This window comes from Cheilinus undulatus, linkage group 22, assembly GCF_018320785.1.
Source record: "Cheilinus undulatus linkage group 22, ASM1832078v1, whole genome shotgun sequence".
NCBI lineage: Eukaryota > Metazoa > Chordata > Actinopteri > Labriformes > Labridae > Cheilinus > Cheilinus undulatus.
The window spans coordinates 5104505-5392862 of NC_054886.1; the positions used below are offsets into that span (position 1 = coordinate 5104505).

The window sequence follows — 288358 nt, forward strand, 5'->3', positions numbered from 1 at the left end:
CTTCTCGGTGCTCCATCCTTTTGGTCATGACACCCAGCCCCAGTTTACTGAGCTTTCTCTCCGTTTTTATCGCCCTGTTGGTGGTGTGTAAATGTGTATGGATGCATTTGAATGGGATGAGCTAACACTGATTTTTAATGCTCCAGAGCAACCTCTGTCATCAGTGTGTGAATGTGGAGTGAAAGGGTGTGATTCGGCTGCTGTTTTGTTCAGTACCATCAAAAAATTCAAGTGTGTTGCTCAGCTTTAAAGAGAATCATTTTCTGACGCTTCAGCAGAAACACGTGCGCTTCAGTTAGTGAACTAAAGACGGCACTGATCGGAAACTTACAGCAAATGTGTGAAAGCCCAACGTTTAATATTTAACACTCAGTGTGACTGTGGACCATGTGGTTTTTCATGCATTTCTGTCTGTTCTTATAATTTCTGAAATACTTTATGTTGTACTGCTGTCTGTAAAGCTAACTGCTGCACAGATCCTTTATCTTTGATCAACTTCAGCGCAGAATGGAGAAATTATGTTTGTTGGCATTGAAAGAGTAGAAAACAAACGATATATAGTCTTTAAGACATGACAAATAGTTGAGATCCATCATTAGTTTGGTATTTCTTTAATTTCCCGTTATAAAAAATGACAATCTTTAACAGTACATTCATAAGCAATAAGAAAATATTGTCATTAGTTTAACTATTTATTCCTAAAAGAAAACTGCTTCCTATTTGTAGACAAAGTAGCGTTAGCATTAGCATTATGTCAGAAAAAAGAATAGGGCCTTTACACCAAAAACTTCCAGCTGCAGTTCGATTTGGTCTGACTGTGAGAACATTTTACATCCAGCATTAAGCTGAAGTGATTTCACAGAGGTTAAAGTGAAAGACAACATTCCCCACACTTTCAGGCATCCCAGGCTAAAGATTGCTTAGAAATGCATGTTTTTAGAAGAAATTCTGGAGACTTGATAATTTGCTGACTCAGTTTGATTTGTCAAGAATCTTAAAGATGGTTGAACACTTTAGTGAAAGGAGGCTGTCAGAACTTGTCAGCGAACAAGCTGAAGAAGTCGACCGGCTTCTCGTTGCCGATCATTGCTGCGTCTGCGCTCGGGCAGAACTCTGGAGGATTGAGCAGGTTGGGGTCGGTGATCCCGATCACGTTGTTGAAGTAGCTGAACAGAAAAATGAAAAATGCATTAAAGTAAAGAAGAGAGACTTGATGCAATAACAACATCTTATCAATACTGAAGATGTGGACCAATGTGTGACTTGATTAGAGGGGATGACCAGCAGGGGGCGACTCAGCCTGATGTATAAACATGAGTCTACCTCTGCAGCATTAGTACCATGTTGTATTACAGTCACATTTAAAATAGAGACATTTTTAAAGCAGTGGTTCCCAACTGGTCAGACATCAAGACCCACCACCTTGTCCTAAGAGTGACCATGGCCCAAATTTTTAAAAAAAGTTCATCCACTGAGATTTATCCAATGAAAAATGTAGTTTGGACCCCACATGGAACAAAACACCTGAACAAAGAGAAAAGAAACAAAAATATTAAAAGCACACTTTACAGAAAGACATGCCTGCATATATCTGATTTTACTCCATTTTCCCTGGACATTTGGCTGAAATTTGGTAATTTAATAAGGATTATTCTCTTATCTTGGGAAAGCCAGCTTTGTTATCCAAAGAAAAGGAGATGAATGAGTAGAAATCTTGAGAGAAACACTGAAATGTACTTGTCATCACAGGGAAAACCTAAAAGATATCCATATTAATTTACTACATATCCACTGAGGTCTTTCATATGCTGACTTTTTGGCCAAATTGTATTTTCTTGGCATTTATTCACAACCAGTGTTAATTTCATTAATTAAAACTGTGACTAAAAATGTTCATCGACAGCTTTTATTCCATGACAAAAAACTAGACTAAGACTAACAAAAATAGATCTGTGATGACTGAAACTGACAAAAACTAAGTGTAGTTTTCGTCAAGATGACTAAAACTAGACTAAAATGTAATGTAGTTTTTGTCGGACATTCTAAATCTGTGATATTTGTCCACTGTGGGAAAATCTGTCTAACTACAGTGCATCTGTATCTGTTCTGCCTTTCAGCTGTAGAAAGCAGGGACCCCAGGTTTGGCAGAGTGTATAAAACACACTACCATGACTTGGTACCAGATTTAGGCAAGAAAAAAAATGCTTGGACTAAAAGAAAAGACTAAATGTGAGGACCTCTATGGACTAAAACTAGACTAAAATGTTTCTGAGTTTTCATCGACTAAAACTAAAAAGGGTAGAAAAGACTAAAATGTGACTAAACCTAAAAGACATTTCAACTAAAGACTAAGACTGAGACTAAAATTAAATATAGCTGCCAGAATTAACACTGTTCACAACCCACTGGAAAAAATTCCACAACCCACTTTTGGGTCCCAACCCACCAGTTGAGAACCACTGCTTTAAGCAGAAAAGCTGAGCCCCCCCTACAACCCACTTAGAAAATTAAACATCAATTTTCATTAACAAAATCCTGATATAATGAGCCTAAAAACAGACGTTCTTGCAAAAGAATTGTGTGTAAAATATCTACTATTTCAGAAGTGTATTAGGGCCTCTCTGACAAAGAAAGATAATCGGTTAATTTTGAAAAAAAACCTCACCATTTTTAAGTTTAAAAAGTCATGAATTTGGTCAAATTATACATCTTACTAGGACTGATCAATCAGGAACGATTATAGATCATCTGGACTTAGCAGAGACTTCTGTTAACCGGGGTCTTATCCCACTACACTTCTCAGTTTGGCTTCTTATACTTTTTTTTTTTTTAACTCTGCAGTGTTGCAAATTTGGGACTTTATAAACCTGAAATTTTTTAGCTTAAAAAAATCAAAATCTACAACTTTTTAAACAACAACAAAAAAGGATTGTTTTCTCATAAACTATTGAATTATTGAACTCAGCAATTCTGACTGTAGATTCTTTTAGGCTGTACCTAATAAGGCAAGATTTTTAAACATAAATGCACATTTAATTATGAAAACATGAGAGCAGATAGGGCCCCACACTCTTCCTGAGATCTCCCAAACCACAGGTTAGGAACTACTGCTTTAAAGGACGGCTACATGTGACTGATAACCACAGCAGCCTGCATAACACGATGGAGATCTCACAACAGAACCACCTTCCTCTCTGAAGCCAGTAATCTTGACTTCAAAACAAAACACAATACCTAAGGCCAGAATTTTAAACTTTAAATTTTAGCTTCAGAACTAGTGAAACCAGTCAGATCATGATGGTTTATCCACTTTAATCCTAAACCTTCATGATAACCACAGTGAAGTCTAGATGGGCCTTCATAAATGGATCTGCCTGATCCCATGTCTGTAATCAGGCGGATTCCTCATCAAAGTTTCGGGCTGATACACTTGTTCCTGGTCAGAGAATGACCACACCAGTGAGTGTCACAAGGACTTTTTGTCCATTTCAGTTTCATGAAGTGGACTGAAGCTGGTAAATATCTAGGTCTTTTAAAGTGAGACCTAATGGTTTACAAGAGTTTTTCTGTGTGGACATTTTTCACCTGTGCTGTGAGCGTTAACTTACTTTAGCACCATCCAACCATATTCCTGGGTCTTGGATGCAACGCTGACAGGAATGCATCCAAATTCAGTCACTGTGCTCATGTAGTTTCCTGTTGGGGAAAATCAGACAAATATTAGAGGGTAGAAACATAAACGCTCTAAACAGTTCAAACTCATAAATGCTCTTTGACCTCCAGTTGGCAGATCTCCCCACCACGTGTTGACCAGGAGTCCCTGTCCAGGTCCGGACGAGCTGCCGACGATACCCTGACCCAACAGAGTGGCGCCTTCAGGGACACCAATGGGCACAAAGTCGATCTTCAGAGGGCTTTTCTTGCAGGTACGGTTCTCGTGGTTGATCTCATAGAAAACTTGCTAATGGATGGAAGATGTGGGATTAAGATTATTGTAAGATTTATTGATTTATGCCACTGATTACTTTATTTCCACTGGTTAGAATTTGCGTTGTGAAAACAAATTTGTCAGTCTTCTTTGTTTCTTTTCCGCTCACTTTTAATCTGTTTCATCACCAGCTGAAAACTCCTTGCATGGACTTAAAAAGTGCTGCACATTACCAATATTAATATGGACAATGCACTTCTGTCTCATGGCATTAGATTAAAGTGAGGCCAAATAGGTACAAGAAAATCTACCCTAAAAATGGACTCTTGGACACAAATAGGCACAACAGACTCCAGTTCTGTTGGCCCATGTCCTATCTGTTAACACAGAAGCTGGGAGGTTTATGACCATGCGGAAAGTCCATGGGCTATTTGTTTTGTGAGCAGAGGTGGTTTTATCATCAGGCAGAGCTGCCTGGGGCCTTGTACACAAGGCGCCTTAAGGCATAGCCAAAGGTAGGCATCACATGTGAAGCATACATCAAAAATGATTTCAATAATTAATATCTGCATGCCAACTCCAATGTTCAAGCCCCTGAAGAAGCCCTACTGAGTCTTTTTTTAACAAGGGAATGAGACTTCGACAAATCTACTGAGCATAAAAAGTAAAGAAATGTATGTATTGCAGATTATTTCTTTGTCTAACATGCATGCACTGAACACTTATGGGATCAGTTTGGGTGTGCTGTTGGTGCCAGACTGACCAACAGAGTGGCTGTGTATGGTTCTTCCATACACTACTGAGGCTCCTGTTTGTTAAGTGTATAAATTGTTGAATTGGCAATGTGTCTTGTTTTTTTCAGACTTCAATCATCCAGTCCACCAAAATCCAAACAAGAGTCAATGGCAGAATCAGCTGTTAGTCTAATTTTTCTTAGGGGCAACCCACATACTCAGCTCTGCTGCTCATCCCACAAATGCATGTTCCTTACAAATGTGGCATCATTTAAAAGGGAAACATGCTTTCCAACAGAACAGAATTTATTGCCAAGAAGCATTGTTATAACAAAGAAATAATCTACCAAACACAAATTTACTTACTTTATGTGTTAGGTCCCTTTAATCAATCAAACAGTGGATTACTGTGTGATAAGATATAACATGACATTAATATAAACACTGCAGGCATACAGTGTTTATTTATTACAAGATGCACCTTGTCTGGAGCCATGTATGATGATGTGGAAAATTTCAGTCAGTGCAAAAAGTAGCCAAACAATGTCATAAATGGTCAAAAGGTGGCCACGCAATAACACAAATGGGCAAAAAGTAGCAAAATAATGACATAAATGGGCAGGACGTAGCCTGAGAATGACATAAATGGGCAAAAGTAGCAAACAATGACATAAATGGGCACAACGTAACCAGAGAATGACATAAATGGGCAAAAATAGCAAACAATGACATAAATGGGCAAAGAGTAGCCATAGAATATCATAAATGGTCATAAAGTGGCCAAACACTGTCATAAATGGGCAAAAAGTGGTCAAACAATGACATAAATAGGCACAACGTAGCCGAACAATTGCATAAATGGGCAAGAGGTGGTCAGGCAATGAACTAAAGGGGCAAAACGTAACCAAAGAATGATATAAATGGGCAAAAAGTGGCCAAAGAACGTCATAAATGGGCAAAGAGTGGCCAGACAATGACATTACTGGGAAAAAAATTCCTAGATAATGACATAAATGGTCAAAAATTAGCCAAACAATGTCATAAATGGGCAAAAAGTGGCTAGACGATGTCATAAATGGGCAAAAAGTGTCCGGGCAATGACATAAGTGGACAAAAAGTGGCCAAAGAATGTCATAAATGGTCAAAGAGTAGCCAGACAATGTCATAAATTAGGCCTGGATTATATGAAGTCTTTTTCCAATGTAAGATGGTTTGTTGATAAAGTGACCTTTCAATTTGTGCAGGCTTAACTTCTGGATTGAAACATCAAATCACTGTCATTTAATGCAGCTTTACACCAGAACTTGGTGAATGACGAGGAGCATCATTTTGACTTGGGATTTCAAAACCTGCTGCTGTTGCCTGTGCATAAAATCAATCATGAAGAAAATGAAAGGCAGAAGTAAGAGAATTTTAAAAACTCTTGTTTATGTCATGATGTTTTCACCTCTCTGTAGAGCAGAAGATAATCAGCAGTGAACGTCTTATTATTCAGGGTGCCAAACTCAAACATCCTGAGCCGTCGTCCCAGAGCGTCATACAGGTATTTGGCATAGACCCACAACTTTTCATTCTGCGTGGACTGGAGACAGAAGAGTTGGAGGATTTTAAATTTCCCTCTTTCATATACTTGACCTGAGCTGTAATGTCAGTAGGCTGTAATGCTGCTTTATTGTGCTCATAACAAACTGATAAAACAGTAAAACTTACCACAGTGAGCGCCCCGGTCATCAGAGGAGGGCTCTCTGCAGTTTAGAAGAAGATATGCTATGTTATAACTCCAATGAAAAACTGCACTAAATGCATCTGTTCCACTTGTAAACCAGCTAGCAGGTGCAGATGTTTAGAAAAGCCCAGTCACTCTCCTCTGTCGACTTACCACATGGATGAGGCTTCTGGGCCAGGCAGCCTGCCAGTAAGCATGCTAACGCTACAAGGATTTTCATCTTTTCTGCGTCCAGGCGACCGTTCTCAGGCAGCGACAAACACTCTGCTGCTGCTGAGGGAATCACTTCCTTATATACAGACCTCCCAGCTCCAGGGGGGAATCCTGCTTCCTGGTTTTATTTTCAACCCTGTGAGTGTCAGCGCTCTGTTATCAGGCCTGCATGAAGATAAAAGGCAATAATAGCCAATATTTATCCCACAAGTGGTTCTTGTTCTACTTTCTGTGCTCTAAATCCTGGTGAAGGTTTCTACATGAAGCTTAAAGACAGTTGTGTAATTAATGTGCAGAGTGGGTCAGAGGTAAAGAATGTTGTTTGTGTTCTCAGCAGGCGGAGGCTCATGAAACAAGGAGCGGATTTTAGAGGAGCAGAGATGAGGATACAAGGAGAAATATGAGAGCTATAACTGAGTTTAAATGCTGAATGGACACTGAGGAATGGTAATTTACAACTTCAGTCATGTACATCGGTCAAAAAAGCCTTAAACGTCTGCCTTTCTAATTGAAGTGGAAGGTCTAGTTCAAATTCACAGCACTCTTTTTGGTCAATCATCACCTATAGTTTATTTACAATGTGGTGCCATTGAACCATGGATGAGCCACTAGGCTGTTAAACAGCTAATAGCACAGTCAGGAGGATCACATGAGCTAAGGTTTCCATGAATGACATCACTGTCATATGATGTGCAGGTGTGTTACTGTGGTCATAGGTGCACCTGATTAACACACAAGCTCCACACACTAATACGTTTATTCACTATAGTCTTTAACTCTCATTATTTAAGTCACTCTTAATAGTATTTAACACTACCACTGATTATTAATGCAGTGTTTCCCCCTATTATTATCATGTCAGTATAAATGATCAGTCCCACTGATTCAAACACGTACTCCTAGTTCCTGCTCAGCTTCATCATGTGATTGATTTCAATGGGAAATAAGCAGAACAGAACTTTTTGGCCATAGTTGCTCAATCTGGAGTTTTAAAGAAGTTGTCAGTACTCTACAATATGAAAACAACAACTTGTTGAAAAGCAGACACATGACTGACTCAAGAACGATAGCCCAAGTGAATACTACATCTCCATTTCCAAAAAAGCTGGGGCGCTCTGAGGAATGTAATTCAAAACCAGATACAGGGATTAACAAATCTCACAACCCCATGTTTCATTTACAATAGAACATTAATCAATCATTTTATGAAAAGTACTAGCTCATCTTGAATTTGATGGCAGCAACACATCTCAAAAAAGTTAGGACAGGACACTCTTACTGGATTCTTCTTTGAAGTCTTCTTTGCCAGATATTGAGTTATATGATTCTGTGTTTTGACCACAGAACAGTTTTCCATTTTGCTCCAGTCCATTTTAGATGAGCTTTAACCCAGAGAAGACAGCAGTGTTTCTGGATCATGTTCACATAAGGCCTCTTATTTGCATGATACAGCTTTAACTTGAAACCAATATCATGAATAATAATAGTATCTTGGATTTATATCGTGCCTTTTAAGGAACCGCAAGGATGCTTTACAAGAACATATCAGACATGGACAGACTATGTGAGGGATAGGATGAGTGTAAGGGGTGGTTTAGTGAAGACTGTAGGCGGTCGTGAAAAGGTGGTGCTTATGTAAATGTCCAAAGATGGAGCGCTACAGATGTTTGCTGGCAGAGCGTTCCAGAGGGTGGGGGCTGCAGCGCTGAAGGCTCTGACTCCATAGGTATGGAGTTTGGTTTTGGATAATTATGGAAAGTAGGCCAGTGTCTGAAGACGCTATTGACTATTGAGTTTTTCATTTTATGGTGGACTAAATGTCTGAACTGAAGGGAGGCCAGTTTAGAACCTTGACTCTTCTACTGTGAAGCCATGCTGTTGTAATGGATGTGGTTTGTGGTTTAGCATTGTCAATGATAGTTCCTTTCCAGATGTGTGAGCCGCCCAGGCTATAGGCGCTAACCCATGCTCCCATGCAACCCCATACAATCAGAGATAAAGGCTTTGGAACTGTGTCAGGATAAGAAACTGGATGGTCCGTCTCCTCTTTAGTCTGTGGGACACGGCATCTGTGGTTTCCAAAAAGAGTTTTAAATTTTGATTCATGTGACCACAGAACAGTTTTCCATTTCGTCTCAGTCCATTTTAAAAGAGCTCTGGCCCAGAGAAGATGGCGGCATGTCTAGACCACATTCACATTTGGGCTCTTCTCTGCATTATACAGTTTTCAGTTGCATTTGTGGATGGTACAGTGAATCGTGTTGACAGAAAGATTCCTGAAAGTGTTCCTGAGCACACGCAGTGATTTCCAGTTCAGAACCATGCCTGCTTTAAATGCAGTGATACCTGAGGGCCTGAAGACCGCAGGGGTCCAATACTGACCTTTGGCCTTGTCCCTTACCCACAGAGGTTTCTCCAGATTTTTTAAATCTTTTAATGATATTATGGGCTGTAGATTATGGGATATTCAAAGTGTTTGCATTTTTACATTGAGGAGCATTTTTCTGAAATTGTTCAACAGTTTTTAGACTCAGCTTGTCACAGATTGGCGAACCTCTACCAGTCTTTACTATTGAGAGACTTTTGTACCCAGTCAGGTTGCCATTTAACCCAATTAGTTGCAAAATGCTCATTTCCACATATCACCCTGTCCCATGAATGACTAATAATCAGAATCAACCCTGAAAAATCAATAAAAGTCATCCATTACAAAAAAAGACCCTGCTCTGGAGTCTTCTCTTGATGTGTCTTGTGTTTTTTTAAGGTTCGTACTTAATTTTTTTATTTATTAACAGAAAGACCAATCACAAGGAAAAGTGGTGTGGCATTATGCTAGAAATAGAAAAAAAAAAGGGTTGAGTCATTGAATTTTTTTATTCTGTTGTCACTGAACACCTAGCAAACAAAACACTTGAATACTTTAATTTGAAATAAAGATGGAAAATATACAAACATTAGTTTTTGTGTTTTTATTGGAAAAAAAACAGGATTGAACAGTGAGATGTGAAGGAGGTATGGTCAGGATTGTTTTGAGCAGAGTACTTTTTCCCAAAGATTTAAACATTTCTAGAAATGAATCTGAGTTTGTATTTTTCATGCAAGCACATGTATCCTATGGTAAATGGCAAAGCTGTGATTTAGTGGCCCAGTTTAATTTATTAAGGTTTGAACACACTGGTCAAAGCCTTTATTTCTTGCGGAAGAACAAGGTAAAGAAGTCCACCGGCTCCTCGTCACCGTCGGTCACGTCTGTACTTGGGCAGAAGGACGGAGGGTCTAGCTGAGTGGGGTCTGAAATCCCGATGTTGTTGTTAAAGTAGCTGGAGAACAGGAAAACCAAAACTTAATGGTTTCAAAAATGGACATAGGCTGTAGTTTCAGAAAAGTAAAACCGGCCCTGAAGACCTTTAACTGAATTCTGTCTATGGACAGAACAGTTAGCTTCTACTTGCTGCACATGTAGCTACCCAGAATAAATAATGGTTAATCTGCTCTTAAAAAAGTAGCTGGAAAAAGACTTTAACTCAAGCTTATGGTCTCAGTTGTTGGGTATTTCCTTCTTTAAAGGTCACATTATTATGAAAAATACACTTTTTCAGGCTTGACCCCTGGTCTGTCCACAATCCCCCCAATAATCAGAAAAAAACCCACTCCCTCCCCCACTTTCCTTCTTCACCTTTCAGGAAATGTGTGCTGAAACAAACCATTCTCAGATTTTCCCCTCATGATGTCATTTGGGGAGTAAGCCCCGCCCCCCCAGGTTCGGTTGGCCCTCCTTGCTCGGAAAAAAGTTCCGCCCTCCTCCCCTGATCTTCTCTCAGCTGAGAGGAGGATCAGGAGAGCTATATTCATTAACCCACATCCATTCCCTGAGATGGGCGGAGTCAGGGGTGGAGTCAGACAGCTCATTAACATTTAAAGCCACAGACACAGAAACAGCTCATTCTGGGCAAGGCTGAAACAGAGGGTTTTTAGACATGCAAAAATGCAATATTGGAGTGTTTTTTCAGCAACAAACTTTACAGGCATGCTTTGGGGACCTCTGAGACCAATATAAACCTGTCTCAAAGGGGTCAAACATGCGACCTTTAAACAGTCTACTCTCCTGCACTAAAGTTTGATTTTTGAGACGCTGACGTCGACATAAACTGACCTTGTGAGCATCCATCCAAACTGGTCTGTGTGGAACGCATTGCTGACAGGAAAGCATCCAAATTCAGTCACCGTGGCTAAGAACTTCCCTGTTTGTGGAGAAAAATAAATTATTCCCAACACTGGTTGTTTTCAGATAACGTCATGTCACAGTGAAGAACTCCAGATGGGGGGCCGGAGGTGGTTTCTGCATGGAGAAGCACTATTAAAATGCCAAAGTTTGTGCTGTTTACAGCAGTAATGTAGAAATTTACTGAGGAAAATTTGCTGTGTGCAAAGACTTTGTGCAGAACTTTCCTCCATCCCCATAGACCCCTAACAGTTCTTCACTTCCTGCCCCTCATCTGACTTTTACATGACTGGGATCAAGTGATGGCAAACAACCTTTAGAAGAATAACCTGCTGAGACGGTCCTAATGGTTAAATGTTCTCTGACCTAATTTGTTGGGCAGATCCCCTGTCCACGCGTTGACAAGAAGTCCTTGTCCAGGTCCAGACGAGCTGCCAAGGACGATCTGGCCCAGCAGAGAGGCATCTTTTGGGATGGCCATAGGCATGAAGTCTACCTTCAGGGGACTCTTCGTGCAGGTACGCTCATGGTCTTTGATGTCATACATGACTTGCTGAAAGAGGGAGAGCGTTGGATGAGGAGAAATAATTTAATTTAGTTCTGGTATTTTCTTATACACTTGTCTTTAACTGTTATGTATGGACAAAATTTGAAAAAGTGTGTTTTGGAATTTGAGGGTGACCCTCTTTGGTCCCATGTAAGTGGACAAAATTTGACAAAATACTCTCTTTGGTGCTCACTCAGTGGACAAATTAGACATTGAGCTTTCTTTCGCCACCTTTGGTGCCCTAACCCTAGTCAACAAATTTTACAAAGTGCCCTCTTTGGTGCCCTTTAAGAAGACACATTTGACCTAACCTGTTTCGTATCTCCACTGCGTGAATATTCTTCACATTCCTCTGAGAAAGCTCCCATAGAAAGCGTTTGGGAAGGGCAGGACTTTTCAAAAAATTCTCAGAAGGTGATTGGAGGGATGTTCTGTCTGTCACATTCATGACGGGCCAATCAGAGCGGCCAGACAAAATGGCGTTGTATGCATGTGCTACTCTTCAGCTGACAGGCTTCTGCTGCCATAGATTGTTAATCGTGGAGCTTCTTGCTGAATAAAATTGATGCCAGTGCTGATTGGGAGACGTGCAAAAACACTTTCTGTGCCAGGACAAGCTTTTGGTGTGGCTCTAAGCTCTTGTTTTAAAAGAAGTTCCAATTAAACTGGCGCTTTCCTACAGCAAAATCCGAGCTAACAGCGACCGCGGCAGCAGCCACTGGATACACTGGTCGACCCCACCTGTAACAATCGCAAACCCATGCCGAAGCAGACCTGGAGGAGAGCGAAAACATCTTTTCTGTCATTCAAAGCTCAGTGTTGCTCTCTGCCCTTGTTTTGATAAAAACGCATCATCCAGTTCTGACAAAACTGCCGCTGTGGCTAAGTCTGAGCTAATTGCCCCATTAGCAACCACTAAGTACAACCAACCCTTTCTCCCCAGACCTCTCACAAACTCAAAGAGTTGTTCTTAATTCTCTATTTCATGCAGAAACACGGTCCAGTTCTAGTGAAACTGACATGATGCTAAAGCTACATCTGAGCTAATCGCCACACTGGAGGCAGCTATTACAAACAGCTTTGCGTACAGCTAAACCCCGCCCACGGCTACTGCCCTATTCTCCTTAGATGACGCTGATTGGTCCAAACAGTTTTCGGTTTGGCTTTTGTAGTCCTCTCAACCAGGGGTGGACAGGCAGTATGGAGTACCGGGCATTTTCCTGGTGGGCCAATGCACTTTGGGGCCGCTATGATTTTATTCCTGCTAAGCACCAGCCCCATAGAGCACTGGCAGAGGTCTGTTTACACCCCACACTACTTTGCCCCGGCTTTAAAGTGAAAGTGATTTACGCCATTCAACTAGTTGTGAGGGGCTGGTTTAAGCAAAAAATGCTGGCGCTGGACACCCCACCCCACCCCAGTCCAGCCCTGCTCACAACAGACAAAGTGCTCTCTTGTCAAATTTTGCCCACTTCACCAAAGTGTCATCTTCGGTGCCCTTAAGTGTACTTAATTTGACAAAATGCCTCCTTTATAGTACTCTTGAAGTAAAAATAAATTGACTAACTGCCCTCTAAAGCACACACCCATACTGCAGAAAATAAATTCAAGTGAATTAAGTTCATTGGAATTCAGTTGACTTTATCACAACTGTATTCAAACCTCTGTGCCCAGGTGCCCTTTTCATATTTGCCCCTGCCCTCAAAAATCCTGAGTGTGCCACTGAGGCAAACACACCCTTGTACTACAGCTCAGTAAATACCAGCTAATACGCCAAAACATGACCTTTGCTATCAAAAGCTTTAGTTACTGCTGCATAGAGATGCTTGTATTTGAGTTACCTCTTTGTAGTGCAGCAGAAAATCAAAGGTGAAGGTCTTGTTCTCCATGGTGCCATACTCGTAGAGTCTCACCCGTTGTCCCTGTGCATCATACAGGTATTTGGCGTACACCCACAGCTTTTCATTCTGTGTGGACTGGAGACAAAAGCATTTGAAATACAAGGTTAAACCTCCCTCTTTTACATATTTTACAGGTTTTGTCAAAGTGAGCTGTTGTGCTCCTAAAAAATACTTACAATGGTGAGCTCCCCGCTCATCAGAGGAGGACTTTCTGAGGTTTGAAAGAAGAAAAATGACACATTCGGAATCTGACATTGCACACTAACAGTAACTCAGTCATGAAAAGACATGAAAACACAGAATCATTCTAGTCTCTGCCAGTGTTTACTTACCACAGGGGTGAGGCTGCTGGGCCAAGCAGCCTGCCACAAAGCACACTAATGCTCCAAGGATTTTCATGCTTTCTGTGTCCAAGCAGCTGCTCAGCAACTCTTCAGCTGCAGAGGGAACTCGCTCTCTTATAAACACCCGTCTGGGTTCAGGAGTAAATCCTGCTCCTCTGGTTTTATTTTTAACCCTGTGAGTGTCCTGAGAGTCAGCGAGCTGTTATCAGGCTGGTATCACGATAGCAATATCTCTTACCAGTGACGCTTCCTGTATAATAGCTGGTCAGGGTTTGGTTATGAAGCTAAACAAACATGGTGTTTAGCAGCTCAGTGGGTTAGAGGTGAGTAAAGTGCTGTGAGTCTGATCTGGATCTCCTTTTCTCATCTCTGCTGGTCCATGTCTAAGTTTACATAAAGCATAAAAAACCACAACTGGTGATTTTATGTTATATTGCCAGGAAGCTAAAGTGAACCCTCAATTCCAAAAAAGTTGGGGCGCTGTGTCACATGTAAATTAAAAAAAAAAAAAAACCTATTTCATGAAAAATATTGGCTCACCTTGAATCTGATGGCAGAAACCTATCTCAAAAAAGTTGGGACAGGGCCATGTTTTCCACTGTGTAGCATCCTCTCAACAGTCTAAGCATCTGTTAAGTGAGTAGACCAGTTGCTTGGGTTTTAGGAGAGGAATGTTGTCCCATTCTTGTCTGATGAAAGATTCTAGCTGCCCTACAATCCTGGGTCTATTTTTTTATACAATGTGACCAATGTTTTCTACTGGCGAAAGGTCTGGATGGCAAGCAGGCCTCTTCAGTACTAGCTCTGCCTTAAGTTATGGTGTAAAGTCCACACTGAGCCCTACGATGAAACTATTAAAGTCAGTGTTACTCAACCCTGCTCTAACAAAGAGCCAAATTATTGAAAAAAATGCTTTTGCAAGAGCCACAATCTAAATGGAGCGAAGTGGCAAAAATGGGTTAAAGTGGCAATGAAAATAAGCGAAAGGTGGCAAAAATGGTTAAAAAAACGACAAAAAATGAGGGTAAAAGGGGCAAATATGCATACAATGGAGAAAAATGGGTAAAAAGTGGCAAAAATGGTCAAAAAGCTGCAAAGAACTGGCAAAAATGGGGGAAAAGGGGCAGATAGGCAAACAATGAAGAAAACTGGGTGAAAAGTGGCAAAAATAGGTGGAAAATCACAAAAAAATGAGTTACAGGTGGTCAAAAAGCTGTGAAAAGTGACTAAGATGGGCTAAAAGCTGTAACAAGATGGGAAAAATTGGGAAAATTGGCATTTAATGGCAAAAGGCAGATTAAATAGGCAAAAAATTGCAAAGAAGCAGGAAAAAAGTGGCTAAAAGTGATGAAAAATGTCAAAAAATGGGATAAAAGTGGAAATAATGGTCAAAAAGTTGCTACAAGAGGTGGTAAAAATGGGTTAAAAGTGGCAAATATGTGAAAAAACTGACAAAAATTGCACATAAGGGCAATGAAAATACAGAAAAAAAAAGTCTGACAATAAAGTTTAACCGTTTAAACCTACTGTATAAGTGTGGGAAACACACCAATTAATTTGAGCATTAATGGGTAATTTCTGAGTTCAATATTTCCATTTTTAGGGTTTCTGGAGAAATATATTTCAAAATAAGACATAAAAGAGCCACAAATCATCACAAAAGCGCCACATGTGGCTCAAGAGCAATATACTGAGTATCACTGATTTAAGTTCTAACTTGCGTTGTGTCATTGTTCGGTTGAACAACAGAGACGAAAGGGTGATCTGAACTAGTACAGATTTACATTCAAACTAACCCAAATATTGTTGCAGATCTGACATTTCATCTTCTCTTAGCCAATCACTGAAAAGAATTTTTTAACCCAGAGTTTGCTACAGATGCTAACAACTAAGAATAACTTATGCTAACTGCCGTTAATCCTCAAACAGCGTCCAGTGAGGACGAAAAATACGACAAGACATTTTGCAAATCTGAGTTTTTAAGCCTAAAGTAACACTGAGTGGTGAAATCGCTAATAAATTGAAAAGTCCTCGTCTTGTCATCCTCCAGGTTATCCTGTCTCTCAGTACTATCACTATGACAACCAGTTTACACCGAGTAAGATTTAAGTTATAACTTAAGCCTATGAAACTATCTCAGCTGGTGCAACACCTTAAATGTTAGGAGAGTGTAAACACCGTCGAAAGGAAGAACTTACATTCAAACTAGGCTATGTTTGAACTCATGCACAGGTGCAACCCATAGCTGGACTCTTCTTCTGTGAAGCCATGCTGTTGTGATAGATACCGTATGTGGTTTAGCATTGTCATGCTGAAATATGCAAGGCCGTAATGGAAAGAGATATTGTCTGGATGGGAGCACATAACGCTCTCAAGCAATAATGCAACTCCATACCATCAGACATGCAGGCTATAGGACAGTGCACTGATATTGAGCTGGATGGTCCCTCTCCTCTTAAGTCTGCAGGACATGACATCTGTGGTTTCCTAAAGGAATTTCAAATTTTGATTCATCTGACCACAGAGCAGTTTTCCATTTCGCCTGAGTCTATTTTAAATGAGCTTTGGCTTAGAGAAGACGGTGGTGTATTTTTTAGATGTTATGGCCAACTATGTTAACAGACTATGATTTATGGAAGTGTTCCTGAGCTTGGTGAACCTCTACCCATCTTCACTTCTGAGAAACTCTTCTGCTCTAAGTCAATACAGTTCTTTGCAATGCAATTACATTAGAAGACTCTTGGTAGCCATGAAAGCACACCAAACCTAATTCCTCTATAGTGTTGCCTTAAACCTACTTTATTCCCTTGAAATACACCAAGGGTGCTCAACTAAGTAAAAAGGCCAGATTTTTCCTTGACAAATGCTGTGGGGGCCGGACTCACAACCAATGTAAACTTAATAAATATTTTGGTTTAATTAACTTATTTCTGTTAAAATATTTTCATTTTCTTTTTAATGCATGTCAATGCAGCAAAATCAGTCCTGATTGCTTATACTACAGCTGAGTGTTGTTGTACTCAAGGACAGTCTTGGTCTTGTCTTGGTCTCGGTGCACTCTGGTCTTGGGCAAGTCTTGGTCTCGGACAGTGTGGTCTTGAGTAGGACACTACTACAACCAGCCACAAGGTGGCGACTGAAATATTTTGTCCAGTCATTAGTTGGGCTGTTACGCCCTCCATCCCTGAGTTTGACACTAAGACGCTACATAATGGTTGATGACAAACAAATGCAGAAAGCCAGCCTTTTGTTTTGATTATATTTCAGGGACAATAACCCGCTCTAAGATTCTGAAGATTCTGAAGCAGAAAGTTGACCCAGAAAACTGCAGCTTTAATAAAGGATGGATGAGTATGTGTTTATCATGCACCATTTTTCCTTATCACTGGCCTACAGGTGGCTACCTTACAACAGATACTGAATTGTTGTGGGGTTGTATTAATAGCTGCAGGGCTTAAGAAAACAAGATACCCTAAATGGAACAACAGTTTCTGACTTTAATAATCTTTTTGGGGCAGATGAGAAGCTGTGAGGGGCTGATGTCGCCCCTGGGCCGCCAGTTGAAGATCACTGTGATACACAATCACAGATCAATTGCATTTATTCTTTCATGCATGTTGACAGAAATCACGGGAATGTGAGAAAAAGCCTCGTATGCAAAGGTAAAGAAGGTGCAGTCATGATGAGCAGAACTGAATAAAAACATTCATATCTTGCAGTTTTTCAGTCTTTAATCTTGTAAACATTGACACACCCAGATTCAACCTCGGGCCATCTTTTGGAAGCAAAAGTAAGAAATGTTTAACCTAAAATGTATCATATGTTATCAGGAACAGTCAGCAAAACATGATTTGACTGCATGTTTGCAGCAGAAATAAGGTTGTCTAGTTAATGGCAAATCAAAGTTTGAGGCCCTCAGTTCTTCTGTTTGAGCAAGCTCAACAAGTCAACCGGCTCTGCATCAGCTGGCATCTCTGCGTCCTCACAGAAGGATGGAGGGATGAGCAGTTCAGGGTCTGTAATCCCGATGACGTTGTTGAAATATCTAGGGAACAGAAAGGCGAATAACCAACCAGCTGTTCTCTACATTTAACATGTAACACTAATGTAAACTTACGTAGTCTGCAGCCATCCATATGGTTTGACCTGATATTCAAAGCTGATAGGAATGCAGCCAAAGTCAGTCACTGAGGCCAGGAATGTTCCTGCAGGGTTAAACAAAAATAATTATGACAGGATTGAAGAGTAAATATCTGATACAAGTCCAGTGGTTCTAAGCTCTCTCACCTCCTTGGTCGGGCAGTTTCCCCGTCCAGGTGTTCATCAGGAGTCCTTCTGCAGGTCTGGATGAGTCACCCAGGACAACCTGGTGAACGAAAGTCGCATCGCCTGGGATGGCCAGAGGCATGAAGTCGTCCTTCAGAGGAAGTTTCTGGCATGTGCGGTCTTTGTCGTCGATCTGGTACATGACATGCTGATGGACAGAGGTTGTGAGATCAGGAGAATGATCATTTATTTAGCTCAGTCTTAACTTCATTTCTACATGTATCATATGACGTGTCAAGTACAAATGTCACTTTATCTATTTAGAAAGTTTTATTTCATGTATCATCAAACACTCAGTTCTTTTAAAAAAATATTGTAGGAATATTAAATTCAGGAAAAAAAGAAACTAAAATATACTGATTTGCTTAATAAATGCATCAGCAATGACATCTTATTCAAAGGCAAAACTAAGATGAATCCTGACTCTACTGCATTTATTGAAGGGTATCATCACATCAGATGTCCCACTCAGCTTTTTTTATCATGTGATGACCAAATGACCTACTTGCCATGTTAATGATTTACCCCCATGAAAGTTAAACACACATCACCTTTGAATATGTCAGGATTGAGATGCAATACAAGAATAAAATGATAAAGTCTGAGACTTTATCACTTGGCTCTTCATAAAAAGCTATGCATTTCTAGAAAGCAGCACACAGGTGAAGACTTGACACTCTTTCTTTTTCAGTGACAAGTAGCACACCTAATTGTACTTTTACAACCCCGGTTTCTAAAAAGTTGAGGCGCTAGGTGAAACGAAAACAAAAAACAGAAGGAAATTGTTGTCAAATCTCATAAACTCTAATTTTATTCACAAAAGAACATAAAGAACAATGTAAAATCATGAAGACTATGAATATCCCACCATCTACAGTTCATCATATCATCAAACGATTTAAAAAAAAAATCTACTTGCATAAGGGAAACAGCCAAAGGTCATCTAAAATGGGCTGAGGCAAAATGGAAAACTGTTCTGTGGTCAGAACTCATAACTAAATATCTCGCAAAGAGGACTGAGGAATGTGGCACCTAGATTCTTACATCAGATAAGAACGGGACAACATTCCTCTCCCAAAACTCCCACAACTGGTCTTTACAGGCCGTCGTTAAAAGAAGAGGGCATGCTATACAACGATGACCCTGACCCCAACCCAACTTTTTTTAGATGTGTTGCTGCCATCGAATTCAACATGAGCTCAGTCAATAATTTATGAAACGGTAAAATATCTTAGTTTCAACATCTGATATGTTGTGTATGTTCTATTAGTCAAAACATAGGGTTTTAAGCTTTCAAAACAATTGCACTCTGTTATTTACTAATGTTGATGGTGTAATCACCTCTCTGTAGAGCAGGAGAATGTCATAGAAGGAAGTCTGATTGTCCAAACTGACGACCTCAAAGAGTCGTATCCGCTCTCCGATAGCATCGTAAAGATATCTGGCTACGGCGAACAGCTCTTCATTCTGTGAGACCTGGAGAGTAAAGAACAGGATGTTTAAATCTCCATCTGTCACGTATTTCATTTCCTTTGTGTCATTATGTTCAAACCCCATAAGAGAGACTTACAATGCTGAGTCCCCCGGTCAGCAGAGGAGGACTTTCTGTGATTTAGAAGAACATGAGTGATATTATAACACTGCAGTTGGTGTTTGACTCCAAAAAATTGCAACAATCAAATAAGCAATGAAAAACATCACAGCTGTTAATGTTTCATTGTTGGGAAAGCATTCAGTTACATAATAAAATCACTCTGAAGAATTTTCCTCTTTACTTACTGCATGGTTGAGGTCTCTGGGCCAGGCAGCCTGCAAGTAAGCATGCAAACGCTAGGAAGACTTTCATGATGTCCAAGCTACTGTTCTCCAGCAGTGACAAACTCTGCTGCTAAAGAGGGGGCTAACATCCATATATATAAAGACCTCTCATCATAAAAGTTAGTGTTCTGTTCATAAAGGGCCATAAAATCTTGTAATTCTTCCAGCAAATGAAGCTCATTAAACTCTGTGAAGACTAAATCCAGGTTAATTCTGTATTGTGAAGCTTAGAAAAACATTGTTATTCATGTTCTCAGTGGAATGAGGATAAATATGTTTTCACAAAAGAAGGAGGGAAATAAAGGGTGAAGTGGAACCTGGCAGAGTAGAGAGGCTGATGTTTCTGTGGATGACATCACAGTCATATGATGTTCAGGTGTGATGATCAGAGCACCTGATCATCACACCACACTCTAAAGGCTCACACCATCACACAGTTTTCTCTTTTTGTTTCATGTGTAAAAGTTCAAAGCTCTTTTGTTGCTTTATCATCTTTTACAATGGCTGTTAGCATGTTCTTATTCCATAATGATTTTATTTGGGATTTTTTTTTTCCATAATTAAAAGGATTTTAAATGTAGGATCTTAAGTTTTAGGTGGTATGAGGTACATTCAGCTTTTCCCACAGTTTTCAAATCTGTTCCGAAAATTTGACAAAACCATGCGACCAGTGGAATAATTTTTTAAAACTGCCATGAAAACTGTTCATAAAGTTTACAAAATTAAGTATAACTTCCCAAACTCTTTCCACAGTTTACAGGAATGTTCCCGAATTTTAAAAATCTGTTCTCAAAGTTTACAAAATTGATCCTAAAGTTTACAAAACCATAGTACAGTTTCCCAAAACTGTGCTCTCTGTTTACAGAAATGTTCATACGATTTATAAATTTCCCCACGTTTACAAATCTGTTCCCAAAGTTTACAAAATTAAGTATAACTTCCCAAAACTGTGTCCACTGTTTACAGAAATGTTCCCAAAATTTACAACTCTGGCACATAAGTTTAGAAATCTGTTCCAAATATTTACAAAACTATGCAGGCAGTTCATCTTATAACTTCACAAAACTTAATAGTTTACTGTCTGTTACCCAAAGTTTATAAATCTGTTCCCAAATTTAAAAATCTGTTCCTGAAGTTTACAAATTTGTTCCTAAAGTTTACAAAACTGTTACATAACTTCCTAAAACTGTGCCCTTCGTTTACAGAAATGTTCATAAGATTTACAAATTTCTCCAAGTTTACAAATCTGTCCCCAAAGTTTACAAAGTTACCTATAACTTTCAAAAGTCTTCCCACAGTTTGCAGAAATGTTCCCAAATTTTTACATATCTGTTCCCAAAGTTTACAAATTTGTTTCTAAAATTTACAAAACCACTCATAAAACATGGTCCTTTTTAAACATTTCCATAATTTCCATAACTCTCTTTTATGTTTACAACGCTGTTCTTGCAGTTTACAGTATCATTCCCACAGACTGCAAATCTGTTCCCAGTTTACAAATTCACCCTTAGTTTACGAAACATTTCATCAAAGTGCACAAAACCATGCCCAAGGTTTAGGAACCACGCCCTTAGTTCATGATCCACTCCAAAGTTTTCAAATCTATCCTGAGAGTTTATAAAACCATGCTTTAAAAACATGTGTCCTCAGTTCTCCAGTCCACTCCTCAAAGTTGACAAATTCAAACCCATATTTATAACTTTATCAGTCCCAAAGTTTACACACCTTACTTGCAGTTTCAAAAATTTCTTTACAAAACTGCAGTGCCAAATTTACAAATTCACCCTTAAGTTCGCTTGTTTTTATCAGACATTCCAGCTAAGTGTCCCGGTCACCACACAGATTACAATTACAACGGCTTAATGTTAGCATCAACCCAGCGAGCTCAGCAATGAAAAGACCACTCCAGATTTGTACTGGTCATCATCATGGGTCTGGTAAACCACAGACTTGATAGACTCTTGCTAAAAAGAACTACTGAATCAGATATGAGTAAAACTGGCTCTATTTTAGACCAAAATGAATGAAACTGTTCTCAAAAGAAACACACAAGTTTTAGGACTATTCATCTGTGTTCTCTGGTTTATAACTTCTCTCCTTCATGAACAGAGCTTGACATTAAACTTTTTTGCTCACCAGCCACGGTGGCTAGTGGTTTTGCAAAACTTACTAGCCACTCTGTATTTTTAACTATGAGCTATATGCCAAATTTGGTACAAAGGGTATGATAAGACACACATGCTCTACTTTCCCTCACCAATATGATCAATATCAGCTCTCCTCTTAATAAAGCACCCCTCCCTGCACATATGAAACAGCACACTACAGAGATATGTCATACTTCACTGTTAGAGACAGTCATCTAAGAGTCAAGACTCTTAGGTTTTTATTTTCTTCAATGGATACTAAGTTTATGCTTGTATCAAAATACTGCTAACTGGCTGTTTATGAAGACGACACTACAGCAGATTACAAGAACATCTCTAATTTTCACTCTGACAAATTTCCACCAGAGAATATTAAGTGTCAAACTTCTCCTGTCCTCTGCTCTGTTCTCCTTTAAACTGTATGGTGGAAATGTGTGTATGTATATGTGTGTCTAAAATTAATTTAAAATCTGTTTAAATAATAGATGACTTACATTTGGAGAACATTAAACTGTACTGTCTGTTGTTTAATATTAGAGGCAAAAAAATCACCGTTCAGTTGAATTCTCTTTGACTCTTCAGTGAACAGTTACAGACTTTTATCCTTCTGCCTCTGTCTCTCACTGCCTCAGTGAACTGATTTAAAGTTTCAGGGTTTCTCTTGTCTTTTATACCCGTTAATTATCCATAAATGGCAAATCATTATACAAACGAATCAAAGGTTTTAATAACGTTTAAATTATGTGCGAGTTTGCGGAGGTTTTATCATTTAGATATGGATGGAGTATTAATCAAACAAATTTGAGCCTTTATGTGCTGAATTGCTTCTCAAGCCTAAATCATAAGGGCTAACAGACAAGCACGGTCAGAGTGAAGCATTAGTTGTGACACTGATTAATTCAACCAGCCATCGTGGCTGGTTAGAGTCATGCTGCTACCGCCACGGTTGTAATCGACCCGCATTTAGCTAGTTGGTGGGTGTAAATGTCAAGCCCTGTTCATGAATGTCATTTTTGTTGTTTTCAAATCTTGTATTTACTTTCATGTGTTGTTCAATATTGACAGCTGATTTGGTGTGCTGTGTATGTAAAGACTTACTCAAGTGTTTATAGATAATCTTTCTTTTCTTTTCATGACAAGGTCTGCAGCAGCACAAAGCTGACTTTGTCTGTTGTATGTAGTATTTACTCTCGGAGATTACCTCATATAACCTGTCTAAAAAATCCAAGCATCTCATCAAGATTGAAATTTACAAGGTCAGCTCTGAAGATAAGCAGCACCAGCATGACCTTCTGAAGTATGACAGCTGTAGTAATACTATAATAAAGTCATTTAATCATAGACCTAAAAGGATCTTCTGTCTCTATTTACCTCCCAAAAATCAGATCTATTTAGTTAAAATGAAGATAAATTCTGCTGGTATCTGCTTACAGCAGCTACAGTATCTTGTTTTGTTTTGATTTAATAAAACTAATGCTCACACTAACTACAGAATCTGCAGAGGAAGACCACTGATTGAAAGATTTTGATTGGAGTTTTGGGAGAGGAATGTTGTCCCATTCTTGTCTGACGAAGGGCTCTAGCTGCCCAACAATCCTGGGTCTTCTTTGCTTTTTTAAAATCATGTAACCAATGTTTTCTACTGCAGGCAGGCCAGTTCAGCACCAGCAGCCTGCTGCACCAGCTGTGCATAAGTTCTTTCTTAAGTTATGGTGTAAAGTCCACACTAAACCCTACGTTAAACCAGTTCACTTCTAACTAAAGTTGTGTCATTGTTCGGTTGCACCACAGAAATGTAAGGTTGATCTTAACTAGTAGAGATTTACGTCGAAACGAACCAAAAATTCCTGCAGATCTGACATTTTCTCTTACTTTAGCCAATCACTGAAAAGCATTTTTTACCAGCCATTATGTTAAGATTAATACATACGAATTAGCCATTCTTGGCTGAAACTGCTATTTTTTTTCATATTTTTTCATATTTTTTTGTCAATTATTTCCAATTATTTAAAAAATATATATTTTAGCATCTTTTTTCTTTTTCTTTTTTTTTTTTGAGAGCACAAAAGAACGCATAAGAATCACCTAAAGATCTGTTTCCTAAACAGATTTCCCAAAAATCAAAATAAAGTATTTTAGCATCAAATGTAGTGATGAGCAGCAAAACAGCCCCAGAAAAACGTGGCAAAAATATCTCAATCACCCCCTTGTGGAAGGCTGCAGAACAGGTGATCTCAAAGCTAAAGGCTGAATTTACAAGAAAATAGAAATATTTTGACGCTAATTTGTTACTTAGACTAAAAGAATCATATTCATTCCTCTGGAAGTCCAGCCCCTAAAGTGTCTGCTAAGAATAAAGCTAGAGGTAGTGATAATAGATAGATGCTGATTTTGCTCTTATTTACTCTTTTATTTCTGCCCATTTCACTTGTTTGTCTTCCATGTAGACAATCTTAAATATAAGCATTTATTCTTTAAGTCATGTTGATACAAATCACAAGTACGAAGTTCAAGTACATTACCGCTCAAAAGTTCACCTGCAAATGTCTTTGTTTTCTAAAGAAAAGCAGACAAACATATGAAAGATTTTATCCATTTCGCAATCAAAATGATTCAGATAATTTTCGAAGAATTATCTACATTTTAGCGTAGATGCCTCTTATCAGCAACCGTCAGTCCTCTGCATCAGTCTCCTGGTAATGGAGTGGCCAGCACAGTCTCCAGATCTGAACCCTACTGAGCTGTTGTGGGCGCAGCTTCACCGTACGGTACGAAGGAAGACTCACTCAAGCCAGTCCATCTCGTGGGAGATTCTCCAGGATGGGGTGAAATCTCATCAGATTACCTCGAAAAACCGAGACCTTGAATGCCTAAGGTCTCCAGAATTTGATAAACACATTCATCATTTCCATCAAAAATAAGAACTTCCAAGTCTGATAATGTCAGCATGTTTAATTCATTTGCAAAATTCATGTACAGACTAATTTCATGAGTGTTTCCATGGAAAACAAGAAAACTTCCAAATGATCCTAAACATTTGAGCAGTAGTGTATGTACCAAAGCAAATGTGAGAAAAAGCCTCGTATGTAGAAGTAAAGAAGCTGCAGTCATGATGAGCAGAACTGAATAAAACGTTCATATTTTGCAGTTTTTCAGTCTTTAATCTTGTAAACATTGACACACCCAGATTCAACCTCGGGCCATCTTTTGGAAGCAAAAGTAAGAAATGTTTAACATAAAATGTCTCACATTTTGTCAGGAACAGTCAGCAAAACATGCTTTGACTGCATGTTTGCAGCAGAAATAATAATGTATAGCTAATGGTAAAGCAAAGTTTGAGGCCCTCAGTTCTTCTGTTTGAGCAAGCTCAACAAGTCAACCGGCTCTGCATCAGCCGGCATCTCTGCGTCCTCACAGAAGGATGGAGGGATGAGCAGTTCAGGGTCTGTAATCCCAATGACGTTGTCGAAATATCTAGGGAACAGAAAGGCAAATAACCAACCAGCTGTTCTTTAACTTCAACATGTCACACTAATGTAAACTTACGTAGTCTGCAGCCATCCACTTGGTTTGTCCTGGTATTCAATGCTGATAGGAATGCAGCCAAAGTCAGTCACTGAGGCCAGGAACCTTCCTGCAAGGTTAAACAAAAATAATTATGACAGGATGGAATAGGTAATAACTGGGACAGGTCCAGTACTGTCATGCTCTCTCACCTCCTTGGTCAGGCATGTTCCCCATCCAGGTGTTCATCAGGAGTCCTTCTCCAGGTCTGGATGAGTCACCCAGGACAACCTGGTTCACAAAAGTCGCATCGCCTGGGATGGCCAGAGGCACGAAGTCGTCCTTCAGATGAAGTTTCTGGCATGTGCGGTCTTTGTCGTCGATCTGGTACATGACATGCTGATGGACAGAGGTTGTGAGATCAGGAGAATGATCATTTATTTAGCTCAGTCTTAACTTCATTTCTACATGTATCATATGACGTGTCAAGTGCAAATATCACTTTATCTATTTAGAAAGTTTTATTTCATGTATCATCATACACTCCGCTCTTTTAGAAATATTGTGGGAATAGTAAAGACAGGAAAAAGGAAAATTAAATTATTAGGATTTTTTTATGCTGCTGTTGTGTAGAAATGTATGGAAAATCATTTCCACCACTTGACAAAGAAAAATGTGAAAGTTAGGTAATTAAAAAAAAAAAACTCATAAATATGAGATAAAACGTGATCTCATACTTTCAACTTTTTAGCTCATAATTAACTTTTTAATTAATCATTTTGACTTTATATCTTATAATATTATTAATTTTAATTATGACTTTTTATCTCATAATTATGACTTTTCTCCTTATTTAGTGGTGGAAATGGGCTTCCATAGAAATGGGACTTAATATGCATTAAAAGAAAAATGACAGCAATAAAGAATTGTCATATGTCACACCTCAGTTAGAAAGTCAGCGTGGTAGTTAACTAAGGAGACTACAGAATGAATATTCTGTGTTTTAAGGCTAGATTTACTTTCATATTATTTTTCGAGTGTTTGTAGCAGAGGGCTGCCGAGGGGCTCTTGGATGAATACTACTTCATTAGCAGTAGGTGGAGTTAGCTTGTATGCTACACACAATCTTTTTACAGAGCTGATTCTGATGAAAAGAAAACAGTATCATCAGCATATGGGTGCTATAAAAGCAACTACTTCACCCAGTGTTTCTTTCAGAGCATTCAGCGTTTATTTAGTGTTTATTCAGCCGCTCTGGATGTTGCTACTAAAACGTCTCAGCCTGCACTGTAAAGCAAGGTGTGTCGGTCCTCCAGTCAGGCATTTGAAAGTGAATTTAAGGAAATGGGTTGCCTTGATGTTGCACTTAATCAGTGACTGATTGAGTAACTGACAGTGACTAACATGTGATATGCAATGACTTTTTAAAATATTTCTCAAGATGATGTTTCTCCTTTTGTGTAATTTTAGTTTAGTTTTTTTTTTTTTTTTTTTAAAGGGGAAGAAATTCAGTCACATTCATAGTTGGGATAAAAATGATAACGATGAGCACATCCTCTTGACCATGTCTGCATGCATAAATGCATTGGTTGCAGCCATGTGATTGGCTGATTAGTGATGTGCATTAAAAGGTAGTGAAACAGGTGTTCCTAATAAAGTGACCAGTGAGGGTTCATATGTGGTATAGTTAGATGACTGATATAATGGTGACAGCAGATGCAGAAATTTCTGCCAGTTTTTACAGCGATATATCAGCCGGACATATCTGCCGACAGGGATTTGCTTTCAAGGAAATGATTTTTCAAAGTCCCTGGAAATGTTTTATAGAAAGACTGAAAGATTTTAAGAGCTGGACTGCATTGTACATCTGACTTTGTTAGCTTGATGCGAACCACAATGTGTTAATTTTAGTTAAAGAAACCATCTATTATTGTTGATAATTCTAAGTTGAATAGATAATTTGAATAAATATTCACATGACAATGTTGTCTAGAATTGATTGTTTCCTATGCTAGTTACGTTGGCTTCCTTGCACGCCGAACTTTGCTACCCTCCTCTTTTTTCTTATTTAATGGCCGTTAGCAGACCTTTAGCAATCATCCAGTGGTAGTGATGCATTAAAACCAGACACTGTTGAAAAGAACTGAAAAATACAGTTTCAAATTGAGATTACAGTCATATTAAACCTTTATTTTTAACAAAAACAGTGTTCATTTTTGTCAACTAAGACTATGGCCAAAAACATTAGCTGACTTTCTTTTTTCCATGAGGAAGACGAGACTAAGTCTAGCTTTAAATAAATCTACAGTGATAAAAACTTGATGAAAAATAAGTTTAGTTTTCATAAAAGAGACCAAGACAGGACTAAAACGTCGCTGATGGACTGTAGGATGTTCAAAACTGTGCACAGAACTGGAAAAACACAAGGAGAGATTGGGTAGAGAGCAGCCGATGTATATCAGCATTTTCTTCACTACACTTTAAAGAAATAAATGAATAGTGCAATAATATGGACTAAAATGTTGGAGTTTTGTTGGACTTTGAAGACTAAAAATGACTAAAATGTGACTAAAACTGAAAGTTATTTTAATCTACAGACTAAGAATAAAACTAAACTGAAAACAGCTGCTAAAATAAAGTTGTGTTACTCTTAGGATGAGCATTACATTGAGGCAGAACCATGTATATTTGATTATTAAAATTAGCCTCCGCGAAACTTTAATGGAAGTATCATCACATCAGACATCCCGCTCAAATTTAGGTTTTTTTTATCATGTGATGACCAAATGACCTACTTGCCATGTTAATGATTTATCCCCCATAAAAGTTAAAACACACATCACCTTGGAATACGTCAGGATTCAGATGCAATAAAAGAATAAAATGATAAAGTCAGAGGCTTGTGTTGTTGTTGCCTCTTTATAAAAAGCTATGTTTTTACAGAAAGCAGCTCTATGGTGAAGACTTAATTTTACTTGTACAACCCCGATTCCAAAAAGTTGGGTTGCTGGGTGAAATGCAAAAACAAACAGAATGAAACTGATTTCAAATCTCATAAACCTGTATTCTGTTCACAACAGAACATAAAGAACATATCAGATGTTGGAAGTGAGATATAAAAAATAGTGGCTGATTTTGAATCTGATGGCAGCAACACACTTCAAACAAGTAGTGACAGGGCAAGAAAAGGCTAGAAAAGTAAGTGGTACCAATGAAAAACACCTGGAAGAGCTTTTTAAAACTCCACTGGCAACAGGTGAGTAACATGACTGGGTAGTAAAGGAGCATTTTAGGCCCTGTCCCCATGGTGATGAATTCAGGAGTATAGGCAAAAGTTTTTTGTCGTATCAGTGTTTCATCCACACGGAAAACGGCGTTTTGGGTGACTGTAAACGATACTTTTTAAAAATAGGTCCCAGAGTGCACAAATCTGTAAATGACTACCGCTTCGTTTCTGTGTGGACAGCCTCCTTTCTTGAAACGATTACGTCACACAGAGCGCAGCTCTCTGAAGACGGCTGCACAGGTCCGGCCAAAACAACAGTGGCGAATTACAGGGTTGTGTTCGTGCTGCAGAAGCTACTGAGCTTATTATGGCTTTTACAGCAAAATCTAATGCTCCTTTACCACCACCGTACGCGGATATTTCCTGAAACAATCCCATTTTACAGAAAACTTTTTCAAACTAAATAGCAATATATTGTGTTCGTCTCCATGTGGACGGGGCCTTAGAAAGGCTGAGTGTCTCAGAAGTAAAGATGGCAAAAGTTCACCACTCTGTTAAAAACTGTGCCTAAAAATTGTGGAACAATTTCGGAAAAATGTTCCTCAATGTAAAATTGAAATTGTAAAAAAATCTCAGGGGGACAAAGCCAAAGATCTATACTGGATGCTGTACCACGCAAACAAGAAGCCATAGTGAATGTGATCCAGAAACGCCTCCATCTTCTCTGGGTTAAAGCTCATCTTAAATGGACAGAGGCAAAATGGAAAACTGTTCTGTGGTCAGAACACAAGCAGAACTAAATATCTCACAAAGAAGACTCAGGACTAACATGACCCACAAGATGGATTTGTTTCACACATCCATCCAGACACACAGTGTTTGGGAAAGGGCAGAGCCTTCAAAAAAAAAAAACAAAAAAAAAAAAACGGGGAGGGTGATTGGATGAATGTTCTGCCTGTCACATCTTTACGGGCCAATCAGAGAAACAAAACACATGACAATTAGACTTTTGCCGAATCCGGTTGGGAGAAGGGCAAAGACATGGTTTTCCGCATGGTTTCTTTGTTCTTCTTTTAATAAAGAAATGTCATCAAGGTCTGATAAAACTGACGCTATAGCAGCATCCACGCTAATCTCTTCCGCCATAATTGCACCAGCCTCTTGTTGCTGCTTGCTTACATAACAACTCCACCGCACCCAAAAGTACTGCCTCTTATCTTACATGAACTATCTGTTTAGATGGGAGCTTTGCAAGATGGATTCACCAGTGAGAATCACAGAAATGGGCGAATCCATCTGCTTTGCAAGATTAACTCAGGACTGTTTAGCAGCTAGAATGATACATCAGACAAGAATGGGACAACACTCCTCTCCTGATTCTCCAGCAACTGATCTCCCGACCTTCCAAACCTTTACAGGCTGTTGTTAAAAGAAGAGGGGATGTTATACAACGGTGAACATGGACCTGGTCTATTTTTTTTTTAAATGTGTTGCAGCCATCACATTTCAACATCTGATATGTTGTGTATTTTCTGTCAGTTAAAATGTTGATGGTGTAATCACCTCTCTGAAGAGCAGGAGAACATCATAGCTGAAAGTCTGATTGTCGTAACTGCCGATCTCAAAGAGTCGTATCCGCTCTCCGATAGCATCATAAAGATATCTGGCTATGGCGTACAGCTCTTCATCGTGTGAGACCTGGAGAATAAAGAACAGGATGTTTAAATCTCCATTTGTCACGTATTTCATTTCCTTTGTGTCATTATGTTCAAACCCCATAAGAGAGACTTACAATGCTGAGTTGACTAATTTAATAACAAAGAGTTTGTTAAAGTGTTCCTGAGGTTAACAGATATTCCCCCAGAGTTTTCAGAAACATGCAAAGTTTACAAAAAAAGCCTTATAATGAAATGAATTCTTGCAGTTTACAGTATCATTTCAAAAGTTTACACATCTGTTCCCATATATTACAAATGCATTCCCAAAACCATGCCAACAGATTACAAATCTGTTTCCAGTTTACAAAACAGTGTCTGCAGTTTATAAACATCACCAAAGTGCACAAAACCATGCCCAAGGTAAAAGAAGCAATGCCCTTAACTCATTAACCATCCCATGCTTTAAAAAAAAAAAAACCTCAGTCCTCCAATCCACTCTTCAAAGTTTACATATTCAGGAAAAAGATTTAAGACACAGTGCCTTTATTTCTCAAATTTGTTCCTGAATTTTACAAACCTTACCCGCAGTTTCAGAATCTGTTTACAAAACTGCAGTGCCAAATTTACAAACTCGTCCTTACAGTACTCGCTTGTTTTTATCAGACTTTCCAACTGAGTGTCCCGGTCGCCACGTAGATCACAATGAGATGGCTGTAGTCAGAACTGCTGAAGGTTAACATCAACCCAGCGAGCTCAGCAATGAAAAGACCACTATAATTTTGTACTGATCATCATCATGGGTCTGGTAAACCACAGACCTGATAAACTCTTCCTAAATAACACTACTGAGTCAGATCTCAAACCAAAATAAATGAAACTATTCACAGAAGAACCACCCAAGTTTGTAAAACAATTCCTCTGTGTTCTCTGGTTTGTAACTTTTCTCCTTCATGAAGGTCATTTTTGTTGTTTTTACTTTCATGTGTTGTTCAATATTTACAGCTGATTTGATGTGCTGTGTATGTAAGGACTTATTTAAGTGTTTATAGATAGTCTTTCTTTTCTTTTCATGACAAAGTCTGCAGCAGTACAAAGCTTAGGAGGCCGGTTTATCCAGTCAGGGACTGAGCTGACTTTGTCTGTTGTACGTAGTATTTACTCTCGGAGATTACCTCATATAACCTGTGTAAAAAAATCCAAGTATCTCATCAAGATTGAAATTTACAAGGTCAGTCGCTCTGAAAATAAGCAGCACCAGCATGACTGTCTGAAGTATGACAGCTGTAGTAATACTATAATAAAGTCATTTAATCATAGACCTAAAAGGATCTTCTGTCTCTGTTTACCTCCCAAAAATCAGATCTATTTAGTTAAAATGAAGATAAATTCTGCTGGTATCTGCTTACAGCAGCTACAGTATCTTGTTTTGTTTTGATTTAATAAAACTAATGCTCACACCAACTACAGAATCTGCAGAGGAAGACCACTGATTGAAAGATTTTGATTTAATAAACTAATGTGTGGGCATATTCTTTTCTTGCCTCTGTTTAAATTGTCCTGCATTTACATGAGCAGAGGATCATTTTTCTTCAATGTGCTGACATAAAACACATTAGAAAGCTGTTTCTGATGTTTGCATGTCCTCAAATTTATTTTGTAGCATGTCATAAAAGACCTAGCATACTAAGTTGACTCTAAAATGTGAAATAGGTCGATGAAGGACTCTCTCCTCATGACAGGAGTTTTTTTTTTATTATTAAGGATAACCTTTACACCCACAGAGTCAGGTGATTCCTGCTCTGACAAACCCTGCTAAACAATCCAGTCTCACAATGAAAAGTCAGTGACTCTTAAAACAAACATTATATAAAAGAAAAAGAAAAAACAAGCCTGAATTTCACCACGAGCTAAAATGACACAAGACGCTTGTAATTCCATGGCAGGGTTGATGTGAAATACTTTTTAGCTATGTAAAATTCAGGTTTAATGACTTGCAAAAAGTACTTAAACTACACTCATCAATTTACTCCTACAGATATTTTATTTACTCTTTATTTCTAAAGCGTGCATATCCTTAACCTGTCTCTTTGGAGAATTGGAGAACAATAGTGTGGCTCAGTCAGTGAGGACTCTGGGGGTTTACGGTTTTCAGTCCCAGCTGAATCAAGTCCAGATACTGGTAGGTAGCTGGAGAGTGAATAATTATTATAATAATAACACTAAATGTATTTAGAAAGTGCTTTCAATCAAAGTGCTGTACATAGATTTAAAGGACAGAAGTAAAAGCAAACATATCGGACATACAAGCAGACATAGTAAAATTATAAAAGGATATCAGAAAACAAACGTTTAAGACTCACATGCACCAGTGAACGAGTCTTTAGCTCTGCTCTAAATACATCATTCAAAGATGCCTGCCTAGCATCTACAGGTAGACTGTTCTGGTGCAAAAAAAGAATGTTTTTACAGACTTTGGGAACACAAAAGCCCTGCACTCTGGGAATGCAATTCATGTGCAGGAATGAAATGATAGAACTGATCTAATTTTGGCATTATTTTTGAGGTGAAGCTACTCTAGTCATCTCCTTGATATGAAAATCAAACGAAAGGGTCTGATCAAAAAGCACACCAAGATTCTTAACTTTGTCTTTGCAATTGATGACACCAGTAAAATGAGCAAATCACGTCTAGCTGGTCCTATAACCATCATTTCAGTCTTAGTGGAGTTTAGAAACAGAAAATTTGCTAGTAACCATCTCCTTTCACAGGGGTGTCAAAACTTTTTCCACTGAGAGCCATTTACAGAGCTATATAAGGATGATGGGGCCACTGTAATAGCCACAAGGTGAGGTGAAAGTTTGTAAAACCAATATAATTCAGGCTAAAATATGCTTAGTAACTGAGTATGCCTAAATGGCTAGTTCAGGCAGGAAACACGTGATTTGTGGCTATAGATATTTCTGTGGCTGCCCTTCCATGAGCCTACATGCAGAGTATCAAGTATCAGAGTATACATTCCTGCTCTTCCCATGCCGATAAGGAAAGCCTAAGCCAGGGAGAGAAGCGGCAAAAAACAACACAGCGCTGGCATTAATGACAACTAAATGACACTGATTAAGTCAGATGTAGTATGAAGGAGGAGCTAGGGTGGAGGAGGGTTGCAAAAGCAGCTTGTAGAGACAGCTGTAGAGTGTAACCTGGCAAGAGCAGTCTTTGGCCTGTCTGAACTAACGCTTAACAATTGATTTAATGGCTGACTAGACAAACAGACGATCATTTCCAGGTTTAAGGCAAAACCAATCAGATTTCCGCGGGCCCTGTTTGGCCCTAGCTGCCACTAGCTCGAGCCCTGAAATGTTTTTGGTACTGTTATTTGCTGCTAAAACTACTCAGGGAGTTAGGAAATAAGATATTATCATTTTGGTTTCCATTAGTTTTACTATGCACAGTGTTGTCTCAGTTTAGTCACAAAAACACATCAATAAATTCTTCTTGTGAAGATGTTTGTTTACAGAATTTGCATGGTAGCACCATCTTGTGCTGAAGCTATGAAGAACAATACAGTCAAGAATCAGTCTAGAATCGATGAAAATTAGACAGCTGGCCCCCAGTCCATTGTTTAGACACCCCTGTCCTAACAGCAGCCTGACAGGCCTTAAGTTTATCTGTCAGACCCACTTTGCAGGACTACTGGCATATACAGCTGTAAATCATCTGCATAACAATGAAAAGAAATTCCAAATGAGTGCAAAATTTGGCAAATGTGCAAAAAAAGGAGAAAATAACAAAGGACCCAGTTGCCAGATCACTTCCTGCTGAGGTAGCCTTGTGAAAGGTACCAGACAGAGCAGTGCACCTTCATTACAACAGCCTCTTACACTGACATCTGGTCTGCAGCCTATGGATGCATAGTATTTTTAGTAACAGTGTAAATATTGCATTTCTCTTTGAAGGATTAATAAAGTCCATCTTCTCAGAGCCGCTATAAAGCAGTTTTACGTGTCTCAATCTTGTACAGTAAAAACAGTGCAATGATTAAAGCAGCAGGGGTCATTCTGGTTAAATTATAAACCTGGTTATTTAAAGTTGCCTAAACAGCAGAATGGTCATCCTTTAAGAGCTAAAGGAGTCAGAGCTTCTGAGGCAGAACCCGGGGCTGTTTGCCAACCGGAGGGAGTTCCAGCAGCTGACAGATTTCGTTGCAGTCTGGTCCGTGCTGGTCTTCCAGGAAGTACTTGAGGCCTCTGTCAGCAAAGTAGTTGCCAGGGCCTTTAGGGACCTTTGTGGAGTGAATCTGGGGGTCAGTGAGGTAGGTCAGCCCTTTGCCATTTGCTGTCACCCATCCTATGAATTAAAAAAGGACAGTTTACAATGTGAGGATGGTTATAGCAAAGTCAGATGTGCAGCACTAAGAGCATTAAGGGTGGAAAAATGAACCTTTTTATATGATAATAATCTGCCACGGTAATAATAGTCTTCATTTATAAGCACTGTAGGGACAGGCATTAGCATAAATCAGACAAACCAGCGCACATTCAGTACAATAAACAGGCATTTAATTTATAAAAAACAATACCAATAAAAAAGAGGTTAGCAGCCATTTAAAGAAACTCTGATAGTCCTGATTCTGTTGTTTTTCCTCCTTGTGTCTTTACAATTATTCCAAAGTTTCAGTTTCTGATATTTCATGTTGTCATCTTTCCCTTCATTTCTTTGTGTTCCTATAAAATGATTCTCTTGTAAAGTTTGAGTGTTTAATTTCTAGTTTTTTCCCCACCTTTGAGCTTCCCTCCACTTTTATTTATTTATTTTTTTTATTTCACCTGGGTTTTGTTTGTCACATCTTTGCCTAATCACTGTTAGATCTGGTTTAGATTTTCAGTTTGTCCCATCTCCACACTGAGCCTCTTTGTGCTCATTTTCCTTGAATTTTCTACTTATATCCTGCGTTTTGCCCTTTTCATCTGGTTTGCGTTGGACTTTATGAGTAACTTTGTTAGCTTTCATTATCAAACCATTTAAATTCTGCACTTGAGATTTAGAAAGTGTGGACACATGTAAATGTGAACTGAAACAACTGTAATGGCTCAGTTTGGGTTTACGATTCGAAAAAAATGCATCAGACTCAGTGTGCAAAGGCCTTGACTCTCTTATTTCAACAGGAGCCAGGCCATGCAGACCCTCATATATGATCCATAAAAAGCTTAAAAAATCTGTGGCATCCATTCGGAGGTAGAAGCTAGAGAGTCATTGAGGGTGGTAAAATAGTTGATATTTGGTTTGAATCAAAAATACAGCTGTGTATTGTACAGTTAAGACCGTTAATCAGTAATGTATACACACCTTGCAGGTCTACAACAACCTCCTTACAATCAGAGAACAGGTAGGTGAAGTGTCCAAAGGCAAGGCCGTATTCAGTAGCCTGGGAATATTCAGGAACTTTGTTCTTCTTTATTGTGTTGTTGGTGAGTTTGACGAAGTCTCCGAGCATGTAGGGCTCCACTGTGACACAGCCCACGATCTCATTTCCATTCAAAATCTATTCACAGAAGAAAAGAGGGAATTATGACACACTGTGTTATACAAACTCATCTGTGTATGCATTTTGTTTTTAGGCAGTATAAATACAAGCTTATTTGTGTTAGATGAAATGTTAAACATTATAAAATCACAACTTCAATCCAAAAAAAGCAGAGGCAATTATGAGAATATACACCTAAAAGCTATTATTTAAACTTTATTCCCTCTTATACCCTTTTTAAAGCCTGGAGTACCTTCTTTTCAACAACCAACATCAAACTGGCTTCACTGCTGTCATGAGAGTATATTTCTGGCTCTAAATTGATAACTGGGGGGGTGAAATTACATTTGAAATTCAACGAAACATGCTGCAGGCCATGCTACAGTCTGCTCTCTGAGGTTTATATAGAATATGTGTAGGATGGCAGTGCAGTTACGCTTTTTAGCTCCTTTTTATCTTCGTGAAGATCCTCACCAACAGAGCTTCCGAGGGAATGAAGAAAATCTGGGCCATGACTTCTTTGTCATAAAGGCTCTTGTTGAATTCAGTCACATAGTACTGGGCTGTCATCTGTCGCTCCACATCTTTCAGGTGAAACTGGATCTGCTTCGGATACTTGTAATCCTTCCCCACATAACTATGAAAGTAAAATGAAATATTAAGTAACACCTTCAGTCATTTATTCAGGGTTTGTCTACAAAGTATAGATGCATACCTGCTTAGCCTTTCCTCCTGGTGTAAAAACTGGACCCATATTGCTGTTCTCTGGCTGCCCTCCTCCTTCATTGACTCACCGATGTAGATGCAGGTCTCCCTCGCTGTCCACAGCCCTGTGGCTCTGGAGAACTTTAAATGAAGAGCACCTGAAGACAAATAGATGTTTTTTTATTGAGTATTTGGGACACAGTTGGTTTTCACATTCAAACAAAGACAAGTCTGAAATGTAAATAGCTTTTCAAGCTGTTTGTTTTGTCACAAATTTCAGACTTGTCAGAGCACCAGGATAGTACTTATATTTTATTCCCTCATGTGTTGTCTTGTTTCCTGTTTTATTTTGGTGACTTACCTTTTGTCTCTTTGTTTTTGGTCTGTTTCCTGCCCTTCCCCTGTGTGTGTGTTTCCCCCCTGTGATCACCCATTGTGTTTCTCCTGCATCTCATTGTCTCCCCCTCCCTAGTGTATTCATACTTCCCAGTCCCTTCCTCATGTGCCAGTTCGTCTTCAACCCTGTGTTAAGCGTTCCAGCCATTTTCTCTTGTGTTTCTTAGTAGTTTTTCTGACCAGTTTCCTGACTTAGACTTAGTTTTCAGACTCATGTTTTGGATACCTCTGCCTGATCTTGATTGACTCCTGTGTACTGACCTCTGCTCATCATTAAACAAACTTTGATTCAGCTTTCTGTGCTTGTGGGTCTTTTTCTGGTTCAGTTGTGACAAGACATGTATTTATGATCTAGGACACTTAATTTAATCTTACATAAGATAATATGGTTCTCACTATAGGGAAGTAAAATAACATTCCAATTTTGGAGGCTATTAAGAATTTGCATTCACTTGTAAAAATAAAGTCTGCTTTTTTCAGAAGTAAAATAATGATTTTAGGTTATTAAGTGACAAAGATTATTAGTTTTACTTAGACTTGGCCATTGCATTTGTTTAAATGTAAATCCAGCTCTGATTTATTGGACTTTGCAGTGATTAGCCAGGTTCAAATAAGCTGATTCGGCATGCTTGGCTGATATTAAGTGATGCATCTTAAACAAATGTAGGGTGGCTTTGTAGTAACTTGACAGAAATAACTTAGTTGAAATTTAGAGATAATTAGCTCACAATAGAAACAGTAAATTCATGTTTTCTCGAGTGAGGGGAATGAGCTTTTTCTGGATAGCCTGTATAGAGGCCTTATATGGTATATTTTGTTGAGGTGATGTTATGTGATTCTGTGTAGAAATAGAGATTTTGTAGAGAATTATAGTAATCTTACACAAGACAGAGCATCTTCATACAAAAACGTACATACGTTTTAATTAAATTAAGTGTCCTGGGTCAGAATACAGGTCAAATATTTGTGACAAAGCAATCTGCTTGAAAATCAATTTGAATTTCAGCAAGTTATGAATACTTTAATCATGGGTAGACCACCTGCCACCATTGACTTCTATTCATTATGAGCCAAGACTACCCCTCACCAAGATGGCACCCATGTTGATGAATCTCACCAGCAAAAACGTGGCATCCACATGTACTATATGTGTCTATGATAAACTTCTCCCTCCTCTCCAGGTCTTTGTATGAAAATATAGCTCTGCAGCAGGTTTGCAAGGAAAAAAAAGCTTCAGAATCGCTAATCGAAAATTATGCTAATCTGTTTGTTAGTATGACATTTAAATTTCAATCTGGACCAAAGTGGTGGGCTGACTTTGCCATCCCTAAAGGTGAAGGTGAAACTATTCCTCAAGGTTTAACTGACAGACTTCAACAACAGTAGGGATTCAAACTTACTGTAGGCAGTTTTGTACTCCTTCTCCTCAAGTTTGAATTTTGTGTTGTCACTTTGTAATCTCTTCAGCAGACATTCATGGCACACTCCTGCCAGCAAGGCCACGTAGTCCTGCTGTGACAACAGATACTGTCTCTTAGGGACAACTCTTTGGCTTTGTTTCTGGCAGCTGTAGCACAGGAGGTTCTCGCTCTGATGAAGGTTCACATTTTCTGCAGTGATGGTGCCACTGCTTTGGTGTCCATTTTGATACTCATCCAGCATCTCAAATGAACTCTCAGTGGACTTTTCGGTGGATGCACACTGTTCAGGAACCAACCGGGAACGGTCTGGGATTCGACCTGCTTGGCCATTCATGACAGCAGGTTTTGATTTAGTGTCAGCATCAGTGCCCATATTTGGGTCAACAACATGGCTCTCCAAAGGTCTTGGCTGGGACGAGGCTCTGGCTTCAGGACCAGCTTCAGTGTCCATATTTGGGTCGACAATATGGCTCTCCAGAGGTCTTGGCTGGGACGAGGCCCCTGACCCTGAGTGGAAGATGCTCCAGTCAGACACTGGTGACTTGCTGACTTGGCCGGTTCCAGCTTTTGATAGGCTATATGTCTGAGGTTTTATGCTTGCGGGTGAGTTGGGGTCAAGGGAAATTTTCTCCCATGATGACTGGGAACCGAAACTGTCTCCAAGGGAGCTGGAAGCTGTTCTCAGAGTGAGCTGGGACAGAGAATGAACTGCTCCTTCACCTAGTGATGGTTTCAGTGGATCGTCAACATCACTCATCCAATCCTCGGTCTCTGCATCAGCTTGTATCACTTCAAACTTCTCTGACTCTTTACTACTCTTTGAGGAAGTGGAAGGTATTAGGACTGCATGGGAACTGATACCATATTCACAACCCTGCAAGTCTCGCTTCCCCTTTTTATCACCAGATTCTTGCATATTGTTGTTGTGGTCATCGTCAACCTCAGTGGGCAGACAGCTCTGACTAATCCCATTTGCACCATGTTTGATTGCAGATCCTCCTGTGCAGTTGTTGCTCGGCCTTAGTGACCCTGAACCACTCAGGGAGAATTTCTGCCACGAAGAGCCGAGGTCATCTGTGCTTTCTTGAGTGGTGCCCAGGTCAGACTTTGTTGGTGGGTACACAAAGGATGCATTTGAACCACTCTGTTGTGGTTCCACTTCTTTGGGGGCATCTTTAGACTCTTTGCAGGCCTCAGTATTACAGTCTGTGTTGAGAGCACCAATGGTTGTTCCTATTGCTGTTATACATAACCTTGCCTCATCGTTCTTGTCACCCATTCTTTTACAGTTGGTGGCGACTGTCTCACTAAGTGATGCGTGGTACTTTTTAAACCTCTGAATAACCGTAGCGAAACCTTCCAAGGTAAAATTTACCAGTGTATCTTCAATGTTTCTGTAGCTGTCAGGGATAAAAGACCTCTTGTCTGAGTTTTGGAAAGGCTTCACTGCCAAGAGCATCTTGACTTGAGCAACAAGTTGCATGATGTCAGCACAGAGGCCGTCTTTATCTTGATTCTCTGCCTGGCAGTAGTTGTAGAAGGCAGCTAGAGCTTTCTGACAAGCTTGCGTTGCTTTTACAACAACCTCTGGAGGAGTGCTGAGCCACTTGTGAGTCACTGTGAGGGAATAGGCCGCTTTGAGGAAAGTGTGAAGCTCCTGCTTACTGGTGACCAGCTCGCCCTCTGCTTTGGTGAGAAGACCGATCTCAAATGCCTCTTTGGCCTGCAGGAGGTAGGACTGCCTTTGAGCAGCAGGGCAGTGTACAGAGAAACTGTAGGATAACAAGCAGGTCCCCTGAGTTGCCTAAAGGGAAAGGGGTCAAAAGACAACAATTAGATACAAATTTGTATCTCTTTACAGGGACTTTTTAGAAATATTCTACTACTGATAACCTTACAACCTCCAAAACGAATAAACAGCCATTTCAGACTGGGTGCATGGCAGCATCATAACAGTTGTGCCATGGCTTCAGTTTCGTTTCAATGTGCAAGTTAACAAATCAGCCCAGTCATGAGATTAACAATGCCCTCTCTCTATAAATAAAACAAATGCTACATGGAATCATCTTCCTGCTATGCTACAACTCTCTTTTTTAAGCCACCAGATGAACAATCACAGTTTGGAGCTAAAAAGTCTCAGTTTCATTTTCATATCCTGTATTTAACTCTTCAGGTATTCCTCATATCTCATTTTCAGAGTTATGTGAAGTTAAGTCCTCCCCGTTTATGAGACATCTTTGTTAAGTTGCTGCTGAAAGAACTAAATTTCCTGATGTTGCTCTTCAATTTAAATGTCCTCAATGATGATTAACATTGGAGACTTTTATTGTGACAGACTGGCAGGAATAGAACCTGTCTATCACCGGATACTTTACTACATTTTAGCATTGTGATGCTAACAGACAGGAGGGATTGAACTGGGATTAATCATACAGGACTAAAGACAAGGGTATTATGGATTAAATCACACCTTCCGCGGGTAAGATGTTTGTTCCTGCTGCATCTGGTTCAAGGGAAAAACAGCATTTAGCCTGCCCTTTAACCTCATGATGAACTCTGGCTAGAGCACAGCTGCCTGGCTCTGTGCCAGAGCAGAGAGCAGAGGTTGGTGATTAAATTTACTGTTTTCTGGCACAAGTCTCTCTGTTATGATACTCTGCCACCTACTGGATGAGAGTGGACCAAAACAAATGGAGTTCAGCCTGGCAATACTGTAAATATGGGCAAAACTGTTCCTTTCCCGATTAACCAGGAGCTGTGGTAGGAACTTAATGACTGCTAATGATGATAAAACATTTTTGAATCAGCACAGCTTATGCATATTTACAACCTCTGCGCTCCCCATATGACTAGATATATTAAAGATTTAATGAAACCCTTGTTTATGCCAACTGCAGGCAACCATGAGCTATGAACAACTTACCACATTTGTCAACACATAGAGTGAAGTGTACTGGCTGTAAACCACCGCCATCTTTGCTGCCTGGGCTGCAGAAAGAAGACGATGACTCCTGTCTCCAAGTAAGGACTGCTCAGAAAACAGGAAAGAAATTAAAGTATAAATAAGATAAGTAAGTAAAGGGATGTGTTGTGGATCAGCTGGACTTACCAAATCAATGTCTGGATTAGTCTTAAAAGAATGGAAGTCTTCATCATTCATTGACACCAGTATGTTGGCCAGTAAGCCCAGGGAAGTTCCAATGCCCTAAAAACACATCAATAGGTGGAGCAAAGGTTTACAGCTGTGATTTAAATAAGGTGTGCATGTTTACAAGCTCATACTGGGGCAGAGGTGGTGACAATATAGTTCACCTTTTTATCAGGTTGAGGAAGAGCGTAGTAGCCAACAAGAGAGGCCCAGATCAGCTCTGCTGCCTCCAACCACAGGCCTGAAACAGGAAACAGTGACATCATAAATGAAGCCTAGCATTAGTTCATGCAGGACATTGTAGTCATATACCCAGCCATGATAAGCTGGTTATCGCCTCCCAGCTCCCTAAGCCAATCACAGCTCTTTCTGTCAACACAGTGGTGTATTTAAATTTCATGTACCTCTCCCTCATCCCCGCTTGCATTATTGCTGAACCTCCTCCACCCCAGCCTCCTCCTTCATAGCATAAAGCTTGTTGTACCCTCATATTCAGATTCATGCTACTATTGATAAGTTGCTTTGAAATAACTTTATTGCATTCAGTACGTATTGTCATAAATGTATTTATTAATATGGGGGTGTCTAGCTTTGCACTCCCTGGAAATTCAAAGCACGCTGCTTGACAAACCCAGGGAGCATCTTTTAAACTCCGCCAAGTAAAACTGTACATCCATTTTGCAATAAAATAGTTAAATGTATGCTGAGAGCGCTCCTGAAGGAATGTTAATAAACGGTGATGGGAACTATTTGCTTTCATTCTGGACAAAAGTCTTACCAAGCTTTTGCAAAATCATTCCCCGCACTTGAACACTCACAGCCTGCACCAAAGCCTGATCACTTTCAGAGTGGTACACCCAACAACCTGTGCAGGAAACAAATATATTTTTTAAAGTGCTTGTAAAGATAAAAAAAGAAGCTAAAATCAATTAAAATGACATAAGTGGAACCTACCTGTTTCTCCACTGCTGTTAATGAGTCGGCTCAGTATGTACTCTGCCTTCTGCAGTTTGCCTGTAGAAAATATATAAGCTACATTTATCCAGCTCTGTGTGGCAAAACCAGACACCTCTGATTGAAATGTATAATGATGATGAAGTAATGTCAGCATGTTTATTTTGTGGCTTTGCACTATTTATTTCCCAAAACAATAATTGGGTGATGCCTGCCATATTACTCATTAATTCACAGGTATTCTTAAAGCAGAACTATGAAAAGAAATAAAATATCATTCCCATGTGTCAGTCACTATAGCTTGTTCCCACATGGCACCTTACCAGAGTTAAGGTAGACTCTAGCCTGTCGTATGACGAGCTGGGGGGCCATGGGGGTGTTAGGGTAGTGTATGTGAAGAAGCCTGGTGATCTTGAGCAGCCGGCTCGACTCGTCTGTCCAGTAAAGAAAGCGGTCGACTAGAAAGATGACTGCCAGTGCTGTGCATGCCTCATGAGCCATGATAGACGTCTTCAGAACAGCCTGAGAAAACATTTAACATTATCAGTAAAAAGGTTACAGTTGCATCAAATATTTCAAACCTTTCTTTGTATTAATTTTGAGGATTAGAGGTCAAAAGGACAGAGAATCTTATATCTAAAAATATTAGAATATTCAGGGATGTACAATATTACACTTTTGCTGGTGTTCCATATTCAGGTATTTCCAAGCTAATTTCGCTTATACCAATATTGGTAGAAATGTCATATCTGCCAATTTAAGTTTTTAAATTTTGTTTCTGCTGATGTTGATAACGTGCATCTCTAACCCTCTAATTCCACATGCTCTGCCTGCTCTGCGTCCCAAATGTGCCACTCTTTGCTCTGACCCACAGAGGGCCAACCTGCACACTGGAAGCATTTCTGGAACTGCAAAGATTGACTAGAAAAGAAGTGACTTGTTTGGCAGTGCACTTTGTGAGCAGATTACAGGAGGATGGAGAATGCATGTATCTAAGATCAATCAAATTAAGGATTTAAAATACAGACATGAATGCACAATATTGGATTTTTGCAGATATCTGACATAGTGAGATTCAAAGATTCATTTCAGTCGATATAGATTTTGATACGTAAATGTGAACTTCATACCTCAACTTCAGTCTTAAAAACACTTTAAAGTTTAAAGAATGAGAATAAACAGAGAAAAAGACTTGATTTTACATAGTGGTCCTGTTCAATGCTCCACAAACTTATCTGTACATATACGTAGCTGGTATTTACTGTTGATATAAGCCAATATAATTCACAGCCTAAATACCATCAACACCAGCAGAATTTTCATATCTGCCAATACCATGCCCATAATATTGTACATCCCTATGTATGTTCATTTATGACTGAATTCTGTTTTGCTGCACCTTTTGCACAAATTACGGCATTAATGCGATGTTGCATGGAGGCAATCAGTCTGTGGCACTGCGGAGGTGTTATAAAGCCCAGCTTGCTTTGACATCAGCCTTCAGCTTGTCTGCAATGTTGGCTCTTGTGTCCCTCATCTTCCTCCATAAATTCACTATGGGGCTGAGGTAAATTGAGTTGGCTGTCCAGCAATACCATGATCATCAAACCAGTTATTAGTAGTTAAAGCCTCTCTGAGGTCAGGTGCAAAGTCCTGCTGGAAAAGGAAACCAATGTACACAAAAAGCTTGTGATCAGATGGAAGCACTAAAGCACTAAGCTCTAAAGCAGTGGTTCCCAACCATTTTTCCTTGGAGCCCCCCCTACTCGTTTCCAAGTCATACTGAGTCCCCCCAAGACCTTTGACAAAAACTTAATAGTGTCATATGTTGGCAAAGATAAACATCCCTTTAATTGTTTTATTGATAAAACCATAAGAAGTGACTCACAGGTTTTTCTTTCCAAAATACCATTGTATAGACTGTTTATTTAGAGCTTTATCATCATTTTACTTAATATTTGCATGTCCAATTTTGGCAACCTCCGAGATCTTTGGCACCCCCCCATAGGGGGTCCCGGACCCCAGGTTGGAAACCACTGCTCTGAAGTGTCCCAGGTGGATGGCTGTGTTGACTCTGGACTTTATACAACACAGCAGGCCAACACCAGCACATAGAATGTAATATTTAAATTTCATTTTCTGTTTAATAAATCAGGTTTTACTTTTTGACTAAATTGCAGAAAAAAAACCATAAACTCTCTAACAAGTGGTTCTTAAGCTTTTTCTGCTACTTCCCCCACCAAAAACCCTATCTTACGGATTCCTATCTCAGTAGGATGTGGTAAAATCCTGAAATGCGGCTCTTTCTTTGATACCCATCTCCATACACCTGAAGCAAAGGGTTAGATATGAATCATCCTATTTTCTTATCTTGGTTTTAGTAATTGTGATGTCTGCAGTAGATTTATTACTAGTCGAACATTTACCTCAAAGTTGTCTCATATTTGCTGCGCTTTGCTTGCAGTATAAATTAGAGCATACTCTTTTAATAAAGCCTTCCCTGTCTTTACTTTGGACCCCTCTAAAGGCCCTCAGCCCCACTTTGGGAATCACAGTTTCAAACAAAACTGCTTTTTTGAGATGCATGTGTATATCTGCACAAAATCCCAAAGAAATTAAATAAAGTGATTGTACCAATAGCTGAGGCAGATGCTTGCTGATGAGGTCACTCAGGTTGGTTTTGTCATTTGCAAGAAGAGACTTCTTATACTGCCACTTCTCCGGCACAAAAGGCCACTTCATTTCTATGGCCTCCTGCAGGAGAGAGGCCAGTTCTTCACACAGGGAGTCTGTAAAACCAAGAGAAAACTCCAGTTAAGGCATCTGTAAGTGCAAAGTTCAATGCTGAAATCTGGAGTCTACAAAAACACCCAAGAGGGAACACCCAGGCCTTTTCACTTTTAAATATTATGTATTTGTTAGCACAATCTGGACAGATTGCTGTTGTATTAAACTTTGGGTGACCTCCGGTGGGAGGCAAAATCCTCCTTCTTGGTAAAAGATTGCAAAATAGAGAGGAAAGAGTTTTAAAAAGTGGAGATGGCACTGCCTTCCCATGCGCTTCGAGACTTTGTTTTAGTAGACTTCGACAGAGTAAGGGTCCTCTGTGTCAAACAATTGCACCAGTGTTAATTTAAGATTTATATAAAGAGATAATTCATGCAACAATCAAAGCAAAACAAATAACCTTTAGTTTGATAGGTATGTCTTTCTGTGAGTTTAAAATAACTACCTTCCAAGCATGTGTTACTTGTAAGCATTAGCTGAACATAACACATAAATCTCCCTCAAAATCACTCCAACTCCTCTTTAATCCCACTCCAAAATCTCCTCTCCCAAATCCCAATCTGAGCCTCTCATGCTGAAGTAAAAACTAACCAAACAGCACCATCTTGTGTCGTACCTCTGCAGCTGCAGTACTTCATCCTCTCCTCCTCTTTGGGCTGGGTGGATGGCTGGAGTTTACCCGCTGCAGTGAAGCACTCTTCCAGTAAAGCTCCCACCTCCTGGCTGGCCATCCTGATAAGAAGATGTCGATCTGCCCCTGTGGATGGAAGAATTTCCTTATTTTCCTGGCCTCTCGTTCCCCTCTGTGCTTATTTTGGAGCGATTCAAGATGGGAAATCCTGAGGAATGACCAGAGTGGTGTCGAGAAATAATAAATCACTTTTACATTCAAATGAAGAAAGATAATATTTTTTCATTTCACAGTTTTTCACCATTGCTGAAACACTATTTTCCATTCTCTGAACCAAACGGTCAGTTGCCTACACTGGTTTATCAAATCAGCCCCCAAGGAAAAAACCTTAAACACTTCTCCTGGCTTAGAAACTCTACACACACTATCTCTCTCTTTAAAACACATGCGATGCATGATGGTAAACACTGATGGCAGAAGTTAAAACACAGCCAGTCAAAAGTGAAAACACTTCTCTCTAATGGATCAGTTTTGGCCAGTTGATATCAAAAATGGATGGAGACAATGTGAGAGTCTGAGTGTGTGAGAGGAGGAAGGAAAGGGAGACGTAGAGGAAGACCAACACCAAGAAAAAAAAAACATTTCAAGGCATGCATGATGTTATTATTGTATTTAGGGTTGAGTATTGTTCTAAAACTATACTTCTTATATGGTGCTGGTACCAAACTGGTGCCTGAATTGAGACTTTTGAGAGAAAAAAAGTGAGTTGAAAGACGGTGGGAGAACAAATGCTCTCATGGTGTCATAAACGATTTGCAGGATTACCTTTAAAAGATGCCAGTAAAACACGGGATAAGAAAAGTGGTGATTGGGCCTTTCATTTGGGGTGACAAGGAGTTGCACTGGATTGGCGGCGTATTGAAATTAAGTGTGATATCTGTGTTGTGATTTGGCCTGATAGGTATCAGTTGTGTTGTTATTGTTATTCATCCCTAATTGTATGATATATATTATACAGTATATATATAGTTAGGGACTGAAGTTTTAGGTCTAAAGTACGGTAAAATATAGGTACTGTTATTGGTATAAGCTCAGCATTTTGTAAATAGCAACATACGGGATGTTGGCAAAAACCCAGTATTGTGCAAACCTAGAAATTTTCGATGAACTTCATGAAATAGTGACACACAAAGTTTTTTCTCATGAACGAAAATGAGGGACACTGGATGAAAAATCACAATCGCAATCTGTAAACTATGACTGAGTTGTAAATATGTCTTTTAGAAACAGTAAACAAAAACAGTAGTAGTAAACAAAGACTCTAGCACAGTGTTGTCTGTCATTGCAATACCAACATCGTCCCAACATTTTTGTACTCAGACCTGATTGTTTGCTGTGATGAATCAACCTGATGAATCTAAATCAAAATCTAGAGATTTTATTAAATCGCTTCAAATCTTGGGTTTGTGTTGAATGTTAAGAGAAAAAAGGAGATAGAGTATGAGAATTATAAAAAACTGTAAGAATCACACACCGTACCTGATGAGTCTAGGAGCTAATGTACCCTGTAATGCCCGATTAAATATGTCTATTAGGCTATGCACATTAAGTTAATTCTGAAAGTTATTTAAGGTTTATTCAGTTACTTTCGCTTTAAAATTTAAACTCAAGAGACAGGATTAAACTCACCAAAATAAGGAGTACAATGAAGCCGAAACCTACTAGAATATAGTTTTACACTACAGATTTATAGATGTTATATTCCAAACACAGAGTGATTAAATTCGTCAATAAAAGAGCAAACCAGAGACACGTAGCCACAAAATGAAGCCATTTCTACAGACTTAAAATAAATTCCCTTAATGTTTGGCTTTTTCTGTAAAAGGGTTCTATTTAGCAGTGACAATCGATTTATAAAATAATGTTGTTATCCACAAAGTGGTTAATTAATCAGTTTAAACCGCTCCTACCGTGATTTCCAGTTTCCTTCGGCTTCCTGGTAGGGAAGTAACAGTCAGTGCTGCGTTCAGGGACTTTCGGGCACAGTGCAATTCCAACCTGAGTGGATAATTCCAGCTTTTAAAAGCGTCTCGGAGGAAGACAGGTTGATTCTTAAATAGTGAAGACGAATGCGCAATGACTTTAATACATTAGCCTACTTAGCGTCAAAATTAAACAAGTAGCCTTTAGTTGAGACCGTTAGCCTAAATGTTCATATTTGTGATTAAGTGGTATGGCAAGTAAAAAAGTGAACAAATGTTTGGTAGTTTTTTAAAGCTGTGCTCATTATGCTTATAATCGTTTTTTTTTTGTACAACAAGCCCTAAATAAAACAAGAGCGAACAAGAAATTTCCCATCATTCATCTCTTATCGCGACCATTCAGACGGCGCTGTTAGCTACGAACTGGTTTATGCTAGCTGTAGAATTTACAGGGGGAAATCAACATATTGCAGGTCTAAGCTTTATAATTTGACAAAAAAGTATTAAGAAACGTTTTCATAAGGTTACAAATGACTCACAAATACAATTATATCGATATGGATGCAGAATTAAATGTAAAAATTAGCTACGTTTGATAAGGGTAGTGACAACTGTTAGCATTGTTTTCAGCCGTTACTTAGCTAACGAACATGTAAATATTTATAGTAAAGTCATAGAAACGCTGTAATCATATATTCTATCTGTATTTATTGCTATTTAAATATGAATATGATAATTTATTACTATTTAACCTTTTCTATTTTTTTTAACACTTTACATTAGTTATTAATAGAATATGCCTACAACAGTTTTTACGGGTAATACCAATAGGCATATAGCACCAGTTACTGAAATGTAAACGTTTAGTAACTACTTTAAAACAATATCGCATTTTTTCACCCTTAAATGACCATAAAGAATCCATACATTTCATGTTTATGCCGTCTCCGAACCACTTGACCCGGCATAACCTGAATGCACCATGTGACGTCATCGAGGGGGCAGGACCCCATGCTGCAGCAACAGGTTTGTTTGAGCTCTGTATGAACGTGAGACATGTAACTGAGGATTGCAGCGGGAAATCACCCCAAGAACATAGCTGAAAATGACAATACCGCATTAATGGTCTCAAATTAAGTCAGACACATAACTGCAGCAGCTATTCCCTTCTTGTTTCATGAATAAAAAAGAAAACATTTGGTGTTTCGGCCAAAGGAATCCGTTCACATGATAAAATGTCGGTAATAGTTCAGTTAACGAGGTTTATTTGAAGTCAGCACTTCCCTAGACGTAAACAGAGTACACTTAAGTTCTTTTTACTGGCATGTCGCATTGATGTCGCATAACAGCCAACAAAAAGACAGATTGTTGTGGTGCGTAATGGTGCATAGCTGCTCGTACACAACAAGCATGTGCACTGACTGTGGTGTTGCTGTGATACTACCAATAGGCGGGACTGTGACTCTGCAGTGTGTCTGCGAGCTGCACAGCTGGAACCCGAGCAGAAGGCTGGCACACGGTCCAGCTGCGAGCGGATGACAGAGCTGCAACAGCAACAACACACATCAACTTGGTGCCCGAAGTGCGCCAGGAGAGGGACTTTGTTGGGTTAATGTGCCACGAAGAAAATACCCGCATAGCTCATTCAGTGGAGCGTCCGCACGAACTCTGAGGAAGGATCCGAGCTTCTTCTGATGAGTGCCTCTCTCTGCCTGACCCGGTGTCCCCACTTCGAGGCGTGTTGAGTTTGGAGGTGCTGGTGATGTAACGATTTTCACCTCTGTGCTGTCTCCACAACTGTTATCACTGAAGCTTTCTCTTGAAGAGTATGGGACCCTGCAAACTCTGAAGGTAAGAAATGTGCCATAACTTGCACGTTTGAACGAAAGTGAGTGCGCATTAGGACATTTTTACGCATGGCGGCTTCCAGGTGTCCCGTCTCATTAATGTATTAATTAGGCAGTTATTTTTAATATGTGATCAGTCCACGATCAGTAAGTCTATGAGTGGGATTTTGAACAGTTGTTGTGAAACACTACATAAGCTCGCGTGAACTTGTCCTCTTGCAACCGCAGCTATGCGAGCCTGAGAGTGTTTAATGTTGACTAATCAGGGACTACTGTATGAGGAAACAATGCTCACAGCTGCTCAGCTCAGACTTGTTAAAGTCATTGGATGCATCTTATAAATGCACCAGTTCAATTAACGGAATGAACAGGCCGGTGTCAAGGTATTTTTTGAAGCAGAGGAGCATCCCTGGGCGCTGTGGGGGCGGAGGGAGAAACGCCTGTTCCTAAAATTAGGTTATAAGACAGAGCTGCTCTTTATTCTGTCTTGAGTGTTGTAAAAACGATGGTAAAAAAAAGCCTGTTGCAACGTAATGACATCTTCTAAGAATATGGATGGAGGAAAGATGCAGAGGCCGGATTTAATCTGCAGATTTCATGTCTGAGGTATCCCTCAAATTGACAGAGGCTCCTGGCTGTTCTGCTAACGACCAATTAACGCCTGCATTCACTTTTCTCACATATGGCCATTTTCATCTTGCAAAACTCAAATTCTGTCATAAATTTGACCTGACGTCGGCGGTACAAACTCTTAGATATTGAATACGGTCTAGTCAGCAAAAAAGCATATTTATGAACTCATTAGCTACTTTTGATTGTGTTCTCTCTCATGCATTATGCGATGAACCAGGCATACACTTCAACTTTTGGCAGAAACACACCATTTATACTGATAACAGAACCATTCTAGGTGTCTTGCATCAACCCTTATAGTTAATCAGCCTCCAAAAATGCAAAAAATAATTTTGTTCTCAGTGGATAATAGTGAAACAGCATTTTAAGATAAAACATGATGAGCCAGATTTCCTCAGTAACAAATCCACATCCTCACAGATGTATTTATACTGATTTTGGAAATTGTTGTCCTCTGGATACATGGATATCATACTGATAAATAGTATTATTGTAAATAAAAAGAAACTTCTTTTAAAGCACCCTAAAATCCAGTGTAAAAGTGGTGCTTTCTTTATCTATAAAGTTGGCTGTAGCTTTTAGACTGAGGCGACTTCTATGGCACTATAAAGTGCTGAGACATTTAGCGACGTTATGGTAAGTGCATGCAGCCGCCACCATCACAAACTGCATGGGACCTAACCTCAGTGCTTAGGACATGCTGGTATACATAACATAGACCACACCAGCCAGGGTTGGCGCTCTTTTTTAACCACTTTCTGCCCTTGTCAGGTCATAACCATGCAGCTGGTAAACAGGTGGAGTACTGGTTTGTCAGAGAACATTCCTTAGTTAGGGTCGGGTGGAGGAGGGCAGAGTGACTGTTTCATCACTGCAGGCTGAGAGCTCAACTACCGTAATATATCTAGAGGATGTGCAGATTCCATATGGCGAAAACAGATGGTACTAAAGGAGCAACACTGCTGCAAAGAAAACACACACTGAAGACTTTGCAGAAAGCAATTTGTCTCATCCTACGGGAAGATGGTGTAAACCAGGGGCTATTCAATCCAGTCCAATAAAGATGTGCTCAGTGATTAGATGTGCTTAAATAGCAAGTTAATTGCTGACAAGGCAAATGGCCGATCAGATTTCAGGGTAGCCCTGGTTGGCCACTACTGGCTCCACCCTGGTCAGAATAAGAATAACGCTGTACTACAGGTTTTACTGTGTCGTCTTGGTTTAAATCAAGAAAAAAACATCAATGAATTGTTCAGTCAAAATGTTTGTTTACAGAATTAGCATGGTAGCTAGTTGTGAAACTAAGATGTAAACTAATCCAGATACATTCATACTGTCATAACAAACTAGATACATGTATTTTATGTGTCATCAATGACAGTTTTGTGTCACATTCCTGGACGGCAGCTTATATGGGGTGACATATTTCACAATATATTAGCAAAGCTTCTGCATGCAAAGCTCTGGTAAAATATGAGCAGGGTAGGCAAGCTACTTGTATGCTGGAGCTAGCTGGTGGATAAAACTCACACAGACGCCAGCCGGGAGAAGTGCAAAAATATTTCTTCCACCAAGAAAGGCGTTCAGTAAAGTAATGCTGTCAAGATCTGAAAGAAACTGCTGCTGTACCTTTAACAGAGCCAATCACTCCTTCAGCAGCTGTTTTATAAACGGACTTACAGTACAACTAAACCCTGCCTGGAACAGTAGCAAACTTATGCCAAAGCAGGTTCAACAACCGCAATCTTGTCTTGGCAGAGAATATATTTGTACATGTCTTACATTTATTCTTAGCTCTACCATTCACAACTCAAGCAGTGGTAGCCTGTCTGCACAGGAGAAGCGCATACGTGGAGCCTAACTTTGTCTTGTCGCTCTGATTGGCCCGTCACAAATGTGACAGAATGTTCCTCCAATCACCTTTTGAGAATTTTTAAAAACGTTGTGCCCTTCCCAAATGCTTTCTGTGGGAGCTTTCCCAGATTAATGTGAAACACAACCATGCAGTAGATATATAAAACAGTCTATCTGGCATGTCAGATTACCTTAATCCATAATTGGCACAAAGAAACAACCACCGGTGTTTAATGCCATTGCAGATTTGGAAAGAAACTGCAGTTCCTTCAGTGTCCACTTAAGGTTGGTGGCAAAAGTCAGGAAAACTTTACTTGGTCCCATAAAAAGAGCTAAAAAACCCCAGCAGAAATCGGCATAGCCTGATTTAAAAAGGATTTGGTAGGCCCATCAGTTGCTGATTTCTCTACTTTTTAAAAATGCATCACTTTTTATGACATTAAGGCTAAAAGTTCTTCATAGTTTAGTGTGTGTCTGAGCTGACTGGCAGAGCTCTGTGTTAACTCCACCTCATTGCCTCATACTAGATTGATCTAAAGTTGGATGTGGCACATGCTTCAAAGCAAGAGAAACCAATGAGTTGCACCACTGAAACCACGCAGTTGATTGATGGCACAGATCTGTTATGACTGGCATCTGCTGATGTTTCTAAGTTACTAATCCTAAGAGAAGCTGTGATGTGATAGACATTTGTTAGTGGTCTAAGTCTAAAGTAGGCTTTGAATGATTATCAACCAATTATGGGGCTTATATTCTTCTGGAAAAATCCATATCAATTCACTCATAGTCTACAGGATTTTCACATCTGGAACACAGCTTCACAACACCAGTGCGGCATTTGAATCTTTATTGAAACCTTGAACATGACATCAGAGGAAAATGGCTAGTGCATGAATTTGATGAATGCTGATGAGAGCGCTCCTACAACAGAGAAGAGCACTGAAGGCCACATCCGGGCCTATTATGAGAAAACCTCGGCTGCTGAATTAAACAAGCGAGAGGTCAGACGTATTTTGCCCACTTTATTTTCGTTCGATCAGCCCCCTCATTACCTGTCTTTTATACCGGCTGGAGCTGTCTGACTGCAGTGAATCAAGGTGATTTTCTCTCTCAGAGCAGCAGGGATTATAGAAGGCATCTCTGAGTGCCGGGGCTGCTGATTACTTGCTCTACTGCGCCTTCGCCCATTCCCCCCCGAGCCTTATCCACCCATGTTTTGGCATCTACAATGTGGGATTTGACTTTTAAGCTGTGACTGGCTGCCTGTCTGGACATTTGAATCTTAGTGGCTGCAGTTTTCTCAGCATATGAGATCTTTGTGATGTGCGGAAACTTCTCTTCTTACTGTTTTCAGTGCAGCTGCTCCAGCTGGATGTTGCTGGTTAACTGCAACTGCTTCTATTTGAATATCAGACAAGTTGGCTTTGTGTGCATGCACCGTCTGAGTCAGAGGATGCAAATATTCAGCATCAGCTGTCATACGCATGTGCCCACTCGTGCTAATCTGTCACTAATCAATAAAACAAATTGTCCAAAGTCCATTTAATCAGCTTGTTTGATCACTTTGTTTGGCTTCTGGTGAAGTCAAGTGGATCTTGACTTCAAATAATTCTCAAAGGAGGGATTTTATGGACTGAAAGCTAGTGCCAAAATCAAGTAGCTGACATTAAAAAGAGGCTCTGCATCTCTGTTTTGCCTCCCTCTCCTCCACTGCCGCAGTGCAATTACTTCAGGCCTCTGGAGCAGCCACCCTTGATATTTAGCATCACCTCCTTCACCTCCACCTGCAGCAGCGATGCACTTATCAGCGGAGCCAGCCATAATTGGGTCTATTGTGCGGGGCTGCTGCTTCATGCCAAAAGCCCAACAGCAAAAAAAAAAACAAAACTGGGATGAGGAGTAGGAGAGGAAGGAATAAAATAAAAGGCCGAACACAATGAGGAAGAGTTAAGTAAAACTCAATAATTACAGAGAAGCAGCTCTGCCAGAAACGTGCTGGATGTCCGCCATCGTTGGAGTGTGTGGATAATTGCACTTGTCGCCTTTGTCAGTTGCCTTCCCTATATCACTTTAAATTAGTGAATCCCATTTATTCATGCACACGTTTTTTTTTTACTACATTTCTTGCCACTGGTGTCAACAGTTCTATTTTAACCAGCTGGATCACTTTCAAACCAAGTAAGCTCATTTACTTAACACCCCTGTGAGGTTTTTTTAATTGGTTATTATGAAACAGCTTGAAGTTAATACTGATGCCTCTTTGTGAACAACAAAAGCAAGTAAGACCATTAGAAACAGGTTTGATTATTTCAGGTATTAAAGTGTCAGCTGCTACAGTGGAGAAGGTGCCGGTCTAAGTTTATTACAGTCCACAAATATCACAGCTTTGTCCAACATTTCCACAGCAAAACAAACCAGAATAGTCCAGAAAAGTGAGGTGCTGTGTAAAATGTCAATAAGAACAGAATGCAGTGATTGTCAAACCTCATACACCCAGATTTTATTCCCTATAGACTATGAAAACATATCAGATGTTTAAACTTAAACATTTCACCTTGTATTTAAGAATATTAGCTTATTTTGAATTTGATGGCAGCAACACATCTCAAAAAAGTTGGAACAGGGACATGTTTACCATTGTGCAGCATCTGTTCTTCTTTAACAACAGTCTGTAAACATCTGTGGAGTAAGGAGACCATTTGCTTTAGTTTAGGGAAAGGAATGTTGTCCCATTCTTGTCTGATGTAGCATTTAAGCTCAACAGTCCTGGGTCGTCTTAGCCGGATTTGTCATTTTATGATGGGACAAATGTTTTCTTCTGGTCTACAGGTAGAACAGTTGAGCACCTGCATTCTTCAATTGTGAAGCCATGATGTTGTGATGGATGTGGTACATGGTTTTGCATTATCTTGCTGAAGTAAGGCCATCTCTGACTGAGATACCGTCTGGATGGGAGCATAGACTGCTCTAAAACCTCTATCTAGTTTCAGCACTGATGGTTCCTTTCCAGATGTATAAGTTGCTCATGCCATAGGCACTAATGTAACCCTACACCATCAGAAATACAGGCTTTTAAACTGTGCCAGGATAACTAGCTGAATGGTCCCTCTCCTCTTAAGACTGCAGGACATGGCAGCGGATTCCAAAAAGAATTCCAAATTTTGATTTATTTGACCACAGAACAGTTTTCCATTTTGCCTCAGCTCTTTGTAAATGAGCTGTGGGCAAGAGAGGATGGGGGCGTTTCTGGGTCGTGTTCACATGGCTTCTTTCTTGCATGATACAGCTTTAAATTGATTTTGTGGGTGGCATGGCCAACTGTGTTAACAGACTGGTTTCTGGAAGTGTTCCTGAGCCCATGCAGTGATTTCCAGCACAGAATCATGCCTGTTTTTAATGCAGTGCTGCCTGAGGGCCTGAAGATCATCAGCATCTATTACTGACCTTCAGCCCTGTCCCTTGAGCACAGAGATTCCTTTAGATTATCTAAACCTTTCTGTCATATTCCAAGTATTTGCAACTTTACAAAGGGGGAACTTTTTCTGACATTGTTCTAGACACATCTGTTGACAGATTTGTGAACCTCTGCCCATCTTTACTCCTGAGACTCTGCCTCCCTAAAATGCTCCTTTCATACCCAGTCATGTCACCGACCTGTTGCCAGTTAACCTAACCTTTCTCATTAGTACCACTTCTTTGTCAGGCCTTTTCTTGCCCCTGTCCCTACTTTTTTGAGATGTGTTGCTGCTGCAAGTTCAAAATAAGCTGGTATTTTTTAATGAAATGGTAAAATGTCTCAGTTTCAACATCTGATATGGCTGCTATAAGATTTGAAAATCATTGCATTGTGTTTTTTTTTACACAGTGCTCCAATTTTTATGGAATTAGCATTGTATTTTGGTTTATTTTCCTTAAAGGAGGGATTTTAATTGGCACTTTATTTCCCCTGCCTTGTTTACTGGTTCAGTCTTTGCTCAGAAGAGCTTCTTTAAAGATTTTTTCTTTTGTGTTGATTTTGGTGCCCCCTGTCGGTAAAGTCTAATCTCTTTAATAAAGGGTGACAAAAATCTATAGAATTCAACTTTTTTTTCTGCTAGATTTAATTTTGTTGTTCCTGTGACACCCAGAGGGAGCTTTTATAGACATCTTTTTACATTTTTTATTAAAAAAAAAAGAAAAAAAAAAAAAGAAAAAAATATATATACTGTATATCCAAATTTTGCACAGACCTTTATAAACTAACCCCAAAGCAACAAGCCTTCCCTAATGGTTTACTGCAGTGATCTAATCACCTCTCATGTGTCTCTGTCCCCTCTGGGTTCTTTGTGTTCCCATGAAAGGGCACAGACCCTGTAAAATCTCAGTGTGTCAGTGCTCTCCGCTCGCTTCACCTTTAAAGGTTTGGCTTGAACACAGCAGAGAGAGCCAGGAGCAGAGGAGTGGGAGACAGAGGAGGTTTTAGGTAGCTGCTGAGGGAAAGTGTTGGACTTGAAGAGCTATAAATCAGACCGTGGCTGGAATGAAATCAGTCAGGGTGAAACACGGCGGCGCACGGGCCTGGCGGAAGAACTGATCGAACCCGCGGCTGCTGTATCTTCACCAGTGGAGTCATTACTAAAGCCACTGAATTAGCAGAGCTGATAGCAGCACTGTGATTAATTAAAGCTTCAGTTTACCGGCATCCTTCTGTGCTACATGCTTTAGGCGTGACTCTTTCGAAAAAAGGGAATTGAAAAAAGGCCAAGAATAGTGCCTGTGTTGTCCTGCACCTGCAACAAATATTAATTTCCCCACCTTTGTTTCAGTTTGTAATCTCTCACAGTCTTTATCTGAGTGTGCATTATCAATGAGGGAGGGCTGGGCGACTCTAACTGAAAACAATATTTGGACTTTTCTTTTTAGCTGAATGGCTGTACAAAATAAATAGCTCAGTATTCTTTTTCTATAGAAAAATAATGAATGGTTGTTAGCCTACCAGAATTATAATAATATTAATATTGCAACCTGACACCACAGCAGAATGGTAAATAGACTTGAGCTTTTATGGTGCTTTTCTAGTCATCTCAAAGCATTTATTAGACAGCAAGTCACCCATTCATTCAAGGCAGCTCTGTGGCCAACAGTATTATAACATTCATCCATCCATGCTTCTTCTGCTTATCTGGGGTCGGGTCCCAGTGGCAGTAGGCCAAGCAAGTCCACCCTGACTTCCTTCTCCTCAGCAACATTTTCCAGGTCTTCCTTGGGGATTCCAAGATATTCCCAGGTCAGATGAGATAAATATTCCCCCAAGTCCTTTGTCTATCCTGGGGTCTCTTTCCAGATGGACGCACCGGGGGGACCTCCACAGGGAGGCAACCAGGAGGCATGCAGATCTGATGCCCAAATCACCTCAACTGGCTCCTGTCCAGGCGAACGAGCTGTGGTTCTACTTTGAGACCCCCCCCCCCCCCCAGATGTCTAAAGTCCCCCCCATCTCAAAGGCTGAGCCCAGCCACCCTCCAGACGAATCTCATTTTGGTCGCTTGCACATGTGATCTCATTCTTTGGGTCAGTACCCAAAGCTCATGACTATAGGTGAGGGTTGGAAAGAAGATTGACCAGTAAACTGAGGGTTTTGCCTTCTGGCTCAGCTCCCTCTTCAACACGATGGTGTTGTTCATCATCTGTAATACTACTGATGCATACAGATCCATACGCATTCACACATGACTGGCCAAGGAGTGGGATTGACTTGGGGTTAGGTGTCTTATGGGCAGACATATCAACATATGGCGTCAGGAGCTGGGATCAAACCCCTTTACTTCCAGTTGAGAAACGACTGGCAATAAAAGTTCTAGACCGGTAATACTTTGCAATTTCGCATTTATGATTACCAATCATACAGAGAAACTCCTATGCATTTCTGAAGTTGTGCAAAAACATAGGGTGAGGAGTTCAGATGTCCGGAAGGATCTCAAAGTAGACCCGCTGCTCCTTCACTTCCAAAGAAGCCAGGTGAGGTGGTTCAGGCGTCTGATCAGGATGCCTCCTGGGCGCCTTCCTGTGGAGTGCCTTGGAATCCCTCAGGAGGAACTGGAAAGTGTTGCGGGGGAGAGGGATGTCTGGGTTTACTTGCTTCACCTGCTGCCACCATGACCCGGCCCCGGATAAGCGAAAGAAGATGGATGGATGGAAAAACATTGGAAATAATTCCACACCATGAGGTTATTATAATTTCTTTAGATCTCTTGGAGATGCATGGAAATGCCGATACTAATGTTTCTGTCCTAACTTCTTTTGATGGACTTCCAGTGTGCCTACATCTTCTCTTGTTGCAGGTGATTTCCTCTTCCTTGTAAAGCATTCCCAAAGTCCGGGTTGGGACCCATTGGTGGGTTAATGGCACATGTACATCTGTCTGCGTATGTCGGTACACGTTAAAGCCACATTGGGAGCTCCACCCTATAACACTCACCCTCTCCAGCAGATTAAAACACACAACCAGGCTCTATACTGCCACTGGATGACAAAAAAACTAAAGTCACAGCCATGGATGCTTGCAAGACCAGACAGCCACTGAAGGCTCAAGGGGCTAAGTATTTGAAGAAAGCCTTTGTAATGGGGTTAAGTGGCTCCTTCCAGGCTCATAAAATGGAAAATGCCAGGTCAAGACCGGATTGAGTCTGGAATTGACGTTTTCCAAGCTAGCACTCGCCATCAGCTCAACCAAATGGGGGATGGTGAAGAAGGCAGCCATGACAAGCAATATCGATGGCAATCAAAGTTGTTGGGTTAGGTTGGCTTTTACCGTTAAAAAGTGGGTCAACAGAAAAGTTGAATACAAAAGAAGTTTTGGAAATAGACTAGTGTTAAACCAATGCAACAGAACTTCCCTACAATGGACGGTAAAAGTAGTCAATGACTTTAAAGTGCAATGCAAAGCGACAAAAATAATAGGAAGTGACATACTAAAATCAGCCTACATGTAGCACACATGTCAACAACTCTATAAATGAAGTGTCACTCTAGTGCTCACAAACAGCGGAACTTGTGCAGACCAGACTGAAAGTGTTTCTCTGCATACAGGCAGTGATCTTACAGCATGCAGAAGCCTTGATGACTATGTGAATCCCTCTTAAGTTTTTCATTAAGATCTCAAAATATAGTCATTACACAACACAAAGAGGCATTTGTGAGCACTGCTTTCAACCTCTTAGGTGGTTGAAAGTCACCAATGATCAGGGTCATGCTTAAACTGCGGACCACTTGTTTGCCAGCGTTAGCTCACTCAGTGCTTCTACTGCAAGTGAGACGTTTCTATGAAGTATGCTGTTTATTCTTACAAGAACGGCTGCAGATGTCTAGTACTGATATTTCCAGCTTGCTAAACTTTCCTTGAATGCACACTGCAAAGATTACTGCAGGGAATTTGTGAATAAGAGTTTAGCAAAGGCCTTCTGCTTTTCCTACTTTGAAGTTTAGTGTGTCTCTCAGTACAAAAACCCTGTTATTTTTATGATCAGTGGTTAAAAAAGTACATTAAGCTTAATAAAAGCTAGTCATATATTTAAATTTAAAAAGGAGCAGTGTCAAAATAAATTGTCAACATTTGGAAAAAGGCAACATGTGACAGATTTATCGCCAGTCCCAAATGTTGCCAATGCATTTGTGCAATTTACTGTGTGCACAGGAGTTTGCCTGCAATTTTTGATCCGTAAAAACAATAAATTTGCAAAAATTGGCTGTCTAGAATTTTTTTTTTTTTTGCAAACATGGTATTAAACAGGTATCAATAAATCTTTAGATTTTTACTCACACTAAAGTTCTCTTTAAAAAAGAAAAAAACATGATTCCTTGTTAAGACCAAACCTTTCAGACAGACGATCTTGTGGTCGATAAGCATATTACTGTTAGAAGTTCTTAGTGTGCATCCAGTCTGGCATCTATTTTAAATCAACATTAATTATAGGTATAAAAAAAGTATTGTGTCGTTTGACAGTACATCGAAACAACTGAAACCTTGGCTCTAATCTCTCACGCTCATTCTCTGAGTGTGCATAATAAATGAGGTATTATGAAGACAGGAAATTGTGGGGTTCGTGGTCTGTTCAGGGATGTAAGCCGTTTCAGAGAGGAATACATAAACAGGAACTAGCCAGAGTTAATGTTGTTTAAAAAAACCCTGCAGGGAGGCTGGCTGGGTGAATTTGAAGCTCCCAGCATTTACACACAACATGAAACTAGTTCAGAATCAAACCCCCGTGTAGCTCAGTGCGCACGGCCTTGACAGGCAGGAGGAAATGAAGCAGATAAGCTCTGCAGAGAACAAATTAGTTTTCACATGTACAGTATGTGCACTGTTCTGCAAACCACAGACACTTCTTAGAAAACCTGAAATTTTGAAAATGAAGCACAAGTTTGTTTACCTAAGCAGTGGCTGTTTTTGGGTGGATGTTTTCCTGCAGCTGCGGCAGCACAGCTCTACCTTCACGTTTCTGCATGCAGAGTAGGCTGTGTGTTTCTGTGTCAGCTCACCTTGTTGACGTGTATTGCCTTTTCTTTTGTTGGCTTTCATTTTCTGATTTCATGCTTCATGAATTGTATTATTCTAATCAGCCAAAACAAAGTTCGACTCTTGAAGAACCGTGGAGAAATATGCTAATTCAAACTGCTCTGACAATACTGGTATTAGGGATGTGCATGCAAATGCACATGGAAAATAAGTTAAAGGATAAAGCACAATAAGTGGTGAAACTGACAGTAAATTGTTGTGAATAAATTAAAATCGTCTTTTAAGGGACTCTTTGTTGGCCAAATGTTGCGATACATTAGTGTATGATTCTCAAATTATCACATACCTATCCAAAATTGCTGAACTGTGATATCATGACAATTGTGGGCCAGTGGGCCATGCATTTTAATGTCCATCTATCCATCCATCCATGCATGCATGTGCAGCAGGAGAGAGGAAGCAATGCAGCTCTGTGCAGTACAGGCAGAGATGCACAAAAAGTGAAACAATCAGAATATGCTATATTCGGATTGTTTTGCAGTGGTTCCGATTTAAATAACAAACGTTCAGCTTGTTTGTATTGAAGTTGTGATGAGAGTGGCCCTGCTGCCCTTCGTCAAAGCATCAACTCCTGCAGCCTGTTTAATTCCCCAGTTGGCAGATACAAGTAGTAAGTCCCTCTATCCTCAGATTCAAATGCCCATGTCAGCATTAGTGTCTGTTCCAGAGAGTAGAAGACAGAGCCTTGCAAAGCAGATGGATTTGCTATCCTCCATGTTTGTCATTAGGCAAATATATCTTGAAAAGCTCCGGTCCACATTGTTTTTGCTGAACTGAAAATGGTTCTGACCAATCAGTGTCATTTTAGGAAAATGAGGCGGTAACAATAAAAGCTTGTCATGACGGAAAATTAGGTTTGTAGTGTATCTTACCACATTGCATTGAATTGAATTGCATCATATAGCATTTCATTGTACTGTACTGTATCTTATGTGTGTATATATATCGCATCCTATCACATCCAATAGTATCTTATCCCTCCTATCCTGTAGAATTGTATTGTATCACATATACTCGCTCGCACTTACACTGCTCAGTGCATCCAGGCCTGAGCACGGATACATCACGTGCCGACGTCATCGCATTCAGCATCCACCGTTGATGAACTTATACGTGTTGATGACTCAGTACACATAAATATTGTTTTTTAGTAGGGGTGAACGATTTGAAAAAAATAATCAAATTGTTATTTTTTTCCCCGATATTGCGATTGCAGTTTGATATGCAATTATTAGATTATTCAACTTATGCATTTTTCAACAAATTCAAGCAATAAATCAATATTATAACCTACATTCAGCCAGGAACACTCATCATTCATTTTACCATTTCATTGAAAAATAGATATAGTTTACAGTTTTACTTGGCAGAGAAGGCTTTGCTCTAAAGATGCTGCCTGTGGTAGTCAAGCAGCTGCTTTGACTTTTCAGGGAGCACATGGCTAGAAACTTATATGGATGGACACATACATGACAGTGGGTTTTGAAAAAATGTAATCATTTAAGAAGCAATTAATCCATAGCAGCATAAATCTGAAAATGAGGACGCAACAAGCTTTAAGCTATAAAGGAGGCGGCTGGGGTGGAGGGGGTTAAGCTTGTAAAGCTGCTGCAAAATATGAATGTATTAAACTGCTATTTTGACACATGTCAAGTTAAAGAAATACTGCAATTTCTGTGATTTGTAAATTGCAGCAGGTCATATTGCAATATAATCTAATTTGCGATTAATTGCCCAGCCCTATTTTTTAGGCTGTAAAATAGCAACAGGTTTATATGATATCTAATCTGACACCAGAGTTATTTCACTTGACCTGGGATAAGTACCTGCGTTAACTATACAGAGCCCAGTGAGGAGAGAGAGAGAGAGAGAGAAAGGTTCATAGCAAAGAGTTATCCCTCACTACAACACATATAGTAATCTGGAGCCTGATCCAGGCACTTCTCCTGCTGAATGAAACCCCGACTTTTGGACTTGAATGAGCCTCTGCAGTCGTTCTTCTGCGTGTCCGTATACCATCAGGATCCCCCTGGCATTTCTTTATGCACCATGAACTGTGCCATCTCTCTGCATGCCTTTCAGTGCTGCACTGAACAAGCTCTCATGTCATAGGACAGCCTGTGTCCAGAACAGGATTAAATGTTCAGTTCAAATACTTTTTCTTCCATAATGAGAGCAATTTGAACCATCTGATGAGAGCTGGAAGTGAAATTACCACAGGATTAATAAACAATGTTCCTTTTAAACATCAGTGATCAAGACCACAAATTTGCTTCACAATGACATAAAAATAGAGTCACAGATAAATTACTTCAGTGGATGATAGTATAGCATTTTAGTTTTTTAATAGGAGGTTTAAATTGCCTCATTTGGCAAGCAATTGATGTAAATAGCTGCTTTTTTACTTTCTTACATTTTAGACAGCAATATTGTCCAACCATTATTTTATTTTGGCCTTAACAGTGATTTTTTTCCCACATTATTTTGCTTTTGCTAAATACTTTCTCTATACATTTTCACAAAAATGTAAATTTCAGGTAATTGTTATGGCTTTCCATGGAATTTGTTCACTGAGATGAAACATTAGGTAACAACAGGAAGTGAGACTCCTGACTTCAGCACTGCAGAAAGCAGACAATGAGTCTTGTTTGCAGCACGCTCTGACATAAAAGACGGTTGGCAGGAATGTTCTGAGTGTTCACTGCATGAAATGAGCTGTTTTTCTCTATTGCAAAAGATGATGGATCATGTTTGCTCTTTTACGCAATGTGCCATGTGGCTTCATCTTTCACTCATCACACGGCGAGAGTTTGAGAAGGAAGTAAAGCGTGTGTCAGAGAGATAAGTGAAGTAAAATGGGAGGGGGAACGTGAAAAAAAACCTTTATGGTAGAGTTATCCACTGAGAAAACTCAAAACTGCTTCTCAGTTTGTAAAAGTAAAACAAATCTGGACTAGTTCATTCAGTTGCCCCATTTCACGCACGTTCAAACACACCCTTCCGGTATTTGTTATGAAGCAAACTTTCACATCTGGTAAAAAGGACAGAAGTTTGAGCAGGAAGCCTGAAAACAAAGCAGTAAAAACAGGCTGACACAATGAAACATTGTTGTTTCTGTGGGGGCAGGAGGCAGATATTATAACAGCACATGGGATCTGTCTGAATGTCCCTCTCTGTTTCACACATTACACTTTTCATTTGAAGTCAGAAAGCTGAGATGCCAGATATGAGAGTGTGCCAGATGTGGAGCAGGATGCATGACTCTTTTTCTTCTCAATTTGGGGGACGTAATAAAACATTACACCCCAGCAGCTGCCATGGGCCTGCAAGACAGTGTGAAATGTGCATATTTCTTCTTTTATGTCAACATAATGAGATAGTGGTGCTTCCCCTTTGCATATATCATTAGTAGGAGGGCTTACATTTGTTTCAATGGAAATTTTAATGTCATTTTTCTTTTTTTTTTGTGGTCCCATCATTATTTCTGCTCTCTGTTTGATGTTTTTTTCCTCACATCCGTCTATGTTTTGCAGTACGATATAACAGGATGTGACAGATATGGTACTGTTTAGACAATACAAGTCTAATTATTACACACCGATTACTCAAAATGACAAATCAGTGTCCTATAGAATGTGTGACACACACAATGAAGGGCAAACAATATACAATACATATGTTACTAAATGGTGTGACAAAAACAGTATGATATAATGATATGTGGCACATTTGATACAATTCAGACAACCTAATACAAATGATACAATATGCCGCATGAAGGCCGTCCATAAGGGGTGGAAAGGGGGAGAGCTTTCTCGGGCCCTGCCAACTGAGCAAAACCATGGCCCATATCAAAGTTAATCTGTGTTAACCATGTTTCATTTTTGGCCTGAATAATAATCAGTCTTATTGAAGCAACAAAAATAAACCATATTTATTTATTTATGCTGCAGTACAGTATGCAGCATTTATTTTCTAAATGTAAACCTCTTTTCTGGATCCAGAATTACCTGTTCTTTGGTAATGTTAAAAATGTGGTTGGCACACTGCACAACACCATTTAAAAGGTAACGTCAGACTTCATAGCTAAGTCATGATGAGCACAAGTTTCAGCATACCAGGAAATAAAGCAAAAGGAACTGAAAGAACTTCAAGGGAAAAATAATGAAATAATTGGAAAATAAAGGAAAAAATGAGTTAGAAGTGGTAAAAATTGGTAGAAAAAGTGGTGAAAAGTAGTTTAAGAGTGGCAAAATTGGGTTAAATGAGACAAGATTGGACAAAACCTTCAAAAACCGGTTAAAGATGTGATAAAGGGCAGAAACAATTGGTGGTGAAAAGCTGTAAAAGTTGGCAACAATGTGTTAAGTGTCAAAACTGGTGGAAAATGGTGAAAAGCATTTAAAGAGTGTCAAAATTGGGATGAATTAGTCAAAAGCTGCATTAATTGGTTATAGAATGTGTTGAAGGGCAGAATATGGGGAAAATCTGTTAAAAATGTGCAAAAATAAGTAAGAAGTGGCAGAAATTGGTGGAAAAAGTGGTGAAAAGTAGTCAAAGAGTGGGAAAAATTGGTTAAATGAGGCAAAAAAGGATGAAAGCTTCAAAAAATGGGTTAAGAAAGTCAGTTATGGGTGGAAAAAGGGTGAAAAGCTGTAAAATTGGCAAAATTGGGTTAAATGAGGCAAAAATGGGATAAAAGCTGTGTAAATGGGTTAAGAAAAGTGATAAAGGTGGCAAAAAACATTTAAAAATTGGGAAATATAGATAAATATGGCAAAAATTGGCAGAAAAAGTGGTGACAAGCAGTTAAAGAGTGGCATAATTTTGGTAAAATGTGGCCAAATGGGATTAATGCTGCGTGAATGGGATGAGAAAGGTGATAAAGGGCAGAAAATTGTAAAGCAGCTAAAAATGGTGAAAACAGGTTACAGGTGGAAAAAATAGCTGGAACAGGAGTGAAAAGTAAATAAAGAGTGTTGGAAAAAGGTTAAATGAGGCAAAAATGGGAGTTAAAGCTACAAAAATTGGTTTAGAAAGGTGATGAAGGGTATAAAAATGATGAAAGCGGTCACAAATCTGCAAAAATGTTTAAAGTGGAAAAAATGTAGCAAAAATTGTCAAAGACTGGCACATTTAAGTAATTTGAACATCAGAACCCAATTGTAGCTCAGTTATATACTGGGTTTGTCAGAGCCCAGAATCTGGGGGCAGGCTGGTGCTACATACAGTTGGGTACAAGTCAATTAAATCTGCGATATGTACAATTTTTGCTCTGAACCTGTCTAATTAAATTTTTAAAAACTGACTTTTGAAATGGGACATGTCTCCTTATGGTTACTGCCATCAAAAGTGAGCTCAGTTGTTGAAGGTCACTGTCGTAATACCCCCCCCCCCCCCCCCCCACCACCACCACCACCACCACCACCACCACCCCCTTGCCCTTAACATTCCCTCATTAGGCAATTTCCAGGTTGGGTAGAGGTCAGGCCTGTGCTTTAGTGCACCAAACTCTGCCACTTCTTCTTTCTTTTGAGAACTCTGTTAAATAAAAACGTCACTCCTTAAGGTGCACTTCTAGGGGTGACAAGTGTTGCAATGTTTAACCAGGGTTAATCTCAGAATATTAGTAGTTACTTGTGATTAATTTCCCTGTATATCACATTTGAAATTCCACTTTTTTTTATTCTTTTGTTTGTCCTTATGACATGACATCAACAACACAATACAAACGACATGAGATATGATACCAAGGATTTGATACGACATTGTAAAGTACCAATGATCAGTAATGATGCATAGTTTATGCTATTATTGAAAATATACAACCATGTTACGATACAACAAACACAATATAACATACAATAGATATGATACAAATGACACATTATAATGAAGCCAGTATGATATAAAAACCTTTACCCTTCCCTTTTGGAAAATTTGTCTTGTACTCTAAGAAATAATGAGATGCCTGATGTGGAGGATCCATGACTTTTTACTACTTTTGGGGATTTAATAAATCAATCTACCCTTCAGCTGCTACTTCCCTGCGTGACATTGTAAAATGTGCATATTCCCTCATTCATTTCAACATAATGACATAGAGCTGCTTGCCCTTTGCATAAATCATTAGCAGCTCTTCCTTTTGCTTTCATTGGAATTTAAGTGTTATTTTTTCTTGTTCTCCATCATCGCTACCCCTTCCTGTTTGATCATTTTCCTCCCCAGCCGACTATCTTTTTCCATGTTTGACTGCAGCGTGGTAGAGTACGTCCTCTCTTTATCTCCCATCCTCCTATCCTCCCTCCACCGCTCCCATCCTCCCTCCCCGAGGAGCAACTGTAGCCGCTAATCTCCGTTTGCAGCCGGCGCCCCCCCATCGGTGTGGCATTCTGCGTGTCCAGGGAAAAGGAAATGTTTCCCTTCCTGCGCTCAGTACCCTGCAGTCTGTAAATAGAGGCTGCCACCAGCCGCCCCGTAGGCCCCTCTCGAGAACTATATCTGTCCCATCATACAACACCCTTGCTACAACTTCCTGAAACAAACTAGGGGGTGTTGAGCAAGAAGATAAGGGCGCTGTTGGAATAATATGAAGAAGTGGCGTTTGTGTGAGTTTCTGCTTTCTTGTAATTCTACCCGCATGGCCTCTCAAGGACGACAAGATGAGATAAAGCCCCGTTACTGGCTCCGACTTTGGAAACTAAAGTGAAAGTATAATAAATTATCATACATTTGTAACATTAGGGCTCTTTAAAGTAGCCACCAGCTTGGATTTGATGTTGGAAATAGAAGCTTGTAGTTATTTGTAGCATGCAATGAAAGAATGGAAAATTCACTCCAGACATTACGCCCACAATACAGTGAAATCTAAAACAGAAAACTGTTCAACAATGGGAAACTGGAAGGACTTAACAGCTTTCAACTGTCATTCTACCAGCAGTAGAGCAAGATTGTTTAAAGCTTCTGTTAGGAAGTCTCAGCTGGTTATGCAACAAAATGAAACCGTTTTTATGAATGAAAACGATTTCTTTGAGACAGTTTAGTTGTATTTTAGAGCACTGCATAGTACAGAAACTGCCTCAAAGTGACAAATAATTGTTAATCTGCTCAGGGAGGAGAAAGCACAATTGTATTCCCTTGAAAAGTGCAGTATTTGATACAGTATCATCTCGCAACCTGGGTTGGTTGGCGTTGTGGTCACCAGAGATAGTCCACTTTTGTTCTGTATTTATATGCTCCCTCTTGAAACATCCAGGACCATAACCTTTCTTTAAATTTTTTTTTTAATCTTTTTGGGCTTTTTAGTGCCTTTATTGGACAGAGGAGGACAGTGGATAGAGTCAGAAATGGGAAGAGAGTGGTGAGAGACATGCGGCAGTGGCCCACAGGCCGGACTGGAACCAGGGCTGCTACATGGGTAGCACATTAGACCACTAGGCTGTCTGCACGCCCAAATTTGGCCCAAAATTTCCTTGAGTTAAATGAATCAAAGTCAGAGATCATACTCTTAAACTATCAAAATCAAGACAACAGCCTGATTAAAAGTCCTCCTGGTCTGCTCTCATCCAATCTCACACCCACAAATTTCGGATCTACTTTTGATCCAGGTGACACCTTTGTACCACACATCAAAATGTAGTCCAGTCATGCTTTATCCATGCCATGCCATTTCTCTGTCTCTGAGACTGACCAAAACATGGTGAGAGCCATTATCCACAAATGGAGAAAACTTTTAACAATGCTGAACCTTCCCAGGAGTGGCTGGCCTACCAAAATGACTCTAAAAGCACATCATCGCCTCATCCAGGAGGTCACAAAAGAACCCAGAACATCTAAAGACCTGCAAGCCTCACTTGACTCAGTTAAGATCAGAGATCATGATTCAACAATAAAGAAGAGGCTGGGCAAATATGGCAACCATGGGAGAGGCCCAAGACCAAAACAACTGCCGGGCAAAAAAAGCACAATGGCTGGTCTTTTTGGTGGTCTGGACCATTTGCTGTAACTGATGGAACCATGAGTTCTGCTCTCTACCAGACTCGAAACTTTGGTCCTTTAAATGCCTTTTTTATTGTCATACTAAGGCAAGCTTTCAAAGGTTTAAAGAAGTCATTTTAAATACTGAATTAGCTGAAAACCCTACAGGCAACAAACTCTTAAACAAATATTGATTTGTGTTTGCAGAAATTTCCAGATGTATTGATTTTCCTAGAGACCAAAATACTGGCTCATGTCATAGTTTGTTTTAAAAGGTCTAAGGTCAGATATTCTCCACACTAAATGATAGGTAAATAGCTTGACCCACTTGCAAATCTTGCGCCTGCTAGAGCAGCTGTACCTGTCTGTGGTGCTGTATAGCCTAACTTCCTTGCCAGTGCTTCCAGCACACTTTCCTTAAAGGGGCAACGCACACGGAAATCTCTGGAGCCTTATGCCACTACTATTGCCATGCACATTGTACAATCCAGCTTTAAAAATACCATAATATACCTTTAAATGCAGACATTTCCAGATTTCAAGATTTTTCATTATACAAAAATATCAGAACAAAGACAAAAAGTTGAACAGTTCTGAATGAACAAAGTTAAAGATCTACAAAACTTTATCTCAGAAAGAAAACCCGGAGAGGAGTGGAGAGTGGATTAATGCTCTTCTGTCCTGATAGGTTGCAGTAAAAAGTAGGACCAAAGAGTACTCTCCTAATCTATAAAGTATTGTGTTGACTCAAGGAAAATGTATTAAATCAATGGTCCTGTTTTCTGCAGTTGTTGGACAATTTGAATGTGTGGTTTTAAAGAGATGGAGAATGTAATGCCTGCTGCTGCAGCTCCACATAGTGGTCAGTGTTAGCTGCCGTTATCCTGTAAAGTCCCTTTGTAGCTTATTTAACTGTTCTGGATGAATAGAGGGGAAAAGAGTCACTGATAAGGAATCATTATATTTAAATAACAAAGTAAGGGTAATAAGAAGGACAAAAACCACACCCTAAGTGTCTGCAAACGTCCCAGTTGGTAGGGTCTTTAACTAGCGGTTGTTCTGATGAAAGTCAAACATTCTCCTGTGGAGCAACAGCTCTAACAAGCCTATGTTTAGCATTAAAAATATTTGCCATCTAATTTTTACCAAAGTTTTGGCCGACCTTTGACCTGATTGTGACTCACCATGACATGTAATGAGGAAACTCATTGACCCTTGTGCTTTCGCTGCAGGGCAATCATCATTAGAAGTATCCCTCTGACCACGCTCAGTCTATCACTGTGGCTTCGTCTGACAGCTGAACATTGGTAACCCTGGAGCACAGCCATTATTGTGGCTAAAAATCCTGGAGACAGAACCTTTTAACATGTCTGTGAGAAAGAGGGTGACCAGACCATGTGTCAGCCAATCAGAGTGAATGAATACTTCCACATCTTTTAGTCATGACTGTTACAAATGAAAACATCAATCAGACATGTTTAACTCAAATGCCAGCGGGGAGAGGATAACACTAAATCAATGGCTGTATGGAGACCATGCATTAGCGGGGGTATTTAGTAGCATGGAAATGAGGCCATTAGAGGAATATCGATAGCAGGATGGATACTGTTGTCTGTGTGTTTGTTATTGTCTTATCATCAATCAGGGCTCGTGACAATTTTAGGACATGAATAGGTGGCAAGATTTATGCTACCTGTTTCCTTCTAATGTGTTGGCTTAGAAAGAAGGCGTACTAAGCAAAGTCTGATGTGGTTTAGATCGGAAACAAATTTAAAAAAAGGCGAATCCACTTTACAAAAATAAGCCAGTTGAGATGAGGAATTAATAGTGTTTTTCTTTGCTAATGCTTATTAATAATAAGACAAGAAAATTCAGCAATTACCACACTTAAACTTCACCTTGGCATCGCACCTAGGTAATCAGCAGTCTTTCTTTTTTTAAGTGAGAGAGCAGTGTGATCAGGGATCAGTTGATGAGAGTACAGTGTCCAGTGAAATAAATGAATATTCCACAGTTTTGTGTGTTGAAATTCTAAAAATATTTTAGAGTCATGAAATTTTTTAATCAGTTCCCCTTAAATATAAGGCTTGACTGTGGTGAAGAAAGGCTATTCATAAGGAATTTTCGCCCTTAAGAGAGCTTCTTAGATGACAGACTGTTAGTTTTGTCTGTTTTAAGACTCAAAATTTCTCAAGCAAAGGAGAAATGGAAGAATGTTGCACAGTCACTGAATAAGGGATGTTCTGTTCGAATCACAGTGGATTGAACAGACAAGAAATTATTTATTTAGACATTTCAGTCCATTTTGGATTTTCTTCAAGGTGAAATAAGGCAGTGGTGTGTCCCTCTAAACAGTCGAGCTAAGCCAGAAAACACTGATTCATGTCAGGTCAGATTGAGACCATATGCCAGTTCGGCACTTTGCCAGGTTAACCTTAGCCCTGCACTGCTCTGGCCTCCTGATTGCTATCATCCAGGCCTGCTGATGCCCCATCTCTTCAGGTATGCTCCCAGCTGAACCCGCCTGATTTCACATTGCTGCCCACAAGACCTAGTCCAACCCACCAGGTTCTGGTGTTGCTGTTGATGAGTGCTAGGGACAGCAATTAATGCCTGTTGTATTATAAGATGCAGTGGTGTGGTGCAGGTGTGTTTTGGGCTTCTAACCTTGTCCACATACTTAGATACTGTGAGCGCCCCAACACCTTGTCCAATGAGGACAAGTCTGAAGTTAATCTTGGCCTCGTGGTTAGAGGATCAAGGATTAAGCTGCTAAGATAGGTAAACTGCTCCACAACCTCTTACCATCCACAGCCACAGATTCAGAGACAGCATGGAAGGCACCCCCAAATACCTGGATCTTTGTTTAGGCCCAGGCAGAGTTAAAATACTGTAATTAGATCAACAGTTAATGACTGCTGACCATCACCTTCTGGATCTGCCAACCAAACCTGAATGGACATTGAAAAACAACAAGATCCATTGTCAGTTTATGTACAGTTAGATGCACTTTACAGAAGTTTAAAGCCTTAGTGACTTTTCGAGCAAGCATTATTTGCTTTCGAACAGGAACCAGAGTGTCCATCTATATGTGACATTTTCACTGCCCACTGCAGATTCTGCACAGCCACGATTGACCAGGCACCTGTCAGCTTCCCTTTATCCCCACTGCGCCCCGACCCAGCCCTCCCCTGCCTGATCGATGGCCCTGGATCGTCGTCACCCGGCAACCAAGGATGACACCAAAGCTCTCCCAGCGTGTGCCACCTGACAATCAATCTCCTCCTTCACAGCTACAGAAACATACCATCAGGGAAGACTTAAGGAGGCAGGAGGAGGGAGCTTGTTAAGGGAGAATCATCTCTGGACTCGCCTTAAAAACACAGAAAGAATCCTTGTTTAAGAGCTCCTGTCAGCGGGATGATGGGTGGTGATGGTGAGATGGTATCATGATGGCCTGTGCTGCTATGGCAGATGGTCAAAAGCAGACTGAGCCTTTGCAGAGGTGTCAATAAAAAACTCACTGCCTTATTTGTTCTTGTTCTTTCTGACAGCCTCTGGGAATATAGGTGCCTACATTTATGGAGAGTACTTTTTCGTCTGCATTCTGCACTCAAGGACAGGCCGTTCTAAACTGAATGGTAGAAACGTCGACATGAAAGCGATGCCCATTTTGTCAGAGCAAAATCCATTTCAGCTCAGATCAGGATGGCTCTCATCAATAATAATGACTCTTGTTGTGTGGCGCTGACAGACTCCAAGGCCACTTTGCATCCTGTTATATTCATGAGATGTGAGCGCTAGTGTTTGTTCTGGGAGAATCTACAATAACAAGTGGTTTCAGAGATGTTTTTCTCTTTTTCACTGGAATATTTTCACATAGTGTTGTGTGTTAGGAATTATCCAATGGAATACAAATTCAGAGACTTTAGAACAATAATACTCATCGTGTGGCTATTTTATGTCTTAATTTGAAATATAATTCCCCCAGAAAACCTTACGTTTTTGCCACTTTTCACCCATTTCAGCTATTTTTTGCCATTCAATACCACTTTTTTCCTATTTTCTTGCCCATTTTTGCCAATCTTGACTGCTTTTGCCCATTTTAAGCAATTTTCACTCATTTTTTTGACATGTACTTGCCACCTTTCACCCTTTTTTGCCACTTTTCACCCACTTCAGCTATCTTTTGCCATTAAGCACCCCCTTTTTCCTATTTTTTAGCCATTTTGCAAATTCTTTTTGCCACCTTTCCACCATTCTTCCCACTTTAATCCCATTTTGCCGTTTTTAACAATTTTTTTGGCCACTCTTTGCCCATTTAGGCAACATTTTGCCATTAACTATCCCTTTTTTCCTATCCTTTTCCCAATTTTGCAACTTTTTTTTCCCAATTCTGCCACTTTTCACCATTTTTTGCCACATTTTGCCCATTTAAGCTACCTTTTGCCATTCAATACCACTTGTTTATTTTCTTTCCCCCCACATTTTTGCCTCTTCTTTTTGCCACTGTTTTGCCCATTTTTGCCCTTTTTCACAATTTTTTGCCTCATTTTGCCCATTTAAGCTACCTTTTACCATAACATCCCACTTGTTTCTTATTTTCTTGCCCATTTTTACCAATCTTCACTGCTTTTTGCCCATTTTAATCACTTTTCAATCATTTTTGCAACGTTTGGACCATTTTTTGATACCTGTAACTAATTTTTTATAAATTATTTATATCGCTACTTGAAGCCGTTTTTGCCACTTTTCACCACTTAGATTGTGGCTCTTGCAAAGGTATTTTTCAACATTTTGGCTCTTTGGTTGAGCAAGGTTGAGTAACACTGCTTTAAAATATCGTTAATTTGTGTGGGAGAGATCTCTTCTAGCCCATACAGCCAGTAGACCCTTGCAATGTGCACTGACAGAGTTGGGCGTATCTGTCAATATGTTGATTTTTGATTATCAGTCTTCATTTTTTAAAACTGGTTTTTAAAGTGGATGCCTATTTGGAAAATAGTTATTACAACCTGAACCTGCAGATTGGGAATTCTGCCTTGATTTGACAAAAAATTCCACTGAAGGTAGTTGGGAATCATTGGAGTGATTCTCGACTACTCCAATCCCCAGGCCCCTGATGAAAACAAACTCTGAATGGACCATTGTTAGTGTGAATAAGGGGAGTTGCAGCAACAGAACAGGCTACTAATAGCAAAGAATAATCATGGTCCATCGCAAGTAAGCAACACAAAACATGATTCATGTACAGCAACAGAAAGGCAGCTTGCATTAGTGGTTCCTTCTTGAAAAGCAGTCCTAATAAACATACCACAGGTTTACAATTTTTGAATTGATTTACACATTTCAGTTTTACACATTGCACCTTAAACTTTTGATAATTTATTTTCTTTTAACATCATTTGCATTACTTCAATTCCTCCATTAGAAGAGACTTGATACGAGTGAAATATTGATTCCTTTTACAAGTTCAGAATGTTTAGAAATGTGAAATATCTTTGGCGAATAGACTCCAACATGATGTCTTCATGTGATTGAAAGCTGTAGTGAGGCTGACAGCAGGACAGGATCTCCCCTATGGAGTCTAGACACTGGTGGTGGTGATGGAAGGATGTAGGATGAAATGAGGAGTTATTTCTGAGAAACTTGATCTGGACTGTCTGAGGTGGCACTGAAACAGCAGACTGATTACAGAGGAGAGGAGAGCGGATTTAAAATATGACAGCAGCAGGATGATTGGACCAGGAGAACTTAAGTGAGAAGACATCAATACCAGCTGATTACCAGAAAAGGAAAATGCAGCCATGTGAATGAGTGATTATGAATGAAAGGATGAATGGAAAGGAAAGAGTCTACCTACTTGAACTTCTGCTAAGCTTTAGTTTTGTTAACTCAAGTCAGCTGACCCGATTAGTTTGCGACTCTAATTAAGACTTTCAAATTTTAACCATGAATAATCACCCTTTATTTTTAACTCAGAAGCAAAACATTATCACACAATTGACACATCTGGAGCTGGGTTTCCATTACACTTTATCGCTGAATAAAAATGATATTTCCTAAATTTAGACTAAGTCAAAAACCTCAAAACCTTGTTGCATGTTGGTACGGATTCGCCTGTTTCTGTGTTTCTCACTGGTGAATCCATCTTGCAAAGCTCCCATCTGAACCATTTGGACCCGGTTAGAAAGTGAGAGAACCAATCAGCGACGAGGGGCAGTACTGTCAGGCGCAGTGGAGTTGTGAGGTAAACAAGCAGAAACAAGAGGCCGGTGTGATTATGGTGGAAGACATTAGCATTGATGCTGCTAAAGCACCTGTTTTATCAGAACTTGATGACATTTCTTTGTTAAAAGAAGAACAAAGAACAGCTTTGAGTTGTTTTCTTTTCAAAAATGACAAAAGTCATGTTTACTGACATGTCTGCAGTCGCCATGGTTCGCGTTATGCAGTTCTCTATGGAGTTTACTCCTCGGTAGTGGCTACATCACGTGATTTGTTGCTCTAATTGGCTCGTAAAGATGTGACAGACAGAACATTCATCCAATCGCACTCCACGTCTTTTTTCAAAGGCTGTGCCCTTTCCCAAACGCCGTCTATGGAAGATTAACCAGATGGATGTGTGAAACAAATCCATCTGGCGTGCCAGGTTACTATTTCCTGCAGTCACATACAAATGTGTATGCATGCATATGAATGGGAATAGCAGAAACTTATGGCCACTTTTCATAGCCTCTGTCATCACTGTATGAATGTGGAGTAAATGGGTGTGAATGGGCAGATGTTACCTGTGGTGTAAAAGCGCTTTGAGTTATCAAGAAGACAAGAAAGGTACAATACGAGCTCAGGTCCATTCAGCATAAGTCCTCTTACACTGTAGAGAGCTTATTATAAAACAGTCAAAAATGCCCATCTCTGCCAATCACAAGATTTTATGATGAAATGAAGTACATCTGCAGCTTTTTGTTACACAATGGATTTGAGGAGGATTTGTCTGTATTAGTCCACAACTAATCATTTACTTTTACAATATATCACCTCTGTCTGTTCTCCAGTGCTGCACAGAACTTCATGCTGGTCAACAGCACTTCACAACAAAAGCAACTGAGGCAGGTTACAGGACAACAGCACCAAAAGACTTCTCCACTTTCTGACATCAAATATCAGATTCACATGATCAACAGTACAGCCCCAGAACACTGTCAGACAGCTGATTGTTAACCTTATAATACCATTAACTAACATGAATGCTAGCTAGGCACTCACCTGTACCTTGACGATGAAGAATTTCATGCTCTTCACTTCCCAAACATCAGCATTATTGACCCAAACATGCCGAAAATACTGAAAACAGTCCATATTTTTGTAGACTTTCATTTTGGTGGTCGTGTAAAGAGCGGGATTCTCTGTAAACACCACCCAAGCAAAGTTCCAGCTCAGACATTTCCAATTTAAGCCTATTAGATTATGTTCCAGGAGCTGTAGAAAAGCTTTATGATGCATAAACATAGCAGTTAGTCAGTGATCCATGCATCTTCATCTACAGCTTGTGAAACATGCAAAGACAATTCAGTATTTCACTTTAACTGATCTGCAATTCCTGTTTGTGATGGTTTGAAATGTTAATTGCTGCAGCATACAGGGCATACTTTGTGTTTGGCATCCAGGCTTCAACCTCAGCTTTCTCTGGGAATTTGTTTCTCGTGCAGACTTTGAGGAGAGCTAAATGTTTGCAGCTGAAGCTAGCAGGTAGATGCTCGAGTGGTGGAGTGGTCAAAGAGCACAGCACTGATTCAGGCAGAGTTTGTTATGGAAGAACAGAGATCACAAATCTTGCAGCTCAGATAGGCTACCAGTTGGGAGGGTGTCTGTCAGGTGGTTGGACTCAAGCGTGAAATCACTGCAGCTTGCTGGGATTGCTCCATTACTGACCCAGTTTGGCATATTTCTGAAAATATCTAGCAACACATTCTCATTCAAAGACAGGCTGACACATCATTTTTTTGTGACTTAATCTGTTGCAAAAGCAAGAATCAAAGATTGCATATGACTGACTATCACAAGTGAAAACCGAAGATGCAATAAACATGAAAACACTGAAACAAAAAAGTTCTTGGATGTGACAGCATGCATATTCCACAATAGGGGATCTGGATGTGGAATTCAGCCTTTTCTGTCCACACAGACTTTAAAAACTGCAAATGTGTGGTGTACAAGTTTGCAAAAATCTTTTACAAATACAAGTTCATTGCTCAGTTGCATTGCACTGTATTTTTGTGCATTTATCCCTGTGATTCTTTGAGGTTTCAGCTGTCAGCTCTGCTCAGTGCAGGTAGCTCAGACTAACTTCCTATGGTGACCTTAGCACAGGAACTTTCATGTCTATCTTTAGCTACGGCTCATCGTTGTGGCACCTTTATGCACTTCTCCTTTTGCTGACCACATGCCTCATAAATGTACATTTTAGATTACTACAGTTGCAAGAAAAAGTATGTAAACCCTTTGGGATTTCTTGGATTTCTGCATAAATTGGTCATCAAATGTGTTCTGATCTTCACCTAAGTCTCAACAAAAGACAAACTCAGTCTGCTTAAACTACTACTTTTTATTGAACAAAACATGTAAACATTCACAGTGCAGGGTGGAAAAAGTATATGAACCTTTGGATTTAATAACTGGTTGACCCTCCTCTGGCAGCAATAACTTTACCAAATGTTTCCTGTAGTTGCAGACCAGACCTGCACAACAGTCAGGAGGAATTTTGGACCATTCCTCTTTAGAAAACTGTTTCAGTTCAGCAATATTATTCGGATGTCTAGTGTGCATCGCTCTCTTGAGGTCATGCCACAGCATCTCAATTGGGTTAAGGTCAGGACTCTGACTGGGCCACTCCAGAAGGCGTATTTTCTTCTGTTGAAGCCATTCTGTTGTTGATTTACTTTTGTGCTTTGGGTCGTTGTCCTGTTGCATCACCCATCCTCTGTTGAGCTTCAATTGGTGGACAGATGGTCTTTTTTTCCTTTTTTCCTGCAAAATGTCTTGATAAACTTGGGAATTCATTTTTCTGTCAATGACAGCAATCCGTCCAGGCCCTGAGGCAGCAAAGCAGCCCCAAACCATGATGGGCCCTCTACCATATTTCACAGTTGGGATGAGGTTTTGATGTTGGTGTGCTGTGCCTTTTTTTCTCCACACATAGCGTGGTGTGTTCTTTCCAAAATACTCAATTTGGTTTCATCTATGGACAGAATATTTTGCCAGTAGTGCTGTGGAACATCCAGGTGCTCTTTTGTAAACTTCAAACGTGCAGCAATGTGTTTTTTGGACAGCAGTGGCTTCCTCCGTGGTGTCCTCCCATGAACTCCATTCTTGTTTAATGTTTTACTTATTGTAGATTTGTCAACACAAATGTTAGCATGCGCCAGAGACTACTGTAAGTCTTTAGCTGACACTCTAGGATTCTTCTTCACCTCATTGAGCATTCTGTGCTGTGTTCTTGCAGTCATCTTTACAGGGCGACCACACCTAGGGAGAGTAGCAACAGTGCTGAACCTTCTCCATTTGTAGACAGTTGTCTTACCGTGGACACATGAACATCAAGGCTTTTAGAGATGCTTTTGTAACCCTTTCCAGCTTCATGCAAGTCAACAATTCTTGATCGTAGGTCTTCTGAGAGCTCTTTTGTGCCAGGCATGATTCACATCAGGCAATGCTTCTTGAGAACAGCAAACTCAAAACTGGTGTGTATTTTTTATAAGACAGGGCAGCTTTAACCAACACATCCAATCTCATCACATTGATTGGACTCCAGGTTGGCTGACTCCTGGCTCCAATTAGCTCTTGGCGAAGTCATTAGCCTAGGGGTTCACATACTTTTTCCACCCTGCACTGTGAATTTTTACATGTTTTGTTCAATAAAAACATAAAAACATATCATTTTTGTGCGTTATTAGTTTAAGCAGACTGTGTTTGTCTGTTGTTGTGAATGAGATGGAGAGCAGAACACATTTTATGACCAATTTATGCAGAAATCCAAGAAATCCCAAAGGGTTCACATACTTTTTCTTGCAACTGTATTTTATGATGTTTCTGATACTATGGTGCTGCACTTCAGTAGATGTTTCAGGTATCAGCTATCCCTTATCAGTTGGCTTTGCCTAAGTACTATTTCTTCTTAGTCATCGTTTGACCTCTCCACCCTACATTTTCCCAATGATTTGAATTTCCTGTATAAGATTTTCAAAGAGGAAATGTCTCTGTATGAGATTGCCATTCTCTGTTACCTCACATGCACTTATGAAACAGCCTGCCCCTGATACCTCCTTTACTGTCTTTGTACACATGACCCTCACAGTGGTTGATTTGTAAAGAAGATGTTTTAGTAGTAACGCTTTCATGTTTGCAGCACTTCCAGTATGTTGAAAGAATTGAGTTTCTGACATAAGGCTTTTAGGCACAGGACATGCAATTCAGAGTTTCCTCAGTATGAAAGAGCAGGTAAAAGTTCACTGGAAAGCAGAAAAGAGTTTGAAATAGCCTCATTATCAGTGTTTTGCATGTGATCATTGAATGCTCTCATATATTTCGGTGAAGCAGTTGGGATGAGGGTCAGCACCTCCAAGTCTGAGGCCCTGGTTCTCTGCCCAAAAACATTGGGTTGCTCCCTCCGGATGAGGAGGGTGTCTTTAACCCAAGTGAAGGAGTTCAAGTACCCTGGGGTCTTGTTCCTGAGTGAGGGTAGAAGGGACTACGAGATCGAGTGCAGCATCTGACATTGTACTGCACTGTTGTGGTGAAGAGGGAGATGAGCTGAAAAGCAGAACTCTTGATTTACCAGTCGATCTTTGTCCCAAACCTCACCTGTGGTCATGAACTCTGGGAATGCAGGTTCAAGCGAAATGAGATTCCGATTCAGGACATCCAGAAGGATCTCGAAGTAGAGCCACAGTTCCATCGCGTTGAAAGGAGCCAGTTGAGGTGGTTCAAGCATCTGATTAGGCTACCTCTTAGTCGCTTCCCTGTGGAGGTTTTCCAGGTATGTCCAACTGGAAGAGGACCCCGGAGTAAACCAGAACTCGCTGGAGGGATTATATATCTTATCTGACCTGGGAATGCCTCAGAGAAGCTTGACCGGGTTGACTTGCTTAGCCTCGTGCCACTGTGACCTGACCCTGGATAAGGATGGAAAATGGATGAATGGATGGATATATTTTTTCACTAAACCTTCTAATTAAAAAATAATGATTGGGAACTTAAGGCGAATGACTGCTCATGCTCAGACTTGTTGCTGGTCAGAAAATGACCGTCCAATCAGCGCCATTTTAAGTAGAAAATGTCTTTTCTTTGAGTTCATCTTAGATGTTCTTCAAGCCTGTAAACAATGGCCGCCAGTGAAGAAATTAGTCTGGATGGTAGCGACATCCCCATCAGTATGTGAATGAGGATTGCATATTCTGAATGGGGTAGTTTTAACCATGCAAAGCTGATGGTTTGGCCAGATTTTATGTCATCAGGCAATTCAATTTTGTAAGCTCCATTGTGCAGCATTCCCTCATTAATCTACATTCAGTATCCTATAATGATGACGTGAAAATGGAATTTTAGAAATGTTTGCAAGTGTATTTAAATGTAAAGGATTAGGGTTAGGGTCGGGCTCTGGCTGGGCCTCTCAAGGACATTTCAGAGAGTTGCCCCTAAGCCTCTCCTGTGTTGTCTTGGCTTTGTGCTTAGGGTCATTGTCATGCTGGAGGTCCTGTGTGCACAGGTTTTCATTGAGGATATCTCTGTACTTTGCTCCATTCAGTTTTCCCTAACCCCTTACCAGTCTCCCAGTCCCTGCTGTTGAAAAACTGCCTTCAGGCAGTTCCATTGATCCCAAGTCTTGGTGTTTGCTCTGCATTGTCAGCTGTGTGGTCTTCTATAGAGAGGTGTGGGCTTTTCCAAGTCATGCCCAGTCAATTTAATTTACCACAGGTGGACTGCAATCAAGGTGTAGAAACATCTCAGCAAAGATCCAGAAAAACAGGAGGCACTTGAGCTAAATTTCAAGTGTTGCAAAGATTCTAAATACCTATGTTACTGTGATATTTCCATTTTTTATTTTTAATGAATTTGCAAGAAATTTACAATTCTGTTTCCACTTTGCCATGATGGAGTGCTGAGTGTAGATAAATGAATAGTTTTTGTGCTGTTGCAGGAATGCACTGTACATATTTTTATTTTTAAAAATGCAACATATTTTAGCTTAATATTTGTGCAAACTCTTGAGTGTGACATGACAGCTGCATGTCTTGTAAAACTCAAAATAAATTTAGAAATGAGGGAAAAACTGCAAAAATGTCTTCTATTTAGGACAGGCTGGCTACAGGCCTGCATAAAGTTAGATATTGACTTTAAAAAACAGTAAAATCAGATAAAGGCAATTCCTTTGCATGCTTGTTTTGAGTGTCAGAGATAACTGACTGAACTTAAAGTGGACATGAAACACTAAATGGAGTTATCATAAATTACAGAAGGGTCTTTCACCCTAACCAAAAAATATAGTTTAAACACCGACAGTCGAAATAAATTCTAAAATCCTGTATGCAAAAATTCACTTTCATAACAAGGCTGACGCCATATTTGTTGTGACGCTGCATGTGATGTCATCGGATTGGTTCGTGCATATTCTCTTGCTAGGAACAACACTAAAAGTGAGCTAAAAACAGAGCAAAGGGGGCATGTTTTGTATTGACCCTCGCTGCTCCAATGAATTTTATAGAGTTAAAGACCATGAGAGGACCGTTCATTGTCATCATTTACCGATGTAACGGCCAGTGATCCTATGCTGATGGCTAGCAACAATAAAAAGGAGGGACCCCCCACTTAGCAGTTATGCTAGGGTTTGTAGTGAGAGCTTCATAGCTCAAGACTTTGTTATGGAAAGTGTTTTTAATGACGCAGGCGTATTAGTGAGTCGTTGCTCAAAAGATTTAAATCAGTGGGATCTCCCTCTGTATTTTACTTCTCTCTATATGACACTGGGTCTACAGACCGTCCCACCCAATCTCATGCTAAAGAGGTGGGTGTGCACCGAAAGAAAAGAGCCGAACGGCGTGCCGAACTGGCAGAACAGAAAGAGATAATCATGCAGCTAGCAAATGCTCTACAACCTATTTTCTTACCGTGGCAGGTCGGGAACTCCTACTATTCACCCAAATCTCTCACATGTTCGTCTCTGGGTTATCAAAACACAACACAACTCTTAGTCCTGACAGTAAAACGTCACTACATCCCCCGTCTCATCCTTTCTGGTGAGCAATAGGTCACCGGGAGGTCAGTGGGTCACAGACCTACGTCTGAGCGATTGAGGAAAAGTTAACTTTTTAGGTGGAAAACCACAGAATTTTAAATAAAACCACAAAATCTTGATTCTAAAAAAAACAGATACGTTTAACTTCGTAATTTACTCACCCATAATAGAAACAACAGAAAACGTGCAATCATGTCCAAACAGCATTCAATCCCAGGAAAGCAAAATAATCCGCTCCTGATATACTATTCCCGTGTGATTTCATAGTTCTCTCTTTGTCTTATTTTAACTAAGTGTATCAAAGTTATTAATCAACTTCAAGCCAATTGAAAGTCCAGGCCTACTGTACCCATCATATTTTTTTTCTCGCCATTGCTCTCAGTTTGCCATTTAACAACGCAAAATGGTAACTTATTTTCTGACATTGCACTCTGCATTAAAATTCACCATAAAATTTAGAAAAAAATAAAATAATGTATCTCTACAGTGGCTGGTGCATAAAAATAAAGGACATCTTTAAGTGTACTTTCACAAGAATAACATGCTACTAATTTTAATTACTTTATTTGTATAGCACTTTTAGAGACAAAGGTTTTTTTAAGTTCTTTGACATACAGGAAATTATTTCCAAGCAAGAGATAAAGACAAAACATCAGATACCCAACAACATCAAGAGAACACTAATGGAACCTAAACAAAATCAACACTTGATCTACATATTAAACCCAAACAACATTATTACCCAGACATCATGAGATGTTATTAGTGCTAATACATCCCAAGATATAATAAGAACTAAGACATCCTAAGACATAACTGTACTTACATGCTCCAGGATATTTATCTATTCACTGTACCTCAAATGCTGCAAAAAGGCTTTCCGTGGTAAAAAGCATCCCTTCACACCCATATTTGCACTGATTAATCTAATTACCATACTAATAGCTAACTTAATCTATTAACCGTACTGAAATGCTGGTTAATTTATTCACTGTAACTCTAATGCTGTAATATCCTAAAATCTAAGATTTCGTGAGATATCAGAACCCATGAGTACCCGGCCAACAACCCAGCTACAAAACCTGAGACCAAGGGTACCAACTTTTTAAGAAGTCACTAAAAGAGAGGCAATAAGAATTTGAGGGCAAAAATGACTGAGGAAACATAAAAGTAAAAGCATGAAGAAGAAAAACATTAAAGTGATAGAGGCATCATAAGGATAAATGCATAAAAAATAAGATTCTTTTTCACTAAAATAATTGGCTTAAAAAAAAAAAAATTAAAAAAACCCAGTTTATTTTAAAATAAATATTTCAATGGCTTCCAAAAACAGCATGAAATTAAAATAAATCTAAATATTAAATCATCAAGGTGGCGACAGGCAGCTCTCCCTCTGTGGCACTTGTCTTCATGGCAGGACCTGCATTATTGCGACTCGGTCTGGAGAGATGTCTGTCCAGGTTCGCAGGGTATGGTGTGCAGATCTCCGTTATTGCCACTGACAGCCACCCATCTGTGCAGAAGGTCCTGCGACAGAAACACAAAAAAATCCAACATGAATACATTACGAATGTGGTACATTGTCAAAACTGTAAGAAAAAAAAAATGCCGACCCACAATGAGGAGCTGTTTGAGCTGCTTCTCCACTTTTTAAATCATTAAATAATCATAACAGTTAAACAATACCACAATAAATGGAGCAACTCAAACACCAGTACTCTAAAGGTGCAGGAGCCTTTGTGATAACACCAAGGAAGGTTGAGAAGGACTATACCTTCAGGAAAGACATTGTATGCGCAGGGCCAAGGCTTTGTCCATCCGTGCAGCACTCGAACAGCAGAAAACAGAGAAAACACCCACCCTGGTCCAGCACAAAGGGGCTGAGAAACCTGAGGATGCTCAATCTGTGGCAAAAAAGCTCACGCGCTTTGCTTCACTGCCCCAAGAAGCTCTGAAAAAAACAAACAAACAAACAAACATGTACCACACCATTACACTTGGGGTGTAAATCTTTAATCATATCACAATTCTATTTTATTCTGATTTGGGTGAGGTCTAATTAGATAAAGAATATTACTTTTGAACCAAAACTACTTTCTAGTTAACAAAAAATTAAATGAATTGAAAAAGGGGACTATTTTAGCATATTCCACTCCTGTCTGTAGGAGAATGAGAGAATGACAGGAGGTGCAGTAATGTGCTGTGTAGTTGCAGTAGAGAGCATTACCTAACCTAATGTCTCTCCATGATCTTTGCAAGTAAACAAAACCATCAGATGATCATATAGATTATTTCTGTATTTGTTTTGGATTGCTGGTCATCTCTGCCACAGAACCAGTGTCAGATACACTCATAGACATATGTGGGATATCCCGCACTTATTGATAATGCTCCCAGATATTAAAAATAAAATTATAGGCTATTTCAAACCTTGAATCTGAGCCTGAAGACTTTCAGAGGTGAGTCCAGGTCAAGCTTCAAGCTGTGCAGAAGGAGAAGAAAGTCTATATTAAAAGATTGATCTCTAAATTATATGTATCGATATACATATAATACATATCAAAAACAGTTGATCTAAATTGGGGAATCCATTTTTGAACCCAGTCCTATCCATCAGTCTCAAAGATGTTGTAAAAAGTTTACAATATACTTACTATTAGGCCATGCAGGTTGGACTTCCAATACTTCCATGTCAGTGAGGCTGACCTCCCTAAAAAATGGGATTAGTGGGAATGGAGGGAAATGGTCGTTTGTGATGGGGTACCTGTAAGCAGGGTAAAAAAAAAAAAAATCCCATTTTAATACTGGCACATTGTCATCAATGCCAAATGGCTGCCACTATCAGGAGAGAATACAATAGAAACAGATGACATTAAATAATATTTACTATGAAAAAAATCACATTTTTATGATACTCTGATCATTTGACAGAAGACAAAACTACTATCCCTCAATAACTCTTCATTATTAAAACAAATGAGAGCATAGACTTGTCTCTGTTCATCTGAATTCTGTATATCTCTCTATATATGTATATATGTCTCCCATATCGGTCGGGCTCTAATAGAAACACAGCTGGCTATGATTTGTTGTGCTAAACAAGATATATGACATTACATAGTAAAAACATACCTTATTCATACTGTTTATCTCAGCAACATCTATGCATTTCTTCGTCCAGCTATTACCACTTACTGTATATAACAGAATGTAAATACTACCTGTTGTGATATGCTATAATCTATTTCCAGGTTTGAGAATATCCCTTGTTATGGCACTGATTTTGTTCCACAAAGTTGAACAAGCGTTGCTATTTATGTGTTATCAACCCAATGTACCACAGAAGTGCTAGCTACTGAACATGCTAACGCTAATTTTACGACCCGCTAGCATGCTAACGTTACACAAGCAAAACCGTGTGGTCAACGCAAACGTTACTGGCGTTGGATTTAAAAGTGATATATCAGCGACGGCTGATACTGATTACAACAAATAGCATCAACTTCACCGTGACTTAGGCTAACCCACCTGCTGTTTATAGGTCGCTCCAATGTCCCAGCACGTACTAACCCAGGGATGGCATAGCCACTTCCAAGACCTCTCTCTCACAGCAGAGCATCTGGTATGTGCGGGACAGGGTTATGCAGGATAGTTCCCCTAAAACACCATCTATATTTGCTTCTTGGCGACAGATAGACTCCCTGGTGGCTGGCATTGCGGAGCAGTGGCCACACATACACCAAGTCGTGTGGCTGACTCTCTCCCGTTCTGTAGCCCGAAGAACAGCCGCCTCCTCCGCGACAAAAACAGGCTTTTGCTCCCTCATCTTTTTCACCACTGGCTCAAAAGCATAAGCGATTGGGTTTGATGGGAATTCATCCAAACAACTCTTGGCTTCGTCCTCTGACATTTTTATGTTAAATAAACCGCGTGTAAGTGAACTAGAACTAGTAGTACCACCACTGCTATTACTACCGCTAGTACTTCTTATTGGCAGTAGCAGGAGGCAACCAATCCGGTGACGTAGGCGATGACAAAGATGGCGGCGAGCACACACACAAACCATGTCCTATATGAATATTAAAAAAAGATTTTCTCCGAAACGGCTGACTTTTCAAACAAAATTTGTTTTGAGTGTGTGTCATAACAATCCCCACATCGCTATGGGGTGGTTCATTTCGTTGTTTCATGTCCTCTTTAACAGAGCCCAAAGACTGTTTTGCATGAGTGAGTCTTTGTTTATTGTAGCTACAGTGATTTGGGTGAATACCTTTAAAGTGTGCATGCATGATAGATCCTGTCCTATTCCCCTTTTATTGTAAAAAATACAACAGTACATACTTTTTCTGCTTGTTTTTACTGTGCTGGAGTATCTCTTCCTCTGCTTGAGGAAATAATGTGCGTTCTTCCACCACTTCTGCTTTTTTCCTCTCATTATCATACCATCCTTCACCAACTCTCACTGTACGATTGAAGCCCCTGCTGTGTATTTCCCTCTTCTTCATCCCCTCTTCCCTCCATCACTGCAGAAACTGTGTGTATACGTGTGGCTTAGACAGCTCCCGAAGCCTATAATTGAGCGTGTCCGCCCACCTCGCTGCAGCAGAGACAGCACAGAGGAAGGCTTCATTGTGTCGGGGACAATAGATACGTACACATACTCATCATCACACCCCGTCTCACTCTCAGAAGAACCACAACATTGGAGAGCCATTAGCCGGGTGTGCTGTTGTGGATTTCGCAGCCTTGGTTTGTTCCTCGAGCGTAACCTCAGAATTACTGCCACGGTTATCAGCGACCAAATGATGAACCAAAATATCCAGAGGCTTCTTTTATCTCCAGTTTTAGCAGCAGATCGAGACACAGCCGGTATAGACGATAGGATTAGTGTATTTCGCCTCTTCAGACACAATAAATGCAGTTGGGATTATAGCACTAAAATAGAACCCCTCTGGCTACTCTTACACCACACTTCACATGGGAAGAAAACCGTTTTCTGCTTCTGCATGGTGTGTAGAGGTGTGCATATGTTGTGAAAAAGTGACTGTGGTTGTCAAGGTTCGCTGCTTACTCAACCACCTCGATAATACCAGTACACGTATTTCCGGACCCATTTTTCACAACCAATAGATTGAAATGCTACCTTGAAATATACACCGGCATGCCTCTAACACTTATTTTTCTCTGACATCTGCCTGAAATGCAACATGTCTCGAGCAGATTAAAATGGTGGTTTCCTGTTGATTGTCTTTGTGGGTTTTTTTTATCGAGGTTTCTCGAAAGCCACATTGAGGTCAAAGGCTTTACAGTGTACACATGGTCAGAGTCTGCTGTCGTGAAAAATGGCCTTGTTTTAAGGCAAATCTTTAATGTCAAACAAGACTTTCTTTTAATGGAGTTAGTTTTCTGTCAGAAGTGAAAAAACAAAGATTTGAGAACAAAAAAATTCACATCAAGAGTACAATTTCAAAAACGCTGTTCCAAATTATTATGCAGATTGGATTTTATTATCATAAACATTCAATTTTTGGTTTTTCAATGACACTTATGGATGGTTTTGTGTTTTAGGGCTCTTTGAATCACTGAAATTGATCTCAGACACCTGTGATAATTAGTTTGCCAGGTGAGCCCAATTAAAGGAAAACTACTAAAGAAGGACGTTCCACATTATTAAGCAGGCCACAGGTTTCAGCAGTATGGGAAAGAAAAATGATTTCTCTGCTGCTGAGAGGCCTCAAATAGTGCAATGTCTTGGACGAGGTATGAAAACATTAGAAATTTCAGGGAAACTTAAACGTGATCATCGTACTGTGAAGAAATTTGTGTCTGATTCAGAGCACAGATGGGTTCGTACAAATAAAGGCATAAAGAGGAAGGTTTCTGCCAGACAAATACATCAGATTAAGAGAGCATTTGCTAAAATGCCATTACAAAGCAGCACACAGGTATTTGAAGCTGCTGGTGCCTCTGGAGTCCCACCAACCTCAAGGTGTAGGATCCTCCAGAGGCTTGCAGTGGTGTATAAACCTACTATTCAGCCACCCCTAACCAATGCTTACAAGCAGAAATGGTTGCAGTGGGCCCAGAAATACATGAAGACTCATTTTCAAACAGTCTTGTTTACTGATGAGTGCCATGCAACCCTGGATGGTGCAGATGGAGGAGTAGTGGATGGTTGTCCAAACAAGGCTGTGACGTCAGCAAGGAGGTGGCGGAGTCATGTTCTGGGCTGGAATCATGGGTAGAGAGCTTGTTGGCCCTTTTGGATCCCTGAAGGTGTGAAAATGACCTCGCTAAAGTATATAGAGTTTCTGACTGACTGCTTTCTTCCATGGTACAAAAAGAAGAACCGTGCCTTCTGCAGCAAAATTATCTTCATGCATGACAATGCACCATCTCATGCTGCAAAGAATACCTCTGTGTCATTGGCTGCTCTGGGCATAAAAGGAGAGAAACTCATGGTGTGACCCCCATCCTCCCCTGACCTCAACCCTACTGAGAACCTTTGGAGCATCCTCAAGCTAAAGATCTATGAGGGTGGGAGGCAGTTCACATCAAGGTGAACATTTTGGTACCACTGCAGTCCAACAGGACCACCCACCATTCCAAATGACAGGCATAAAATGCCATAGACTTACTTAATCCATACTCCTAAACTGTTTTTTTTTTTTTTTTCCCAGAAGAGCTTGAACGTCTTTTAGTTCTTTCCCTGCTGTGGAGTAATGTCTCTACTTTATGAGATGTCTCTGATGCAGCACTAGCATCTAGTCTTTCTCTAAAGAATTTACAGCCATTTATTTTCTTATCCCATGCTTGACTGGCATCTTTAAAGATGCTTTTCTGAGTTTTTTAGGCCTATGGTACTGTGACGGTTTTTATTTACATGCCCTCTTCAGTGTTTTTCCTGATTCACGTGAGCGTGCTACAGCGTACCACTCTTGTAGTGCTCAGGTAGAATTAATGGGGATTCTGTTGAGGAAAAGTCTCTTTTTGATGATCTGGATGGGTTATTATTTGTTCGTATTCATAGCAGAGGAAGTGAGGGAGAGGTCATAGTGAGCGATGACCTTAAATGGTGCACTGTGCGCTCTCTTAGCAAGCTCATCTTGGCAGAAACAATATAATATAAACGATCAGACAATGCAGGAACTTAAAGCACTCCTTTTTGTCCTGTCTAAGTTTGTTTCTGGTATTTGTCAGTCTCTGTATGAAATAATTTGATTGGTATGTCTGACCTGAGTCTGGACTTTTGGTTGGGGGACAGAGGTTCTTGCTTGTGCAGCGGGGTAAGTGAAGTTTGTGTGCACACAGACAAAGTGTTATTACAGAAAATTATTTTAGAATAGGTCGTTAAAATTGTTTAGTGGCATTTGCAAGTTCTAGTAGGACTAACACATTCATTCAAAAATGAAGTATTAAGCAGAGGGTGGAGTTGTTAAACTGCAATTTCGAATTGTAGATGTGCCTGGTTGAAAGAAAATTGATTTAGTAAATACTAGACTAAAACACCTGGTTTATTAAAAGTAGCAAAATTTTGATTAAAGTTTATCATATAGGAATTAGTACACAGCAGAGCCTTGACATCAAGAGTTAATTGAATTCAGCCTGTGTAATGTATGCACATTTGGTTTTATCAGTAGTTCTCAAATGGTGTGACAATGTGCATTTCCATCATGTATGTTAGGTTTTTGGAGCGCCACGGGGTCGAGGTGCAGAAAACAGTAGAAAAAGATGTTTGATTAGATGTGCATTACATCACATTGTGCTGATTTTTTTCTTGTATGGTCAGCAAAAGTAGGATGGCTGATAAACACTACTGTACTTTCACTCTTCAGCAGTTGTATACCACATGGAGTCACATGACTGCCAGGTGATAGTTCTGGTTAATTAGTGATGTGATGCTATAAAAAGGTGTGAAATGCCAGAACTGACAGCTCTGTCGAAGAGTGTTTCTCTGGCAGAAGTGGACACCTAATTAGCAGAGGGAAGAAGAAGCAGCAAGAGCTCAACTCTGGTGTCAGTGTTGTGCAGAATGTCAGTGGCTGTTTTAGGGTGTTTTGGCTTCACTTGTATGTAGGGAAAGAAAATAGGGTTGTCCATCTTTATATACAGTCATTCATCCTCTCAGCTTCTTCATTCCCTTGTAAGACTTTGAAAACCCAAACAGAAGCTGGACCAGTTAAGTCCAGCTTTCCTAAAGTACAATGCATTTGAGTGCAGGTTTTTTCAGATTGAATTACTTTGCTCAAATCAAACAATAATATCAGCGAGGAATGACACTGACAGGCAGATATCCTAATTGAATTAAACAGCCTTAAATGTGAGTGTAAACAGTCACTTTGTTATCTCTCTCTCTGCAGCGTGGAGCAGAATTCCTAATAACTGACTGCACAACTATTTAAAGCATGCAGCCACGGCTGATGATAAGAAATTCATTTTCTCTTTGTCACTCTTTGACTCATAATTACCTCCTTTTGATCCTCCTCTACGTCTCTTTTCTGCGTTCATTTAGAGACACGAGAGTCCGTCCAGAGACTAACGAGTGGAATAAGCGAGAGGAAAGGAAGGATGGAGTCCATATTATCAGAGCAATCAGCCACCGTGGACGAGCTGGTGGAGGCATGCATCCAAGCCTTTGGTGGGTTATATCTTCACTCAGTGCCTTCTGTAGTCACACAGTGAATTTTAAATATAAAATGTTATATCTTCCCCACAATGACTGATTTCTTCTTCTAGATGAGAAGGGCACTTTGAAGGATGCTAACTTGGTCCGCATGTTCCTAATGATGCAACCTTGGTACCTCCCTTCAACCGACATGGCGAAGAAGCTGGTGCTCAAGTATCCTTTACTGTTGTTCTCTGCAAGATCAGAGATTTTTTTTTTTTTTTTAACATGTATCTCTTTAAATGTTCTTTGTAACTCCAAAGATTCTTTCCAAATAATGCAAATGTCTCTAAAACAGTGATAAATTCTTATTATCAGGAGGTGAGTGGAGCAGTAGAATATCTATCAGAGCGCCATCAGTTTGTTTAACACCAGCTCTCACACAGCGGTTCTGACATCAGAAAAAAAATAGATGATATAAAGGTGACAGAAGAGTTAAATCACCATGCTGTTTTTTCATTGGATCTGAAACATAAAAAGATGTAGTAACATTTAATGATTACAAAGTACGTGATTAAATGTACTTTTAAATGTTACTCTGCAAGTGCAGTTTCAATTTAGGAAATAGTATTTGAGGTTTTTTTTTTTTTTTTTTGGTGATTGTTAGTTAAATAATTAATTAATCTTTTTTAGGGAATTTTACTTTTTAACCCTGTGGCCACAAAAGGACACCATACTAAAACATCATACATATCAAATTATTTCTTTATTTTACTAGTTTAACCTCGTTTATGCCAGCTTTAGTGGAAATCCCCTGATGTTAATGATAAAAAAACAAAGTTTAGTTATTTTTATTCATTACAAGCAAATCTGAAATCCTCAAAGAGTTTTATCAGAGCAGCCATTATGTAAGTAATGAACAAGAACTTTTATCTTTAGGCATCTTTTATATATATATATATATATATATATATATATATATATATATATATATATGTATATTTCAATAAATCATTACACACAGCTCAGGGTGTTCATGGCCACATGGGCACCATACTCAAATAGCAGTAAAAATACTATAATTAATCTTCTTTCCAACTTTGTGTGCATTCACTTTTAACCGAGATCAGGCCAGGAGATTTAACCCTTTTGATGCCAGTTTTAGAGGCAAAAAACCCTCTTTATTTTGTTATTTTAAAAAATGAAATAGTTTGTAAGTAGTACATGCAAACTTAATTTTTTTTGAATGGGGGTTATTTATCACAGCTTTGAATGTGTAAACAATGGGCAACAGCCTTTACCTCTCTGCATTTTCTTTTAAAAAATTTTAAGATTTTAACAAATCATTACACTCGGTGTTTTATGGCCAGTTAATGTAATGGGGGGAAAAACAGTTAAAATAGTTTTTAAATACTTCATGCAGCTTTGATTTCCTTGAATGGGGGTAATCATAGCTTTGAATATGTTAGTATCAAATATTTAATAATTTTGGGGAATTTAACCCTTTTCATGCCAGTTTAAGCGCAAAATCCTTATTTTTGTAATAAGAAAAACACAAACATGGATATATTTTTTAAAATTCCATGCAGATTTAATTTCCTCAAAGTGGATTATCCCAGCTTTGAATATGATAATAGTAAGCGACAACTTTGATTTTAAAAAAAATATTAATATCTATTTTTAAATATTTTATCAAATTGTTGTATTAGTGTCTCTCTATGAAACCAGGACATACATGTGATCAAATCACCAGATTTGTAGCAGTGACTCCAGAATTAAATTCATGTTTTTTTTCTTCCCTGTGATGGCTAGTGATTTGCTGATTAAATATTGGGGTTTTAATGTGCTTCAGTTGGGCATTTTTGGTCATGAAGACCCTGAGTGTACTCAGAAGGTGTACAGAACTTATTGTTGACCCGTTACAGGCTCTGATATTAAAAAGTGAAATTTCTATTTTAAAAAAATGTACCCTCAGAAATGTTTGTTTTTAGAATTGATACAGTCAAAATAATAGAAAGACCAAAAAAGCCACAAAATAGCTTAAAACCTTTCATGTGTTAAAGGCTAGGGTTAGGGTTGGAAGAAATCGAAAGTGATTAGCTTTTATATGTTCTTCAGACCAAAGGGTTTGTTTTAGTTTGTTTAAAAGTCCGGCCCCCATGGCGTCTGTCCCTTAGACAGCTGTAGTTGATGACCCCTGAAGTGGTCCTTGGTGCGTTTGTGCTCAGTAATCCGTCAGCCTTCTGTTGACAGAGCCGTTGAATCAAGGCCTTTTTCACAGCCTAGGAGAGCAAAAGAATAACGGACAGTGACAACAAGCAGCTTCAAGGCTGGAGGTGTACTTACTGTTAACCACACTTGTGCATTTACATCATAAATGCCATATGTGTTGATCTGATGTGTTGCTGTGCACGTCATTAAATATTAACACTACAGCGGCCTTGTGATGCCGCACACACATGGCTGTTAGAGGTGGTGTTAAGGCGGTGAAGGTGTGACAGTTGTGATGGCTGAAAGTCTTAAAGACAAACTGAGAAACGAGCCCACGATTCTTCATGTTTGCAAAGTGTTTTTTTACTGCACAAGAACAAACATGTTTGACTAACAAGCTGGGACAGATAGTCTGCTGTGAGTCGACATTTCAGTCTATGACATAATGAAAATCGGGTCGGTGTTACAGTTCAAAAAGTTACCTTGCAGTTTGGGGACTTTCAGCTGAGTGTACCCATGACAGTGTGTATTAATGTAGTTTTTCATTAGATACCAACCTGATGAGGATATTGTGACATGATATTGAAAAACGAAACAAAAGGTAATTCGCAAGGACCATATTTTCAGATGCAGTCAGCTAAATGTCACCAGTTAACATAGGGACTAATTAAACCGATACACCAGGAGCGCCAAGTCTGCATGGAGGTAAATGTTGGAGGAACAAAGTGCAGACGTTGTGCTCTAATGACCTCCTTAGGTGGCGATACAGCCTGATCTCTCATGTTCCTTTTAGCGGTGTCCTCCAGTGACACGCATCACAGAAAGGCAAGACTATTCATGAGAATGCTCATGACAAAGCAGGAAGTATACAGGAAAGGTGAAACAGCAAGTATTTCTCCTTCTAAAGTCTGTTTTTTTATCTTTTCTGCAATCTAGACCAGCAAAATGTGACATTTAAAGAGTGAAAATTGGTTTTGTTGATTTTCGCCACCGATTTCTACCTTAACTTTTCATGAAGATCCCAAGAGGAGAGCTGCTCTGCTGAGCGCAGAACAAGAATATGCCACCTTGTCAAGTAATTAACTATTGTTCATCTTTATTATGACTTTTACTGTGCTCCTTTCTCAGCATTTGAAATCATGTTACCCTTTTTCCTCTTTCTGAAATACTTTCAACTTGAACTATGTTTTGTCCAATAAGAAAATCTGCTTCCAAAAAATTCGAATATCATGGAAACACTAAAGACTAAAATCAGACTGAGATGACTGAAATGTGACTGAGGTTGCTTTCACACCAGAGCTGTTTGGTCCACTTTAAACAAGGAGAGCCTGGTTTGTCTGGAGCAGTGTGAAAACTCATTCAGTCTCTGGTGTGGACCAAACAAGTGGACTCTGGTCTGCTTGGAAACAGGGATCCTGGTTTGCTTCCATGAATCTGGTGTGGTTTGATGGCGGTGGAGAAGCAAAGAGGAGCAACTTGTGAACCAAAGACAGAAGGTGGCATAGAGCCAAATGATTTATGGATATAAATGTGATGTAATCATGGATTTACTTCATTGAAATGCATGTCAGTACCTCACTCAGCATCTGTGTAGTCATGGCAACATGCCGTAGTCCCTAGCTCTCATTTTGATTCGCCTTTTCCTTCGGTACTGATTCATTCGTCTCATTTAAAGAGCAACATGCTGGACAGCTCACTGCCTTGGGTGCCTTCTTTTGTTGCACTTACACTCACCGACCACTTTATTAGGTACGCCTGTTCAATTGCTTGTTATCACAAATAGATAATCACAAGGCAGCAACTCAAGGCATTTAGGCATGTAGACAAGGCCAAGACGGCTTGCTTGAGTTCAAACTGAACATCAGAATGAGGAAGACAGGGGATTTAAGTGACTGGCATTGTTCTTGACACCAGACGAGCTGGTCTGAGTGTTTCAGGAACTGCTGATGTACTGGGATTTTAATGCACAACCATCTCTAGAGAACCGTCTGAAAAAGTGAAAATATCCAGTGAGTATGAACAAAAATATCTTTTTGATGTCAGAGGAGAATGGGCAGACTGGTTTGAGACGGTAGAAAGGCAACAGTAACTCAGATAACCACTTGTTACAACCAAGGAGTACAGGATACCATCTCAGAATGCACAACATGTCAAACCTTGAAGCAGATGGGCTGAACTTTCACACTGGCTCACAAAAACTGGACGATAGAGGATTAGAAAGCGTTACCTGGTCTGATGAGTCTCGATTTTAGCTGCGACATTTAGATTTTAGGGTCAGAATTTGGCGTAAACAACATGAAAGCATGGATCCATCCAGCCTTGTGTCAACGGTTCAGGCTGCTGGTAGTGGTGTAATGGTATGAGAGACATTTTCTTGGCACACTTTGGGCCCTTTAGTATCAACTGAGCATCGTTTAAACGTCACAGCCTACCTGAGTATTGTTGCTGACAATGTCCATACCTTTATGACCACAGTGTACCCATCTTCTGATGGCTAGGATAATGCGCCAAAGCTCACTTCATCTCAGACTGCTTTCTTGAACATGACAGTGAGTTCACTGCACTCCTCTGGCCTCCACAGTCACCAGATCTCAATCCAATAGATCTCCTTCAGGATGTTGTGGAATGGGAGATTCGCATCATGGATGTGCAGCCAATAAATCTGCAGCAACTGCGTGATGCTACCATGTCAATACAGACCAAAATCTGTGAGTGATGTTCCCAACACTTGTTTCAACTATGCCATGAAGAATTAAAGGTCACATTTTATAAAAAAAAATCACTTTTCCAGGCTTTTCTAGCAAAAATATGCCCCCTCAAGAATCAGAAAATCCCCCCTACTAGCAAGGTGTACCTAATAAAGTGGCCAGTGAGTGTATATGAACACCAAGACAGCATAAATTTGGTGTTACTTCATTGTTTTTGTGTTGTTAAAAAAGCCAGCAGAAGGAGATAGATTTCCAGTTTCTGGCAAATAAAAAGGGCAAGAACTTTTCTCTGTCATCTTCTTGCTTCTTTATCTCTGTTTGTGATGATAGTGCCACAAACATATCACAACATTTTTCAGACGGCAATGTGAAAGCAAACCAAACCACATGGAAGTCCCCCGGACTATTAAGGTGTGAAAACGACCAAAAACAGGACTGAGAAGACTAAAATGTGATGTCTAAAGACTAAATCTAAGACTGACTCTATAGAAGCTGCCAAATTAAACACAGATACCTTAGACCAATCAGAAAGGATTTTTAATGCAGATGTTTCCACAATCAGTGCTGATTTAGGGCATTAGCCCTTTTTTTTGTCAAGAATAACTGTGTTTCCCCCTGCAACCTAAATATACATACAGTTACTGCTTATGGTAATGTGTAAGGGAAGAAGAAAGGCTTTTTTCAGGGTGTTAATACATTTTAGCACCATAATAGTCCAATTTCTAACATACTTGCATTTTCAACAATATTTCAGACAGAGAGGGGAGGAGATCCAGACATTAGAAATGTTCTGATTCTTATGATTTTATGATTTTAGTAAGAGAAACTCATGTTAGCATGTGTTTATAGAGCAGAAGATGGGTATAAGGAAGTTTTATAAGCTAATAAAACCATGTACAGGCTGTCAGCAGCAGTCAGAGTATCATGCGAGGTAAACAGGTCGAACTGTCGACAGCATTTTCCATCATCATCCTCTCTTTCTTTCCCTTTGTTCTGCCCTCCAGGTACTGGATCACTGAGTTTCCAGCAGAGTTCAATCTCAACCCGGAGCTGGCCGACCAGATCAAAGACTTTAAAGACCTCCTGAGCACCGAGGGCAACCAGCGTCAGAGTCAGCTCATTGACCTCGACAGTGTGTGAGTGGACTGGCTGCTGAAATCTGTGTCTGTTGCTGACAGTGTCAATGAAGAAGGGGTCAGCCTGTTCCATTTTTATGGCCTGTTCTCAGACTTTGCTGAGCTGTGCTCTTCAGGAGTCAGTGACTTCTTCTTTTCCCATAAAAGCCATTTCCGTGTGGCCTCAAATTGCCCCTTAGTGCTCTGTGAGAAGAAGGCATTGTGGGACAGTTTGTGACTCAGTGCAGCTGCACATTTACAAAGAGCAGAATGGCATTCCTTTAAAAACTGACTCTTAAATGAGTTTGGTGGTCATAGTCTGCAGGCGTGCAAGGATTTATGGCTGAAAGAAAACTGTTTCAGTGATTTTTCAAGCTAAGTTTTAAATATAAAACCCTTTAAATATAAAGATTTTCTTGTCATTTGGTTTCAAATTCTTGGTTTGATGGAGGGAGGTATTTTTAGAGTCCTCTTTAGCTTCTGGAAATATGACTGATAATAACAGTGCTCCTGAGCTGTGGTAATGTTTTCAAAACACCTAGAAAGAGGACATGTCACATAAAATTTACAGCTGTTTTCATGTTTTTTGTTGCACTTCACAGGCCGTCGTATAAATGGAAGCGTCAGGTGACTCAGCGTGTCCCGTCAGTGTCTAAAAAGAGGAAAATGTCCCTCCTGTTTGATCACCTGGATTCCTGTGAACTGGCTGAACACCTGACCTACCTGGAGTATAAATCCTTCTGCAAGATCCTGGTAAAGTTTAACTTTATGGAGGCTCTCTCTGCTTTCATGGCTGTATTCACAACCATCGTCTACATCGGTTCTAAACTTTATCAGGATTTTTTTAACTGATACTAATATCAAGACTTTTAAATATAGTGGTTTTACATCTGCGTCTGAGGGAGGATTTCAAATGACTAACACTCCGAGCACTAGCACTCTGATAAATGTAGGCCGTCAACTTGGCAACTCAAAGATGTAGAGAGATCCCACGTCTCATTATTAGGGCTGTCAAGATTAATGGCATTTATCACAATTATCTAAGGCCCAGAACTAGTGCACTCATTTTTTTGCTGCATTTATAGCATGCTTCATTGTCCCTTTCAGCCCACGTTGACTAAGCCATGTCAGAGTCTCCATGCAGCCACAGTGATGTAAAATAGGTCTACCGCTAATCCTTGATATCTCATTTCACTTTAAAACTCACAAACAGCTCTGGCTCAGTGCCTTCAAAAGTCATCTGCATCTTCTGTTATCAAACATTTACCTTTTTACTGTCCCCTTATTTCCTTGTCAGTGTGACAAGTTTATTTTTCTGTGGTTAAGTTCATGTTAAAATCTTTGATCTACCTATACAGGCTAAACAGGAAGTCAATTACATTTAGTTTAAAGTCCCTGTAAAGTGATAAAAAAATCTGTGTTTTAGGTTTATTGTATGAAAGACCAGTGTGTTACAAACCACCAGGCTGAATTTCAGTCATGAAAAACAACTCTAAGTTTATAAAATAAAGATTTCAACTCGGCGATATAATTTTTAAGAAATCTGGTGGATTTTATGATTTCCTTTTAAGCATCAGAAAACACAAACTTAGGAAAAGTCTTTGAATGACAAGCTTGTGGTTTCTATTCAAACAGATTTATTTACATGATAAAATCCCAAATGGTCCATCAGAGCGTCTTGGCGGTTTTGGTGTTAAGGAGTGGCTACAACCCTTCTGCACGTTTTTTTTAAAGCCACTGTGCTGCCATATGCCTGGGGTCATATATGTTTTTTGTAAAGCTGCCTTTCCATTACCTTCTTTAGCTCCCTTACTTTTCAAACTAAAGCCTGGTACACAATAATATATTTTTTACATCTTAAACAATTTAGAAAATCATCAGAGACTCTGATGAAGACGGACAGCATGTTGAACCGTTAGTCTTTCCACCTTATTAAACTGCAACAGGTGACTTGGTGGCTCCAGTTTCTCCTTTGGATCTGGCTGTGAGAAAGAATCCATTGAAACAACTTTCGTAGGTTTACGAGCATTTGAATTACGGTGCTGCAAATGAAAGAGTCAATGCTAAGGTTAACGAGTTTAACCTGCAATTTAAACATAAGACGACTGCACCGCGCACTGAAGCACCTCAGGTCTGCCCCGACCGAAGAAGAGCGACCTCGCCCACTGAAAACGTGTTTAGAGCACTGCGCCACGGTGCACAGCCCTGATCAGCGGGCAGAGACCATGGGAGAACTGCGAGGTCACACAGGAATAGTATGTCAACAGTGGACTATTTTACCTTATGGGGTTAATTTATCATCCTTTCCAGTATAGGTCCATGATGTTGCTGCTTCTGCCATTGAGTGAGTATATTAGGAAGTTAAAAGGTTCATGTTGGCTTAAAGGATCTGTGGTTTTATGTAAAATTCTTTGGCTAAATGTCCTCAAAAGTTATCTTTTCCTCATCAATGGCGCCGTTGTAGCTCTGTGACCCACTGACATCTTGGTGACCTTTGCTCTCGCTGCAGGATGAGATGTAATGTTGATATAGTGATGATTTGCGACCAGGAGTCCGTGCATTGGGTTGTATTTTGAAAGAACCGGATATTCTATGCTTGTGACTTCCTTTTTGGAGCTTTCTGATCGACGGGTAATGACGTGGTTACGCAGCGGCTGGCGCTGAAAATAGACCTGCAGCGTATCTCGAACAAAGCAGAGCGAAGTGGCGCTCCAGGCACACGCCGCTGCCAGTCTGGAGCGTCGGCTGTGTAAATGCTCTGATAGACTAGAGAGGGAGCGACTTGCTCCGCAGTACAATTCGCCAGCGGATCACAGTGCGGTCGCTTTATGTGGAAATTGGAGGTAATGCTTGGAAACAGTACATGAAGCAGACCGGCCAGAGGCATTCTGTATCAATCAGAAATCCTGGCATTGTGGCACGCTGGGAATCTTGCATTTGTTTGCACAAGCAACTTAACATGGCATACTAGATTTTGGCTGAATCATTATTTACAGTATAGTAGGAAAATTTGAACACAGTCTGTATGTTTGCTTGAGTCCCTTAAACTCCCAGTACTCTATCATGCTGTTGGCTCAGTAGTACTTATTATCAACATTAACTAGCAGTAATTATGTTTCTGTTCTTGCAGATTTTGATGTATGATGAATGTATGATGCTTTTGCTGTAAGATGAGTGGTCTTGGCAATATTTCTCTTCTTGACGAGGCTTTAGCTCAGTATTGATAAAAAATGAACCCATATGGATACAAAACAATCTTTGATTTTCTTCCACATTAAACATTGGCTTGATTTGCATTTAAATAAGCCAGCTTGTTGCTATTCATCTTGCTGCCTTAAAAGAATGTTTGATTATGTAGAAAGAAGTGAAAATCATTTGGACACAGATCAACAAATGAAATCCCAAAAATTCCGGGTTTGTTGTTTTCAATTTGTTTTTGGACAGTTGAAAAGAAAGAACATTAAATATTTCAATTAAAGAGTTTTAAAGCTTTGGAGAAAAACTTCTGTTTCATTTAGAGAAGAACAATAACTCTTCAGCTCTGATTCAAGACTTTACTCCAAGATAAAGGAGAAGATAAGAGGTCATCTTAAGAGTTAAATGTTGCGTAGAAAAGCTTTTTAGCTGTCTCCAGACACATATTTAACCAGGAGACTCAAGAGTGACGTAAATCTTATCATCTACATCTCAACAGGAAAGCAAAGGCACTGTTTTTCTTAAGTGTCTTTAGCTGCCCTAAACGGACACTTTAAAGTCTTTGATTTTACATTTCTTGCTTAGTTAATGTTTTACAAACCCAACATTCCCAATTTGTAACACAGCCGACAGAAGACAGCATACAGCTCAGTAGAAACCTTTATGGTGACTACACCTAGTTTGTTATACTTGTCATAAAATGATTCAGATTCATCACCTTCTATAGTTTCTTTGAGAGTAAAAGGTAAGACTTCAGGGGAATTTGTTATCTAGGTTCTTTAATAAATGACAAATGTGAATCAAATGCATTTGTTTTCCTTTTCTCTTAGTTTCAGGACTACCACAGCTTTGTGATGCACGGCTGCACGGTGGATAACCCCATCCTAGAGCGCTTCATCACCCTCTTCAACAGTGTCTCCCAGTGGATCCAGCTCATGGTGCTCAGCAAGCCCACCGCTCCGCAGAGGGCTGCCGTCATCTCCCACTTCATCAGAGTGGCACAGGTTTGTCCGCTGATCCGTGTGCTGCACACATTTAAAGAGAGAGCGGGGAGAGTGGGAGTTGTGGGGTTCAGATCTTTGTTAAAGCAGCAGAACAAAGAGGAGAGAAAGCTGTGAAAGTGTGAATAACACATTAAATCAAGACATTCTTCCATTATGTGGGACAAACTGTGAGAAAAAGTGAATTTAATTTTAGAAGCTTTTGGAAGTATTAGCATCTTAAGATGCCTACTGAGGGCTCTTTGAGTTAATGCTGCTCAGGGGAAAAATCTTTTTTTAGCTGGGTGATGATGCATTTCTGGCATTACTCACAGGCTTTCGTGGCCTGAGGAGCCGTAAAATTGTCTTACATAATGAGGGAGCAAGCAACTTCTATTCATCTGCAAGAAGTATAATAATGCAAATCAGAGATCCAAGATTTTCACAACAACACTATGACATGCAATTACAGGATGCAAATCAAAACAAGAATGCATCAAAATTCCCTAAAGAGAATAAAATATTTACTAAAAGAGAAATAATATGAAAGAATCATCAAACCTTAACACTGTTTGTGCACTGGAAGAGTTCAATGATGCAAACTACAATAGAGCGATCAGGGGAGTGTTAGTAGAGAGTACAACTTACGACTGCATGTCAAACATTAAGGGAAAAAAAACATTCTTTTTGTGTGTAAAGAAAACATGGCCCTTTTAGGGTTCTCTAAATTTCTCCTAACAACGCGAAATACATTTTTCCTGTCTTGCAAACAACCTTAGTGGCATGATTTTAAGCTATCTTTTGCCTTAGTCATACTAAGACCTCAAAAATTTAAAAGATTTACACCATCTACTCCTTATGAATTACTTCATTTCTCTACTTTATTTCTATGATGACCACTCAACAGTAAGAGAGTTACTCTGATGACCACTCAACAGTAAGAGAGTTACTCTGATGACCACTCAGCAGTCACAGAGTTATTCTGATGACCACTCAACAGTAACTGAGTTACTCTGATGACCACTCAGCAGTCACAGAGTTACTCTGATGACCACTCAACAGTAAGAGAGTTACTCTGATGATCACTCAACAGTAACTGAGTTACTCTGATGACCACTCAACAGTCACAGAGTTACTCTGATGACCACTCAACAGTAAGAGAGTTACTCTGATGATCACTCAACAGTAACTGAGTTACTCTGATGACCACTCAGCAGTCAAAGAGTTACTCTGATGACCACTCAACAGTAACTGAGTTACTCTGATGACCACTCAGCAGTCACAGAGTTATTCTGATGACCACTCAACAGTAACTGAGTTACTCTGATGACCACTCAACAGTCACAGAGTTACTCTGACGACCACTCAACAGCAAGAGAGTTACTCTGATGACCACTCAGCAGTCACAGAGTTACTCTGACGACCACTCAACAGCAAGAGAGTTACTCTGATGACCACTCAGCAGTCACAGAGTTACTCTGATGACCACTCAACAGTCACAGAGTTATTCTGATGACCACTCAACAGTAACTGAGTTACTCTGATGACCACTCAGCAGTCACAGAGTTACTCTGACGACCACCCAACAGTCACAGAGTTACTCTGCTGATCACTCAACAGTCACAGAGTTACTCTGATGACCACCCAACAGTCACAGAGTTACTCTGACGACCACTCAACAGTAAGAGAGTTACTCTGATGACCACTCAACAGTCACAGAGTTATTCTGATGACCACCCAACAGTCACAGAGTTACTCTGATGACCATTCAGCAGTCACAGAGTTACTCTGATGACCATTCAGCAGTCACAGAGTTACTCTGATGACCACTCAACAGTCACAGAGTTCCTCTGACGACCACCCAACAGTCACAGAGTAACTCTGATGACCACCCAACAGTCATTAAGTTTCTCTGATGACCACTCAACAGTCCTGGAGTGTCAAAACACAGAATATCAGAGAACATTTCTCTCATATAACACCCTAGCCCTGTCTTTCACTGACCCGTACCTTCTACAATGTCTTAAATACTGTTAGAAGGCTTATTAAGGTAAATGCCTTCCCTCCTATGCACAGTGCTCTAAAAAATCGATCAACCATAACTTAAATGCCTCACCTCATATGCATGTTTGCACTAATGTATTCACCACACTAATTGCTACTTTAATCCATTTGCTGTATATAAATCCCCTAGTCATTCATCTATTCACTCAGATCAAATCCATTCATTTTCACTTGGTAAGTAATGTGGGCACTATTATATAAAACAGTGTTGTATCAATTTGGCATTAGCACACCTTTTAAGTGCAGCAGATGTGACCTGTTTAACAAACTCTGATCAGTTTTCATGGTCAAACAGAAGAGAAAATGTTTGCATTGTGAGAGTGTTACACCTAAAGAAGGAATGAAATAAACATAGGCAATGGTATTGGCCATCAGGGCCATCAGCTACATTGTTAGTTCAAACATCAGTATTGACATCAGCCTTGTAGCATCATTGTGCTCAGATGTCAAGGCCTGGACCCCTAAGAATAGCTGCGTTCACTTCTGTGCACCATGCTTAGATTCACATGTATCAGCTCCCACACAAAGACTCAGGCAAGGTGTTAGCAGCTCAAAACTGATTGGTTCTCTAATCTTTGCAGTATAATTGACCATACAAAGTTTTTTTATTCAGTTCGTAATGGCTATTTCTTCTCCCTAAAATGTCCTTTTGCTAGAAAACTCCCCCATTGTGCCACTACATGCAGCGTTCCTGATTTGGCACCTTTTACATGGTGGCAGGGCTGTATGAATCCTGACTTTATTACATTTAACATTTTGGAGCTGCTTCTGTTGTGCTGATATTTAAACATTGTTATGAAATATAAACAGAGACCATATAAATAAAGTGTGACAGCGAGGGACAGGAAAAAGCAAAGGAAAAGTCAGGGGATCACCAAAAGTCTGTGAGATTTGTCCACTGGGAACCAGCAATGCCTGTGAAAGATCTCTGTCTTTACTGTTTGTCCAAAGTTATTGAGATATTTTGGTCTGGACCAAAGGGATTCAGCCATGATGTTCACTCTCTCTCTGCAAGTTCAGACCTCACTGGGATACACTCATCCATCTCTAGAAGACAGAGTTGTTTTTTAAAAATATTCTAGCAAAATGTTGCAATAAATTCACCACTGCATAAAAAACCCTCAGCTGTACCCATTAGTAAAAGGTTATTTTTTATCCATCCCTCCAGCTGTGTATCTCATTAATTCTCTACTCAGAGACTTAAATCATCTCCAGTCATCTACAGGTCAACATGCCTCTAATCCTAATCTTTATCTAATCTGATTCCTCCCTACCGATTCTTCAACAGGGCTGCCAACTCGCTGCCTTTTGTGGTTCTATGACCGAACGTCTGCAGACTTATGTCATCACTCAGCACATTAAATATCCCTATAAATGCCATTCTGGGCTTTTCTGCAGTAAATGTCCTTTCAGTGGGATGTTATCAATGCGTTCAGAGAGCAGCAGTAATACCTTTAAAGGAAGATTCATCCCTCTGGCCATCAGTCCTGTATGACTGGCCTGTCTCTGATATGATAGGATACAATAAAGTATGATATGAAAAGTATAAATAACTATGTAATGTTATGCAGTGAGGTCAAGGTTCAAGGTCAAGGTTCGCTTTATTATCCCTGTGAAGGGATAGAGTAATAACCATTTAGAAAGCCGATAGCAGCAGGAACGAAAGAGTTTTTTTAGCCTCTTTGTCCTGCATGCTGGCAGGCTGAATCTGCGACCGGATGGTAGCAGCTTTAACCGAGAAAATAAAGGATGGCTGTGATCAGCCATGTTAGACTGGGCCTTTTCGAGAATCCTTACTTTGAGCAATTGAGTTAGGTCAGTAAGAGTCAAACCTGAAATTTTACCACAGATTCTTAAAATGCCCTGCAATCTGTTGGGATTTTTGTTACTGAAATGGTATGATACAATTTTATTCAATACGGTACAGTATAATACAATAAAACACGATTGTGTTCAGTCCTACAACATGATACTTTTCAGTGTGATATGATATAATGTGATACTGTCCAGTCCAATACAATATGATGCAATACTTCTTCTAGTACCATATAAAATGATACTGTTTAGCTCGATACTATACGATGGGCTCTATCCACACATCATTTCTGCATTTGACATTAGACTGATCCCAATCTTCCTGCAGGGAGACTGAGCACAGAAGAAAACGATATGAGATGGCAGTTTCGTTGCAGATAGGGTTAGGAGTTACCCTGGGTGACTGTCAATGACGAGTTAAGCTGAATGCAGCAATGATGTCCAGAAGTGCTATTAATCCGTCTTTTAAACATCGCTTTAGCACGTTTGGATGCCATTATGATGAAGAGTTAACACAAACGACAATAGAAAAAACAAACAAAAAATACAGACAAATAAGCGCAGTTTAGGACGGTTTACTTTGGAGAACGATGACAGTAGGTTCTATTTTGGTGGTGTTAACTGTGGCTGCTATTTTTAATTCTAGTCTTAGTCTTTTAATCACATGTATTTTAGTTTTAGTCACATTTTAGCCTTTTCTACCCTTTTTAGTTTAAGTCTAGTTTTAGTCGACAAAAACTAAAAAAAAAATTCAGTCTAGTTGTAGTCTATAAAAAGTCCTCACGTTCGTCTTTTCTTTTAGTCCAAGCATTTTTTCTCTTACCTAAATCTGGTACCAAATCATGGTAGTGTGTTCTCTGCACCCTGCCAAACCCTGTTTTCTACAGCTGAGAGCCAGAATAGCTACAGCTGCATTGTTTTTGCCAGATTTACCCACAGTGGAGAAAAATCACAGAATTTGAATGTCCAACGAAAACTACATTACATTTTATTCTAGGTTTAGTCATACTGATGAAAACTGAATTTACTTTTTGCCAGTTTTAATCATCACAGATCTATTTTTGTTAGTCTTTGTCTAGTTTTTGTCATGGATAAAAAGGCTGTCAACAAACATTTTTAGGCTGTTACAGAAAGTGTTCCTTCTTTGTATCTCTGATGTGAAGTTTGCATCTCCTCCCCATCCATGTGTTGGTTCTCTCTGGTTACTTGGCTCCTCCTTCAGATTAGAAACATGCTCATTAGGTTAATTGGAGGTGTGATTGTGGCCGTGGCTGGTTGTTTGTCTCTATATGTCAGCTTTGTGATCTATTAGCAGCCAGTCCAGGGCAGTATTTTCCACAGTGACTATTCACTCTAACACTGGGTGGTAGTGGGTGCGATCATCCCACCTGTCTCCTTTTGTAGGTTTATTTTCTTGTGGGTTTCTGGTCTTTTTACTCTGTTCACCAGCAGCATGCTATATGAAAATGCCCAAAAACATTATTCACCTTTTCAAATGTTTCATTATTCATAATCGTAGCAGGCGATCTGAGTGTGAAGCCCTATAGGACTTAATGGGGGGTTAGGGATCTCAACACTTAAGGCCTTTAGTGCTATCCTTATAGAAGGGCACAAGTGTGTTGTGTTACTTAAAATCATCTGATCTGATCCTATAGGATATGATACGATCTGACAAGTAACACTGAAATGTTACTATAGGACAGTGTGTCTTTGCCTCCAGTGTCACACATTTAGCTTCCTCCACTGCCCTAATGATAACTAAAAGCGGGATAGACGATGCAAGAAAAGCAAGGTCAAATCTGCCCCTCATCATAAACTGATGAACAAACTTCTGCCCCTCATCATTTAAGTAGCGAGGTCTCAGCCCCTCCATTAGTCAAAGCTCTCCTCAGTGGAGCCCTATCCAGGCTCTTTTCTTGTGTTTTATCCCCCTTTTATTGAACAGTTGGACTTCTTTCCAGTGCTTTCTGCAGCTCTATCAGTGTAGCAGTGAAGACAGATGTCTGGGATGATGGCTGTGACGGATAAGCATCTTTCTGACCTCCGCCTCTGACCAAATATCACAACTGTCAGTGTGGGAAATCGACTTCACTTTATTTATTCATCGTAGATGTTGTGCAGAGGTTCAGGTCACATTCTGAAGAAAAAGATGAGTGAGTGTTAGAGGAATGATGTGTAAAACATGCTGAGAAATGTCACATAGGAGTCAGAATCTGTCAGTCTTTGTTGGTCTGCTTTACCAACACTTTTTTGATTATTTTCATTCAGATCACAAGGTCCAAAGACCAACACTTTAAATCTCAGTGAACTCATAAATCATCCGTCCATCCATCCATCTTCTTCTGCTTATCCAGGGCCGGGATAGCAGGCTAAACAAGTCCACCCAGACTTCCCTTTCTCCAGTGACACTTTCCAATGACTTCTGGGAGATCCCGAGGTGTTTCCAGACCAGACAGGATCCCTCCTGTGCATTCTGAGTCTTCCCGGAGGTCTCCTCCCAGCCATATGTGCCCAGAAAGTCTCCACTGGGAGGCATGCAGGATCCTGATCAGATGCTTGAACCATCTCAACTGGCTCTGTTTGATGCGAAGGAGCAGCAGTTCTACTCCTAGCTCCCTTCGGATCTTTGAGGTTGAGCCCAGACACTTCTAGGGAAAACTCATTTTGTCTACTTGTATCCGTGATCTTATATTCTCTCGGTTATTTCCCAGAGCTCATGACCATAGGTGGGGGTTGGGAGTTAAATCAACCGGTAAAATTGAGAGCTTGAGAGCACTACAGTGGCCCCAAGATACTTGAACTCCTTCATTTGGGGCAAAGACTCACTCCCCAGAGGGCAAAAATCATGGGTTACAAAAAGGATAAGGGAAATGTATTGAAAATGTCCTAAATAAATGATGAGGACAGAAGTTTCTGCTGCTGATAAACAGATTTAAAGTCAAAATTGCCTCATCTCATTCAATGTAAAATATTCCAAGACTTTGGCTCTAATCTTGATTACAGCTTACAGCTCACAAAAATCTCAAAATATCAGAATATTGTGGAAAAGTACAATTTTTTGTCAGTTCTGAGCATTCAGTCTCTCACTCTGCTTCAGTTAACACAACCACGATCATGGAGAAGACTGCTGGCTTGATTTTGTCCAGAAGACAACCACTGACAACCTTCACAAGGGGAGAAAGCCATGAAGGTCACTAGTTAAATGGGCAGGTTGGTCTCAGAGGCTGTATCTATTCATGGAAAGTTGCCTGGAAGGGAAAAGTGTGATAAGAAAAGGAGCACAAGCAACAGGGATGAGATCAGCCTTCAGAGGATTGACAGACAAAGCAGACTCAAGAACTTAGGGGAGTTTCACAAGGACTGGACTGAGGCTTGGGTCAGTGGATCAAGAGCCACCACACACAGACGGGTCGAGAGCAAGAACTACAAGTGTCACAAGCCACTCCTGGACCACCGACAACATCACCCGCTTCTTACCTGGACTACGGAGGAAAAGAACTGGACTGTTGCTCAGTGATCCAAAGTCTTGTTTTCAGATGAAAGTAAGTTCATTTGTAAATCAAGGTCCCAGAGTCTGGAGGAAGATCAGAGAGACCCAGAACCCAAGGTGCTTGAAGTCCAATGTTTTCAGTTTCCACAGTCAGTGATGGTTTTGGGTGCCATGTCATCTGCTGTTGTTGGTCCACTGGTTTTTATCAAGTCCAGAGAGGGGTGGAGACCTGCCAAGCAGTAAAGACATGAAGGCACGAGTTTATGCATACAGGGTGCGCCACTACTGTGAAGGTACAGCTTAGACTTGACACCAAAGTGTAAGCCAAGACTTTCATGCTCCATTGTTTGACCAGCTGGGTGCCAGGAGGTCTGCGGGTCTGAGCCATTGATATTGATCACCTTTGGAAAAGTCACTTTTATATAAAGTGTGGGGATCATACCCAATGTGTCTAGCAGTTTTCTGATGATATCTGCTGTTGGGCAAGAGCTTTGACACGCTCATGTTCCTCCATTCCCAACCGTTCCCAATCCCAACCAGTGTTTTCACTTCCTGCCAATCATCAGACTTTGGTACAATGTCAAGGTGACCTGGATGATCGGCTTAAGGACATTAGTTTTAACATTCAAGCTGAATCAGAAGACAGAAGTCATTTATTTGGAAGTCCTAGTTGAGGTTTGATCTTTGGAAAAATCAGAGGATCTAAATGGGTGGATCAATAATCACCATCAATGAATTTGCCTTAAAAGCTTCTAATGATGGAAACCTCTTGAAGGCTTTGGATACAGACACTTGGATATTATCAATATTCTGGCTTTTTGCAAAGTTTTGTTCATACAGAGTTGTCAAACATTTGTGCTGATTTATCTGGACTTTTGCTTGTCTTTAATTTTTTAAACTTTGGTATTTAGGCATGTAGCCCAGTGTGAGCACAGCAGGGACAGGAGTTGGGTTCCTGCTGATTTAAATGTTTTTTAGAGGTCTCACAGAGGGAAGCCGTGATACACTTGACATTTCCAGAAGCTTCCCTCGGAGAGCACAGACTCTGGATTACACATGACTCATCATCGATTGTCTTAAATGTAGATTTGAAGTCGAATTTAAAATGCAAAAATGTCCTTTCATGCTGCTTTCAAAGGTCTGTTCCATTTGTGAAGTGTCTGTCAGTGTTTGTTGTTTCTACCAGTGACAGCTCAACACAGTGTAGATCAGTCATATGTTAACAACTGATCGACAATGAGAGGATGAACACTTCAGCGGGAATCTTTGGCACGTTGACAACGAAACCTTTCCCATGCCTCGCTGGCAGCCGCATGCACGTGCAGTTTAACTGAAACTACTCCTCAAACGCCGGTTTGCCCTCCATAACGCTTTGCCGATTGATTGGAAAGGGTGTCTGCAGTGAATCAAATGATCCCCTCTGGCAGCCCTCCCACACAGCTGCGACCTCATTGATTTTCAGTGAGATGCCAGGCAGGCTGAAGGGCAGAAAGGAGCCCCGCAGAGTGCCATTCACAAAGTGTTAGCTAAAGTTTGACACAGACGGGGTAGAACATTTAGCATCAACTAGAATATAGGAAGTGTCGATGTGTGCGGTCTACAGGAGTGCCATATTTCTCTGAATATATCCCCTTAAGTATTCACTCTTTTCTACACCCTTTGATTCACTGCACTTAAATTTTAACCTACTTTTCATTACCCACCTACAGCAGGGACTGGGATTTAACCAAACGAAGGAGGTATTTCAGATCTATTTAGACCAGCTCAGCCTGGTCTTTGAACAGAAATGAGTTTTGAAATGGTGTCGTAGAATTGTAGATCTGACAAGCGTTATCCATATCTACAGCCGAATGGCGTTAGTCACTGAGAAAGGTATGATGGAGTCCTTTATCCTGTTATTTTGATGATAGACCACAAGGCCAAGCATCAACAAAATTCACATTAAAGGTTGGATTTCTTCTAAACTTCTATTTCCAGAATCTGCTCAAATTCCCTGAATTTCAAAGAAATTGCATGAAATGTTTTTGAAAATTCTCAAACATATTTTAATATTTTCACAGAAAAAGGACCCCAGAATTTCTCTAAACATTCATAAATGTTTCAGTGAAACTGTAACATAAAGACTAAACATTCCAATAACAATTTCCCAAAAGATTCCAGGTTAATTCCCAAAAATATTCAAGGAAATCCCCTAAAATATCAAAACAAATCCCCTAAAATTTCCATGTAAATTTCACAGCTAATTCTCTCATCAAATTCCCAAAATACCACAAATATGTTCCCAGCAATGCTTGAGAACGAGAGAAATTCCTTGAAACATCCAAACACATTCCCTGAAATTTCATTAAATATTCTTAAAACATTCAAAGCCACCCCCAAAAATGACACTTTCCAAACATCAAAACAAACTGCCCAGATTACCAGAAATGTGAGGGCAAGTTTCTCCTAAAACTTCCAGTTAATCTCCTCAAAAATATGCATTTCTCAAAAAGTTCCATGAAGATACTTTAAATTCCCCCAAAATTACCTCAGTCAGATTCCCTAAAATTTCCATGGGAATTCCTGAAAACAGACTGAAAATTACATAGCTAATTCTTGCAATTCTTGTAATAAATTCCCCCAAAATAACAAGTCAATTCCTCAAGATTCCTAAAAAATAAAAAATAAAACTCCTCATAACATTCAAACATATTTTCTGAAAGTTCATGAAAATTCTTGAAAATTTCAAAGCACCCCCCCATTCTCAATCAAATGTAAACAGAAAACAAATATTCTTTCAAATATATATGAAAATGCCTGAAAATTTCCAAAGAAATTCCCCTAAACTCCAATGAAAGTGCCAAAACAAATTTTAAAGCAACTTTCCCCCAAAACAAAGAAAAAATCTCTTAAAAAATATATAACATATCCCCAAAATTCCCATGAAAATTCTTCAGGATTTCATAGCTTCTTTCTTCAAATTCTCTCATTAAATTCCCAAAATTCTTAAAAATGCATTCTCAAAGATTCAATGAAAACCTCCAATGAAACTTTCCAAAATATACAAACATATGCCTTGAATTTCCTCGAGAATATTAAAAAAATCCATAAAATTTCAAATTCCTTAAAATTTCTCTTAAAATTCCTGAAAATTTCATAGCTAATTCTCCCAAATCTCTCATCAGTTCCCCCCAAAATTAACATATACATTCCCAACAATTCCTTGAAAATTAGATAACTATATTTTTCAAAATCCAAACAAATTCCCTGAAACTTACCCTGATAATTTCTGAAAATTTCAAAGCACCCCCCCATGCTCAAATACCAAACATTGCTAAATACTTCCCAAAAGTCCATGGAATTTTTTTTTTTTTTTTAAGATTTTTGGGGGGCTTTCTGTGCCTTTATTGACAGAGGGGGACAGTGAACAGAATTGGAAAGCTGGGGAGAGACACAGGAATGTGCCACAGACCGGATTCAAACCCCGGCCAACCGCATAAATGAGGCACACCTTAAACCACCAGGCCATCTGCATCCCAAATTCCATGGGAATTCCTTAAAATTGCCAAACTAATGCCCCCAAACCTCAAAACAAATTTCCCAAATGAAAGTGCCTAAAACAATCAAAGCAAATTCCTCCCAATAAATCTCTTAAAAAATATGGAACATATCCCAAAATTACTTAAAACTGAGTGGACATTTTGGACAATTACCTCAAAATTTCTAAGAGCAGAAATTATTCCTATGTTGTCAGGAAGCCAACACTTAATGTCCTCCTATGCACATGCAGGATCTTATGAGGTTTTAGTCTAATGAAACAGTATGGATTTTTATTCAAAATAATCAAGAATAACATGATAACTAGAGCCATCATAGATGATTTATGATAGCTCTACATAAACTTTAGGGTCCATGTAGGGAGACTTTTGTCTTTGACTCCACAGAGTGAGCTGCCTCCACAGTAGTACTAATAAATAGAAGTATTAGAACATTTCTGATCCTCTTGAATGTGCATGTTTTGAGTGGTTAAGATCAGAGAACCATTAGTCTACTGTACAACCTCTACAACCTTCTGAACGACCATCATAACTCCTTGCATTCCCCTCTTTCCCATCCACAGAAGCTCCTGCAGCTGCAGAACTTCAACACCCTGATGGCGGTGGTGGGCGGCCTCAGCAACAGCTCCATCTCCCGTCTCAAAGACACACAGACCCACATCAGCGCAGAGACCAACAAGGTTCAGTATGAGCTGCTGCCTTCCTTCAAACCTTCGCTGATCTATTTCTGGCTCCCACAGCCAAACAGTCAAAAGATTCAATACTGGCTGCGTGTCCGTGCTCTTTGCGAACAAGCGGCTCTTGATTCAGTGATCCACATTTTCTCTGTGAGCTGCCAACCTCCTTTTTGTGCCCATAACTCCTACACTGCGTCTTTTTAAAGTATGAATTTGAGCCATAGAACTTGAAAGAAGTTGAATGCAACAGTTGGAGGAGTTACAGAGTCTCCTCGGTTATATAAGTCCATCTGGAGTAAAGTTTTTTTGGACTGTGCCTGACTCTTCTGAACAAATCTCTCTCTTAGTTCTCATCTCCTTTTTCTCCTTTTGTCAATTCTTCTCTGATGAATAAATCAAATCAACCTTAATTTCCTTTCCCTGCAGATTTTTAACAACCTTATCGAGCTGGTGACGTCATGTGGGAACTACAGCCAGTACCGCAAACGCTTCTCCGAGTGCGCTGGCTTTCGATTCCCCATCCTTGGTGTGCACCTGAAGGACCTCATCGCCGTTCACGTGGCGCTGCCAGACTGGGTCGACAAAGAAAAAACACGAGTCAACCTCACTAAGACCCAACAGCTGTACGCCATCCTGCAAGAGCTGGCCATGATCCAGAACATGCCGCCCAACATCGATGCCAACACGGACCTGCTCAACCTGCTCACGGTGAGTGCAGAACTCTGGTACAAGGTGAGTGTTTGGCATGGATTAAAAACAGCCTGCAGGTCCAAGCTCAGCGGGTTTGTTTTTCGCCATAAAGTGCAGCAGAATTCAAAAGTGCTCATGAAGCACATAAGCAGCAGTGAAGTAGGAGGAAAAACTTTGAGAAGGACAAACACTTTGAGTGTGTTTGATACTCAGTTCGTTCTGCTCTGATTTGATTGGCTCAGCTTGGCTGGCAAGCTCCAACAAAATCAGTGTGCAGGCAGAGGCCAGAGATCTTAAGAAACCAAAGCATTCAGAGAATAAAAAAGCAAACCTCCAACTCAAGGCATACGACCTTTATAAATAATGATGCATGACTGCTGAAAATAATTATTAGACTGAAAATTAGAAGTAAGCTCAAATGGTAGTGGACAGACTCAGAACTGCCGCTAGGAATTCGCCAAAATGATAAAGAGGTGCTCTACTGCACTGGTTAGAAAATTGGCTTCCCCCAGCTTCCATGATGGGGTTGCATGTGGGGAAGGGTGCAACATCTGTTTAATTTCAGAGCAAATATACTGTGGCGCAGATGGCAGAGTAAAATGCCTTGAAAATGGCAAGATTAATTTTCATGCCATGTGAGGATTGTCACTCTCACTGCCTCTCCTCTCCTCGTCTGTACGTGACCCTGCATGGTTAGACACCTGCACACATCCTCTGACATGACAGCACATCAGGGGGAGATTCATATAAAACTTAAGGAGGGCCAGGTACAAAGAATTTTAGCACAATTTATCATAAAAAAGTCAAATGAATCACGACAAGATGAAATTAATTAATGAGGTCAGAAAAGTCAGGACTAAAGCCTATGAGGTCGTTGCACACGCTGCTGCATTTTCACAACATTTTTGCCGTGTTTTTATTAATATCTTTGTCATTTTATGTTGTTAAAATGCAAATCAAACACTTCCCCTCACTTGCCATCCCACGTGATTCACAGACGAAGTTAAACGGCCAATAAGAGAGCAATGGGCACATGTCATCACCTCTCACCTTGCGCCATTGGACGAATCCTTTGATGATGAGAAATTTGGTGAAAATAGAAGGACAGACATCTATGCTCAAAAGAACATATAACAGAAAGTCATTTTAGACATGTTTTCTACACTTACCTACTATTTTATTAATATTTTCTTCTACTTTTGTGAAGCTAAGACTTTGGTAAACCTATTTCAAGCACCAAAACAACTCGTCTGCATGAGTGAAGGTGAAGTTTTCAAAGATCTGATTCCAAAATTCAGCATTTGGGCTAAAATAACTCTGTATACAGTCCTCTAGGACAGAAACCGGCCTCAGTACCTGCAAGACTGATACTGTCCTGCAAATGTGGACTTAAAATACTTGTGTATTGTGTTTTTAGTAAACACCTTAAATAGGTGAGTTTAGAAATAATGCAAAAAAGAGAAAGTACCCTTAGACCTCAGAGGGTTAAGCCAACATGTCTGGGGAAAATGCAGTGTTGGTACAAAAATTTAATTTGTATACTTATATATTTTTCTGCTGCTTAATTTAATCAAACATAAATATGTTTAAAAAAGGCCTTAAAGCAGGGATACTGAAAGCATGGCTCTGGAGCCTCATGTTGCTCTTTTATGTCTTATTTTGAAATATTTTTTAACCAGAAAACCTAAAAAAGGGAAACTTCTCATCATTAAATGCCAGTTTTTCCCATATTTTCCACTTTTTTGCTGCTTTTTGACCATTTAAGTCACTTCTCTACATTTTTTTGCCAAGTGTTTGCTGCTTTTGACCAATTTTGCCACCTGTAAGTCATTTTTTTTGTCACTTTTCACCCATTTTTTGCAACTTTCTGGTCTTTTTTTGCCACTTTTCGTACAGTTTTTGCCATTTTATTCCTATTTAGGCCCTTTTCACTCATTATTGCCACTTTTTGACAATTTTTGCCACCTTTGACATGTATTTATTGCCATTTTTATCCTGTTTTGGCCCATTTTTGGCAATTTTATCCTGCTTTTTGCTAGTTGAAACTTTTTCCCCCTTTTTTGCTATTTTTGTTGCCACTTTTCACCCATTCAAGTTGCCTTTTGTCATTAAATGCCACTTTTCCTCCCCTGTTTTGCCATTCTTGAAGCTGTCTTGTCCATTTTTCCCACCTTTTGCTGATTGTTGCCCATTTTAGTCACTTTTTACTCTTTTTTTTGCCACCTGTAACTCATTTTTTGTCACTTCTCAACCTTTTTTGCCACTTTCACCCAGTTTTTGCCATTTTATTCCTTCTCTGCCCCTTCCTATTCCTATTTTGCCACTTTAACCCAGTTTTGCCTCTTTTCAACACTAGGATTGTGGCTTTTGCAAAGATATCTTTCAACAGTTTGGCTTTTTAGTTGAGCAGGGTTGAGTAACACTGCCTTAAAGTGTCATTATGAGGAATCATTTCAAAATAGATTTCTTGAATCTAGGGCTTTCAGGAGATTTAAATTTCAAACTGCAGTTAATCCGAGTTCTGTATTTTATTGAAATTAATCTGCATCATAGTTATTGTCTTAAAAAAACATCCACTGGAGTTTCTTCTGTCTCAAACTAAGGGTAGTTTAATTCCTGTGTGGACACAAACCTGTTTCTCAAGGTAGATTGAACATTTTTACATTCCCATGACCACGGAAAAGTTTCTTGGCTTTTTGCCTTTATTTTGAAAGGCTGCTGAGGAGAGACAGAAAATATTGGGTGGGGAGTTGGGGAAAACCTGCTCCGAAATATGTGAATGTTTGTTAACATCTGCTTATATAATCCTGTGATAAGTGGCAAACAATTCAACCCTAAGATAGTTTTACTAAAAGACAGATGCTGTCTAAATCTTCCATGCTGTAATCATGCTGATTTCTGCTATTAAAATGCACATTTTAACATGGAGCTTATTGGGATGACTTTGCTATAGGAGCCAGCTCCAAGTGGACACTTGAGGAACTGCAGCGTTGCCCTTCAGCACTGGCTTCATTTTCTACACCTTAGGTTGTAGCTTGTAAAGAAACAGCGCTCATCTTAGTCACCAAATCCCAGCAGTGTGCTGGCATAAAATAATCAGGATGTGGTAGAATCACAGGATCGCTCCTCGTCTTAAATAGTCAGAGCTTCTAAACTGGGAATGCTTAGTGAGTCTGATCTCAGCTTTGTAGCTGCCTTCACTTCAGCATGAAAGCTGAGGTTCCTTTTTCACACTTCACACTCAACCCCCAAGTGTCTGGGTTGTTTTTTTTTGGCAGATGCAGATAAGACTTTCCTGGATTTGAGGAGGGAAGCTTACTGAAGTTAAGAAACCCCAAAGGATCAATCACTCAATCTAGTGTCAGGTGTTCACCAGAGATTACAGCTACTTTCTCTTTTTTTATTTATGTGGAAATGACAGAAAACAACTTGACGGGTGTTGAAGCAGAGGGAATCCAGGGAAGTTTGCTGGGTGCAGTCGATACCCAATTATCGTATGCCAGCGCTTATTGAAGTTGATCTAAGATGAGTCCTGCTTGGCTCCCTGAAGATGGAAAGAAAGTCAATAAACCTTCAAAATAAAAGAAGCATGCCCGCCTGGGGAGCTAAAAAAAAAAAGCAAAACACACAAGTTTGAAGTACTTTTTTTCTTCTTTTAGAGTCTAATTCATCAGCTTTTCAAATAAGGCGGATTCTATTTCATCATGTCAAGAGTGAAGCGCATTTTGCTGTTAACCTTTCCCTTGAAATAGTGGAAGCTGCAGTAAATCAGAAGGCCAAACAAGAAGAAAAGCTCTTTTTCCTTCAGCTCTTACCAATTCAACTCAATAAAAGTCAGGAAACGCAATTACAGCTCGAGAAAAACCCTGAGGAAAAAATAATAGGAGGCCAACAATAGATGGCGTGGATGATTGCTTCCAGCAGCTGGCTGAGGTAACAGGAGCAGAAAACTGATTTATGAATATCTTTCAATAGAAAATATGCCTCCGTCTCAATTTAGAGTCACCAATTAACCTAAGGAGCATGACTTTGGTGGTGGGAGGAGCCGGAGTACCTGCACATGCAAGGGGAGAACATGCAAACTCCACACAGACAGACCCTGAACAGGAAGTGAACCAGGAGGCAACAGCGCTAACCCCTGCGCTGCTGTGCAGCCTGCACAGGAAACAGGAACAAGGAAATATGTTTTAAGAGACGTGAGGTGTCCTTTCCTCCTTAAGGCCTTTGCACATGAAGGATGGCACAGATAAAGGGAATGAAAATGCAGATAATCCGAAGGCGAATTTTGATGCGCCTTTCTACGCACATCAGGAGGAACAAGATAAAGTATGCACAGTCATGCTGCAAAAGTCTACATTAGAATAGAAGATAAAATGAGGTTTCTGTCTCTCTCTCCTCCTCCTTTTTTCAGTGGAGTTGGCTGAGAGGGTGGACTGACTTTTCATTCATTCTTTAAGGTAAAAAATGTAATGGTATGAAAATCACACTTGAGTTTCTCTACAGGGGAAGTTGGGTTGCCTGTTTGCGTTATGGGCTGGTTAGAGGAGTCATTTCAGGGAGCTGATTGACCCGGAGCAGTGATTAAGTCTACGTATGTCTGATGTAAGAGGAGAGTTTGTTGGTAAATGTAGAACAAAGTCCTATTAGTTTGGAAACAGCTCCAGCTGAGCACATAGCGCATTAACATTCACATAGACATGTGTGGAGGTGTCTGCTGCCTGTGTCGATCTGGGCTACAAAATATTGAAAAAAATACAAACAATTTTACAATTCTTTTAACAATAGGCAAATGCCATTGTTTTGATTGGTCAGATATTTGCTCATCAGGAGCCAAACTTTGAAAAACTTGACCACGATTCAAATAAATACTAGCCGCAATGTGAAGGCTTGCATTATGCAGCTACATGCTTGAATAAAATTAATTTTGTGTGAATAATTTAAAGTTAAAGTAATACTTAACCTTTTCTTTTACATCAGTTTAGACGTTAAAGCAGGAGTGTCAGACTCAATCTGTCTCAATTCTGAATTTGGGTCTAACCTAAGGGTCTAACAGAGTCAATATTTCCCATAAACTGTCAACCTCATTTTCACCAGCAATGAATTATAGAGAGAAAACTTAACATTGATGATAAATGATTTTGGGACTAAAAACGGTCTTAAAAATTAAAAATAATAACTTTAACAGTTAAAAACTGGATGAAATTCAAAATCATGAGCTGTAAATGTCAAAATATGACATAATATTCAAAATCACGAGTTTCAAAAGTCAAAAGAAAAGATAAATATGTAAAATTTTGAATTTAAAAATTATGAAATTAAGGTTAAGTTTAAGTCAAAGTTAGTTTTACATTTTTACACTGGAGGAAATCTGCAGACCTCATACTAGTGGGCCAGTTCTAACAAGAATATGTTATGATCTGGTGGGCCGGGTATAGCTGTGCCACGGGCCGGATTTGGCCCCTGGACTTTGAGTTTGACATGATCCACACTCGCTGCCACATTACTCTTCAACCCGTTATAAACTACTGCTAACTGCTGTAGCGGGGGTCAACAACTGCTTTAGGCCCATGGTGCGTAGAAGACACCAGTGCTCTACTGATCCCATAGCTGAAGAGGTCTGAACTCCCACTGGCATAAATTGAAGCACAACACCTGAGCATTGGGAGCTTCATCATGGGTTTCCATGGCCGAGCAGCTGCATGCAAGCCTCACATCAGCAAGTCCAATGGGGTTAGGGTTAGCACTCTGACACTGGACTGTGGAGCAGTGGAAGTGTGTTTTGTGGAGTCTTGTCCCGGTCTCAGTTAGCCGGGAGAACCTTACCTTCCTGACCACATTGTGCCAACTGTGAAGTTTAGTGGAGGTTTCCAGAGTGTGGACTCAGCCCCTTATCTCCACTGAAGGCCTGTCTTAATGCTTCAACATACCAAGACATTTTGGACAATCTATGCTTCCAGCTTTGTGGCACCAGTTTGGGAAAGACCTTTCTCTATTCCAACATGACTGTGCCCCAGTGCAGACACTAAGGACTGTAAAACCTCAACCCCACTGAGCACCTTTTGGGATGAACTGGAAGGAGATAGTGAGCCAGGCCTTCTAGTCCAACATCAGTGCCTGACTTTATAAAGGCTCTACTGAATAAATGGGCACAAATTCCCACAGAAACACTCCAAAATGTTGTGGAAAGAACGTCATTACTGTCCCTGTTGGTGTGATGGTCAGGCGGCCAGATACTTTTATCCATATAGTGTATATAATCAAAACGTTGCCTGTTTTCAGAACATGGCTAACATTAGCATTGCCAGCACCACTACACTTCAGTCCTCTTTGCAGGTTAGGATCCACTTTTCCTGCTGAATATCTTCACTCAGTTTATCACTTATATAAGTATAAGCTGACAAAGCCTATGTTCAACTTTATCCCCATTTTCTAGACGATAACAGTGCTGAACTGTGCTTTCTTTTGAGATCCTATCAGTGCTACCAGTTGACTGTTTTTATCTGACTGTTGAGTATAGTGGGAACAAGGCAGTAGCCGGTAAGCTCAGCCACAGAGGTACAACCGGGACAGGTGGCTGTGTTACAGATTAGACAGAGCATTTGACCAGGATTGTGGGCCTGAACTGATGCCAACCACCGGGGGATCATTCTTGAACCATTTAGCCTGCTAATCATGCACATCCCTAGGTACACAACAACAATGTGAGAATGCCTCACTCTACCCAACAGAATGAAAACATTACCTAGCAGATATCTTTTTTTTATTCTGCACAGGTTTTAGATGTTGTCTGTGGAATTTAAATTTAGGTGACAAACTTAAAACCTTTTACACAGTGGCTGAACTGCAGAGAGATAAATAGGTATTACATGTTTCAGTGGACGTGCACAGGACAGCCCTATTTGGTCAGTTTGTTAAGCTTCTCACTAATATTTACAGTTTCACTCTAAACTGCAGCTTCATACTAAAATCCAGAGGAGGAGTGTGTTTGTTTTGTGCTGGAGATGAATGCTAAGAGTGAATGGAGGCTAAAACTTTGTCCTATGAATATAAAATAGAAAAATTTATATCAGTGTTTGACTTTGGTATTGATTTTTTTAAAGGGCACACAGCAGATCAACCTAAGGTCAAAGGTCATGCATTCAAGCTTTAAAGCTTTCAACTCCACTCTACCATGTCAGATTTTCTGTAATGATAATAAATGTGCATTTTTGGCCCAGGGCTGATGTGGATGAGAGAAAAAGACGATGAAATAATCTGCTTTGAAACACAAAAATCAATAAAAATATTGACTAATACAAATATAAAATGAATATTTATCCTCCCTGCATTTAATGTCTGCAAGAAAAATCCTCCTGGTCCACCCCAACACCACACACGACACTGGTCATCAGAATATATGTCCTGTTGTGAGATTATTATTTTACTTTATTTGTAAAAATACTACGAAGGTCCAAAGAGGACACATTTTATTTTCCTGTGTTTTTCCGTGACAAAGAGTCAATTTGACTGATTTAAGGAGATCTGGATTTCATATTCTTATCTTGAGATATTAATGCCACTAATCTTATGATAACCACTGAGTTTCAGTAGTTTTCGTAAGATCTCCAAAATTTTACTTTGCAGTGTTATCCAAAGACAAATAAGTCAAAATTCAGATAGAGAAACCAAATTTTTCATGCTATCCAAAAAAGAAAATGCATGTTTTTAGGGCTTTGATAGAAAATTGCATTAGTATAACAAACTTTCTGTTGAACCCCAATTCCCAAAAAGTTGGGACACTGTGTATAAAATAGATTCAAACAGAATTTATGATTGACAAATCTAATATTTTATGCACAATAGACCATAAACAGGCTCAGCCTTAGAGATAGGGTGAGGAGCTCAGACATCCGGAAGGATCTCGAAGTAGAGCCGCTGCTCCTTCACGTGGAATGGAGCCAGTTCAGGCGGTTGATAAGGATGCCTCCTGGGCGCCTTCCTCAGGAGGTCTTCCGAGCATGTCCTATTGGGAGAAGACCCAGCACTCGCTGAAGGGATTATATATTCTATCAGGCCTGGGAGTGCCTTGGAATCCCTCAGGAGGAACTTGAAGGTGGTACAGAGGAGAGGGATGTCTGGGTTGACCTGCCTCGCCTGCTGCCACCACAACCCGACCCCTGACAAGTGGAAGAAAATGGATGGATGGATAGACCATAAACAACATGTCAGATGTTGAAACTGAGACATTTTACCATTTCATAGAAAATGCCCACGGCATAGGAACTAATGCAACCCCATACCATCAGAGATGCAGGTGTTTGAACTGAGCACTGATAACAAGCTGGATGGCCCCTGTCCTCTTTAGTCCACAGGACACGGCATCTGTAGTTTCCAGAATTAATTCAGATTTTGATTAACATGACCACAGAACAGTTTTCCGTTTTGCCTCAGTCCATCCTAAATGAGCTTTATATTTTTACTGTTTCTGGATCCTATTAACAGATGGGTTCTTCTTTGCATGAAAGAGCTTCAACGTGCAACTGTTACTGAGCCCATGCAGTGATTTCCAGTACAAAATCATGCCTGTTTTAATGCAGTGCTGCCTGAGGGCCCAGAGATCAGGGCTGCCAATATTGACCTTTGGCCTTGTCCCTTGTGCACAGAGATTTCTGCTGAATCTATGAATCTTTTGATGATATTATGGACTATAGATGGCAGAATATTTAAAGCCTTTACAATTTTATGTTAATGAAAATTTTCGGTTAGTGTAGTGAAAGCCATACCAACCATCAAACAGCTTTATCTGAATGATATATATGATGTTTAGGTGTTTTACACTGTCGGTTTCTCTGCAGGTATCTCTGGATCAGTACCACACGGAGGAGGAGATCTATCAGATGTCTCTGCAGAGAGAACCTCGTAAAACAGCGGTGAGCATTATGCACACTTTGAGTCCTGCACTGATGTGTTCTCAAATGTCCCGTTTTTGTCAGGTATATGTCCCCCTCTCTGCTCCTGTCAGGATATGAAGCATGGCACTGCTTTTCTATTCTCTTCAGACTTGTCACTCTACTTTATGAGGCTGCTGACTGTTAACTTTATTAATTTCAGAGAGCTTAAGTGTTGCATGATGATCCACTTGATGCTGTTTCATCACTTAAGTATTAAACTATGTGGGAAACAATGAATCAGATGTTTAGATGTCTTACACTTCCTCTAATAGACTCCCTCACTGCTTTGTATTGAGTGCTGTTGAAAAAGAATGCCATGAATGCATATCGGAAATCTTTGTTTTCCTCCTCTCGTGACATTTTGATCGGCTGTAGTGACCCTTGACAGCCGCTCTGTGCTGCAGCTGTCTTTTCTCTCTCTGTGAAATGACAGCCTCAGCTCCCCTGCGTTGATATTGATCTCACGCTCTTTGGTTCTATCACCGGTTGTAGCAGAACTCCAGCCCCGCCCCCGCGCCCGAACCCAAGCCCACCATGATCGACGAGTGGGCGTCGTCGGTGAAGCCCAACGCTGACCCGACGGTCATCAAGAAGCACATCGAGAAGATGGTGGAGGTGAGTTTCTCAGCCTCACACACCCCCCCCTCTCACAGTGCTAATTATAACCTGTGGGCTCCAAAGGGATGGCAGTTGAAGGGTGAATTATCTGTTATCTGCACCACCGCCAACTTGACACGATAAGTGAGAAGGGCTCTTGGCTCTTTGCTGAATGGCTAGTAATCTTTCACCATAATTACCCAGGCTGAGAAGGTCATTCAACAGCTTTGTAGCTGTGTTTTTTGGTGATTTTCTTACATTTTTTCCCTTTAGGATTGAAAGGAGATTGTGGTTCCCTGTGATGTGAAAATCCTCGTATTCAACTTAGAGCTGGCAAATGAAAAATAACAATCAATCACAATTATTTAATACATGTAATAGCAATCAGAATCAATTTTTTACCCTTACAACATATCTTGAAGTCCATGTTGACAATGTGAAGCAATTCTTAACAGTTCCTTGGTTTGTTCATCAAAATAAGTCAATGAGATGTGTATTATAATGTTAAATCAAAAATATATTGTTAAAATGAAAGCTACATTTCTAGTGTGCATTGAAACCATGACTCGGAGACAGATTCAAAGTGTTAATTCTATTAAATGCAATGTTTAACACTTTAATGCACTGAGGAATATGCAGGAGCGCATGTACAAAATGACTCATTGACATTCAGTGATCCCCAGTTATTGTCTAGTTTTACCTTTTCGTTTATTTCGTAAATCAATCTGTAAATATGATGTGGCTTTTTTGGCAAAGAAGTTACAAAGAAACTGTTTAATGTCAAACTGAAAACAGATTATAAAGTAATGTTAATTAAATGAAATATGTAAAGGATATAAGTGTAAATATTCACTCCTTAAAAGTGACTGACCTAATTCTACAAAGGTCCAGACAAATGTTGCAAGAAGTTTCACAGTTAGTGAAATGGGGCTCACCTGAGTTGTATAAAGACACCTGTGTCTGGAAGGTTCAGTCGCTGGTTAATCAGTATTCCTGGCTACCATTTCACCATGAGGACAAAATAACACTCCAAGCAACACAGAGAAAAGGTTATTGAAGGTTATGAAGGATGACATGAGCAGAGGACCTGTGAGGGTCCCGACTAGATGCTGATGAACTGAATGGAGGTGGCTGGGGTGGAGGAGGGTTGCACCATCCACACTGAAACGACAGCTGACTGTGGAAGAGGGGACGACATATTTATCATATGACAGGTGCATGATGATTGGTCAAATAAGGTTGTGGCAGAATCTGATTAGCTTAGTGCTCAAGAGGGTGAATGCCCATATTTAGCTGACCACCAGAGTGTGAGGAGAGAAAGAATGGAAGAAGGTAGAGATGAACGAGTGGTGACTAATGAATGAGGCGGTCACTGGTTGGTTTTGGGACTTTGCTCTCAATACTGACACAAAAGTATCACCATAAATGGACTGGGTTTAAGAGTCTGTCTCAGAAACAGCTCAAATTGTTGAAATTCTTTGATAACATTGAGAAATGTTGATAACACAGGTAGGGTAGGTTCAAGATATAGTCAGGGCTATTCAATTACAAATTCAATGGGGCCAAATTTTAAATCAAGAATGTAGCCAGGCCAGACATGTTCGGCACCCAGTAAGTAGCTGGTAATGTCAAAATTCTAAACTGCACAGATCAATTCGATAAAAAAATGCACTTTTTATTCATAGTTTCCCTTTTAAATTAGCCAACATGACAAAAGCACAAAAAGTGCATAACAACACAACAACAGAGCTGAATTTGAACATAACCTGAGGTAGTAGAAATGTTTGTTTCACTTGAATAAAAATAAAATCAATAAAATGAAAGAATAAAATGAATTTCTGTAAATAATGTTTTTGGTCACATCCTACCCAGGCATATCTTTGAGTACATAAAAACTAAATTTGCATAGTTGTAGCTACAGTTGAAAAGGAAATATTTTATACTTGGTATTTTGGAGCTACTTCTGTCTGCATCGATAGCCACGCTTCAAAACAACTCAGTGCATTGTAGGTAGACTGTTGCTAGGCTACGCGGAGTGTAGGCTGGGCCACTTAGGGGTTGGTTCTGGGCCACATGTGGCCCCCGGGCCGCTAATTGAATAGGACTTGGCTAAGTCCTGTATGAAGCCTTCTCCCATTTAGCTTAAAGCATCGCAGTGAATAGTCAAAATATATGCAAGCTTCTCTTTTCCAGGAACAAAACCAAGGGAATACAATGATAACTGGAATCTGAATATCAGAAGACAAATACCCAATAGTGCATGTTCATTGGCTCCTAACAAAGCAACTTAACTCAAATTATAATATAAAAATATTTCAGCAAGTCTCTGGGCCAGATGTAACTTACGAAAATAAATATGTGCTTACTTTAGTAGCAAAAGCCATTCTTTTACCACAAATCATACATCTGTATTTATTCTATGCTGTTTAACCACACAGTAATCCACCAATTCATTGTTTCAATGTGTCTGTAGAAATCTACCTAACTATAATGTGTGTAATATGGAGCTTTTTGGGACTTTTTCCTGGGCTTGGGCCTTGCTTTTGGGGCCAGGAGTTCTTTCAGATAATCAATTATTTGCTCTAGCCTCTTATTTACATTTAAAATACACTACTTAATCATTGAAAGTAATTCCACGTGAAAAACTCATATTTAATGCACACCTTTAATGACTAAATTCTGAGACCCCAAGGCCCCAGGCAAATACCTGCTTTTGCCTTATGATAAAACCATCTATGAATAAAGACAGGCTAAAAACAGCCTCATTATAAAATGTATGATTTATAGTTATTATACACAGGAGTTCAGTGATTTGCATTTGTATCCTAATCTAAGCTGCAAACGAAGAAAATGTTTACAGAAATGAATGTTAGATTTAAATTGAATAAATCATGTAAAATGCATGTTGTTACACTTGACTTGAAATTATGCCTCAAATCAAAATGCATCCAATATCTCAGCTAGTGACAAGCCAAGACAAAAACAAAAAGCCTGTGGAAACTGAGTAATAATACAATATTTACACATTAAAGTCATGACTTTTATAGCTAACCTTCACATCCCTCTTCCCAGTCGGTCTTCAGAAACTTCGACACAGACGGTGACGGGAACATCTCCAGGGACGAGTTTGAAGCGATCAGGAACAACTTCCCTTACCTCAGCAAGTTTGGAGAGCTGGACAAGAACCAGTGAGCATGTGCACATTTATTCACCGATGTGTCAAACTCACTCCAAACTGACCTGACGAGTGTCTATCTGTGATTTCTCTCTCCTCTCAGAGACGGGCAGATCAGCAGAGAAGAGATGATCGACTACTTCATGAAAGCCAGCTCTCTGCTGAACTGCAAGATGGGTTTCATTCATACTTTCACTGAGGCCACCTACGTCAAGCCCACGTTCTGCGAGCACTGCGCCGGCTTCGTGAGTACTCGATTATGAACACTGATCCTGTTTTAATTTTGAGTATCACTTCAGTGTTTTCACATCACACCCATGAATATTCATGCTTACTGTACTGCACGGCTTTGTAAGCCATGGAGAGCTACATAATAACCCTGCAGCTTTGTATGTAGAATGTCAAAAGCACTAAGAACATTGGGTTTGATCTGGACATTTCTAAACCAATAGAACTGGACACAAACAGTCTGCGTTTGTGCAGGTAGTTTATAGCAAGTCATACAGCAGTATCTTGGCTTTTCACACCTGAAGAGTGAAGATGTCTATTTACAGCTGTGGGTTAGAAGTGTTAACCACTGTATTATGCCTTTAGTTAATGAAACATTACTACGTGGCTGTCAGAAGCATAATAATACCATTGTGTGGACCAATATGCAGTGCTGGGAGGAAGTACCCCCCACCCCACCCCTTTTTTTTCATATTTGTCACACTAAAATGTTTCTACTATGATTGGCGGCATGTCGATCTGTCTGTCTGTGTTGATTTGCATGCCACACCATTGCTTGGATTGTCCTTGATACCTCTCAGAAGACTTCTTGGGTGTACTGTCTCGAAACTGGTGCTATAGAAATATCATTAATATGTACAGACTTCTATAAAATCCAAAGTTGTGTGTTGTTACGGAACTTCCCCTGTATAACACATACGCTCATCATGCATTCAATTCACCTCTGGTGCTTGGACTCAATTGGATATCTTCCATTAGTAGGAATTCAGTAAGGGTTGCTCTTAATTTCTGAGTCAGAATTCGAAGTTTAGGACGCATTTGGAAGACGATTCAAACTGGCACCTCAGAATTTCTGAGTTCCAAGATTCGATTGAACACACAATGATTGAAAACATGATGAAAACTACACCGGGCTCATTTCTCTGGTTTTTCTTTATAACTGAGAGGGAAAGTGACAGAGCTGGAAACCAACTGAACTTGGTTGAAACACGCTCACAGGGAAACATATTTGGCATGGATGTGATGATACACCTCCTCCATGATCCCTGATTAAAGTGAGCTCTCTTTAAAACACTTCTCATATTAAGCAAGATAACACAGTAGATGTGTCACATGTTGGTGTGAGAAATCACTGTTTATTTGCCCTCATTTGTCAGTTGACAAATGAGTGAGTGAACTCATCTGCAACGGTAGATTCAAAGGTCTTTGCTTTAAGAAATGCATCACAAACAGATGTTTATTTTCTGTTGTAAACAAAAAGGTTTCAGGTTTATTTACATTCAAAGATACAAGAGGAAACAAGATTGTGGCTTTAGACATGTGGCCACAAATTTAACAAAGCAACACATATTTACAGAAGTTTTTCAGCCAAGGCCCCAGGTTCAGGTCGGCTTTCTTATTGTTCCGGAGGGGAAATTTTTATTTCAAACACAGGCTTTACACATCATAAATAACACTTTATATCACCTGCTTTAGTGGCCAACAACAACAACACACTGGTTAAGCCAGGTCAGTGTCTCCTACAGCCACAGAGATGTAAAAGGAAGCCCACCACTGCTCCTGAATGTTTCATTTCACTTTAAAAAACTCACAGACAACTCAGAAGACCAGTCTAAAGTCATCTAAACCTTAAATGAACAAGCATTTACCTTTTTACTGTCCCGTTATTGCCTTTTCAATCCGCAAAAAGTTCCTTTTTTGAGATTTTAGTGCTGCCTTAATTAGCAATAATCTGCAATTGGGATTATACTAGACAATATTAGGATTGGATATAACACATGAAAGGGTATCATCAGTCTACTTGCTTAGCTGTCAAAGAAACTGCTGAGAGTAGTGATAGTTTTGAAGAGCTTTGACTGCACATAAGGGGGGATAAAGGGGAGAGTTCCTTGGTGCCCTGCCCAGTAGGGGGGCAGTGGAGGTCAGCAAAATCCTGGTCCATTGTAACGTTAAGCTGTGGTGAACATATTTTGTCTTTAACCCAAACAATAACTACTCTTATCTTATGGTTTTTTGTTTATAAATGTTGTATAGTAGTATAGCCTTTGTCAAGAGGTAAACCCCTTTTATAAAAGAAATATCTTTTTGGGTAATGATAACGTGTACTAAACCATTAGAAAAATGATGACACGAAAAAGGTCGAAAAAAACTGAAAACTGAGGTGGAAAAATAATGAAATAGTTGTGAAATTACTCAAAAATGGGCAACAACTGGCTAAGATGGGTCAGAAGTGTTAAAAATGGGCAAAATTTGATTTCTTACCGTCGTTTCAAGAGAATCACTTATGAGTTTGAGATGCAGCCTGACTGGCTGGCAAAAGCACCCACCTCGAGTTGATAATTTTAGTAAGAAGTTTCAATATCAGACAAAGATAAGTAGAATATGTAAGAATAGCAGTTTTTAAATGTGGACTTCATTTATTAGGGGGAAAAGCCATCCAAACCTACCTAGACCCATGTGGAAAGTTATTGCCCCCCCTTGTTAAATCATGAATTTACTCTGACTTACTCCATGTTTTGGAAAGCTGAGTTCAGTTTCACTAGCCACATTCAGGTCTGATCACTACCAGACTTTCTGAATCACAGAATCTCTTAAATAGAACCGGTCTGACAAAGTGAAGTAGGCTTGAAGATCTCAGAAAGTAACACATCATGGTGTCATCTAAAGAAATTCAAGAACAGATGACAAACAAAGTCCGTCAGTCAGTCTGGAAAGGGTTACAACGCCGTTTCTCTGTCTCTGAGACTCAAACAAACCATGCTGAGAGCCATTATCCACAAATGGAGAAAACTTTGACCAATATTGAACCTCCAAGAGCGCATCCAAGAGGTCCCAAAAGATCTCAGACCAACATCTAATGACCTGCAGGCCTCATTTTACTCAGTTAAGGTCAGAGTTCATGATTGAACAATAAGAAAAAAGACTAGACAAAGATGGCACCCATGGGAGATTTCCAAGGCCAAAATCACTGCAGACCAAAAAGAGCACAAAGACTTGTCTCACATTTAACTAAAGACACCCTGATGATCCCCAAGACTTTTGGGTAAATATTCTGCAGACTGTTGAGAAGAACTTTTGGAAGGTGTGCATCCTGTTTCATCTGGAGTGAAATCAACGCAGCATTTCATCAAAAGAACATCAGACCAATCATGAAATATGTTGATGGTCTGTGCCTGCTTTGCTGCTTCAGGACCTGGACCACTTGCCATAATTGAAGGAACCATGAATTCTGTCAGAGGAGGACAGTGGAACAGAGGCTCAAACCTTTGGCCCTTTAAATGCCTTTTTATTATCATACTAAGCCAAATTCCAATGGTTTAAAGAAGTCATTTTAAATACTAAATTGGCTGAAAGATTTTTAAACCCTTCAGGCAAAAGGTTTTTAACAAATATTGATTTGTGTTTGCATAGAAATTTCCAGATGTATTGATTTTTGTAGAGACCCAATCACTGGCTCATGTTATAGTTTATCTTTTAAAGGTCTAAGGTCAGATGTTCTCCACATTAAAGCAGCCGTACTGACTGTCCACACCTCATTATTAGTCCCGGCAGCCCGTGATAGGCTCTTCTCTCTGAGGCTCCTCCTGTCAGGTCAGGGCAGCACCAATTACTCTGAGCTACAGCCGCACGCTGCTAAAGATGCACTCTGGGAAATATGGAAGGACGGTAATTGGCTGAGATGATAACCATCCACCGTGGCTGTGTTACATCTTTGTGTGTTTATGTGAGTGTGTTTTCTGGCCCTTAACATTCCCCAAAGTCCCTGAAGGAGGCCTCTGTTATATAGACACAGACAGTGAGTCAGCACTCAGCTGTAATGAGAACAGGAACAGGCTCCTCATATCCAGCTGAACGCTGAGATGACAACACATTTAGGACTGTATATCATCTAGAAAGAGAAGCTAGAGTAGGGCCGGGATACGGGCCAAGTTTGAAGATATATCAGTACAGACCCACTGACAGCTGCTTGAAGGTATACCTGTTCAACTGCCCATTAACACAAATATCTAATCAGCCAATCACACAGCATTAACCAATGCATTTAAGAATGTGGATGTGGTCGAGATGATCTGCTAAAGTAAAAACATAACATCAGAATGAGGAATAAAGGTCGTTTAAGTGTGCCAAAATGTCATGTTTACACCAAATTCTGACCCTGATGTTCCAATGTCGCCACAGAAATCAAGACTCATCAGACTTGGCAGTGTTTTCCCAGTAGTCTATTGTGAAATTTTAGTGAGCCGTGTAAAAATGTCACCCCAGTTTCCTGTTCTCAGCTAACAGGAGTGGCACACAGCAACAAATGGATATTAGAGTCATTGTTGCTTTTCTACCAGTTTGAACCAGTCTGGTCATTCCCCCCTGACCTCTGCCATCATTTTAGCCAAAAGAACTGCTGCTCACTGGAGATTTTCTCCTTACCGAGCCATTCTCTGTTAGTTATAGACATGCTTCAGCATCCCAGTAGATCAGCAGTTTATTAAGTACTGAGACCAGCCCATCTTTGACCAACAACCATGGCCCACTAAAAGTCACTTATATCCCTTTTTTATTCATTCTGATGCCATTTTCTGGGTTTATCAGGGGCCCGTTCTCTGGGTTTATCAGGGGCCCGTTTTCTGGGTTTATCAGGGTCCATTCTCTGGGTTTATCAGGGTCCATTCTCTGGGTTTATCAGGGTCCATTCTCTGGGTTTATCAGGGTCCTGTTCTCTGGGTTTGTCAGGTGTGATTCTCTGGGTTTATCAGGGCCCATTCTCTGGGTTTATCAGGGGCCCGTTTTCTGGGTTTATCAGGGTCCATTCTCTGGGTTTATCAGGGTCCTGTTCTCTGGGTTTGTCAGGTGTGATTCTCTGGGTTTATCAGGGGCCATTCTCTGGGTTTATCAGGGGCCCGTTCTCTGGGTTTATCAGGTGTGATTCTCTGGGTTTATCAGGGCCCATTCTCTGGGTTTATCAGGGGCCCGTTCTCTGGGTTTATCAGGGTCCTTTTCTCTGGGTTTATCAGGAGCCATGCTCTGGGTTTATCAGGGTCCTGTTCTCTGGGTTTATCAGGAGCCATGCTCTGGGTTTAACAGGGTCCTGTTCTCTGGGTTTATCAGGGGCCCATTCTCTGGGTTTATCAGGGGCCCGTTCACTGGGTTTATTAGGGGCCCGTTCTCTGGGTTTATCAGGGCCCCATTCTCTGGGTTTATCAGGGGCCCGCTCTCTGGGTTTATCAGGGTCCATTCTCTGGGTTTATCAGGGTCCTGTTCTCTGGGTTTATCAGGGGCCCGTTCTCTGGGTTTATTAGGGGCCCGTTCTCTGGGTTTATCAGGGGCCCGTTCTCTGGGTTTATTAGGGGCCCGTTCTCTGGGTTTATCAGGGGCCCGTTCTCTGGGTTTATTAGGGGCCCTGCCAATGTGGGCAGGACTGGCATATGAAGAGAGTAAGACAAGCTAGAGGAGGTCGTAATACTTAGAAGACATATGTCATAGATTATCAGCATAGACTTGCATTTGCACTCAAAGGAGCACACATTAAGACACACACACTGTCACACACTCTAGAGGAAGCTTTTTTAAACCATCATAAGGGGAAACACAGAATATGGAGCAGGGGGAGATAAGGACTCTGGCAGCGTTCCTCTTCCTTTGAATATGTGTGTGTGGCAGAGGCAGATAGACGAGTCACTTCCTCCTCCGCCTGCTTCCCTCTTGGCTCCTGCGCTAAAACAATATTTTCCCAGCAGCCCCATTTTTCAACTCTTGTCTCAAACGAGTCGTACGAGCCGAGCTGGGGCGTCCTGTAAACACTGCAGAGTTCACTCACCTCCACTGTCTCACATGCATCCTCGATGCAGCGCTGGTTTCCCTGCAGCCACCTTACATCCTAATTAACGACACCCAGATGAGTTCTACTCAATTCAGAAAATAAGGCGACACATTGGAGTTTTTTCTTTTTACATCTCGGGAGTACAACAAGTTTTTTTTAGCTGCAGGCTCAGAGCGCTTTTATTTGAGTGATGCACAAATCTCTTTGGGGTTTCTGACAGTTTATCTGTGCAGAATGAGAATATAAAGATGAAGAAGCTGTCTTTTATTTTGTCATCTGCTGCTGGAGTGTTCACACAGCGTGACAACTTGACATAAGTGTTTGAAAATGTTCTTAAAGGGGGAAATGTCTCAATGTAACAGAGTCTTTTCAGGCTGCCTGTCTGGGTAATCTGTCCTATAATAAAGCAACAAAGCGTGAGCTACATTTTATACTCTTTACCAAGATCCAACCCAACAGTGGATTTGCCTTGTCACAACTTTAGAGGGCTTTCTTTTATGTGTTGCTCTAAAAATCTGATGCGTAAGAATCACTTTTAAAGTCTGTTTTTATCTAAAAAGCTGGCTGCATCCTCATACAGGTGCTATCAATATACCAGCACAAAATAATGAGACACATGCTGTCATTAGTGCTAGTGCATCTGCTAAAAACATGTTACACAAGTCCTGATCCTGTTTAAGATTCACTCCTATTCACTGTGCAATGCTGTAGCGCTACAACACTACTGATAGCATGTGATATATAGAAATGCAGACCAGACTTGCATGGATAGGTGTCACTTTTCAACAGCTTTTCTCCCTCATTGGTCATAAACCTGCACTTATGAAAAAGAGAGGTATAATGGGAAGTAAATAAACCTCAAACAATGAGAGCTACACTACCGTGATATGCTGGTACCTCTACATCAGTGATACCCAATATGTGGCTCTTTTGTGGTGATTTGTGGCTTTTTTATGGCTTAATATTATTCCCCCAGAAAACCTTGAAAAGGGAAACTTTGACCTCAGAAATTATCCATTGCAAGACACGTTAATCAGTTTGTTTCCTAGACTCACCTTTAATTGTCATCCTTATTTTTTTGTGTGTTTCCATTTCCAGTGCCCTTATTTGCAATTTTTTGCCACTTTCAATCAATTATTACTGCTTTAAAGCTACTTGGGCACTTCTTTTTGCCCATTTTTGCCACTATAATCCAGTTTTTGGTCATTTTTTTTGACTCCTTTATCCTGCCGTTTTATAATTTTACTACATTTCACCCATTTAAGCTGCATTTTGTCACTAAATGCCACTTTTTCCTATTTAACTATTTAGTTTTAACCAAACCTTTTTCATAATGAAATCAGAGTTTTTTAAGTGCACTTCAACTCACACAACTTTGCACCCCTCTAACTTGAGCTCAGTTCCTCTTACACACTTCACTGTTGCTTTAAAATATTGACAAATTTTTCAGCTGTTTAGACTGGGTTTACCTTTTTGCTATCTTTTTATGATTTTGTTATTATCACTGTGAATGTATGATGGAGATTTTTGGCTGTCTCAGACTTCAAGCAAGTTGGCTTGCACTTTAAATCAACATGTAGTGATGTAATAAAACCATGAACCAAAAAGGGGGGCTTTTCTTGCTGGGTTGCATATTTTGACAGTGGTAAAGGTGTACCAGACAAACATTTAGAGTCCTGTTCGACCAAACACAATGGATTTCTTTGCCTGTTTATCGGAGCTCTTTCATTTTCTTGTGCTCTACCAGGACTGTGTTTAATGCATGAGGTATGAAGGAGGAATTTAAAAGTCAGAAAGGTTTCTTCTACATTGCAGTGATTGTTTTGCTCTCTGTCAGCAGAAGTTCAAGGATTGTAATACTTTTTGGAAATGTGCTTTTCTTTGAAGATTGATACAACTCCCATCTTTGCATAATTTAAAGAGTAATAGCAGAGGGAAAACACCACCTAGATTTCTTACCCATAAAGTGAAACATTTCAAGTCTTGTTGCAGGTTAATCTTGATGATTATGGATTACAGCTGATGAAAACAAAAAAGAGAGGTGTTTTAAAATGTAAGAACATTACATAAGACCAAAAATGGATTTTTAATGCACTAGTATCAACCATCTGAAAACTGGTCATTTATACTCCCTCCTTTTAATCAAGTTATTGCATCACTGCAGCGTGGCATGTAGGCGATCAGCCTGTGGCACTGCTGAGGTTTAAAGGGATACTTCAACATTTTGGCAAATTCATCCATTGCCATAATTCCTATAGTCTTAGTAATAGGTTCGTTACCTTCAGTTGTCGGTGCAAGCTATCTTTAGATCAGCCGCTGCCGAGTTCGGACCTGCTGTGCCAACTCAATGTAAGCAGACGGTATTCCGGCTGTAAACCACTGGGCGGAGTGACACAGGGCAGCAGCCATGTCTGGAGTGTAGTTCCGGCTTTGCATTTAGCTTTAAAACATCTCCGTCTCGTAATGTTCCATGATTATTTCATAGCGTGGGGAATGTGCAGGGCACAACTTATCCATGAGAGCGTTTTGGAGTTGCTGGATTGTGTATTTGATGAGTTTGATTAGGGAAAGCAGGAATACTGTCTGCTTACATTGAGGTGGCACAGCAGGTCCGAACTCGGCAGTGGCCCAACTAGAAACATCTTGCACCGACAACTAAAGGTAACAAACCTATTACTAAGACTATAGGAATTATGGCAATGGACGAATTTGCCAAAATGTTGAAGTATCCCTTTAAGGTTTACTTTATTATCTCTGTGAAGGGCAGTTTGTTTTGCAGCCAGAAGTCAAGACATACATCCAGACAATCATAAATGCAGCATAAATCACACAATAGATAGAAGCATAAGAGACAGTAAAAACATACATAGTAAGAAATAACGCCGGCACACAACTAACCATTTAAAAAACCAATGGCTGTAGCGACAAAAGAGTTTTTTAGCCTTTTTGTTGTGCATGCTGGCAGACTGAATCTGCAACCAGATGGTAGCAGCTTAAACTCCGAAAATAAAGGATGGCTGTGATCAGCCAGGTTAGACTGGGCCTTTTTGAGAGTCCTAACTTGAACATGAGTTAGGTCGGTAAGGGTCTAACCTGAAGTTTTACCACAGATTCTTAAAATTCCCTGCAATCTGTTGCAATTTTTGATTTTTGGTGTTATGAAGTTCATGTTGCTTTGATAGCAGCCTTCAGCCTGTCTCTCATCTTCCTCTTTACAATAGCCCAGAGACTCTGTAGGTTAGACCATTTAGCTGACCAATCAAGCACAGTAATGCCATGGTCCGCAGACCAGTTTCTGGTAGAGTGCAAGCTGCAAGTCGAGGTTGGAATTTTCCACATTAGTGATGGTTTGGGGTGCCATCTGCTCTGCAGGTGTTGGTCCACTTATCAAGGAATGTCACTGAAACTGGTTTTACATGAGGAACCTGGGCTCATATGCAAGTGAATTTGACCTACAAATCCTGTTCCATTTGATCCTGGTAAACACAAGCATACCATCCTTGGATATTGTGTCTCAGTTCACTTGATCTGAGGCATGGTACAGGAGATGTAAATGCAACTGCCCTCAAGTACAGTTTACTTGTTAGCAAGAGGAGTTTTAAGGTTGTGTCTCCTGTCTCTTTGGAAGCCATGGTTTCCTCACAGCATGAGCACAGATTATCCTCTGAGCTGCTTGGTCGATGTGGAAGTAGGACTAGATTGACTAACTGAAACAGTTTTCATAGCCTGCAGGATAGACTCTATTGTCCACAGAGAGAACAAACATATAACCTGAGTGATTGTCTCTTCTTTCTTCTTCTGTATTTGCAGTGAACTACACACACCACCACCTACTGTGCTCAGGCCCAGAACAGTGTTACTAATGTAAAAACAGACCAGCAGGAGAGAGGAGAGGGGGCGCAACAGCATCACGGCTCACTGCTGAACAGTCATGCCTAAGGATGCCAAACTGTGTTAGAAATGCTATTAATAGTGACACATTTCCTTGACAATGGCATGCACACTGTAACACTGAAGTGGTGGAGATTTTTCCTGAAATAACTGACAGTAAAGCATGAGAGAAAGCAGCCCGTCATTGTGCTCCCCGCTCTGATTTGTGCTGCGTTGTGTTGTTGTGGTTCCACCAGCAGTAAAGGTCAGTCAGTGTAGGCAGAGCTGTGATGAGCGTTGTGTTTAGATGTTCTCCTCGTAACTGACTTCTCTTTGTTGTAGAGCCTCTGGCGGTGCTCCTGGCTCCCTGCTGTGTTCGTGTCTTTGTTTGTGTGTATCTGCGCACCTACATGGTTTTGTTTCCATGCCTGTGTCTATGTGAAGAGGTCAGGATATTTTGTGCCTCCTCAGATGTGCCAGTGCGGTGTGTGATCTGCAGCTAGCCTCTTTCATGTCATTGTTCCCCCCACTGTCTGAGCGCTCCCCACGTCCTGCTTGATCTCGGGCTCCCTCCCTCCCCCTTATGTCCCACCAACATCTCCCCCTTCCTTTCCCTCTATTACTCTACATCTCTCATGTTCTACCACATTAACCGCTGATTACATGTTCTTTACCTTTACTGCCAATCGTTTTCCAGTGCATAAACTTTTACATTTACAACCCACAGTAAAGGCAGATACAGTTTGTCTTTTTTCAGCTCATTTTTCATCACAGCTCATTTACTGATTAATGAATACACGGAAGCAATTCGCTTAGGGTTAAAGTTTAGGATGCACAATAAAAGCAGAAAAATATGTGTACCCATAGCATGCACATCATAGAGGAGATTCGGCTCACTCCCTCTGCTGCACAATCCATGAAGGGCATTTTTTTAATGATCAAATTGTGGGTTTACTGTTTAGGAAAAGCTTTTAATTCAAAACAAGTACTAAGCAATAATGGCATGCATGTTGAGCAGAGGGCTTAGTCTCTTCTTGACCTGGAAATGCCCCAGCCAGCATGTCCATGTGGACCCCATATGGGTTGTATGTGGGCTACAGTATAGGTCCCATGTGGGTTTGTCCATGGATTTCATGGTGGCCCCACCTGTGATTGTCCAAGTGAACTGCAAGTGTGGGTCAGCCCATATGAGACCCATATAGGCTCCATCTAGAGATACTTGCAATTGCCCATGTTTACTACAAGTAGGATCCATCTTAGATCTCTAGAGATAAAATTTAAAATATCTTCTAGTGCATTGGTTCTCAACTGGTCCGGCCTCAGGATCCACCAGTCTTATGACAGATCACAACCCAAGTTTCCAAAAAATTTTCAACCATGCATGTTTAGTTAATTGTGTTCAAGTTTGGCGCATGATTGGACCAAAACACCTGATATTAAAAAGGGAAGGGACAAAACTGACAGACTTTATACCCTGTTTTCCCATCATTATGAGTCAATTTTTGCCAATTTTCCAGAGAACTTGTGAAATTACTTCATTGTCATTGGAAAAATAGCCATTTATTGCAAAATGAGGAGATATATTAGTTGAAATATTGGTCAGACATTTAAATTTACCCAATTTCACAGTAAAACAGGGTAAAATAAAAGGTATCGATGCATGTCCAATAAGAACTTCAGGACTTTTGCTGCCATTTTTTTTCAGACACCTAATCACGACCCACTGAAAACTGCTCCGCAACCCACTTTTGGGTCCTCATCCACCAGTTGAGAACCACTGGTGTAGTGTGTGGCCAGCCTAAGCAGTGCAAGACACGTAATGCCCTATGAAATCTAATAAATTTTTTTGCTAAATTCCATTTTTTCTGTTATAACCCTTAAGAGTTCCTTTAATACACATTTGTCCCTAAGGAAAAAATGTGTTTAACATCTGTCAAAGCCATAAATCCAACAGTCATGGTTTAGTGGGAGTAGTCCCAAAAAGGAGAAAGCTCCTCAGCGGATAGTCTGGTCCAGTCCTCCTCTTATCGATAGCTAATCCAACATTTCTGCTGCTTATGAGCAAGGACACCCCGAGCTTTAACAACCAGCTAAGAGGAACAGAGCCCTCGGTATCAGCCCCTTGCAGTCCATGTCGTTCTGCACGACGTGATTCTGAGTTGAATTCAGTTCAGCTTTATCTGTGAATTGGTCATAGGTAGATTTACCCACTCATCGAATTCCACTACAACTCTGCTCGGCGCAGGCCTTTCTCTCCCGGCTACTTCATTATGTAGCAGTCTTTCACTTAACATCCAATACTTCCATTGGAACAATTAGCCTTTAGCTGTAGTTAGCATTATGCTAATCTTCTAGTAGCTTTCAAAACAGTCACAAACCACCTGCTTTTATGAAATTAGCGATACATACAGATTTAGTAACTACATGAGCACACTTGGATATTACAGAAAGTTAAGTTGCTGGATTACCTGTCCATGTCCAGCTCCTGTCTTTGCCAGCTGGATTGTCATATGTTCTGCTGCCACAAATCAACAAGTTCCATTTTTGATATCTATCTAACTTTATGCGTCATGTTTACCATTCTTGCCATGGCTGTGTTTGTTGTGCTTCCTCCTTTGGTCCACCTTCCTCCTGATTGTTCTATTACAATACTCCGCTGTTCCCAGAGGATGGGGAAGCGCTGTATACAAAGGGATTTCTGGTGGTAAATACTGAACAAGTTGCATTGTTAAGATCAGAAAGTTGTCTTCCAGGTAGATGGAGGTAGGGATGATCCCTCTTCACACCTGTCAAGAAAATCTTCAGAACCATCTGATAATCAGGCCTTTTGCTGCCTTTGGTCAGAAGCAGTGCTTATGAAAGGAACAGTGTGCCCCAGTGCTGCCACTTCTAAATGTTATCTCCTGGCATACTGGAACTTTCTCTGGCATACTGGGACTTCTTACCAGTTGCTAGTATGCTCTCTTGTCCTCTCCATAGCTTACAGCCTTTATGAATATGGATTCGCTAGGTTTCTAGACATCGTTGATGATTATACAATTTTTAAAAAAATCCTTAAGAAGGATCCATCAGGCCATTCTTTCTGAACGAGTTGCTAAAACTGTATCATTGCATGTTCATTTAGATTAAGCCAGCATTTTACCCCTTACATTCTGTACCTTCCGCCGGCTCTAAACTATAATTGCTGAAGATTTTCACGTTCCTCTACTAGAGCAGAAATGAAAACGGGTCCTGATTAACTCCAAATCCTTCTGCCTCTTTATTCTCTGTCTTTTTGTAGATATGGGGCTTCTACAAGCAAGGCTACAAGTGTAAAGGTAAGAGAGACATTTTTGACATTTTTCCTCTTACTGTATGTCTGCTGCACAGATGTGTGGGGGTTAACCGAGAGGAATTACCCAGTCTTTTTGACCCCATCGATTCCCAGCCATCACACACACGCTCACTTTGTGTGGCTAAAGATTCACAGAGCTGAAGAGCTGAGTAAATGTCATCGACATAGAGACCCGGGCAAATATATCACACTCTTTTAATGGATGTCCACACACAAAGCTCCATTTCCATTAACAGTAGGATCAGCCCCACCAGCACAGACCACACTTCACACAATGCAGGGTTATTTTATCCTTTCAAGGCTCCCAGAAGGCTCAGTATTTGATGAAGGTGGTTCATTTCACAAATGTACATACACAGAGGAAGCCCTAAACACCTCCATCCTCACAATCATTAGCTTTAAAGACATGCTCTCTGCTGGCTTCTTTCCCATTTAGATTGGCCGCTGGTGGTCTGTGATGATGCTTAAAATTAAACAGTGATGATCGGTGCTCTAAATAACTTACACTACATATGTTTGCATCCAGGTGCCAAGCAGAGATTTTGGAAATGAGGCCAAATCTTAAATGAAAATCATACATCTGCTCCATCTGTTGCAGCCTTTGGAGACTTCATTGATTCCAGCTCAGATTTATGAATGGGGGAAATGAGAGTGGGCAGATATTATTGCTTTGTCAACTGGTTAACAAATCAGTTTTCATTGCTGCCTGTGTGTATACTCCTTGGCCTGTTTTTCACTTAGTTGCTTTGTAACTCAAGAATTTTTTTAGACCCAAAACACCATGTATTTTCGACATCTACCGACAACATAGAGGCAAGCTAAAAGCCTTATCCTACCTTCATAGATAGTCAAGAATATATTCTGAATGGCAGCAGGTTGTCAAGGAAAGCAGACTGGAGCATCTTCCCACAGGGAAGTTTTGATATTAAGCTACTTAAAGCATTTTGAGATGACAGTATTAGAAAAAGGGCTTTTTTTGATGACAAAAACTATTTAAAAGAATATGATTTTTTTCAGTCAATAGTCATAATCCCACAGAAATGCTCTTACAGATGTTTTGCTGCACCAAAATAAAAGGCTTAAGTGAAAGAACAAATGGCCTTGGACTTAACTACAGAGTATCAAGGGAAACATAGTTTCACTGCAGAATAGCCTGTCCCAAGTTCCCATTAACTTCCCTGTAAAATGAAATCCAAACTTAAACATGACTGAATTTTTGATTTTAGACTATTGAAAGTTGTTCACATCTTTCCTGGCTAGGTTTTAATTTGGGCAGGTCAAATATAGCGTCCAATGATGTAACCAGGCGCTATGGGAAATAACCTTGCTGCCCTAACACTACAATGATGTAAAATCACTGCGCAGTTCAACTTAATACAGTTTGTTGTTAGCTGATGTCACTGCCTTTATTGCAGCACTACATGCTTTGTTTTTTTTCCATTGTGAGGGAAATTTCACAAATCTATCAGCCACACTGGCCCACAGGCCATTGAAAGTATCATAATAAAGAGATTTGTGCCAGAAAACAGTAAATTTGTTCTTCAGCTTCTGCCCTCAGTTGAGCTCTGGCCATAGTTCACAATAAGGTCAGGGGGCAGGCTAATTCCTGGGGTGCTTGTCTATTTTTCACTTGAACCAGGCGCAGCAGGAGTAAACATCTTACCTGCTGAAGGTGTGTTTTAATCCAAGACCTGGATGATTAAAAGAAGCAGACTGTGGCTTTGTCTCTCTCGAAGCAGAAACAGTTCAATCCCTCCTGTCTGTTAGCGATGTGATGCTAAAGTTGAGTAGAGTATCTGATGATAGACACAGTCTATTTTTGCCAAGTCTGTCAGAATAAAAGCCTCCATTGCTAATCATCATTGAAGGCTTTTATTTTGAAGACAAAGACGAAGAAAATGAGATATAAGGAACACCTGGAGAGTTAAGTACAGGATGAGAAGATGAAACAGACTCTTTTATATCTAAACTGTTAACCTGTCATGACATAAACCTGATTGTTTCTCTAGTGGCTTACAAGATAGTGGTATCATAGCATTTTAGCAGATGGATTATTCTTCATTCAGGTTGTATAATTTTTATAATATCTGAGAGGCTCATGAGTGGGTGTGACTTCAACTCACACCATCCTAGAGCAGCTTTTACTTACTCATTTTTTGAAGCTTAATTTTACAAACTTAGAGATGTTTTCATGACTAAAATCTGGCCTGGTTTTTCATTACAGAATGGCCTTAAATACAGATTTTGACTTTACAGGGACTTTAATCAGTTGTAATTCTTTGATGCATTAGTATTCCCTTTGATTTTGTGTATCATGCAACAAGAGACAGACACTAGAGTAACCTTGTTGTAAGGCAGTTTAAAAGGCTAAATTAAAGCATCACAAGCTACAGTTTTTAATTCTAACTCACGTTAGGTTTGAATATGAACAAGGTTATGTACACCCTTACAAATATCTTAGAATAAACAGTTAGATCTTCATTAAATGATTACTTGTTATTAATCGGTGGCAGGGACTACCAGTCGGGGTTTGAAACATGCTAGTTTGCTAGCTTTTCAGGTTTTTAAACCTCCCAGCTAGCTAGACCAGTTTCTAAACACACCAGCTAGTCTTGGTTTTAAATATCTAGTTAGCTGCTCCAGTATTTAAAATCAATTTAGCTGGTCCAGTCTTTAAACATATTAGCTTGCTAGTCTGGTTTTAAGCGTCTAGTTAGCTGGTTCAGTCAACACATTGCTAGCTTGTCGAGTTTTAAACAACCAGTTTCTGTCTGGTTTTTAAATATACCGGTCAGCTTGTGTGGTTTTAAAACCTCCTAGATATGTAGTTTGTTTTTTAAATGAACTACTAAAGTAGTTTGGATGTTTAACATGCTAGTTATTTTGCTAGTCTGGTTTTGAAACCTACTGGTCTAATAGCTGGTCTTAGCTGTTAAACTGGATCAGTTGAAAAGACACAAAAAAGACTCGAGGTGTGCATCAGAAAAGCTGAATTTGCCAAGTTTTCCTAGGTAGGTTAGATTGATTTACACCTCTACAAAAAGCCAACTTAAGGATATACATCTCCACTTTGCTCAGAATGAGTGAGAAACATGCTGTTAGTGTGACTGCATGTTCTCCTCATGCATGTGTGGGTTCTCCTCGGGTACTCCGGCTTCCTCCCACAGTCCAAAACGATGCTCATTACACTAATAGTGTCTCTAATTTGTCTGTAGGTGTGAATGGAAGAGTGCCTGGTTGTTTATCTCCATATGTCAGCTCTGTGATTGACTGGTAGTCAGTCCAGGGTGATCCCTGCCTCTCACCCAATGGCAGCTGGGATCGACTCCAGCCCCTGTGACCCTGAACAAAAGCAGTATAGATATCAGATTTATGGTCATTTAAGTGTGCTAGCTATCGCCTCAGGTGGCACTGGCACACCTTGGCACTGAATAGTTAGCTAGTCTGGTTGTCAAACATACTGCCAAGTTAAAGGTACTCTATAATTTATTTTTTAACCAGAAGAAAAACTTTCCAGAAATAAAAATCTATTTTTTTAAGTTTCCTGGCCAAGACAGCCTGCAGCACAGTTAAGTTTCAGAGTTACAGACAAAAAATGAGCAGCTTTTTGAACGAAATGTCAAACTCATGAAAGACAAGAAATAATGAGCAAAACAGCAAGTACTTTTTTAAGGTTCACTAAATCAAAATACTTCATTCAAAACATCTGCAGCCAGATGTGTCTGCCTCTAAGTCAATTGACTTCATCTTTAAAGCACCCAGTTAGACCGGATTTTCTATTTCATTCCTAAGTACAGGTATTGACCTAAAGTCTTGCCAGCTCACCTTTGACGTTTTAGCTCATTACTGATCTGTAGAAATACATGAGCTAGGCTAGGACAATAATAATCATGCCTAGTCAAGTTTCATCAAATATTTGTTCTATTCAGTGGAGCAGTGAACAGTGCTTTCATAATATTTGAACCATATGTGAAGGAAATATTCATTCATGTATCAATCGAGCCTTGAGGCCTTAGCAGAGAAGCAGAATTACCACTTCTTATGAAAAATTCGTTTTTCAGAATGCATGAAAAAAATGGCTTACAATAATAAGTAATAGCATTATGACCATTTATGCCAGTGGTTCTCAACTGGTCTAGAGTTAGGACCCATCACCAACTCCTTATCCATTAATTGTGACCCAAGTGATTCTTTAAGGATTTATTTTTGGGCATTTTTGTGCCTTTGTTAGATAGAGTAGGACAGTGGATAGAATCAGAAACAGGGTCAAGAGTGGGGGAGAGACATGCGGTAAAAGGCCGCCCACGTACACGGGGAGCGCCTTTAACGATAAGACCACCTGCTCCCCGACCCAAATGATTCTAATGAAAAATGGGTCCGTTTGGACTTGAAATGGAACAAAAGATGTGAAGGAACAAAGAGAGGAAGATACACCTTCAAAATAAAAGCACAACATAGACTTTTTCCCCCACATATTTTTTCCCTGGCACAAATCACACCCACTGAAAAGAGCTTCTCAACTCACTTTTGGGTCAGAACTGCGCGTGAATAGCTCGCTAAATGGTTAAATTCCAATCCCTTCCTTGTCAGCACTAGAATTACATGTCAGTTAAAATAATGGTTAATATTTTTGGACAACTTAGGCCCACAATCCCTGTCAAATGCTCCGTATACACAAGGGGATTCCAAATGGTGGTCAGGGGGCTGAATGCAGTCTGAGGTACATCTCTGATTTGCCCACAGCAAATTCTAAAAATAAAATGAAATATGGTCCTTTTTTGAAAATAAAGCTTGTGCTTTATTGTTTTGGGCTTCTTACCTCTATTTTCCATGTGCACAGCGGTGGCACCGCAATCTGCAGGCAACATGCACTTGCATATACCATTTCAATATAACATCAGTGGAAAAAGTTTGGACTCCTAACCACTGAGCATATTTGAACCTACATCAGACAGGTTTTACTAATTTCAATATCCTCAAGGTATGATATATGGAGCTGGCTCCACCACTCTTAAATTTTCCTCTATGTGGCCCTCACTGGAAAAAAATTTGGACTCCCCTTGTCTAAAGGGAAATGCAGCTGCATGCCACTGGTAGAAACAGTAGTTTTTCTTGAAGTGTACTGCCTTCCTGCCACAGTCCTTTTAATTCTGATAAGAACAAGTACTATTGCTTTAGCACCGATAGCATCTCGCACTAACGGAATGGTTTAGCACTATTTAAATCTAAAAAATGGGGATAAAGTTGTACAGAGGCTATGTCAGGTTATGCTCAGATATAATGGAAGCATTGAATGGTGATATTCAGCTCAAGAGTGTGGATGTTAACCTGCAAAGAGGATTTAAGGCCTGTAGCGCTAGCCCTGCTAACATGAGCCACATTCTGTAAACCAGCTTTGCTATGCCATTGGGTGACGATGTTTTACCGTTGCAGTGTGAAGCTGGTTTACAGAATGCATTAGTCTTGTTGGCAGTTATATTTTGCAGTTGACTGTTGACTGCCTCAACCCACCTATGCTTTCTAATGCAATCAAACCTTAATATCTGCTATTGCAAAGCTGCTACATGCTCAGTTTTTGTTGACATTGTTAGTAAGGTGATATCTCTACTCTGTATTTGTCATCAAAGCCATAGTGGGTGATACTGAGAGTTATTTCTAACATTTTGCTCCTCTAATGTATACTAATGGATTGGGACATACTCTATATTTGTTGTAGCCTATCTGTTGTATCTGTTGTGTTTGGTTGCACTAGATTGAATTGGGGATCACTGTGTCAGGCCTCAATGGTTTATGTGGTGAAATTTGCACTGTTATAGTTTTGTCAGTGTGAAAGGATTCTAGGAAATAGTGCCTTCATGCAGTTTATAGATCCAGGGGGTCTTTTTTGTTTTTTCCTGGAAAATAACACTCAACTACCAACTCTCCCTGCTTCCTCACTCATCAAGGTTCATCTCAGGTTAGCCAACCAGGGCTTATTAGACAGCTTGCAAGTTATCATCAAACATTTGAGTTGCATAGCAACTGTAGTAATTAAGGCTCCTTTGGGTCTTTGAGGTGAGACAAAATGAGGGAAAATGTAGCGGAGGTGGAAAGAAACCCCACTCAGACACCTAAACACGACACTCCCCGCTCTCTAGAGTAGTGCATGTGGCACGCTGGGAGTATGTGAGTGTTCTAGCTTGTTCCAGTGCATTAATGACACCACAGGAAGTCAATGAGAGAGCCCCACAGCCATCCGTCCCCATTACCATTGTTAGCCTGTACTCAGGGAGGCAGAGAGAGCGGCAGGGACATAATTGAAATGAATCACCCTCTGCAGTGCAGGAGCTGAGCCTGTTGAGAGTGTCCCAATGAGAGTGTGTGTCGTTGGACGTGTGTTTTACAGCAGTACATTTCAGATTGGTGGAATTGGATATCAGAGGCGTTTCAGTGTCTATTTTCAATTTCTGCATCAATACCAAATTTACCTGAATTTGGCGCTAAATCAAATAAAGCACTGCTGAAAGCTGAAAGCTGCATCTTAAATGCAGACACTTAGCCACAGTATGCTAACCAGCAACAAAACATGACTTTGGCGGTCATTTTTTTGCCCAGGTCAGCAGGAAATGAGCACAACAGTAAGACAATAGAGCTCCCTTGTACACTTTATTGTACTAAAGAGGTCAGTGATTAACATCCTGCAATCACACAGAATATTATAGACCTGTTAACTTCTGATTAGCTTGTATAACTGTAGCCTGAATCGTTACTTATTAACTAAATATATTTCTTTTTTTTTCCCTAAATTAATTTACAAACATGGACTTCATGTCACGCAACTTCCTGCTGGCACAGCTGCAGAAGTGACTGGAACTGACCACCATAATAATGTATTGGAAAGTATGTAGTACTTCTTGTGAAACTGGCAAGATATCAAAATGCTTGTCATAGCCAGTGAGAAGTCTTTTAATTAGACATTTCAGTGTTGTACAGAAATATTCAGACCTTTCTGTCTACCTTGATAGGTTCCACTCAGTAATTGGAATACAGATATGGCCCAATTGTGTTACTTCCTGTGGCCAGAAGGGGGAGCTATGATGAAATGTTTGCTCTGTGTGATACTATTGTCTGTCCAGAAACTGTAGGAGAACACAGGTGAACATTAAACTCTTTTGGCACCACCAAAAAGCCTTAATTTGAAACTGAGAGGACATCCTTTTGGGATTTGTAGCTGTCATAATGATCCCCATGCAGACCCAAAACCAGAACCCTAGGTTGAATAGTCTCTGGGGCTGAATGGTTACATTTATATATGTGAAAATTGTATTTAGAAAAGTTCAATTGGCAGAAGATGGTGCTGTGGCAAAGTAATGGTATTGATGCATGACCTTTGACCTTTTTCATCGCAACCTGGATCTGTTAACTTTCTGCAGAGTTTAACGAAGATCCGTCAAAGCTTTCTTGACTTTCCTAAGAATAGTGAACAACCTGAAAACATAATTCCTCAGGCCTCAGCCATCTCCTCCATGGAAGCATAAAAACAGGAGTAAACAGTTAAAGGGGGACGCAGAAGATCTTCAGGATTTCAATGAGAGCCTATCATGTTATAAACTAGATTTTTGACCACCAAGGAAAATGAGGGCAAAGAATTAAAGTGATGAAAGTGTAAAAATACCTGTTGATGCTTAAATGAGATAAAGAATGTGTGAGCTCAGGGTCTTTGACTGTTAACGTCTTTCTCTGATGCCTTGCTTGATGACCCATCGCTCCTCTCCTTAGACTCTAGCTGGTTGACAGAGATGTTTTCGGGCACACTTGGCCTCACCACGGGTGTACCCCAGTGTTGTGTCTGTCAGGCACACGGTGGCTCTGCCCTGTCAGCCTTAGAAGCTCTTTCCTTCTCTCCCATGTCTCTGTGTGCATCCATTCCTCTGTCTGATCCTCTCCTTTCTCCATCCTCCCCTCTCTCCTGGATGTCCCCTTCTTTCTTCCCTTCTCGCCTCCTCTTACGGCATCGCTCCCTCCCTGTCCGTGGGTCCCCTCATCCCCGTCCCCTCTCCCGTCACTTCTCTGTGCCCCCCTCCTTCCCTAATCGCATCAACGCATTGGCCGCAGCCTGCGGGGTGAACTGCCACAAGGCCTGCCGGAGCCGCCTGGCTGTGGAGTGCCGGAAGAGGACCAAGAGCATTAGCCATGAGACGCCACCCGCCCTCCAGGCCAGATCCTACAGCTTCCCTCCACCTGCCAACACCCCGCCCAGCCTGCAGAACACAGGTGAGGGCTGCTCTACACATCTAGACTTAGAAGATCTAAAGAAGTCATGTACGGAAGCCTAGAGCGGCCATAAAGTACCATTAATATAACGCTCTTTTCAGTGGCAAAGGATTAGGAAAACTGAAAAAAAATGGGTCACGCCTTTTTTCTTCAAGTTCTTGGAAAAGCAAAGTTTCAGTATAAAACCAAAAAGCTCATCAAAAAAACTTGTTAAAATATCTCTAAATTGAAGTTTTATTTTCTAAAGTTGTCCAGCGAGATCATCCTGTAACCTCCACTTTTCTTTGCCGTATGTAAACATGCTGAGTACTGACATTTGGACGACATTCTCAAACAAAAGGCTTGAATTTGAAATTGAAATGGGATTGGCCCATCAGAGCAAGGCCACTGACTCATAGATTCAGTGTTTTCATTAGACTTTACCCAAATGCCCTGTCTGCCTCTGTTTTTATATCAGTGTGAATCTGTGATCAATGGACTTGACAATGCTGCCAGCTGTACCTATCGGCATGGCAAACAGACAAAGGCAACACATTTTCATTAGCTCCAGGCCGTGTTTGCATGTGGATGTGACAAACTAATCAATCTCATTAATTCAGTCTCATTCCTCTTCTTCACTTCCTCTGTTTGTTTTAGTAATTGCTGAGGAGGACATCGAGTCGGTGGAGGAAGGAGTGTTTGATGTCCATCTATAACCAGGTGAGAGCGTGCTTCGCTTTATATTTTCTTTTCAAATAAGTTTCTAGTGTAACTTATTTAACCTCTAGTGACTCCAAATCCACTAGAAAGGCTCCTGCAAAGCTCATCAGTTGCTTAAGATAAGAGTTTGAAAGCTTGAATCCATAGCAGTGCGTTGTACAGTTCAATGAGGCAGCTTACCATCGTCTATGACAAGATACCATGGCTTTATGAAAACAAAGGGTGCTGCTATCACTCTCATGTCTGCATGCTAAATATGTAGCAGGAGCTAGCCAGCTTATGTTAGCATGCAGTGTAGGAACAGAGTGAAGCAACTAACTAGTCAAAGCCAAGGAGACACAGGAAGTGGGTTGTGTGATGAATAACCTCCGGACAGGGACAGTTAACTTCCTGTTCTTGGCAAGAAAAGTTAAATAGTTTGGTAGATGATAGGTGGGTAATGATGTGGAAAATTTTCGGTTTTGAAATCACGGTTCACTACGTTTTCGTTACGGTAATTGAAGTGAATAAATAACAAAATGTATTTATTTTTACAAATTGTATTAAATTGTATTAAAATAAATTAGCTGGATAAATGACATTTAAATTATTAATAAAGCTGCAACCTCCTTCCAACAGGTCTTCAATGAATATGAATATTAACAAATACATTTTTGAATTATCATCTTATTTTAATTGACATATTGACACATTCATACCAATTCTGTAAACACTTAAATTTCCCAGCCAACTTGAACACATCATCATACAACCGGAAGTTAGCTTGTTAAGTACGCTAATTAGCATCTATCCTGCTGATTTCAACATGGACTTCATCACTGGATTACTTTTTTAACCAATGTGACAGACTACAAAGCTCGGTACACGTCTGCACCGTACCGAGAGGCCTGTCCCGAATGGGTAAGAATACACATACCTGTACAACCCTAGCAGATAACTACTCACCATAAATTACCATGAGATGTGCTGACTAGCAATTCAGCCAACATTAGATAAACTTTTACAACCTCTTTCCTACTGTTTCCAGCAGGGATGCACAATTAGCATACATCAGTATTGGCAGGTTAAGCCTGAAAAGAGGATTATCTGTATAGACGAATATGAATGTATATTTATTGATATTTCAGCTATAAATATCAGCTTTTATCTGCTGTAAATATCAGCTGTATGCATGAATACGTTCATTAAGTTCCAAGCAGGACAAACGAAACCTACGTCAGCCAAAGCATTTTCTTTTCCTGATCCCCCTTCCTTAAACTTTAAATGAAAGTTTCTTTCTTTATTCATCCTTTAACTCTTAAGTGTGCTATAAGGACTAAAGTTGTAGGTCTAACCTACTTTTAAATATCAGTTTTGAAATCCAAATCTGTGCTTGTTTACTTCCTGGTTGTAGATCACTATCATGGTAGCTCCCGTGGCTACTTGTGATAGAATTGTTTGTGATTTAAGGCCTGTATTAATTAATATTGATTACTTCAACCACCCTTAATGGGCAGCGTAAGAATTAATCAGCTAAATGAACTGTAAACATTTTAACATGTTGGCCAACAATGCTGGGCAAACTACGTGTTCAAACAGTAAGCAGTCACTTGCCATGTGGCCTTCTCTGACTCTGGTGTGAACAAACACAGTGATCTGAATTCGGCTTTCTTGAGGAACTGACTGTTTGGCAATGTTTTTAATAAAAAAATAGATTATACCTTATGAGGGCTGTGTCAGATTTGACTGGAGTGATGCGTTGTCACATTCAGCAGGTGTGGACGTTATCCTGTAGGACGGACTGGCGGCTGAAAACATTGGCCACACAAGTAAAAATAATTGTTTATCCTCTGCAGTTGGGAATAAAGTCTCCTCAATTTTTGAGTATTCTGCTGAACGCTTTCTAACAAGAAGGCTAGTCGGTTGGTTGGAGGCAAAATTTAAGTTTAACTTGCATAAAAATGTGAAGATCTGGAGCAGCAAACCTAGCTGAGACTGGCATACAGACTAGGGAGCAACTGCTTGCAAAGATAGCATAATCTACTGTGTTTAATGTGTGCAATGAATAATAAGAAGGAAAAAGTAGGTTATTTACGGACGAGGATTAGGGCCATTTTTGAATGAGAAAATAATTTTGGGCAAGTCGAGATAAAAGTCGAAATGTTGAGAATAAAGTTGAAACACAATATTGAGATTAAAGTCGACACCTGCTGTTACCAACAGCGGATCATAGACGCTGTGTGTTTATGTGCTACAAAGGAAGGATCTCTTTGTTGTTAAATCCAATAATGAGGTATAATTTCACATATTCATCGATATGAGGCATAAGGCATTTTGTAGACACATTCACAATTCTGTTTTTGTCTTAAATACTCACAAAACAACAGGAGACACATAGCAGCTTTGGTCTCTTTTCCTCTTCGTCTCCGTCTGATCACCTGTAGAGACGCACAGGTGACAGGCTCAACCTCGGTAATGGGAGAGTGAAGGGAGATCAGTCGTTTATTGATCACTGTTTGTTGTGGTGGGATAGACAACGTCAATGTAAACAAATCTACTGACATATCTGAAGAGAAGCATGGAGGCACTGCATAAAAGCAGCAATCAAAACATTTGGGGATTTTTATTTCTAAACTCCATACAAAAATGTGATGTACATCATGTACATGGGGTTTGCAGGTGACGTTTTCTTTATGTATCATACACAATACTGTTTCGTGGAAAGTGTTCCTTTTTTTGCCTTTTTTTTACATTTTGTCCTTTGCAGCAACTTGTTCATGATCAATAAATGAGTGATCAATCTCCCTTCACTCTCCCATTACATATCGAGGTTGAGTCTGTCACCTGTGCATCTCTACAGGTGATCAGACCGAGAAGAAGAGACACGAGGGCTATCATATCCCTTCTGTTGATAAATGAGTGTTTAAGACAATAACAGTGAATCATGCCTTATGCCTCATATCGATGAATATGTGAAACTACAACTCATTATTGGATTAAACAACAAAGAGATTCTCTCTCATTAGCACATAAACACAGTGTCTATGATCCGCTGTTAGTAATAGTGAGTTTCGACTTTTTTCTCATCATTTCGACTTTAATCTCGACTTGTCTGAAGTTATTTGTAGGGATGTGCAATATTGGATTTTTGCAGATATTGAATATGCTGATATTTACAAAATCATTTTAGCCAATATCGATACTATATATAAATGTATTTCAGACATTAAACTTCCTGTTCTTAAAATATAAATTTAAAGTTTAAGGATGAACAAATTAACACATTTCCTAAAACTCACTTTCAAGTGTAAGGAAGGAAGGGAATGTAAGGAATAAAGAAGCCAAAATAGGTCAGTTGGTCCAGCCTAAAACGCCACTCACCTTTATGTTGGTATGCCCAATATTTACATCTGAGAGGCAGATTTCTAAAGCCAAAATAGTCGTAAATATCAGTAGAAATGTTGATATCTGACAATACTGTTATCAAACTGATAATTCTGTGCATCCCTAGTTATGAGGGTTCAAAAGTGGGTTGTGATATTGTGAGTCCTTTGCTTGGCTAACAGTAAGTTTGCTAGATCCTCTCTGCATGTGAATAAGTAATTTTAAAGAGTACTGGTCAGCAGTTGTGTTGGATGGATGAGCTGTTTTTTTCCTAGCTATATGCCAACCTAACAGAGAGCAGGGTCCACCCAAATCTGTACAAGAGGGCATGAAAGAGATATCAATCTTCTTATGTAACTTTTGTCTAAAATTTTTCTTAGGTGCTTTCCCAAAGTTTCAGCATTCTCCTTAAAAACTGGAGAGTTGTAGAGATATTTATAAAGAGTAGCTTCAGTGACAGTACCTTGAAGTACCACAGCAGCAGTTATAGCATTGTAAAACAAAGGAGAAATTACCTGAAAACCTCTCTGCAGAGGTTTCATACCAGCAGCGTCTTTGAGCAGTTCATTCAAGGAGAGATTTTCTCCTCTCATTTAGTTTGATGGGATATTTTTTCACAGGGCTGCAGAGGTAAAACTCATCAGTGTTTATAACACCAATGCTGATAGTAAAGACGACGGGAAAAATTAAACCTGATTTCGCTGCAGTGGATCGCTCTTCTATAATGTCAAATTACATTCCCTGCAAGTTATCCTGTGACACCTTTGTGGGTCCCAGCTTCCATGCTGATTTAGAGACTACATCTGTACGGCTTAATTATCGGGGCTAGTAAAAGTGGAACAGTAAAACAGTATTACCATCACAGCAGAGCGTGGCTAAACCAACCTTGTAGGATTAATTACTGGACACTATCAGGTGAAATAGAGCTCCATTATTTTATTACCTTATTTGTTCTGTTTAAATTCGTACTCGTATATCTGCCTTGCGTAGTCTTCATGGAGCTACTTTTTCCTTTCAGAGAATTCACAGTAAAAAAGGTACTCAACTCTTTGTAGTCCTTAAATGAAAAGAAGTCCATGGGAGAGGATCACAAACCCCCTAGTTTTCTAAGACTGATAGTCTATTCTATCACTCACTTATTTTTAATCTGACCTTCTGTCTGGGATCATAGCTGAAGTTTGGGAAGCAGCACATATTGTACCATCATTCAAAGGGTCTGACCCAGGTGAAAATTATAACTACCATCTATCTCCAAACTTTCCTGTCTTGCAGAAACATTGGTAATTCTTTAGCTGTGCATCTACTTAGCTTCAAATAACATTCTTTCCCTCCTTCAACCAGGGTTCAGACCAGGTCACAGGACACTTTCAGCATCATTCTTTGTGATCAGAAATATGTTTTTCAAAGGCTTTGGATAAAGATGATCATTGGATTCTATTAAGTAAGCTTTCTAAAATCGGTGCAGATGAGGCTGCATGTAACTGGTTTTAAAATTATTTAACTAAAAGGACTCAAAAATTGTTGCAGATAGATTAAGGTGTAACTTCAAGGTGATCAGCACCCCAGTGATCAATTTTGGTTCCACTTCTATTGATATTATATATCAGTGACATTGCAGAAAAACTTAAAAAGTTACTAAAGTTCATCTTTATGCAGATGATACTCTACTATGCTCCTTAGCACCCTCACACAGTTAAGATCATTTTAATGTATTTCAAAAAGCTCTAATTGAGATTAAACTAATGCTAAACTCCGTTAAGACCGAGAGCACTGACAACTTGAGTTGTTGTACACATTCAGCTTTTACATTATTCAGTGTATATAATGTGGCATTAAAGTAGTATTTGGGTAATAGCTAGATAAAGATCTGTCTTTTAGGTCTCACATTTCAAATTTAATCAGAAAACTAAGACTGCAACCTGCTTTTCTTTTCAGGATTAAGTCCTGCCTATGAATGAGAAACTGAAAAATGATTGTCTTGGCCACAATACTGCCAGTTTTGGACTGTGGAAACACTCTCTATACACATGCACTGCTCTGTGTTGAAGCCATTGATATCACAGCGCTCCTCTCTTTATTACTGGTGACAGATTTCGTACTCATCATTGTGACCTGTAGGCTTGCCCAGCGTAGAAAGCAGCACAGTAGCTCTCGTTGGTAAACTCTCTCCTTACCTGACTCCTCTCCTCCTTTAAACACCTTACGTCATACATCCAGATCTCAGAACTGGATCACTTTAAAAACACTGAGGTTTAGAAATAACTGGGCCAGGACTGCTTTTAGTGTTGCTTTACCCATTCTGTGGAATAATTTCCACATCACAGCTGTGACGTTTTTAAAGAGTTTGTATCTGAGCCGATTAGAAAAGTTATTGAAAATGCTTTAAAATGTCATTTATTCCCCAGGACATGGGTTTGCAAGTATGAATATCTATTCATGAATGTACAGAGCCTTTAAAAAGTATTATCCCCCTTGGATGTTTTATTGATTTTATAAATCAATCATGGTCAATATAATTTGGCTTTTTTAATGTTAAAGTGAAAACAGATTTCTACAAAGTAATAACAGTTACAATATATGTATATATATGTGTGTGTGTGTGTGTGCAGCTTTCGCTGTATGCTTTGGGTCGTTGTCCTGTTGCAAAATAAATCTTGTCCCAAGCTGTTGTCCTCTTGTAGACTGAATAAGATTGTCCTCCAGGGTTTTCCTATATCTTTGCCACTCTCCCTTAAAGCTTTGTCTGGTGAAGAACCCAGCCAACAGTTGTTGTCTGCAGAGTCTCTCCCATCTCAGCTGCTGAAGCTTGTAACTACTTCAGAGTAGTCACAGGTGTCCTGGTAGACTCTCTCACTAGTCTCCTTCTTGCACGCTCACTCAGTTTGTGAGGACGGCCTGATCCAGGCGGATTTACATGTCCCATATTCCTTACATTTCTTGATGATGGATTTCACTGAACATTACTTTGTTGAAGTCTGTTTTCACTTTGACATTGAAGAGGGGTGTTTTGGTATTTTTTTTATCCCAAAAGCCATCTTATATTGACCATGATTGATTCATAAAATCAATAAAAGGATAATATGAATATTTATAATCACTGTATGTGAGCAAGGGGTGATTGCAGCTTATTTCTATTCTGTATTGCTGCAGGACACCCCTGGAAGAGACCTTGGTCTCAGTGGGTTCTCACTATAAAATAAAGGATAAATTAAATAGAACTGCAAATGAATGCAAGGTTAAAGGAGGCCAGTAGCTGATGATGCACTTTTAAGACATTGCAGTGTGTTTTCATGCAGATATTTTCCTCCAATATTCTCTTATTATGCCACCGTCCCTTCTGGATCCTTGAACTTTGGTGTGATTTTGATAACCAGGCCAGTGACAGTCTCCCTCTCTCTATTTTAGAGTCCCTGCTACGGTCGGCGAGTGCAAGGGGCCAAATGAGCAGCTGTCGGGGAGCCAGACACAGAATGTGCAACAGTATGTCAGTTTAACAGCCCTCAGCAGTGGGGAAGGATTGCACTGAACACAAGCCAGGATTACTACACGCTGCCACACGGTGGACACTCACTGCAACAGCAGCCAAGTCACAGGAATATGAATGTGAATGTGTGTGATTAGTGTGTAAAATTTAGATTCCCTGTCAGCCTAAAGTGTATGTGTAAAACTTCCAAAATAATCCAGGAATTGTATTTTCTTCTTTCTGGAATGTTAAAGTCAGTGGAGTTGATCATTTGAGCTGTCTCCTGCCAAATGTAATAGCCGTCTACAACATAAAAGGGGTGCTGTTTATCACCAAGAATGTAAACTGCCACCCACACTAGAAGCTCCATCTTTCCTCTTTATCCTTCAATCTTTGATTGTTTCAAACACATTTTTATGGACCAACAATGGGACCAATTTTGATGTCAGATAAAATTATTGTCGCTTTGTGGTGCTCGTTTAAAGCTCGATGATGAAAACAAGCCAACAATGGACTCATCTGAGGACAGCTGTAATGAGGATGGACTTGTTATATTTTTGTCATGTTTACCTGAATATCAGTATAGATATTGCTGTTGTGATGTTTGCAGAGCTGTCTTGTGTTGGTGCACTAATAGATCCTTTTGCAGTACTGTGAATGTAGCAAAAAGAGTCAAGAGCCCTTAATCCCTCTATGAATATGCCAACAGCAGGGAAGAGGAAAACATTCATAAGTTCCTGATGATTCCTTTCGATAAGTTTTGAATGAGCTTTGAAGTGAAAAAAAGACCTTCAGAAACTCCAGTAATGAGGCATTTTATTTGTCAGCAAGGCATAAATACTTTATTTCCCTGAGAATATTTTTGATGCAAGTTATTAAGCATTTTGCCGTTCCTATCCTGCATGCCTCCCTCCTCACAGCTCTATTCTCCGGCCAGACGTCTCCATCGCTGAGGATTTTTCATTTCTTAAATGTAGCACGCTAACTTCTCATTTATTGAGGAACCAATTCCTGAGAGTGGAACCGTTTCTGTTGCTTCGTGCCTGTGGTGAGATGAATTCTGACTTTGAGTGCCATATTGTCGACTGCTGAGCCGTCATTGAATGAGACTCCTCACGTCACAAGTATTTATTTTTTCTGTATAAATAGCCAAACCGCTGCCGGTCCTTGTGTGTCACTCCCTGCCTGACGAATGGATGTTTGAATGAGTCTTGCAGACTGAAATCGTTCTAATCTTCCTGCTCCCCTGATGATTCTCAAGTATTAAAAGCAGCAAGCATCATCTGATATTTGTTCTGGTGAGAGTTTTGTGAATGAAAAATGTTTTGTCTTCAAACAGTGGTCCCGTTTCCTCTTTTGTCTCGCTGAATCAAAGTCATTTCATACAAACAGTTCTCCATTAAAAGATTAAAATCGTAACTAATTTTAGAAACATGAGCAACCAGAGTGTAACAGCTTGTACCAGTTTTTATAAGTTCCAAAAAAGTTGGGACACTGTGTAAAATGAAGATAAAACCACAATGCAATGATCGGCAAATCTCAAAAACCAATATTTTACTGACAATAAAACAAAAACAACATGACAGAAACTGAGAAATTTTGCCATTTCATTACAGATATTAGCCAAATTTGAATATGAAGGCTGCAGCACATTTCAAAAAAGTTGGGACAGGCCAACAAAAGGCAAGGAAAAGTAAGTGGGAAAATGGCTAACTGGGTATAAAAGGAGCATTTTAGAGAGGTAGTCTCTCTAGATAATTTTGGAAAAAATGGTCCTCAACATGAAACTGCAAAGATGTTGAATATCCCAACATCTGTAGCACACAGTATCAAAGATTCAGAGAATCTGGAGGAATCTCTGTGGACAAGGCAAGGTCAAAAGTGGATGCTTGTGATCTTTGGACCCACAGGGGCCACTGCATTAAAAAGAAATGATTCTGTACTGGAAATCACTGCACGGCTGAGGAGGACTTCCAGAGAACATAGTTCACTATGGCATCCATAAGTTAAAGCTGTATTATGCAAAGAAGAAGTCATACGTGAACATGATCCAAAAAAGCCAGAGCTCATTTAAAATGCACTGAGGCACAATGGAAAACTGTTCTGTGGTCAGATTGTTTATAATTTGAAATTCTATTAGGAAACCATGGACGCCGTTTCCTGAGAGCTGAAGAGCAGAGGGATCATCCAGCTTGTTATCAGTGCACAGCTCTTCATCTCTGATGGGTTGCATTAGTGCCTAGGTGGTGTGTTGCTTACACATCTGGAAAGGCACCATCAATGCTGAAAAGTAGATAGAGGCTTTAGAACAACATACGCTCCCATCTGATGGAGAAAGGCCTTGCACATTTCACCAAGACGATGCTAAACCACATCAATCACAACATCGAAGACTCCACGGTAGAGCAGTCTGGGAGCTGAACTGGCCTGCCTACAGTCCAGACCTTCCACCAAGAGGAAACAGTTGGTGCATCATAAAATGAAATACCCTGCAAAGAAGCAGTATAGAGGTAACACAGGTTGTTAAGACAATGCATCAGCACAGACTATTGATCCATTTTGGCCATCCAGATTCCAAAGACGTCACTGTAGACGTCCATCTTCTGCATTAACAATTGTCATCAGTGCTGACCTGATATCAGAGCTCTCTGTCCCTGTTCTCTTTCAAACAACATTCTGTGTCATTTCTCTGACAGTGGCTTGGTATCCCTACATGCTCATCAGAATGAATGGGGGCCAGTTAGCCACCAGCTAAGAGGCTAGTGGTACCTCTTTAACAGCTTTTCCCCCACGTTATAGGAACACTGATAGATTGTTTAAACAAATAAATAAATAATGTGGGGTAGTGGTTAAATGGCACTTAAAGATGATAACTTATGAGAGTGTCATGAGATGTAATTTAAGGATAAGTAGGTTCTAAGAGCTGGCTCTATTTGTAAGCAATGAGAACTAGCTCCCCTTTTAAGAGATGGTTTAATTCTCACAAGAATGAGACAACATTCCTCTCCCAAACTCCCAGCATCTGGTCTCCTTACCTCCCGTAACATTTGCAGATAAGATGAGGGGATGCTACATGATAATAAATACGGCCCTGTCCCAACTTTTTTGAGAAGTGTTGCCGCCATGAAATTCAAAATGAGCTAATATTTTGATTAAATAATAAAATGTCTCGTCTGATATTTTGCATATGTTCTAAAGTGAATGAAATATGGGTTTGTGAGATTTGAGAATCATTGCATTCTGTTTATATTTACATTTTACGCAGTCCCAAGTTTTTTGGAATTAGGGTTGTAGTTTCAAGAGAACTGACTCCACCAACAGAGCCATAGTCACACTTGAAAGGGTTAGAGGTATTATAGCATCAGTGCTAATAATAGTAATCCAAATTAGTGGCAGATTTCATGATTTCCATCTTTAACTTGATGAATAAAAATGTAATATTCTGTGGAGAATTTCAAACCCTGAGCTAATAGATCCTTTAAAAATTCACCTGAAAAATGTCGAGGCAAATCTAAAGCTGGTTTTCACTTATTTTATTCACTGTAAGTGATCATTCTCAGAGAGGGTTCATTTTTGTGTCTGGATATGACCTTGCATTACAACTCTGGTTCAAAATGGTTCAGTTAAATAAAACATAGTAAAAGCGGTCCCTATAGTGAGGCGGATGTGAGATGTTTCCTAACTTTAAATACAAAACGGCCCATTACATTACAACGAGAATAGCCCTCAGCACTTGGTTACTTATTGATGCGCCCACTTTTTCATCTTTTTCAAACTCCATCCTTGCAAACAGTTTCGCAGCAGTTGCAACATAACAAACCCCCAGCCACTTTCTCCTCCGTCTTCATGTTCAAATCGATTTCTACAAATGCCAGCACACACTCCGCCACCCTCCCTGTGACCATGAGGCAGTGTCCTCTGACTGCCGATTATAGATATTAATAACCAGCCCTGAATGAGCCTTGCAGTAGATGCCACATCTAGTTACCCTCAGAGATGAAGTCAGTCTGGGCCTCTGATCGCCTCGCTCTCTTCTGCATGTATGTGCGCTTCAATATGAGGACATTGATCCGGCTATATCCAGTCTGTGAGTCAGCTCATATCTCATCCACAGCCATGATCCTGCTAAACGCTCTCATGTGGGAATGTGTCTGATAGCACTGAGGTGATGGACTGCAGAGGTGATGTGTTCATAACTTGGCCCATCGACCTTGGTTTCACATATGGATGCATACGGCGTTAACCGCATGATTATACAGGGAGGAAGCATTCACTCTGCTGTAGCTGCTGATTTACCCTGCAATCAACTTACATAAAGGGAATATGTTTCTTAAATGTGTCCATTTCAATGCTAAAGTGCTGACCAACTTGAATAATACAAATACCAATTGCAAAAAAACTGGGACATTGAGTTAAATATGAATAAAAACAAAATACAGTGATTTTTCACATCATTTTCAACCTATTAAACTGAATAGAACATAAGATATTTAATGTTCAAACTGATATTTTTTGTTAGAAAAGTGTTAGAAATAACCACACAGTCTTAATTTGATACCTGCAACATGTTCCAAAAAAGTTGGGACATGTGCCAGATGAGACTGGAGAAGTTATGGATGGCAGTCACGCCACTGAAAGATACAATTTGCATGAGACCAGACGACAGACTCACGACAATGTCAAACACATTTGATATTGTTGTAACGCCAAGACTAAAGACTGCCTTAAAACTGCTTGGATCAAGTCTAATGACCACCTTACAGGGCCCCTCAGTTTTGGAACAACCTACCTGAGGAGGTCAGGCGTGCAGAAACAGTCACTACTTTTAAATCACTTCTTAAAACTCCTTTGTTAAATATTTGTTTTTATGTGATGTCGTCTTCTTACTCCTTCTTATTCCTTTAATCAATAATTTGATTCCCTATAGCCATTATCTTAAAAGTGCTATATAAATAAAGTTATTATTATTATTAACAACTGAGACAACAGGAGCAAGCTGCGACTTTGGCAAGACTCATGTTAGGGACGTTATTTCTACCTGAGTTAGCTGCTTTACCCACACAGTAAAGATGGGTTATGACATGGCACTCTTCACAGAGGTGTGTTTCTATCCTTAAGACCCTGCATGTGTGGAAGGAGAATTTTTCAAAACAGATGGTAAACAACACTTTGGAGCATGTTGCAAGCATCAAAATAAGATGAGTATGAGTATTCTTGAAAATTATAGGTTTATGAGTACATTGAATATTTTGTCTTTGTGCTGTTTTCAATTGAATATTGGTTCAAGTGGGTTTGCAAACCAATGTTTTCTGTTTTTATTCACATTTTACAGTGTCCCAACTTTTTCAGAATGTGCAAAGTTTGCAAGCATGTGTAGAAGTTAATTCTCTGCAACCCAGCAGGGACTCGACTCACACCACTCTTCTAAGCTTAGCTTAAATCCCATCATAATGCTGTCCTAGAACTATGCAGCATATTACATGCGCCACAGCAGCACCAAGAGGAGATCCTCTGGATCAGTGGTTCTCAACCTTGGGGTCGGGACCCCTTGAGGGTCGTGAGACACTGAAAGGGGTCACCATGCCTGGAAAAAAAAATTAAGAATATGATTTAAAATTACACTGTTGCCACTTCACACCAATTTTACCAAATGTTAGCCCTTTTTCTTCTGTTTGTTACACCAATTTTAGAACATTTTGCCACTTAAAACCCATTTTTGTCCATTTTAAACTCTTTCCATCACTTTTTTATGCTTGTTTTTGCCACTTCTGAACCAATTCGTGCCACTTCTGCCTATTATTGCCTCTATCAATCACTTTTTACACCGCATTTTTGCCCATTATGACCACAGTTAACCTATTTTGCCAGTTTATATGATTTTTTTTCATCCGATTCCACCTAATCCCCTCCAATTTTTTGCACTTTAAAGTCATTTCAGGCACTTTTTAGTCACCTCTTACCACTTTTTGTCCCTGTTTTTGCCACTTTAACCCATTTTTGGTTGTTTTTTTTTGCCAGTTTTATCTATTTTTTGCCTCTTTTAACCTAAATATATTTTTTAAAATTTAATTTCACCACCTTTTCCACAATTTTTTGCCACTATTAACCAATTTTAGCCATTTTTATAATTTTTTTAAATGTATAAAGATACAGTTTCGTTGATAAGAGTGGTTATTATTCAGGTTAGATATAACATATGGTTATCACAGCTTAACTTCTCAATGGACCATGGCTCTGCTGAACCTCCATGGGGCCACCAGTTTGGCTGGGTCCCAGAAATCTCCCCCTTTACCCCCCTTATGGACAGCTTTGTCTGCACATGCCTATTCTTGAATGTTCATGGCTGGTCAACCACCTTCAGGTACAGCAGGTGTCCCCAGGCTCTCTTATTTTGGGGGTCACAGGCTGAAAAGGTTGAGAACCCCTTCTCTAGATGTTGGGCACTAAAAGAAAGAGTAAGCACACCACACAAAAAAGACAAACAAACTTCCCCCTGCTCTGTGACATGTCCGGCCTCGTCCTTGAGAGCCATAAAGCAGATTTGTGTCTTTACCTCGATGGTGGTCGATACATGGCAGACAAAAAGAAGCGGACACCATGTCGTAAACCTGACACTGTAACATAATATTCTCTCTGAAATATCACACTTCTCGTCTGCAGCCTGTGCCTTAAAGTGCGTGTGGTCATCGCCTCCTGCAGCACTGAACGTCTCCTTTTAGCCCCGTGATTGATACGTCCCATTCTGGCGTAGAAAAAGCCTCCTAGCTGCGCGGCCATTTAGCAGGCAGCCTGCGTGATATTGATCTGAAAAGTCTGAAATGAGGGAAATTGAATAGCACCGCAGCTAATTACGTAGTAATGATGGCAGGAGAGGGGGAATAACCTCACTCATTGTTAGCACACTCACACTGCAACCTTGATTGCAAGGATAGGAAAGATTTGAGGCCTGATATTCAGAGCACATTCCCAGAATATGTCTCCTGCCCCCTCAGCAGATGGTGCAGGTCTATAGACGTGAGCAATTAGGCAGAGATTGCAACGCGCATTGCCCTGATAGGCAATCCAGAGGGCTATTTGTGCAAAGAGATATCGGCAGGTAGGCGTTTTAGCAGCTATAGATACACATAAAAAGGTTATCATGGATGGAGAAAAGGATTGGCCCAATGAGTAACTACATGCAGTATTGATTTGTTTGAGCAGCACATCACTCTTAGATTTCCTCTTGTAAGACTAATGAACAGATTATTGATTTGATGTCAGCTCATCAAAAACCGGGATCGCCGCCAAGCCTTGCTGTAATTTGACGTCTGCTCATCCTTCTGAACCCGCCGTGACACGTACATCTGCAGAGCTGTCCCCGTGTGCTGCACGGACTGCCAGCATCTGGAGCTGTTAACCTCCTGCCAGAGTGGGGAAGCGTCATAGCTGCTTGCCACCACTTGGAGGCACTGTTGAGCTATCAAGTAGAGCGTGTGGTGAGTGGAGGGATTTCTACCGGAGAGGTGGGAGCGCTGCCAGTGATGTGGCACAAAACAGAGCCTCCGTCAGGGGGTTTATGGTGAATCACAATGCAGCATCACAATGCAGATAAGAGCACTACATTCCTCTCTTGTTTATATGTTACTTCCCATAAAATCAAACCTTTGCATATGCACAAGAAGAACCACCCTTTAAATCAAATCAAATGCTCCTTCATGCCTATTCCCCTTAAGCTGACAGCTCTCTTACACTCTCTTTTTCCGCCCACACGCAGAGGATCTCGGGTAGACCCTCCAGTATCACTGCAGCAGCAACACTCAGCAGACGCATTCCCAGTTGAGTTATGATGCCTCCCTCTGTTTTTGTCGTGCCTTCACTGAGGAGAAGAATCATCAGGCTCTAAAACAGGTCATAATTGTGCTAAATGTAAACCACCAGCAACTGTGACTCAAAGTAATCTTTAAATTCAAACTGCACGAGGCAAACAAATCAAGTCAAATGTTCTCCAGTGCCTCAAGCGCTCAAACTCAGCTTATCTGGCTTTGTCCACATTTAAGCAGCAGCTGGGCAAACAGTCTTTTCACAAATGCGAAGGAGCTCCATGTGACGGCTGAGGCTTAATTGCATTAAGCTCGTTGCCGACTCTGGTGGAGCACTCAGCACCGTAGGGGGTTTGGAATCCTCATTAGGGAAGAATCAGTTGTGATGAATTTTTGCTTTAAGAAAATTTAACTTATGCCACTGAAACCCAGTGGGATGTGGCTGCAGACCTGTTAGCTCCACTGTGGAAAACTAAAAATTTGGAGAAGCACTGCTGTCCTCAGCTTTAATGCTCCTGTTCAATACTAAGAGGCTGGGCTCGGGAGTTTTAAACACATATTTAAAAGCTGGGTCTTATTACAACTGCAGGGAAAAACTAACCAGTAAACAAGAAGGTTTCTGTCCAAATATGTGGTAAAATGCAAACAAAGAAAAGTGCAAGCATACAGGTGTTTTCATATACTACTGTTATGCTAGTATTAGGTTTCAACAGGTCAATCAGTAGGTGGCGCTACTAATGAAATCAAATGTAAAAAAGGGAGAAAACATAGACGTCATGAGTCATTATGGGCGTTAGCCAAAAGATGGGTTCAAATTTTGGCATTTTCACATTAGGCATAATTACACAGTTGCTCACTATGCCCAGCTGGTCTACTTTCACATTTGAACATCAGTCCATGCCTGAGAACATTTTACATTTGTACTACGACCAATACAGTATGTGGTGTAATGTTTAGAGTCCATGCTACAGGCTACTATGGATGTTTGGGTTGTTTTGAGAGGGGTATAGCTGCAGACTGTAGCACTCAGCAACCCTACTTATAGACCACTACTGTGAGAAGCTGCCCCTGTTGGAACAAAGGTGGCCCTGGATTAAATTATGATGAGACCAGCTTTAGAAGTAGGCTACTTACGCAATCAGAGGCTAGCTTTAGCTCTGTAAGCATTAGGAAAGCTAAGATTGCTAAGCTAGCGACATAGTTAACTTCACTGCTTAAGCCAGTGAAAATACATTGCCTTTAGCTTTAGCAGCATGAGCTTAAGAAAATGTAGCTAAAGCTAATGAAGCTACAGTAACTACAAATATGACTTAGCTACATGGCTAATGAAGCTAAGCTAGATTTAGCATTAGTGTCAGCATTAGCTACGTAGCTATTTATGTGAAAAATGTGGGTTTATGAGTAGTGTTGCTTAAATTGCATACTTCTCTTGGTATACTGTAATACAGTATAAAAGCAGCACTTAATCATAGCAGGTTAGTATTGTCTCAATTACCGCACTGCTGTTTTGTATTCAAAGGAAGCAGTTTCCTTTCCAGTGTTTTCTTCTTCTACCTCTTTTAAACAGCAAATGCATTCATAGCCATGTAGCCACGTGGCTAATGAAGCTAAGTTAGATTTGGCATTAGCCACGTAGCTTTTTGTGTGAACAAATGTGGGTTAATGAGCAGTGTTTTTCAAATTGAATTCTTCTTTTAGTACACTGTAATACAGTACGTCTAAATGCAGTAAAGAGAGCTTAAACCTAGAGGGTTAGTTGGTCTCAATTCACACACTACTGTTTTGCACTAACAGGAAGTGACAACAGTTTAACAGCCAGTGATTTCTTCTTCTAACTCTTTTTAACAGCAGATGGACGTTATGTGATTATAATCAAAAGGTAGTTTCACTCAAAACTGTAACCTGTGTTTTATGTCAAAATTATTCCCATAAAGGAAATGAACTTTTGTGCCTTAAGGCCCTTTTATGTATGAAATCTGCTGCTGTTGCTAATAACATGTTCAAATCAAATCAAATTTTTGATTTGAATGAAAAAAGTTTATTTGATAACATGTTAGCCAGCTAGCAGATGCTAACACTGGCTAGAGTGCTAGCATTCTTACAGCAAAACATCCACTATGTTACCAATATCCGCTTTAGCTTTGCAAGCTTTATCTAGCGCTAACATAGCTAAGCTAGCTTAACAGTTAACTTTTCTGCATCAGCCAAAGTCAAAATGCTGCCTTTTGCTTTAACAGCATGAGCTATAGCAAGCGTAGCTTATGCTAATCAAGCTGCGTAAACTACAAATGCAACGTAGTGTAGCTAGTAAAGCTAAGTTATCTTTAACATGACCTATTTTCACTCACTGTAAGATTACAGTAACCTGTGTTTTATGTTAACATCACTCCTATTAAGAAAATTAACGTATTTTGCCTCAAAGGCCTTTTCCTTGGATGAAATCCACTGCTATTGCTAATAACATGTAACATGTTGGTCAGTTAGAGTATGCTAACGCTAGCTAGCAGGCTAGCAGGCATACAGTTCAACGGCCACTATGTTTCTGTTACAACATTCATTTAGTTTGCGAAGTGTCCATCGTTCCACATTCAATCCTTAGGCGTTTTGCAGGTGCTGTAGAAGACTACATTTGATTTTACTTCTCTGTTTAGTTTTTAATACAAACGTATGCAATTTGGGACACACTGATTGTAAATACGTTAGCTTAAGCTTTAGCAACATGAGCTACAGCAAACATAGTTAATGCTAATGTACTCAATTTGGCTACAAATGTAATATAGCTATGTAGCTAAGTTAGCTTTAGCATTAGCTATGTAGCTATATGTGAATAAATGTGGTTTTGAGATTTACAAAACTGTATAAGGTATACAGTCTTCAACAATGTTACCTATGTAGCTAAAGTAGCTTTGTTGCTTTAGCCTTAGCCATGTTAGCTACATTAGAATGTTATCATGAAGGTCATGTTTCTTTCCTGTAAGCAGACTGCTTACTCTGCTTTTTAATGTTTTGTTATCAGGTTTTGCAGGTGGTTGACTTCTAACTATTCTGGTATTTCTGTCCTGACAGTGGTAGCATCTCACAGAAGTGGTCTGTAAGAGGTGCTGTCTGAGAGCTGTGGCCTGCAGCCCAGACTGTCTCAGTTATTTCTAAGGCACCATCTAACCCTCTTCCTACGTACAGGTCTACTGTGCAGCTCAGAGAAGGAAGCTGGCTCATGCAGCAGAGATAAAATGACATCTAGAATTGCCTTTACTGCACCACCAGTTGGGCATGGTGCCCTAAGCATTCTTGTAGAGGCGATCTCAGTCACGGTTCATGTGTAATCAGGCACACACACAGTCTATACATAACATATTCAATTGTGCTCCAAGTGTAGTCAGGTACAAGTTCACTTTCAGTGATAGTGGACCACCAGGGGAGAGGGGACGGGGACCAGACATGGTATGAAACATTCATCTATCTATTATTTACGCCACTTATCCCATTACGAAGTTGGAGCCGATCCCAGCTGTCACTGGGCAAGAGGCAGGGTACACCCTGGACCGGCCGCCAGTCAATCACAGGACTGACATGTAGAGACAGACAGACAGCCACACTTACACCTCCCAGAAATTTAGAGTCCCTAACAAGATATTTCTGGACTGTGGGAGGAAGCCAAAATACTTAGAGATGCAATGCAAACCACTGCAACGCTGTGCACCCTTCTTGGAAGAGTTCTTATTCCAGGTACATCAGTCTTCATCAGAAAGTTGCTGTTTCTTTTTATTAATTCACTAACTTGTCTTGCTCTTCCAAGCATTTAAGTCAGGTTTTGTAATGCATAATAGAATATTTGTGTCTAAGGGGGAGCTGCTATGAGGAGGGACTTAGACTGAAAAATAAAGAACTTTACTGGTGTGCACCAGATACTTGGAAAACTGTGCATTCTTACCAGAAACTTTTACTCAATATATAAAAAATGAAAATATTTTATAATGAAGATTTCTCTGACTTACCATGATGGCAACAAGTGTTAAGCAAATCCTATGACACAGAACCTGAAGGTGGCAGTATTTCAACAACATGGAAGCCAGCTGCCTTAAAACACCAAAGAAGAAGTTTGAATCACAGGTGAGCAAAATGGAGGTTTTGCAGCAGTTTCATGCTTTGCAGTGAGAAAAGCAGAAAGTTGAACAACTCTTTTGGAGGCACGGGAACGTGTGATTGGATCAGGATTCTTCTGCAGAACTGGAGGTAAGATTTTACCTGATTCATCCTGGCATCAGTAGCATGTTAGCTAACGTAACCTCTCTGTTACTGTCGTGATCTATACAAAAGCACTGATGCAACTTGAATTTTAACAAGTCTGATAATATCAGCATCAAGTAAATCTGCATACAGGCTGGGAAGTTTAAATCTGGATCTGTTAAGCTCTAAATTTACCTGATAATCTGGTGACCAAACCTTTAAACCACATCTTCCTTCTGATTGGCAGGAGCAAGGACTCTGGTCTGAATCTGCTCAAAGCCACCATAGGCTAAGCTCAGCCTGAGGCTCTCTACTAATCCCTGTATTAAAGAGATGAGACAAAATTAAGCAAGATTGGTTAATACTCCTCTAAATGTCTGGTCAAATCAGTTTTAGGTGTTTAAAGAGAAAGGTAACCATGGAAGCAGAGGTGATTTTTAAAGCTTTGGAAAGAAAACCTGCCACTTAAGTAAAAATATAACTCTTAGGTGCTTTATTTTTCACTTTTCTTTGACCTTAATGAAAACTGTACAGTGATAAGGTACGGTGTAAATAAGAGGATGGAGAAAGTTCAACTACCCTTAAGGCCTTTGCACAGTGAGTCAGAATTTTTCAAGATGTTATTCAGGTCCAGAATGTTAAAAACTTCTCTCTCAGCCAAAAAGGTAGAAAATGTTTGCAGGGTGTTTCTTGATGACCCTGAAGAAAGCCTCAAGCTGAAACCTGCTAGGGTTATTCTCTTAAACTGTTGCTAGAGCTTTCCGTTTTTACACAGGTAGAATACGTCAGAGAAGATAAACACAGTCATGTTATACTTAACAGGTTTTAGTTTTCAGAGAGAGCCTGGTTTAGCACTTCTGTGTAGAAACTGGCATAAGGTTTCGTACGCACCTTCACTTGGTGAGGTTTATACTGAGATCAAAGTAATGTTTGAAAAAAACCTTCAAATGTAAGTCTGCATGACTAATCTAGAATGTGCATGGCTGAGATCAACTATCCCCTGTTTTAAAGTAGTAGTGCTTTAATTCATTTCTAGTATTTTACAATGAAGCTAATTTTACTGATTCAAAGAAAATAAATGCTTCAAATAAAGACTAAAAAAAGAATGAAGACTAAAATGTGAGGACTTTTTATGGACTAAAACTAAACTAACATGTTTTCGAGTTTTTGTGTTCTAAACCTGTAAAGCAAGGGTGTCAAACTCACAGCAGGGGGCCGGATTCTGGATTCAGGACTAACCTGAGGGCCTAACAGGGTCACCTTTTTAACCAGAAATGGTCAACCTCATTTCACCAGTAATTATATATATATATATATATATATATATATATATATATATATATATATAAAACTTAGCACTGATGATAAATGATCTTGAGATTTAAAAAGTTAAAAAGAAAAGTTTAAAGGCTCACAATCTGAGAAATGTAAATTTATGAGTTTAAAAAGCAAAACATGAAATTGAAATTGAAAAATGTATTTTCAAAGGAAAATATATTTGGAAGAAGTCAAAATCACGAGTTTAAAAGGGCAAAATATGAAATAAAATTTGTAATCATGAAATTAAAAGTCAAAATATGATTCAAAATTTTAAATTGTGAGTCTAAAAGGTCAAACCATGGGATTATGAGGTTAAAATTGGAGTTGAAAATATGATGTAAAATACAAAATAATTGGTTAAAAAGGTCAAAATATGACTTGAAATTAGAATTATGAATCTTAAAGCTCAAAATATTATATATGAAGTCAAAATTATGAGTTAAAATGCTCAAAGTATGAAGTCAGAATCCTAAGTTTGAGGCCTAATTGTGAGATGCTAAATTGAAAATGTGAAATTAAAACACACATTAATTTTTTCCCACATTCCTGACTTCTTATCTAATGATTTTTACTCCTTACTCTTAAATCATCAATGATAAGTTCACATTTTTATACTTGAGGAAATCTGCAGACCTCACACTGATGGGCCAGTTATAACAGAAATATGAGATCATCTTGCGGGCCGTATTTAACTGTTCCACGGGCCGGATTTGGTCCCTGGGCCTTGAGTTTGACACCTGTGCTATAAAAGGTAGAAATAATTAAAATGTGACTAAAACCTAAAAGCATTTCAACTAAAGACTAAGACTGACCCCAAGATTAAAAATTACTGTTAAAATTAACACTGCTGCCACAGTGTAAGTTGGTCATGACAGGAAGAATGTCTTTGCTCTTCTGCTGTTGCAGCATGAGTTTGTGGGGTTTAGTTGTACTGCTAGCTTGTGTATACAATGGCTACCACCATGGTAGCACGTAGCCTGGATGTAGCTGTAGAAAAACAGCGGTGAAATCAGCCCTCAACCACATTTCTTTATTAAAACAAGAGCAGGGCCACACCAAAAGCTGCGGATGCACTTCTCCTGATAGTTTCCTCACGAATTTTAGCCACCGATGAGCTCCAACATTCAAACACTACAATAGCACTAGCCTGTACTGCTTAGGTTACACTGCAAAAACTCAGCAGCAAATTCTACATTCTAGTCAAAATATCTTATCCCACTTAAAATAAGACATAAACACCTAATGAGTTACATTTCAGTAAGCTATATGACCTTGTTTTTAGACAGAACATCTTGAATATCTTAAGTGAAAGTGTCTTGTGAATATCTTATGAGTCGTCTCAGATGAAATAAGCTTTTTTGACATACTTTATAGCAGATCAACAAGATGCTGACAGACTGGAGAACTATGGCTTATGATGGCACAAAAAGTACTTACTAAAAGAAGACAGGAATGCTAATTCAAGACATTTTGTCCCTAAAGCTTTCTATGGGAGCTTTTCCAGATGAATCTAACATTTTTCCATGCAATAGATAAATGAAACAATCTATCTGGCATATCAGATTAGAAAAATTAACACTGTTTTTTTTCTAATAGCGTTTCGAGAAACAAAGTTTAGAAAAAAACATATAAATAATATAAAACATAAAATAGTGACACAAATGCAGACTAGCTATTTTGAGGTTTAGAATGAATTAAAGAGAAATTTGAGTTATTATGTTAGATTATGTATCACTTTAAATTTGTCAAGTCTGACACTTTATAATAGGTGAAGATCAGTTTCATGAAGTTGGGAACCTTCTTAATTAAACATGACCATGCAGATGAACCTTCACTTCCTGCTCACTTTTGTCCACCCTTGTCTCATTTAGCCATCAGAGATACTGAATGGATTTGGTGCGGCCTGGTGGATCAGCTTCAGAACAACGATGTGGCCTCTACAGCAGAGGGGCTTTAATAAACCAGAATCTCAGGACAGCAGGAGGACTCTGGAGAGAGGTAAGGACAGGAGGAGGTAAACCCTCTGGTCAGGTCAGCGTGTTCTTACTGCAGACATTATCTCATGACCCTCAGACTTATCTATGTACACGCTGCTCGCCACTGTTGTCGAGATTTTCCTGTCGGGAAAAGAAGCAAACAGGCTTATCCCTGTCCTTACTTCACCATCACTCTGCCTTTCATCTCTAAGGAGGAAAGCAGCGTTTTGGTGCATATAGCGCCCTGACTTTGAGGCAAAGCGACGATAAGATAGGCTATGATAATGCATGCACAAATGTCTGAGCCTTCTCTAAATGCAGGCTATCATCTCTGTGAGAGGTGAGTTATATTTCATCACTGAATGCCTCTGCTTTCAGTCAAAAGCGCCTCAATAATCCAGTGATTTTTAGCCTTTTGTTGCGCTCATTCATTCCTTTGTTTGATGCTGCAGATGCGAGTGGAGGAGGTTTAGAGCTTCATTTGTGACTAGGGCACATGAATGAGGTTTTACAGGTTACTATCCTTGGTTCTTTTTGAGCATGTTACATCTGAATAAAGAAGGAAAATGATTCAAAAACACCAACATCAGTGGCATGAAGATGTAAGAGGACTGGAGTTATTTCAAGTTAAACGTGAATGAGAAAATGCAGGAAATACAAAAGGATGATGGAAAGCTTTGCTGTTGAACAGAGGTGAAGTCTGAATAGGGGTACAAGCTGCAAGATTATCAGGCCCCCCCCTCTCTTTATTTTGAATGAGGAGTAAAGGACATGTTGCAGTTTCTGCAGACGAGTCTTTGACAGCTTTGAGCTGAACAGTTTTGCCTCCTGTTGATTAAAGTCAGAGTACAGTAATTCAAATAAGGACATAGATTATCGATGCATGCATAATGTTCTACACTTTGCAAATCAAGATTAAAACAAAACTCCCTATAAAGAGTGCTGAGGTCATTTTGTGGCTTTCTTTTAAATCTTTTTATTATTTTGACTGTGCAAAACTTAATTGTAGGATAGAATATATAGAATTTTAATATTTTTGTATCAGAACCTGTAACAGGTCTATAATAATCTCTGTTATCTACACACACAGGCTGTTGGTGACCAAAAATGCCTCATTGAAACCCACTGACACTGCAAATATTGATCCCCAGCCATGGCATGCAAAAAACCCCATGAATTTTATAATAGACTTTCTTTCTAAGATCATTCATCACCAAATTTCAGCTATTTTTCTATTTGGCATGAGGAGAATTGGCATGTTTTTTCCTGGTTTCCTGTAGGGGTACTATTTAAAAACCATGTATTAAAATCTCAATATTAAAAATAAAAATTATAATTATGCATCAAAGTTAATGCTTAACTTCTTGAATGTATGCATTTTTTGCTATCCATTTCCATCTCTAGTCACTTACACCCTGAATGTCACATTTGATCTTTTTTAATCTTTATTAATCTTAAAATTTAAATCAGTAATAATGCATACAAATCAAAGTCGCTGCCCAATAATTAACATATTGAAGGTTCTGATAATCCCTTTCAAGGAAATCCAATTTGCGTAACAAAAATCAGGGGGTTTTGAACTTGGATTAAATTCGCAAAAGTATTTTTTTTCTATCTATTATCAGAACTGATCTTGATTTAAAATTCCATGCAAAAGAAGTAAATAAAAATGAATGTATATTGTCCTTGTTTTTATTCATGTATGCTGCCATTTTTGGTCATTTATACCCTCAGTATAAAAGTTTCTATCGCAAGGGTTAAACTCAGAGTACAATGATTCAAATAAGGATATAGATAATGCATAACTATCTACTCTTTATAAATTAAGGGAACAACCTAGTGAGGAAAGTAAAGAAAATCAATTACATTTTTCTGTCAGATGCTCCTGGCGCCTTGTCATCTCCCTCAGTTCTTGTTCCGCCATCTCAGCCAGTGTTAATTTCATCGACTAAAACTATGACTAAAACTATTCATCCACAGCCTTTTTTTCATGACAAAAACTAGACTAAGACCAACAAAAATAGATCTGTGACGACTAAAACTGACAAAAACTAAGTTTAGTTTAAGTTTTCATCAAGAAGACTAAAACTAGATTGAAATGTAATAAGTTTTCATCTGACAATCAAAGTTGGTGATATTTCTCCAATGTGAGTAAATCCGTCAAAAAACAATTCATCTGTATCTCTTCTGCCTCTCAGATGTAGAAAGCGGAGACCCCAGGCCCCCAAAATTAACACTGATCTCAGCACAATGAGAGAGGAATATAGGAATGGCCTGATGGGTGAGAACGCTGCCCTGTTTTGTGCAGCATTGCTGGCATGCAGCCAGCATACGATGAAAGAAATTCCTCTAATCAAGCTGATTTTGTCACTGATGCTAACATGTGTTGTCTGCAGTTAGGGCTTGCTGTAAAGTGATCCCAAAAAACTAGACTAAAAATGATAACAGAGAAATCAACACGCTTTTAAACACAGCTAAAGTTTATTGACACACTTCCACAGCCAGGACACGGTCTTGACTCACAATTCTTCACTAAAACCAGAGCGTATCTCTGGCTGCTCCCACCGTCCTCTTTGATGAGTAAATATTTGTTATTTACTGTTATTGTTTTATTCTTTTTATTGGAGGAACAGCTTCTTCTCGCATCCCTAGATGCTTTCAAACCCCACTTCCAAAAAATATGGGGCACTGTGAAAACTGTAAGTAAAACAGAATGCAATTATTTGCAGGTCTCACAAACCCATATTCAACAAAATAAACAACATATCAGATGTTGGAACCGAGAAGTTGTATAATTTCATTAAAATATCAGCTAATTTGATGGCAGCAAGTTTCTCAAAAAAGTAGGGACAGGGCCATGTTTAGTGTAGCATCCCCTCTTCTTTAACAACAGTCTATAAACACTGGGGAAGTGAGGATGCCAGTTGCTGGAGTTTTGGAGTGGAATGTTGTGCCAGTCTTTTTTCATGTTGGATTCTAGCTGCTCAACAGTCCTGGGTCGTCTTTGCCAGATTTTTCGTTTAATGTTGTTCCAAATGTTTTCTATTAGTGAACAATCTGGACTGCAGACAGGGCAGTTCTACACTCGGAATCTTCTACTGTGAAGCCATGGTGTTGTGACGGATGTGGAATGGGACAGAGATGTTGTCTGGAGGGAGAAGCACTGATTGTGCCTTCCCAGATGTATAAGCTCCCCACACCATAGACACTAATGTCTCCTCTTTAGTCCACAGGATATGGTGTCTGTAGTTTCTTTAAAAAAATCAAATTTTGATTGATATGACCACAGAACAGTTTTCCATTTGGATGAATGTTGTTAAGTGACATGGTAGCCACTTAATATGATCAGATGATGACATATTGTCAGTTTTAAGAATGTTTTAGCTTACCCTCAATCATAAGCGTTGTAGTATTCGTTGTCCTTGATTGGGGCGCCGTTTGATTTGTTGGTCAGTGGACCAATCACAGGGTTTACAAGCCTCTGAACAAGTAGTCTCCATGACTTCATCCATGTTTGATTTTTCCTTCCTGCGAATTTTCAACAAAAAAGTAGTCCAGAAAGTATTACCAGTATTTCCTCCATCATCTGCCACATTTGTTTACTCTAAAGTCATGTGGGACTGCATGAGATTTTTGTGAGACTTCCAGTTAAAATGGTCAGGACTCTGTGAATGAAATCTGCTTGTAGCTCTGCTGTGGTCATATCACTGCTCCCCAAACACCGTTGGAATAAAACTGCTAAATCTACCATTATCTGGTGGGGTTTTCAGCATTTTCAACACCTATTAAAGATTTTAAAGCTCTCCCAGTGTGGGTCTGGCTTTGTTTTGGTTAAATGGGAAAGGTAAGTTAATAACTGTGAGGTGCTTTAGGCTGATTCAGTCACCCTCCCTTTGGTGCTCATTAGGTGAAGATGTGGTTCAGATGAACAGGCCTAAATGATTCATACCAGTCCTTTCCCAGTCAAGCTTCAACATGTCGACCAAATATGTGATTTCTTCAAACCTGCCTGCTCCTGTGATCAGTAAATGCAAATTAAACAAAACCCAGCGGAGGCTGAAGTGAAGGCCGCACCATATGACGTGAAAATGAGATTTAATGATCCATGGTTGACAACCTTGTGGATAGCCTGAGAAAAATCACAGATTTTGACAACCTCTCTGATTTGGGCTCCATATTTAAAGTGATTAAAAGCTGAATTTCAATTTTTTTCTACCACAAACCATCCATGAATATTATAAAACCCTCAACCACTTAGAAGTTAAGCAAGTTACCTCTTAATGCTTGTGGGCCAAACCCAAAAACCTGCAGCATAGGGCTGCATCAAACTTAAAAATGGGCTGAGATAGAAAGCAGGATAGTTGTTCAGTTTGTTGGATACATAAAACTGGAGATATACTTGCATCAACCATGAGCTCTGCACAGCGCCTCTTACTGGAAGATACCTGTGGAGGGAGCACGGGTCGTACAGAATTAGCTGATGTGCAGGATGTAAACTACAAACATGGTCCCACTCAAGGTTACTAGAAATGTCAGTAATTGATGGTGACCCCAATAAAACTTTCATCTTCTGTTATGTGCAGAATTCAAATTATTTCAATATGTATGCAAAAATATCAATTTAATTAATATGTATGTACATGCAAAACATTCAGCTGCCAGTGCCTTAATCACTGTGTAGTTGCACATTTGTCCACCAGAGGGCCTTCCAACATTATATTACTGATTGCAATCAAGAAATAATAAGCAAAGAATTATTAATTTTCATTTTTATCAACATTGTTGGCTCAAACCCAGCCAGCTGCATGATTTAGAAGTCTTTCACAAATATTTTAGCACTGTTGGTCAACAATAAAAACACTCCAAAGGGTTAGAAATTAAATGTCAGACCAAAACAAAATAAATTGCGTAGCTTACAGCAGAAATAACATGATATAATTAAGAGTATTGGTAATACTTTGTCCCTACAGGTGGGTAACCGAAAAACACAAAGTGATCCACGCTTTCTGGATAAAGAGCATAGTGTTTTCTGTTAAACCCAGCCATGGTAAAAACTCGGTAACAGTGTGTCAGCTGAGAAAGGAGGGGATACTTGGACCAGGACATCGCTCTCTGGGACGCACTGGGAGGATACGTTCCTCCCAAATAGCTCAGGCATCTGGTCCGGCTGCCTCCTGGACGTCTACCTGGTGAGGTGTTTCAGGCAGGTCCCACCAGGAGGAGGCCTATGACTATGACTATGTCTATGACTATGTCTCCCGGCTGGCCTGGGAACGCCTTGGGATCCCCCCAAGAAGAGCTGGACGAAGTGGCCAGGGAGAGGGAAGTCTGGGCTTCCCTGCTTGGGCTGCTGCCCTCACGAACCGACCTCAGATAAGTGGAAGAAGATGGATGGATGGATGGGCTTGGACTTAATGGTCCTGTGGTTACAATTTCAAAAGGAATTGTGTTTAATTGGTGAAATTCAGCCAAATGAATACTTACTTGCCGCTTTCAATTTGTCATCATTTTCCTCTTGTGGCCACGTCCAGGGAGTTTGGCTACTGTCCCGTTGACCTTAAACTTCTGAATAATATGGTCAACTGTAGTCCCAGGAACATCAGGCTGCTTGGAGATGGTCTTATAGCCTTTACCTTTAACATTCTTGTCTATCATTGTCTTTCTAATCTCCTTAGCTTTCTGTGGTCCGTGTTCAGTGTGGTACACAACAGCATAGTGACTTTTCACCCTTTGAATAGAAAGACTGACTGATTATGAGTTTGAAGACACCTGTGATGCAAATTACAGGACTCACCTGAGTTTAACTTGCCCCTATAGTCACATTAATTTACATCTTTTCTCAGAGTATCATCAATTTTGTCCAGGGCAGTTTCATTAGGTTGTTTTTTAAATGATCCTGTTAAATCATAATTCAAAAGAAATAAAAAGAAATGTCAGTTTCAAGTTATTTCAGTGCCACTGTGGGTTTTTTCTTTTCTTTTTTTTCTTTTGTTTTTTTTGTTTTTAATGGAAAGGTACCTACATTTTTGTCCACATATATAACAGCTAGTATCTTCAGCCTCAGAGGTTTTTTTCCATAAAGAGTCAGAAAATCAGCCAGGAGACTATTCAATTCTTACTTCCTATTATCAGCAGGAGGTGGAAACTGCTGACTTTCACCATCAACACACCCCAGGGAAACACTTTGAAGAGCTCCTACCATCACGTGGAGGTCCTGAAATCTTCGTGGAAACATTGCCAACCCCTCAAGAGATCAATGAAGCAGTAAACTCTACAGGGGCTTGGGGACAGTTCAGGATGGGGTCTTGACAGATCTGTGTTATCAGTTTGAATGTCTTACCAAGGTTGGTGGTACCTAGAGGTCATATGTGACAAGAATGAAGAAGCTCCCATCTTAACCTGGGGGGGGGGGGGGGTCTAAGGTCTTGGGGGAAACATTACCCATCTCTCTAAGGTCAATGAAGCAGTAAACTCTACAGGGGCTTGGGGACAGTTCAGGATGGGGTCTTGACAGATCTGAAAGAGTAGGGGGATGTAAAGGAGGATTTCTTGGTTACCTTACTTAACCTGCTGCTGCTGAGACCTCAACGTACAAACACAGAGAATGGATCTGTGGATGTGTGCTCAGGCTCTCCTCCAGTTTTCACTCATCCTTTAAGTGATTGTCTTCTTTTTAAGATGTCCTGTGCAAAGGCATTTATCAAGTTCAGTTCTTTTGTACTAAAAACAATAGACCTCATTCAGAAACCATTATTTAGAAGAAATCTATTTTTAAAACCCTCTTGTGGCTTTTAAGGTTCTGATATTCACCAAAGTTTCCTTAAATGTTTTTGTTCTTAGCTAAAATGAATTCGAAGAATACTCATACCAATATTTGATATGAGAGGATAAAATGTTTGATTTTGCCCTCATTAGCACTTAAATATGCTAGAATCACACAATAAGGTGGAATTGTTTTAACAGTTTTTAAAAATTAACAATGTTGCATAATTTGGATATTTAAAAAAATGTCTAAAATATGGTCAAGTATTAACCCTGGGAGACTGGCATTGTTTTATACAACAAGAAAAGACACATGGTATTCAATGTTAGATTACATTCAAACCATAAATCACAGCCTCTTACATTTCTTTTCCTCTGAAAGCTCACTGTGCCATTCTAATGACGCTATCCACACCTTTGTAGCTCTTGCAGAACGTTTTCTCGCAAGACTGGAACTTTCGTGACTTTCTGGGGTCTTTAAAGACTAAATTCACACCAATAACTCCAACATTGAACAACTTTTTACCTATTAATAATCCATTTTTTTATCATTCCTGCAACTAGCAGATTAGCCTTCCACCATGTTGTCTGTTTGTATCCCAGAATGCATTGTGACAGGGCTGTGGTAACCAATGGCAAGCTGTGATGTCATCACATCATGTTTTGCTGAACTTAGAAACTGGAGAGAAGAGCCTGAATGACTTATAATAGAGGGAAAAAGACACAGAGAGGCTGTGACGTGTCCCTCTGCAGACAGGAACTGCCTTAAATAATGGCTCAAACTCCCAAAAGTGCAAGGACCTTTATTTTGTACAAATGTGAATATTTTGAAGACTTTTTGTCACAGAATGATTATTTTTAATTCTTTAGTCCCAAGGAAGTGGAAGAAGAAGTTTGTGCAAAAAAACCCCTAGTCATTAATGTTTATTGTTTAATACATAAAACCTTTGAGTTTCAATTTCTGTCCCATAACTTCTACAAATCAAGTAGCATTGGTGCAGCACACATATTCTTAAAGCCTAGGTCAGTGTTACTCAACCAAAGAGCCAAATTGCCTTTGCAACAGCCACAATGTAAGTGGTGAAAAGTGGCAAAAAGGGTTAAAGTTGCATTAAAAATACATTTACAGTGGCAAAAATGGTCAAAAATCAGCAAAATGGGGCAAAGTAGACATAAAAATGCCAAAAAATAGTTAAAAAGTGAAAAAAGGGGAGGGAAAAGTGGCAAAAATGGGTGAGAAGTTACCGAAAATTGAATTACAGGTGGCAAAAATGATCCCAAAAAACTACAAAACAGGGCAAAAAATGACTAAAATGGACATAGAGGTAGGAAAAATGGGGAATAGAGTGGCATTTAATAGAAATTCAGCTTAAATGGGCAAATGTGGCAAAAAAAGAAAAAAAACAGAAAAAATTACAAAAAGCAAGATAAAAGAGGCAAAAAAGCTGGTGAAAAAAGTGCAAAAATGGATAAACCGTGGCAGAAAGAAGTGGCAAAAGCAGACTTAAAGCAGTGAAAATGGATTAAAAGTGTCAAAAATAGAAAAAACTGGCAAAAATGCAAATAAGGGCAATGGAAATATGCAGACAAAGAAATTAAGGTTGGCAATTAAAGCCAACTGTATAAATGTGTGAAACAAATTGATCAATGTGACTTGCAATAGATAATTTCTGAGGTCAAAGTTTCCCTTTTTTCAAGGATTTCTGGAGGAATAATATTTCAAATTGAGACATAAAGGAGCCACACGTTGAGCATCACTGGCCTAGGTTGTCCTGACAAATGGATGGTTAGAGCTTGACTGTGCACCTCAGTGTTGATGTTTTACAAGCTTTTTAAGTCAAGCAGTCTAGAGTTACAAAAATCATAGAAAGATATTGGTGAATGAGACCCAATACCATCATGAACACACAGCCTTCCTGCCTAAAATAGCTCCTTTGTCTGGGCCTGTTCAGCTGCATAACCCACCTTGACCACAGGGAAAGAATAGCACAGCAGCGGAACTAATAGACGTATCATAATGGCGAAATTTCAAGGAAGGGGTGCTCATGAGTTATTCACAGATCCTTTTTTATCCTGTTTTCCAATCTGATCAAATCAAACTCATGACAAATTTAATCAAGGATGGCTGAGTGACAAAGAGGAATAGAGAGAGAAATGAGAAGATAATGGCGGGGCATCGGGCTACACCAGGACACAGTGTCATCCCGGTTCAATTATGCAACACGTGAAAAAAACTGAGCTGAAGACGTTCTTATTGTTGTCACAGTCAGAGGAGGATGCAAAGATTTTACAAGCCCATAAGGGAAGGCGAGTCGCCAAAACCTTTTAGGGTTTTATGTGAAAATGCCTGAGAGGCATGTAAAGCCCAGCTTTATTAAAGACCACTTAAGCTGCCTTTATGATGCCTAACAGCAGAGGCTGATGGATATAGGCCCAACCTTGCTCCAGGGCTGCTTTATGAGCTTTATGCCGTGAGAGGAGCATGGCTTCGGATCGTGTGTAAAGGTTGTGACTGCTCCTGCATGTAAGAGTGAACTTTAGAAAGTGAATGTGCTGTTTATTTATCACAAAGTTCAGACCCATTGACCTCCCTATGGACAGCTATTCACAGCCATCAGCTGTGGTCTCGGATGGTTTTGTCTCTGGGGAGGGTTGCAGTTTTTTGGGGGCCCAGAGGAGCTGGTGGAAAACTGGATAACTAACATGGAACCAGCAGAGACCACTCCTCCATGCATCGGCCATTTTTAATAAATCAACTTGCAATTTGCAGAAAAGAATCAGATTTGATAGATCAACAACTTTAACAGCAAAATATGCAGATATAGCTTAGATAAAAACACAGAATGTGAAAAAACATGGTTAAAACAAGGCTGCATTAATTGTTTAATTATTTTACTATAAAAGCAGTTATGTTAAGCAGCTCTTAGGCTGCTGCCATACCTAAAGGCTCATTTATCGTACGAAAATCGATCTGTGCATTTCAAACATTACTTCCATCACTGCCCTCATACTTGCAGCATTCTGTCCAGAACTTTATGGCATGGTTGTGCCAGAAATTGTGGCTGAGGTAATGTGTAGATTGCAAGTAAACCTGCCTGAGGCCACCATTAGGTGCCCTGGATGTCCTTGCATATCACCAGGGTCATTGCCGGAGTAAGGGGTGGATGTGACAGGTAAGCATGGCCTATGGTACTGTCTGTGCAGGAAGTAATGTTCCCATGAGCCCAAGCTGCAGGCAGTGTCCAGGGATATTACGAGAGTTTAAAAGGCCCAGTCAGAAGAGATGCTGTTGAGCTTGACCTTGGCTGCAGAGTGTTTACTTCTGTCCACATAGTGAATCCTTAGCACCCTACTTACCTAAAACGTCTGCACAGGTCTGTAAATGTGTCAGTTTTGTTGAGGTGAAAATAAATCACTAGATGTCGCTGTCTCATGAGGACTTCCCCACCTCCGTGGTTGGTGCTCCGTCCGCCCTCCACCCCACTGTTTTACTATAGTTGTCTGTGCTCAGGTGAGCTAACGTTACAGATATGTCGATAGATTCTAGCACAGACACACTGAGCATCACTCCCAGGTAAGCTTTTATTTTTAATCAAAATCCACAAAAGATAACGTAAATAGCTGTTTCTTAATTACAAAATAAAAGTCAGAAAGCAAAAACGTGACAAAAAGTTCCATTGGCCTTTTCAAGGTGTTCAGTATTTAAGGTGAGAATCAGAAGTATAAATTAGATTTTAAAAAAGGAAAATTAACTTTTAGTTACTGTTATATGTTTTTATTTTGAATGCGGATATAACAGTATGATGACAACTGAAGCCTTTTTCATTCATTCATTTCTTTTTAGAAACTAAAAACGTGATGAAAATGGAAAAAGCTGTTCCTTTTTTTAGTTGCAAAGGCAACTCTGTACGTCTCCTGTCTCCACACAGCTTGTATTATTGATTCATTGAAAAGTTTTTCAAATATAATTTTATTTCAGATTTTTCGCAGGCAAACAAACGGAATCAGAGGTGTAAAGATAAACCGATCTGGATTGATTAACTGATTTTAACGTCAAAGGTCAGAGTGCATTGGTCCTTCAAGTCTTGGATCAGTAAAAATGTTGCCTGGATCGCTCTATGGACCGGTTCTAACGTTAAAGATTGGTTCACTGGGCCTCTGCTGCTTCTTATCAGATGTTTGTTACATCATGATGGTTCTGCAATCTTGCACGACTTGTGGTGACCTTTCCCCTTTACACAAGAGCTATGTTAGCTGTAGGTGCTCACTAGGTACCTGGATGTGTTTCATCAATCTTCCCTGAAGTGTCTCGTCCTCAGGAAACAAGTCATGTGGACTTAATATGAAGGAAGGATAACTTTCAGTAATGTTTGCCCATAGCAGAGCTAAAGTTTAGCTAAGATGCTAAGACTAAAGCTAGCACAAACAGACCCCAAGTCTCCTGCTATCATGATATCTACATTCTGTTTTATTTACAGGATTTACAGCCGTAGCATGTCATTCAAAATGGGGGAAAAAAAAAAAGAAATAAAGTTATTTGGATTCCATAATCAGTTTGTACCGGATCATATCGACTGGATTGGATCTGATTGAATGAACCAAACTGAATGAATTGTCAGTGAGTGGAGATATGAATCAAATCATCTTGGGAAGGATAGATTGACACCCCTACTGGAAATTACAGTTATTATGGGCTACTCTTGAGTGAGAAACAGGGCTACATGTGGCCCCTGGGCTGCCAGGCCCCCTGATCCTCCCACATGGCCTCATTCACTATTTATTTTAAAAAGACAACTGTTTTAGAAACCCTCTTATGCAGTTTAAAGAATATTCTGCCATTCACCAAGGTCCTTCTATGTGTGATTTGTTCTCAGCTGGGAACAAAATCTAAGAATCGTCATCATCAGTGCTCAAATATGCTTACTCAAATACGGCACAACCAGGGCACAGATGACTTGGAGGTTGTGCAGGCGGCCCAGGTTCAAGTCTTGCCTGCGGCTGTTTCTCTGCATGTCATTCCCCACTCTTTCGTCCTTGTTTCTGGCTCCATCCACTGTCCTTTCTCTACAATAAAGGCATAAAAAAGCCCTAAAACCTTTGAAAAATGGCACAGTCAAATATAATTTCATTTCTCAGCATTATGCATGTCACTTCTGAGGAAAGCAATGTCTAAACCAGTTTTTTGTCCAACAGATTTACCTGTCAAACCTTTCAAAGCAGATGGATACGCCCATTTCCGTGTTTCTTACTGGTGAATCCATCTTGCAAAGCTCCCATCTGAACTGTTTGGGCCCAGTTAGAAAGTGACAGGACCAATCAGCGTCAAGGGGCAGTACTTTGGGCGCGGCCGAGTCATGAGGTATGCAAGCAGCGAGACAAGTCCAGTACAACTATGGCGGAAGATGTTAGCGTGGATGCTGCTAAAGCATCAGTTTTATCAGAACTTGACAATTCTTCGTTAAAAAAGAACAAAGAACAGCAGTAAGTTGTTTTCTTTTCCAAAACGACAAAAGTCGAGTATTGACATATCTACAGTCACCATTGTTCGCGTTGTGCAGTTCTATATGGAGGAGTAGCAGCAGCGGCTATGTCACGTGTTTTGTTGCTCTGATCGGCCCGTAAAGATGTGACAGAATGTTCATCCAATCATCCTCCAACTTTTTTCTCAAAGGCTCTGGCCTTTCCCAAACGCTGTCTATGGAAGGTTAACCAGATGGATGTGTGAAACACATCCATCTTGTGTGTCAGGTTATATACCTGTGGCATATGTTCAAAATCCACTGCTGGTGTGGATGATCTGTCTTTTTTGGATTAAATTGGATGATGACTTCATCCTTTTTAGAATTAAAGTATTTTAAAGTATTGCAATATTTTGGATTCATTTTAATGAGTATGCTACAGATATCTGTTCCTTTCATACTTCTGTGTCGCTTTTGTGTTTGCACACTGCCCTGCAGTCTCATGCCCTTATATGGGCATAAAAAGGGTGCTAATTTGGAGTTTAGAAGGCACAAAATCCAAAAGAAAATGCAAAAAAGAGGAGATTAATTGCAATTAACAATGGACATACTTAAATTAATTGCCCTTACATTTTTCAGTTGACAGCCTTAGCTTCTGGTAAAATGTACAAAATGTGAAAGAAAAAAAAATAGTTCTTTAGTTTTTTTTTTTTTTTTAACTGTAGTCATTTGGGAAAACTCTGATTGGACAGTCTCAAACCACCTGATTCCAACACCTGTCCAAAGTGTGAAAGGTTTTAATAGTAAGTTTAATGAGACACTGAGGAGACTTCCCCTTCATTCTTTGGCTCTTCTTTCCCCCATGACTCAGAGCGACAGAGAGGACGGGGATCACTTCATCCACTTATTATGCTTATATAATCCCAGAGAGAGGTTCTGGCCGGCCCCGAGGCTCACTGAGCCTTTAAACTCAGACAAGGGATCCCTGACATGGGGAGCTGATTCTGCCCGGGGCCCCTGTCCTCCCAGGCATTCAAACTGAATGTACAGTGTTTGACTGTGCAGCGAGGCAAACCCGATGGCCCTGTGGCCGGCCAGGCCGCTCTATCCCTCTCTCTTTCTCTTTCCATTTCCCCCCCTGCTCTGGTCCGTCTCTCGCAGCCTCGGTTTTAATTGCTTTGAAGCTGAGCGCTCACCTCTGGGAGCTCAACAGGATGTTTAACAGAGCTTTGGGGAGACTGACTATTAATAAATAATACCTCCCTATCTCCAGTACAGTGGGATGGATGGGGCATGGCAGCTTGTTGTAACCTACAGTACTTTGACTGCTGAAGGTTAGAGGATGGAGGAAGACCAGTGACGCCAACAATCCGAGCTATTCCCTAAAATAGAAGAGAAAAATAACTGTTCTCTCATTGCCAGTGCCACATTGGTAGTCAGAGGAGCAAAGTTTGTGCATTAAGCATGAAATACACACAATAATTAAATCCAGCCTTATCAGGTGTAACATAACAAAGGGATTTACCCTGCCTATTGCATATCATAAAGCAGGGTTTTGTTTTTTAACCTTGTGCCGCCAGTTAACAGACTCGGCGCTGCAAGGAAGAAAGTTCTAATCAAGTCAGCTTGATTAAACCGTCATCAAAACAGTATGCCTAATTATAATTCCTAATGAAATTGGCATCACCTCCTGAGAAAAAAAGCACCCTTCAGTATATCGTTGTCTGCCTTTGTTCACACTTACAGTGGCTTTCCTTCTATACAGGCCTTTGAGCTTTTTGCTTTGTTGTTTCGCTGCAAGGCAAAGACTTTACACTCCGCTTTTTATAAGTGTGTTATGTGTCTCTAAAGCTTTCATTGCTGTATTGACCTTATAACTGAGATAAACACTGAGGAAACAATGGCTCCCAAATGACCTTGATAAAAGCCTGCCCATCCACTCTGCCATTCACTTTCATCCGAAGGATAAGACTTTATCTCACTCTTAAAGGAGATGTACGCTCTATAAGTGCAGCACTTTTAGCAAAACAGCAGTGAAAATCCTGTTCTAACAGATGAGATTATCAGCAGTAATGTCATAACTTTCAAAGGCAGACTCACCTGAACAATATTAGAGCTCCTGTAGTAGACACAAGTTTGTACACCACGCTCCAAATTATTATGCAAATTAAATTTTTCTCTGATTTCCTAAATAGTCGCTGCAAATGACTGTCAGTATAATTTTCTAGTCATAAACTGTTAGAGCATAATTCAGATTTTATTGAATAAACCTCCGAATGACTATTACTAAAAAATAACTATTTTTAAAAATAAAAAAACTCAAAATGTACTGTTCCAACTTAAGATGCACAACAGAGTTTCAAAACATTTTATAGGTTGTAAAGAACTGAAAATAACATCTTAACAGGCCAAGTTACATGTTAACAAAGGAGCCCTTCTTTGATTTCACCTTTACAATTCTTGCATCTGTTGAAGAGAGTTTCTGCCTGAATTTCTTCGCTAGATGTCAGAATATCCTCCCAGAGCTGCTGTTTTGATGTGAACTGCCTTCCACCCTCATAGACCTTAAGCTTGAGGATGCTCCAAAGGGTTGAGGTCAGGTGAGGATGGGGGCCACACCATGAGTTTCTCTCCTTTTATGCCCATAGCAGCCAATGACACAGAGGTATTCTTTGCAGCATGAGATGATGCATTGTCATGCATGAAGATAAATTTGCTACAGAAGGCACAGTTCTTCTTTTTGTACCATGGAAGAAAGTGGTCAGTCAGAAACTCTATATACTATCCAAGGTCATTTTCACACCTTCAGGGACCCTAAAGGGGCCTACCAGCTCTCTCCTCATGATTCTGGCCCAAAACAGGACTCCGCCCACCTCCTTGCTGACGTCACAGCCTTGTTGGGACATGGTGGCCATCCACCAACCATCCACTACTCCTCCATCTGGACCATCCAGGGTTGCACGGCACTCATCAGTAAACAAGACTGTTTGAAAATGAGTCTTCATGTATTTCTGAGCCCACTGCAACAGTTTCTGCTTGTGAGCACTGGTTAGGTTTTTTTTTATATAAATATATATTTTTTGGCTGTGTTCATTAATATGGCATGAATTTTGGCAAGATTGTGTATTTTTATTGTATCTTGTTGTTTCCAGCTCAGCTCCTACAGTAAGTCTAAAATACACTGTTTACAAATAAGAGTTACACTCAAGCAGTTCAGAGCAAAAAATGCTCCATTGAAACCCATTTAAACAGCAATTTTTGAACTCACTTTGATTAAAGCCTGAAACGTGCATTTTATTATATCTGGGTGTCAGACTGGGCTTTGACCTTGAATTGATCTTTTTTACTACTCTGCACTAGATGGTGCCATTTTGACCATAAATGGCATATGAAGAAAAAACAAAAATAATCCATAAAAATCAGTGTTGCTGCTGATCACTGTCAAATCCCAGGCTGTAATTAAACATAAAACATGTATTTTTCATGTAGTATATTGAAAATAATTAGTTAATTTTTTTTTCCATTGAAAAACATGGTGACATCATGAGAAAACTTTCATTTAAGGGGTTGAAATCTTTAAAAATTTATAAGTATTTGATACCAAGGATTATTTCAGTCGTAGGTGAAAAATTAGCTCAATGAAAGAATGAAATATAAAAGTATATCTTTTACAGCAACAAAAGTGCATTTTTTGTGCTTACCAGCTTGTGAGTCACTTCAAAATGTCACAGCAGTGCGGCTTGTTCATAGAGAATAATGGGGGCAGTCCTTTAGGGTGTATTCACACCTGTGGCTCGTTTGCTTTGTTCCGATTCAGGGGCAAAAATGACACATTTGTTTCAGTTGTCACTTGGTTCGTTTGTGTTCACACCGCAAAAGTCTCTTGTGGTCCAAAGTTGTAAACAAATGCCACGTGTGATCCAATTCGTCTCTCATTGGTCAGAAATCTTACCCGGAAGGCGTGGGAGTTTCCTTATCTTCATTCATTCATTCAGGTTCTTAACCGCTGTCCACGGGGAAAAACAACAGCCATGGATCTGTTCCACTTAGATAGATCTGTTGTTCTTCCGCCTTCTCTTCTTCTTCTGCTGTTGCTGATTCTTCTACTCCTTCTTCTTCTATTGTTTTAACTGAACAGTTGGCAACTGGGTGCATTACTGCCCCCACGACTACAGTGTGTACTACAGTTATCAGTCAGTTGTGCTGGTTTCTGAGGTGATTGTATTCTCACTGCAAAGGAACCGCTACAGGGCTCGAATGGAAGCGAGCCGAGACCACCCTATTTTGGCGATCTCGACCCGCTTGTTTTGTCCTGCATCCTAGTGCGATTGCTGTGTTCACATATGTCCAAACAAACCGGACTTTAGGAGGCGGCGCTCACTGTTTCGGAACAACTGCCCAAAACAAGCCAGGTGTGAATACACCCTTAGATAAGACAAACTGAGGCTATTCAGAAGAAAACACTGGAACAATGAGAGCATCTGGAAGGTAAATCTGAGCTTTTCCTGTTCATGTAAAATTATCAGTTAATTTTCCGGTTTTATAACCAGTTGGAATCTCCTCCAAGGAGCTTTAAAGTTCATATTTGGAAGTTGTGAAGTGTTTGGTTAACCTCTTTTAAATGAATGTTTTCTCCTGGATGGCCTGAAATGCTTCAAAGAGTGGTCTAGAATAAAAACAACTTTCAGACGAGCCTTAGAGCGCCATGACAGAAGAATCTGAGAGCTGCAGTGTAAACAGAGACAAGCAGAGGCAGACAGCGTTGCGTCAGTGCTGCTCCTATGTTTTTAAAACAGCATAAAAAACAGAATAAACATTATTCTGCCAATGGCAACAAATAAAAAGACTTCGGAGATGAAATGCGGATTTTGCGTAGTGGTTTGAGGTAGTATTTCTTTAACAGTAGCATCATCCTGGCAGCTCTGCTTATGGTGAGTTACTTTTAGTTTGACTCAAAATAATGCCTGTTAGAATTAGACATAAATCGAACTTTTATGCTTCCACTTTCTCCACATAGACTTTTTCTGTTTAAAAAGCCGGTCACTAATTTGCTCACAGATATTGTCAAACCACATGTTACGTTTTAGATTATCTGAAATCCCACAGGTTGCCTTTTATAAACTGACTCCGTCCATCCGTCCTCTCCCTCCCCTTGCTCTCTCTCCTGCTGAAAGTGGAGGACAAGCGCGTCACGATGCTCATAAGCCTTTTTAATCAGCGTGAGAGATTGGCCGCATATCTGTTAACTCTGTCACTAATGGCCATTCTTCCTCATTAGTGAATGCTATCGCTCCTCTCCCTCTGCCACGTGCAGGCGTGATCAATTTCTATCATTTAGGGGCAGATCAATCTCGTAGCCCCTCTTCCTTTTTAAACTTCAATATCTCCACCTTCCATCATGATGCATTACAGCGTCTAATTAGTCACATAGCCTGGGGAGAGCAAGTGGAGCAGGTCTGTACATTCAAGGTGGGCTCCTGTGCAAAGATAAGACTTCATTAAGGCAGCGTATACACAGGAGGCACAGAGGGCAGGGTTGGGGAACTTCTCTAGATATGCCTGAATTTTAAAGGTTTTTAATATCTAGTATTTAAAAGCATTGCAGGAGTATGTAACTGCTCCTTTTATTCCTGAAATCATTTCTCATATTAGCGTATTGTGTTTGGTATTTCTAGTAAGACTCAATGTCATTCGTAAGGCTTTTTTTTTTGCAGCTGCAAAACTCTTTTTTTCTGCAAAACCATCTACTTTATCTCAACTATTTTTATATGAGAAGTTATCTATCTATCTACTTCTTAAAGTCTTAAAGACTTTGTGGCTTTTATGTGTAATTGTTGTGATCTTAAAAATATTTTCCAGGACTTTTGTCACGCATTTGGGTCGTCCAGAGTGACTAAAAACTCACAAAATGTGAAAGAAGCCACCCCAGTCATTATTCATGGCATGTTTGTTTATATAATTCATAACAAAGTTAACCCAAGATGTTTTCCAAAGAGGACTGGTCTAGACCAATGCTCAAATATATTTTAATTATGACCCAACAATCATCATCATGAGCTCAACAAACATTAGAGTGGCAAAAAGCTTTCCTTTAATGGGCAGGAACCTCGAGCAGAACCAGACTCATGTTGAAAGGCTGCCAAGTTAAGGAGGCAGGGGAATCTGAGCATGCTGATAGAAGTCAGAGTCCTGGACCAGGCGTCATATTTGGGCATTATTGGCACGGCCATCTAATGCTGATGTTTTCAGGAGAGTGGGGATGGGAAGGGTCAGATTCTGGATGCGGGAGCGGTAGCTGCACTTTTACGGGCACTTGGCCTGCATTTCCAGGCCTGATCCAGCTCACTGCGTACTGGGTGCCCAGGATCCGATGGGTTGGACTTAACATCGGGTGCCTGCATGCATTGTATAATATGACCATTCTGTGGTGGTGTCTAAACTCCGAGTGAGCATTATTATACCCTTCATTGCGCACTTATTCTATCCCATCAAGCATTGAGAAAAGTAGTGAACACCTGATGGTCACTAGCCAAGCAATATTTACCATCACGCATCGTGGTTGCTGCTCTCAAACATGACGGACGAACGAAAGGAGCAGTCACACTAGTGATGGGTCATACGCAAAAGCTGTGGCTCTGAGAGCCGATGCTTTGTAGTGAATCAGAAGAGCCGGCTCGCAGTTTTTTCCCTTTCGCTGCTGAGCTCCCATAGTGCTCAGCCCCAGCTCTGGTCAGAACTTTGTTTTGATTGTCCAGCATGGCGGCCAATCACATGTGAGGATAAAGGATGATACCATTATGTGAAAACAGAGAGGGGGGTGTTGCTACCCAATCCGGCCCCGAAAACCCGATTTGTACTGCGCATGTGCAAACGCATCTACATCCGCTCAGCATTCATTCTAACCCTAACCAGTGGAATTTAAATGCTTAACCTAAGAATGGTTTTGTAACAGAGTAAATGCACAAAATTAGTCAATTATAAGGCTTCTTATAAAAACCCTGAATGCAAAAAGATTTTCAACCAACACACTAACCATTATTTTTTGCAAAGTTAAGGTAAATTATAGGGCTACAAAAGATCCTAAATAAAGAGCTGTTCAGGAGTTGAAAGAGCTGGCTCTTCTTTGGGAGCTGAGCCAAAAGAGCCCTTTTTGAGGCTTTCATTTTGTTGGTTTTAACTAAAATATTAAATGTGTAAGGAAGTGTTAAGGATTAAAAAAAGAGAGTCATTTTTCCCCATGATAATTAATTGACATGAGACCATCATCTTTATGCAAAAATATCACGAAAACATTAACAACTATTTTGCCACAAAAGTCACACAAATTTTTTTTCTACTGGTATTTTTTGGTGACAATATGTTAGATTTAGTATCAGTTTTTTGTGATACTAAACCGTTAATTTCGATCCCCAGCTGCTGTCATGGAAATCTGTGAGCCGTTATTGCTAAAAGTTTTAAAGGGGACATTTTATGCAAAATCATTTTTTTCAGGCTCTTCTAAGAAAAAATACGTGCTGGTCTGTCCACAATCCCCTCAAGTACCACAAAAATACATTCCCTCCCCCCTCTCTTTCTCCACCTTTCAGAAAATGTGTGCTGAAACAAGCAGTTCTCAGATTTTCCCCTCATGATGTCATGTGGGGAGTTAGCACCGCCCCCAGGTTCGGTTGGCCCTCCAGGCTTGGAAGAAAGTTCCGCCCTCGTCTGCTGGTCTTCCTCTCAGTTGCCAGCTAAAAGGCTGGATAGCTGAGTCTGGTGTGGGAGATTGATGGTTCAAGTCCAAGTCAGGTCCTGACCTTTGGATAAAAGCTTCTGTAACTTTGTAAGATCAGGAGTGCTACGTCCATTTCCTGAGAGGGGTGTGGTCAGGAGTGGAGTCAGACGGCTCAGTAACATTTAAAGCCACAGACACAGCTCCTTCTGAGCAGGTCTGAAACAGAGGGGGTTTTAGACGTGCAAAAATCTAATACTGGAGTGTTTCTTCAGCAACAAACTTCACAGGCATGTTTTGGAGACCTCTGAGACCAATATAAGCTTGTCTTAAAGGGGTAAAATATGTCTCCTTTAATTGTGAGACGGTGATGACATCATTGTCCGCAGCCGGAGTGTTGTCCAAAATCATTTTTGTCCACTATACACTGCTCACTGTAGAGTGGATATGGAGTTGGGAATGAGTGTGTTTTCAGTCTGAGAAGGGCTTTAAGAGTTGGGGTCATAACCTCCTCCAGTGCTTGATCTTATTTTGACAAAGACGTTTCTTTTTGACCACTTGGGACTGTGCTAAATGGTATATAAAGGGTATGATACGTTATGTTTAAGGTTAAAATCATTCCTTTTTTCCAGGCACTATAGGACTAAATCGCGCATAGCTGTCCTTAAATGCTGTTTTATCACGTGCAGCTGATTTAGGTTGCACCAAAGACTTCACACTAGCTAAGCAGCTTTGTTTGTTGTGTCATTAACAAATGTTATTCAGGACTGCACGATCACGTCGGCTTATCTAACCTTCCTTTATTGTGAGCTGAATCTGTGCTGACAGCTCAGTAGAGCTGCATACTTCTCTGGGCTGGGTAATGTGTGAAAGGGCTGTTGTCAGGACGCTGTTTTCACATAACCACACAGACACAGACTAATCCCTGTGCCCTTTCTCTCTAATGTCAACATACCGCAGTGACAACTTGCAACTCCTGCTTTTTTTTTAACGAACTCTCTCCTCTCCACGTTGTTAAGCTTCATGTGTTTGTGAGGATAATTTGTCCTCTATCGTCAATCACACGGCCCCTCCTCTCCCTTTGTTTTACTACAGTTCACAGCTTTAATGGGGTCAAATAAATGCAGATTCAGGACGCCACTGCTCCTTGTTTTGAGCAGGAGACAGTTTGAATTTATGTCGTTCAATCTTCCAGGCTAAAGCCTCACCCTAAGCTTCCATGTTAAGGCGATTGATGCATCCGATAGGACCACACTCACACACACATGCAGACAAACAGGGCAATCAATGAGCTGTTGTTAGCATTTATATGGCTCCAGCTAGCTAAGAGGGCGCCTGCAAGGCACTGAATGAAATAAAATAGAGAGTGAGGCTGTTAGCAGTCACAGGTGATCGCCATGAAACAGAGCGTTGTCTACTTAACAAAGCTCATTAAGCACCACTCCAGACTGAATGGTTTCTGTTGAAACAAATTCATGGCATTCATAAAAGGGAAGTGTCACCATCAACCAATCCAAAGCCAGAGTTTTTAGCTGCTAATGAAACAGGCTAAAAATAATACTGGTGTCTCTGCACGAGCAACGAAACCACACAGGGATAAAAGATGCCCAACAGTCACTGCAGCACCAACCAGCATTTTCACCTTTGACAGACCCAGGCCTAGCAAGAGGGTGGGAGAAGCAGAGCTAGGGTGAGGTGCCCTGACTGTGGCTAACACTCAGCCCCCCTGGATGATAAGAGGTAAACCTGGTGTTCACCATAACCCCCATTCCAAAAATGTTGGGGCACTGTATACACTGTAAATGAAAATAATGCAATGATTTGCAAATCAAGCAAGTAGGGACAGGGCCATGTTTACCATTGTGTAGCATCACCTCTATGTTTAACATCAGTCTGTAAATGTCTTGGAAGTGAGGAGATTAGTTGCTGGAGATTTGGGAGAGGAATGTTGTCCCACTCTTGTCTGATGTTCAATTCTAGCTGTGAAAGACCTTCCCTGACAGAGACGTCCAGATGGGAGCATATGTTGCTCTAAAACCTCTATCTACTTCTCAGCATTGATGGTTCCTTTCCAGATGTAGCTGCCCATGCCACAGGCACTAATGCAACCCCATACCATCAGAGATGCAGGCTTTGAACTATGCATGGGCATGGGCATGCATCCAAAGAGGCTTTGTAGATCTTATGATGACCCATGTGCAGAGCAAAAATCATAAGCCTAGGCTGAATATTTAAAGGGAAACTTTAAAAAAAATATTGATGGTGGAAATGTTAACTGCCAGAAGGGGGCGCTGTGACACAGTGATAATATTAATGTTGCAGTTAATGTATCCATGTGTGATCCTTCCTGTGAAGTTTAGCGATGATTGACTTAAGCATTAAAAAGTTATAAGGCATTATTGGTGTATTTTCACTGCAAAAAATGTATTAAAAAATTGTTAAAGTTTGGGCTCAGGTCACGGCCCCATCCTATGGTGAAAACTCACAGTTTGCACAGCTTTAGATCGCTGGGTTGTCCAGTGTGAGCAAAACAAAAAAAAATCTGGAGTTAATCAGATAAAATCTCTCTGACTAGTTTATTAAAATATGAAACTTGTGAAGCGCCCAAAAATGCCTAAATTTGACCTTCAACTGTTTGTTGTGTGCTTCCTGAGCATTTTAGAGAATGGCCCCAAGGGACTTTTTTTCTTGTCTAATCATGATACATACATGCGCTGATTTTCATGCCTGTAGCTCTTACCAAGTCCCCATCTCACATTTAGACCCCTCTGAGGCTCCTGTTTGTTGAACTTACACAATTTCACCAAAATACAAAACCTTCACTGATGCGCAATTTACTTTAAAGTTTGGTGAGTTTTAGAGCAAGTTAAAGCCCCCAAATTAGTGATTCTTTTTTCAGAAAAATTACACCTACAGATACATTAGGGACCTCGCCGACCCTAGGTCAGAGCTTGGGCCAGTTAAAAAGCAAAGGCAAATTCCATTCTTTAGAAAGGTGGCTGTGGGAGTACATATACATTAAAATACAAATGAGCCAGTATTTTTTATGAAATGGTAAAATGTCTTTTGTTTATGTCCTACTGTAAATAAAATATGGGTTTATGAGATTGGACAATCATTGCATTCTGTTTTTATATTTTTCATAGCGCCCTAGCTTTTTTGGCGTTAGTGCTCCAAGTTGTAAATAGAAAGCTACTATAGTTGTCCCTGAGGAACAGCCTCACCAGCTTTGAGATTTCTGATGGCATTTTCAGGTCTAAAATACAAACAGCTTATTTATGAACAAAACTGGTAGTTGGCTAATGCTGCCAGAGCACGACTCCATAGGAATACGACTTTGAAGACCTGATTTACCTTATCAGGTGTTTAATTTCCAACCTGAATCCTGCTAAAACACAGAGAAAAGTAGTCATGAAATGTAGCTCATATCAGGTGCCAAATTTAGATCACAGCCAGACTTCAGAGCCTGTATCAAATGTGTGTTCTCTCTTCGTCTGCATCCATTTCCCTTTCTTCTCTACCTCTGTGTGAAAGCGTGAGATCTCAATACTCTGACGGAAATCTGGATGAAACCAGGGAGACGGAGGAATAGTGAATTAAAAAAAAAAAAAAATAGGTGGAAAGTGAGGAGCATAAAAATGAAAGCTAATCCACGAGTATTGGTGCTAATCTTGAGATTTGAGCACATTTCCCTCCACAGCTGAATCAAAAGGTCTATTTGCAGGTTTTTTTTAACAGATGAGGTTTTAATTTTCACAGTTCTGTGGATTACCTGAATTCAAAGCACCTTGTCAGAAATGGAAAGATCTCTATCTCTGCTCCCTTCCTCCTCTTCTCTTCTTGTCTTGATGTGTGGACGGGGGGAATCTCAAACATAAATATACAGAGGTTAGTCTGTCTCGTCTCATGCTAGGTCCTCTTAACTTTTGAAAAGATAAGCTTCTGTTTAATTGGATATGCAAATCTTATACTGCTTTCCTGCTGGTTAGAAAAGAAAAGGAAGAAAAAACACACAAAGAAGACTTCACTCCATCTTTTTTCAACAAGTACAAGCCCGACACCGAGGGGTCAAACCTCCGATAATTGAAGTTCTAGCCTTTTTTTGTCCGTTTGCGCCAGGATGCGCCAGTTTTGGTGTGATTCTCCAACAAAACAAACATTGTTCCCAGGAGGATTTTCTCTCTTTTAAACAACAGCTCCAGCTTAAAGGACTGGAAGAGTCCCATGTTGCTCAGGACTGAGGGACAGGTGGAGGCTCAGGAGGCGGCGGCAGCCAAAAAGCAATTAACATTCACAAATAGCGTCAGGGAAGCTATCCGCTGAGGTTACACAGGCGCTGAATGTCACCTAGTGCCTGGGCCCACTTCCTTCATTAAACCCTCCCATAAGGCCAGACACACTTAAATACATATTTGCATACAAATGCAGTGATTAACCCTCTAAGTGCATTGGCTCTGGCTGCTTCTCAGAGGCCTGGGCGCTAATATCTTCCTCACCGTTTGTCTACGTGTGCTTGAAATGAGGTGGAATAATGATCTGTTATTGACTTTGTTAAATTGACTGTCATCGCTTTTCCTCTGGCTGTTTTGTTTATGGACTTCTTCTGTGACACATTATTTCTTTTTATTCGCCAATAAATCACAGCTGAGCTTTAGTTTGCATTTGACATTAAGACAATGTGCTCTGTTTGATTTAGGCTACACATTAAAGTAGTGTGTCCCATAAAGCAATAAAGCAATGAGGCAACAAAGTTCAGTGGAGGAAGTGTGGTATTACAGAGGAAGAATTAATATCAGTGGTATAAATAATGAAATATCCCCAGCAAAGGGGTGCAATTTCACACAGATGGATGACGTTTTAGCAGGGATGACTTTTGAGGCCCAAGACAATCATAGCAAGTAAAGAAATATTTAGAAGCATTATTATCAGCTAGCAAAGCCAAAGAACATTAATCATGGTCAATAGAATTTGGCTTTTTTAAATATTTAATGTCAAAGTGGAAAAGATTTCTACAAAGTAATGTCAGTTAAATAAAAATATGTAATGTAAACTAAGTGACTGCATAAATATTCACCCCCTTTAAAGTGACTGACCTAATTCAACAGAGGTCCAGCCACTGGTTAACTGATATTCCTTGCTACCATTACACCATGAAGACAAAGGAACACTCCAAGCAATTCAGAGAAAAGGTTACTGAAAAGTAAAAGTCAGGGGTTGGATACAGAAAAAAATCCAAGGCTCTGAACATCCCCCAGAGTTCAGTTGAATCCATCATCAACAAATGGAAGGAATATGGGACATGTAAATCTGCCTAGATCAGACCGTTCTCACAAACTGAGTGAGCAAGAAGGAGACAATTGAGAGAGGCCACCAGGACACCTATGACTACTCTGAAGGAGTTACAAGCTTCAGCAGCTGAGATGAGAGAGACTCTGCAGACAACTGTTGGCCAGGTTCTTCACCAGTCAAAGCTTTAAGAGAAAACCACTGTTGAAGAAAACTCATTAACTCTTTGGACACCACAGTTTTTCAAGAAAATATTCAATTTTGATATCAAGATTTCAAAAGGCAGTAGCTTGAAAGTGGTTAGAGATAATGGCATACTGTAAATGAGAAAAATCTTCAGTATGACCCAAAGTTTGTGGTGGGAGTAAATTCACTCATCTAATTTGCATATTCTTATGTCACCAGGTGGCATCTACCGTCACGGCTTCTACCACGTCTGCTCCTACCTCCGCGGTGATTTTTTTATTCCCGTTACCTCTGTCAATATTCATGTTTTTACCACCCCTGAACCCCCCACCATGTCCATGTCCATGGCCACCATGAGGAAAAGCATCGGCTTCGGTATGTGCTGCTTGTGGACTCTCATGGCGCATGGAGTCACTGTGGCTCCAACGCACTGCTATTACCAGATGACTGAACGTCATCGTCACAGGGGTGAATATTCCACTATTCCTCCCAGCATTGTGAGTATCTCGCTACAATTCGCTCTCTTTCTCTCTTTTACGCTCCGACTACAACCAATCCTACCACTCCTTGACCGGCAGTGCATCTTCAAACTTTCTCCAAAACTTTGAATAGAAACACACCCACAAATGCTGCTAGGATTGAAGTTACTCATGTCTGCCATCTCCTGGTGTAAAGTAGTAACATTAGGCACCATATTTGCAGCTAGAGCCTGTTTAATTCAGCAGTGTTGCTTGGTGCAATTTTGTGACTTTGGCACTTAAAGGATTAAATTTGGTCATCAGACAAGACGGCAGACACTGCACATCACAAACACACCATCTCCACTGTGAAGCACAGTGGTGGCAGCATCATGCAGTGGGGATGCTTCTCAGCAGCCGGCCCTGGAAGACTTGCAAAGGTAGAGGGTAAAATGAATGCTACAAAATATATGAAAATGTCATTTCGCCTAGTCAAAACTTAATTCAAGATATCCGAAAAGGCTCATGTAGATATCTTGAATTGAGATGAATTAAAGATATCTGTAATTCAAATTTGGTCTAGTCAAAATGTAAGTAGAGATATCTTGAATTGGAGTTACAGATATCTACAATTCATTTGCAGATATCCATAATTCACATTGTGGATATCCGAAATGACGTTGTAGATATCTGAAATGACAATTGTGGATGGGCAGAATGTATTTGCTGATATCTGGAATGTTCTTTTTGACTAGGCGAAATTGAATTACAGATATCTGCAACACATATCCAGTCTAGCTTTTAAATGTTAAAACGGCTTGCCATACAAATGTGCCTCAAACCAAACAAAAGGATGACATGTCGGCAGCAGGCCCAGCTGAGAGAGAATGAGAACCTCAAACTGGTTGGCTTATCTGCCTGTCTGAAGGTCCTGCTCAGGTGAGCAGCAATCAGCTGACGACTCCTCACAGCCCCACCCTGATGCCAACTCCAAACACCTGAAAGAGGGGAAACATGGCCGAGAGCAAGGCATGGAGGAAATCAGGCAGAATGAAAACTAAAGGGAGGGGTTGTCACATAACAAATGGAAGGCATTCAACTTGGATGAGAAGTCATGACATCACGACCTGAACGCCCCATGAGCCTACGTACAGTCATGGACGAAGGTATTGGCACCACTGGAATTTTTCCAGAAAATACACAATTTCTCCCAGAAATTGTTGCAATTATAAATGTTTTTTGGTGTACACATGTTTATTTCCTCTATGTGTGTTGGAACATCACAAAAAAGCAGAAGAAAAAAGCCCAAATTTACATAATTTTACACCAAAATAATAAAAAAATGGGCTGGAAAAAATTATGAGGGGTACCGCAATGAGGGCAAGGGACGGGGAGGGGAGGAAACTGAAATGAATTCAGACTGTAGCATTTTTTTAGTTTGAGAGGATCTTATTTCTCCTGAGTAGGCGTGGCCTCAGCTCATCCAACAGACACGCCCACACCAGCAGATTTTACTGCCTCATTTTTCATGATTTTGAAGCTTCATTTTATAAACATAGAGATGTTTTATCTGACTGAAATTTGACCTGGGGGTTTATAACACCACTACCTGTCATACAACAAACCTAAATACAGATTTATTTTCACTTTACAGGGTCTTTAAAAGAAGAGGGGATGCTATACAATGGTAAACGTGGCCCTGTCCCAACTTTTTTGTAAAGTAATGCTGCCATCGAGTTCAAAATGAGCTTATATTTTTCACAAAATGGTAAAATGGCTCAATTTTAACATCTATGTTGTAACACATCATTTTATATTACATGTAACACGGTGTCCCATCTTTTTTGGAAATTCACCTGTAGATTTGGTTGCTAGGCATGGGTCCACAAATTTAGCGAGTTATGTGAGGAGTAATTTTCTGACCTTTATTGTGTGACAAAAGGAGGGCTGTGCTCTGCAGCCCTGATCATTACACAGCATGGCAGTAAAGACCCGGCTCATCTCAATCTCAGTACTCTGAGATTCTGTACAAATGAAGAGGAGATGAGAGTGTGTGCTTACTGCTTTGTAAACTTTGTTCTATTTGCAGCAGATGAACACTGACATAGAAGGCAAAGCCACTGAATATGCCAAAGGGCTGATATGTTCCTGTAAACCGCCGCTGAGGTTAGTGTGCAGATAGGCAAGTGAGCCGGGGCGTAGGAAAGGCAAAGAGCAAGAACAAACACAGGAGAGGAGCACGTGGATGAAATGAAAGCATTCACCAGTGAGAGTCCTGATCCAATTTTTTCTCGAGTCACACTTTAAAGGTGCGCATCATGACCTTAGAGTCTCACCTCCAGGCAGCCTCCCGTGGAGTCGACAATAACAACAAGAAAGTGAGAAAACACGGCTGAGCCCAGAGAGCCGAGTCATTACTGATTTCTTTTTTCGTGTGCACCTTCACTGCACACCGTCTACGTTACAAACTGTTGCATAAAGATGGAAAACAAGAGGAAAAATCCAATATTGGTGTTCTTCTTCACCCTATCTTCCTTCTCCTCTTCCATGTCCTCCCTCCATCCATTGGCAGCGCACACAGCCGCTAGCAGAGCTAATTAAATGCTTCTAAGTGAGTCGCCTCGCCTGCCATTCCAGCCTCAGCAAAAGGTCATCTTACTCACAGGCATGAGGCAGACATTTCTCATGACTGTTTTCCTTTTGAGAAATTTAGCAGATTGTTAATTATCAGATTACAAGTTTGCCTTTTTAAAGGCCAGCACGCCGCCCCGAGAAAAGAGGGAGGAACGAGAGGGTCCAAGGAATGAAGATGGCTGAGGGCGTGCGGCTTCTCTCTGCTTTGCTTCGGTTGAGTCAGGGCCATGATTCGTGATCAGACGGAGAGAATCTGAGATAAGCAGAGGAGAGAGGCGCTCGCTCTGACAGTAACCCCTGCTCTCTCTGTCTTCTCCCATCAGCCCCTAGCAGGCACTTTCTCCACCTCGGCTTCACTCTTTAAATTCAGATAAAAACTTTTAAACAAGCTGAGGGAGAAAAATAAGGCTTGGTCTTTAAACAGGAGAGAAATCAATTCTCTTAAAATCAACAAGTGCACTTATAAATGCAGAACATCCTCTGCACAATTCTCTAACTCACAACCTCTCTAACCTGATAGCTTGAAGTGTGGCCCAAAGTTTCAAAATATGACAATTAAGACATCACTTAGAGTTTGCTTTGCACTTGAATTTGATGTAGTTTGGTCTCTGTGTTGAAATAAATCCAAATTATCAATCAAGACTAATAATTAACTGGGCACCACCATGAAAACAGGGAACAACAACCAAAACAGTGCAAAAATACGTCGCAAAATTAAGATTTGGATAAAAGTATTACTCCAGCCATCTTCTTCCGCTCATCTGGGGTTGGATTGCGGTGGCAGCAGGCAAAGTAAGGCAACCCAGAGGTTCTTCTCCCCAGCAACATTTTCCAGTTCCTCCTGAGGAATTCTGAGGCGCTCCTAGGCCAGATGGGATATATAATCCCTCCAGCAGGTTTCTGGGTCCACCTTGGGTTCTCCGCCCAATTTGACAGGCCCAGAAGACCTCCACAGGAAAGCGCCCAGGACGCATCCTGATCAGATGCCTTTGGAGCAGCGGCTCTATTTTGAGATCCTTCTGGAGTCCTCACCCTACCTCTGAGGCTGAGCCCAGACGCCCTCCTGAGGAATCTCGGTTTGACTGCTTATATCTGCAGTCTTATTCCTCTCAGTCATGTGGCGACTGTCGTACAGTGGCATGTAAATGTGTGTGGAAGCGATGATGGCCAGTTCTCTGTAGCAACCTCTGCCATCAGTGAAGGAATGTGTGAGTGAAAGGGTAGCTGTGACCTGTGGTGTAAAAGTCGAATGACTAGAAAAGCGCTATACAAGCCCATTGCCCAGAGTTTATGGCCATAGGTGAGGGTTGGGACATAGATCAACCGGTAAATCGGAAGCTCTGGCTTTCAGTTCAACTCCCTCTTTGCTCTCACGGTATGGTACAGCGCCTGCAGAACTGCTGATGATGCACTATTCTACCCTCGCTCGGGATACTTGAACTCCTTCACTTGGGGCAGAGACTCACTCACTCTCCACCCAGAGAGAGTCATCCACTGTTTTCCGGCTGAGGACATTGGCCTCGGACTTCTCTCACACCAGCTGATTTGCACTCAACCACAAACTGTCCTAGCGCCTGCTAGAGGTCCTAAACTGAGGTCAACAGATCCACATCATCTGCAAACAGCACTGCTGGTACTATTATTTAATAAATATTGATACTTGAATAAACAGAAAGTGTGAGAATGAGCACTCACCATCTCAACTAGCAAATTATAACGATGTGAATACAGAACCAAATATATAATAGAATTATTTAACACAGCAGCATCAGTTAGAATCAATGACACTTAAACAAATAACTTATAGAACTAAAGTAGAAAACCCAAACTATAATCAAAACTATTTAAACTATCAAATCATTTATACCGAAATTATATCCACAAAGATCCATGGTTTCCGCATTTCCTATTTTTGCCACTTTCAGACATTTTTTGCTACTTTGAACCCTTTTCAGTACTTTTTCCCCCACTTTTTAACAGCGTTCACAATTTTTACCACCCATTTAGCCACTTTAAATAGATTTTGCCACTTTTTAACCACTTTTCACCATTTTACCACCTATTTTGCCACCTTTCCCCTTCGTAACCTGACATCCCTTTTTCACCCATTTTAACCAATTTGATTTCCACTTTTAACCCATTTTGGTCTGTTTTTCACTACTTTTTCCATTTTAACTGTCCATTTTTGCCACTTTAAGCCAATTTAGCCACTTTTAACCCATTTTTTTGCCTTTTCTTGCAATTATTTTTTTTCCTTAAAGATGTCTTAGTTTCTTCTACTTTATTATCTACTATATAACCCAGTATCCTGATGTTGGATGTTGGTGCACATCATGGTGTAGCTATGAAGGCTGACATTACTTTCTAAATGGTTCAATGTGCCCATCCACATTGTTAACAGTATTAAAAAAAAGGTAAATCTTTTTTAAGAAAATGGGTTTACATTTCTAAAAAGGTAATATTGTACTGCAGCATAAATAAAGTTCATTTTTGATGGACCATGATTTTCCTGACCCCCATGGGCCCCCCCATTTGGCTGGGCCCCCAAAAGCTTTCCCCTTTATCCCCCCTTATGGGTGGCCTTGACTACAACTAACAGCTTAGCTCAGGTTGCACCCTCAAAACTCTCATAACCTGACCTCTTGTCCCCAAGACACGGAAGTACCAATATGCACTGCACCATAGATGCATGAATGAGATGAAAAATATATTCTTAAAAATGATAGCACAATTAAATGAAAGGACTGAAAATTTTAGAGGTGATGCAGAAAAACATTAAAATAGCAGAAAATCAGATTTTGATACAAAAAGATGGTCTTTTTTTTAGCTGCAGAGCCTCTGGAAATGGGCAGAAGAGTGGCATGCCTGGTTCCTGATACCTAAGATAACCAAACAAACAATATGCTGACTTCAGAGATAAACCTCGCCTACAAAGTGGCTTTTCTCAGTGATTTCCTGAGTTATTGGGAATAAGTTAAGCTGCTAGTTTTGTTTGCTGGACCCCTGACTTCGCCAGGACGCCACAGGTTTTAGAACGACTGTCAGACTATAACACGATGGAGATGGCAGGCACCACGCCTTTGAGTTTGTTTCCTCCTCACTAAAGTGGTAGCTGCTGCTACTCCAAGTCTTTAAGCCGATATTATTCGACTTTCTTAGAATCACAACTCTACTTTCTTATAGGGTTTGCCCTTCTGGCATTTGCCCAAAATCCAGATGGCCAGTCCAACACTGGCTGTCAGGGCTTTGTTGATGTTGTTTGGGTGCTTTTCTGCTCCTTTGTGTTTGTATTCTTGTTTTATTTTCATGTATGTCAACATACTGTGCAGTATCCTGCTGTTTTGGCCACCTTGAAATCAGAGCAGCATTCATGTGTAGAGTTCTTGTGCACCCGCCTTTTTGCACCTGACATCTAAAGTGCCCTTACTCAGGTCCTCAGATGTTATTCGATTTTATTTTGAAGGAGCAGGCAGGAAGGCCTGTATTTTACCCCAGTGAAAATTGGCTTATTATGATATAGATCAGGGGTTCTCAAGTAGTGGTTCAGGACCCGAAAGGGAGCTCTTTCCAGTGGATTGCGAACAAGTGCCAGGAAAAAAATTGTGGCAAAAAGTCTTTCATGTATGAAAGCCCTATGTGGACACACGTCCATACTCTTTATTCAACCTAATGTTCCTGAGATAAGTAGATTTCAGTCTCTAGGCTCGTTTTCTCAGGATCGCTACTTATCCATCTCATTTTCTCAGGACAACAGAGCTGGCTTTCCCAAAATACCTAGCTACTTTCTCATAAATTTGCCACAACTTCCATGCTGTCTGAGGAAAAAGGGAGTAGAATTAAAGGGTTGCTACACACTTTTAACAATCAAATTTTTGACTTTTAAATAGTGGAGGAGATAACCACAATTGTTCACTTTGTGATACAAGCATGAAATTTGATACAGTTATAGCCAAAGGCATTCCAAAGAAAACTGGATATGGAGGCATCCTGAATTTTCAACATGGTGCTCATGGCAGCCATTTTTCAAAATGGCCACCAATGATAACCGTTTTGTCATCAATTTTCTTATCAGGGATGATGAAGAATAAAAAACATGAAGAATAATTATTGTGACAGTATCAGTCTACTCCTTTTAGTAAAAGTTTAGTGGTAGGGTAGTTTAATTTCCTAAATTCTATGTAATGTTAGCAACTCATCTAGTTGTCATTGTACATATTTAGATGTAGTTAGATAGCCGCACCTGAATTGACAGGATGTGGCAGCGCGGGAGAGCCGAGCCAAGGGTAACGGGGCTTTACATGACTTCATGTAGTTACGCTGGATGAACGATCGGGCTAGGTGTAGGTCAATTTTCGCAAGAAGAGTTGTGTGAGGCAGTGCAAGTGCAAAAAAGCTGAATTAAACTGCACATCCCTTTGTTTCTGTGAAGGAGAATGTTAGACTGCTGTGACAGACAGAAGCGCTTTCCCTCTCGTTTCATTTTTTAACCCCATATTATACATCACTTGAAAAAACACCTCACTCCCCTCACTCTCCTTTTCCCTCCCTCTCCCAAAAAAATACAAAACAAAAAAAAGTTTTCATTGATTTACTGAAGGTTATTTCAACTTCAAGTTTATGTAAAACTTAGTGTAAATTGTAAATAGTTCTTTTACTCTTGTGATCAAAAACATTGATAGGAAACTCAGTTCAAGTTTCAAGTTCATATAAAACATAGTGTAAATTTGAAATGGTTCTCTTACTCCTGAGATCAAAGCATTGATCTGAAGCTCAATTCTGAGGTGTCTCTAACTTTCTAATAAACAAAATGTAGCAGGTAGCAAGTTTTGTTCAAACTGCATCAGTTTCAGGCTTAAAAAACAACAACCTCAAACTCAGTTTCCATTCCATCTTTTCAATTTCTGTGTGTCATATGAAATTGTAAAAATAAAACAACCCCTGTTTTAGCCACACCCATTTCGGATCTAAGCTCTGCCAATTTCTCATCTAACCTCCACCCTCTCCAATGGTGTGGTAGACAAATAAACTAATTAGGTCCTGAATATCAGTAAATATCCATTCCTGATAAGAACATTGATATTAAAATGGTTATCATTGGCAGCCATTTTGAAAAATTGCTGCCATGGGCGCCATGTTGAAAATTCTTGATGCCTCCATGTCCACATCTTTTGGGAATGCCTTTGGCTATAACTGTACCAAATTTCATGCTTGTATCACAAAATGAACAATTGTTATGGAATTTCTAGTTAAGCTGCCCTCTTTTTTAAAAGCCAATCCTGAAAGGCACCGTGATCATTGTGGTTTTTCATTTCTTTAAAACGACCAATTATTTTTTTCCCCCTGTTTTTTAAAAGATATCCTTTTGGGCTTTTATGCCTTATAGAGAAAGTCTCTCTATAAGTAGTCACTGGCTGGACTTGAGACAGAGACACCCACGTACATGGGCACACCTTAAACCACTGGGCCATCTGAGACCCCAAATGAAGTTTCTTCTCACCATCCGTTGTTATAAATCACTAACTGATGCTTAACACCACTTACAGAGGAACTAAACTGTCAGACCTCTTTTTTTTTTTTTTTTTTTTTTTGCTCAAGACTGAGTAGTACTGTTGATCAGTGAGGGTCCAAAGCTTGAATATTTCATTTCTACATTTTGTTTGCTTTTATACAATGCACATTATTCTGTTCAATATATTGCATGGATGTATTTCACATTCATCAGGGAAAGCTCCCATAGAAAGCATTTGGGGAAGCGTCTGAGTGTTCGGTGTATCTCCATGTTCTCGTTTTAAAGTTATGTAGTCCAGTTCCGATAAAACTGCTGCTTTCCTGCAGCTACATCCGAGCTAACGGCTACTGCGGCAGCAATACTGGATAAACCGGCAAACCCCGCCTGTAACGTTTGCAAACCCATGCTGATATAGACCAGATTGGAACAAAACTTCTTTTCTGTCATGAAAAGCCTTCAGTGTTGCTCTCTGCCCTTGTTTTAGTAAAGAAATGTTGTCCAGTTCTGACAAAACTGCCGCTGTGGCTACATCCAAGGTAACTAATCCAGTCCTCTTTCCCCCTTAACAATCACAAAGTCATGCTGACGCAGGTCGGCAGAAGAGCGTAAACATCTTTCCCATCATGAATAGCTTTGTGTTGTTTTTATTCTTAATTTCATGCAGAAATGTAGTCCAATTCTGGTCACATTGACCCTGTACTAGAACTACATCTGAGCTAATCACTGCACTGGGGGCAGCCATTGCAGACGGCTTTGAGAACTCCACCCATAGCTACACGCCCATACCTCTAATCCATCTGATTGGTCCGAACAGTGTCCAGTTCAACACAAGAATAGATTGGAGCTTTTCAATATAGATTTACCTGGTGACAGAGGTGGAGTCAACTTTTTCTGTTGGTTTCAGTTCCAGTACTCTCTCTAAGACTGAGAAGTCACCACTGGCTCTATTAACCTTGATCTCCGTGGGGTTTCCTCCTGCTGTGTTTAAAGAAGTGTAACATGAATGAAGCCACCCTGTGCCATTTTTATACTACTTTAATGTCGGGGCTGTATGGTCGTAAACATTAAAATTCTCCTGCAGTGTTGCTATTCTTCTGATCAAAAGGGTATGTACACCAGCACATGATTGTTGTGTACCCATGAATAACTGCTGCGAGGCTTGTTTCTGTGTTTGTATGTGTGTGCTGGAAGTTGAGCTATTTGATCTATTGCCTGGCTTTGAAATGGGCAACTTTTCCACATAGAAAACATCTATCTTTGTAGAAATGTCCCCTTGATCTCCACCATCTGTTTCCCGGTAGAAATGCAGATAAGCCAGGAGTCATGGTAAACCTCCACTTACAAGAAAGGCTCTGCTATCTATCAAAAAGGTTCATGTTTAACACTGTTACTTTAGCCTGATCCTTCAGAGCCCCCAGGTCCACAGCCTCTCATGGACATGAATCTATAAACTGATTCGGTGCGTTAATGAGCCGATAATTGAGTAGTGAATCAGCAATGGAAATGGGTAATGGCAGTCATTGATGGAGGATCTGTGTCTTATGCCCTGCAGCTAAAAAAAAGGAAAACACAGAAGTATGTGTAGGGTTGAATCAGAGCAGAAATAGGTCTACAGTTTTGCACTTTTAAGCCCATTAATAATAAGTATTTCTGTGTGTACTTGCTGAGAGTGTAGAGCTACATTTGCATTCATAATTTAATGCTCAAGACCATGCTACATGAGTTTTAGTATTCCAATTGACTACCTAAAATCTGGTTGACATAAATCGTGATGATCAGCTCAATCAAAAGTTTTTGACTCTGTGCATCAAAAATGTCCCATACACTAGTCAAGGTTCCCTATCCTTATTGACTCTTTATAAGGTGGACTTTGCATCTGCACTGTGCTGTTCTTTACAAATACAGAAAGTAAGCAGACCCCCTTAAGTTTTTTTCAGTTTTGTTATGTTTCAGCCTGATACTACAGCCATTTAAATTAATTTTTATTCTCATAAATCTACACACAGTATCCCAGAGGGAAAATTTGCAAAGGCACACACCTCTTTACAGAAGGCCTCACAGCTGACGATGCATATCAGAGCAAAAACTAAGCCAGGAGGTCAAAGGAACAGACAGGATTGTTGCAAGGTACTGATCTGGGGCAAGTCTCCAAAAAATCTGCAGAACTGAATATTCCCAAGAGCTCAGTGGCCTCCAAAATTCTCAAATGGAAGACGTTTGGCACATCCAGGACTCCAAGAGCTGGTTACCCAGCCAAACTGAGCAATCAGAGGAGGAAGCCTTAGTAGGAGAGGTGACTAAGAAGCTCATGGTCACTTTGACTGAGCTCCAGAGATCCTGTGTGAAGATGGGACAAAGACAACCATCTCTGCAACCCTCCACTGATCCAGGTTTATGCCAGAGTGCCATATCCTCAGTGAAAAAAAAACACATGAAAGCCAACTTTGAGGTTGCAAAAACATCCTGCTTGTTAGACTTTTTAATGCCCTTGGTGTCTGAGCAAAGCGCTTTTTGCTTCTACGGGTCTGTGCATAGTCTTTAAAATCTTTTAGCATTGGTATTTTTTGGAGATGGAGATGAGGAGAGCCGACCTGCCTACAACCTCGCGTGATCACGTGACTTCAGAAAAAAAAAAAAAACACGGATGTCTGTCGATACCGTCTTGCTGTCTCTCCACAACAGGCTGCCCTGGCATGCGTTACAGGTGCAGCAACAATCATAAAACAGGGGAAAGACTATGGACGACATCCTGGCTGGAATTAAGGTACAGTTGTGTTTAATGGTTGTGAGCAGTGAAAGTACGTATGATTTGTCTGGTGATGCTACCCCGTCTGCTCACTTTCATTGGTTGTTGTGGGTACTCCATCAGCGGCACTACGACCTAGACCTGGTTTGGGAGGCTACGACGCAATTTGGAGCAGTAAATTAATCGTGTTGACACCACACACATGCAGACTACTCAGACAAATAATCGTTTGCAGTGAGGCTCCAGTCGGTATATGCCCCCACAATCGTCCGGGGAGGTAAATCTTGCCCCAAATCAGGCTTAAAATCCTGTAGTGTGTGGCCGGCCTAAATCTGGTACAAAGTCATGGTAGTGTGTTCTAAACCTGGGGTCCCTGCTTTCTACAGCGGAGAGGCAGAATAGTTACAGCTGCATTGTTTTTTGACAGATTTACCCACTGTGGAGAAATATCATGGGTTTTGAATGTCCGGTGAAAACTACATTACATTTTAGTCTAGTTTTAGTCACCTTGTCAGTTTTAATCATCACAGATCTATTTTTGTTAGTCTAAGTGTAGTTTTTGTCATGGAACAAAAAAAGCTGTTGATGAACATTTTTTGTCATAGTTTTAGTCAACGAAATTAACAGTGGTTGGTTGTTTAATAGCGGTTAGCAAACACAAACATCACTGACACGTCTACTGGCAGGTAAATACTCGTCACATGTTCGCTTTTTTAAATGTTTCAGACTTACTCATCATGTGACTACGACCGCCAACCTGACTAATACAAGTTCTGTCATCATTTTTAGAGCATTTTCACACACAGGCAGTCAATGTCCTGAATCAACATTCAGGACATTGATCATAAATATTTGCTTATAACACAGCACCGTCTTCATGATAGCGACTAAAGCAATACTGTAGCTACTGTTCAATACCAAAGGATACGCTCTTACCATATTAGCATGTTACTGTCCATGCCTAGTATGTACCTCTCAGTATTTAAACACAGATGTGAAAGTTACCCGAGCCATGGATACTAATACACCCAAAGTCCATTACACATTCTGGCTTCTGAACTTTGCGTTGATAACAGTCTGGAAGGTCCTTTTCCTCTTTAGCCTGGAGAACAATTTGAAATGTGGACTCATGAGACCCCAGCACACTTTTCTACTTTAAGTCAGTCCATCTCAGATGAGCTTGGTTCTGATACTTCTGCTTGTTGTTGATCTTTGGCTGTTTCTTTGCATGGCAGAGTGTTAACTGACATTTTTAGATGCAGTGATGTACTGTATTAACTGATGATGGCTTTCTGAAGTGTTCTTCTAACCTGACACACCAGATAGACTATTCCTTATATGTACTGCATGGATATATTTCACATTCATCTCAGAAAGCTCTCATAGAAAGCATTTGGAAAAGGCAGGAATTTTCAAAAAATTCTCAGAAGGTGATTGGAGGAGCGTTCTGTCAGTCACATTCATGACGGCCCAATCAGAGTGGCCAGACTAAGGTTCTGCTCATGCAAATCTCCTGAGCAGACAGGCCACTGCTACCATAGATATGAATGGTGGAGCTCTTCTGTGAATAGATTTATGCCAAGGCTGGTCAGGAGATGTGAAAAACATTTTTCTGCCAAGACTAGTTTTTGGTGTGATTCTTAGTTCTTGTTTCAAAGGAAAATGAGTTCCAGTTCTGACTATACTGCCAGTTTCCTAGCTACATCTGAGCTAATAGCTACCGCAGATGCAGCCATTTGGGCAAACCGCACCCGTAATGAAACCCATGCTGTGGCTACGTCCGAGCTAATCACTCCACTAGCAGCCATTGTACACAACCACTCACAGTAAAACTAGCCACCACCCTGTAACTCTCGCAAACTCATGCCAAAGCAGGTTGGCAGAAGAGTGAAGACATCTTTCCCATCATGAAAAGCTTTAGGTCTTTTATCCAGAAATGTAGTCCAGTTCTGATAAAAGTGACACTATGTTGTGGCAGCCATTACAATCGGCTAGTACAACTACACCACGCCTTATTCTCCTGAAATGATGCTGATTGGTCTGTGCTGTTCGGCACAAATGTTGTGGATTGGAGCTTTTCAAGATAGATTTTCACGATGGCAGACATGGAGTCGGGCAAATTCATCTGCTTCTGTTAGGATAGTTTTCCTGAGCACACGTTGCAACATCTATCATAGAATGTTTACAATTTTCAATGAAGTGCCACCTTAAGGATTGAAAGTCACAGAGTTCAGCATTGGTTTCCAATCTTGTCCTTTACCTGTAGAGATTTCTCCAGATTCTCTGAATCTTTTGATGATTTTAAGGACAGTAGATGGTGAAATCTCTATGCACATTGATTAACACAGCCCATTACCCATTGCAGTCCTTCACTGAATTATGAAAAACAACAGAAGAGCTCCTTTCATTCTACTTTCACCTGCCACCTGCTTTGAGCTACTCCTCAGTCCTTTCTAACCTGAGATGGATTTGTTTCACACATCCATCTGGAAAACCTCCCATAGACGGTGTTATGGAAAGGGCAGAGCCTTTGAAAAAAAAACTTGGAGATTGACTGGATGAACGTTCTGTCACATCTTTACGGACCAATCAGAGCAACAAAACACATGATGTCATAGCCCCAAACTAAGGTGCATGGCTACCGATGCGTAAACTCCAAAGAGAACTGCACAACACTAACCATGGCGACTGTAGACATGTCAGTACACGACTTGTGTCATCTTTGAAAAGAAAACAACTCCTTGTGCTGTCTTTAATTATATATAAGTTGCACATCACTTTTTTTGCTTTTATTCACATTTTACACAATGTTCCAATTTTTCTGCAATTAGATTTTGTAAATACTGTAATGCACCAGTGGCGCAAATCATACTATTTTTAATCCTGATCAAAAATGATGTTTCACGGCCTGATTTTAACATCGTAATGCACTAATGCAAACCTAACACTAGCCTCAAACATCAGCAGCTAAAATACACAGATCTGGTTATATAATGCTCTTTCCCCAGCATGATTACACAGCGCTGTCCTTACTTCTGCTGAGTCCTCACCTATTTCCTGTTTTCTGACCTTCACCTCAGATTGTTGATTTGTAACTAACGTACGTAAGACGTTATTTGTGTCTCTGCCTCGGGCGACCAATGCTCTCTGTCCAAACAGCCGGCTGCCTAGCCAACTAAGTAAATAAATGGGACAAGAAGAACAAATGAATAAGGAGATGGATGTTCCCTTCTTGGAGACACAGAGGCCTAATTTGAGCTAATAAAGGAGCACATCAAGCGTGACCCCTCGCTGAGAACCGAGGGTCGATGCAGCGTCTGAGAAGCCCATGCAATCTCAAGTCAATTGCTCACAGGCCCAAAGATCTCATCAGCTCCTTTTCTCTTTACAGAAAGAAGGCGATTGGAGAGGGAATGAGAAAAAAGTCAGGCAGAGAAGGTAGGTGACATGTGATGCTTTACAAACAGAAATGGTCTTTATCATCATTGGCACTCTCAATGCTCGGTCGCATCAGCTAATCTGAAAAGGAGCCACTTAAGAATGAGCTGTTGTTTGTAATACCTCCGATCGATGGATGACCGCTATCACTGAGGGGGGCTGATGGGAGGAAAGACCGCAGTAGATGAACCAAATTAGTTCCCAACCCTCTCCCTCTTGTCTGTCTTCCACTCTCTCTCTGTGGAGTTAGCCCCCTGATCTGTGGGGTAGAGGGTTATGGGTAATCGCCAGAGCACTCCCAGGGCCAGCTGTGATCTGATTTGTGGCAGAGGGCAGCCAATTACAACCATCGCGTCACTTTGTGCAGGACAGTTGCTGCCTGCAGGGGGAGAGAGGGAGGGAACGAGGGAGGGGGAAAGGGTAGGGAGGGACAGGATGTGTGCAAGGGCGGAGAGAATGGATGAGGCTGCAGAGGAAGGGAAGAGGAGAGGCTGAGAAAGAGTATAGAAAGAAAAGGGAAAAGTTCAGAGGGGAAGATTTGGCATGTGATTATGTAAAGGACAAATCAGTGCGTTTCACTGCAAACTTCTTTGTTATGATCACTCTATAATAGGGCTTTATAAAGTTAACCTTAATCACACTTAATCTCATGTTTAAATTCCATTAGTTTGTACTTAAATCTACTGATAATGCAAAAGGGCTGTTATATAATGTGCTTTTTAAAATCATTGCTAATTGCTTCCTTTCAGGGGTGTGGTGACGATTTTTGATCGCATGTTTAATACTCTGTCATTTTGATTTTGCCCTTACTGTCAATGTGATGCATTTTCTTTCAGGGGTGGAAAGTGTAGTTACATTCACTCAAATAGTGTAAGTGAGTAGCTTTTGGGGTACTTAAAAATCAGTACTGTTTCTTCTACTTAAGTGAGTTTTAACCTCTGTAACTGCACCTTTAAAGTACAGTACTCTCGTACCCTTCTTTTGGTCCTGTTTCTGGTGGATTGTTGTTTTTGTTTTTGTTGTGACATACACTATATTGCCAAAAGTATTCACTCACACTCCAAATAATTGAAATCAGGTGTTCCAATCCCTTCCATGGCCACAGATGTATGAAATCAAGCACCTAGGCATGCAGACTGTTTCTACAAACATTTGAGAATGAATGAGTCGCTCTCAGGAGCTCAGTGGATTCCAGCGTGGTACTGTGATAGGATGCCACCTGTGCAACAAGTCCAGTCGTGAAATTTCCTGGCTCCTAAATATTCCACAGTCAACTGTCAGTGGTATTAAAACAAAGTGGAAGTGATTGGGAACGACAGCAACTTAGCCACAAAGTGGTAGGCCGCGTAAAATGACGGCGCAAGGTCAGCGGATGCTGAGGTGCATAGTGCGCAGAGGTCGCCAACTTTCTGCAGAGTCAATCGCTACAGACCTCCAAACTCCATGTGGCCTTCAGATAAGCTCAAGAAAAGTGTGTAGAGAGCTTCATGGAATGGGTTTCCATGGCTGAGCAGCTGCATACAAGCCATACATCACCAAGTGCAATGCAAAGCATCAGATACACTGGTGTAAAGCACGCTGCCACTGGACTCTAGAGCAGTGGAGATGCATTCTCTGGAGTGACAAATAGCACTTCTCCATCTGGCAATCTGATGGACGAGTCTGGGTTTGGTGGTTACCAGGAGAACGGTACTTGACTGACTGCATTGTGCCAAGTGTAAAGTTTGGTGGAGGGGGGTTTATGGTATGGGGTTGTTTTCAGGAACTGGGCTTGGCCCCTTAGTTCCAGTGAAAGGAACTCTGAATGCTTCAGCATACCAAGAGATTTTGGACAATTCCATGCTCCCAACTTTGTGGGAACAGTTTGGGGATGGCCCCTTCCTGTTCCAACATGACTGTGCACCAGTGCTCAAAGCAAGGTCCATAAAGACATGGATGAGAGAGTTTGGTGTGGATGAACTTGACTGGCCTGCACAGAGTCCTGATCTCAACCCGATAGAACACCTATGGGATGAATTAGAGCAGAGACTGAGAGCCAGGCCTTCTCGTCCAACATCAGTGTGTGACCTCACAAATACGCTTCTGGAAGAATGGTAAAAAATTCCCATAAACACACTCCTAAACCTTGTGGAAAGCCTTCCCAGAAGAGTTGAAGTTGTTATAGCTGCCAAGGGTAGACCGACGTCATATTAAACCCTATGGATTAAGAATGGGATGTCACCTAAATTCATACACGAGTCAAGGCAGGTGAGCAAATACTTTTGGCAATATAGCAATATAGTATATATGCCAAAGCACCACAGGTTTGGTCAGACCGAAGGCGAGTGACCTCCCAGCGTCCTGCCCTAATTAGCGGACAGAGATCACGGAAGAACTGCGAGTTCACGCAGGAATAGTATGTCAACAGCAGATAATTTTACTTTTTGGGGCAATTTATCATCCTTTACGGTCTAAGTCCATGATATTATTGCTTCTGCCATTGAGTGAGTACATTAGGAAGTTAAAAGGTTAATGTTTACTTAAAGGATGTTTGTATTTATGTTAAATTCTTTGGCTAAATGTCCTCAAAAGTTAACTTTTCCTCGTCTATGGCACCGCTGTACATCGTGTTCCAAATTATTATGCAAATTGGATTTTAGTGTCATAAACCTTCAACTTCTTGTTTGTCAATCAAACTCATGGATGGTTTTGTGTCTCAGGGCTCTTTGGATCACTGAAATCAATCTCAGACACCTGTAATGATTAGTTTGCCAGGTGAGCTCAATAAAAGGAAAACTACTAAAGAAGGACATCCCACAAGCTGCTGGTGCCTCTGGAGTCCCACGAACCTCAAGGTGTAGGATCCTCCAGAGGCTTGCAGTTGTGTATAAACATACTGTTCACCCCCCCAACCAATGCTCACAAGCAGAAATGGTTGCAATGGGCCCAGAAATACACGAAGACTCAGTTTCAAACAGTCTTGTTAACTGATGAGTGCTGTGCAACCCTGGCTGGTCCAGATGGAGGAGTAGTGGGTGGTTGGTGGATGGCCACCATGTCCCAATTAGGCTGTGACATTAGCAAGGAGGGGGCGGAGCCAAGATTTGGGCGGGAATCATGGGGAGAGAGCTGATAGACCCCTTTAGGGTCCCTCAAGGTGTGAAAATGACCTTGACAAATTATATAAAGTTTTCGACAGACCACTTTCTTTCATGGTACAAAAAAGAAGAACTGTGCCTTCTGTAGCAAAATTATCTTCATGCACTATTTCATGCTGCAAAGAATAGCTCTGTGTCATTGGCTGCTATGGGCATAAAAGGAGAGAAAGTCATGGTGTGGCCCCATCCTCCCCTGAGCTCAACCCTACTGAGAACCTTTGGAGCATCCTCAAGCTAAAGATCTATGAGGGTGGGAGGCAGTTCACATCAAAACAGCAGCTCTGGGAGGATATTCTGACATCCTGCAATGAAATTCAAGCAGAAACTCTCCAACTCTCTGTATGTGGAAATTGGAGGTAAGACTTCCCACCTGTGACTTTAGGTGTCCCTAAGGGACTCATAGGGACATACTTCATCAGGATACACTGCCTTGTTATGGGGTTGACTCTCTGCTTTGTTGTTGCTAGAGGAGACCAAACTTACCCCTAATTTTCAAGAGTTACTGCAGCTCTGTCTATTTTTAAAATTTGTCTTTCAAAAGTATAGTTTATATGCAGTGTTGACTAATATAGATGCAACTAAATTGTTGTATTCAACTCTATATGAGTTTAATTAACACTGTGTATTTTGCCTTGCTGTATTATGTACTGTAGGTGTGACTTTACCTGAATAACCTGGTTGGAGATCTCTTTTCTTGTTGTTTTTGCCAGGAGGGAAATATCATATTTTACTGTATAACTCATCTGTATCTACTCAGTACTTTTAGTAAACATTAAATCAAATATTTTTTTACTTTTACCCGAATAGGCTTAAAAAACACTACTTTTACTTTGGTTCAAGTAAGGTTTAACCAACATATCTGAACTTTTACTTCAGTACAATAGTTGTGTACTTTTTTTAACAAGGTTGTTGAGGTAAATCAACACCTCTACTATAAAGTAAAATTGACAATGTTCCTTAAACTCATGCAGAGTTAAATTTAACACTTTAAAAGCCACAGATGGAAAATCAAACCCAGTGGGTAACTTCCTGCGCGCCGCAAATGCGTCTATCAACAAGAACAACATGAGTCAACAGGAAACATGACCAGAAGAACCCCAGCAGGGATCTACGTACAACAGCTAACATCCAAACACAAGTAAACACATAAAAACAACACTCTGCCCAAGGGCATGATGGGAACCTCTGCTCACACAACTCTCCTGATCTAGATGGTAGTGGCCATAGCTTATGAACTAACACTGGTGGATCAACACTGTCAAATAACCCCAACACTGAAGACCATTTCACTCAGAATGGAGTTAAAATCACACTTTGGGAGATAAAGTCAACTCTGACATGTTCCCAGAAATATCAACACTCCAGTTTTTGTGTCCAGCAGCAATCATTCTCTCTATGTGCTACAGTGTAGTCAACAGAGTAGTAGTAACCAGAGATCCCAGGAACCAGAAATGTTGCAGTGGCACTCAAGTATTATGGGTGTTGTAGTATCTTATGAACTTTTGTCTCCTACAGGACTGTATATAATTGTTTCACTCTTGGGTAGCATGCTGTACGTAAGTAGCTTGTAGCAGCAGTTTTATCAGAACTGGACCACAATTGAAGCTTTTCATGATGGAAAGATGTTTTCACTCTTCTCCCACCCTGTTTCTAGCGTCAGTTTGTGATTGTAATTGGTAGGGTTAAGCTCTACTGCAAGCTAGTGTTTGCAGTTGCTGCTAATGCAAAAGTAACTAGCTTGCATGTAGCTGTAGAAAAGCAGTAGTTTATTTAGAAATGACCACATTTCTTTATTAATACACGAGACACACTGAAAGCTCCTCTCAGAGAAGATGTCTACTACCTTATTTAGCCTCTGGGTGCTGATTGGTCCACCATGAATGTGACAGACATTTGTAGAATCACCTCAAATTTATTGGACAACTTGAACTCCATTAGCTGGAAGGACACGTTATTCAAAATGACTGCTAATGATTCTTGCACCTGGTTGATGCATGTTTGAATGCATCATTACAGCTTTCTTCTCTGTACCACTGGTATAATAGTGCTACCTGCCCAGCTGTCTGTCTCTATAGGCAGCAAGTTAATGGAGAGTGAAGGCAGGCCTGTCTGTTCTGATTCCACCCAAGAGCTTCTATAACACAAGCTGCTGTAAAGGTATAAATGCTGGAAGTGAAGGAGAAGACTCAGCTTTAAAGAGCTCATGTAGCCGATCAGAGGCCCCATGCTTAACTGTCCATTGGCCTCTTAGAGAGTATGCAGACTGGTCAGATGAATCATGTTTTCTTTCATATGCTGTCCATGTAGGTGTACAGCCGTTTACCAGGGGGGAGAGATGGCACCAGGATATACTTTTAGAGGAAGACAAACCTGCAGAGGCAGTGGGATGCTCCAGGCAATGTTCTGCTCCTGCCTTTGGGTCCTGACATTCCTGAGGATCTTTCTTTGAAATGTACTACCTATTTGAACAAAAAACACTGCTTTATAGCTTCAGTATTCCTTTTTGGCTGTGGCCTTCAGAAGGGTAATGCACCCTGCCTTACTGAAGAAAAGTACAGGAAAGTGACATTTTTTAAAGGTTTCATTTGTGATTTTGGTTCCAGTGGATGTGCCACTCTAATACCAAAACAAAAGACATAAAAAGAACCTGAGTCTGATTTTCTCCTCAAACTGAGGGATTGCCTTGTAAGTGTATGGTGCATCATGTGGTGATGTGAGAGAATGGGACAACCAAGTATAAATCTGACGAGTTGTTCAAAGGTGTTAGGAGGAACGAGGGTGGATTTTGATGCATTTTTGATGCGTGTCCAAAGTATGTAATGTTAGCTTTGAGTGTAAAACAATCACGAGAGAGTAAAACATTGATTCCAGCTTTTGGTAGGCCATAATCAAAACAAGATTAAAATAACATTTCATAATCCACAAAGACTCCAACAAAGTTAGAGCTTCAAATTTATGCAGAGCAGTGCTGTCTTATATGTGATTACAATAGCGCTGTGAGTTTTCCTCACCCATAAGGGAGGATAAACGGTAGAGCTTTCCGGGGCCCAGCCAAACCGCAAATCCATGGTCTGTTTTAGCTGTGATAACTATGTTTTATTTTTAAGCTGAATTATAAACACCCATATCAAAGCAACAAAAATGAATTTTATCTGTTAATGCTGGAGTACAAATATAGCCTCTTTAAATATGTAACATCCTTTTCTTCACAGAATTGCCTTTTTATTGGTAGTGTTGACGATAGATGGGAAAACTGAAGTAAACAATTAGAAAAGTAATGTCAGATTTCATGGCTAGGCCATGATGTGCACAAATCAGGATCCTGCAGAATAAAACAGAAAAAATGACACAACTTTAATAGAAAAGAATTAAATTATTGTGAAAAGAGGCAAGAATAGGCAAAAAGCTCTCTTCCCTGTTTCCGACTCTATCCACTGTCCTGTCCAATAAAGGCCAAAAATAAATCTTAAAAAAAAGTCTGAGAAGCAATGTAATAGTGACAAAAAGCAGTAAAAAGGAGTGGAAAGGGCATTAAAATGGGTTAAAAGTGGGAAATGGGAGGGGGAAAATGGCAAACAAGGGTGAAAACCGTAAGAACGAGTAAAAAGTGTCAATAAAAGTCGTAAAAACGTGCAGAATGCAGCAACAGTAGGGTTTAAAGTGGCAACAGTTTGAAAAAAATAGGCAAAAATAAATGGAGAAATGTATGTTTTTATGCAAAACCGTGTCAAAATGAGTTTAACATGTCAATAAAGGCAAACAAGGACAATAAACAGCAAGAGTAAGTTAAAAGTGCACAAGCACAAATGTGACAAAAATAGGATCTCATTACTTTAACTTTTGGTATCTTAACCCTTACCCTAACCCTAGTTAGATGTTTTAGTTTATTTTATTTTGAAAGTTTTAGCCTGTATTTCCTGACAGATTTTCTCGTCTGGGTTTTAATCATTCAAATTAAATGGATTGCCGTCTATGTAGAGTGGTGCAAGCACATTTTCAAACATAAGGAACTTACAGGTAGATTAAGACAGGGTAGATTATTCATTAATTTTTAAAGATTTTAACCCTTTGAATGACTGTTTTTTTTGTCATGATTCCACCATGTTCAATGAAAGAAACTGAAAAATGAATTATTTTGAATAAACTGCATGCAGTTATTTTTTTGGCGTTGAATTATTACAGCCTCGGATATGTCAATTTTCAGCAGCAACTTTAAATTTTTATGCACTATCATTTTTTTGTAAACTGTCACATACTCACTCTTAAGCTGCTAAGCACCAAAAATGTGCTTTTGATAATGTAGCTATAAAAAATATTACACGTCAATATTTTATTATATTTCATTGAGCTGATTTGTTTTTGCCTACAACTGACCAAATTATAGCTATCCAATATGTTTTAAATTTTTAAAGATTTTAACCCTTGGAATGCAATTGTTTTTGTCATTATGCCACCATGTTTTTGTTATTAAAAAAACAAACAAAACTGAAAAATGAATCATTTTCAATGTGCTACTTGCATAGTATTTTTTTGTGTTAATTATTACAGCCTGAGATATGTCAGTGATTAGCAGCTGATGTTTTTGCATGTTTAGCACATTTTTTGTCCATATGCCATATATGGTCATACTGTCACCATCTGATGGAGAGAAGTAAAAATAATCAACTCCTAGGAAAAAACCCAGATATAATAAAACGCATGTATTATGCTTTAATGGAAGTGAGATGAAAAACTGCAGTTTGAATGGATTTCAATGGAGCATTTTTTGCACTTAACAGCTTGAGTGTAACTTTTGCTTGCAAACAGTGTATTTTAGTCTTACTTATTCTTGAAAAAAGAATAGAATAGAATAGAATCTTACCAGAATTCATGTTATATACATGAACACACCCAAAATTAAGAAAAAAAAAAATTGCATAAAATTTGCACATGCTCTCCTGAGGGTTAATGGTATTTTGGATCTGAATTTTCCTAGAAGAGCAATAACTGGAGCCAGGTGTTATTTGAGCTAATAGAGCCAGCCAGTTAGGTAAGAATCAGAAAACGAGGAACAAACACATTTATTAAAAAAAAATAAGAGTTGATTGTCTTTCATTCTGTTTCTCCATAAGATGCCAACACAGCACAGTGTTGTGATTCTGCAGTAAATTAAGCCACACTAACGCCTGCAAACATATCAAATGATTTCAACTATTTTTAACTTCTGACCTCTTCGGAAATGAGGGACAGCATCGTAAAAAAGCAGTGGCCCAGATTCCCATTTCCTCCCATTAGGTTCATTTCCTCTCCACACTTCCTTCATTAGCGCCCCATGTTAAGCTCTGCAGAATTGCTAATAAGTTAATTGAGGGCTTCTTAAGACTTTGTAGGTGACATTGAGAGGGAGATTGGCTTCACTGTGTGGGAATGAGCTTTGCATAATATTTAATGGCCACTCGTTCTCCACATAGGGAAGCCGTGCAGACTTGTACGCTCATACTGTCAGATATAGAATCACAACAGCGGCGCACGAACAGTTTCCAGCTACGAGTGTGGTGTCAGCATTAATTAAACACATTGTCTCCCACTGGGGAGGAGCGCCGTGCAGAAGCGTGAGTGTGGGATATGTGTGATCAGTCACCTTCTGTCCCCAGGGCCGAGCAGAGGGTTAACGTACGAAATCGACTATTTCAGTGTTGTGGCTGTGCTCTCCTCTATTAAACACAAGCACTCTCACGCTGCAGTGCAAAGGCAGTTGTCTGGTTTTATCATGAAGTGCGGTATGCGTGTTGGCAGACAGGTTGACGGAGCATGCAGAGAGTCAGCAAAGAGTCAAGCAGGCAGGCAGAGGCTGTGCTGGGACTTCCCTTTGGGGCCAAAGGTTTCCTGCTGCTCTGTCTTTTTAGCCCTTGAATAAGACTGGGGGTTGCAGGCCTCAAATCATATTTCAGTATTCTTTAGGTGAATGGCAATGCATGGCATATCTTTGTATTCATACCTGTAAAGAAAATTTACATTTAAGAACTAAAATAGAGGTCCCAGATGAAAAATTTTCAATTTTTCCTTTTAATCCTAAAAATTGCAGACCATCCCCTACACAATGTCTACACAGGAACACTTAATATTAAGGTCAAATTTTCCATACCCTTTTATACAGTGTGTTTCAAAATGGTCAAATCTCCACCATTTTAATTTTTAGTCATATTTTAACCAAAAAGAGAGAGAGACGTCTAAATTGGACATACGTTGGCAATGTTTTCAGACTCAGATGCTCTTCATTGTCTCATAGAAGGGGAATTAGTTTTGCAGCAGGTGCAAAGAGAAGAGCACAGATTAAAAAAAAAAAGCATATACAGAAAAAAATGACATAAGCATAAAAAAACCTGTCACGAGCTTTAGCTAGAATGGAAATTGCTAACAGGAGTGCTAACCTGACACGCCAAATGGATTTGTTTCACACATCCATCTGGTAAACCTCCCTGAGACGGTGTTAAAAAGACACATTTCAGCCAGCTACAGCAAAGCAAATATGACTACCATTTTCCTGTCTATTTTGTCAGCAAGCCATGCACCGTGCAAAAAACAAAACATAAAACAAAAAACAGGCGAGCCCTCTATTCTCTAGATTCTTTACACAATAGATATCTGTATTAGGCACGTGCTCATAAAGACAGTCTGAAAGCCCTGATTAGATAACATGCAAACAAAATGTAAATCAGACTGTGCCAAAGCAAAGACATGTCTCACATAACCTGTCTGAAAAAGGCTTTAGTCTTGAGATTAAAATGCCTTAAGACACATTTAAGTCATTTTCAATCTTGAAGTTTTTAGTCTAGTTTAAGACTCCAAAAACTCAAGAACTAAGATAGAAAGTCCACTTTTATCAATGGAAAGTCCTTTCATGGTAGTCTTTACTTTTAGTCAAACAATTAAAGCTGAAACCAAAGTTTATATAATCTGACAAGCCAGATGGATTTGTTTCACACATCCATCTGGAAAATCTTAACTTCAGTGTTTGGGAAAGGGCAGAGGCTTTAAAGAAAACTTGGTGATTGGATGAACGTTCTGTCTGTCATATCTTTACAGGCCAATCAGAGCGGCCGAGGTGCGCGTGCACAGCTACCGAGGAATAACGCGAACCATGGCGACTGTAAACATGTCAGTGCACGACTTTTGTCGTTTTTGAAAAGAAAACAACTCACTGCTGTTCTTTGTTCCTCTCTTAATGAAGAAATTTCGTCAAGTTCTGATTAAACTGGCACTTTAGTAGCATCCATGCTAATGTCTTCCGCCATAATTGTTGCTGCTTGTTTACGTCACGACCCCGTGCCTGAAAGGGTTAGGGTTAGGGTTAGGGTTAGGTTAGGATTATAGGGCTACGATACTTTTTACTCATAAAAGCAGCAGTATATATAATTATTACATTGATATGAATGAGGCCAATAAAAACTCGAAAAACATAATCTTTCATTTATTTATCAGTCTTAATAAATAGAACTAATTCTTTTCCGAGTTATCTTTAACTATCAACTAAGTATTTGGGGTAAAACATATTTCAAAGCAGGATTCTAACTTATATATTTTTTGTAATATGGGACTTGATTTTATCTTTTTTGTTTTCCCACTGTACCTAATGGTTAGACTGTTTAAATTAGTTAATTAATCCATGGACTATTCAATGTGTGGTTTGAGAAAATGCTGCAAAAAATGTTCTAAACTTTGGAAAATGCAGTCAAACTATAGGAGAAAAACTAGTAAACAGTAATAAAGAGGAACAGATTTAGAAGTACACTCTCAAAGTCAATTAAAATTAATCGCAAATGCATCAGAGTCAGATACTGAACTTCTTTCTTTCCTGATTTTTTAATGACTTACGGCACTAGCTGTGGCTTTGGCTCAATGAAAAACACCATCAATGTCTTTCATCTGAAAGTGAGCGGTGCAGATTAGACATGAATCTAACATCCTCTTCATGCATCAGTTTTATATAACTTTGAGATAAAAACTTATAAGACACTGGAAATGCTGACTCACCTTTGCATTTTTGTGGAAAATTATTTCACAAAGCTGCAGCAGTTTATTTCTGCCATTCTCTCCAGTTTGATACAGACATGAGGACTCTGAATAACTGTGTGTGCGTGCCTTGAGTGTGTATGTGCTTGTTTGTTCTATCTGATTGGTCGCCAAAGTCACGTGACATGGAAAACAGTGCAGCACAACAGACAGACAAGAGCGACTGCAAACAAACAGATGGGGTTGGACGTTTTTTTTAAAGCACTCGTTTAATATCGATACTTTTAAAAAGTACTCGATACCAAATGAGTACTTTGTAAATATTGATATATCGATACTTTAGGATCGATACGCCCACCACTAGGTTAAAGTTTATATACACTGTATAAAAAGACAGAAGCTTTTTTTTCTCACTGTTGGACATTAAATCAGACTGTTTCCTGTTTTTGGTCAGTTAGGATTACCAAAATTATTTCTATTTGCTCAATGCCAGAATAATGAGAGAGAATTTTTTTTATGACTTTCTTCAAATCCAGAAGTTTACATACATTTCCTTAGTATTTGGTAGCATTACCTTTAAACTGTCTGAATCGGGTCAAATGTTTTTGGTATCCTTCCATGAGCTTCTCACAAGAGTTTGCTGGAATTTTGTCCCAACCCTCCTGACAGAATTGGTGTAACTGAGTCAGGTTTGTAGGCTGCCTTACTTGCACACGCCTCTTCAGCTCTGCCCACAAACCGGACTGAGATCAGGGCTTTGTGATGGCCACTCCAAAGTGTTGACTTTGTTGACCTTAAGCCACTTTGTAGCTAATTTGGTGGTATGCTGACGGTCATTGTCCATTTGGGAGGCCCACTTGGCATGCTAAAGCTTTAACTTCCTGGCTGATGTCTTGAGATGTTGCTTCAATATTTCTACGTAATATTCTTTCCTCATCATGCCATCTAGCTTGTTAAGTGCACTAGTCCCTCCTGCAGCAAAACACCCACAACATGATGCTGCCACCACCGTTCTTAACAGTTAGGATGGTGTTCTCCGGCTGGCAAGCTTCCCCCTTTTTTCTCCAAATACAACTATGGACGTCATGGCCAAGCAGTTCAGTTTCAGTTTCGTCAGACCACAGGACATGTCTCCAAAATTAAGCTCTTCATCCCTCTGTGCATTTGCAAACTGTAATCTGGCTTTTATGTTGCTTTCGGAGTAATGGCTTCTTCCTGGCTGAGTGTCCTTTCAGCCCATGTCGGTACAGGACTGGTTTCTGTGTGGACAATGGCGCTCTTAGCAGCTTCAGCCAGCATCTTCACAAGGTGTTTAGCTTTTGTTCTAGTGTTGATTTGCACATTTCACATCAAAGCATGTTTATCTCTGGAACACAGAACCCGTCTCCTTCCTGAGGGGTATGATGGACGGACATTCTCATGATGTTTATACTTGCGTATAATTGTTTGAACAGATAAATGTGGCGCCTTCAGGCATCTGGAAATTGTACCAAAGAATGAACCAGACTTGAGGAGGTCCACAGTTCTCTCCCTGATATCTTGGCTGATTTATTTGGGTTGTATCAAAATTTCTCGAGTCTCTGTTCTGCTCTGGTTATTACTGTTATGTCTCTTTCTCTCTGCAGGACAGCTTGATTAGCTTGCAGTCCAGTGTCAGAATTGCCAACAACAGATCAACCTTGAACAACCTCTGTGTCCACTTGATAAGGTCCACTTACCTCCAGAAGCTCTTATCTCACTCACTTGTTCTCTGCATTGAAAGAACAGGGATGCTGTAGAATTGCTTTGGTTTGAAAGCTTTTGATTTTAAAACTGTGTAGTGAAATAAACCGCCCCACATAAACTGCTGGGAATTTAATTAGTAATACTTTGAAGCAATTAAAAAACCTGGGTTCTTGTAATTTAATTTCACAATCAGAGATATTTTATTCATCACCAGGGGGAAATCTGGGCACGACTATCACTCCTACACAACATGTGAGAAAAGATTTCAGAAACAGGCTCAGAGATATGAGGCCAGAGAGGTTTGGACAGATGCTGATTGCTCTGTTGCACACTAAGGGATGTGTGACACCCTTTGTGTAAGTTTTGAAAACTTTAAAATGCCTTTTTGACTTTTTTGAACAGGTCTAGCATCCATAAAAGCTGTGCAATTATTTGATGAGTCACACTGTTTCAGCTGAAGTGGAGCTGACAGATGCTTTATATCTAAACATATATGAGCTACACATGCAGCTTGAAAAAGGAAGTTTTCCCACTCGTTTCCAAAAAATTTTCATTCATCTAAAAACACAAAACAACATGCTGTAAAGAGAACTCTTGCATATGTATTCCGTCTGATACAGAAGGTGGCGGTATGCTGTTTTACAAACCTGCTAAAGAGGAGAAAGAGGAAGAAGCTACCATGCCGTCATGACTTGAGTGAAGATTGTTTATATTTTAACCCAATCACTTCCATGGCCACAGGTGTATAAAATCAAGCACCTAGGCATGCAGACTGTTTCTACAAACATTTGTGAAAGAATGGGTCCCTCTCAGGTGCTCAGTGAATTCCAGCGTGGTACTGTGATAGGATGCCACCTGTGCAACAAGTCCAGTGGTGAAATTTCCTGGCTCCTAAATATTCCACAGTCAACTGTCAGTGGTATTATAACAAAGTGGAAGCAATTGGGAACGACAGCAACTCAGCCACGAAGTGGTAGGCAGTAAAATGATAGAGCAGGGTCAGCGGATGCTGAGGCGCATAGTGCGCAGAGGTCACCAACTTTCTGCAGTCAATCACTACAGACCTCCAAACTTCATGTGGCCTTCAGATTAGCTCAAGAACAGTGCGTAGAGAGCTTCATGGAATGGGTTTCCATGGCCGAGCAGCTGCATCCAAGCCATACATCACCAAGCGCAATGCAAAGCATCAGATACACTGGTGTAAAGCACGCTGCCACTGGACTCTAGAGCAGTGGAGATGCATTCTCTGGAGTGACAAATAGCACTTCTCCATCTGGCAATCTGATGGACGAGTCTGGGTTTGGTGGTTGCCAGGAGAACGGTACTTGTCTGACTGCATTGTAAAGTTTGGTGGAGGGGGGATTATGGTGTGGCATTGTTTTCAGGAGCTGGGCTTGGCCCCTTAGTTCCAGTGAAAGGGACTCTGAATGCTTCAGCATACCAAGAGATTTTGGACAATTCCATGCTCCCAACTTTGTGGGAACAGTTTGGGGATGGCCCCTTCCTGTTCCAACATGACTGTGCACCAGTGCACAAAGCAAGCTCCATAAAGACATGGATGAGAGAGTTTGGTGTGGATGAACTTGACTGGCCTGCACAGAGTCCTGACCTCAACCCGATAGAACACCTTTGGGATGAATAAGAGCAGAGACTGAGAGTCAGGCCTTCTCATCTAACATCCATATGTGACCTCACAAATGCACTTCTAGAAGAATGGTCAAAATCCCCATAACACACTCCTAAACCTTGTGGAAAGCCTTCCCAGGAGAGTTGAAGCTGTTATAGCTGCAAAGGGTGGACTGATGTCATATTAAACCCTATGGATTAAGAATGGGATGTCACTGAAGTTCTCATGTGGGTCAAGGCAGGTGAGCGAATACTTTTGGCAATAAAGTGTATGTACATGCAGCTTAGTGGATTAAATGCTTGCACTTTGCAGATGCAGTGGGTTTTGAGGTGACAGGAGACATTTGTTGTCTTTGCAATTCATCTCTTTGACTACAACGACACCATAAGGTGAGCCATAACAGACCCTTTGTTGACTTGATTCTGATAATTCCCACCTTTTATTGAGAAAGAATGTAAACTAACTGCTGTGACACTCTATCCCATATTCGAGCACAATTGCATTTACATGCTTAGTCGAACTGTGCCAAACTCCACTACAAGACCATCTCCACAAGTGGGCCTGGGCTTGGTGCCCTGGTGTGGTTTGCTTGCATTCTCACTGACCAAAATGAATTGGACTTCTGTCTCTAGCTACTAGGGATGGGAGTGTATTGTATTTTTGATAAGTACATGTGTAAATGAGGGATATTTACTGTATAAATTAATGGAGAAGATCAACACTGAGATCCGTAGAACGAATGAGATGGTCCATACCTTCTTCCAACAGTTGTATTTGTGGGCCTATCTTCACCAATTTCACCAGGTATCAACCACAGTGTGTGCTAACTGGTGCTAAATGCTCATGTTTTCTCTTTTGCATTTGACTCTTATGTCCCTTAAAAGTTACTGTAGCTGTCGTAAAGCAGCTGTTGATGAACGGTGGGACTTTACAAGTCTTAAACTCCTGTTTACCAGGGTACACATAAACTCCATAAATCTAAAAGTCTTTAGCCTGGATGTAATTTCCCAGCAAAGGCATTTTTAATGACCTAAAATGCCGTTTTTTTATTTTTTGGCATGGGTGGCTGAAACACACAGAAAAATCTCTATTTTTACAAAGACCCTTCAAGGCCTAAATGTGTTTCACTGCACAGGTGCAGCCAATCAGTGATTAAAGCTTCTTCACCTGCTGACAGTCCTACTGCAGGCATGCTTTAAAACATTTTGTAGGTGGTACACTTTGAAAATAAGACTTTTTTCTTTCTCTCTTTCATAAGAATGAACAAGGTTCAACAAGATTTGCATCCTCTGAGAACATTCCTAAATGACTTTGACTCCTAAGAAAATCTGAAGCTAAGTCAGGAGCTCTCAGAGAGGATCCTCAGACTTTTATGGATGCGGACCCTGGAAATACCATGCCAAGTCCCGATGGCCCCAAAGAAGGAAACACAGAAAGGTAAGACATGAGACAAGATGCTACACTGAAACCTGTGCAGCTAAATGAAGCTCTCATGCTCTTGCTCTTGCATGAACTTTGCACAGCACATCAAACAGTGAAGAGTAAGTGATGTCTGTTTGCAGTAGTGTCTGTGGCAACTGTGGCTGTGTATGCAGAGTCATTGTAAGGCTTGTAAATGGTTGGCTTGTGCTGTGAGTGTTCTCTGTGAAGCTACTGTTGTAAGGACTAACATATGAGGTTGTAAGTCTGGCTTTTGTTTTGGTTATTCATATGAGTGTAATATCTGAACCTGTTTTCATTATGGTTGCACAACAGTTGTTTCCAGTTCATTATCTAAACATGCAAACAAGGACTTAATCTTCTTATCTTAATGAAACTCTTGCTATGTGCAACTGATAATCACTATTGTAAAGTAAACAGAAGACGGTAAACAGTGCTGTAATAATGAGGAACAATGCTGAGTTTCTATAAATCTTAAGGCACTGATATTTATGCAGGACACTTGAATTAAATTTAAATGCAGCGATATGATGAGCACATCTAAAGTCTAAAATTGTCTCCCCTCTGACAAATCTATTAGGTTAGCCACTCCTGCACGCCCTCTTCCAGGTTGCACTAATGCTGTAGGTTACTGATATTTCAGGGTATTTGTTGCAGGGAAATTTTGTAGAATTGTGTGGTGTAGCATGTTCTTTGTTAGTATATCTTTGCAAAAATAGAGATGCACAATGTTGCATATTCATGTTGCATGCAAATAAGCATGACCACATCCAGGAAACATGTTGCATTGTTTAATAAGGAAGTGAAAACAATTGAACCGTCTTCCTATGAGGTGATTTCCATTGCTTTCTGCAAAGTCCACAACATGTATAGGGGTGCAGCTCTTTTATTACCTTCTGTTTTCAACATGTGGAGTTAGCTACTAGCTAGTGCCACAGCATTTGATCTCTAAGCTTTCAGTGATTGTTGTCAAGGACGGACCCACAACCAGAAAGTCATGATGCTCATCTCTGCAGATTATATGTCTTTAACTGAGGTTTGTTTTTTCAGTAAAACAGCATGTTTATTTACATATACCGTCATATTCTTTTTCAGTAGGATTATGAACTAATGAGGGCGAAAAGCAGCGATGCCAGCTTTACATACAATTCGAGCACTGAATCATTCAACTGCAATGCACAATGAATGGGAGATAATTTAAGTAGACTCAGGCTGCAGGAACACTGATGGATGGTGAAGGCACATGTCTGCCCAACTCCAATTCCATAAAACTTAGGACATTGTTAAAAATGGGACGAAAAACAGAGGTAAAGTAGAAAAGTGTGCTCTGATATGATGAGTGCACATTTTGTAGTTCTTGGAAAAAGTGACCATTAAGTCCTCTGGGCTAAAGAGGAAAAGGAGCACACAGATTATTATCAAAGTTAAAAGCCAGCATCTGTGATGGTGTGGGGGTGTATAAGTGTCTGTGGCATGGGTCACTTGCACATCTGTGAAGGTACCATTAAAGCAGGTTTTGGAGCACCACATCACTTTTTTTTAAGGATGTCCCTGTTTGCTTCAGCAAGACGATGCTACACTACATTTTGCATGGGTTACAACATTCAACTTCACAGTATAAGAGGGTGTGCACTGCATGCAGTCCAGACCTGCTGCCCATTGAAAATAAATGGGGCGTTATGAAAAATAAAATAAGTCAACAGAACCCCCACACATTGTTGAGCAACTAAGGATGTCAATCAAGCAAGAATGGGAATAAATTTCACTTTCCAAACTTCAAAATGACTATCTTTAGTCTACAGATGCAATGTTGGTAGAAGAAAAGGTGATGGAATGGCAGGTGTTTGCAGCTGTGCTAAATTTTTTTAATATGTTACAGGCATCAAATTTAGAATGTGTGCATTGTTAAAAATTTGTAAAGTTGATCAGTTTGAACATTTGATATATTTTGCTTATACTGTGTTCTGTTAAATAAGGATTTCCAGATTTCAGTATTCTGTTTTGATTCCCATTCTACTGTCCCAACTTTTTTGGAAGTAGGGTTTATACATGAAAGGAAGGAAATGGATTTTTTTTAAATCTTAAAGTTATAAAGTAGTGTGGTAAGCTGCTGCTACTTTGTTGTGACAAAACTCCTTAAAGCTACGATGATGAACGATCAGTTTGTTGATCTTGGCGCCCCCCTGTGGTCAAAGTTTTATTTCTTATTCTCTGCAGATTGTGTCCTCTACATTCACTTGGTCATTTTTTAAAGGAAAAACTCTGTTAGTTGTCCTCTAACTTCCAAACATGTCATTGGCTATGAGTCTTGTTTTGTTTGGCAGCATTCTGTTAATGCGACCCTACCCTGTAGAAGCATCACAGGGTTAGGGTTAGTCCAAAAGATGCATTATGATTAATTTCAGCATATTTCCTGACCAGAAAACTCCTTAGTAGGGTGTATATATATAGTTGTAAACTTGAAATTAATTCCACATACTGTAAAGCTCCTGTAGCAATCTGTCTGCAATACTGGCGAGAAGCAGGAAGGATTGACAGCAGGATTGATCTCCTCACAGGTGGTCGAGTGTAGGCGGCTCCTGGCAGACTTCCTGTGTTTGGTGTGTATCTACCCTCAGGTCAAACTACCCGGGATTCCTTCATAATACATCATTAAACAGCATGGAGGCAGCTTTACAGTAGCAGTTATGTTTCCTGAGCAGAGCAGCAGTCAGAGTTTATGAACATGTCTGAATTTATGAATTATCTGTTTCTAAATCAGCAGCATGTCATTCATATTAAACCTGATACTGTCATATCCTAATTATACCACCCCCTGATTACCTTATGATATTATAGCTGATTTCTGCATATTAATAAATTTGGAGTGACATGATAGCGCTCATCTATTCAGACAGACATCCGAAGGTGATGAGGAGATAAAGATAGGCGGATCAGCAGTAATTATAGGCTTTTAAATCCCTTATGACCCAGACGTTCCCATTTACTGCCATTCATTTGCATGGAATGAAAGAAAGGGGCGTGGCCAGCATCCTTTTGGAAAAGAACCTGGATGGGTTGCTCTTGTCCATCCATCATGGGCATTTTTGTCTTTCTTCAGGACTTCTCCAAATAAACCACGATGGTTAGATTTTACTGTTATAGCAGAGGTTACAGTTGAGATCATCAGTTTATGAAAACTGATGTGGGACATTTGCTGATAAGACTCAATTTTCATTTGTAATGCAGAGTTTTAAGGTGGTTGTCTTAGTTAGTCAATTGTTTTGACAATTTGTTGGTGTTTTCAGTGGAAGTATGCTAGTTGCTGCTAAGTTATCGTAACAGGTAATGTGCTAACATGCTAACTTAGAGCTAATGGAACTGTTGTTGTTTCTGTTTTCAATATAGGTGTATATTGCATTACTGACTCTATGTGTGTAAGGATCAGCCCACAGCTTTTGTAATGCTAAAATAAACAAGTTACAGAAAGATGAATTAAGGAATGCCTTTTGGACATCATTTTCAATGTCCGGTCATGTGCAATATCAGTCAAACAGACTGTAATAACGGGGTATGAGAACTGGGGTTCAGTTTTGACTGTGTTAGACTTGGTTCTGGTTCAGTTTCTTCAGTCCTGCTTTAGCACGGACATAAAGTTCTATCACTGTTTCTGTTTTTATGTTGTATTTTTGTTAAATCAGGTTTTTTTCTGCCAAATGCAATAATGTTAACATTCTTTATCCATGTATTTAAGGTAATATTGCCATCTTGTGATAGGCAAGGGCACTATTTTCTGCTCTCACATACTTTTACCTGGACTTCCTGTCTGAATCAGAAGTAGTGTTATTCAGCAGTTTTTGTGGATGCTTGGTTCATCTTAGATTTTTCATTTCTGCATGCTAGAGCATTGTCTGTAAATAGGAACTATGTTTAAGATGCGTGTAATGACTTACCTGCTGTGTTGTTCAGGTTTCTTTGAAATGTAAGTCATGCCAATTGAAGCAGCATTTAGCTAAAAGTTAAGCTAATGCTAACACACTAATATTCTGGTGCAAAATAGTGAATAGGCTAATGCTTTCTTGATTTGTATATAGGGATGCTTTATTTTATGCTTGTGTAGAATATTAATAGAGCTGTCTGTATTTTTGCAGTTAGAGGACTGTTTAGCTGGTTATGACTTGTATGGAAACCCATCTTTGCCACTTTAAATGAAAAATTGTGACAGGCAATTCTAAAAAACATAATAATAATAATAATAATAATAATAATAATAATAATAATAATAACAATAAAAAAGGTCTCATAGATCCTAAGTCATAATTAAGGGATAAAAAGTCAAAAATATAAGAAAAAAGTCGTATTTATGAGCTACAGACATAATTATGAAAAATAGTCAAAATTAAGAAAAGTCAAAATTATGAAATAAAAAGTCAAAATTCTGAAATAAACAGTCATAATTATGAGATAAAAAAGTTGAAAGTATTAGAAAAAAGTCAAATTTGAGAGGTAAAAGGTTAAAAGGTCCTGAGTATTTTTTTTAAATTTTATTTATTTATTCATTTTTGCCTAATTTTCACATCTTGCTTGCTTAAAGACCCTGTAAAGTGAAATCCAAAATTAGTGTCTTAACACACTAGATATGTTGGAATATGGTTGCTGTTAAAATGTGAAAACATTGAGATCTACATGTTACTGAATTCTGGATTTAGACCTTTAGAAAGTTTTTCACGTCTTTCCTGGCTGGGTTTAATTTTGGTGATGTCACAGCCCACAGGGCAGAATAACCTCGCCCTTCTAACACTACAATATAAAGCCAGAGAGCAGTTCATCTCAGTACAGTCTGTTGTGACTGATGTCACTGCCTTTATTGAAAGTTAACAGTCAGTTAAATGTTGTGGTTTTTTTCATTGTGAGGTAAATTTTCCACATCTAACAGCCACATTGGATCATTTAAAGCACCAGAACAGAGATTTGAGCCAGAAAACGGACTTTGTCTCTTCTTCTTATTTCAACAAAAAGTCAAGAGGCAGGTTAATGGCATGAGAGCTTTCCTCCATTCAGATTGTAGCATATTTTTAATTTGAGAGGATCTTATTTCTCCTGAGTGGGCGTGGCTTCAGCTCATTCAAAACACACGCCCACACCATCCTGGAGCAGAATTTATTGCCTCATTTTTCATGATTTTGAAGCTCAATTTTCTACACTTAGAGAAGTTTTGTTTGATTGAAATTTGACCTGGGCGTTCATAACAGAGTAACCTGTCATATAAAAAACCGAAATACAGATCTTTTCTCACTTTACAGGGCCTCTAAGTGGTGGAAATGGGCTTCTATAGCATTGGCATCACAACGGACAACCTGAAAATCATCAAAATGATCAAATCATAATCTCATCTAGACACCGAAATGACCAGGGTAAGTCCAGGGCTCATGGCAGGATTTTATTTATTCATTTGTTTATTTATCTGTTTATTTATTTTTGGGCATTTTTGTGCCATTTGATAGATGAGGACAGTGGATAGAGTTGGAAACAGGGACAAGAACAGGGGTAAAGAGCCTCAGGCTGGATTTGAACCTCAGCAGGCCGGGTACATGGGGCGCGCCCTAAACTGCTAGGCCACCTGCTCCCTGATTTCATTATTTTATGACATGGCAACAACATGGGGCAAATCTGAAATCTGACCGGGTAAAAGCTGTCTTTTAAAATGATATGTAGTGGAAGCAATGCAACTGAAGGAGAAAATGTCTCTAATTCATAGAAGAATCTAATGTTAACATCTCTGCATTACGCAAATAATTATTTAAACAAACAGATTCAAAATTGAGATTGTGTCTCGGCCAATAGAGAAGCTCAGAGGTGTTTCTGTCACTGAATACATAAAGGCCTGTCTGTGTGTTTTCACCCACTTTTCCCTTTCCGAGCAGGAAAAGAGTTCAACGCTTGGATGTAGTTTATCATTCTAGCAAATATCATGTGAGGTAAATCCATTCATCTCTGGTCTTGAATATTAAAAACAAAGCTGCTGTCGCTATCATGTCTGCATCTCCGGCTCAGACACCACAGCAGTAATTTAAAGCGATAAAACCCAATTTGTATGAATTTGTTCAAGCTGGAAATGAAGCTCATTGCGATTGAGGTCTTGTTAAACCCTGAGTGAGAGAGGGAACATGAATTGGAAATGCCTCTGAAATATAGAGCGCTTGCTCCATTTTGCTAAATGAAAATGTGAAAGCCTTGCAAATCAAATCACAACTCCGGCGAAATCACTTCAGCGTCGTGTTACAATTCCTCCTCTCCAGGAAATCTATCGCCAGTTGTGTCGGCTTTATTCTTTCCTGAAGCGCCATATATCCCCCAACAAGTGTACTGTATGTGTTCATGAGGCGAGATGCATGTATGGCGAGCTCGGCAGGAGAGCTTTGTGATGGAGAAAGAGCACACAAAGCGGGATTACCAATTCCACGCACAGCTGGAATGACTGTTGTGAATGATACCTGCTGCACATACAGTGATTTTGTTAAGTGAATCTCTGCCTTCTCCTGCAGGAGCAATCTCAGCTGGTCTGTCATGCCGGACAAGTAGTTATCGAGCAAAAGATTGAAAGTGAGAAAGAAAAGATTGGGCTAAGGAAAAAAGAGAGGGAGGGGAGAGAAGCAGCAAGGGCAGAGCATGAATGAGAGGAGAATGGAATGACAGAGGGCAAACGAGTGAGTGAAAGGAGCTGCAGAGCTAATAGGAAGCTCACGGAGAGATGGAGAGATGGAGAGATGGATTTGACTGAATAAACCAGAAATGAAGGACTGACAGAGACAGCAGAGCAGGAGAGAGTGAGTGCCCTGGGAGGCAAAAGATGTGTAGTCAGGAGAGGAGAGGACAGCTCGGCGCTCCTGCTTGCTATTCCAGGTGTCATCTTTTCCAGTCGCTGCTGATTAGCGCCTGAACATATCTCCTGGGGAGAAAATTAAATATTGATCTATTTTTCTCTCTTCATTCTAACCCACCATCCTTTTTTTAACTCGGCCTTTTTTTTTTCTGAAAAGACCACTACTGATGGAATTTCAAATGCGGCTGGTCGGGGGTAAGCTGTGTTAGGGAGCTTTCACGTATGACAAGTAAAGTCGCCCCCTGTGTCCTGGAGTTCATCCATCCACTGCTTTTTTCTTCTTACTGCGCTCTGATGTGAGATGTGGAAAGCTGCTGCACCTTCACCCAGCATGAGAATCACCATATTTTCTCCATATGGCCCTGACAGTAATTTTATTACAGAGAATAAGCTGCTTTGGCTAAATCTGACATTTTTTGCATCAAGCACCAAGCCATGTGGTCTCCATTTGCAAACATTTGTGATACAAAATGGGTTATTTTGAAGAGCTTGGTGACTCCAAACGTGATACTGTGATGGATGCCACCTTTCCAATATTTCATCCATGCAGAATATTCCAAAACCAACTGTCAGTGATATTAAAAACTGGAAGCATTCAGGAACAACAGCAACTCAGCCACAAAGCAGAACACCGAGCAGCTAGCAGCAACCCCTATCATCAGAGATGCAGGATTTGAACTCTGTCAGGATAAAAAAGCATGATGGCCCCTCTCCTCTTTAGTTTACAGGACATGTCATCTGTGGTTTCCAGAAAGATTTGATGTGACCACAGAACAGTTTTCCATTTTGCCTCAGTCCATTTTAAATGAGCTTAGGCCCAGAGAAGATGGCCATGTTCACATATGGCTTCTTCTTTGCATGATACAGCTTTCAGCTGCAGTGATTTCCAGCACAGAATCATGCCTGTTTTTATAGAATAGAAAAGAAGCCTTTATTGTCATTGCATAAATGCGATGAAATTGCACACGCCCCTCCCAGCAAAAGCAACAAAAGACACTCAAATTGCGCACTCAGAAATACAATCATATCAATCCATACAGACACACTCAAACATCATAAAAAGTTGAGGTAGACCAGGAGAGGCTCCATGATGTGTGAGCCCAGAAATTTGTAGCTGTGCACTCTTTCCATGCAGTCACCGTTGATGTAGATGGGGGGAGGGTCAGCTCTGCATTTCCTGAAATCTAGAATGAGTTCTTTTGTTTTCTGTGTTAAGGGAGAGGTTGTTTGCAGAACACCACTGAGTCAGATTTTGGACCTAATCACGGTAGGCAGACTCATCACCACCTGAGATGGGTCCAACCACAGTTGTGTCGTCCGCGAACTTAATCATGGAGTTTGACGGATGGATTGACGTGCAGTCAGAAGTGTGCAGGATTGGGCTCAGCACACAGCCCTGTGGGGAGCCAGTGCTGAGGGTGGGGGTGGAGGAGAGGTGGGGGCCAAGCTTGACAGTTTGAGGGCGGTTTGCAAGAAAGTCCATTAACCAGGAGCAGAGTTGCGTGTGGAGACCAAGGTGGAGCAGTTTCCTGATCAGTATGTGTGGTATGATGGTGTTAAATGCAGAGCTGTGGTCAATGAAGAGTATCCGAACATACAAGTCTCTGCCTTCCAGATGTTCCAGTGCTGTGTGGAGAGCTATGGTGATGGCATCCTCTGTCGACCTGTTTTCCCTGTAAGCAAACTGATAGAGCCTCCGAGGACCCAATGATCTCAAGTATGCAATTTTGACCTTTCACCTTGTCAGGATTCTTTGAATCTTTTGATGATATTATGGACTTTAGATGGTGGGATATACAAAGCCTTCACAATCTTGAGAAGCATTTTTCTAAAATTGATGCACTTTTTCAGAGATTAGTGAACCTCTGCTCACCGTTACTTATGAGAGACTCTGCCTCTCTAAAACGCTCTTTTTATACCCAGTCATGTAACTGACCTGCTCCTAGTTATCCCAATTAGTTGCAAAATGCTCCTCCATCCATCTTTTAGTTGTACCACTTACTTTTCTAGTGTTGTGTTGCCCTGTCCCAACTTTTTTGAGATGTGCTACAGCTATCAAATTAAAAATGAGCTAATGTTTTTTTTCTGAAATGATAAAGTGTCTCAGTTTCAACATCTGAAATCTTTATGTTCTACTGAAGATGGATCATTGGTTTATAAGATTTGCATATCATTGTTTTTATTTACATCTTTTCAGCGCCCCAACTTTTTTGGAACTGGGGTTGTAATTTAAAAGTAATTGTTTGGTGTGGCTGTTAATTTGCACGATGTAACAGTCTTATGAGCTGTTCAACAGCTTAATTATTCAGTATGTACATTATCATTTGTGTTGGGGGCAAGAAGAACATGAGAATTAGTGTAATTGGTTTTGTACAAATGCCATCAAAGGTGTTTTAGTGGAATCAATAAGGGCAAACAGGAGTGCATTTAAAAGTCTTCCACTGCTATTGATTACTCGTAGAAGTTCACTGAGAAGGACATAATAAGAACATATGACCAGAAGGTGTCTCACATAAAACAGTCATAATAATAAACTGTTAATATCCTTCACGCCCACAGCAGCATGCTCCCTTCAGAGGTGATACCATAAATCCTCCTGCTCCACCTGTGTCCTCTGGGTGGCATAAAAAGAACAGCCATGTGAAACGTCTCCTTTATACCCCCCCGTGTGTCCCTCCTCCTCTCCTCTCCCCCTGTGTGTCCTGCTCCTCTCTGCGGAGCGCTGGCTTTCAGTGTGACGGCCTCAGCTGTGAGGGCCCAGAGTGGTTGTGACAGGCCGGGATAGCAGCCGTTCCCCGCTGTCTGCAAGGATTAGCTCTCTTTTCTTCAGGATGAATGGGGAAGCCTCCTGGTCCCCATACCTGGGTTTTATAGGTTTTTCTACAGATTACAGGTAGATTAGGCTTTCAATCATGGTGGATTTTGTTCAACATGATGAGCAAATTAGACTGTACGGTGATGATGCTGAAAATGTTAGTTTGCTTATATTATATTATATTAAAATGGAATCACAAAGGCGGTAAAGTGGTGAATGTTGTCTTTCATTTGCAATCAGGATTGTGGCTGCTGGCTGAACAGGTCTACTTCTCTTGAGTAACTGGCCCCACTTTCCCTCCTTTCAAGAGTTTAAAGCAGATTTAAGCTCAATTTGGTCAACCTCACTGCAAAATTTGTATTGCAGTGCAAAATTTGCATTTGTTAAGCACTGTGTATATATAATATATGTATATACACACTGTCTGAATTCAATGCCTGCAACACAGTCCAAAAAAGCTGGGACAGGAGCATATTTACCTCTATTGCATCAACATCAGCAAACTACACTAGGGGACTTAAGACATTAACTGCTGAAGGACTGAAAGTGTAATTGTCTCCTGCAGAAGATACCAGGGGTGCAGTAGCAGCATACCTGAAACTCGTTTTACTAGTGATGCATGATAAGTTATTTTTTTGAACTGATACAGATATTTTCCTACTCCCGATGGCCGATAACCGGTCATTTTTTTCAGTTGTTGATTTAACAAAAGAAGTTTATTTGATGTATTTATGCACATCTGGGGGTAAGAAGGGGTTAATATGTAGTGAGAAAAGATATTTACAACTAATTTTAACTAATATCACTCATGTTTTTCAAAAAACAAAGTAATATTCTGACTTTATAACTGTAATCATAATTAACTTTATTTTTCTTAGTGAAACATTTGTGTATTACAGTACAACATACACAAACTGACATAGGTTTTCCCCTTTTCTCTTGAAATTAATTAAAGTATCTTGACAAGTGGTCAAATCTGAAATTTCAATCAACTAAACAAGAATTCAGCTGACTCATGTCAAATCAGACATAAAACTAAATGATAACAGGCTATCATGCCTAACAAATGGAGATGGCTGGGAGTCTTTTTTTTTTTTTTTTTGCTGCTTAAGTCAGAATTAAAGGGAGCTGATGTTTTACATAAAGATTACAAATATGCACTGACAGAAGTCATATCAGAGATAGGTAAAGAATGTAAAGTCCACCGTGGTCTGTGGTTAAACTTCTGTTCCTAACGTCGATCAGACTGAATGAAACCACATCAAACAGAGCAGGCAGGTATACGTCTATGAAAGTAGTGATGGATCAGGAGACTGTCAGACTGATTTTGTTATTATAACAATGCGCCTTTTAGCTCTGGCAAACTTTCTGCAGTTTCCATTGCCTGCTGATTCAGCACTCTGCCTGGTCTTAGCTGTGGCTCAGTCCTACTGCCCAGGGCTGAGAATAATGGCTGCTGCTGCTTTGTTTTAACGTCGTTAGGATGACGACTTTATAGTGACTTATAAGATCCGTCGAGGACTTCTTTCCACTCTTTTGGAACTTTGCAGGGCAAATTCTAAAAACACTGTTGTGTTATCCTCCCTGTAAATACTGAATAAAACCACAGTGTTATTACCCTCTTAGTGCTGAGGGTGCTTCTTCCTCTTCTTCTCTGGTGCTTAACAGTGGGTCATGTACCACAGCGCCCCCTACTGTTTCAGAATGTGTAGTCTCATGAGAGAGAAAAGAAACGCCTTTATTATCGGTAGATTTTATCGGTTAATAATCTATTAAATTATTATTATTATTATTATTATTATTATATATTATATTAATATATGCAATATCGACTGATAATTTATTGGTACCAATACTTATTGTCCATCTCTACTTTTTACCCATCTCACGATGTACTTTGGGCACAGAGAACAAAAGTAAATCCTGTGACTGAGTCACAGAGCAAAGACTGTAACTTCCAGCACTTTTTACATGAATAAAGTTTCACCGAAAACCTGACACACCAAATCTCCCACACACAGCATTTGGTAAAGGGTGGAGCCTTTGAAAAAACTCTGAGGGTGATTGGATGAACATTCTGTTACATCTTTACGGGCCAATCAGAGCAGCAAAATAGGTGATGTTGTACTTCAAAACCAAGGTATGCCGCTACCAAGGAGTTAACTCCATAGAAAACTGCATAACGCGAACCATGGCAACTGTAGCCATGTCAGTGCTCGACTTTTGTTGTTTTTGAAAAGAAAACAACTCAATGCTGTTCTTTGTTCTTCTTGTAACAAAGAAATGTCGTCAAGTTCTGATAAAACTGGTGCTTTAGCAGCATCCACGCTAATGTCTTCCACCATAATTGCACTGACCTCTTGTTGCTGTTTACTTACATCACGACTCCGCCGCACCTGAAAATACTGCCCCTCGTTGCTGATTGGTCCTGTCACTCTAACCAGGCCCAAACTGTTCAGACGAGAGCTTTGCAAGATGGATTCGCCTGTGAGAAACAAGGAAACGGGCGTATCCATCTGCTTTGCAAGGTTAGTTCTTGCCTCCTCATGACTATCATCCGGACCTGTGCCAGGCCCATATAGCCTTTCTCTCCAAGTAGCCTCCCAGCTGCATCCTCTCTGTCCTGAGCATGTCAGCATTGGACACATGGTCTTGCCAACGACACCCAAAAATGGCCCAAGAGAAGCTGTCACAAAGTAGTCAAGCCAGTGCATCTCACAGGAGTATAGTAAGACCAGGAGGACCAAAGACCAGAAAAACTGACTTTCGTACACATGCGCAGATACCGGGAACAGGACACTGCCTTCTCAGCGAACCCATAGCCTCTAGTGAAGATCTCCAGACACAACCTGGCTGTTTGCATTGCAAAATGTCCAACATGTATCCACATTTCAGTTGGACTGTTTGGAGAATGCCTTCTCGCGGATGTACACCACATTTTGGACTTTTGGATACCAATGACAGCCTCTTAGTACGTGCATCCAAAGCATGCATTAGAAATATGTAATCAGTGGTGACCTAGTAATTGATCTCCGCCCTACATGATTTCTGAAGCTCTCATATGTTGCTTTGTATATCGATGAATTAGACATGAGCGAAGAGGCTAGCAGTGCTTTTTAACAGCTTTTCTCCCTCATGTTGCATTAGGTAGAAGTGCACAAGCATCTTATCCGCACATGCTAACGTTGGAGCCAGACTACATGGATTAAAGGCATAAAAAGCCAAAGTGATGCTAAATAAAGAGCTGTTAGGAAACCCAAAGCAGCTGTTTTACTGAGCAGAGTCAAATAATTGAGACCTCTTAAAGAGTTGCAATTTCAATCACTCCAAGTGAAGCAGGCTGGATGAAAATAAAGTCATACTTTTTGTTAACTAGCAAAATACAGCAGATTATGTCATAGGAAGGTATTTAATGCATGGTGCATTCACACAAACAATCTAGTCTGGATGAATGCATCCCACTTTGCCCAGAATAGATATAAATTCCTGTTAATGCATTGCATAAATGGGTTAAGTGTGTCCCAAATTCAAGATCAGATGCTTTGTGACATATCCTGGTCTAACTTTCACAAAAAATATCCAATCTGGGTCACACATGAGAGAGTTTTGGTCTCTTTTGCCTGCATCTTGAACGTAGCATTAGGGTGTTAAAATATTTAAGAGATTAAACTTGGTTTCTAATGCACATCAAATATTTTAACGTCATAAACCCAGACAGTTTCTGTGGTCTGAGGGCAGATATGCCGTCATCAGAGAAGTGAATTTAGTTTAGTGTATGAAAAGAAAGTCTTGCATTTCTGTAAGGTTTTCTATGCTTGATCCAGTTGGAGCTCTGTGCTTCATGGAGGTTTTTTAGTGTATTGTTGTGTGTTTATTGCTGCTATTAATCTGCCATTACTGTAGATTTATGTTCTTAAGTCGCAGTGTCGAGGAGGCGTCCCATAGAGAATAAAGTATCTCAAATTAAATTGGCTTGAATTAATCTTACTGAGATCTGCTGTACAATTTCCAAATATTACACTGCCTGGCATGATGTCTTTTCCATCTTGGTATTATGACACACTTCAGAGTGTAATAATGAGATTTATTCATCAGCGCCTCATTAGCCGTGTCTGTGGTTCATGTTAACACCTGTAAATGCAACAAAATGTTATCTGTTGCCATTTTAATGGATGCTGAAGTTGTGCTGCAAGTCGTTCAGGTGGGGACTTTGAGCTGAACGTGACGGTTTAACCACGGCCTCTGAGGAAACACAAAGGCATCATCATGGACAGCTATTACAGTGTTAATGAGTGCAGTGTTAGTCTTTAGAGTACATTAGCTATGTGTGTGATTATGAGACTTTTATGGAGGTTTTCCTACTGTATGCGTGGCTGGATGTCAGGAAATGAGGCTGTGAGTGCTGTCTGCTGCATTCTCCTGTTTGCCCCTCTCAGCCATTAAGACTTATTGTCCCTGACATGGTAACAGTAAAACAGCCACTTGCAAACCAATTCCCACTTTTCCCCATATCAACCTCTCCTTTCCACGCTGGTGAGCAATCGCTTTGAAGAAAAAAAAGCCTGACCTTTGCTTTTATGGACCATTTGGGATGTAGGAAAAGAAGGCTGAGTGAGATTCCTCTGACTGCCACAGGTAGGGCTGGGTGATATTTTTAACATGAATCTCTGATTTTTCTGTCAAGAAATGAACAAATGGTCATCACAATCCCAGAGTTATAAACTTTAATATGATGTAAGCAAAAATCAAGCAATAACTGAACCTATTTAAAGCCATTAAAACAAAGATAGAACTCCTACTCACACTATTTTTCCATTTTTCACCATCATAAATTGCAGACAAACTCCTAAACACTGTCTAAAGCAGGGGTGGACAACAGGCAGCCTGGGGGCCACATGTGGCCGTCCAGCTCACTCAGCGCGGCCCCCGAAAGTCAATTTCAATCCCAATAGATTGAACACGTGAAAATAAAAATATTTCTTGCAATCTTTGATTTATGTTATAACTTTAGTTCTCTGTAGTAATTTTGTAGAAATAATTGGCTGCAGTTGTTAAACCTAATGCATCTCTAAATTCACTTGTAAAAAACAATAGATATACAAGTAAAATCAGAATAACTGATCGATCTTCCAAAGCTAACTGAGATGACTGCCAGGTTTGAGAATGGTGAAGACCATTCAGCATCATGGCCAATCAGAGAACAAGGCCGTAGCTACAGGTGGAGTTTAGCTGTGCTCGGAGCAGGTAGCAGTGCCACTCATGTAGCCATTAGCATGGATGTAGCTAAAGAAGAGAGTCAGCTTTATCAGAACTGGACCACATTTCTTTATTTTCCCCTCTGAGACTGATGTCGTTGTTTACAAGAAGAAGAGACACAGCTTACAGAAAGGGAAATCACCTTTTGAACCATTAATCGTAGCCTTGTTTTCCCTCTTGCTGTTGTGCCATTCTAATGATGCTATCCACGCATTCCTGGCCCTTACAGAGGCTTTTCTAGCAAGACTGGAGCTTGTTTGACTTTCTGGAGCATTTAAAGGTTAAATCCTCACCAGTAGCTTGAACATCAAACATCTTTTGATTCTTTTTTTAGTCCATTTTTCTATCAGTACTGCTGCTAGCTGCATTTTGTATCCCCCAATGCTTTGTGACGTGCAGTGGCAACCAATGGTAGACTGTCCTGTTGTTGTAAAGCTGCACGTCTTTACACGTGGATCATGAAGGAGACATCCTTAAATGAGCTCATAATGGCAGAAAGAGTATCTCAGGCCTTTGTGGTTCTCCCTGAAAACAATCTTAGAACTTAGCCTTCAGCACAACATTTTCCTTTTCCTTTTTCAACATTTTAACCCCTTTTCACCACCTTTTCTTCTGTTAACCCATTTTTGAGACTTCTTGCCTACATTTTGCGTCTTTTAACCCATTTATGCCCCTATTAACCCATTTTCAACACTTTTCTGCCAATTTTAAGTGCACTTCACTATTTTTGTGCCTTTTCTTGTCACTTGTAACCAATTTTCTGCCTGTTTTTGACATTTTAAAGAACATTTCACTATTTTTTATACCCATTTTTATGACTTTCCCCCTTTTTTGCCTCCAATTTTTGCCACTATTAGCCCTATTCAACACCTTTCTGACAATTTTTTCCTGAATTTCACTAGTTTTTCCATGCCAGTTGTTGTCACTGTGAACCCATTTCCAGCCCTTTTCATCCCTTCTGCCTGTTTTATGTCAATTTGAACAGCATTTTACAATGAGATATACACATTTTGCCACTTTGAGCCAATTTTGAACCTCTTTTAACCAATTTATGACGCTCTTTATCCATTTTCACCACTTTTCTGTCCCTTTTCTTGCCAGTTTTAGCAGCATATAAATATTTGTTATGCTTATTTTGCTACTTTCAGACAATTTTTTGGAATTTTAACCCATGAATGACACTATTAACCCATTTTCAACACTTTTCTGCCAATTTTGAGTTTCCCCTTACTATTTACATGCCTTTCTACCTGTTTTTTTTTGTGACATTTTCTAACAACATCCTTTTTTGCCTCTGTTAACCAATTTTAGTTAGCGTTTCTGCCACTTTGAGCCAATTTTAAACCTCTTTTGACCAGTTTATGACACTATTTATCCCTTTTCTTGGCAATTTTAGTGGCATTTAAATATTTGTTGTGCCTATTTCCCACTTTCAGGCTTTTTTGGGGGGCAATTTTAACCCATTAATGACACTATCAGCCCCTGTTCAACACTTTTCTGCAAATATTTTCAAATTTTGAATACATTGACACTGTGAACCCATTTTTGCCTCTTTTAAATCCCTTTCCCCACTTGTTCTGCCTGGTTTGCTTGTTTTATTAGTATTTTACTATTTGTTATGCTAATTTTTGCCTCTTTTAAATAATTCTAATTCTGTTTAGACAAGGGGTGTACATTTTGAAGAAGACTTTATACTACAGCATAAATAAAAATGGATTTGTTGCTTTGATAATAGTATTCTAATAATACTATTATTCATGTAATAAATATATATGGTTATCACAGCTTAACTTAACAGTAGATCATGATTTCCCTGACCTCCATCACCCCTCCCCATTCGACTGGGCCCCAGAAAGCCCTGCCCTTTATCCCCCCTGACAGACAGCACTGCTCAAAGGTAAATCTTTTAAACTGCCCAGCCCTACCCACAGGTATTGTAGAATAATCCTGGAGCCCAGCGGCTCCAGAAGGCCTTTGTAGCGCTTCTATAAGGGTATTGGGTTTGGCCACCTTTATCCAGCGGTTCAATTTGAACTTTCACGCACCATAAATGGCCATCAAGGGGACATTGTAAACTGGTGAGATTGAGGAAAAGACAGCTCTTGCATTAAAAGGACGACCTCAGAACAGATGGGATGCCGTGCTCTGCTGACAAAGCCCAAGGCCGTGGACCAGACTCCATCATGATGACCAGTCCAGCGTGCATTTCCACCAGAGAAAAAGCAAGTAAATCTCCGCTGGCTCCCATCCAAACATCCAATTATTCAGCGTCAGGGAAAGCCTCTCCTCTTCCAGCCTGACTTTATTTGAAAAATCTGAACAGGCCAAACAGGAGATGTGCTTTCATTTCCAGAGGCAGCCGAGAGCCAAGATTGAACGCCATTTTAATGAGCTTTCCCAATGAGGTGCCACCTGTTTTATCCAGATAATTGGATGATTGGCCACCCTTAAACAACCCACGCTTGGCAAGAAATCTTTCTTTCTTCCTGACCATTTTTCTGCTTCCAGATATTCATACTTCACTAGACTTATAACTAACAACAACCAGTTAATTTAGAAAACAGATTGTTGTTAAAAGACAGAACTCAAAGCTTACAGCAGACAAGCCGTTCAACTTTACATATAAATCAGTCTTTCCTGTAAAACTGTGGCTGAAGAACTCTGTAAATTCAGTACAAACCTTTTTATAATTCATGAAGATGATGCTTCACTGCAGGGATGATTGGGTATAGATTTTTAGTCAGTATTAGGACACATTCTGTTGATGTGTGTGGGGGGGTCAAAGGTAGGGGTTTGATTATCAGGGCCAGTCTCAGGCTTGGGCAGTGTTGCCAGCGGCCTGGATGGGACCAAAATGTGCCTCCCTTCCTTTCCCCCGGGTCCAGGCTGGGTCAGGCATAAGGGGATTTAAAGATGTCCTGTCAGATGTAGCAGCATAACTAAAACTTACCTTAGATTTTTAGTTTTTTTGCCCATTTTTCTTGTAACTTTTCCCTTGGAACAGTACCAGTTACATCTACACTGGCTATGACGAAGCTAAAAAAGGGCCAAAGTGGAGTGGTGCTTCTGGCATGTACTCAAGATAAACAATGGCAGACAAATGGGCCTGCCATATCAAACAATCAGCCAGACTCTCAGGAAGCCTGGTAATAGATCTTTTTATGTAAATAACTGGTTCCAGTACAGTCAACAAGCTACCAATGCTCATGTTAAATACAATCATCTATGAAGTTAGAGGTCATGTGACTTCAGCTACATTAACTAGGTGACACGGCTGGCACTCTGAAATGAAAGGAGAAGATTCAGGACTGATGATGCAGACCAGCTGGTCCCATATCAGTTGGGCTTGTGCCATCTGGGCCTGCTACAAAGTTTGGATCCTTTAGAGAATGCGACCCCCGAATTGAGACACAGCTATTCAGTCCATGCCTGACAAACAATGCATATAGTTACTATAATTGTTATAGCCATGAAAGTGTGCTGCTATCAGTACCTATCTTTCTTTCCTAATGGCCCCTGCTGTGCTTTTTTTCCATTAGTCCCAGTTTAGAAATGTCTTTGTCCGCTGATGGTTGAACAATTACTTCACACTTCTCTCTGTAATTATGAACCCACTTACTGTAGAGCATACACCAGACCTCCTGTTGAGACAGTTCCTATGATGGCTTCATTTTACAGTGGACTATTGAACAATACAGACTATGGAACTAGATAATGTATTCCTGCTGGTGTCCAGATATATTTATATACTTACTCAGCTGTGTCTTTATGGGCGCAAATGAAGTCAATTTCTACCTCATTGTCTTCCTCTTAAAAGTTATTGATAGAAATAGACTTTTATCACCAGCACCAGTTTTAGAAGACTTATAAAAAAATGCATTAAACTGTACAAACGCTGTTTCCAAAATCATTGGGACATTGTGTAAAATGTGAATCAAAATGGAACGCAGTGATTTGCAAATCCATCTGAACTGAAAAAACCCCCACAAAGGCAAGATATTTAATGTTCAAATTGGTACACTTCATTTTTTAAAAAGAATATAGATACATTTTGAATTTGCCTGCAACATGTTAAAAAAAAGTTGGGACAGGAGCAACAAAAGCCTGGACCATTCTAAAGGTAGGGAGGTTACCTGGCAACAGGTGAGAGTATAGATCAGTGATGCTCAACCCGTGGTTCTTGAGCTTTATGTGCCTTTTTTGTGATGATTTGTGGCTCTTTTATCTCTAAATTTGGAATAATATTCCCCGGACAACCTTAGAAAAGTGAAACTTTGACCTCAGAAATCATCCATTGCAAGTCACATTAATCTATTTGTTTCAAACACTTCTACAGTTGGCTTTAACTGACAAACTTAATTGTCAACTTTTTTCTGTCTGTATATTTCCATCGCCCTTCTTTGCAGTTTTTCGGCCCCTTTTTCCCTTTTTTGCCACTTTTAATCCATTTCTGCTGCTTTTTGCACATGTTAAACACTTATTCTTGCCACTGTTTAACTGTTTTTACCACTTTATTCCTGCTTTTCCTGCTACTTTTGCTGCTTTTTTCCACTTTTCTCCAAAATTTTGCTGATTTTTTGCCCATTTTAGTCACTTTTCACTAAATTTTTGCTACTTTTTGTCGTTTATTGACCATTTTTTGCCATTTAACACCTATTTTGCCCTTTTCACCAATTTTTGCCACCTTTAACTTGTTTTTTTTATTGCCACTTTAATCCTTTTTTGCCACTTTTCACCCCTTAGATTTTTGCTCTTAGAAATTTATTTTTCAACAATTTGGCTCTTTGGTTGAGCATTGTTGAGTAACTCTGGTATAAATGATAAAAAGTGTTTCACATTCAATGGAAGACTGCCTAGGCAAACAGTCCAACAACATCTGAACACATTCAGAATGTGTGAATATTTCTCTCAAATCACAAAAGTTGATCAGTTTGAACAGGATTTTCAAATTGTGTCTTTTTATTATTCCCATTTACATATTGTCCCAGCTTTTTTGGAATTGCAGTTTGTATATGTATAGCATTGTTTTGTTATTTTTTAATTAATCAGACATGTCAATACTAGATTATTCATATTTTACCTTCAAATGAAAAATCATATAGAATGACTAGCTTTCTGAATATTTTTAAAATTGAATAAATTTTAAATTGCAGATTAAATTAAATCAAAGAAAACAAAGGGATGCATGTTGCATTTTTTTAATATTTGGTTCACTGGAGCTACATTTCAGATATGCAAATGCAACTGTTCTTTTAAAACCACCAGTTGTCCAATCACAGTCGTGCATGTAGTTTGCAAATCTCTGAATGAAGACGTAGCGTAAGTAAACAATAGTGACAACTCTACTCCTAGTTACCTTTTGGCTAAAAGTCCTCCTATTCTGCAGAAATGCCTGCTCACAGCTCCACTATGAAGCCTGACTGGAACATTTCTCACTGAACTGAAACATACAGAAAGCAGAGCTGTCTGCTCTGGGCATTAATGGAAAACCTCTGATAATTAAAAATACATGATTTAGGGCAAACGACACCCAAGGGATGTAGTAAACAAATTAATTAACTTTAATGTAATGCTTTCTTGAGGCAGAAAGTCACAATTTCTGTTTTTTTCCTAATCAATAATACAAAGGATGTCTTGTGGAAAAAAGAGCTGTCTGTGGAAAACAACAAGTGTGGATGATGCAAACACAACAAGAGGATTTACATGACTGTAAAGTCTACAGCAGTGATGATCCCACAGAGAATGAAAATGACCTCAGCCGATTCTGAGAGACGGGACGGCACTTTTACTTTATTTGTGAACTCACTGAATTTTATTTTGTGCAAAGCAGGCTGCTGTTTTCTTTTTTGAAGGGTTCACATAGAGCAAGGGTCAAAGGGCACATTAGCACAAAGGCAAGATTTAGTCTTGACCTTCAAAAAAACTGATTAACATATTATTGTGTTAGTATTTCTATTTTTTTTAAATGGAGGAAATGTTTAGGCATTACCAGTGAGATCTATCCCTGTTATCTATAATGCAGCAGGCCCCAAGGAGACAGGCCTGCAACTGAACCGTTGCACCCCTGAAAATCCAAGAGAACTGGCCCTCCTCAGTAGTGATTTAGCACCAAAATTAACTCATTTTTCACGCTTTTAACCCCGTTTTCACTTCATTCGGCATTTTCTGCAACATTTTTTTGCCACTCTTAACCTTTTTTTTTCAATTTTCCTGACTATTATTGCCTCTTTGTGCCACTCTTTCCCCTTTCACTACTTTGCCAGGCTATTTTGCTATTTTTTGCCACTTTAAACCTATTTTTGAAACTTTTTGCCCCTTTTGTCTCTTTAACCCAACTTTTGCCATATTCAAACCCCTTTTAAATCACTTTTCCTGCATATTTTATCCACTTTGTGCCACTCTTTTGCCACTTTTTAACCCTTTTTCATTATTCTCTGCACCATTTTACCCATTTTTGATACTTTTTGTCCCTTTTTCCCTGCTTTACAAATATTTGCCACATATTATCCTCTTTTCCCCACTTTTCCTGACAATTTTTGGCCCATTTTGTCACTCTTTAACCCCTTTTTGCTACTTTTTTGACATTTGTTGCCCCTGTGTGCCACTTTTTAACACATTTTCACTACTTTGCCAGGTCATTTTTGCTATATTTTTGCCACTTTATCCCATTTTTGACACTTTTTGCCTCCTTTTACCTCTTTAACCTGATTTTTGCCATTCTTTGACCCGTTTTAGACCACTTTTCCTGCATGTTTTATCCCCTTTGTGCCACTCCTTTATCTATTTTTGCCACTTTTTTACATTTTTGTCCCTTTTTTTGCATTATTTTATTTTATGCCCCTTTTTTTCTCTCCTTTACATTTTTTTTGCCATATATTAACCTCTTCACCACATTTCCTGCCATGTTTTTCACCTTTTGCTACTCTTTTATCTATTTCTGCTACTTTACATCATCTATTTTTGCCACACTTCCTGCTTTATTTGGCCATTTTTTCAATTTTTCTGCCAGTTTTAACCCATTTTTTTAAAAGAAAAAATTTAACCTATAATGGCTGACAAGTGAATCTCTGTTAAAACAGATCAAATGTTTAGTCATACTAAATTTCAATATTAATTGTTTTTAGGATGGATTTAAAAGCTGCTGACATTTAAAGCCAAAAGGCAATCTTGAAACCAGAACATCATGGAAGCTCCGGGGGGCCTGATATGGCCCTTGGGCCGCCAGTTGATGATCAGCGACATGGAGGATGAATTGAAGAGTTCATTTGCAAAAACAGTTAACTCTGTTTTTATAAATTGGCATAAAATGTATTTTTTCATTGTAATATCAATCAGACTGAAGTTGATTAAGTATAATTGTAATAAGTATAATTAATTAATATATTTTTTAAGATTTTAGATCAGAGGACAGCTCAATTGAAAGTGTTAATTTTAATTATTTTTTTCATTATTTACCAGAATGGCGCTTAACTGTTTTTGCGAATGAACTCTTCAATTGTAAAACACTTAAACGTTAGAATCTGGAGCATAAAACATGACAATCTGTTAGAACGCTGACTGCCATCATGTGATCAGTTGATCCTCTTTACCTGTCAGACAATAGTGAATGAATTTTCTCTAACCAGAGCACACATGACACATGAGTCCTCTAGTCTGGTCCACATATAGGCAGGTATTTTATTAAAACAGAAGTTTTTCTGTGCTTCTTGATATCTTGTAAGCACACTTTGAATGCTTTCAGTCACTGAAATGGCACCTTCTAGAAGACTGAAAACTTTTGGAAACCATTTATTCTCAACTGGTGGGTCGGATCCCAGAAGTGGGTCATGAAACTATTGTCAGTGGGTCACAAATGTGTGCCTGGTACCAAAATGAGTGGCAAACAGCCAATGATGTGCTTTTATTTTGAAGGATATGCATCATTACTTTCTTCTATCACATCTTTTGCTCCATCTCCAGTCCAAATTGCTTCATTTTCATTATAAACATTAAAACATTTGGTTATGATTTAAATGTTTAAGAAACAAGGGCAGTGATTTGTCATGGAGGATGGCGGTGGGTCTGGACACCAGTTGAGAACTACTGCTAGATAAAATCATTTCAACGTCATTAAAACAGAATGCAATGATTGGCAAATCTCATAAAGTCATATTTTATTCAGAATAGCACCTAAGCAACATATCAGATGTTTACGTTTAAGTTTGGAACTCAATTTGTACTCAACTAAACACACTGAATATAAAATATTTAGTTGCTTTTGTAATCACAGGAGACATTTAAGGTGAAAAACGATCATATTGTACCTTTTAGAAAGCGCCTGTAAAACTTATTGAAGGCCAGTGCAAGAATCTTTTGGATAAAAAAAATCAAATTTCCTTTTAGGTGTCTGTAAAATGTAAATGTGTTGAAGGAAATCCTTTGGCTGGCCTCTCTGGTAAAAACTCCATCATCATAGAAACAGACAAGCATTTGATACATCAAGGATGTGACAGACCGATGGATTATTCGATGGACTGATGCTTTGGATGTAAGAACTAAAGATGCTGCCTGAATCATCCACTCAGTCTTTCTGATTGTGTGTTTGTGTACTCACTCTGTGTGTGCTGCTGTGAGTGGGAAATGTTTGAACCTGTGCATTTGGGAGGGGGGGGGGCAGACTTAGCTGGGTAATTGAGTGCTTAATCCCATCAAAGACTGCTTCATGCCGTCCGCTTCTCCCATAATCTGCCCATAATTACACACTTCCAGCATCAGACACACACAGACTAAGTTTGGCTTGTACACATGTTTGGACACACACAAACCGCCGATTTTAGTCCTGAAAACAGGTCATCTTAAGGTTACTAACAATGTTTTGTCCCCATGGTTACTGAAAACTCACTTTTTTTCCACAAGCACTCTTCATAAAAACAGCTACTAGAATTTTAATCAGTAGGACACAAAGATTTAAGAAAACATACTGTAACTGAAAATACAAATATGGACAATTTAAATTGGTTAGTTGAAAATAACCACTGCAGTACCCTCTTTTGTCAGTAGGGGGTGCTGTCTGCTATCTTTTACAATGTTGAGGCAGTCAGACATGGTGGGACTGGTGATATTTTAGGTTAGCAGGAGTGTAGAAGGCAGTAAGTACCAAGTAGGAAAGACAAAACTGCAGTGTTATGCCACAAAGAAGACGCTGGTGCGATCGCTGCATGGCCACTAAAGTACACTTCTAGCTCAGTCCATTATGGTTAATAGTATAAGAGTATTGAACCTTATATTTGTCCCAGTAAAGCTTGCTGTCTGATGCTTCTAATTATGGATGCCCATACACTGGTTTGGCATCTGTATCAGCTGATAAAGGCCAAGTGGATTTTTTTTATTTATAAAGAATTCTTTTTATTTATTTATTTTGGCTTTTTGCCTTCATTTTGATACGACAGCCGAGGACAGACAGGAAATACAGGGAGACAGAGTGAGGATGACATGCACCAAACAGCACAGAGCAGGCCAGCCTAAGATTTAGCTGGGCCCCTGAAAACCCCAGTGATTGGGCCCCCTGTGGTTGTGATTTAATGATGATATCAATGTCAGCACTGGTGCTAGCGTTCTGGCTAACCTTTACCTCTTTTTAGAGCTCAAAAGTATCTCATCTTTATTGGGTTCTGATGTTTAAATTATTTATTCATGCCACTTTTTAACCGCTTTTCATCTCTATTTCTGCCCATTTTGCTAAATTTGTTTCCACATGAAAACTGTTTTTGCCACTTTAAGACAATTTTTGCTACCTGTTTTGAATGCTTTAGCCACCCATTTCTTGCACTTTTAACCCGTTAGTGCAACTTATAATCCACTTTAAACCATTTATTACCTTTTTTTTTCACCCATTTACTACTTCATCCTATGGTCCCCTTGTTTACCCTTTTTGCCACTTTCAACCCATTTTTGCCACTTTTAACCGCTTTTCACCATTCATTTCTGATATTTTTTTGTCATGTTTAACCTATTTTTCAATATTAAGCCAATTTTGCTGCTTTTAAACCTTTTTTCACAATTTCATCTGCCCATTTTCCCCACTTTAACCTATTTGTAGCAGTGTTAATTTTGGCAGCTATTTTAAATTTTAGTCTTAGTTTTAGTCTTTAAATGAAATGCATTTTAGTTTAGTTTTAGTCTAGTTTTAGTTGCCAAAAACTAAAAACATTTTAGTCTAGTTTTAGTCCATAAAAAGTCCTCACATTTTAGTCTTTACTTTTAGTCCAAGCCTTTATTTTCTTGCCTAAATCTGGTACTAAGTCATGGTAGTGTGTTATCTGCACCCTGCCAAACCTGGGGTCCCTGCTTTCTACAGCTGAGAGTCAGAACAGCTACAGCTGCTTTACATTTTGACAGATTTATCCACAGTAAAGAAATACTGATTTATGGCACCTATAACTCATTCTTGTCACTTTTAGACCATTCGACTATTTCTTCCCATCCATTTTTCCCTTAAGCCACATATGCAACTTTATCATGTTTTGTCACTTTGTTTGCAAGTTTTTAACCGTTTTTCACCATTTATTTGTAAAGTTTTTGCAAAGTTTAACCTATTTTTCGCCACCATAAGCCCATTTTTGCCACTTATAACCCACATTTTTTCATTTTGAAACCATGTTTCACCACTCTTTAACCAATTTTCACCATTTATTTTTTTCCTAATTTTTGTAATGATTTCCTTTTTTCCCATGTTAAGCCAATTTTGCTACCTTTAAACAAATTAGCCACCAATTTCCCCCTCTTTTAACCCATTTGTGCCGCTTATAACTCAATCTTGTCCCTTTTTGAACCATTTTCACAAATATTTTCCATACTTTTTTCCCTTTTAACCTTAAACCCACCATCACTATTTTATTCCATAGTTGCCTCTTTTCCCTTATTTTTGCCATCTGTAACCAATTTTTGCCAATTGTTTTCTGTATTTTTCTATAAAGTAAATCTTTCACTTTGTCATTTCAGTTCTGTCTCCTTTATTCTCCAGTGTAGTGGTGTTTATGCACATCTTGGCTTAGCCATGAAATCTGTCATCACTTTCCAAAAGGTTTAGTTCAGTGCAGCCATTTAAATTGTAAACTACCAAGAAAAAGGTAATTCTGTTTAAAGAAAAGGGGTTTAAAATTTGAAAATTCTATAATGTACTACAGCATAAATAATAATTACTTAAAATTAGTTTTTTGTTGCTGTGATAAGAGTGGTTATTATTCTGATTGAAAATGATACAATAAAATAAAGTTGTAACAGCTTCATTTTACAACGGATCATGATTTTCTTGACCTCTATGGGCCCCTGAAAGCTTTAAAGCCCCTTTATCCCCTCATGGGCAGCCTTGGCGCCAAGACCAGGACTCTATCCCATGACCAGTGCGTAGAGGACTATTGTCTCTGTATATGGATGCCTACTCTACCCACTGAGCTAAACCAGCGCCTGATATCCGTTATGAAGGTTTATTTGTTGTGTCCAGTCAGTTCTATGCTGGCATATGGTACGTCTAGCTGTATCCGATTAAATTTTTTTTGAGAGAGAAAATGCGACCTGTTCTGATCAGTGAAATCGGTACCTGTTCTGATTTTTATAATCCGTGTATCCCTACTTCTAAGTCATAGTTTCACACATGTGCAGCGCTACTTTTTAACAGCTTTTCTCCCTCAAGTCAAACACATGCCTTTACAGAAAACATTGATGTAGTGTTTAGTATATAAATCACTTTGTAGTTTTTATTGTAAAGACTTCATTAAAGAAACGTGGCTGGTGGGTCTTGGCTGCACACCTCCTTGTAAGATGTGCAGTAGGTCTGCACCAAGGGAAGATGTTCTGAGGTTCTTGCAAGAAAAAATTTAAAGCTTAAATTCCAGGGATTTTTTGGAATCCCCTGCAGACATTTCTAGTCTGAGCCTGAGAGGATCCTGGCCCAGTCTAGAAATGTCTCTGGAAATATTTAGTGCCATGATACAAATCCTTGTTTCCTGGTCAGTTGAGTGTCATCACTTGTAAGACGTAAAACTGAATTATGCGTTTCCTCATTGGTATGCTAATGTATGCTTTAGAGCAGTCAAAAATCTTATCAGACTATCTCCTGTAGGTCCCTCTGTGCCTGAAGTTCCTGCTTTATTGATGACACCGTCTCTGCTAATTGTTTTTCATGATATACTGTGATTAATATTTCCTCTCGCTCACCTGGAATGGCTTTTCTGCCGTCACACTGCAGAGAGAAGTTCATTAGTGTCCTTATTTGGTTTCAGGTTGTCCTCAGAGATACAGAGCCATCCGCCTGTCACAGTATGATATATTTGCTACACACAGCGCCATACACACTCTTAACCTTTGGGTCAGCGCTGTGAATCCCACAGCTGACACATCTTTGATCATGCTACAAAATGGCTCTAACAGGACAGTTGTCCCACATAAATCCTAAACAGTCCTTTGGAGAAGGAGCAGCTTTTTCCTCGGTCAGGCAAAACTAAAGAGGCTAATGCTAGTAAATAACACTGTAAACACAGAGAATTTTGTTCTGTTTGTCCTGGGAAGGAAAAATAAGCACTATCAGAGAGGGGGAGGCAGGAGGAGGAACCAGCGGGTGATTATAATGCAGACACGTGACAAGAAGCAACGTTGTTTAATTCCCAAAGGATGTTGGGAAATTTGGGAGCTAAGACTATGTGTGACACCTCCTTCCATCCCCTCCATCTGCATCCCCATTCCCCAATATCTGTGCCCATAAGCAAAGCATATCATCCCTCAAACTGTTAATATCTGCTGCATTAACTGTCCTCTATTGATCTCTTATGTGGTTGTGGTTCAGTACCGTAATGTCCAGAATATAGGTCCCAACAGAGTAAATATGCAGTCTATTTTTGGCAGTCTATTGAAAAAACAAAAACAATCTAAACCATCTTCTAAAAAGATTTTCAAATTTTGATTAATTTGACCACAGAACAGTTTTCCATGTTGCCTCAGACCATTTTAAACAAGCTTTGACCCAGAGAAGACTGCTTATACCCATGGTTGGCTCTACCTGCAATGCTGTAAAACAGGGGTGTCAAACTCAATCACAGCAGGGGCAGGATTCTGAATTTGGGTCTAACCTGAGGGCATAGCAGGGTCAATATTTAACCATTGAGTGTCAACCTAAATTTTGAGATTAAAAGGTCAACATGATAAGTTAAAAACTCAAAATCAAATCCAATAATGTTTTAAAAGCCAAAATATGAGATAGAATACTGAAACCATGATTGTTAAGTCAAAAATGAGAAAAAAAGTCAAAATATGAAATAAAATTCAAATAATGAGTTTTAAAATGGCATAGAAGTCAAAGTTAGGAGCTGATATGGTCAGCAAAACTGAAACAAAATTCAAAATCATGATGTCTAACAATCAAAATATGAGATAAACATCAAAATCGTCAGTTTAAAATGTCAAAATATGCCATTAAATTTTAAATTCATGAGTTCTAAAAGTCAAAATATGAAATAACATTAAAAATCATGAGGTTTAAAGGTAAAAAACAAGATAAAAGTCAGTTAGGAGTTGAAAAAGGGCAATCCATGATTTAAAAGTCAAAATCATGACTTTAAAAGGTCAAAATAGGGTTTAGAATTTAAAGTTATGAATCTAAAAGGTAAAAATTTGGGATCAAAAGTAAAAGTTATGAGATGTTAAAGTTGAAATATGAAATAAACAGTCAAAACCATAACTTTTAGTCATAACTGTGAGATGGAAGATTGAAAATACAGAGAAAACACACATTTCTCCTGCGTTCCTGACTTTTTATCCCATTATTTTTACTGTCTACTTTTTCAAACTTTTATGACTCAGCAAGAATGTTATAAATCATCAAGGTTAAGTTTACATTTTTACACTGGAGGAAATCTACAGACCTCATACTGGTGGGCCAGTTCTAATAAAAATATCAGGATCTGGTGGGCTGGGTATAATTGCACTACGGGCCGGTTTTGGTCCCCGGGCCTTGAGTTCAACATCCCTACTGTAAAAGACATACCAAGCAGATGCATGTGCCAAAAAGTCAACAAATGCATCTGCCTCTATCACAGATGGACCTTTTCCTCCTTAGCAAAAAATTAATTTCCAGTTTTGAAGCAACTCTCAGAGATTACTTCCTGTCATTGTTTTTATACAAGCCTTGGAAATGTTCCCTTAAACGATTTTAACTAACCTCCCCTAATGCAGATAAATGGGACTAAAGCTGGACACGAGGCCAAAACCACAAGACAGAAAAACGACAGAGCGACTAAAGGCCTGCTCATTCCAAACAGCCATCCATCTCATCAACCGCTCACAGAGTAACTCTCCCTCTAACTCCAGGGACAGGGGCCAACATGCACAGAGGCCAGGCTGACCTCTTGTCTTGCTCAGGTGTCTGCCAGCTGAGACGGAGGGGAGCGATACAGAGGGGGAGGAGGAGAGAGAGGAAGGCAACAGACTGCCAGATCTGTGTGTGGCAGAGCAGCGTGGCCTCTGGCTCTGTCAGCGCCGCCACCGCCGCCGCTGCTTCTGCTGCTGTCAAACGACGACAGGACGGAGGAAAACAAGGGAGGGTCGGGTTAGGGAGGACACTGCTGTGTAAATAACACATTTAAGTGGAAATGCTGTCACTGTGCGCATGTTTTTTTTAATTAGAAGTGAAATTCCATGGAAGGATGTTGGCAGATATGCTCCTGCTCACAAAGCGAGAATAAATCCACAAATCTCCTCATCGCTCATGGCTGAAGTTTTAAAACTGAACAGAGATGAATGTCTGAAGGTCAAACAACACTTTATTTTTCTCTTTAATGCATAATAAAAAGTAAAACAAGGCTCCGTCGGTTTATTTCAGCAGAACTTCAATTTTATATTTTGTTCTGTATTTTTTATTTAGGTGTAAACAGGATAAATAAAAAGGACATTTAAGTTTAAAGTCAGATTTAAAAATAGCCCCTAACCTAACCTTTTTTTTTTTTTTTTACCAAAAAGTGATTTCTATGCTTTTATTTTGAAAGGACAGCAGAAACAACTGAAATTGGAAGAGAGTGAAGATTGATATGTGGGTATGTAACTATGTGCCAGACTTGAAACCAGTCCTCAGACATGGAGGAAAAAAAGATTACATACATAAATACAGATGTGTCCGTTCCAGAAAAGTTTGGACGCTGTATAAAATGGAAATATAAAGAGTATGCAATTATTGTCAAATCTCATAAACCCATATTTTATTTGAAATAGAACAAAACAACACATCAGATTTTAAAACAGACATTTTACCATTTCATTAAAAAAAGTATGAGCTTATTTTGAATTTGATGGCAGCAACACATATCAAAAAAAGTAGGGACGAGGCAACAAAAGGCTGGAAAAGTGAGTAGTGCTTATGAAAAATAGCTGGAGGAGCATTTTGCCACTAATTATGTTAATTAGCAACATATCAGTTGCTTGACTGGGTATTAAAGGAGAAGTTTAGAGAGGCAGAGCCTCTCAGAGGACAAGATGGACAGAGGTTTGCCAACTTGTGAAAAAAGTACATCTGAAAATTACAGAACAGTTTCAGAAAAAAATGTTCCTCAATGGAAAATTGCATAAACTTTGAATATCCTACCATCTACAGGACATAAAATCATCGGATGATTCTGAGAATCTGGAGAAATTTCTGTGTGCAAGGGACGAGGCCGACGATCTATATTGGATGCTCATGATCTTTGGGCCCTCAGGGGCCAATGCGTTAAAAACAGGCATGATTCTGGACTGGAAATCACCGCAAGGGCTCAAGAACACTTCCAGGGCTCATGTCTGTCAACACAGCTGGCTGTGCCATCAACAAATGCAAGTTAAAGCTGTATCATTCAAAGAAGAAGCCTTGTGTGATCAAGGTCCAGAAACACTGCTGTCCTCTCTGAGCCAAATCTCATTTAAGATGGATCTATTTTGATATCATCATGGTCTCTGTCAGGGTGTGCCTTGCATACTTCAACAAGACAATACTAAACCACATACCACATCCATCACAACAGCATGGCTTCACAATAGAAGAGTCCAGATGCTGAAATGGCCTGCCTGCAGTCCACACCTTTCACTAATAGAAAACATTTCGAACATCATAAAACAAAAAGTGTGGCAAAGAAGTCCCAAAACTGATGAGCTGCTAGAATCCATCATCAGACAAGAATGGGACAACATTCCTCTCCCACAACTCCAGCAACTGGTCTCCTTTCTTCCCAGATGTTTACAGACTGCTGTGAAAGGAGGAGGGGATGCCACATAATGGCAAACATGGCCCTGTCCCAACTTTAATATGTTAAAATGTCTCAATTTCAACATCTGATGTTTATTTTCTGTGCTAATAAAATATGGCTTTATGAGATTCAACAATCATTGCATTTCTTTATTTATATTGTCCCAGCTTTTTTTTGGAATTGGTGCTGAAAGCCATGTTATACCTTAAAGTAAACTACCATAATTTGGTTAGAGGCATTTCCATTCCTTTTAAAATCAAGCATTTAAATTCCACAGTAAAACACAAAGCCCTCCACTCAGAAGGAAACTGGCATCATCCTCTAGAAGAATATTTAACAGTAAAGTTCCCAGCTTTTCCAAACACCCACTGAGGAGTTCTCTGTACTGTACTGCCAGGCTAACTGCTGTGAGAGCCCCTGGGTGCCCTCTCCTCCCTCACCCCTCGCTGCTGACTGTACTCTCTAATTCTCAGGCTGTACTCGATCCATCTCTGCGTCTGTCTCTGCCTCTGGCCAAGGAAGCCAAATGTCACAATCAGTCTTCTTCCTCTGCCTCTGTTTTTTAGTTTATGTCTTTCTTGTTCATTTTGAGTTAACTGGCAAAATAGTTTCAGGCGGAAAAGGCTGCCAGAGATCTGGGAGGCACAGCTGAACACAGAGAAACATACTGAAAACTGAAGACATGCATGAAACACCTCAGAGCGTCATGCATGAACACCAAATGTTATTAGGGCAGAGTGTGAGTGTATGAGATGCAGGGCTGACTTTAGAGCACTGTGAGACACCTCTGAAAAGAGAATCTTTTCCTCAAAGTCTTAACTTTTTTAGTGATGAAAGGACAGTAATTAGGGCCCCAGCACTGAGTGGTGCAAGGACCTAATTGTTTTTGCTTAAGACATGTATTATTATTATTATTTGCTGTCATCATGTAGACCTTTGAGGCTCTTAACATATTCAAATGCGTAAGAAACTTTGCAGGTGCATCTGGTCCTGTGAAAATTTTGATATTTTTTGAGTCTCATCAACATTAGCATTAGTCTGAGACCGCTAAATATGCTACTATAATAAAAAGTTTATCAGTTTACTTTAGACTATTTTTGATGTTTATGCCATTTGAACAGCTGCAGTTTTAGGTTTGTGCTGAGTATTTTCACATTTTATGATCTTAGATAAAGTTTGATTTTCAGTGTCAAAGCACGACCATTTATTGATCTAACTTATCTTAGAGACCTTTTTCAAACTCTTTAAGCGGCCCCAGGGCACTAAAGTGGAATAAGTGAGGGATAAAGTTTAATAAACAAGAGGTTTTTGCAGAATCAAGGGTCAGCGCTGTCTACCAGGAGACTTTAGAGACCTGCATACTTCATCTGCTGAGAAGCCTTACTGACTACTGATTGCCTTTTCACCTGTCCACAGTGAAGCCAAAACTACCACACACTGTTTTACAGACCAGCCAACTGGTCTGACCTGAACCCCATAGAGAATCTGTGTGAAAATGTCAGAGTAAGAAGAGAGACACCAGACTCAACAATCCAGACAAGCTGAAGGCTTCTATCAGAGCAACCCCGGCTTCATAAGCCCAGCAGTGCCACAGACTGATTGCCTCCATGCCATGTCATGTAGATGCAGTTACTGTGCAAAAGAGCGCCAACCAGTTACTGAGTGCATAAATGAGCAGAATTTTACAGAAAATCAACTTTACTGTATAATAAATCCTTTTTTTAAACTGGTGTTTCATGATATTCTTATATTTAGTGGTAGTTGATTTTTATTTGTGTGGGCTGTAATCAACAACATGAACCTCCTGTGACCTGAGCTTTTGTTTGGAATGCATTTTAAGTTTCTCCCTCTCATTTAAGACCAGTGGGACCTGATAAGTATAAAACCAAAGCCTTGTCTTTGAACAGGAAGTAGGAAATGATATGTACATATTGATCTGACAACACAAGAAAATAAAGATTCGTTTAGAAATATTTTTAAATACATCTTAAGTGTGTGTTGGCCAGTTGGTAGGGGTCTGTTGAGTCAGTAAAATTGCTGTCAGTCATTCAAAGATGAACGTAGTAGTCCTTACTCTGATAATGAAACAAAGAAATGTATAATGGCCAGCTGTGGTTATGTTTGTGGTTGTGGTTGTTGTTGTTGTTGTTGTGGTGGTGGTGGTGGTGGTGGTTGTGTTTGTTGTTTTGGTTGTTGTTGTTGTGGCATGAACGGACCCTGGCCACTTAGCCACAAGGCTGGTGACCATCATTTGATGGTCACATGTCATCTTCAAAAGCATCACAAGCACACATTAGTCAATGTGCACTTGACCAGACTTGAATAAAGCTCAACTGTGACAACAGTGTTGTGTGGGCCTCTTTATGTGGACTGTTTAATTATGATTTAAAATGATTATGATAGAAATTATAAAAAAAATTGAGACAAGACATTGATAATGAACTAACTGAATGTGAAATGACTACGAAAATTTGTACAAAAAATACATTTGCAAGAGCCAAAATCTAAGTGGTGAAAAGTGGCATTTAAACTAAGTTAAAGGTGGCAAAAATGGCCAAAAAGTGGCAAACACTGGGAGAAAAGTGGCGAAAAAGTGCAGAATATTGCAACAATGGGTGGGAAGAGACCAAAAAGTAACTTAAAGGTGGCAAAAAAGTTTTAAAAAGTGGCAAAAATTAGTAAAAGGGTGGGGAAAATGGGCAAAAAGTGGCAACACTGGGTGAGAAGTGACAATGACATGAGATAAATGTGGCAAAAAATTATCAAAAAGAGGCAAAAACATGTAAAAACAGGAAAAAGGCAGCAAAAACAGATGGGATAAATGAGTAAAAGTGACAAAAATGTTACAAAAAAATTGGTGAAAAAGGCAAAAAAATTTAGACAAAGTTAACAAAAATGATCAAAAAGTAGCAAAAACATAACAAAAATGAGTGAAAATTAACCAAAACAGGCAAAAAAGTAGCAGGAAAAATGGGAGAAATGGGCAAAAAGTGGCAAAAAATGGGGGAGTAAATGGCATTTAATGGCAAAAGGCAGCTTAAATGAGTGAAAAGTGCTTGATAAAAACACCAGAAAGAGCAAACATTTGCAAAAAGCAGGATGAAATAGGCAAAACTGGTGAAAAGTTGGCAACAACAGGATGAAAGTGGCAAAAAGAAGTGTCCAAAGTGGGCTTAAAGCAGTAAAAATAGATTACAAGTGGCAAAAAAGGGGGAAATTGGTTGACAATTAAAGCAAACTGTATAATTGTTGGAAACAAACAGATTAATGTGACTTGCAATGGATAATTTCTGAAGTCAAAGTTTCTCTTTTTTATGGTTTTCGGGGGAATAGTATTTAAAATTAAGACATAAGAGAGCCACAAATCATCACAAAAGAGCCACATGTGGCTCCAGAGCCACAGGTTGAGCATCACTGATCTATACCTTTCATAGAGGATGTCATCGGGTAAATCGAATGGATTGCATCTATCCCTAAACATTCTTTCTCTCCTAAGTGCTCTTCTCACAACCCCTGCACCAACGTCTACAGGATCTTCTTAGAATGGGCAGGCCGTTTTCCAAGAGAACTGATTGGTCAGGAGGCGATGCTTTTACTCGCTGATCTCTTATCCAGAACATAACCTGCTCCGGAGCAGGCTAACCGTTCAGCATAAGTTACCACGGTGATTTATCCCGGTAAGAAGTGAACCAGTGTCGTTGCACAGAAAATCCAGGGTTAATCCTGAAGTTATCCCGATAAGAGAAAATCCAGCTTCCTCGTACAGGCCTCAGGTGGGATTAGGGAACGTGTACGTGGCTTAGTCTTTAAGTTCTAGTGTGGTTTTAAGTCTAAATAGGTCATAAATGGGTAATAAATTTATTTTAGGTTTTATGAAAGAAAATGTAAATAAATTACAGAACATCTGAAGCAAATTCTCCAGACATTCCAAGAAAAATACTTAAACTTTTATGCAAATTCTGAACAATTATCTCTAAAATTCTAGTGTCAGAAATTCACGACTACTACAGTCAAAATGTAAGCACATGCACGCAGTTTCTATGGAGATTAAAACAAAAAATACTCCACTTTAAATGAGAAAAGTCTAGAATTTATGGAAGTGTCACTTCTTGAATAAAAACAGAAAAAAATTGACCTTTTTTCTTTTGTTGTTTTCTGATTTTTTTGAGCTGCACCTCTATGTTAGCCTCACTTGCTGTGATGGGAAATCACCTGAGACCTCATCTTCTCCAGAGTGTTGCAGTAGGAGGCCTGCCTTGGCTCCATCAGTGACATCACATTAAAGCTATGATTAACACTACAGTGAAATAAATCTGAATAAAAAAGGACTTGTAGACACCAGTTTAACCCTTTGATACCAGTGTTAGCCATACTGTCTTCTAATGTCAAACCCCAGCCAACAAAATGAGGCAGGTATTTCAGGGATTAAAAAACTTTCAACGGCCCACCATCTGTGCTCAAACTGCTGACAAGCAGGACAGGAAATCCCCTCCCCATGAAGTTCTCCCGTCACACATATCAAACCTGTAAAAGCCTCCCACACATATGCACGGCCGTGACGTTTATTCCGCTGTTATTCCAATTAGCTGAGTTCACACTTGGTTAGTTAGCGGTGTGAGTCTGTAAAACGTTCCATCTGTTTGTGTATCACAGCTACTGTACCGGCTTTCACGGGTCATTTAGTGAGACGGAAACGAGCGGAGCTTTCACAGAGCCCACAAACAGCCTTGTTGTTGTTGGATTATTGTTGTAACTGTTCTAACGGAGGTTATATGGATATAAAGGCACGCATTACAGCTGGTGTGAGTGCTGGCAATGATCTTACTGTTTCTGTCTTCTGTTTGCAGCTGCTTTAGAGGATCGTTTCACACAAGGTGACTCTTAAAAGCAAGAGGATGCTGATATTTAATGTAGATTAGTCTCTCTTTTTCCAGGAAACATGATCTGGAGCGAATCTTCCAGTGAGACAGACAGGAAACTGATCAGACCTCCTGACAGAGAACTTTTTTCCTAGAGTTAACTAAAAACCACACTTCCAAGTCTGCCAAACACCCACACACTAACATAGACTCTACCTTGTGATTAGCAGAGAAGCGAAAATCATCTGGCTTAATTAAATTCCATAATCACAATTACACTGATTAATACAGACATCCCAACCCACCTCATCAGTCGGCATGCACAGATTGACAATTTACTCAGTAATACAGATATACACATGTTAATGCAAGCTGATTGGACTGTCAGATGTAGGAGCATGTGGGGAATGTAGAGATTTTCTTACAGCATATGCTGACTTACTGAGACTCATTTATGTGCCATGTTCCATATGCATCCAGATACAGATGGAAGCTTCTGGTTGTCCAAACTTCTGTACGTTTTCTGGAGGCTTTTGGATAAGGACCAAATGTTACAATGCCTTCAGCAATCAAGGGGGCAGAGTTGAGCAATGTAGCCAACAGTTCAAGCTAAACAAATAAAACACTACAAAGAATACAACCCCAATCCCAAAAAAGTTGGGACACTGTATAAAATGTATATAAAAACTGAACGCACCAATATTCAAATCTAGTCCCATGTGGGTTTATCTGCATGCTCCATGATGGCCTTACCTGTGACTGTCCATGTGGACTTCAAGTCTGATCAACCTGATGTCTAGATGGGGCCTTTCTGGGCAGTTTATACACCCCTCAGCAAAAACTGGTTGAAAACACAATAAAAAAGACACAAACTACAAAAGACATCAGCAACCACACAGGACAACATACAGCAATGTTGTCCTGTGTGGTGGGACCTGCAGACAAACCCACATGGGACCCATATTTGCAGCCCACCTATAACCCCTATGGGGCCAACATGGACCTGCTGGCCTGGTCTAAAGTAAAGATGGGTAGAGGTTCACCATGCTGCAAAAAAACTGTGGAACTACTTCTGAAAAATCCTCCTCAAAGTAAAATTTTGAAGTCTTTAATTATCCTACTATCTATAGCACATGTTATCATCAAAAGATTCAGAGATACTGGAGAAGTCTCTGCACAAGGGACAAGACTGAATATTGGATGCAGATGATCTTCAGGCCCTCAACACTGCATGGGCTCAGGAACTCTTCCAGAAATCACTGTCTGTCAACACAGCTGGGGGTGCCAGCCACAGTGAAAGCTGGATCATGCAAAGAATTTCTAAATGCTGCTGTCTTCTCTTGGTCAATGCTCATTTAAAATGGACTCAGGCAAAACGGAAAACTGTTCTGTGGTCAGATGATGGGACCATCAAGCTTGTTGTTTAACCTTGCAAAGCAGATTCTGGACTCTATATTTGTTATCAGGCAAATCCATCCTGAAAAGCTCCAATCCACACTGACCAATCAGTGTAGTTTTAGGAGAATGGGGCAGTAGCTATGGGCAGATTTAGTTGTACTAAACCCATTGTATCAAACCTGGACCACATTTCTGTATGATATAAAGAGTAAAACTACACTTAGAGCTTTTTATGAAGGAAAAGATGTTGCGATTATTATGGGATGGGTTTGCAGCTTTATCCAGTGGCTGCTGCTGCAGTAGCTATTAGCCTGGATGTAGCTGTAGGAAAGTAATGCTTTAATCAGAACTCGGACACATTTTTTCTTGGAAACAAGTAGCAAAATCCACACCAAAGGCTTGTCTTGGCAGAAATGTTTTTCTCCTCAGGAGAAGCACATGAGCACAACCTCATTTTGTCTTGCTCCTCTTAAAGTCCTGCCCTTCCCAAATGCTTTCTATGGGAGCTTTCTTTGATGGATGGGAAACATATCCATGCTGTAGCTATATGAAACAGTCTGTCTGACGGTGTGTCAGGCTCTCATGATATGGGTTGCATTAGTGCCTATGGCGTGAGCAGCCTACACATCTGGAAAGGCACTATCAGTGCTGGAAAGTAGAGAAAGGTTAAAGAGCTTTCTCTTTCAGAGAAGACCTTGCAAATGTTGACAAGATGGTGCCATCTCACAACAGCATGGCTTCACAGAGCAAGAGTCCAAGAGCTGAACTGGTCTGCCTGTAGTTCAGACCTTCCTTCAACAGAAAACAATTGGAGCATCACAAAGAAAAAAAAAATGCAATGACTGTTGGAAATCTAAAGAATGGGACAGCATTCCTATCCAAGAACCACAGCAACTGGTCCCCTCACTTACCAGTTGTTTGCAGACTGTTGTTAAAAGAAGAGGGGATGATCCACAATGACAAACATGGCCCTGTCCCAATTTTTTTGAGATGTGTTACTGCCATCAAGTTCAAAATGAGCTGATATTTTTCATTAATGGGAAAAAGGTCTCAGTTTCAACATTTGATATGTTGTATATGTTCTATTGTGAATAAAATATGTGGTTGAGATTTGCAGATCATTAGATTCTGTTTATTTACATCCAACCCCACGCCCCAGCTTTTTTGGAATTGAGGTTGTACTCATGTAAAAATTGTCAATAACCGGCAATGATGCATCATGTACTTGAAGGGGCATCCTGTTGGACAGCTAAAGTCATCTCCTGGCTTATTTTATTCTGTGGTGGTGACAAAAACAAAGCTAAATAACATACCGATAGATGCTAGACTTAGGTTTATCTGGGTAGCCCAGTTCCAGATCAGTATTTCTGCTCTGTAGCTGTATCTGCTGGATGTGTGAGTGGCAGAAAAATGTATTCCAACAGCTCTAAGTTCACCTTGAGACTTTGGGAGTTTATTCCACGGTGGTACTACTACTTAAACAAGCCAGATTCAGTACTTTTCCATCAGCAGCTGCATGTTTGCAGACAGCTCTGTGTCGGCCGTGATCATAACCCCTAACATAACAGAGTGCATCTGTGTCTGCAGCTGACTGGAAAGGCTGGGAGATCTGCCGCTTTGAGCCTGCAGCGAGAATTGAAATGCTGTTGGAGCCACTGGAAATGTAAAACACATCTTTTTTAGTGAGTGCCAGAGGAAGTTTTCCTCAAGCAACTGTGAAAGCTTCTGAACCAGAGTCGGAGTTAGAGTATCATGCTCAACAGAGAGAGTGAGGAGAAAATGATTTGAAAATATAGATTGAGCTATAAATTTAGCAAAGCAAAGAGACAGTAGAGCTTTTGGCAGTGGGTGTTTATCTGGCAGTCGGTTGATCAAATTTTCCCTAATTCCAACAACAATGGGAACATCATAAAGAAGTTGAACCTCACACCGCTGTGTCAAGGATTGTGGTGTGTAATTCTACTGTCAGTCTCCTGAAATTGCCTGTCAAGCCCAGTTCAGACTAGTTATTCACAATGACAGTGGCAGTGAGTTACTCGCTACTGTTGCAGTTCTATTTTGTGTGACAACTTATAAAAATGAGAAGATCCAGACTTGGGAGCCAGCCATCGGTACTTCAACCAAAAATCCAGGCAGCTTACACTGATTAATGCCAGAAGACCCGAGGCCAGAGATTCTCCAACCTTTACCTGTTTTAACTCATGTCAAATCAGGAATCATGTGCCTAACCACATTTTTAGCCACATCCAGGCCTAAATCCTGCCAGACCTGCTGAATCCAGAAATCACCTAAATAGAACCTGCTTGACAAAGTGAAGTCAGACATTTAAAGAAAATCAAGAACAGCTGAGTCTGAAAAGGGTCACAAAACCAATTCTAAGGCTTTGTGACTCCAGTTAATCATGATGAGAGCCAATATCCACAAACGGGGAAAACTTTAAACAGAGGTGAACCTCAGAAGTTGACAGCCCACCAAAATTACTCCATGAGAGCATCAACGACTCATCCAGGAGATCACGAAAGAACCCAGAACAGCACCTAAAGCCCTGCAGACCTCACTGGGCACTGTTAAGGTCAGAGTTCATGATTCAACAATAAGAAAGAGACTGGGCAAAAATGGCATCAATGGAAGAGTTCCAAGGCCAAAACCACTGCTGACAAAGAAGAACGGAGTCTTGTCTCACGTTTGAAAAAAACATCTCCATTATCCGCAATACTCTCTGGACTGATGAGACAAAAGTTGAACTTTCTGGAAGGTGTGCGCCCCGTTCCATCTGGAGAAAAACCAACACAGCTTTCATCAACAGAATGTCATTGGAACAGTCAAACATGGTGCTGGTAGTGTGATGGTCTAGCCAGCTTTGCTGCTTCAGGACTTGGATGATTTGCTGTAATTGTTGGAACCCTGAATTCTGCTCTCAACAGGAAAATCCTGAAGGAGAATGTCCGACCATCAGTTCATGACCTCAAGCATAAGCACACTTTGGTTATGTAGCAGGACAATGATCTGAAACACACCAGTAAGTCCACCTCTAAATGGCTTAAAGAAACAAAATGAAGGTTTTGAAGAGGCCTACTCAAAGTCTGGACTTGGGTTTGATTGAGATGCTGTGGCATAGGGATAGGAAATTAATCGTTTAAGCATTTTTTGATGCAGGGAAGGTATTTGCATGATGTTTAACACATCACGCAAACATTCAAAAGTCCATTTTCTGTAGACAAATTTGCATAAAAAATCCTACTTTACTTGCTTTTGTATAAATATGTATAATATATATAATATATATATATAAAATATATGTATAATACATAAAATCAATTTGCAATGAGTCAAAACAATCACAATCATATTGAACACAGATGATTTATTGTTTGGAACTATTCAGGATGACAAAGTTAAAAATAATTGCATATTAAATGGCAATTGCAGTATTGGGTAAAAAAAAAAAAAAATCAATTAGAATATTTTTGTCAAATCATTCAGTCCTGCTGTGGCATGACTTTAATCAGGTCTGTCATGGTGGAAACCCCCCCAATGAGGCTGATTTATAACAATTTTGCACAGAAGAGTGGGCCAAAATTCCTCCACAGTGGGAAGACTCATTTCTAGTTACTGAAAATGCTTTTTTGCAGTTGTTGCCACCAAGGGTGGCACAACCAGATATCAAGCTTAGGGGGCATTGACTTTTTGGATGGCTTTTTTCCCTTCATAAATGAAACCATCATTTAAAAAACTGTATTTTGTATTTACTCATACTTTTTTTCAGATCTGAAACATTTAAGTTTGACAAATATGCAAAAACTAGGACATCAGAAAGGGGTGAAAAGTTTTTCTCGGTACTGTTCATCATGAAATATCTTAATTTGGTTTGAAACAACCTCTTTATATACTAAACACTAAAAATGCTCAAATAAAGAAACATAATCTGGCTGTTAGTTAAAAGCCTGCACCACAGAGATAAGTATTAAAGCAACATGGTGACACTAAATTACTCAGACAAAGCTAAATTATTACAGAAATGACTGATGTTAATTTTGGAGATTATCACAGTCTTATGGCATGGGTACAGAACATTTTTCCAAGAAAAACAAACACTTCTATCGTATAAGAGCAGAGCTCATTACAAATCAATGCAAACTGGCCACAAGACATGGACTAGACTGCTCAGACTTGCAAACTTGGACCCACAGCGTGGGGCGCTCGTGCTACACAAAGTTCCAGTCCCAGCTGAAACTCAGAAGAGCTCATAATAAGCCATCGAAAAAGTCAGCTAATGGAAAATAATGAAAATGGCATCATTTACACTGCCGCTCTAGCATTTGTCATCAAATCAAGATGTTTTACTGCTTCATGGGACTGAACCCAGAATATACATCAGCCATAAGCAGGACCAGCCTGCAGCATGGGGGCACATGCTCTTAGGGGTGCCAACAACATCCCTGAGTACTTGGATTGAAGCTCCAAACCTAAAATGTCAAATCTTCATCTCTTCATGCAGACAGAAACACAGCTGCAGAGAGATCAGCAGATGATATGGGGTTAACAGTGCATAAACTGTTTGATCAGATTGCATATGCAGACTTGTGTGATTATGTCAAACATCTCTAAATAGGTCTGTATAATAGCGATGATATCAGTGCATCAATTTTTTTCTCCCGCTCTGTTCATTAAATGTTTTATTGAACGCAGATGTGCATCAAATATGCATAAATCTAATGTATTTGGGGGTAAATTAGCCCACAGTGTATGAAATCACAGCAAAATAGAGGATGATTACCCCCCCAATAAACCCTCCATATCCTTACAGCAATCATGACTTATTGTAGTAATCTGGATTTATATTGAATTATTAGATGATAAATTAGCTGTCTGGATAACTGACTGAAAATAAGGAGAAACTAGGTTTGTGCTTTTTTGGTGGAAACACTGAAAATAAAAATAAATTTTCTAGGCTTAAAGGAATTAACGGAAATGATGAAGTATTTGGACAGGACAATATAAAACAAGAGTCATTCCTTAGGATGTCCTGGTTGTTGAGGCCTACAAACATCATCCATAAACACATGCACACTTGCTTTCAGAGACCTTAACACTACTCTGAAAGTTTGTGTGGGCTCTCAAAGAAAAGTTAATGAGTGCTGCCTTCTACTTTGTTTTGATCAACTATTTGTTGAGGCCAGGGGTGCAGCAAAGGATTTTGGGCCCCCAAAAAGAATACGCCCCCCCTTAACTGGCCAGCCAAGCAACGAATGTTGCTTGTTTTTTTTTAAATATCTCTGCATTTTAATGTATTTTTTTTTAACCATAATGTCCCCATTTACGAGCAATAATATTATTATGATTTAATTAAATTTAATCACATTATTTTGCAGAGCTGGAAATTTAAACATTATTTAGGGGAGGAGCAGCCCCCCTCCGCCCAGTATTGTATTTTACTCTATTTGATATAAATTTCAGTCTGTTGACAGATTTATTTTGTCACTTGTGATTCAATAAAGACACTAATTACTTAGAAAAAAAATAATAAAACACACTTTTCATTGCAGGCTTCTCAAGGGCCCCTTCCTGCTACTCCCTACTGTGGACCCAGGTAATTAGTACATTCTTCCTGCCCATGCTGCTCACTTCCTTAAAACTAGGATCTAATTGTTTCCAATTTTAAGGCTCCAACAGTGAGATCAGTCCCTATATCACAGCCAGCCACAAGGGGGCGACTGAGATATTTTCACTAAATATTTCTATGGCTGTCTATGCAGCTTAGTGATGAATAAAAAACTCAAGCAGGAAATTTGCACCAGCAAAACACCTGAAGCTGAAAGCTTCCATAAAGAGCAGCAGTTTTTAGAGAGAATGAGCTGATAAATATGTTTTTAACATGTATTTTATTTACTAATTATAGTGCACAGTGGATTTCTGAAAAATGGATGACACATATAGCCATTACTGATTCTCAGCTGTTTTTGGAGTTGTTTAATTGATGTAGGGAATTTATTAAAAGCTCTAGAACTATAGAATTTTTCCTCTGCACATATTTTAAATTTCATCATGGTACTGGGGGCTGGATGGGAAAATATGTGGGGCCTGATGTGGCCCCTGGGCTGCCAGTTGATTATCCCTGCTCTATGCTCCTATTTAATGGGACCTATGAGTTTGCATTTATGCAGGTGATGCAGGAATACATAACAGCAGGTCATCCTCCACCTTCATCCTTCACTGATTACCTGGGCCCACAGCAGGGGGTCTTTAGAAGCCTGGAATGAAAAGCACGTTTTCATTTTTTTTGTAATTAGTGTCATTATTGAATCAAATGACTAAGGCTGAATCCCAATTCTCCCCTCAGTCTCAACCCTCAGTCTTATCTCGCCCCTAAAAACCAAGTGTAAGGGCTATCTTGTGACTTAGAAATGGAACACCCCTTAATAGCATTCCTGATTTCAGACTGTAGGGGGCGGTAATGTGCCAAAACTGCGTAGTCTGTTGATTCAGAGGAAGAAGAAGAAGAACGAGAACGTGTTAATATTCAACCAAATAACACGTGTAAACACCACAACCAGGGACATATTCAGCTAAAAGTCACCGTATAATACGGCCATTAGCTAACAAGAAACACCAGTTGTAACTCGTTGGCTTGTCAGTGCACAGTTACCGGCTCACGATTGTAAAAATAAAAGTAAAGGTTATGCTACAAAAAGGCAAACAATCCATAAAATAACATTAAACTAAGACATGGGAGTGGTTTTCGTAATTTTTAGATGTCTATTAACAAAGAAATTTACATTTGTAGCTCGTTTTCTTCCCCTGCATTCACTGCCATCTTTCTTTGCGTGATAACCCTCAATACCAAGGGAGCTCCAGGAACATCTCAAAATTGAGGGAGATAAAGCCTTAAAACTCACCCCTCAACTCAACTCTCGGGAGAATTGGGACAGCCCTCGCACTTTGCAGGAAGGCGCATTTTGAGACTGAGGGTTAAGATTGAGGATGAAGGGGAGAATTGGGATTCAGCTCAATAATAAAGAGAAATTATAGTTTAAAAAGTACATTTAAATTTATAGATACTTGTAAATCTATGCAATATATTTTGCTTGGCTGGCCCACTTAAGGGGGCCCTGCGTAATTTTTTTTCAGGGGGCCCAAAATCCCGAGCTACGCCCCTGCTTCTAAGAGTTAAAAAATAACATGTTATCAAGTATTTTCTTTACATCTTTTAAACTTAATTTCTGTGGTTTTCAGTTATTATATTTGAACTTTTGCAACCCACCTGCAGTACCTCAGGGGTCCACACGTTTGTTAGTGTTCATCATACAAGAAATAGTTAGCAAGTGGAAGAAATCCTGAGTAGAAACTCCCAGACCCATTATTTAGGTCTTGGCTGTGCCCTAAAGGCACAATCATGCTCTCTAATCTTTGTCAAAGTTTAAATCATACAGTCAAGTCTCTAATCTGTGCTGCATTTGACCATTTCACATGTGAGAAATAATTCTCTGCTGCAATTTTAAAAAGCAAAACACATTAACATTCGTATGTCAACATTCCTGTGAGGAGATGGTGAGGTGTGGGGTGCTACATCATAATTTTGCCTAGGGCGCTGAAATGGTTTGAGCTGGCCATGACCAGAAGCACTTGTTGAATGTTTTCAGCCTATCTTTAAGCTTTATTGAAGTGAATGCTGCTTTTTTTTTAGCTTTATTTGAACGGTCTAATGCATATTTCACATGATCTTTACACACTGACTCCAAAGTTACATCCCTGAATGACCGTGTTCTGTGCTCCGGTGCAGTCAGGAGTTAGAAATGAAGACATGTTAAATTAATAATACATGTGCTTCTTTTACCACAGTCTTTAACTGAATAAATGGTGGTATAGAAACTATCGTCATTACGGAGGCTACATTAGCGCTCTGACTCTTACAGTATGAATAAAAGAAGAGTTGTATCTTCAGCAGCAGTGACAGAGAGGACTCCAGACCTCGGCCTCGTCTCCACAGGCTCGGTTTGTGTCGCTCTGGCAGCACATGAGCCGCTCTCTGTCGTGCGTTTGCACACATGCATGTGTTTGTCTGCCTGTCGACTCTGTTTTCGGTGTTTTGGCGGGCTACCTCCATTACACTGTGACTGTTCATCAAAGCGCTGCTCCCAGGCAACCTTGTCGCCTGGCAACGCGAGTGAGGTTCACCAAGGGGAGACTTCAACCAGGCGCGAAGGGAGAGGAAACAGAAGGAGAAAGAAAGGTCGGGATGTTTTTGCTGCGCCATAGTTTTTTAATCATCTCTTTGACTTTAGTCTGCAGAGTCATGCTTCTGCATGCTCCTTGATTTTCTTATCAAACCTACATCTCTAGTTTACTGACTACAATTATTCTCTGAAACACCAAAGTGGGGAGGAAAGGTGGCGTTCTTGTTGCATCTTTATCCTCAGTGTCACTCTGCCACCTGTAGACCTGGATCCATAAGCCTGATGTGGAACTATCATGCTCTAATGAAGGCTGGGCGACATGGACCACTCATCATACTGTAATATTTTTTCTCTGGATGACTTCCAATAGGGACAGTTTTTATTTTGTAATAATAAAACATTGCAGAAAAACTCGAATACAGTAAGTGTCATCATGAAAGCCAAAATTATGGGTGGGTAAGTCATAGCAGGGTCAAAAGGATCCTTTTCTGGAAATAAATAAATGAATAAATAAATAAAATGGAAAATAATGCTTATTTCCGCATTTTGAAACATGTACTCAAGTCTAAAAGTTTGAATTAAACCTCAGGAAAATAATACAGGGGAAAAACAATCTTTATCAAAGACCTTGAGCAAAATAAGCATGCACTTAAAAAGCAATAACGAACAATAATGAGGCACTGACTATTTACTATAATGTAATGAGTCATTCATGATTAAAATTTGACATGACTAAAACCTTCCAGACGACTGTTCCCAAGGAGAGTTTTTGGGTTTTGGTGAAATTGTGCAAGTCAATTGCACATGGGCCCCACAGGGGCATTAGATGTGGAAAAAATAAAAAGTCACCTGGGACCATCCTCTAATATGCACAGGAAACACACTACAAACAGTTAAGGTTGTATTTTGGCCGTTATTGGCTGTTTTGGGCAGCATCACTGTTGACACATCTGAAGGAACTCCTCCTACAGATTTCAACAGATTGTCTCCAAATTTTTTGTGCTTATTTTAGACAAGATGGAGCTCTAAAGTTGTGCAAACTGTGAGTTTTCACCATAGGGCAGGGCTGTGAATGGGGCTCAAAGTTGGAAAATTTTTATTCCATATTTTTGAAGTGTTCCAACTATTTTGGTTCTATATACCTCTATAGTGCTTATCTCAATCATCACCAAACTTAGCAGGGATGATTACACTTTGACTCTGAATACTTTTATGTATCAATTCCATCACTATGTCACAGCGCCCCCTTCTGCTGATAGGTAATTTCCTCCTGAATTTTGATTTTGTCCTTTTAAACACCATTAAACTTTCTGCCCTCACCTTTCAACCTGGGCCTATGACTCTTGATCTACATATGGATCGTCACCAGACTTACAAAAAACAAAACAAAACAAAAAAAAAAACCCTGTTGACGTGTGCTGGGGTGCGAGGGCCCTTCAGTGCTGCTTGCAGCCCTAGTTTCCTGTTCTTATTGCACATTAAGGACAGGTCATATTTCACTGAGAAAGCCCCTCAGGGATCAAAGGTATCTACTCAGTACTCAGTACTTTGAGTAAATTTTAGATGACTTACTTTGTTCTTTTACTTGAGAAGATTTATAGACCACTACTTTAACTTTTACTTGCTTTAAAATTGAACTAGAGTAACTGTACTTTTACTAGAGACCAATAGTCTGGTTCTTTTTTCCACCTCTGGTTAAGAGTCATGAAACCCTCTCCGACCTGCTAGGAAGACGATCCAAGTCTCTTGAGATGTTAGATATTAAAAAAATATTTGATATCAGGATCAGAAATCATGTTGTGTGGAGGGAATTTAAAACAAATTCATAAATGTTTAAAACACCTGGCCCCCCAGGTGCTCATCACCCCCCTCAGAGTACCAGGCTTTGTAATGCATGAAGCATCTCATGGAGACTGTAATGTGTAAACAGAACTTTGGTACCAGATTCAGGCAAGAGAATAAATGCTTGGACTAAAAACAAAGACTAAATGTGAGGACATTTTACGGACCAAACCTAGACTTAATTTTTTTTCGAGTTTTTATTGACTAAAAGTATAAATGGTAGAAATGATTAAAATGTGACTAAAACTAAAAGGCATTTAATCTAAAGACTAAGACTGAGACTAAAATTAAAAATAGCTGCCAAAATCAACACTGCTTTTCAATTTTTTGGTTTGTTTTTTTGATGCTCCAAATATTTTCTATTGGTGAAATGACTGGACTGCAGCACCCAGACTCTTCTCCTGTGAAGCCATGCTGTTGTGATGGATGTGGTATGTGGTTTAGCATTGTCTTGCTGAAATATGCAAGGCCTTCCCTGAAAGAGACGTTGTCTGGATGGGAGCATATGTTGCTTTAAAACCTTTGTGCCTCTCCAGATGTGTAAGCTGCCCACACCATAGGCACCAATGCAACCTCATACTATCAGAGATGCAGGCCTCTGAACTTTATTTGACCATTTTGCATGAGTCCACTTTAAATGAGCTCTGGCCTACAGAAGGTTGCGGCATTTCTGGATCATGTTCACATGTGGCCTCTTCCTTGCATGCTCCAGCTTTAACTGTCAATTATGGACGGCACAGCCAACTGTGTTGACATGAAGTGGTTCCCAGTCTCGAATCATGCCTCATTTTAGAGCATTCTGTTGCCTGTCCATACTTTTTTGAGATGTGTTGCTACCTTCAAATTAAAAATGAGCTAATATTTTCATAAAATGGTAAAGTGTTTCAGTTTCAACATCTGATATGTTTATGTTTTAATGTGAATAAAATATGGGTTTCTGAGATTTGTAAATCACTGCATTCTGTTCTTATTTAGATTTGAATTGGGTTTGTACCATTTAGACTGGACATTGAAACAGATTATCTTGTGGTCAGTATCACCTCACTGTTTAATCTTTTTACTGAGCATAGGCCTGGCACCTTTAATTCAAATTACTAAAAGAAAGTGTGTCGATATAAGCAAGATTGTTTATCATAAATCTTGTGAGAAACTATGTTAATGCATGTTAAAAACATGATAAATTACCCATCTCTCCTCAGCATCAGTGTGCTGACTATGAAACCTGGCTCTGTTAGCGAGATATAAAGCTCCATACTCACTCTAACCCTCCATCACCCTCCACCACATGCGCGTGCACCCATTCTGGAGGCTCACTGATCGAATGTGAAATGCGTCTTCATTTTCGAGCTGCTACACCGTAGAGCTGCAATTACCCACTGATGCCTGCTTACCGCCAGGCAATCAACACTCCATTAGCCCCTCCACACTCAACCCCTCACACACACATATGCACTGACACCCCCAAACACACAGGCAGGCAGACACTTGTACGCACAAATGCACACTCCCTCCGCTTTCCTCCCAGCGACTGCGGTTCTGGAGGGGGGGACGCAAATCATTACTGACTGCTGCGGCTGTTTTTTTTCCTTTTTCTGTTGATCTTCCCTGTTTTTCTGTCTCTTCCAGCAATTTTTTTCTCCATCCTTAAAATTGTGCTGCTTCCCTGGCTTCTGCTCCCTAAAGGAACATTGACTCTTTCCTATTTTTAACATATTCTAGCAGAGGAAAGCGATCATGTAATACTTTGCCTGAGGTACAGTAGAGAGTAAATGTGTTATTCATGGCCAAAGGCATTTCTATCATGTTAAGTGGAAAATCTGCCGCGGAGAGGTGACTGGGATGCAGGTGGAGCTGAAATGAACACACACTCAGAGAAGCAAGTTTATGAATCAGTGCACAGCAGCAAACACTGATAATGCACAAACAAACACTTACCAAAACAGAGGGAGAGGAAACACTTCGGATGAGATGTTCTGATTCTAACCAGGTAAAAATCTAAGAGCTAGTTAATGTCCACTCACATTTTTATAGCCAAGAGGAAACGGATGAATACAAAACAACTAGGTAACCCTGTAAGTAACCAGTTACTGCCTGCTTTTTTGCCAATTAGAAACTGCTAATTAACTGAGCTGAACTAGGGAACAAAGAGTAGCTGATGGTTAATCATGAAATAAAAGAGTAACTAACTGATTATTCACCAGGGAATGACTAAGGAACTACCTTCCAGTTGAACAGGAAACAACTAAACAACCGATGAATAATGAGTAACCAGGGACTGAAGAGGAAAAAACAAGACGGTCTGACAGCAGATAGCTCTAGATCTAGCAGTCCCCCAGCCCGCTGACCGCCACAGTAGGGTGACCATATTTTCAGTCTTTAAATTTGATCACAAACTCGCATGTGTAAGCTAATGGTATGATTGTTTTTGTCAGCACACTTTTTAATGAATAGAAACTGCCTCAGCTGTTGAAATAGCATCTTCCAAGGTCAACCAAAACTTGGGAAAATGTGAATTATTTACACCAGTAAACAATACCAAATACTTGTGTTAGAGAGTTTAGTGACCTGCACTGAGACACAGTTCAGGTTGAAGCACATTTTTCAATTTATAATCATGATTATAATTATAACTACTATAGTAATAAATAACTCTTAGTTTAATAAATGTTATTACACTAATAAGAATATTATTATTTTGATTATTTGTAATATTAAGACTACAATAATGATAATAACCATAATAATAACCATGATAATATTTGTGATTAATGATAAATAATAACAATAATGGTAGTGCATATTCTATTATTATCACTATTTATAATAATTCTGACAATGATATACAATAATAATAACAATTTATAACTTATAGAATACAAATATTTCATAATTCAAATAATAAATACTAAATAATTTTTGTTTATTTAAATATTGATACAAATAATATAAATATTATTGATATAAATAATATTATTTATAATAACAATTCTTAATAATAATAATGAAAATAATAATGAAAATAATAATAATAATAATAATAATAATAATAATAATAATAATAATAAAATAATAATAATAAATCATATATTATTATTATTGTTGTTGTTGTTATTTTATGTAAATAGTCATGTGAATAACATTTTTTATAATTTACAAAAATATTTTCTACAATGATGAACAATGATGAATACAATAAAACTAATTAGGAAGATATGGATAATATATAATAATAAAATTAATAATAATAATAATAATTACAATAATAAATACATACTTATTGATATAAATATTGAAATAAATGTTATTACAATCACTGTTATGACAATGATTTGCAATAATAACAACAAAAATAACTGATAGAAAATAATAGCAATAAAAAAATATAAGATATAGTTGTTGATGTTGTTTTACATCATACACTGTTGCCATTATAACTTACAATAAAACAGAAAAATTCAAAACTGTGTGTTCTTCATTAAAAAAAAAATTAAACAAGGTTTAATTTTTCCCAACTGTTCTGTAAAGCCATATAACTTGAGGTTCTTTGTAAAGATGCCTTCCTAAGCTGCCTCTCATGCTCAGTCGGTACTCTGAGATTGATTGACACATGTACAGACAAATCAGGAGTGAGCTTTGACATACAGTACGTTAATATGTTTTTCTATTGGTCAAATAGCCGCTGTCTTGACAACAACCATGACTGACATACATTATATTGCCAAAAGTATTCACTCACCCTTCAAATAATTGAAATCAGGTGTTCCAATCACTTCCATGGGTCCAGGTGTATTAAACAAACACCTAGGTGTGCAGACTGTTTCTACAAACATTTGTGAAAGAATGGGTCGCTCTCAGGAGCTCAGTGAATTCCAGCGTGGTGCTGTGATAGGATGCCACCTGTGCAACAAGTCCAGTCGTGAAATTTCCTCACTCCTAAATATTCCACAGTCAACTGTCAGTGGTATTATAACAGAGTGGAAGCGATTGGGAACGACAGCAACTCAGCCACAATGTGGTAGGCCACATAAAATGACTGAGCGGGGTCAGCGGATGCTGAGGTGCATAGTGCACAGAGGTCACCAACTTTCTGCAGAGTCAATCACTACAGACCTCCAAACTTCATGTGGCCTTCAGATTAGCTCAAGAACAGTGCACAGAGAGCTTCATGGAATGGGTTTCCATGGCCGAGCTGCTGCATCCAAGCCATACATCACCAAGTGCAATGCAAAGCATCAGATGCAGTGGTGTAAAGCATGCCGCCACTGGACTCTAGAGCAGTGAAGACACGTTCTCTGGAGTGACAAATCACGCTTCTCCATCTGGCAATTTGATGGACGAGACTGGGTTTGGTGGCTGCCAGGAGAACAGTACTTGTCTGACTGCATTGTGCCAAGTGTAAAGTTTGGTGGAGGGGGGATTATGGTGTGGGGTTGTTTTCAGGAGCTGGGCTTGGCCCCTTAGCTCCAGTGAAAGGAACTCTGAATGCCTCAGCATACCAAGAGATTTTGGACAATTCCATGCTCCCAACTTTGTAGGAACAGTTTGAGGATGGCCCCTTCCTGTTCCAACATGACTGTGCACCAGTGCACAAAGCAAGGTCCATAAAGACATAGATGAGAGAGTTTGGTGTGGATGAACTTGACTGGCCTGCACAGAGTCCTGACCTCAACCCCATAGAACATCTTTGGGATGAACCAGAGGGGAGATTTAGAGCCAGTCCTTCTCGTCCAACATCAGTGTGTGACCTCACAAATGTGCTTCTGAAAGAATGGTCAAAAATTCTCATAAACACACTCCTAAATCTTGTGGGAAGCCTTCCCAGAAGAGTTAAAGCTGTTATAGCTGCAAAGGGTGGACCGACGTCATATTAAACCCTATGGATTAAGAATGGGATGTCACTTAAGTTCATATGCGAGTCAAGGCAGGTGAGCGAATACTTTTGGCGACACAGTGTATATACAGACAAAGTGTTGCAGGCATGGTGCATCTACAATGCTACATCAGCTATGTAAGCTGTATAGGCATCATAGCTATGTAGCTAAATATAAAGCTAACAAAGTTATGTTAGCAACATAAACTACAAAGATAACGTAACTGGCTAAAGCAAACAAAGCTACATTAGCTAAGTTAGATTATGCTACATTTGCCACATTAGACCTGTTTAAGAAGTAGTTACACTAATGGTGGCTAGCTTTGGCTTTACAAGTTAAGTTGTTGTAGCTGTACTGGCTTACATACATCTTATGTCTCACTAGGAGTAATGTCAACTAGTTAGCAAAGCTAAAGTGAGCCACTTTTCACTTAACCACCTTTAAAACAGGTCTATGTCCTCTGTACTTCTTTTTTCTGTTGTATTTTTTCAGGGAGTGAATGAGTTACTATATACTAGTTAACCAGAGAACAAATGAGAAACTATTAGCCACTAACATACTAAATTTGATATACTTGTTCACCTTATTGTGAAGTGTTGTAGATAAATATGTAAATCTGTGTTTCCTGGTTTGAATAATCAGCATCTGCAGGGAGCGGTGTTGTGTATTCACCCTCACAGCTTTACACTGATATACATTCCTGTTTGCTTGTGTTTTCCTGTCTCTTAACTTTCTAATCCAGTTGAGCAGACAGGCACCCGCCAAGTATATATTCCACCCACAGCACATATTACTTCCCTGATCACTTCTCCACTCTGCGTGTGTGTATTGTCGCTGCCTGCCACCCTTCAAGCACTCAAGGCGAGAAACAGGCCGTCCTTCACTTTGCTTCCTTTAAATTGGCATTCTTTTGGGGAACAGTGAACAAACATTCAGCCCAAGGTGTCATTATTCATACCGATGACTCACAGACAAGGAAATGTTTTTTTCATGACTGAGGGGAAGCAATCCGCATCCTGTATAGCTATATGTCTCTATTGTAAGTCATACCTCACATAAAAACACCAGGCTTACAGTGAAACTGGTATGTTTCCTTTAAACTCTAATAAAAGCAAGGACAGTCAGTCACTTTTACAAAGTGCTGTGAAGAATGTGGAGTTAACCCTGAGTTATGTTGCATCCTTGTCTAATGAAAAACTAAAATGTGCTTTGTTGGTTTAATCTGTTTCCATTAGCTGTGACTTTGTCGTTTGAAGAAAGAGAATAACACACCTTAACTTCCTAAAACCCTGTATCCACATATGAGGACATTACATTTTGACTTTCCTACATTAGAGCAATCATTTTTAAATTAGAATTGATGTCATAATTGTCCAAAATGTCCATTCAAAGTTTAAGGTATTTGCTTGAAATGTTGGGATAATTTGCTGTTGCTTGGAAGTTATCAAAGTATTTTTATGTAAATTAAGAGGATACGTTTGTATATTTGGAAAGGTTTCATTGCTTTGAATTTGTCTCAATTTTTAATGCATTTTCATTGGAATATGAAGAAATTATTACCAAATTTTGGGGGAAATGGATTGAGAAGTTGGAGTTCACGACTGTCCTTTGAATTTTTTTTTTTTTTTTTTTTTTTGAAAATTTATAGAAGTTGCCAAGAAAATTAAGGGGAAATTTACTTAAATATTTGGGGATTTCCTCAAACTTTTTCAGGAATTTGCATGGCATTTTATGGGAAATTTTTTATTGGAATTTTCAGGCTTTATGAGGATTTTTCACTGACAGATTTGAGGACTATCTGAAGAAATATTTGGGTACTTTTCATGAGTGACTTTAAAGATATGTTGAAGAATTTTCAAAGACAATTTTTTAATTCTGGAATTTTTTTGAGGTTTTGGAAAGGAAAATTTCCAAGACATTCCTGTTCAACATCAAGACTGATATTTTAACTTATCAAGCCGTATTTATCCCAAATAAGTGGGAGAAAATAAAAATGCTCTCCAAATAAACGCTCAGGTCTCAGGAGGTTATGGAAGAATAATTTTGTGCTTCCTGTGGCGAACTCATAAGAAGAATGGTGCTCTAAAGAATCAGCTGCTTTTAAGTTGAGCAATATGCTAGCCTTGACAACCATGTGGCCTCTGGGTGAACAGGACGACTTTAAGGACTACTAATGTTGGTTAGCAGTGAATGCCAAGTTTCCTTCACTATGCAGAACAGAACTGGCAACCCTGACCTTCCAACTAATGGTGCCCCGATTGTGAAGATCAGTGCTGTGGATCAGGCTCTATTAGTTGCAATCTGTTGCTAACAGCCTGTAATAAAGTAGTCTTTGTCATTTTAATACCATGATCAGTGGCTGCCTCCTTGTATAAAGGATGTTTTGGGGCTCTTACAGAGGGGCTCATGTCAGCAGCTGATGAATTTGTTCACGTCCCTTGTCAGCTGATCAAACTGCAGGGAGATCTTAGTCACAGGCATGTGTTGCAAGCCTGTTTTTGTTCCAAGAGACTTTGCATCATGTAAACGTACTACTTCACTGGGTTGAGACGTCCTTTTGAAGTCTTTGTTTCATTCCTCACCTGCACAACCTGCAGGCACAGGTGAGAATGTTTAAATGTTTTTGACTGATTTCAACCGCAGCTAAGATGCGTGCTGCACATGCCACAATCAGCTGGACAACTGTCTTGTCTGTCCTTGCTTTTGTCATATTGTTGTCGCTTACAAAAGCATCCACTTTAGATCTGTAGAAAATCACTGGAAATGTTTTTGAAGCATAGTTACTCAGAAAAAACGTCTTCTTGCAGTTCAAGAAAAATGCCTCAATGATGGAAGATATTAATGCATGTTCTAAAAATGTAACATTCTTTGCTATGTCAGTGATTCATCTTGAACATCTAGGGAGTTGTGAGCAGAAAATCAATTCCTGTAAGTCTAAATATGTGCATATAGCCCAGAGCTAGCAGACTGTTTATTCAGACATGATGGACTGGAGCTGAAGTTGTTTCTCCATGAGGAAAAGCACTGGGGTTAATTTGGATTGATGCTGTGTTTGTTGGAGCTGAGCTCCATGCTAAGTAAGGGTCAAAATGATTCTGCTTGGGCAAACATTTAATGCGGCAATCAGTGCTAACATGTGTACGGTGTTATGTGATCATGCTGGCATGAACAATGAAGACACATGCATTCACAATAATCCCTAAAAGCCAAATACCCGACTCATCTATACTTTAGAGTTTTATTAAGATAAACCTAAAATTTTCAGTCTCTTAGTTCAGTTACTACAACCACACACATCTCTCTGTTTATGTCTGTAGTGACTCAAGGTTGTCAAAAATTACTGATATCAGCCATTCACTGGACAGTCTGTAGCCTTTTACATACAATACATATGATGGGCATGGTAGAGTTAATCTCACATTTTAGCATCTGTCTGACCAATGTTGAGAAATGAAGAACCTAAACAGTAAAATCAATACTACTTGACTTAGAACATATAGTATGGTCAGTGCATGGGGGATATTAAAGGATGATCTCGCTCTTGTTTAGCAATGTTTTGATTTAATGGTCACGCCATCATGCTAAAAAGATGGTGTCATCTGTTAGCTACAGCAAATCAGAAATTGTTGATGTTGTCTGCGGTGGAGTGAAAATAAGACATTTACTTTACTGTGTTGAGGATTGTTTCTTGCATTAAAATAACTCAGGATACTAATTCTGTAATCAACAGCAGTTTCTATTATAGGTAAGCATCATGCTAAATAACTAAAGCAGGGACACGTCAAGATAAATATGATGGTTTTGGGTTGGTCCTCTTCTGACCATACAGCAAAGGACTGGTTATCTGATGGTTCTTAAAACTAACTTGTCAGATTTGAGGTGTGGTCAGAAAGATTTTGCCCTCATCTATTTGCTCTTTCAGTATTTATGATCAGAAATTTCTGTACAGGGGTAACACCAGGGATAGCTGTGAATACACTGGAACATGGAATTACAGCCAATCAGGAAGCAAACTGAGCCAATTATTTACAGGAAAAACAGGGTGGCTGTAAAGCATACCACAGTAAAATTGACAAAGGAGAAGCTGGGCCAAAATTGCTATCACAGTGGATGTGGCAGGTGGCCATATTTAGCTTGTTTACTCTAAAGTTTTATTTGTCCCAGGTTTTGAGTTTTGAGAGTGTTGCTGAGATAATCTGCTGGTGTGTATTGTGCTGTGTTGGTCATCTTGTTGCAAAACACAGTAAAACCCTCAAATTCCAGATACTTCATATGAATAGTGATCTGCACTCTAGCAATCCCTAGTCTATCTTTGCAAATCCACTCCACACGCCTCAGTCCATCTTCCTAATTTTGACTTTCTTGGGTTGATTTGCCAATATTATGTCAGGATTTTACATTGGGTACATTAGAAGGTTAATAGTTTTTTTTCTACAAAATATCTGCACTAAATTCTGTGGTTTTCACCTCAAAATTTAACTTTTCTTTGTTGGTTGTACTGTAATAGACTTATAACCCACTAAGCCAACCAGAACTCCAAGACGTACACCACTGCTGACCCAAAAGCACAAGAAAAGTTGGGTCCAATAAATAAGCCACAGATATTTTGGGTATTCTGTTTTGTGGAGTGATGAAACAAAAGTGGAATTTTTTGGCACCATGGATCAGCGGTATGTCTGGAGGGCGAAAAATGAAGAATATGCTGAAGAGAACACTGTGTCCATAGTTCAGCATGGTGGAGACTTGGTGATGCTCTGGGGCTGCTTTGCATCCTCTGGCACTGGATGCCTGCAGCGTGTGGAAGACAAGATGGATTTATTAAAGTATAAGTAGGAGGAAACTGAAGCTTTGGCGCCATTGGACCTTCCAACAGGACAACGATCCCAAGCATACCTCGAATTCCACCAAGGCTTGGTTGCAGAGGAAGTCCTGGAAGATTCTTCAATGGCCGTCACAGTTGCCTGACTTGAACGCCATAGAAAATCTCTGGTGGGATTTAAAGAAGGCGGTTGCAGCATGCACTGATGTTGATCAATGTTCGATCATTAGTGAATATGGATCAGTTTTGTCTTTTAAACCTGCATGGTGAGCTTTCCCACTCTAGTATAATGTATTTTCCTGGTTCTACATGCTCTCGTCCCTTTGGTCATTGTGTTTAAAAGCCATTCGAGTGAACAGCTAAAGTTTGACAGCTTCATCTTAACTCCTGCCTTATTTCTCTCCACAGCGCTGTAGTTTGAACACTCTTGTCTCATAGGTTCCTCGTAAATTCTGTCCTGCTTTGTGCGTCGAGCTAATAGCTACAAGTCCATTCATTCAAGTTTTAGCTGACCACAGCTGCTGTTTAATTTTCTCCATTGAGGCATGTATTGTCTGGCTTGAAAAAACGTATCTTGACATGACTGAAACACCTTAAGCCACTTAAAGCTACAAAGAGAAATTCCACTCTTCATTGATTTTTTAACATTCTCGCTCTCTGTTGTCCGGCACATGAAAGCCTGGTAAAAAAAATTACAGGAGTGTGGACGGGAATCACTGAAACTGGCAATAAAGTCAGTCTTAGATTCTAGAGAAGTTGCTGGTGTGAAAGTTTGTGATTAAAACAGCAGAGCTGAGGGATTGCCTCAAGTTTGTTACCCAGAGGAACTCTCTGAAAGTTTCCCCCTGAAAGTGTTGTAGAGGATTTAATGAAGCTCTGCTTTTGTGCTTTGTTAAAGACCGACTAAAACCTAGTATTTCCTGTGAAGCACTGTTCGACTATTGCACACTTTCTTGGCTACATGACAGGTTTAGCCCTGGAGCAGAAGGATAAAGCAGCACCAATCAAATAAATTTCCTTAAGTTAACCCATCATGCTATTTTCCTGAGAATGTGGCACTACAGCATTTTATAACAAGTCATCAAGAGCCTGCTGCAGCTGCAAACGGCACCAAATCAGTGATCCAAAACTGAAGTAGTCAACACATTTTAACCGCATAGAAATGACAGAACTTTTTCAGTGACAGACCAGCAGACTGACACTGCAGCTGTGAGTGAGCAGTAGAGTAGCTTTGAAGATTATCAGCTCAGTGTGCTAAAGACTCCTTAGTGCCAATGCATCAAACATCCATCCATTTTCTACACCACTTATCCTGTTTGGGTCTCCCATCCCAGTTGTCACTGGGTGAGAGTTGGGGTATATCCTCGACCACAGGGGTGACACACAGAGACAACCAGGCACACTCACGCCCATGGCTAGTTTGGAGTCACTTTAGCTTTCTACCATTTCTACCTATTTATCTCCCTTTTGTTGGGATATACAACTGGTTTAAGTAAGATAACAAGGAAATTTTTCAAAAACTCACCAAACTTCCATGCTTTCTCAGGAAAAAGGAGTGAAATATGTATGCATGCAAATCCTTGAGTTTGTTTTGTCTCATCTCTTTGTCCACTGAGTTTTTTTATTTAGGGTCTGAACATCAACATTTTTTTGAGTGTTCTCTTATCTTCATGGTGTAATGGTAGCCAAGAATACTGATTAACCGGTGAAAACTGATGAAATAAATGAACAATTTTTAAGACTTTGGGTCTCTATTTCTCCTAAGGAAGAGGTGGTGGGTCCTAGGCCTGACCAGGTGAGAATTACTGCTGTAGAGCATTTATGAGGTCAGGCACTGGTGATGGACGAGAAGGTCTGGCTCACAATCTCCATTCCAGTTCATCCCAAAGGTGCTCAAAGGGGCTGAGGTCATGTCTGTCTCTGTCCAGTGTGAGTGTGTGTTACACCACTCCATCCAACACGAGGCAGACTGAGGCTGCTCGACCATGAAAACCCATCCCTCGAAGCTCCCACCACACAGTTTTTATCTTTACATCAATGCCAGTGGAATGTTTAAAAAATGCCTAATAATATGTAGTGTTTCCCTCTTTCTGTGGATTGTTTTCAATGACTCCGTCTTACGTTATTTATGTGACATAAATTATGCCACATGAAGTTCCAGTTTCTGAAGCAGTGAGGGGTTTGACCCAAAAGCAGCGGCTGTATTTAACTCCACAGCTTTACCAATGGAGCATTCATTGGTGTACAGTGTGACAAGGAAGCAGTTTAAAAAAGGCCCTTTGACTGATGGCTGATCTGATGAGATTCTGGAGGTAAGATGTCAAGGTCATGAGGCTTGTGTGCATCCCTTCCTTGTGAACACAATATGTCAAAGATGCTTTGAGGAATTTCGTTGAAACTTTGCCAACATGTCCATGAGGATGCAAGGATAAAATTCTCCTCATTTGGACTGGTTTCTTTCTTATTTATCTGGCAAATCTTTGGGTTTTTTTTCAAGATGTATGTGTGGGGTTTTTATGCCTTCATTGATATAGTAGGACAGTGGTTAGAATCGGAAACAGTGACCAGAGAGTGCGGGAAATGGTGCCACCGGCCACATTCAAAACCAGGCCACCCACACACATGGGGCATGCCTCAAACCACTACGCCATCTGTGCCCTGATCGTTTTCTTTTTTTTCCTCACTTGTGGTGTACCTGTGGTCCATCTTGGTTCTCTGTTATTTTCCATATGCATGCTTCCTTTGGGCCACCTTTTACTAATTACAATACTAGATTTGATTTTTATGCTGATGACACCCAACTACATATCCTGACTGACTGGTAGCTGACCCCATGAGCTGTCCAGTGTTGTGGCCTGTCCCTCTGACACTAAATACTGAATGTCCCAAAACTCCCTTCAGCTCGATGAAACAAAACCCCAAATCCTTTTATATATGGGGCTTTTTAGATTGATTTGAGGTATTTTCTCCAAATTTTGAACAAATTTTCCCTCCGACTACTTAAGTCTTAAACGGCAAAAGTATGAGGTTATGGACCTCATACAAATTTTTCTTGTAAACATGATATCTTAAGAATGCTTTTAGGGCTTTTTGTCAAACTTACGGATGAATTGGTAAGACGTTGGAGGTCAAAGGTCAAGATCACTGGACTCATGTTTATCCTTAGCTTTCTTGACTATTCTTGCCAATGCAAGAACTCTAAAAAGTTTATTGAGCTGGAGGGGCCTTGCTTAAAACAGTTTCAACGCTACAGGAAAAAAAGCCTAGCCCTTCTTCTTGACCCAACACTGTTGTAGAAAAGGCATGTAACCACCAGGCAGTAGTTGTACTTAGTAAGGCTGTGGTGATGGCGTAACCCTGAAAATGGCTGATAAGTCTGCACTGTAAGGATTTTTAAGAACTGTGTGGAAGCAGCTGTCCACCATGGCACACCTCGTACTTACGCTCTTAATGGACACCTTGTCAGACATTATCCCCAGGTCTAAAAGGTAATTCTGACTAAAAGTCCCTTGAAAGCTACCCTGAAAACTACAGTAGGTTACTAGAAGAACACCTTCTACCACGGCTGAGAACAGATCAATCCATCCACTCTGCCGCTCGCGCTACACCAGATTCGAGAGAGTCGTCGTTGTCTTTCATGTTCCCCACAAATCTCACTTCCCTTCCTCTCTTCTCAGTCCCACTCCTCCATTCTTCTCAGTGACACCGGCAATGTAAATAATTACCCATAGTACTGAGAACGGAAAACAAAAACAGAAAAAGAGAGAAAATCTCCTCCTACACAAACATCTCATAAACCACCACCCTGTCAAAAATGAGCCGCTTTCTCGGCTGCAGTTTTTCGATCCGTGTGTCAGTGTATCGCTGAAAGTAGTAATTAGGTTGTCAGCGAGAGAGCATGCGAGAGAAACATAATAAGCCCTACACACATACTCCAACACTCTCAGCCTGTGTGGAGGGGACGGTTAGGGGACAGAAGAGCCATTATGAGGAAGCTGATGGCATTGACAACTGTGTGTAATATCTGTCTTTACTCCTGCTGCAAAAGTCATAAAGACGCTGCATTTACTTCACTTTTACCCACTAAATGGAGAGCATATATATCACCGACAGGTCATTTCAATTTAAATGTGTAGCCATGGTAGCGGCGAGACTTGCCAACAGACACGCTGCTATTCAATTATACAAGATCCTATAAAAACAGCCTTGCAAGATTTTCTTCTTCAACTTGTATTAATAATCTGCCAAGATATATGGCTTTGATTACATGAATTGAATGCTGCATTACAAATCTATTTCAAGGCATCCATAAATGTTGGCTTTATGCTATGCAAACAGACTCAATACAGCAGCTGGCAAAGGCAATCCTGCTGCAACAGTCCAAACTCTCCTTTGTTATGGCTAGCTTAACTGCATTAAAGGTGACATGTTATGAAAAATACACTTTTCAGGCTTTTCTAGCAAAAATATGTGCTCCTAGTCTGGCAACCACCCCCCAAGAATAAGAAAAATCCCCCCTCTCTTTCTCCACCTTTCAGAAAATGTGTACTGAAACAAGCCATTCTCAAATTTTCCTTCATGATGTCATGTAGGGAGTTAGCCCCGCCCCCAGGTTCTGTTGGCCCTTCCTGTTTGGAAGAAAGTTCTGCCCAGGGCATTTCAAAATATCACGATATATAAACTTAGCACAAAAAGTGAGGAAATTTGTGTTTGGTAGATTATGTCTTTGTTGTAACAATGCTTCTTAGCAATAATCTTATACCGTTGGAAAGCCTGTTTATTACCCTTTTAAGTGGTGCCATATTTGTAAGGAACATGCATTTGTGGGATGAGCAGCAGAGCTGAGTATGTGGGTTGTGCCCATGAAAAATTTGCCAAATCTTCTCTGCCAGTGTCAAACTGGCAGAGTTGAAGCTGATTTGTCTGATGGCTTTTATTCTGAAGCCGTTTAATCTTAGGCCGACATTCCTGTGACTGTTTG

The 288358-nt window shown here is 39.9% G+C and overlaps 6 protein-coding genes and 2 long non-coding RNA genes across 10 annotated transcripts; 2 read left to right on the top strand and 6 right to left on the bottom strand.

Annotated features, from left to right (window-relative positions):
- Positions 1-595: 595 nt before the first annotated feature.
- LOC121504924 (ependymin-like) lies at positions 596-6833 on the bottom strand. The gene is made up of 6 exons (XM_041780032.1): positions 6542-6833; positions 6373-6407; positions 6110-6244; positions 3778-3961; positions 3609-3696; positions 596-1166 (listed from the first exon to the last, which is right to left on the bottom strand). The coding sequence occupies exons 1-6, from the start codon at positions 6606-6608 to the stop codon at positions 1031-1033; spliced, it is 645 nt and encodes a 214-aa protein (XP_041635966.1). The 5' UTR covers positions 6609-6833; the 3' UTR covers positions 596-1030.
- A 2722-nt stretch (positions 6834-9555) lies between these two features.
- LOC121504684 (ependymin-like) lies at positions 9556-13879 on the bottom strand. The gene is made up of 6 exons (XM_041779694.1): positions 13604-13879; positions 13448-13482; positions 13212-13346; positions 11190-11376; positions 10755-10842; positions 9556-9921 (listed from the first exon to the last, which is right to left on the bottom strand). Exons 1-6 carry the CDS (start codon positions 13668-13670, stop codon positions 9789-9791), a joined length of 645 nt encoding a protein of 214 aa, XP_041635628.1. The 5' UTR covers positions 13671-13879; the 3' UTR covers positions 9556-9788.
- A 3319-nt stretch (positions 13880-17198) lies between these two features.
- Positions 17199-19816, bottom strand: LOC121504773 (ependymin-like). Its single transcript, XM_041779833.1, has 6 exons — positions 19721-19816; positions 19512-19546; positions 19283-19417; positions 17903-18089; positions 17733-17820; positions 17199-17660 (listed from the first exon to the last, which is right to left on the bottom strand). The coding sequence occupies exons 1-6, from the start codon at positions 19785-19787 to the stop codon at positions 17531-17533; spliced, it is 642 nt and encodes a 213-aa protein (XP_041635767.1). The 5' UTR covers positions 19788-19816; the 3' UTR covers positions 17199-17530.
- A 5027-nt stretch (positions 19817-24843) lies between these two features.
- On the bottom strand, positions 24844-30415 carry LOC121504563 (ependymin-like). Its single transcript, XM_041779451.1, has 4 exons — positions 30200-30415; positions 25623-25809; positions 25453-25540; positions 24844-25380 (listed from the first exon to the last, which is right to left on the bottom strand). The coding sequence occupies exons 1-4, from the start codon at positions 30413-30415 to the stop codon at positions 25251-25253; spliced, it is 621 nt and encodes a 206-aa protein (XP_041635385.1). The 3' UTR covers positions 24844-25250.
- Positions 30416-34416: 4001 nt separating this feature from the next.
- Positions 34417-47862, bottom strand: alpk1 (alpha-kinase 1). 2 transcript variants are annotated; one of them, XM_041779449.1, is made up of 14 exons: positions 47828-47862; positions 45843-46065; positions 45074-45228; positions 42763-42961; positions 42440-42499; positions 42264-42350; positions 41650-41726; positions 41447-41542; positions 41261-41365; positions 38317-40141; positions 36531-36678; positions 36290-36452; positions 35638-35833; positions 34417-34638 (listed from the first exon to the last, which is right to left on the bottom strand). In XM_041779449.1, the coding sequence occupies exons 2-14, from the start codon at positions 45955-45957 to the stop codon at positions 34424-34426; spliced, it is 3441 nt and encodes a 1146-aa protein (XP_041635383.1). In that variant the 5' UTR covers positions 45958-46065; positions 47828-47862; the 3' UTR covers positions 34417-34423. The 2 variants fall into 2 exon arrangements, with proteins under 2 accessions (XP_041635383.1, XP_041635384.1); XM_041779450.1 differs by lacking the exon at positions 47828-47862 and adding an exon at positions 47547-47641.
- A 1458-nt stretch (positions 47863-49320) lies between these two features.
- Positions 49321-156144, top strand: LOC121504388 (RAS guanyl-releasing protein 2-like). 2 transcript variants are annotated; one of them, XM_041779101.1, is made up of 17 exons: positions 49321-49690; positions 90511-90636; positions 90735-90837; positions 93833-93889; positions 96527-96658; positions 97240-97390; positions 100663-100836; positions 112281-112397; positions 112821-113102; positions 121919-121993; positions 122507-122629; positions 125684-125799; positions 125890-126031; positions 138977-139013; positions 147125-147283; positions 147920-147982; positions 154751-156144. In XM_041779101.1, the coding sequence occupies exons 2-16, from the start codon at positions 90567-90569 to the stop codon at positions 147976-147978; spliced, it is 1797 nt and encodes a 598-aa protein (XP_041635035.1). In that variant the 5' UTR covers positions 49321-49690; positions 90511-90566; the 3' UTR covers positions 147979-147982; positions 154751-156144. The 2 variants fall into 2 exon arrangements, with proteins under 2 accessions (XP_041635035.1, XP_041635036.1); XM_041779102.1 differs by having other exon boundaries at positions 122510-122629.
- LOC121504389 lies at positions 83328-85264 on the bottom strand. Its single transcript, XR_005991452.1, has 3 exons — positions 84653-85264; positions 84429-84480; positions 83328-83949 (listed from the first exon to the last, which is right to left on the bottom strand). It is a non-coding gene; the product is annotated as an uncharacterized LOC121504389 (long non-coding RNA).
- A 69823-nt stretch (positions 156145-225967) lies between the features above and the next one.
- LOC121504790 lies at positions 225968-256004 on the top strand. Its single transcript, XR_005991481.1, has 2 exons — positions 225968-226237; positions 255379-256004. It is a non-coding gene; the product is annotated as an uncharacterized LOC121504790 (long non-coding RNA).
- Positions 256005-288358: the final 32354 nt, after the last annotated feature.

Bases quoted from the DNA above. Each gene is read 5' to 3' on its own strand.
- LOC121504924 (XM_041780032.1), bottom strand. From the start codon at position 6,608: ATGAAAATCCTTGTAGCGTTAGCATGCTTACTGGCAGGCTGCCTGGCC. The intron at 6,408-6,541 runs GTAAGTCGACAG...TCTAAACTGCAG, and splicing joins CCAGAAGCCTCATCCATGTG to AGAGCCCTCCTCTGATGACC. The intron at 1,167-3,608 runs GTAAGTTAACGC...TTTTCTGTTCAG, and splicing joins TATGGTTGGATGGTGCTAAA to CTACTTCAACAACGTGATCG.
- LOC121504684 (XM_041779694.1), bottom strand. From the start codon at position 13,670: ATGAAAATCCTTGGAGCATTAGTGTGCTTTGTGGCAGGCTGCTTGGCC. The intron at 13,347-13,447 runs GTAAGTATTTTT...TTTTGTCTCCAG, and splicing joins TGAGCGGGGAGCTCACCATT to TCCACACAGAATGAAAAGCT. The intron at 9,922-10,754 runs GTCAGTTTATGT...CCTGTTCTCCAG, and splicing joins TTTGGATGGATGCTCACAAG to CTACTTTAACAACAACATCG.
- LOC121504773 (XM_041779833.1), bottom strand. From the start codon at position 19,787: ATGAAAGTCTTCCTAGCGTTTGCATGCTTACTTGCAGGCTGCCTGGCC. The intron at 19,547-19,720 runs GTAAGTAAAGAG...TCTAAATCACAG, and splicing joins CCAGAGACCTCAACCATGCA to AAAGTCCTCCTCTGCTGACC. The intron at 18,090-19,282 runs GTGATTACACCA...TCTGTCCATCAG, and splicing joins TTCTCCTGCTCTACAGAGAG to CATGTCATGTACCAGATCGA.
- LOC121504563 (XM_041779451.1), bottom strand. From the start codon at position 30,415: ATGGGGTTTGAACATAATGACACAAAGGAAATGAAATACGTGACAAAT. The intron at 25,810-30,199 runs GTGATTACACCA...TCTGTCCATCAG, and splicing joins TTCTCCTGCTCTTCAGAGAG to CATGTCATGTACCAGATCGA. The intron at 25,381-25,452 runs GTAAGTTTACAT...TCTGTTCCCTAG, and splicing joins AGTGGATGGCTGCAGACTAC to ATATTTCGACAACGTCATTG.
- alpk1 (XM_041779449.1), bottom strand. From the start codon at position 45,957: ATGGCCAGCCAGGAGGTGGGAGCTTTACTGGAAGAGTGCTTCACTGCA. The intron at 42,351-42,439 runs GTAGGTTCCACT...TTTCCTGCACAG, and splicing joins TAACAGCAGTGGAGAAACAG to GTTGTTGGGTGTACCACTCT. The intron at 34,639-35,637 runs GTGTGTATACAT...TTTAATTCATAG, and splicing joins GGTTGTTGTAGACCTGCAAG to GATGGGTGACAGCAAATGGC.
- LOC121504388 (XM_041779101.1), top strand. From the start codon at position 90,567: ATGGAGTCCATATTATCAGAGCAATCAGCCACCGTGGACGAGCTGGTG. The intron at 100,837-112,280 runs GTTTGTCCGCTG...TCCCATCCACAG, and splicing joins ACTTCATCAGAGTGGCACAG to AAGCTCCTGCAGCTGCAGAA. The intron at 139,014-147,124 runs GTAAGAGAGACA...CATTGGCCGCAG, and splicing joins GCAAGGCTACAAGTGTAAAG to CCTGCGGGGTGAACTGCCAC.